General features: G+C 42.7%; 2 protein-coding genes across 5 annotated transcripts; both read right to left on the reverse strand.

Moving 5' to 3' along the window:
* Positions 1-4281: 4281 nt before the first annotated feature.
* On the reverse strand, positions 4282-122439 carry LOC311244718 (SAFB-like transcription modulator). 4 transcript variants are annotated; one of them, XM_084334386.1, is made up of 21 exons: positions 122301-122439; positions 79018-79105; positions 71542-71597; positions 57906-57933; positions 56276-56892; positions 55581-56143; positions 54846-54889; positions 50421-50533; positions 49318-49467; positions 48972-49087; positions 48725-48888; positions 48511-48623; positions 48340-48399; positions 47978-48120; positions 47680-47860; positions 39535-39659; positions 39175-39348; positions 32927-33229; positions 32446-32584; positions 32060-32214; positions 4282-4760 (listed from the first exon to the last, which is right to left on the reverse strand). In XM_084334386.1, exons 1-21 carry the CDS (start codon positions 122433-122435, stop codon positions 4649-4651), a joined length of 3579 nt encoding a protein of 1192 aa, XP_084190512.1. In that variant the 5' UTR covers positions 122436-122439; the 3' UTR covers positions 4282-4648. The 4 variants fall into 4 exon arrangements, with proteins under 4 accessions (XP_084190512.1, XP_084190511.1, XP_084190510.1 ...); XM_084334385.1 differs by having other exon boundaries at positions 56222-56892; XM_084334384.1 differs by having other exon boundaries at positions 55581-56892.
* A 55402-nt stretch (positions 122440-177841) lies between these two features.
* Positions 177842-237281, reverse strand: LOC311230948 (SAFB-like transcription modulator). Its single transcript, XM_084317401.1, has 20 exons — positions 237118-237281; positions 229511-229598; positions 224733-224782; positions 216193-216220; positions 214266-215178; positions 213632-213675; positions 209604-209716; positions 204089-204238; positions 202306-202421; positions 202059-202222; positions 201866-201957; positions 201351-201410; positions 200349-200494; positions 199128-199311; positions 187051-187175; positions 186346-186519; positions 180910-181215; positions 179985-180123; positions 179599-179753; positions 177842-178312 (listed from the first exon to the last, which is right to left on the reverse strand). The coding sequence occupies exons 1-20, from the start codon at positions 237250-237252 to the stop codon at positions 178201-178203; spliced, it is 3294 nt and encodes a 1097-aa protein (XP_084173527.1). The 5' UTR covers positions 237253-237281; the 3' UTR covers positions 177842-178200.
* Between the last annotated feature and the right edge of the window lie 2023 nt (positions 237282-239304).

Below are 239304 nucleotides of genomic sequence, written 5' to 3' on the forward strand. Positions count from 1 at the left end.
AAAGGGGGGTGCACATGTAGAAACATGTTTTGACGAGGAAGACGATGGTGTTTGTTTAACGACAAGACTCCAGGAACACCACTTGACAGGCCAAAAACATCTGACTGGTTAAGATTCAGCCCGATTTAAAAACTAACATTGGCATCGGAAACCTAACACCACCATTGCGCTGCTGGTGCCTCTGGGAGTCGCGTGTGCACAGGCTTGAAAAGTGATGCAGAGCTCCATTTCTGCTGGCCAGGTGAACGCACTCTTTGCCAATTTCTCTGAAGTTGCCTACTGCAACTTTAAACCATACCTGGAAAACCATCCTACTGTCTCACTAACTAAAATAAATTCATTATGGCCCACAAACAAAAGATAATTCAGAAAATAACACAGACTGCCTCCATAAAAACTTGGGATGTTACGGGATGATGTACACCCACCAGCTTTCAGAACGATTCCCTGCCCCTCATGAGCTGGAGGTCCGAGTGGCTGATCTGGAGCAGTACTCAAGGATGAACGATGTTTTAATCACAGGACTGGCGATCAGACCAAGGAACTACGCTCAGGCTGCGAGGGGTCACATCGGAGAACGGTGTACATGAGGAGACCACTGAGGAGCATGTAACGGCGTTCCTTCAGAGCAAAGACATTGTGATTGACAAGGAATGTATCGAAGCATGTCACACACTGCCAGCTAGGGATCCCAAGAACAAGCCTGCCATCATCATCCGTTTTGCAAATAGGAAAAATAAAGTTGATCTGCTTAGGTAGGGAAGGAAGCTGATAGGTTCTAATGTTTATATCAATGATCACCTCACCAAGAGAAATGCAGATATAGCTTGGAAGGCAAGGTTACTCAGGAAACAGGGCAAGATTCAATCAACTTGGACTGTCCGCTGCAAAGGGTGCACAGGAGAACACCAGGGGGATGTGCATCAGGAGCATAGACCAACTGGACAGGTTTGATAGTGACTAGGAGCAGGTATGTCCAGCATAGGGTAGGTCTATAGACAAGTAGGCTACTGTGCCAATCATGGATTTTGAAAATGAGATAGACCCAGATTATAATCTCCTGGACAATATCCACACAAACTGCTGCTATTACACAGAGCAACAGTTTAATTCAAGTGTTACATATGAGCATGGAATATCTATAATTCATTTCAACAGTAGAAGTTTGTATGCTAATTTTCAGAAAATAAAAGATTATTTAGGACATTTAAAAAAATCCTTTAACATCATAGCTGTGTCAGAAACATGGATTGAGGAAGACAGAGGATCCAATTTTGTTCTACAAGGATACGGTTTTCATTGCATCAGTAGAGGGAATGCAAAGGGGAAGGTGTGGCATTGTTTGTGGATGAAGGGCTCTCATGTAAGGTGGTTGATAACATGTCAATAGCAATTGATGATGTGATGGAATGTATTACAGTTGAGATAACTATGGAAAAAATGTAAAATGTAATTGTGAGCCGTGTATAGAAAACCAGGATCTAACATTGACACATTCATGGTGAATATGGAGAGGTTGTTTTCCACGTCAAAGCAAAAGGTTAAGTATGTCTGTGGGGACTTTAACATTGACCTGTTGAACCCTAACAAACATGGAAAAACGGATGAATTCATGGAAATAATGTACAGTATGAGCCTTTTTCCAACTATTACAAGACCTAGTAGAATAACATACGAGTGTGCTACCCTAATCGATAACATTTTTACAAACAATATGGAAAGTAATACGACAAGTGAATTATTAATTGAAGATATTAGCGATCACTTACCTGTTTTTACAGTTTATGAGTGTAATTATAGGAAGAGGGAGTCAAAGGAAATAAAATACAAGAGAATAAGAACTGACGAAACAATATCTGCTTTCAGAAATGAGTTATTGCAATGCAACTGGAAGAGTATATGTGATGAATCAGATGTTGACGAAGCTTATGGGTTATTTCTAGACTAATTTAAAGTCCTGTATGAAAAAAACTGCCCACTGAAACAGTGTAGCAATAAGAACAATTTGGCAGAAAATCTGTGGATGTCAAAAGGTATACAAAATGCATGCAAAAAAAAGAATACTTTATATAGGATATTTATTAAAGACAAAACAAAAGAAGCAGAGTTGAAATATAAAAAATACAAAAACAAACTAATTAGTATTATGAGGAAATGCAAGAAGGATTATTATACCAAATTATTGGATACAAATAAAAATAATGTTAAAGGAATATGGGACATATTAAATAGTATTATTAGAAATAAACCAACCAACCTAGCTTACCCTGACTATTTTACAGAAAAGGACAGAAAGATTACTCTTATAGATGAGGTAGTGGATGGGTTTAACAACTTTTTTGTTGACCAAAACTAGCCAATGAAATAGTCAACACTGGGAAGTTTTGCGGTGGAAGATTGTGGAGAAAGAAACCCTGCTTCAATATCTCTGGGATCTGTGGAGAAAGAGGACATTATTGAGATGGTAAACAAATGCATGAATAAAACCTCCACAGATGGGGATGACATTGATATGTCTCTGGTAAAAAATATTATTCAAGGAATTGTGGAGCCACTATCTCATATAATCAATTTGTCGTTCAAAATGGGAGAATTCCCTCAAAAAATGAAAATTGCAAAGGTTATACCATTATTTAAAGCTGGAGACAAGCATTTGTTTACAAATTATAGACAGATATCCCTGCTATCACAGTTCTCAAAGATACTCGAAAAACTATATGTTGCAAGATTAGACACTTTCATTGAAAAACATAATCTCCTAATGGACAGCCAGTATGGTTTTAGAACAGCTAGATCTACCTCCATGGCATTAATGGAGCTTGTAGAGGAAATAACAGACGGTATAGAGAGAAAGAAATATGTATTAGGAATATTCATTGACCTAAAAAAAAGCTTTTGATACAATAGATCATGAGATTTTACTGAAAAAGATGGACAGGTTTGGTGTCAGAGGGGTTGCTCTAGACTGGCTGAAAAGCTATATTAGTAACAGGCAGCAATTTATTCTGATGGGTCAGCACAAGTCACAATGCTTAAACATTACCTGTGGTGTTCCACAGGGGTCAGTATTGGGACCCAAATTGTTCATTTTATACATAAATGATATATGTAAAGTATCTGACATACTGAAACTTGTTGTCTTTGCGGATGACAAACATTTTATGTTCGGGGGATGACCTTCAGCAGCTTTTAGAAGTGGCAAACATAGAAATGGACAAATTAAAAGGTTGGTTCGACACAAATAAGTTATCACTCAATTTGAAAAAAAACAACGTCATGATATTTGGAAATTGTAAAATAATCACCGATCCTCAACTGAAAATGGAGAATGTAAAAATTTAGAGAGTATATACAAACAAGTTTCTAGAGGTCTTAATAGACTACAAACTCTGCTGGAAACCCCATATAAAATATCTGTGTTCAAAGTTAGCGAGAAGTATTGGTATACTGGGCAAGACTAGATATATCCTGAATCATAAAACTCTATATACATTATATTGCACACTCATTGTACCATATCTATCATATTGTGTTGAAATCTGGGGAAATACTTATAAAAGCAACTTACAAAAGATATGCACACTGCAAAAAAGAGCCATACGGATAGTACATCATGGTAGATATTTAGATCACACAAATAGTCTGTTTGTAAGGAGTCAAACATAAAAATTCATGGACTTAATCAAATTCAAATCTGCACAAATTATGTTTCTGGCAATAAAAAACAAATTACCAAGCAACATTAAAAAAATGTTCACAGCTAGAGAGAGTGTTTATCATTTTAGAGGGACATTAGCTTTAAAGCAACCTACAACTCTTAAAAGTATGTGCATTGCAGTTTGTGGGGTATCACTCTGGAATGGTCTGGATGCAAATATAAAATTAAGCAAAAATATCAATAAATGTAAAGGTAGCTATAAACAAGCACTTATGGACACATAAGAGAGAGGAGCTTGAGCAGTAATGTGACTGCCTATTATTTTTTCTCATTTGGATATATAAAAAAACTGTACTTTTATTTTATTTTTTATTATTCGTTATATCATTTTAATTTTTATTAAATTATAATGTCAAATATTGTAAGGAAGGGGCAGGGCTTGATAAGTCGTTTCCCTGTTCCTTCTCGAACACTTATGGAAATAGTCTTTGACTATTTACCTTTTTGTTTTTTAAACTCGAGACAAATCAAAATCAAATCAAAACTAACCAAAATATGTTAATCATCCCTTTCATCCTCCTGTGAGCTATACAATATACACACAAAGAGTAATGACACAGAAATGTGTAGCAAGACATTAACTTTAATTATGAAGAGCAACTGAAATAAGTTGATGTATACACTAAACTATTTTCATTTACATATACAAGACTTTCAGTTATAGGAGTCAAAAGGTAACGTGACATGAAAACGTGTTACAAAGAACTAAGGCTGTGCAGTATCCTCCTAAAGGGAAGCGAAACAATGTCACAGTAGAACTGTCAGGAAACTCTACATTGAGGTAAACACTCATCTATACAAAATAAAAACACTTTGCTTTTCAAATCAATGGCTCCAAATTAGCCATTCAAAACTGTTTAACACTCAATAAAAAAAAAGAAATTAAGGTTTTGTTTCTGTATTCAAATCCATAAGGACTGTTCGAGGCATTTAGAATCGCCGTGGTGCCCCTTTGAAAGGCTTGAATCCTCCAACGCTGCCCCCACTGGACATGGAGTTGCTGGTGATCTGTACAATTCGATTCATGCCCGATGACGAATGGCTGAAAGGGGGGGGGGGGGGGGGGGGGGGGGGGGTAGGAGGAGAAAACCAAACTTTTAGTTTATTTGCATTTCATGATGGCAATACCTTAACACATTCCTGGCCAACCACGTACATATACGTGATTGGGCGCCATCCTTTGAAGGCCAACCATGTGTATATATACGTTGTAAACTCGCTTTTGCTTTTATTCCATTTTAATATCCTACTCAATGTCACAGAGCTGTATTTTGGCTGGAAAAGGTATATTGGGACTCCGAAAGTGCAGTACCGGCCAGATCCTGGTATTGGCACTGTCTCGAGAATGCAGTTTCCCCTGTTGCAGACTGGGTGTCACTTTTTTTTCGCTCCGGGTTAGCTTTTCTGTTAGCCTAAAGCTATGGCTTCACCAGATCGCCTGGGATACTTTTTGCGACGCCAAATTCAGTGTGCAGTGAAGGAATATAGCATCAGCCAATGGACATATCGATCTACCAGATGGCGATCAAATAACTGGGAAATTCTTTTTGGAATCCAACCGGCCACAGGTAAGATTTGACGTCAATTTCAGCCTGATCGGGCCTTGTTCTCATAGCCATCCACCCGGTCAGCGTATGATGATGCAATAACGAATGCCGTTATTGGTAACCAATAATAAGAAACAACTTCCCCCGCCGCCCCTTTCATGCATTCATGGTGGAACATGATATCGATCATATGCATTTTGAGTTTTAACTAGGGATGTCCGATATTATCGGCCGACCGATATTATCGGCCGATATCGGCAGTAAAATGTGATATCGGAAAATATCGGTATCGGTAAAAAAAAAAAAAAAAACAATAACAATTTTTTTTTTTTTTTTTTTTTTAACATTTATTTAACCTTTATTTACCCAGGCAAGCAAGTAAGAACCAATTCTTATTTTATTTATTGTCAAAAGTATGCATGTTGGTTTAAAATGTTCATTTTTACTTTTTTAATTATCATATTTTGCACAGATAATGCTTACATTTAGAAAGCCTTTTGAATGCATCCAGTGAAATTATTAGTTACCTGAAATTATTCCGTTTTTTGGGGGGGAAACCCTGCATATATCGGTATCGGTTGATATCGGTATCGGTATCGGTATCGGAAATTGGAGTTGGACAATATCGGAATATCGGTATCGGTAAAAAAGCCAATATCGAGCATCCCTAGTTTTAACTCTAGCTTGTGTAGGGCCGAAACGCCAATCGATTTAACGTTATTAGCTTAGCACCCTATAACTAGCTTTTACCCCAGACCATTCCAATATAAAGTTCATATTCACAACGCTATAAAACGGGAACGTATTGATGAAACAATTTATGGCATATTGAAGGGAAGGTTTATACTGTCAATTGACAATGACAATGGACACATAGCAATAATATAAAATATAGATTTAGCTCTACAAACACCCCGTTCAGAGCCGGCTACAAGGCTGTACCGGCTCCGCCATTGGCGGGAGCTACTAGCACATCCGATCATGACGCCATTTTCCTCTACCCCGTTTACAAACAAAGATGGCGTCACGTGAGAAAAAAAAATTGACGACCAATCAGAGGCCACGCTTCAGGACGCTCTCGAGGACGTAGACTGGGGGATGTTTCAAGGAAGCGCCAGTGACGTCAGCGAGTTTGCGGACACCGTTGTGAGCTTCATTACAACACTCGCTGATAGTATTGTCCCTACTAAAAAGGTGCGGGTCTTCCCAAACCAGAAACCGTGGGTGGATAGTACTATCAGAGCAGCTCTGAAATCCCGCACCACTGCCTACAACCTGGGCAGAGAGCCAGGAAACATGGAGGATTATAAGGCTACAGTCTATACTCTGCGCAAGGCTGTAAAACTTGCAAAACGGACATATGCTGACAAATTGGAGACACAAATGGCACAAAACGACACAAGAGGCTTATGGCGGGGACTGAGGATGATAACTGACTACAAAGTCAGCACCCCCTCAATGGGGAGTGACGACGCCTCTCTCGCGGACAAACTCAACTCTTTCTACGCTCGGTTTGGTGTAGACAGTGGCGGCACTAGCTCAACTGGCGCGCCGCAGCGTTTCCGTTAGCCGGTAATTACCGGTATTTGACCGGCAAAATCTGTTGAAGTCCGACATATTTAATATCTCCGGTCTTAATGTCCGGTGAAAATAATTCCCTGAGTCTAAGCACAATTTGATTATTTGAATTGTATTAAAATAGGCTAAAATTAAATAGCCTATGCGATGAACGAAACGATCATTACATTTGTTTCCTCGTTGCTTCTAATAATGACAACGACGTCGTCAGCGAGAGCTTAGTGCTGGGTGTGCGAACTTTTGTGAAGCTGCAGAGCCAGAGAGGCAACAGCACAATGCAGTATTCCAGCAGTACTCCAATTCAGCCATTTTCAGCCAATGTTGGGTGGGGGGCGCTGCTGTGCGGTTCCCAGAAAAGAGCCAATAACAGCTAAATCAGCTTCTCTGCAGCGCCATACTCTTTGCAAATAAGTCGTTGCGAGGTGGAGAGAGTCGTCACGCAAACCACGATAATGTTGCCGTCTCTCTGCTTTCTCAGTTCTTCGCTTGATATAATTAATACAAATGTCCAATATAACGGAATTCGTTAGCTCATAAAAATGTGATTATAACAGACTGCTGTTTAGTGTCGGACCGACTGCCCACATACGCGGTCTATTTTATTTCAAGTCAGCAGCAGCACGGAGTATCGAGGGACTTATTTTATTTGGAATATATTAATTAATGACTGTATACGCAAAAGTAGCCTAGTTTTAAGTAATATTATAAATCTACATGCCTTGAGGATGACATTCTTTATATAGCCTGCCTATCAATTGTTTTAAAGCTCACTATATGAATTGAAAATGGGGGACCCTGATGGAAACAAGACAAACGTCTTTCTCAGGTCTGCATCCCCTTAACAATTGTATGTATTGAGCCGTACTGTATTGTACCCATTCTGCAATCTGTTAAATAAAGTTTTCATTCATTCATTCATTCACTCAATAAACTATGACCGGAATTAATCTCATTTGTCCGGTAGATTGAAATCTTGCAGGTCACGGAGACCGGCAACAATTTTTTCTAGCGGAAACCCTGGCGCACCGGCTGTTGTGGAGGGGGGGGGGGGCAACCGCGGGGGGGCGGGGACGCTCTCTCGTTGTCGGTACACAGTGCGAGAAGAGCATTTATGCAGGTGAACACCAGGAAAGCTGCTGGCCCAGATGGAATAACAGGACGCATACTTAAGTCCTGTGCTAACCAGCTAGCCCCTGTGTTCACCGCCATATTTAATCGATCCCTGGTGGAGTCAGTGGTCCCTGCCTGCTTCAAGATGTCTACCATCATCCCTGTACCAAAGAAACCCTCCCCAATAGGTCTCAATGACTACAGACCGGTGGCACTCACCTCTGTGGCCATGAAATGTTTCGAGAGGCTGGTCAAGGATCACATTTGTGCCTCCCTCCCCAGTGATATGGACCCTATGCAATTTGCATACAGGCCAAACAGGTCCACTGATGATGCGGTCTCCCAAGTACTGCACAGCACCCTCTCTCACCTGGACCGACAGAAGGGGGGCTATGTGAGACTGTTGTTCATTGACTACAGCTCAGCGTTCAACACCATAGTCCCCACCAGACTGGTGGACAAGCTGATCGAGCTGGGTCTGAGCTCCGCTCTGAGCGCCTGGATACTGGACTTTCTGAGCGAAAGGCCCCAGGCGGTCAGGGTGAGGGGTCAGACCTCCAACACCATCACCCTGAGCATCGGGTCCCCCCAGGGCTGTGTTCTGAGACCCCTGCTGTACTCACTATACACACACGACTGTGTGGCCAAGTTCAGCTCCAACTCCATAGTGAAGTTTGCGGACGACACAGTGGTGGTGGGGCTGATCTCGGACAACGACGAGAAGGCCTACCGGGAGGAGGTTGAGGTCAGGGTTTCCGTTAGAAAAAATTGTTGCCGGCCTCAGTGTCCGGTAGATTTAAATCTACCGGTCAAATGAGAGAAATTCCGGTCAGAGTTTATTGAGCTTAAAAACAATTGATAGGCAAAAGAATGACAACAAAACAAAAGAATGACATCATCAAGGCATGTAGATTTATAATATTTTTACTTAAAACTAGGCTACTTTTGCGTATAGTCATTATATTCCAAATAAAATAAGTCCCGAGACTCCGTGCTGCTGCCGACTTTAAATCAAATAGGTGTCTGTGGGCAGTCGCCCGACATTAATAAACAGCAGTCTGTTATAATCACATTTTTATGAGCTAACGAATTCCGTTATATTGGACATTTGTATTAATTATATCAATCGAAGAACTGAGAAATTTGGCAGAGAGAGACGGCAACATTATCGTGGGTTTGCGTGACGACTCTCTCTCTCTCCACCTCCCAATGACTTATTTGCGAGAGTATGTCGATGCAGAGCAGCAGATTCAGCTGTTTTCTGGCTCTTTTCTGGCTCTATCTGGGGACCGCTCAGCAGCGCCCCTCACCCAACAGCTGAATTGCCAATGGCTGAATTGGAGTACTGCACTGTGCCGCTGCTGCTCCGGCTCTGCAGCTGCACATGCACTCGCAGACCCAGCACTAAGCTCTCGCTGACAACGTCGTTGTCATTATTAGAAGCAACGATGAAACAAATGTAATGATTGTTTCGTTCATCGCATAGGCTATTTAATTTTAGCCTATTTTAATACAATTCAAATAATCAAATTGTGCTTAGAGGGAATTATTTTCACCGGACATTAAGACCGGAGAGATTAAATATGTCGGACTTCAACAGATTTTGCCGGTCAAATACCGGTAATTACCGGCTAACGGAAACGCTGGTTGAGGTACTGGAACGCTGGTGCCAGGACAACAGCCTGCTCCTGAACATGGCCCTACAGAGAGTGGTGCGCTCAGCCGAGCATACCACGGGTATTGCACTACCAACCCTGCAGGTCCTATACAACAAGAGGTGCAAATCCAGAGCCTGCAGGATAATGAAAGACCCTCACCACCCCAACAACAGCCTGTTCATGCCAACGCCTGCGAACACCAGTAGCGAGGACAGAGAGACTTCGGCTCAGCTTCTTCCCCCAGGCCATCAGAGCCTTGAACACTGAACTCGCCACGCACAAGCACACATGAGCACACACACAACACTAGGGGTGGGACGATACATCGATCCAGATCGATACATCGATGTAATTATCAACAATCGAATCGGATCGATGCGATGTAATAAGATCGATTCATATCGATACTCTTATTTTGAAAATCCTGTGGCGAGTCTCATATCCGCCCAAGAACAACAGCAGTAGCTCCGTGTGTGTAGACGTTACAGCATAGCATTCTCCCTTTCTGTGTGTGTGTGTGTGCGCGCGTCTTTGGAAAGACCAGATGAGGTCAGAGGAGTTTGATGTTTAAATGTTATTTAAACATAAACAATATAATACATAATAAATGTAGGCCTATACATGATCATGCAACATCAACAAATTGTTGTAGGAACGGTTTGGGAGAGGGAGGTTGTGAGTTTTGAGTTCCAAAAAATGTAGCTTAAAGTTTAAAGCTCAATATATAAAAACGTGGCACTTTACAGTGAACAGGAGGTCTATTTGTATTAAAAACAATAGATTGATTTTCCTTTAAATGTCTGGAAGAGCTCAAAAATACAAATGTCAAATGATATTTTCATTACTTTTTTTTGTTGATCTAAATGTTACTGATTGTGTTAAATGGGCATATGATATCATCTCATATCGATCGCAGGCACCTGAATCTAATCGTATCGTATTGTATCGTGAGAGTCTTTGTGATATCGGCAAATATCGTATCGTTGTCCAAAGAATCGATATTGTATCGTATCATGATGAAACTGGCGATTCCCACCCCTACACAACACACATGCTCACACACTAGCAGCTACTTTAACATGAGCACACACACACTCATGCTGCACACGCTCACACTTATGGACGCTTTACAGAAGGAAAGGTCACTTTAAGAATAGTATAGCTTGAGATTGAATAATATAGCATTGTATAGCAGTGTACATAAGGACCCAGTGCCTCATCCGTAGCTAACAGTGTACTGCACTACCACTTGTTTATTGCACTATGTCGCTCTATTGTTTGGACTCTTATTATTATTACTATTGTATTATGCACATCGTTGCGGGCGAGACCCCCCGCATTTCACTGTATACCTGTATGCCGTGACAATTAAAACTCTTGTATCTTGTATCTCACGCACAGTGAAAACGTGTAATGAAATCCCAATGGTGTTAAGCAATGTTACCCACAGGATTTAGTGAGACTGTGGTGAGTGAACCTCTAGCGGGGTCCGGGGCAGTGGCGTTGTTAGCCCTGTTTTTCTCCTAGCCCCGGAGCTTTAACACTTTGAGTGCCAGCGACGTGTATTGTTGTCTTATCATGCCCCCCGTTGAGTGCCGACGACGCGATTTGTCGTTTTAATTTTTTAATAGCGATCTGAATTCATATTTCATCAACCGAGTCTCCCGTTGGTACAGCAGACCCTCTAGGAGCTCAGATGGGAAAATACCGCCCCCTATCGTCTATTTCTGTGTAACTGCAGCCCATTCGATTATACTGCTGGATCCCTGTGGGGGGAGCCTACTGGCTCCACTGTGCTGGCGAGCCGTCTGATGATGAGGGAAGTGATCGTGAGTTGGAAAGCAGCGTGGAATATATATTTACAGCAGCCAATAATCAATAAATAATAATTCATAAATAGGCCGACAAATGACAACGTGTCTAGTGTATTCGAGAATATTCCAATAAATGCCGTTTATGGGGGAATCTTTCTATTTTCCTGAAGTTTTCGAGAGAACGATAGCTTTTCGAAATGCTACAGTATAAAAAGGATATGAACCGATTAAAAAACAATCCGTTTCGACAATGTTGACTGCAAACAAGTCATTGATAAGCAACGGGCAGATTAGACACATAGCCATAATTTAAAACATAGATTATGCGTTTTTAACGCTATCATTGAAGTGGATGCTGGCACTCAACAGGGTTTTCAATGTTAAATGGCCGGCACGGATCTAGTTAAAAAAAAAAAAAAAAATCTTTTTAAGATGGTAGCATCCCCATTGTCTGTGCTGAATGTTTGTTAGTGTTTGGTATTTTTTGTTGGTTTTTAGTACTTTTAAACATCCATTTTTAGTAAGTAGTAGTTTTCATTTGATCCTATAATTTTCTCATTCACCGATTTGTGGATTTTTTTTTAGTGTCCTGAAAGGCGCATTATAAATAAAATGCATTATTATTATTATCATCCAGGAGGGAAAAGACACTTTGGATAGTAGGGACTGCATCTCTGCCTGTCCTGTCCAGGAAACACTTTGGCAGTAGTTGGATATTGTAATGTGTGGCGAGGGGTTGCAGCAATTCCACTGAGAGAAACTGGTCTGAGGCTGGATAACATGCCTGTATGCTGCTCATAAGTTGTTCTCCAACTCATGAGAACCTGCTCTCAAGCTCTTGCAGCATTCTGTTGAGGACTGGATAGAACAGTCTCTGTCTCAGCTGATCTCCTGAGCGGAGGTCTGAGCTTGTGCCACAAGATGACTCAACTACATACTCGTCCATCCTTTTCTGTATTTAATTTTTTTATTATTTTTTAAACAAACACATAAACAAACATGACAACACACAATAAGATATACAAGCATTAATTGTCAGAGCACATCCAATGAAATCACATTTTAGTTAATTGTCTTATATAAGATATACCCCTAATACCTGTTATCTAAAAACCTACACACATATGCTCCAGCTCGAACCCCCCCCCTCCCGGACCCCACCTTGGGTAGTACCTCCATTATCCCTCGCACCTAACCAGACACTACCATTATAAGCTAGCTTTTATTCTCTCCACCACTTCTAACCACATTGACATTTTGGATTCATTGAGACCCAGAATTCTTGCTGTAGATATTTCTTGATAAATCACATCGAGATATGTAAGAAACCAAACTTTCCGGCAAATTTTTTCCGGTTGAAACCAGCGTGATGCGATCAGCTTTTTAGCTACTGTGATACCCGATAAAACCAATCTCTTTAGCTGTGGATTTACTGCAAACTCAAAAACATCATTCAATAGTAATACCGAGGGGTGTACAGGTATATTCCAAGATACGAGTTTTGATAATTGTTGGGTCACATCTTTCCAGAATGTCTTAACTGGTGGGCAGTCCCAATACATGTGCATAAATGTCCCTTCGTCCCCATTTGTACATTGGGAGCATTTGGAGTCTTGTTTAAGACCCATTCTGCACAGTCTTATAGGAGTCAAGTATGTCCTGTGAATATAGTTAAGATTGATTTGTTGATGGTCCGGGTTCCTTGATGTAAGTCGGACATTTGCCCAGGCTCCTTGCCAATCAAAGTCATTTTCCAGGTCTGGTATATCCCTCCTCCAGGCAGAGTCTAGTTGGAGGGTTTCATACGAGGACGTTAGTAATTGATGATAAAAATCTGAAACAAAACCTCTCGATGTCTCTCTTTCATAGAAGAATTTGTGGTATCTGTGGTGTTCAATTGGTATGTCTAATGGAACACTGTGAGACTTCAAACATAGCTGTAACTGTATGTAAAAAAGCCATGTGGACTTGGTGAGATTAAATTTTTTGCGTATTTCTTTATAACTACAAAAACCCTGTTTGTTAAAAACATCCCCTAATGAGTGTATGCCTTGCTCTTCCCATATAGGGAATCTTATAGGTCGTTTTTCAATTAAGAGTGCATTGTTATTGAATAAGGGAGAATGATTGTGCCAATTATGTGGGTTAGGATTTTTTTTTTGTGTTTCACGCCATATCCGGATCGCATGAGTAATTATGGGGCCAAATTTCCGTTCACAGTGCTTGATTGGTAGTTTAGTGTATGCTATGTCCTTCAGTCTATGTGGGGCTACTATGTTTTCTTCTAATTTTCTCCAGGATACTAATGCTTGGGGGTCAAACCATGTTGTCAATGGTCTTAATGTGTACGCCTTAAAATATTGGAAAAAATCTGGAAATGCCATGCCACCATCTGCTTTATTTCTCTGTGCGGTGGATCTTTTTATACGTGGTGGTTTGTTATTCCAAATAAATTTGTATGTGGAGGAGTGTAATCTTTTCCAGTAACCCTCTGGAGGGGGTAACGGTAGCATTGAACTGAAGAAGTTGATTCTAGGTAGTACATCCATCTTAACTATTGATATCCGTGCTTGTACTGTGTTTTTAAGTTTTGCCCACCTATCAAGGTCGTCTTTGATTTTGTTTTGGATTTTTGTGTAATTGTGCTTCACCGTTTGTCTTATGGTGGGGAATATTTCCACTCCCAAGCATCTAAAATGTTTTACCATTGGTATCTCTCCTGGGAGGGTTATATCTTTTTTTGCAGGGGTGTTAAGTGGAAGGAAAGCTGACTTCGGCCAATTTATCTTAAATCCCGATAAATCACCAAAGTTCTCAATCAACTTGAGCAGATGAGGCAATGTGGTGTTGGGGTTTTGCATGAACAATATTACGTCGTCCGCATATAAACTAATTTTATGTTGTGTGCCCTTGATTACGATTGGTTCTATGGATTGGGATTGTCTTATATATTGTGCTAAAGGCTCTAATGATAGATTGAATAGTCCGGGACTAAGAGGGCAACCCTGTCTGGCTGAGCGTGATACCGGAAAGATTTTGGAGATGATTGTACCTGTTGTAATCATGGCCGTCCATCCTTTTCTGCTTCCTCCTTTGGCTGGTAGTATGTTCCTCAATCCCAAGGCCATTACATATGGCCTTTGTCCTGTCATACATGTCCACTGCCATCTCTGAGGTGCGATAACATTTGAGTGTGTCCTGCACTGTGCTTTTAAATAGTACAGATAGGTATTGAAGATGTGCACTTTAACGCAGCAGCACCTGGAGCCATCCATACCCATGTCCAGTGTCCACTGACAAAGACATGCTCATGATACTGTGATAAACTATAATAAGCTTTAATCAAACCCTGGTTCATTTCCTCGGATAGTCCGGTTGGTTTGGGGTGGTGTGAAAGCTCATTCACTCTTGCAAGTGAACCCTGCTGCGGTTCATTTGAGATGTGAATGCAAAGCGGACCAATGGCAGGAAAATACCCAAAAATCAAATAATTTTCTTTTTTATGAGAAGACTGAAACATATGTATATAATGAAACACACAACAGTTTTTCCCCCGATTGCTTAACACTTTGAGTGCCGACGACGTGTATTGTCGTTTGATTTTTTTATTAGCGATCTGAATTCATATTTCATCAACCGAGTCTCCCGTTGGTACAGCAGACTCTCTAGGAGCTCAGATGGGAAAAAACCACCCCCTATCGTCTATCCCTGTGTAACTGCAGGTCAGTCGATTAGACTGGGAGATCCCTGTGGGGGTGGCCAACTGGCTCCATTATGCTGGCGAGCCGTCTGATGATGAGGGATCTGATCGCGAGATGGAAAGCAGCCTGGAATATATATTTACAGCAGCCAATAATCAATCAATAAACGTGATCGATATTTGGAATGGCGATCAGGAATTGGAATAATCTTTTTGGAGAACATCTGATCTAAGGTAAGGAGTCTATGTTACCAGTTTTAGGATAATCAGACCTGTATTCACAGATATCAGCATGTGCCGTGTGTGTATGTGTGTGTGTGTGTGTGTGATCTTGAGGAAATGGATAATAGATTTTTCAGCCCGCCTCTATAGCGCGCATAAGTACACATATACTATCGATAATCTAGCGTTTATTTGAAAACGATTCATAAATAGGCCGACAAATGACAACGTGTCTAGTGTATTCGAGAATATTCCAATAAATGCCGTTTATGGGGGAATCTTTCAATTTTCCGAAAATTTTCGAGAGAACGATAGCTTTTCGAAATGCTATAAAAAGGATATGAACAGAATAAAAAACAATCCGTTTCGACAATGTTTACTGCAAACAAGTCATTGATAAGCGACGGGCAGATTAGACACATAGCCATAATTTAAAACATAGATTATGCGTTTTTAACGCTAACATTGAAGTGTTAACACTTTCAGAGCCGGCCGTGTTTTCCTTTTTACCCCCTTGAATGTCCAGCAACCACTTCAATGTTAGCGTTAATATCGCCTAATCTATGTTTTAAATTATGGCTATGTGTCAAATCTGCCCGTCGCTTATCAATGACTCATTTTCCAGTCAACATTGTCGAAGCGGATTGTTTTTTTTATCGGTTCATTTCCGTTTTATAGCATTTTGAAAAGCCCTCGTTTTCACGGAAAATAAAAATAATCCGTGATAAACGCCCTGTACTGGAATATTCTAGAACGTTGTCATTTTTCGGCCTACTAAATATTTATTTGAAAACTATTCATAAATTGTATGAATCGTTTTCAAATAAACGCTAGATTATCGATAGTATAATGTGTACGTATGCACGCTGGTGCCGCGAGCTGAAAATTGATTCTCTTAGTTCCTGATCGCTCTTACAGTCAAACAGCCATATCACACATAGGGGAAAAGCTTATATTTCCGTGAAAACAGGTCTGATTATCCTAAGACTGGTCAAATAGATTCCTTACCCGAGATCAGATGGTATTCAAAAAGATTATTCCAATTCCTGATCGCCATTCCAAAATTCGATCCTTTTATTGATCCAATGCTACGTACTGTAAAGACATATTACACGCTGTTCTGATGGTCCACAATGACTCCGAGCGTCTCGGGGTACATGCGTGAGAAGTAAAATGTGGATTCCGAGTCCATTTTCATCGAGTCCATTCCAAAAGGGTGCATTACCATCTGGGAGACGATAGGGGGCGCTTTTTTCACATCTGAGCGCCTGGTGGGGCTGGTTTCCCAACGGTAGACTCGGTTGATGAAATATGAATTCAGATCGCTAATAAAAAAAAGATTCACGCTAATTGTCGTGGTGGGCATTCAGGGGGCGGGCTGCTAACACGTGTTATGTCATCCGTGGCATCCAAAGTGTTAAGCACGATTTTGAAAACAGGGCCTGGTGTTTCAAAACACTACACACAATTAGCACAACCACACACACAATTATCAGAACACCTCAGATCCTTTGCTAAATTAAACACAAACTATACACTAATTTATAAAAACTACATTTACCATATGAAACACGTTTAATATGACTTAATTCCGTTTGAACCAATTACACTGCTGTGCTTAACCTAAAACACATTATAGGCGAGTCAATCTATGAAAAAAAAAAAGCACTTAACCCAAAAAAAAATTATACGAAAGGTTTTTCGATGGATTCCGATAGTATTGGGCGTGCTAAATAACATACTAAAAGTCGACCAAAATCGACCCCCCCCCCGAAAGCCGCCATTTCCAAGATGGCATCCCAGATGGCGGTGGAGATATTAAAATGGCTATATCTCAAATTGAGAATATGGTGCAAAGGATTTCTCAACTGATTCTGGTACCTCTGGGCATGTTCACTAACATACTAAAAATCTAGGAAAATACACCTTCCAGAAAGGCTTAATTTTCAAGATGGCGTCCAAAATGGCGGCAGACCAAGCTTAAAATGGCTATATATCTCAATAGAAAAAAATATATAACTATGATTTTTCACTTGATTCTGGTACCTCTAGACATGCTTGTGAACATACTAAAAATCTAGGAAAATACACCTTCCGGAAAGGCATCATTTTCAAGATGGCGTCCAAACTGGTCCTGTGTTTGGGCATGTCTGGGCGTGTCTGACCTGGCAGTGTTATTTAAGCCCCAGTTTCATTCTAGTCTTTGACAGAGGTGTTTGCACTCTCAGCTCTCAAGCTAGCATAGTTGAAGCCTTCTTTTTGACCATTATAGTTGTTATAGTTAGAGGTGTTTGCACTCTCCAGCTCCCAAACTACCATAGTTAAAGCCTTCTTTTTCTGAATCAGTTTCTTTCTTTCTTTTCTGACCTAGTCCTGTGTTTGGGCATGCCTGGGTGTGTCTGGCCTGGCAGTGTTATTTAAGCCCCAGTTTCATCCTAGTCTTTGCCAGAGGTGTTTGCACTCTCCAGCTCTCAAGCTAGCATAGTTGAATCCTTCTTTTTGACCATTATCTGATTTCTAAAGTGATGAGTGAATTCAGTGCCCAGATCTGTCCCATTTGTAAATTGGAAGATGGAAGTGATTTTGTTGAGATTCGTCAGAAAGGTGCTGATGGGATCAATAAAGCTACTGTTAAAAGAGGTGACACTGTTCATGTGACTGCTGGCATGAAAGTACATTCAGAATGCCGCAAAATGTACATACATAGCCGAGATATTGATTTACATTTACAGAGGAAACAGAGCGGTGAATCAAGTACCACTAATAAAAGGACTAGTACTAGGCAATCTGAAGCTCTATTCAATAGCCAAACTGATTGCCTTTTCTGCGGCACAAATGTTCATGAAGGACGTGCCGACTACAGTTACGTGAAAACAGACAACTTTGCAAAGTCTATATTGCAAAGCTGTGATAAACAAAATGATGAGTGGTCATTCAAAGTCAAAGGTAGAATTGAATACTATAATAGTGATCTACATGCTGCAGACTGTGTGTATCATAATGCTTGTAGCACACATTTCCGGTGTGACCGTGATGTTCCCATGGAATTTCAGCCTGATTGTAATCCAAAGCGGAGAAAGTCTGGAAGGCCAAAGAATGAGGACCAAGAACAAGCCTTCTCAAAAATGTGTGCTTACTTTGAAACGAATGATGATGGACAGCTGACCGTTTCTGCACTTAGGTGTAAAATGCACCCAGATGTCTTCAGACAATTTGAAAAGGGTTTTCATGTTATCCGTCGCAGCAGCCAATCATGGGCAGGCCTCAGCTCAGATCTTGTAATCGAAACAACATTGATGAGGTCATTGAAGACTACAGGAGGGATGACACATGGAAGTGGAATGACCGACAATCAGAGATCCCTTTGGACCAGTGTTTCTCAAAAGTGGGTCGCGGGGCCATTTTGAGTGGGTCGCGGAAGTGTGTGTATATTAAAAAAAAAAAAAAAAAAAAAATAATCTTTGTGAAAGTGGCTTCTCAGCTCTGGTCCAGCTGAAGACAAAGCGGAGGAACAGATTGGACATTGAGCATGACCTCCGAGTTGCTTTGTCTACCATCACCCCAGACTTTGAGACTCTTGTCAGGAGCAAACATCATCCCCAGTTATCCCATTAGTCCCCTGCATGTTAAGCTAAGAAGTCTGCTAAGAAGGATATATTATTTATTATTATTTTATTTCATTGTGTTTTTAGCCCTTAGTTGCACTTTTGTTGCAACCCCAGTTATCTCATTAGTTCCCCCAAACGTAGGTCTGTTATGTTAAGCTAAGAAATCTGCTAAGAAGCATATTATTTATTATTATTTTATTTCATTGGGTTTTAGCCCTAGTTGCACTTTTGTTGCAACCTCAGTTATCCCATTAGTTCCCCCAAATTTAGGTCTGTTATGTTAAGCTAAGAAATCTGCTAAGAAGCATATATTATTTATTCTTTTATTTCATTGGGTTTTTAGCAATAGTTGCACTTTTGTTGCACTTTTTTGCGTTTATTTCATGTTTTGAAAGATTGCGTATTACTGCAATTCTTTTTTTTTACATAAATCATAGTGGTTCAAAATTTTGGGTCGCGACTTAATGACTAAGGAAAATGTTGGGTCCCGAGGCTAGACCAGTTGAGAACCACTGCTTTGGACAATGTCAAAGGGCATAACATCAGAGTATAACACCGCAATGCAGGAGTTCTCAAACCAGACATACACAACATCAGAACAGCACAAGGATTCAACAGAGGCAAGGATGAAAAGGGATGCTGCTGACCTGGAGAAGATCACTTCAAAACTTGCTATATGTTCACCTTTCTCTCCAGACTCTTCTTTAAGGAATGTTGTTACAGGTGTTGTTGCTGAGGATGGAGTGAACGTGCATGATTATGACTCTGTTGGACGCAACATCATGCACAAAATGATCGGACAGCCGGCATTCACATTTTCATTTAGTAGAAAGGATAAAGCCATAACCCTTGGACAAAAATCGTCTATCAAGGTTGCTCCTGATCGAATCATTGATTCTGCACTTCTTTTTCAACGTTTCCTTATTGTCTCCCAAACTGGAGAGCTGTCATTGGAGGAGGCTATGCGTTACGAACTCAGTCCTTTCCCTCCTGCCCTCTTTGAAGCCGGAAACGTCTTCCGCAAAGCTGATAAACCACAACTAGCGCACGCAATCTGTGATCATGCAAGTGATGCAATCCTAGATTCTGTACCAGAAACGGAGCATTATGTTCTTGATGGTGGTTCACTCCTTCACCGAATACAATGGAAGCACGGACAAAGCTATGGTAAAATTGCACAGTCATATGCAGACTTCACCATCCAACATTATGGCTCAGCTACAACCATTGTGTTTGATGGCTATGAGGATGGGCCATCCATTAAAGACAACACACATCAAAGAAGAGGAAACAATATTCATCCCATTGTCAACTTCACTGCTGAGACAGAGTTCTCAGGTAAGAAGGAGGAGTTCCTGTCAAGAGATCTGAATAAACAGAAACTGATCCACATGATAAGTGATGAACTGAAAGAACGGGATTGCACTGTGGTCAATTCACTTGGAGATGCTGATGTAGACATAGTAAGGGCCGCAGTGGGATCATCTCTTCTTCACACCACGACGCTGATTGGAGAAGATACTGATCTCCTCGTCTTACTTCTTTACTATGCACAGAGAGATAGCAAGGGCCTTTATTTCAGATCAGACAAGTCGAAAGCTGATGGCAGTTTTAAAGTGTACGCCATAAACCATTTGAAAGAAGTACTCGGACAGGATGTGTGTTCTCAGTTGCTGTTCATCCATGCTGTGACTGGCTGTGACACAACTTCCCGGATCTTCGGAGTTGGCAAAAAGACAGCATTCCAAAAACTTGTAAAAGGGGATCCTGTCCTTCAGGCTTGTGCCAATGCATTCACTGTACCAAACCAGACAACAGATGTGATCGATGACCTTGGGTGCCAAGCAATGGCTGTCTTTTCTGGTGGAAAGTGCACAGATTCGCTTGCAAAAATGAGATATAACATTTTCAGCAAGAAGGTTGTCTCAGCTTCATCAACGGTAACGCCTGAACGTCTACCACCAACTGAATCTGCTACCAAATTCCACTGTCGTAGAGCATACTACCAGGTCATGGTCTGGATGGGAACAGATGATGGTATAGATGCTCTAGACTGGGGCTGGAAACTGCAGGACAATAGATTTGTCCCATCATGTCAACAATGAATGCTGCTCCAGACAGTCTCTTGAAGGTCATTCATTGTAACTGTACCACTGCCTGCAAGACACTTCGCTGCTCATGCAGAAAATATGGACTACCTTGTACTACTGTCTGTGGACCATGTCAACTTCATGAATGTGACAATCCACATAACAAGTTTCTCCCAGAGGATCCTGAAGATGATGATGAGTAGGCCTAAAAACCACAATAAGTGGGTCATTTATTTTGTGTTCAACACCAAAGCCAGCTTTCTAGGTTGAATATAATAACCAATTTAAATTTTAGCCAAAATAAGCTACAGGCAGCCATTTTGATGATGCAAATGATGCATTCCTAGCAGATATATTTAGCTAGATATTTTGCTCGTTATTAATGTATAGAGGTGCCAGAATCAGTTTATAAATCCTTTAGAAATGTTTTCCCATTTGAGATACAGGCATTCTAAGCTCCCAGTCGTCATTTGACACGATTTTGAAAATTAAGCCTCTTCGGAAGGTGTATTTCCCTAAAACTTTAGTATGTTCCTAAGTATGTCTAGGGGTACTTGGGGTACCAGAATCAAATGACAAAATCATTTATATAATTTTTATATTGACATATATATAGCCATTTTAAGCTTGGCCAGCCGCAATTTTGGACGCCATCTTGAAAATGAAGCCTTTCTGGAAGGTGTATTTTCCTAGATTTTTAGTATGTTAGTGAACATGCCCAGAGGTACCAGAATCAGTTGAGAAATCCTTTGCACCATTTTCTTAATTTGAGATATAGCCATTTTAATCGCCTCGGCGCCATCTGGGACGCCATCTTGGAAATGACGGCTTTCGGAGGGGTCGATTTTGGTCGACTTTTAGTATGTTATTTAGCACACCCAATACTACCAGAATCCATTGAAAAACCCTTTGTATCAATTTTTTTGGGGTTAAACCATATATTGACTCGCCTATTAAGCAATTCTACCTCTCAGTGATTAGAGTACTGTAAGTGAAGTACACAGAGAATGTGCAAATATACAATAAATTCACCAAACACTACACAAGACCAATGCTGTAGACCAGTGTTTCCCAAACTCTGGGTTGCGACCCAAAATGGGTCGCAGACCCGTTTTTATTGGGTCGCCAATTAAAAAAAATAAAAAAAATAAGTAAAATGTTTTTTTTAAAGCTGTAGATGTGTTGATTCAGTTTGGCACCACATACTTATGTGAATCTGGGTTTTCTACTCTAGCATACCTGAAAAACATACAGAAACAGACTAAATTCTCAGCATGACCTCATAATAGCACTTTCAAAAACCAAGCCCAGAATAGATCTGCTGTTTGAAAACTTCAACCAGCCACATAACTCTCATTAGATTTCATTGTGCCATAGATTAAATATTATACCCCCTCTAGCATGTCAGGTCAGTAGAATTTTTAAATAAGTCAGTACAAATTAATCAGAATGTTGCTCAATGTTGGGGTTTAAGGTTGAGGGACGGAGGGAGGGGGTAAGAAATGGAGTTGAAAAAGGGGTGAGAAATAGAAAGGAGAGTAGAACATGTTTGTTTTTAAAAGTGTTACCAAATTGTATGTACCGGTACATACCGGTATGTTATGAGGTGGTGAGCAACTTAACATTACACTCTGATTATTGCTGTGATGTACTTTTATAATTAAATAAATACATTTCATATACATTTGAAATTCATGGTTTGTTGTGTTCTTTATCAGTAGTTTATAAATGTATGTTTTCTTTTTTTTCTCCGTTTTTTCTCCCATCTCAATTGTCGTTAGTTGTCGTGCCAATTGTACCCAGCCCACCGCTTCTTTTCACCTGGCAGCGTGGACTCACTGGGAGAGTGTAACGTGTGGAAGGTCACACTACCTCTCCTAGATGCGTGAATACTTTCCCTAAGCGGGTTGTACTTCCGCGTTCGGTTTGCGCGATCTGATTGGCCACTGACGTTTCTGGTCATGTGACATGTGCGCCAATCATGTGACGCCTAGTTCTGCGCCTATTTCCGGGTCTATCAGCCTGCAAACTACCTAACGCCTAGTTTTATCACTGGTTAAGCTTAGGCGACTCTTTCGAAGTTGGTTAAGGTTAGAGTTTGGAATCAGGGCTGGTGTTCTATCGCCCTGCTCCAAGACAAACTCTAACCTTAACCAACTTCGAAAGAGTCGCCTAAGCTTAACCGGTGGCAGAACTAGGCGTCACACGATTGGCGCACATGTCACATGACCAGAAACGTCAGTGGCCAATCAGATCACGCAAACCGAACGCGGAAGTACAACCCGCTTAGGGAAAGTATTCACGCCTCCTAGATCCTTCCCTTGCTGTGCAGGCGCCCCGACCGAACTGTAAGAGTCGCTGTTTACAACGACCAGGACCGACCCTCGCCGGGTTTCCCACCTGCTAACACTGCCAATTGTGTTAGTATGGACGGTCGGCCAACCCGGAAGCACCACAGCTGGATTCGATCCCACTGTCTCTGTGGTGGTAGACAGACGCTTAGTCCGCTGAACTACCCGGCCGCCCTATAAATGTATGTTATGGCAATTCATGATGTATTTTTGTACGTTTGGGTCCCGGGGAAACACCACATTTCTTTTTTGGGTCTCGAGCTGAAAACGTTTGGGAACGCCTGCTGTAGACTGATGAAAATATAATTTATTTATCTCCATATACCCAAATCAATGATGCAGACTGATGAAAAAAATTTATTCTCTCCATATAACCAAATCAGTCAACATTTCAACATCACAACAAAACATGTCCCAGTTTTCATGCTACTACAGTGTGCATAACACTGTAAGCTCAGCAAATATCAGACAAACATAAAATACTGTATCCAGTACAGGTTAAAATTACAGTAAAACAAAAATAGAAAAAATATAGAGTACAGAAAATACTAGACATTATCTCTTTGCCTAGCTGGATCTGGCAAGAGAATTTTTTGTTGTGATTCTCCATGTTGACTGATTTGGGTAAATGGAGAGAAAATTTATATTTTCATCAGTCTGCATCATTGATTGTCTTGTGTAGTGTTTGGTGAATGTATTGTAGTGTAGTTTTCACGTTCTCTGTGTACAGTACTTCACTCTCCTTCCATGGGATGGGTTAATCGCAGAGACGAATCGCATACATGCATCGCATGCATGCCGATTAATGACCTCTGAGCAGGTCCTAAATTATAATTATTATTATTATGGCTGTGTTTAACTAATTGGCTCATATGTGTGGTAATTTGACATTCTGTGTCTAATGTAATGCAAGTGTGTTTAGTGTTTTGCAAATCACTGTGTATTGTTTTGAAAAAAGTGTGAGGCTGACATTGTGCTTATAGGGGTGCAAATCTGGGCCTATGTTTTTCTCCTTGAGTGTAAGGTTTTGATAATTGTGTAATACTTTTGATTTGAGTGTTTATGCAATCGAAGAAAACTGTAAAGACTAGAGATTAACTGTTTATTTCTTTTGTACATAGGCTGTGCATATGTTTGTTTGTTTGTTTATTTGCTTATGTGTATGAGTATGTATATGTATCAGAGCATGTGAGCGGAGCTCTTCGCTCTAGACGTCTGGTTCCGCTCCCATCCGCTCATGTTGCCCCCCCCCCCCCCCCCCCCCCCCCCCCCAAGTCGCTCACTGCTCCGCTCACCGCTCACCTTCATTTACGAATCAAGCGCTCCCCGCTCCACATCGCTCCACAGCTCGCTCAGCAGAATTTTTTTTGGGAGCATGATGTAAATTTGCTTGATTTGACCAATCTACAACAGTCTACACCCCCTGGGCCCCTTAACAATTATTTGTATTGAGCCGTATTGTAATTGTACCCATTCTGCAATGTTAAATAACGTTTATCCATTCAACTAGCTCAGGGGTGGCCAACCAGTCAGAGACTAAGAGCCACAAAAATTACTGTGGTACCACAAAGAGCCACACCATATACCAGCGTTTCTCAACCTTTTTTTTCAGTCACGGCACCCTTCATGCGTTTATAGGTCTCACCCTCTGGCCTCTGAAGTTGCTAATGTCTTTTTTATTTGGGCCTCACAGGGTTAAAAGTACCCTGTGAGACCCACGGTTGCAAAATTACAAAATCACTTTTAGCCATTTAAAAAAACAATGTTTATTTAAAAAATGTTAAAGGGGAACTATTTTACTATTTCTTTCACTATTTGGGCACTTTTACACAATTCCTGTGAGTCTATGAAACACCTAGGTTTTTTTTTTAAAAAAATGCATTGTTTTGTATTTCTAATCAAGTACTCAAAAACCGCATTTTTCTACCTCAAGATCTTAAGCCGTTTTGAGGCTGGGCTCCAACCACTGTGTGGCCTGGTGCCAACTGACATCAACTGCCACATTATTATGCAGCTGAGAAATCTCTGACATCACAGATATGCACATTTTCAGATGACTCAGTTCAGTGAGGGTGAATATTGTGAGAGGAGAATTGGAAGAATGCACCAATATGAGAATTAGAGACATAGATCCTATTAATATAAGTCCACATAGCTAAGAAACAATGGTAAACACTGAAAAAGGCCATTTATAAGATAGTTCCCCTTTAAGCACATGTATAGTCAATTGGTCCTGTTGTTCAGCCTCACAATGCTATTTGATAGTAAATGTGTTTATATGTCCCACCCTCTGGCCTCTGAAGTTGCTAATGTCTTTTTAATTTGGGCCTCACAGGGTTAACCTCTTAAGCCCGAGATATACAGTAAAAGTGTATATTTTCAGCATTACGTTTGTTTACCAATTATTTTAACTGTTATTAGTGAAATATAAGATTATAGAAATCTCAGGGCATTGAGTCGGAAACCGGCGCATATTGACAGGAGGAAGTGGCACATCCAAAAGTGAGTGTAGTCTTTTGAAGGAAGAGACTCAGGGCTTTAAAATCTCGAAAAACTACCCTACCCAGCTCACACCAGCCCCTGTCAATCATCTGACTTCTGGATAAACTTTTTTATTTCTCTTATTTTTTGGGATTATCTCCCACAAACCTGAATGTTATTGCCATAAAACAGAACGCAGTTAGTATCTCTACCTTTATGTGAACGTCTTGCAAAAAACGGTGTTGCAATATGATGAAAAATGGTGGAGAAATTTACATTATAAAAAAGATGGCAGAATTCAGTACTGTATCTACAAAACCTTCTGTTTAATCATCTTCCCTTTATTCATTTGCTTAGATTTTTCAGGTCTGGTCAATTTTAGCATGGTATTATTCACAGTCAAAGATAATTATTTTTTTTTAAATAGAATTGATATTCTCCTTTGGTTCATTACAATTTACTCAAGCCTGGTAACAGACACACTATTTCTGACACTGATCCATATATGTCCCTAGATTCAGATACCAAGAACATGCAAATGGACCATTTAAAAAAAAAGTGTAAATGTTTATTCTACGTCCTTATGGAATGAGTGACATTTATAAAAAAAAAAAAAAAAAAAATGTAATGGATGGGAGAGCCGCACATTGACGGGCAAAGAGCCGCATGCAGCTCGCGAGCCGCGGGTTGGCCACCCCTGAACTAGCTCTACTAAGCGATGGTAGCTAGCCTAGCCACAATGCTATGGTCGCTGCCATTCACGTTAGCATGTAAGCTAACATCAACAACAATGGCGGAATATACTTTGGTCTAGCAGGATGTGAGTGACGGTTCACCCTTCTCATGAAAATGGCCTTCATGTTTGTACATCGCCACCTGTTGCTTTGGCATTGTACTACATGTATATTACATCAGTGTTAAACCACTGTGAGCGGCCCGGAGCGGATTGGAGCGGAGGAGAACTCTCGCTCCGGACGTCGCGCCAACCCATTTAAAACCCACTCCGTCGCTCACGTCAAAACCGCCCGCGCCGCTCACGCCTCGCCGCTTACATGCCCTGATATGTATATATATTATATATATATATATATGTATATATGTATGTACCGTATGTATGTATATACCGGTATGTATATTTGTACTCCTGTTGGGGCCTCTTGGACCAGATCAATGTTTTATCTGGCTAAATAAAGGGTAAATAAATAAATAAGAAACTGATGATTTGGTCCCGTTAACTTTGAATTTTCTATGGGGACTGCCCAGATCCCTCTCATGGACCTGGACCTCACTTTGAGAACCTCTAATCTAGGCGGCTGGGTGGCGTAGCGGAGATTGCGCTCGTCACCAATGCAAGAGACTCCGGTCTCGACTACCCGAGTCAGCGTTGCCTGCGGCTTGGGCCAGTCGTCATACTATCTCAATTGGCAGAGGTAGCGGGTGGAAAGTCGATGGGTGGGGATTGGACTTTGTGGACAGCGACTCCTACAGGTCGGTTGGGTGACGCCTGTACAGCAGAGACAGGAAGTATCGGGGGCAGCGTGAGCCTCCCACGCGTTACTCCTCGCCACAGAGTCCGCGCTGTCTGGTGAAAAGATGCGACAGGCTGCCTCCTCGTGTACCGGAGGGGACACGTGATGCAAGGCTTCTATCCTCACTACAGCCGACCAGTGGGAGGCATAGTCTAGCAACGTTCAAGACAGGAGAGGGGAGAATTGAAGGAGAGAATTGGCGATACGAAATTGGGATGGGAGAAAAATAGAAAAATAAGGAGAAAAAGTGGATAAAAAAAAGAGAACCTCTAATCTAGTTCTTCAGTATTCATCTCTAATTACTCTAAAATTGCGTACTTCTGTGTAAAAAATTAAAATAAAAACTGTTTTCTAACCCTAAAAACGTCCATGGTCCGGGGGCATTCTCGCCCGGAATAGTTAAAAAAAATTACATTTTAAAGTTAAATGCATCAATCTGGTGCACTTTTAGAGCAAAATAAAGAGGCCAGATCTATGATGAACTTTGTGCTCAAAACACAAAATCGACTAGTAAGGGGTGGCCAACCCGCATGCGGCTCTTTGCTCTGCAATGTGCGGCTCCTCCATCCATTAATAATACAAATAAATAAAAATTCTATTATTATTTTATGTCATTCATTCCATAAGAACGTATAATAAACATTTACAGATATATATATTTTTTTATGGTCCATTTGCATGTTCTTGGTATCTGATTCTAGGGACATCTATGGATCTCAGGGAATGTATTCCCAGTGTCAGAAATATTGTGTCTGTTACTAGGCATGAGTAAATTGTAATGAACCAAAGGAGAATATCAATTATATTTTTTTTTACTGTGAATAACACCATGCTAAAATTTACCAGACCTGAAAAATCTAAGCAAATGAATAAAGGGAAGATGATTAAACAGACGGTTTTGTAGATACAGTACTGATTTCTGCCATCCGGACACATGCAATTTGAAATATGATTATAGAATATAGAATATCAGGCCTATAAATTACCGTATTATGGCCAAGTCGCACATCTATGGATCGGGCCAAATATCCCCTTTCCAATGGCAGAGTTTAATCTGGATTTAGTATCACCAGGCGTGATTCACAAACCGTGAATGAAATCTACTGTAAGTACAGTTACTTTTTTATAATGTACATTTTTCCACCATTTTTCATCAGATTGCAATGCCGTTTTTTGCTAGACGTTCAAAAAAAAGTAAATTCAGAAGTCAGATGATTGACAGGGGCTGGCGTGAGCTGGGTAGTGTAGTTTTTCGAAATTCGAAAGCCCATCGAAAGCCCTGGGTCTCTTCCTTCAAAAGACTACACTCACTTATGGCTGCGCCACTTCCTCCCGTCAATATGTGCCGGTTTCCGACTCAATGCCCTGAGATTTCTATAATCTTATATTTCACTAATAACAATTAAAATTGGTAAACAAACGTAATGCTGAAAATATACACTCTGACTGCTGTTTTAACAGGGTTAGGGTCTTTACTCTTGGCTACAATTGAAAAGAAAATGCAACATTATTTCATACATTCTGTAGAGATGGATTTATGGCGCGATGTCATTTGACAGGCTTAAGAGGAGGCCCAAATAAAAGACATTAGCAACTTGAGAGGCCAGAGGGTGGGACCTATAAACACATTTACTATCCAATAGCATTGTGAGGCTGAACAACAGGACCCATTGACTATGTACATGTGCTTAACATTTTTAAATTAAAACATTTACAAACTTATTTTTTTTTAATGGCTAAAAGTGATTTTGTAATTTTGCAACCGTGGGTCTCACAGGATACTTTTAACCCTGTGAGGCCCAAATAAAAAAGACATTAGCAACTTCAGAGGCCAGAGGGTGGGTGGGACCTATAAACACATGAAGGGTGCCGTGACTGAAAAATGGGTTGAGAAACTATGGTATATTATATGGTGTGGCTCTTTGTAGTACCACAGTCATTTTTGTGGCTCTTAGTATCTGACTGGTTGGCCACCCCTGAGCATACATTTGAGCCATCAAAGAAATGAAGCAAAAGTGGTTACCTGTGTTGAACTGGTTTATTTTTTAGAAGAAAAAATATATATACTGGATTACTATTACGACTTCCTCAATTTATACGCATGGAAGTATTGACTACGCCGTAACAAATAATTAAAAAAAGATACCGTTAACTGGAATATGTTGTGCCTTTACACATATGTTGGATTATGTAATTGGTTTGTCATGACCAGTGATGCTACAGATTACTTGTAAAAGTAATCTGATTACTGATTACTCCTTTAAAAAGTAATCTTAGTTACTTTACTGATTACTTGATTATCAGAGTAACTTAGTTACTTTGAAAGTAACTAGGTTACGAAGTCGTCCCCCCTGCTGCCACAACATAATGACAAAAAAAATTGAGTAAAATGTACTCAGTTTGAGTAAAATGTACTAATAGGGCAGGTAGGCCTATCTATATCTATATCTAGACACTGAGGTGTCTGTATACGTATATGTGTGTGTGGATATGGATATGGTGCGTCTGTCTATGTCTGGGTCTCTTAATATGTCATGATGTGCTCTGTCCTTGTGTCCATGACTGTATTGTGACCTGTATCCCTACTATGTCTATGTGCTTTTGTTGTGTTTTTATTCTAATGTATTTATCTTGATTTTATTCTGTTTTTATTGCTAACCCTTTTTTTTTTTTACACAGGATTTTAGCCTGTACCTTCTGGCAGGGGGACTACCAATGGAAATTAGCCTTTTGGCTAAAATTGGGTGCATTTACATTTGTAAAATGTTTTATTAATGTACACTGTCCCCCTTGAACAAATAAAGTAAACCTAAACCTAACCTAAACCTATAGATCTATAGATTTCACAAAAGATAAATGGTCAATAACACCACATGTAGGCTGATATGTAGCCTACCTTTGAGGCCTGCCCTATTCAGATATGGTTCTAATGTTCCTAGTGAAACAGGGGAGAGGGGTGAGTAAACCAGTGATTATATCTCAGTAACAGAATCTTCTCAAACCTCTTGTCAGAAAGTCTGTTCCTTCTGCTACTGACAACCTACATACTGCAGTATGGTGTTCCATGTTCATGAATAGTGCAATGCAAAAGATGTTTAACTCAAAGGTGGAACATACTGTTTGGCTGGTGCAGCTCCGAGTCCTGTAGAAGTCGATGGTCGTGCTGTGCTGTATATTCCATATGCGGTAGACAGTATTTTGTTTCCTCCGCAAAGTGAATGTTTTTTTCACCCGGCTTAGCTGACACAAACGTTAAGTAGACTAGTGAACTTCCAGTGCAAGAAAGCGTTACCAGCGCGAGCGTCTCCCTGCTAGCTCGCTATGTTTTGGTCAGCCTGATAATAACAATAACAGCCGCGCCCACCAGCATGGCTCAACACGCGAGGTTGCGTGCTGTGACGTCACTCCCCAATACAAGGAAAAGCTCTCCAAAAGTATATTTGACTGTCGAAAACGAAAGAAAATACTGCATTCCGCCTGCATTATGATGAGATAGTAACGAAATAGTAACGCACAGCCACTTGGACAAGTAACTGCAATCAGATTACTGGCTTGTAAAGATTAACGCGTTAGATTACTATTTTCGGGGAAAAGTAATCAGATTACAATAACGCGTTACTTAGTAACGCGTTAGTGGCATCACTGGTCATGACAAACAAATAAAAAAATCGCGATTTACCCGCTGGCTACAACAACACACAGTGACTGCATGTAGTCACTGTGTGTTGATGTTGTAGCCACCTCCTCAGAGGCAGGAATACTAAGCTCCCCCTTAAGCTCCGCGAGAGAGGAGAGAGGCTGAAAACCCGCAGTTCTTGCCCGACTGATGGGAGCCGAATCCCCGGATCCGATTTGTCTGATGAATACCCCCAAAACATGGAGGTCCCGAATGCATGGAAGTATTGATTGCGCCGTAACGAATAATTAAAAAAAGATACCGTTAACTGGAATATGTTGTGCCTTTACACATATGTTAGATTATGTAATTGGTTTGTCATGACAAACCAATAAAATATCGCATCGCCGGCTGTCTCTGGCTTGCTCCAGTGGACACCAGAGCTCAGCCAGCGGTGAGAATATGCTCAGCGATGCCGCTCATATAGTAGTTCTATATGAATTGAAAATGGGGGACCCTGATGTAAACAAGACAAACGTCTTTCTCAGGTCTGCATCCCCTTAACAATTGTGTGTATTGAGCCGTACTGTATTGTACCCATTCTGCAATCTGTTAAATAAAGTTTTCATTCATTCATTCATTCAGTCAATACTTCCATGCGTATAAATTGAGGAAGGCAGACGCGGGACGGACCTCTGCCGCTACACACAGGCGAGCGGCAGCGCTAGCGCGGGTCACGTGGTGGTCGCGGCCAATCAGAGGAACCCGGAAACCGAAGTCCGTTGCGGAAAGGATACACGCGTGCAGGCCGCCACAGTCTAGGTAATTAACGGGAAACACTGCCTTAAGGGCTTTTAATTTATGATATTTCATGATAGTATCTTAAGGACTTTTAGTTTATCGTATTTCATGATGTAATACCTTAAGGGATTTTAGTTTATTGTATTTTATAATGGTAATACCTTAAGGGCTTTTCATTTATCATATTTCAAAATGCTAATACCTTAAGGGCTTTTAGTTTATCATAATGGCAATACCTTGAGTGTGGAGCCATCATGCTGCCCCGGCTGTCTGCCATCCTGCGGTTGTCAGGGAAACCCCCACCCTGGGAGCCTGCCCCACCGTGCCACTCCTTCCTCTGACCTTGGTCCCTACCGTTGCGCTCCACCACCACCTGACGGCCAGAGCCAAACTGTGGGACAGAGATGGGCAGAAGATCACAAACTAGAACCCCGGGAGGCTCTTTTAGAAGCAGCTGCCATGTATGAATGGGATCATGATGGATGCATAGGAACTGTGCACTCCTTCAGAGTAAGAACCATATTAAGTCCATATTTTATTTGTTTTGGACAGTCTCAAGCTCTACTGTCTTTAGCTATAAATATACACAATACTTTCAGGGTTGTAGTTGAAGTATGCTGACCTGGTTCCCCATCACCATGGGTCTGCCTCCATCTCGACCACTAAAGCTAGTCCTTCCTCGGCTGGCTGAGGAGCCTCCTCTAAGGGAAGGGCCTGGACCCTCTCTGCCGGACCGCTCTGGACGCATGCGCACAGCTCCGCTGCTCAACACAACATTACCACATGTAACACGTTACAAACAGCAAACACTTGCCGTCGCTTAGAAAAGGAAGAGACCATTTCTGGAATTTAATATTCTGGGAGGTAAATTATAACAAACAAAAAAAAAAACAGGCTGTAAACCACATAGGCTCACCAATTTATTGATAGTGATAGTGGGTTGTAACTAGAATAATTCCATTCTATATCGTTTTGATACTATTTTTGAATGAGGTTTTCATAACACAGTTCTTGAGAGCATGTCGTGGTTTTTCCACTCCAGCCTGGTTCTTGATTCAAGGTGACAGTGATGTGAGTTAAGCCAATAGCTAAAGCATTCTTACCGTATGTCCCCCTTGTTGTCATTTATGCTGCCTTTGGTCTTCCACCCTCCGTGACCAGTGTCTCCGGGAGGCATGTGCGACATGCCGGGCATGGCTGCTCTGGCTCCCACGGGCCGGTCCGACATGGGAACGGGTCTGCTCTCATCCCTGTCCCTGCGGGTGTCCGTGTCTCGGGGGGGAGACGGTGGGGAGGTTCTGCGGACTGTGTCAAAGTTTTTGGGGTAGCGATCGAACCCGGAGCTCTCTCTTTGAGGAGCGGGACGACTCTTCTTCGCTTCTGGCTCGGTGTCAAACCGGTTGCGTCTACAGATAGGATTGGGGTGGGGGGCAGCTGTTAGAAAACTAATATCCCTCAATCAACATCCCACATAAATAGCCTTCAGAGAAATAACTGTGTACTCTTTCCCTAGAAATTCACTGCTGACCAGTGCAAGCTCAGGCTGAGGTCTGGTGAGGCTCCAACTCTATGCCATTGTCACTAGGGTTGGGTACCGTTCACATTTGAACCAGTACCTGGGAATCGATACCGGTACCACCTTTTCCCGGTACTTGTTCCGTTGTAAAACTAAACTAAAAATTCTAAACATCTCAATTTAAACATTGTTATCACACCACACAAACTAAAACCCCTCCCTACCTCCCTCTCCCAAACCGTTCCTACAACAATTTTTTGTATAATGTATAATTTATTATGTATTATAATTGTTTAAGTTTAAATATCAACATTATCTGGCCATCCTCAGTAAATACTATCAAACTCCTCTGACCTCATCTGGTCTTTCCAAAGACAAGAGATGGGACGTGCGCACACTACACTACATAGCACTAGTTAGCTTAACGACTAATGTGGACATGGCAAGGAAGCAAAGCATGTTAGACACATTGGACATTGCTCATGCTGGTCTCACTCACTCACTCATGCTGCACACGCCCACACTTATGGCCACAAAGAAAGGTCACTTTAAAAATAGTATAGTAACAGTGTATTGCACTACCAAGGGACCTAGCATGTCCTTCATGCTCTGTAAATAACTATGTACAAATACCGTGATGTCCCACTATGTTACCTGTTTATTGCACAATGTTGTCTATTGGATTCTATTATATGTTGTACTACTGTATTGCACATCGTTGCGGGCAAGACCACCCGCATTTCATTGTATACTTGTATGCCTCGACAAATAAAACTCTTGACTTGACTCGACTTGATTATGAAATGACAATTGCGTGTCATTTAAGGTCCACGCAGGTCTGTGTCTACCGGTATTATGAAATGACAATTGCGTGTCATTGAAGGTCCGCGCTGGTCTGTATCTATTATGACAATTGAACGTCATTGGAATTCGGATTATTTTCTAACTGGGCGGGTCTTAGGTATCGAAATGTGGCACAGATTGATCTAACGTAAAACGATACTCTGTAGTACCGACATAATTCGGTCGATACTAGGGATGCCCCGATCACGTTTTTTGCCACCGATACCGATCACCGATCGTTGTGAGCCATATCGGCCGATATCGATCCGATACCGATCGTTTTTGATTAAAAAAAATTAAAAATTATTTTATATAAAAAAAAATTTATTTATTTTTTTATAAAATATATATATATTATATAATTAGACTTGTACTTGTATTATCTGCGAGACATCGCCACCACGCAACAAGTCAAAATGCTCGCTATCTGCAAACAGCTCCACTGTCTGTGTGTACTCTAGTAGCCTCCAGCTCCAAAAAGGGTATAACGTTACTGTGCTTTGGCCATATCACATTCAGCAAGCCCTCAGCTCGAATACGCATTGAATCAATGTTATAAGACATTGATATCAGGAGCTATCTGTAGCTACTGCTAGCCGGCTAGATGGCGTTAAGACAGAACTTTTTAGTTCAATGGGACATTTCGTTTTGAACAGTGAACTAACGTCAGCTAACGCAAGCTAACGGAGGTATCAACATGGACTACTAGACTTGCTGGAGCATTTGTTGATATCAGGAGCCATCAGTAGCTAGCCGGCTAAATACCGTTAGACAATGCCTACTAAAAGTGAATAGTTGACTGGGTAATTTTGTTTAAACAGTAACGATAGCTAGGTAGCTAACGTTAGCTCAGGTCGAATGCACTATAGACTCGAGCAGAGGAGCCGCCTCTCAGTCCTGTGTTTACAAACTGTACACGGGTGCGGGCGGGGCAAGGGAGCAGCGGCAGTTTGCAGGTCCTGTGTGTCTGAGACAGACAGCGAGTGAGATCTCCGCTTGATCGGTTTCCGCAATCGGCGAATATGACTCATTATCGGAATTCAACAATCGCATATTTATACTGATTATCGGCCGATAACGATCGGTGGCCGATCGATCGGGGCATCCCTAGTCGATACCCTTAACCTCTTAAGCCCGGAGCCCTATTTTCTGAAAATCCGCCTAAAATACATACCTAAGTAAATGGAAGATTGCTCAAATTCTACAAGGTTGCATGTTCCTCGTATCTAGGGACATCTATGGCCCTCAGTGAATGTATTCCCAGTGTCAGAAATATTGTGTCTATAACTAGGCTTGCTTAGATTGTGATGAAACAAAGGAGAATATGAATTATGATTTTTCTTTGCATCTTTGACAGTGAATAACACCATGCTAAAAATGACCAGACATAAAAAACTGCCACTGAGCTCGTTCAGTAACTTCTTGAGATCACATGTACAAAACATCTATCTAAGGAAATGAATAAAGGGAAGATGATTAGACCGAAGGTTTTGTAGATACAGTACTGAATTCTGCCATCCGGACCCATGCAACTTGAAATATTATTATAGAATATAGAATATGAGGCCTATAAATTACCTTATTATAGCCAACTTGCACAGCTATGGATACTCTTTCGAATGGCAGAGTTCAATTTGGATTTAGTATCACCAGGCGTGCATGAAGAACAGAGAATGAAATCTACTGTATGTACAGTAGTTTTTTTATTCTTGCGACAGCTCCGTCATTTTGAAACCGATTTAAAATCGGATGGTTGCTAAATGTTCACAATAGGGGAGACAAACTAACTGCACTCCAATATATGCCAATAACGTTCAGTTTTGTGGTATATAATCCTGAGTAATAAGATAAATAAAAAAGAGGCGGCTACGTGGCGTAGTGGGCAAGGCGCTCGCCACGAATGCGGAGACGCTGGGCTCGCCTGTTCGAGCCCAGCGCTCCACATTGCTTTCAGTTTAGCTGGTCGTTCATACTAATACACATTGGCCGTATTAGGGGGTGGGAAACTGATGGGTGGGGATCGGGCGTTGTGGACAGCGACTCCTACAGGTCGGTTGGTGCGCCTGCGCAGTAGAATCAGGAAGTGTCGGGGGCAGCGTGAGCCTCCCACGCGTTACTCCTCGCCACTGAGAGATCGAGCTGCGCAGGTGAAAAGATGAGACTGCTGTTACCTCAAGTACCGGAGGGGACTTGTGCTATGTATGACTTAGTCCACATTGCAGCCGGCTTGTGGGAGGCAAGAAACAGCGTTCTTGACAGGGGAGGGTTGAATTGGATGATACGAAATTGGGATGGGAGAAAATATAGAAAATGTGAGAAAAAGTGGATAAAAAAAAAAGATAAATAAAAAAGATTCATACACAAGTAATTAGCTTGAAGGCAGCTAGAATCCGTTGGGAAGTGTAGTTTTTAGAAATTCCAACGCTCATTGAGAGCTCTGGATGTCCTCTTCTCAAAATGACTACAATCGTCATCATTCAACGACGGCCGCCGCGATCAAAACACATTTCAAAAACTAAAAAACTCACTAATAACACTTTAATCTGAAAATATACACTATTTAAATTATTATTTTTTTTACCTTTATTTACCGGTAACCAGGAAGTCCCATTGAGATACAAGATCTCTTTTGCAAGGGAGACCTGGCCAAGATGACAGCATAATTTATGACGTGATGTCATTTGCGGTCCGGTACACGGGTGGAAGAGGTTAAAAGTACCGGGTTCGGTACCCATCCCTAATTGTCATGAATGTTATTAACCTCTTCCACCCGACGGGACCGGTACCGGTCCCGAAATGACATCTGGTCATAAATCAATATTTTTCAGACTGTTGTATAAAAGTAGCGATTTTTATTTCAAACGTATTCAAGTATTAACACATTGAGTGCCAGCCACGAGAAATTGCGTTATTTCATGCCATGCGTTGAGTGCCAACGACGAGAAATCTCGTTATTTAATCGCTATTTTTTTATTAGCGATTTCCATTCATTTTTCATCAATCTAGCCTCACGCTCACGTTACCATTGGGGATCTATCTGAGCACGAACAGGGAAAATACCGCCCCCTATCGTCTCTCCGGATGGTATTGCACCCATTGGATTGGACTGAATGAAATGGATGGGAAAAAAAGAGTCCGGAATCCACATTTTACTTGTCAGGCATGTAACCGGAGACGAGCCCATTCATTGCCGAGCCGCAGAACAGCGTGGAATATGTGTTTCCAGTACCCAGCGTTGAATCAATAAACGTGATCGATATTTGGAATGATGATCAGGAATTGGAATAATCTTTTTGGAGAACATCTGATCTGAGGTAAGGAATCTATTTTACCAGTCTTGGGATAATCAGAGTTTTTTTCACCTATATCTCAGCGTGTCCCATATGTGTGTGTGTGCGCGTGTGTGTGTGTTGATCAGGAAATAAGATTATCGATTTGTCAGCCCGCTTCTCTAGCGTGCATAAGTACACATATACTATCGATAATCTAGCATTTATCTGAAAACGATTCATAAATAGGCAGAAAAATTACGTGTTTTGTGTATTCCACTAACGCGTGATTCCTGCAGAATCACCTTTTTTTCTGGAAGTTTCCAAAAACGAACGTTTTTCAAAATGGTATAAAACGGAAATGTACCGATTAAAAAACAATCCGTTTCGACAATGTTGACTGCAAACAAGTCATTGATAAGCGACGGCTGTATTAGACACATAGCCATAATTTAAGATATAGTTTATGCGTTTGCTAATGTGCTCGCCATCCCATTGACTACAGTGCCGGCACTCAAGCGCTAAATCGTGCGCCCCCTGCTGGAACTCAAAGTGTTAACATCATAAACATGTCACAACAGCATGTAGAATGTATATTATCATCAATACGTTAGTTTAGCAATAGGTTAAAAGTGTCATTAGATAGATTTGACTTTTCGATTTGGTCAAGTCTATTTCGCGAGGGCGACCATTTTGGATATTTTGAACCATGGGAACTGTAGTATTTTTGCAGCCATTTTGTAGCAGACTTCCACAGGTCTGGTTATGCTTTGGAATTTTGGGAAACTACACTTCCTGTAAGGTTATATGGGGTTCAAGGTTCAGAGTTCTGTATGAATTATTTCAATAACTTATTATTCGGGATAATAAGCCACAAAAGGTAAAGTCTTTGACAAATATTGAAAGGCAGTTAGTTTCTCTTCCCTATTGTTAACATGTAGGAACAATTAGATCTGAAATTAGTTTCAAAAAGGTTGCACTGTGGGGAAAATAAAAAAGTACAGTAGATTACAGTAGATTTTATTATCCGTTATTATGCACGCCTGGTGATACTAAATCCAAATTGAACTCAGGCATTTGAAAGATAATATATATATATATATATATGCGAATTGGCTATAATAAGGTAATTTATAAGGCTCCTATTCTATAATAATATTTCAAATGGCATTGGTCCGGATGGGAGAATTCAGTACTGTATCTAGAGAACCTTCTGTTTAATCATCTTCCCTTTATTAATTTCCTTCGATTGTTTGTACACACGATCTCAAGAAGGTACTGAACGAGATCAGTGGCCGTTTTTAATGTCTGGTCATTATTAGCATGGTGTTATTCACCGTCAAAGATGCAAAGAAAAATCATAATTCATATTCTCCTTTGTTTCATCACAATTTAAGCAAGCCTAGTAATAGACAATATTTCTGACACTGTGAATACATTCCCTGAGGTCCATAGATGTCCCTAGATACCAAGAATATGCAAATGGACCTTGTAGAAGTGGAGCAATATTCCATTTACCTAGGTATATATTTTAGGCGGATTTTCAGAAAATATTCCACGGGTGGAAGAGGTTAAGCAGAGAATCATGCACATTTGCTGATGTACATTACAATGGTTTTGACTGGCAACTGCTCAAAAGTTGTTGAGGCAGGAATGTGTTTAAACCTGTTCAGTGGTGCAGCAGGTGACAACACTGTTAGGATCAAAGCAGGGGCGTGGCTACCTGTCGTAACTGTTGGGCTGCTCGGCAGCGGCGGCGGAGAAGCGGCCCCTCTCTTGCGGGCTGAAGTTTGAGAAGCGATTCTGCTGGCGACTGTAATCGGAACCCTGGTTGAGACGGACATCAGGCTCAGACTGGATCTTCTTGTTGCCGTTCCAGTAGGGATCATCCCTTCGGCTGAAACATTTGATAAAAACAAAAATCAGACAATTAATATATCTTTGGACGAACACATCAGTAGGATTACAACTGAGAACGGGTGTCCCTCCGTGTCAAGAGGGCAAACAATTTATTTCCACCACTATGATGACAGAATCCTCCAGACTGTATAAGGGCTAGCTGGCTGACAGGAGCAGTGTGTACCTGTGGTCCACATCACGGCCTCTCTTCAGGTTGTTTCTCTTCTCCTGCTCAAGACGGAGCTGCTCCTGCTGCCTCCGCAGCATGTCCCGTTCGTGGGCCAGTCGCTCTGCCTCTTTGCGCAGCTCCTTGAAATCCAAAAGGGAAAACTTAACATGAAGCTCCGACTTAAAATCAATCACAAAGTCATGCATGTCAAGAACGTTAAGTCTGTTATAGGCTTGGGCGGTATGACGGTATTCCAGGGTATTTAGAAAGTCAAAATCACAGCAGCATTTCTTTCTATTACACTGACAGAGTTTTGACAGGGACGGCATTGGTTGTAGTGCACAGCACGTGCCAACAGAGGGCAGTCCGTCTTTCCCTCTCTCAGAGCTCAGCACGCAGAGCATTTGCCGGCCCCGAACTCTGAGAACTAGTAAAAAAGAAAAATGCCTCTGCACCTGTTTGGGACTGTTTTGGGTTTACTCTCAATGAAAAAGGTGAGCCAGCCAACCCGACAAAGTTGTGTGCACTATTTGCCATAAGAAAGTTGCAGCAAAAGAGTGTAACACGTCAAACCTCCATTCACACCACAAAGTGCGTCACCCAATAACTGCTGGAAAACTGAAGCCATCGTCAAAGAGCAACGTTACCGCAGCCAAGTCCACAACGAGTCAACCAACCATATCGGGTGCTTTTGCTAAATCAACAAAGTACAAAAAAGATAGCCAAAAATGGAAAACGTGCACAGAGGCAGTAACAAGATACATAGCAAAATATATGGTATCCTTTCATACCGTAGCGAAAAGTGCTCTCCGTGATATGGTCAAATGTTGGATCCTCAATATAAGAAAATATTTCTCTCAAAAAGCCATACCCAACCTGTACAATAAAGTTTGGGAAGAAGTTAAATCGCTTGTGATGGAGGCAGGCAACTATGCAACTATGCAATATGTGGTCATCCCAAAACATGGTCCCCTACATGTCTTTGACAGTGCACTTCATCACATCTGACTGGGAACTGGGATCAAAATGCCTTCAAACCACCTATTTCCCAGAAAACCATACAGCCCTCCGCGATGCACTCACAGATTGGGGTTTAGATGACGAGTTTCAAGTTCAAGTTTCTTTAATAGTTGTCATACAGAAGTACAGAATACTTTTATACAAAATGCTTCTTACTGTTACGCTCCAGAGACTGTGCAAGACAAGATAAGTATGAAATAAAATAACATAGTATAGCATGTAAATTAGAAGTAAAAAAATTAGGTCACAGTGTTCAGTATAGACATATGTACAATGTTTGATGCAGAATAGACGTAACTGAGTTACCATATAATATACAATACTGTGCAGTGTACTAATACAATACTATATAGTGCAAGGCAGAAATGGGATGAGGTGCAATTTAGGTACAATTTACAGTGGGTGTACGACTTGTAGTGCAAATCCTTTATCAATAAATATAAAGTGTGTTTGTGTGGTTTAAGTGAGTGTGTGGGTGTGTGTGCTGTGTGCATTTGATGGTTGTTGCATAGTGTTTATTGTTCGTTTAGCAGCCTGATGGCCTGGGGATAGAAGCTTCTTCTGAGTCTTTCTGTGCTCGCCTTAAGACTCCGGTATCGCTTGCCTGACCGCAGCAGTTCAAAGAGGCAGTTGTTCGGGTGGCTCGAGTCCTTAATAATTCTCTTAGCCGGGCGGCTAGGTGGTGTAGTGGGCAAGGCACTCGCCACCAGTGTGGAGACGCTAGGATTCGCGTGTTCGAATCCAGCTCTCCATTGTTTTTCAGTTTGGCTGGTCGTCCGCAGTAATACACATTGGCCGTATTACGGGGAGGGAAAACTGAAGGGTGGGGATCGAACGTTGTGAACAAGCGACTCCTACAAGTCGGTTGGTCCGCCTGCGCAGTAGAATCAGGAAGTGTCGGGGGCAGCGTGAGCCTCCCACGCGTTACTCCTCGACACTGAGAGATCGAGCTGCGCAGGTGAAAAGATGCGACTGCTGTTACCTCAAGTACCGGAGGGGACTTGTGCTATGTATGACTTAGTCCACATTGCAGCCGGCTTGTGGGAGGCAAGAAACAGCGTTCGTGACAGGGGAGGGTTGAATTGGATGATACGAAATTGGGATGGGAGAAAATATGGAAAAATGGGAGAAAAAGTGGATCAAAAAAAAAAAAAATTCTCTTAGCCTTCCCCCTGCACCGCTTGTTGTAGATGTTCTGGAGGGTGGGAAGCCCCCCTCCAATTGTGCGTTCGGCTGAACGTGTCACTCTTTGTAGTCTGCTACGGTCTTGTGCAGTGCTATTCCCAAACCAGGAGGTGATGTTGCCAGTCAGGATGCTCTCTATTGTACATGAGTAGAAGTTCCTAAGGATCTTCTGACTGACTTGGAACTTCCTTAGGCGCCTGAGGAAGTAGAGGCGTTGTCGTGCCTTCTTCACAACACTGTCAATGTGTGTGGTCCATGTCAAGTCCTCGGATATGTGGGCTCCGAGGTACTTGAAACTGTTCACTCTCAACCGGTGCCCCGTCGATGCTGAGGGGGCTGTAGTCCTTGACCCCCGACCTCCTGAAGTCCACAATCATCTCTTGTTTTGCTGACGTTCAGGGAGAGGCAGTTCTCCTGACACCACTGACAGATTCTCTACCTCTTCCAGGTAGGCCCTCTCGTCGTTGGCAGAGATCAGGCCCACCACTACTGTGTCATCAGCAAATTTGATGATTGTGTTGTTGTTCCGCTGTGCCACGCAGTCATGTGTGTACAGGGAGTAGAGGAGGGGGCTCAGAACACAGCCCTGGGGGGCCCCTATGTTGAGCGTGATGGATGAGGAGGTGCAGTTGCCTGCTCTTACCACCTGGGGTCTGCCCGTCAGGAAGTCCAGGACCCACTGGCAGAGGTCATAGTTCAAGCCCAGGTCCCTGAGCTTGGCTATGAGTTTGGAGGGGACTATGGTATTGAATGCTGAGCTGTAGTCGATGAACAGCATTCTCACATAGTTCCCCTGCCTCTTGTCCAGGTGTGATGCTGCTGTGTGCAGCACATGGGCTATGGCGTCCTCCGTGGACCTGTTGGGGCGGTATGCAAATTGCAGGGGGTGCAGGTTGATGGGGAGGGAGGAACAGATGTAGCCCTTCACAATAAACTGTCTGCAATAACCACCAATAACGCAGCAAATATCACAGCTGCAATAACGAAAAACCTTAAGTGGCCATGGCTCAATTGTTTTGGGCACAACCTTAACCTGGCTTTAACAAATGCACTGGCAGACAAGAAGCATAAGACTGAGAAGCATTTGGAGTATGCCGAACCATCATAGCCGTCTTCTCCCACAGCTGGCCACGAAAGAGGGAACTAAAAAAAAAAGCAGCAAGAGTTGGGACTACCTGAGCATAGTCTCATAACAGTAAGCTTGGCAAATCATTATTCTATCCAAATTATAGGCTATCCTGTCCTTTGCTTAGGTTAATAAGGATACACCTCTAATTATTAATAATTATAATTTATAGTTTACATGCTTGCTTGCTGTAACTATGCATGCTTCTATTATTAGCCTATATTATTAGGCTATTATAATTATTTTAGGCCATTATTAATACTATATTTCCATGTGCAGGACTGCCCTACTCGCTGGGGTTCGAAGCAACAAATGATCAGTCGGATCATTGAGCAAGCTCGAGCCATTCGACAGGTGCTGGCAGATGACAGACGGGCATCAATCCACCTGACATGGCAAGACATTGATGTCCTTAAAGCGGCCAACGAGGGACTGGAACCAGTAAGTAAATTCACAGATGCACTGTTGGGTGATGCTTATGTGACCAGCTCATCCATCCTCCCCATTCTCCAACTCTTAAAGGAGGACATTCTGGCTCCATCGGAAAGTGATATGCAGTTAACCGCTCAGCTGAAGTCGGGGATGTTGGCAAAGCTGGATGCCAAATATGCCAATGACTGTGAAAAAACTGCTGCGAAACTGCACCTTTGTAGACTCCCGCTACCGTGAATATTACAGCAATGTGGATGAGACAAAAAGGGAGATTGAGACAGAGATGATACTGCTGGGAAGGCAGACGAGTCAAGTTCAAATCAGAGTGAAGGAAGGAGAGAACACGTGCACGCAACAAGATGATACTGCTGGGAAGGCAGACGAGTCAAGTTCAAATCAGAGTGAAGGAAGGAGAGAGCACGTGCACGCAACAAGATGATACTGTTGGGAAGGCAGACGAGTCAAGTTCAAATCAGAGTGAAGGAAGGAGAGAGCACGTGCACGCAACAAGATGATACTGTTGGGAAGGCAGACGAGTCAAGTTCAAATCAGAGTGAAGGAAGGAGAGAGCACGTGCACGCAACAAGATGTGAAGGAAGGAGAGAGCACGTGCACGCAACAAGATGAGAGAGCACGTGCACGCAACAAGATGTGAAGGAAGGAGAGCACGTGCACAGAGTGAAGGAAGGAGAGAGCACGTGCACGCAACAAGATGCGAGAGAAGAGCAGCCGGCCAAGAAGAAGAAAACAACGTTGGCCAGTCTGCTGGCAAGGAGAGCGGTTGCAGCGAGACCAGTCCTCACTGTAGTGGATCGAGCACACGCAGAGCTGGTTGTCACAGGAGGACGCAATCCATAATGGGGGAAAACCCGCTTCAGTGGTGGAAATTAAATGAGACACGCTTACCGTTGCTTTCCAAGGTGGCCGGCAAATACCTCTACATAATGTGCGTCAAGTGCAGCGTCCGAGCGTATTTTCAGCACCGCAGGGAACATGGTGACACCACAATGCGCACAAATAAAGCCAGACAAAGTAAATAGGCTTGTCTTTTTAGCAAAGAACCTAGATTGAGGTCCTCGAGATAGATGCGCCAAATGTGAAATTGATTTGCCTTTTCATATTCGGCTACAAACCATGCACCTGGTTGTAGGCTTACATTTTTTGTTGAAGTTATTCAGCCTTTTAATCAGGCGGCGGCCGACGGGCCCGCCCCAAGTTAAGCTGTCCTTATAGCCTAAATGATTTCCAGTTGTAGCCTAGTTTATTCCCCTTATTTTCATTCTCCGTTGAGAACATTTATGCCATTGATTTATTGTTTTCATATTAGGCTACAAACCGCCCTATTTATAGGCTAAGGGGATTTCATTTTTAATTAGGGCCTTTTTTATTGAAAAAAAACTGATAAACCGCCATATTCACCATATATCTATTATTTTTTTCCAATACTTTACAGCATATCAAAACGGGACAAAATACCTGTGAATAAGAATCTGCCATTATAAAAAAAGAAAGGTAGACTATTTCGGTCAGAAATAGCGGTCAGAAATAGCCGAGAGTCTAACGTTAGAGAGGACCGGTTATAACTCATATTTCTAGCGGGGGTACAGTAGACTTAGTTGCCGGTATATTTCTCAACACAGAGCCCCTCCCATGGCAGAGCGAGCCCTCTCTCGTCTCACCAGTGAGCAGCCGGGAGCAGAGGGGCGTGACCAATCACAGTGATCTAGCTGGCTGGTGATACAACTCACACAAGTGGGCTCGCTCTGTGAGCAAAGTATATTCGACCGTGGTGCATACAAATATTAATTTCTACATTTTATACATAATATCCCAGCGTTTCAACCAGCTGCACATTATACTCACATTATGTGCTCATTAGAAAAAAGAATTTACGCATATTGGTCTGGACATGGCGAAACGCACGTTTATGAACATACTGAAGAAAAAAGACATAGATTTCTTTATAATTCATTTTATTTTACATGTGTTACAAACACAATCACTGTGGTGTTTGCACACTGACTTTGTGCACATATGACATTGCCTCTCCATTCGGGTTATTTTCCCACAGCGCCCGGCGCAGCAGCAGCGATACCACCACCGGCTAAGCGCACGGCACGGTGGTGGTGGTCTCGCCGCTGCTGCTGCTGCCGGTGCCCGCGGGGCAACCTCTCTCGGATTGCCACCTGCGGCATGAGAAGCTTGGTTGCCATCTCGTCGATAAATAGCCTCCGTCTGTACTTCCTCCCGACGTTCCAGCCTGGTTATATTGCCAGCCAAGCCCACAGCACCAATGCGTTGTAGAGGGACATGTCCAGCATGTTCGAGAAGAACTTCATCGGCCAGCGACGCGTCCCCCTCCGGCAGCTGTACACAACGGGCCACCTCCCCTCCGGCAGCTGTAAACCACGGGCCACCTCCCCTCCGGCAGCTGTAAACAACGGGCCACCTCCCCTCCGGCAGCTGTAAACAACGGGCCACCTCCCCTCCGGCAGCTGTAAACAACGGGCCACCTCCCCTCCGGCAGCTGTAAACAACGGGCCACCTCCCCTCCGGCAGCTGTAAACAACGGGCCACCTCCCCTCCGGCAGCTGTAAACAACGGGCCACCTCCCCTCCGGCAGCTGTAAACAACGGGCCACCTCCCCTCCGGCAGCTGTAAACAACGGGCCACCTCACCGAACAATTGCTTTCATCAGTCGCACCTGCGTAAACAACCACTGCCTCCCGCGAATATTGTTTTGGCCCACTTTGCCATACATGATTGAAGCTTCTGTGCATGACCTGTATCTCACACACACAACCCCCCCCCCCCCCCCCCAATATTGTTTTGGCCCACTTCAGGGGAACGTGCTGCTCTTTCATCTGCACACACACACACACCCACACACCGGAGCAGTAGACTGTGGCTGCAGCAGCAGCCAGCAGCCACATTCCCCCGGCCTCTTGCATGGTTAGTAGCCAGTGGTCTGCAGTGTTATTACGCCACCTTGTGTTCGAAATCGGCATCATGGGTCTTTGATTGATGGATTGGTCGAAAGCTTGATCACTGACTGTGTTGTACAACACTGCATTTTATATTTATATCGAGAATTTAACGAATGAGAGCAGATTTAAAAATGGTTAAAAATGCCGTTTTAACATTGAAGCGGATGGGAGTAGAAAAAGGGACCAGGGGTAAAGAAGGCAGTAAATACTGTAACTATTGTTTTAGAGTGTTTCATATTATAAGCTTTTCATGAACATATATGTAAAATTAAGATATTTACCCAATTTCATGAAATAATAATAAACACAGACACCGCTGTGCTCACACACACACACTCAAAATATCTCAAAAAAGTAGAAAACATGACCAGGGGTACACAAGGGTTAAGACCTATATTATGTACACTGTGCATTAGCCTACCATATACGATATGGCATATCCAATCTTTTTTAATATTTTTTTTTTTTACTATTTACAGTACACAATAGAATGTCCATGAAACGCATTTGCCAACAATGAAGGGGAGTATGGCCATGGCCCTACCTACTTTGGTGTGTATCAAACATCAAACATTATGTAACAATTTAAATATATCAGCAAATACATTTACGTTCTTCTTAATGTATTGCACTTCTGCACGCTTCCCACGTCACAAGCGACAAATTCTGTTTCCTAATGATTGATTGGCTATTGTGTGTCATGTGAGGAGAACACAGAGGTCTTAGCGCCACACTAACGTGCATGCATTTCAATAGTACTCTAGCCTCTATCTCTAAGCAGACTGCTAAAGCTTAAGCAATAATAATAATAAGTTACCATTGAACGATGAAGCGTAGAAAAATAAGATTTCTTCTGGTCAAAGTTAACCACCGTCACTAGTGGTCGCCAAAGTGCCGGTGGGCAAATCGTCCTAAAGAGGGACCACATGTGGGCCCTTGCAAGGTAAGAGGAGCAACAATCAAAATGGCGGAGCTCTTGCAACATTAAAAAACCTACTGTACATACAGTATATTTCATTCTCTGATCCTTATGCACGCCTGGTGATACTAAATCCAAACTGAACTCGGTCATTTGAAAGATAAGATTTGGCACAATCCATAAATGTGCGAATTGGCTATAATAAGGTCATTTATAAGCCTGCTATTCTATATTCTATAATAATATTTCAAATTGCATTGGTCTGGATGGGAGAATTCAATACTGTATAATCTACAAAACCTTCTGTTTAATCATCTTCCCTTTATTAATTTCCTTAAGATTTTTTGTACGCGTGATCTCAAGAAGGTACTGAACGAGCTCGGTGGCAGTTTTTCATGTCTGGTCATTTTTAGCATGGTGTTATTCACCGTCAAAGATGCAATGAAAAATATTCAGCCTTTGGTTGCGTTGGCGCCTGGCGATAGACGTACCTGCTCGATACCGATCCTCTCTCTTTCCAGCCTTTCCCTCTGCATCCGCTCCCTTTCCAGTTTTTGTCTCTCCATCTCTAGCTTCTCGCGTACCCGGAGCAGGTTCTCCCGCTCCACGTTCTCCCGCAACTGATTGCTATGGTTCAAGTCGCGCTGGGCCATATCTGTGACCTCATGCCGCCTACAAAGAAAAGGACACAGCGGACAATGGTCATATTCACGGTCCTTAATGTGTTGTGTAATGTAATGCGGTCACCTGACGGGTTTTCACTGAGTGCGTGGACAGCGTGTCGGTTACCTACGCAGCTCCTCGGCTCTGCGGGCGCGCTCCAGGCGCTCGCGGCGCTCACGCTCACGCTCCTTCATCTTCTCGAATGGCAGGATGTCTTTGTTGCCTCCTTTGTTTGGGAGAGGTCGTCCTCTGTCCTTCATCATCTCCAACTGGTGAAAACATAAAACACTTGTTTAGATGAAATGCAATAGAAAACCTAAATATATAACCTTCTCAAACATCTCATATTTTTACTTATTTATTGCCTATATTTATGTATTTCTAGTATTACCCTCTACTATCAAAGGAATATCTTATCTTAAATTACCGTAAAACATAAAATTAAATATATCCAGTGTTACTAAAACAACAACAAAACGGTTTCAGACCTCCTGTGGCGGGATCAGACATCTGGGAGGTCGCTGCATGTTCTGGTTGCGGAAACGGGGCTGAAAAATAGCAGTAGAGAATCATGTTAACACCAGATAGGAGATTTGAATGTAAATTTTTAAATCTATACACAAAACGTATAGACATTAAATCTCCAGCTGCATTATTACTTTGTCAAAATAGTAATGATCTGGTCCCCTTTTGTAAGGTAGTCCCATTCTGTTGAAGTTGGGCTTTCTTTTGGCATGGTCTAACACCAACATCTTCCCAGGGCTCTTGGTCCCTACAGAGTGAAAGAAAAAGAAAAAGGTCATATGCTTGGCTTCTCTAAGCATTAACGCCAACAACACCAGGAACTCAAATAGAATGAGGGGCAAAACTTACGCCCATGCTTTTTGTCGTCTTTCTTGGAACAATCTTGGCCCGAGCTGGATGAGGCTGCTTCAGATTTTGCACTTTTAGACTCCAGTTTTTTAGAAGAATCTTTGTTGTCTTTCTCCAGCGGCTTCTCTGATTTCTTATCTTCTTTTTTAGAGGATGGTTGCACTCTTGAATAAAAGAAAAAACAAGTGAATACATTTCCTTTCAGTTCATCTACAACGGATACATTTTCAATTTGGTCTTCACCCACTTGCTAGGTGTCTTGGTTGCCGTGGTGCTGCGTTTATCACTCGATGACTTGCTGCTACTCGCTTTGTCTTCCACCTCCTTCTTTGGTGGTTCTTTTTTGAAAGGATCACTTTTAACCTAAAAATAAAAACATGTACACATGCACACATCATTTTGTATCACCATTTTGGAGCAATACAAGATTCAACATATACAAAACAACAAAAGCCATCCGCCTTTTCTCCCCAGATAAGATGACATGCAAACTGCAAAGCTCTAGAAAATCCCAAATCCAGTAATACTCTAACAAACCATAAATAGGAAAGGTTACAACAACCAAAACATAGCGATATGTGTTGCAAGCTCACCCTTTCGACATAGATCTGCTGACCGTGGAGTTCCGTGCGGCCGAGGTGGGAGATGCACCGCGCCACCTCTGCACTGGAAGACATCGTCACCAGGCCGTAACACTTTGCGCCAGGACTGCGAGCGTTTGTGACCACCTTGGCACTGAGGACCTGGAGGCAGGAAAGAGTTGAAAACGACCTCACCACATGTGGCCAGTGGTGGAAGAACAGTTCCTTTACTTAAGGAAAAGTAGAAATTCCCAGGTAAAAGTACTCAAAAGTCACAATCCTACTTAAGTAAAAGTAGAAAAGTATTTTGATATATAATGTACTTAAGTATTAAAAGTAAAAGTATGCGTTCTACTTGGTGTTTGTGTGTTCCAGTGCTTGAGAGCATGCAATCCTCGAACCATTGACCTCTATAGGTTAAAGTGGTATGTGGTCCAGTTGTACTGCTCTGATTAAGTTCAACAACTCTGAAGTTGGCAGGCTTCAAATGTTGAAAGTACATAATATTCATCAATTCTTCTTCATGTTTTCTATGCTAAATCTTTTTCAAGAGTCAAGAGTCACTTTAGTCCCATCAGCAGGGAAATTTGTCTTGGGCTTACACCCACAGACGCATATACATACAGACATGACGCAACTGACTCCAAACAGAGGAGATAAACAATAGATACAATAGAGTACCTGCACAGCAGGATGTCTGGCAACACCACATATAGTAATAGTACAACCAAATATCGATTATCGATAATATAATGACCAAATATCGGTTATTCGCTAATTGCCGGCCATTTATCTGGCACTATTTTCTTCAAAGTAACTAGTAGCTGATGGGTTCAGATAAATGTAGTAGAGTAAAAAATACAATATTTTCTTTGAAATGTAGTGGAGTGAAAGTACAAATCTGCCTAAACTGTAAATACTCAATATAAAGTACCTCAATATTACACTTAAGTACAGTACTTGAGTAAAACCACCACTGCACGTGGCTAGCACCATTATCTGAACCCCACTGGGAGTGGGAACAGCAGTGTTTTTAGTACCGAACATAGCTCACACCTAGAACATGAAATACAGAATTGACTCACAAAAGAGCATTGAACTGCAAATTAATTTACCTTTCCATATTTGCCAAAGAGATTCTTAAGATCAGCTGCTTTGGTGTTGGACGACAGGCCGCTCACCCATATGTTACGAGAATGGCTGGTGGTGCTGCTACTGCTGGCACCTCCTGAGAATGAGGTTTCAGGAAAGGTTAGGTTTGATTTGCAGATTTGTCAATTCGATTCTCTTTATTTAGGCAACGATTCGATGCAACATGAATCTTTACATCTTGACCATGGTTGTATTCAGTTCAATTTGCACAGCTTCAATATTTAAAACAGTGCAATATATGGACAGGAGTGACGGAAGTTGTCAGATCAGATATAATCAAATATGTGAAATTAAGGCCTTGCAGCCAGTAGTTAGTTCATAGCATTGTGTTCAAAGTAGGGGTGTAGCGGTTAGGGATGGGGACCGAATTCGGTACTTACAGAAACACGTCGATACTACAGAGTATCGATTCACTTGAGATACTGTTTAAAAAGAAAAAATTATTTTCTTTTACACTTTTTTTCTTTTCTTTTCATGTCAGCGTTCACACGCACAATATATGCTTACCTAGGATTTGACTTGATTCAACAACAAAGCAGTCGGGGCAATGGCAAGCCGAAAACGGTCTAAAATGTGAAGTTTGGATTTTTATTTTTACAACTGAGGTAGGTAGATTACATTTTTAGAGACTAAGTACCGAAAAAAGGTACTGTTGGGTACCGGTATCGATTCACAGGTACCGGTACCGTATCGGTTCAAATGTGAACGGTACCCATCCCTAGTAACGGTACGGTGTATTTGTACCGAACTGTTTCGGTATGGGACTCTGTTCAGCATGTGCTGTGTACCGAACAAATGCAATGTTACTTTAACCACTAACTTAGCGCATGTGCGGAACTTCCAAAAATATTACTTGCGCAAAGGGCCGGATGTTGTTCGTTCAGCCCATGCACACAAGAGAGATTACCTGTAATTTAGCATAGCCTCATAGTATGGCAAACGCAAACGACAAGCCAGTGCTAAGTGCTAAAAACTGAAAAGTAAGCTACATTCTTGATGCTAGAACTCCCAAAATCGCGTTAGCATAAAAAAAAAAGGTAGGCCAGCTGTATTTTACATAGCTTGCATACAACTTTGTCTCAAGGTTCCACAAGTTGATCAAAATCCGAAGTATTTCCAAACAGGGCTTTTAGATTGAGCTCAGAGTGCAAATCACTGTCTTCGCAACAGAGTTGGGTTGTTGTTACTACTGGCACGTTCTTCAGCTCAATAAAAGTGACGTCTCCTATCCGCCACGCATTCAGGTCCACGCAAGAAGTTGAGGAAGATAGCCGGGGGCTTTTTCCCCCCCACAATCTAATACTCATTTTCACAATTGAATGTATGTATATATATATTAGGGATGCACCGATATGAAAATTCTCACCCAATGCCGATTATTCAAATAACACAATCGGCCGATACCGATTTTGTTATTTGTGACCTGGCAAAAAACACGTTAAAAAAAATAAAGAAATACATTTTCTATTTTCATGATGTTCTCTCTCTTATATAGTGCTGTATGTTTGTATGTCTCAATGTTTTGATTAATTGAAAATGGAGAACCTTTATGTAAACAAGCCATCTCATTATAATTTATGACAGCTGCCAATGCCTCCTAACCATTATGCCATGTGTGTTTTATGTTATAATGCTCATGATTATTGCTGAAGTCTGAGTCATACAATACTCATTGGCATTCATATAACTAACCTAACAGACTAACTTGTCTTGCTCAAGACTTGTTTATGAGTTTGCATGTCAGGTAGACCAGAACGGAACAAATTGAACATGTGGACCAGATTGACAATACACAAATTGAGTAAATTTTGATTGACAGTTGATTCTGCCTATTACATCAGACGGCTTGCACCCACCAATCGGAATAGCTTATTTGCTTTTTCATTTCCTGAAAGTCCGCCATTGCTCTACGCGAGACTTTTTTGAGACAGTAAGTTAATTTTACTTATTCTAGTCTAATGACACCTAGATTTATCAATAGTAATATATATGTAACGTTAATGCCACAAAACAAATGCCTTTGTTAATCATAACGTTGATGCAGTAGCGCATACAGTATAGTGCATGATCGTGTATTTTGTATGTGGTTGTATTGGCTGTAAAGGATTTTGCGTGTGTGTGTGTGGGGGAGGGTGTGTGCAGTTAGTTACTGAAGGCCACTGAAAACCCATGGTACGCTACTGAAATTGACGGATAATTATCGGCCACTGCCATCTGTAAATTTTATCTTATCATATCGGCCGATACCGATATATCGGTGCACCCCTAATATATATACACACAGTAAAACATAATAAAAATTGTCTTTTTACAAGTAGATTATTAACACATTCATGGCCATTGGGGCCCGTCTAATCCCACTCTATGAGGCCAGCTTTTCATTACAAGGTGTCACTGTGCGTGAGGTTGTTTTTAGAGCTAAATCTATATTTTATATTATTGCTATGTGTCCATTGCCAATTGACAGTATAAACCTTCCCTTCAATATGCCATAAAGAAATAATTTTTTCATCAATACGTTCCCATTTTATAGCGTCGTGAATATGAACTATATACCGCAATGTTCTAGGGTAATTCCTGCAAAGCTAGTTATAGGGCGCTAAGCTAATAACGTTCAATCGATGCGTTTTGGCCCTACACAAGCTAGTTAAAAATCTAAATGCAGGCTTCCGGTTTGGCGAGGAGCGGGTGAGCAGCTGCAGAACAGAGCTCCCGGTCCAAAATTCAAGAAAGGTAATAAAAAGTTATAAAACACGATAAAACCTAACAACTCGAAGACAAAAGAAAGATGACAAGACCCAGTGCACAAAACTCGAGGAGAAGTGAGAGAAGAGTGACCCCCGACAAAGAAAATACGACGAAGGGAAAGGTACAACACGAGGAGATAACGCAGCAAGTAGCTGGAGATGGAGCTACAAGCTAACATGAAAGCTAACACGATGAACATGCAAGTTAGCATTCGGATCAGGCTAGAAGCAATACAGAATGCTAACGATGCTAACATGCAAATCAACACGCAGGCTGGACTCGATGCAATACAGAATATTCAAAGGAACATGGAGGCTAATTCAAAAGAAATAAAAACGTTGGACGGCAGCGGGGCTGGAGACGAAGCTACAAGCTAACATGGAAGCTAACACGATGAATATGCAAGCTAGCATCCGGATCAGGCTAGAAGCAATACAGAATGCTAACGATGCTAGCGTGCAAACCAACACACAGACTGGACTCGATGCAATACAGAATATTCAGAGGAGCATGGAGGCTAATTCAAAAGAAATAAAACAAACAACCCCCAAAAGAAGGACAAAGAGACTCTGGATACAACCGGACCAACCAGGACTCGGGCACCGAGGTCGGCCGGACCGTCCGGGATGCAGGCACGGAGGTCGCCCAGGCCGGCCAGGATGCGAGCATTGAGGCCACACACACCAACCGGGAGCCGAGCGCCGAGATCAACCAGACCAGCCAGGATCCAAATAATGAGATCTCACACACCAAACGGGACTCGAGCACTGAGGTCACACACACTGACCAAGATTCAGTACCACATATACATATTATGATAGTGAATGGATGTTATGATTCGAGACACTGCAGATAACACACAGACCACTGGGAATACAGACAAGGTAAACACATTAGTTGGGAAAATTGGGACTTGATTCGGGACATATAATATAAATAACACGTACTAGACTAAACTGTAGAACACACATGACGCACAACTAAGACGACGGGAAACATGGGGAAAAACATTCGGAGACCTGACCGGGAGCTCTGGAACTGTACTATCATTATGAAAGATAAAAATTCAAAGAAAATGTTGGACAATAATAGGGGCATTGGAGAATCCCCATTGGGGAATCTCCGTCGTTATAGGAGGGGCCCTCTCCAGGAGAGCCTTACCCCTCCAGCCCACCAACGGGGGTTAAAAATAATTACCTGGGAAGTGCCAATTGTCTTTTTTTTTCTTTTCTCTGGGTTATGTTAGAATAGTAGTTGCTTTGAATGTGCACATGGACAATTGTGAAGGACAAGAATTCAAAATGATGGACATGAAGAGAGGCTTGGAGAAACTCCTTTGAGGGATATCTCCGTCTCTAGGGGGGGGGGCTTCTTCAACAGGAGAGCCGATTCCCCTCCAAACCGCCAACGGGGGAAAGAGTGCTAATCATATGGCTTATTTTATCATTTCTTCTTGTGTTGTCAGTGCTATTTTTTCATAAATGTATATAGTGATATCGGTGACAATTCAATAGTCAGTGGGTGTCAAACAGCTACTGTGCAGGGGTATGCTTACCCCAGAGCTCCCAGACATAAGCAGGGCAGATGGAACAAAGAAGAGACTTGTTTGATCGCACTTGAAAGAACATGAATCTTCTTACCCTTCTCATCTTTTGCAGCCTTTCCATCCCTGTCTCTTGAGGAGCTACAAAGCAGATGTTACAACAATAAACAGAAATGAGATTAAACTAATTTGGAAACTGATAGATCTCACGTCAATACATCTCGTCAAATAAAACACCACATTGTGATTTACAGAAAAGAAATGCCCACAGGCAAAGCTTGGATTTGAACAAATCTCTCAAAGGCGTCTTTCATTGCTTTTCCACTGGTGAGATGAGTCAGGTTCTCAGCCAATTTATTCCCTGGACCAATGAACTCTTCAGAAGTGTGATCGACTTCACAGCAAATCATTTCTGACATAATCGGACATCACAGGGACTAATGCTCTTTTACAATGCCTTGCATAGGAACTGGAAAAGGCAATACAACTGCTGGAAAGGTGAAAGTAACAGCTGTGATTTTCATGTCCTGGTTTATGCCACAATTTAACCAACTTCAGAACAATTTATTAAAAGTATAACTGGCAAGATTAGGTACATCATTTACATTTACATTTAGTCATTTAGCTGACGCTTTTATCCAAAGTGACTTACAAGTTCTGTACGATAAGTCATCAGGAAGGGCACAACTCTATCAGCTGAGTAACAATGTTCATCAAAGTGAACATAAGGGAAAAAACTCAACCAAAAGATATTGAGGCTACCCACAATGCTGCGTTCTTAGTGAGCTGGGACTTGGTTGGTAGTAGTAAGAACTGACATAGAAAGACAAACCTCTTTGCTTGACCCGACGCCCCAGTAGAAGAGGGGCCTTTCTTCCCACATTCTTTGTCTCCCGTTTCAGCTTTCTTCAAGGCCTCTCTGCTCTCCTTCTTGATGGGGTCAACCTTGGGTCCATCATCTTTCTTAACATCTTTATGGCCCTCCGCCTCTTCCGCCTTCATCTCATCCTCGGGGCCCGTCTCAGCGGAGGTCTCTGGCTTGTCACAACCCTTGCGTGCGACTGGATCTGGAAGTTTCACATGTTTACCTGTTTCCAGGAGGTCATCGCCATCGACATCTATGGTGATGGCGTCTTCGTTAGGGATTGAGATGGACAGGTGGTCCTCCTCTTTAGAGGAATCTGTGGCTTCTGCATCCATCTCAGCCACTTGTTCAGCGTCAGCATCTGCCTCAGCAGAATCCATCTCGGCCTCGGGTGCAGTAGAATCCACCTCGGCCTCAGGCTCAACATCCACCTCTGCCTCAGCAGAATCCACCTCTGGCTCAGGCTCAGCAGAATCCACCTCTGCCTCAGGCTCAGCAGAATCCATCTCGGCCTCAGGCTCAGCATCCACCTCGGCCTCAGGCTCAGCATCCACCTCCGCCTCAGGCTCAGCAGAATCCACCTTGGCCTCAGGCTCAGCAGCATCCACCTCGGCCTCAGGCTCAGGAGAATCCACCTTGGCCTCAGGCTCAGCAGCATCCACCTCGGCCTCAGGCTCAGGAGAATCCACCTTGGCCTCAGGCTCAGCAGCATCCATCTCGGCCTCAGGCTCAACATCCACCTCGGCCTCAGGAGAATCCACCTTGGCTTCAGGCTGAGCAGCATCCACCTCGGCCTCAGGCTCAGCAGCATCCACCTCGGCCTCAGGCTCAGCATCCACCTCTGCCTCAGGCTCAGCAGCATCCACCTCCGCCTCAGGCTCAGCAGAATCCACCTTGGCCTCAGGCTCAGCATCCACCTCGGCCTCAGGCTCAGCAGCATCCACCTCGGCCTCAGGCTCAGCAGCATCCACCTTGGCCTCAGGCTCAGCATCCACCTCTGCCTCAGGCTCAGCATCCACCTCGGCCTCAGGCTCAGCAGCATCCACCTCTGCCTCAGGCTTGGCAGAACCCACCTCTGCCTCAGGGTCAGCAGAATCCTCCTCAGGCTCCGCATCCACCTCAGCCTCAGGCTCTGCATCTACCTCAGCCTCAGGCACAACTGGCATCACTGCTCCAGGCTCTGGCTCAGCCATGGCCTCTGTCTCAGGCTCAGCAAGGCTGTCCTCAGAGGGTGGAGGCTTAGAATTGTCACGAGTACCATCATCTGTATCAGTTACATCTGAGGGATTTAACAAGGATAAACATGGCAAAAAACACAATGTTTAACATCGACATGTTGTGCGTTACTTGACCTAGAAAGTAGAATAGAAAGCAAGTTTAATATAAGTGGTCATCGGGGTCGAAGACACCACAGGAAGACACAATATATACATTCCTCATTGAACATGGTGGACGATTCAGTATTCTTCATATCTTGTTGCCACCAATACTTCAATCACAATCCTCATTGATGAATTTACAATTCCAGTTAACTGTTCAAATGCCCTGAATTTCTTCTGTGGGTACCGGAGGGCTGAAGTCCAAATAAGGGGGAAATGGCACCAGTCCTTCCATCCGTCACATTTCCCGCAATGGAAAATACATCCGTCATAATGGTCAGTCCTAATCATATGGCAAATCATCTTAGTCTTTATGTAAATCTTCCTTTCCACTTTTCATGTCCACCTTGTCAGTAGGTTTCAGGGTTTGAGAGGAAGAAAAACAACCCATCACCACCTTCAAATCATCCAAGTCCTCACTGCAGCATCCTGCCTGCATCCAACTCAACGTGTCCTTTGGTGTCAACAGCCCATGTTCGTCTGCAAGTCTCTTGACGACACTCAGTCATGGACGAGTTCTTCCGCCTGCACATTATGCCGGTTGGGCGGTATGAGGACGATGAGCCCTTGTGGCCGTGTGCCGCCTTCTTTCGATTCATGCCTCGTCGTGAGCATGAAATCTCTTTCAAGGCCTCTGCGTCTTGAGGGAAGTGCTCCGTGGGACTGAGCAGCCTGTGAGCACCCCACATGGTAATGGTTCAAGCAGCATACAGATTACAAAAAAAGATGTGAGTCCTCCCAACATCTGTGTCCCTTGTTCTCCTTGTTGTTAGCATGTACTGTAGGTGGCCAAGTGTTAAGCCTGCAGATGCGTGAATGCACTGCACTGAGAAGGGGGAGTTTTTGTCCCTTTGCGTTAACCTGTAAAAACCTAAATTTTTTGCTATTTACATTGATGTGACTACAAACATACCTTTTTCGGATCCGTCGTCCTCCGTGTCCTGAAAAAGGGAAACACTGAGATGAAACGACCACAAGACTAAAAGACTAACTGGCAGCATGGCCACTATGGAAAGACTAACTGGCAGCATGTCCACTATGGAAAGACTAACTGGCAGCATGGCCACTATGGAAAGACTAACTGGCAGCATGGCCACTATGGAAAGACTAACTGGCAGCATGGGTGGCCACTATGGAAAGACTAACTGGCAGCATGGCCACTATGGAAAGACTAACTGGCAGCATGGCCACTTACTATGGAAAGACTAACTGGCAGCATGGCCACTGTGGAAAGCCAATCCTAACTGACATGTACACCAACAATATATATTTAGTCTATCAATAGTCATTCTTAACACTGAGTGCCACGGACGCATTGTCGTTAGTTCATGCCGACTGTTGAATGCCACCAACGCTATATAGCGTTTGTTTGTCGTATTTTTTTTTATTAGCGATTTGAATTCATATTTCATCAATCGAGCCTCACGCTAGTGCTGCAGACTCTCTTTGAGCTCCATTGGGAAAATACCGCCCCCTATTGTCTCTCCGGATGGTACTGCACCCCATTGGATTAGACTGATAGTATTGTGTCCCAATGCTAATTACATTATGGTAATTAAACATTAAAACACCTGCAGTTTATAGTCCAGTGCGGCTTATATATGTACACATCATTAAATTTTGCTGCGGCTTATATTCATGTGCGGCTTATAGTGCGAAAATTACGGTAACTAACGTTATCCGCTAACCCTGGAAACGCACACAAGGAAGTGATCCACGACACCAGTTCCATTAGTGGGGAAAGGGGGGGGGGTGGGGTTATATTGACAAAGCTTGACAACAGAGGTTTATATAATCATCATATTGGAGTGACTGTATCCATCAAAGGGTTGAATCAAGCATTTTTAAGTGCTTTAGAGGAAATGTCAAAATATCGCAATATATATCGTGTATCGTGCTAGAGCCAAAAAATATCATGATATAATTTAGAGGCCATATCGCCCAGCCCTACTAAAATGCCCTAAAAATGTTTATATATTTAAAATATATATGTATATAAAAAAGGAAAAGATTTACTTGTGAGCCGCCATCTTCTGCACACAAATTTTTATCAAGATCTCTTCATGCGCACCTACATGCACATATAAGGTCTCACTAACTACGGAGTTTGTGGCTGCAATTCGGAATAGCTTGTTTCAAAAGGGAGGGTTCTTGTCACAGCTAAACTGCGGAAAAGACACAATGCACATATTTGACATTTTCTCAGTGGACAACCTAGGGCTGGGCGATATAACGATAACGATAATTATCACGATATATTTTAATAATCTATATAAAAAAAAGATATCGAAATTTATTTATTTTTGACCTGCAACAGGGCAGTGGACAGACTTGTCTTTCTTGCCTGCAACTTAAAGTAATGGCTTTGCTTGTCCAAATGACAATACTGACCAAATTGAGATTTATTTTTCTCTTTTATTTTGTTTGCTTTCTAATTTAAAATACAGTTTGAAACCGTCTGTACACAGTGCTAGCAGAGCTAGTCTCCAGTCATGAGTCACTGTGCACATGTGCAGTGGTTTGTCCACCAAAAAAGCGCCAAAAGATAGAAAAGAAACTAGCAGAGCCAGAACTGTTCAACAGCCAGCAGAGAAGCCGGTTTACTTTCGCTTTCAAACCAGCTGCAGCCTGAGAACTGGAGTGTGAGGGGATGTAACACTAAAGATGGCGGCAACAACAAAGAATTGCTGCAAAATAAACGTACATCTGTTGTTTATATATATATATATATATATATATATATATATATATATATATATATATATATATATATATATATATATATATGTGTAAAAAATTATATATTCGATTTTTTTTAAATAGATTTCTCTTTTTTGTTATCGATATCGTTATCGCGATATCATTTTTGGCCATATCGCCCAGCCCTAGGACAACCCCTCATTCTGTAAAAACAATGCAAAACACAGGCAAATGCAATTTTCACAATAGTTCTCCTTTATTATTTGAGATATTTACACATGCAGTATAAATAATATTTGCCAGATTTTCTTTCAAACGATCTTCAAAGAACTAGTTCCCAGTGATTATGGATTTTATTTATATATTTTTTTAATGCCCATCCCTAAGCCCAATACACTTATGAAAATTAGGCCTACAGGAGCCCTTGGCAGGTGAGCCAGAAAGTTGATTTAAGACCCTGGCTGTAAGACTATTGTAGTGATTAGTATCATTAACCCCTTCCGCCCGTGTGGTCCGGTACCTGTTGGGGCGGTATGCAAATTGCAGGAGGTCCAGGTTGATGGGGAGGGAGGAGCAGATGTAGCCCTTTACTAGCTTCTCAAAGCACTTCATGGCTATGGAGGTGAGAGCTACAGGGCGGTAGTCGTTGAGGCAAGCAGGCTTGGATTTTTTTGGTACAGGGATAATAGTGGACTTCTTCAGACAGGTGGGGATGACAGCCTGTTCCAAGGACAGGTTAAATATGTCAGTGAATACCGGGGCCAGTTGATCGGCACAGACTTTTAGGACGCGGATACCGTCCGGTCCTGCTGCCTTCCTGATATTCACTTTCTTCACATCATGTTCTGTTACCCTGAACACTGAGTCTCCATCAGCAGCCCCCCCCCCCTCCATTGCAGTGGCTTGTAGGCTGGTGTTGTTATTCCCAGCCTCAAACCTTGCATAGAAGGTATTGAGATCATTTGCTAAGGAGATGTCACTGATGTCACAGCTTGAGGGAGGTGCCTTTGTAATCAGGGGAGGAAATTAGGCCACTTTACTCGCCAAATGCGAGTATTTTTTAGGTTTGGCGAGTGATTCATGAAGACCACTCGCCAGTCTGGCGACTAGTAAAAAAAGAAGGGAAAAAAAACATTCTGCAATCACGGTCACTGGCAAATGGTGCGCGTCTTCTGAGTGCTCGCTTTAGTTGACAGTGCCATGAGAGCACTGCACAAGACCCGCGGACATATAGAATGTTTAATAAAAGTTCCCGCAGTACTGGCCAACCCGCAGACATATATAATGTTTAATAAAAGTTCCTGCAGTAGTGGCCAACCCGCGGCAGACATATAGAATGTTTAATAAAAGTTCCCGCAGTACTGGCCAACCCGCGGCAGACATATATCATGTTTAATAAAAGTTCCCGCAGTACTGGCCAACCCGCGGCGGACATATATAATGTTGAATAAAAGTTCCCGCAGTACTGGCCAACCCGCAGACATATATAATGTTTAATAAAAGTTCCCGCAGTACTGGCCAACCCGCAGACATATATAATGTTTAATAAAAGTTCCCGCAGTACTGGCCAACCCGCGGCGGACATATAATAATAAAAGTCCTGCGGTACGTTAAACACAGCAGAAGATGGAAAACAGACAGACTGACCAACGGGGAACTGCATCCAACCCTAGTACAACCCTCAAGTCTAAGGCAAGGACACATTTAAATCACAGAGGTGTATGTTAGTCTATTGGAACTGTATACAGTAGTTAGCTTCTAGTTAGCGTTTTAGCTATATAGCTGCTTGCTAGCTAACATTAGCCCTGTGTGTGTGTGTGCTCAAAGCAGCCAGCCCCATGTTAGCCGTGTATCTGTTATGACTATGTTTCCAAAAACGCACCGGACTACGACGTAAGGTGATATGTTTTATGACGATACCACAACACTGAGGGTATTTCACAGCCCTGTCGTCCAGCCCGAGATGCATCCAGCTGCAGGACCGCAGAACCCATACGAGGCTCCTATTGTCCAGCCCACCGTGCCGTCTTAAAGGCACAGTGAACACCGTTGTGATCATAGATATATATAGAACACTAGATAGCTTAAGGCGGAGTCACCAGCGTCGCTGAACCGCCGCCATCTTGCCCCAGTCAGCCTTGAGTGAGGGTGAGTGATCTGCACAGACAAAAATACTCATAACTCGCTGAAATATTGACGGATTTACAAACGGTTTGGTTTATTACAAGCATTATTAACGTGGCTATGATTCAAGCGGTTTGTAAAAAAACATCTTAAAACAAAAAAGATTATAAGTATGCAGTATGATAACTACATCTTTGATGTTTATAGCAAACCAACCAGTTTGAAAATCGGTAAAGAATTGAGCAATCTATGGTTATTTAAATAGTACATGCACCATAGATATTAATGTTATCAGTAGCTGAGCTGCCTGGGGCAAGATGGCCGCCCTTCGACGACGTCGCTCTCCATTGGCCGGCAGCGCGGGTAAGCTATCTAGTGTTCTATATATATCTATGGTTGTGATGCCTACCCACCCAGATGCATACACAACATTGACGTGGCTTGACAACCGAGGTTCAAAGTTAACTTGATTGATTGATTGAAAACTTTATTAACAGATTGCAGAATGTGTACAATACAGTACGGCTCAATACACATAATTGTTAAGGGAATGCAGACCAGAGAAAGACTTTCGTCTTGTTTACATCAGGGTCCCCCATTTTCAATTCATCATAACATATGACATACATGACATACAGATAGACAGTACTGCTACATCTATACATTTCACATCTATCTATACACTTCACAACACACTTTTTTTCTTTCACTGCCCAACCCAGTCCAACCCAGCATCTTTCACTGCCCAGTTCAGCCCAACCCAGTCCAGAATAGATCGCTCTTTCATGTTAATATGTTTTATGCTAATATTGTGAAGAGTAGAGACACTGTTATTAATGTTTTATGCTAATAAATATTTTAAAGAGTAGAGACACGGTGTGATTACTACTATGATTGAAAATCTATTTAGACGAAGACATACAAAGAAGTAATTATCACAATTAGCGAAAAATCTGTTTGGCTGGTAAAAAAAAATCAGCTACTCGCCAGTTGGCTGGTAAGCCAAAAAGTTAAGTTTCCTCCCCTGTTTGTAATCTGTCATCGTTCGGAGGCCCTGCCACATAGCTCTAGAGTCAGCCTGTTCATATTGGAGTTCAATTTTATTCCTGTAGTGCCTTTTTGCTTCTATTACTACTCTCCTGACGTTGTATCTCGCCACCTTGTGGTCATTCATGTTGCCTGCCACAAGCCCAGCGTTGTATGCTGAGGTGCGCGCTTTCAGAGCCTCACGGACGGATTTGTCTACCCAGGGCTTTTGGTTTGGGTAAACTCTAATTGTGGTAGTGGGGATTGTTTCTTCCACCAAAGTACAAACAAAGTCGAGCACTGTCTCCGTGTAGACATTAATGTTATCTGTGTTATTGTGGAACACCCCCCAGTCTGTACATTCAAGTGCAGCTTGGAGTGTGCCCTCTGATTCTACAGACCATTTCTGCACCTCTCGCGAGACTACCGGCGCGCGCTTGAGACTTTGTTTATACTCCGGAGAGAGGAAGATGGCGGCATGATCAGATTTGCCAAATCCACTGGCAGAATGAGATTTGTAACCACATTTAAATTGCGAGTAACAATGGTCTAAAATATTACCGCCTCTGGTGTTACAAGTCACATGCTGGTAGAAGTCTGGCAATACTCTTCTCAGGTTGGCGCTATTGAAATCACCCACAACCACAATAGCAGCATCAACATTAGCTGCTTGGATTCTATTTACCTCGTCATGGAGTTTGGAGAGCGCGTCACCTGTGTTTGCTTGTGGTGGGATGTACACTCCGATCAGGATGATCGACGTTAACTCTCTCGGGAGAAAGAAAGGCCGGCACTTGATGGATATATACTCCAGGTTGGGGGAGCAGTGGTTCGAAAGCTCCTTCACGTTGCCTGGATCGCTCTAATTGTTGTTCAACATGAAGGCTATTCCACCTCCCTGCTGTTTTCTGGATTCTGCTGTTCGATCCTTGCGGTGGATGAAGAAGTGATTTAAGCCATTTTGAAGGGACGGTTTATAGTGTCAATTGACAATGAGAATGGACAGATAGCAATACTATAAAGTATAGATTTAGCTCTACAAACAGCCTCACGCACAATGAAACCTTATTATGATATGCTGGCCTTATAGAGTGAGATTAGACGGATCCAAATGTGTTAAAGCTCCGCCTACAGGCCTAATGAAGAACACTACAGTTTGGTTACTTGAAGGAGAGAGAGAGAGACTGAGGCCCTGTCCACACACACGCGGAGTGTTATGTAACCGAGCCTCAACACTTTTGATTGCCCAACCAGAGTTTTCTCGGGTTTACCCCCCGCGGGTTGAATGCCCATCACGAGAATATTCGTTTTTTCTCGTATTTTTTTTTTATTAGTGATCTGAATTCATATTTCATCAACCGAGTCTACCGTTGGAAAATCAGCCACCCCAGGCGCTCAGATGTGAAAAAAGCGCCCCCTGTCGTCTCCCAGATGGTAATTCACCCTTTTGGATTGGACTCAATGAAAATGAATGAGAAAAAAAAAACCCGGACTCCACATTTTACTTCTCACTCATGTAACCGGGGTCGATCAGCTTCACTCTGGAGCCTCAGAGCAGCGGGGATTATGTGTTTTTACAATATACGCGTGGGATCAATAAAAGGATCGATTTTTTCGAATGGCGATCAGGAATTGGAATAATCCATTTGGATACCATCTGATCTCAGGTAAGGCATCTATGTTACCAGTTTTAGGATAATCAGACCCGTTTTCACGGAGATATAAGCTTTTATGTGATTATGTGATATGGCTGTTTGACTCTAAGAGCGATCAGGAACTGAGAGAATCGATTTTCAGCGCGCGGAAACAGCGTGCACACGTACACATATACTATCGATAATCTAGCGTTTATTTGAAAACTATTCATAAATAGGCCGATAAATGACAACGTTCTAGAATATTACAGTACGGGGCGATTATCATGGAATCCTCTTTTTTTCCCCGTGAAAACGAGGGGTTTTCTAAATGCTATGAAACGGAAATGAACCGATAAAAAAACAATCTGCTTCGACAATGCTGACTGGAAATAGGTCATTGATAATGCGACGGGCAGATTAGACACATAGCCATAATTTAAAACATAGATTAGGCGATATTAACGTTAACATTGGAGTGGATGTGGGCATTCAAGCACTAAATGAGCGCCCCCTGCTGGGCATTCAAAGTGTTAATGTGCGTGGTTGCCCACACACAACCGGGGTTTTGCTACACTGCAACCGTGGTCTTTGAAAACAGGAGTCCAGGGTGAAGTTTTGCGCGCATCCCGGTTGCAGTGGTTGCGTGTGGCCGTGGGCATAGAAACCGAGGTTATTTCCAGTGTTTACAGCAGAGCTGTCCCAAGTAGCGTTATATGAAAATGATTGTAACAAACTTTTGTTTGAAACGTATCGTCTGTGTTGAAGAGTGTTGTGATCGAGCATTTTGAAAAGCCCTCGTTTTCTTGAAAGTTTCAGGAAAATATAACTTTTCCGTGATAAACGGCATTTACTGGAATATTCTGGAATACACAAAAAACTTTGTCATTTTTCGGCCTATTTATGAATCATTTTCAAATAAACGCTAGATTATCGTTAGTACCGTATAGGCCTGCCGCGATAAGCAATAAATCGATTAATTGCCGCGATAATTAAAATGAATGCAATGATTTTGACGGGCGCGATTAATTGCTATTTGCGCGTTTGTTTTAATGAGGCGGACCCAGTGCCCCTTGTCAGTCACTGTCCGTGTTGGGAGGCGGGCCGCTGGCTTTACTACAGAGCACAGCACAGGAGCTCCGTGGGGCTAACGTTACCCCTCATTGTGTCTATTCTACTAGCATTAACGTTACTCATACAAACAGAGTAAACAGTTTTCAATCAATCAATCAATAACAACATTAACGAGACCCTCGTTGTGTCTATTCTGCTAACGCTAACGTTACCTCTCATTGTGTCTATTCTACAAGCGTTAACGTTAGCTAGGCTGTCTATGCTAACGTTAACGAGCATTAGGCTAACAAGCTGTAACGTTACCAGTCGCGTCTATTTGCTAACGTTAGCATTAGGTAATAACCGGTTTAAAATGGATGGTGATTACCTCACGTTGTGTCTATTCTACTAGCATTAACGTTACTCATACAAACAATCAATAGCGAGTTATATTGATCACGCTATGTACGATAGCCATGGTAAAACGCTAGCACAACATTAGCACCTAACCTAACAACAAGCCTTAACAAGTCAGCGATCTTTTTGCGAGACTAAACTCTCCGCTCGGTGGCAAATTGTGTTGATGTCGGTTTTGTTTAATCAATAAATGAGGCAGAATACACAGTGACTGTATCCTTTGTTTATTGCACTTGTGCCTGCTGCAAACATAATGATTATGAAATCCTAGAGACGCGTCTCTATTCAGTGGTCTGCAGTGTTTCACGTGACTTTTCTGGTACCCAAAAAGTACCTGATAATCACAACAATACTTCCGGTCCGGTCGGTGGGCTTCAAAATAAAAGTCTTAAACACCGGAAAAGACGGAGCGGTGGGCTTCAAAATAAAAGTTTTGGGAAATAAATTTCTCCAAAAAAGAAATTCTCTAACCGGTCGCAATAATATCGCTTATCGCGATATTTTCGGGGGCAATTAATCGCCCAGCAAAATGTGTTATCGTGGCAGGCCTAGTACCGTACTTTTCGCACTATAAGCCGCACCTGAATATAAGCCGCAGCAGCTAAATTGAATGATGTGTACATATATAAGCCGCACTGGACTATAAGCTGCAGGTGTTTTAATGTTTAATTACCATATATGTAAGGGTTCGTGCACAGAGGGGATTGTCGGGAAAGAGATGGCTGTTTGAGGAAGCTCCCATTTATTAACATTTTTGTTTAAACAGGAACGATAGCCAGTTAGCAGTGCCGGGTACAGTAGGTAGCAACGTTAGCTCTCATAATGATAGCCAGTTAGCAGCGCCAGGTACATATAGGTAGCAACGTTAGCTCTCATAACGATAGCCAGTTAGCAGCGCCGGGTACATATAGGTAGCAACGTTAGCCAGTTAGCAGCGCCAGGTACATATAGGTAGCAACGTTAGCAGCGCCAGGTACATATAGGTAGCAACATTAGCAGCGCCGGGTACATATAGGTAGCAACGTTAGCTAGTTAGCAGCGCCAGGTACATATAGGTAGCAACGTTAGCTCTCATAATGATAGCCAGTTAGCAGCGCCGGGTACATATAGGTAGCAACGTTAGCTTAGATCACTTCTTCGTTCTCAGCAAGGACCGTACGGCAGAAGAGTCACAAAAGACGAAAGGAGGCGGCATTGCTTTCATGGTAAACAAGGAGTGGTGCGATATAGGCAACGCAAAGGAATTGTCTAACCACTGCTCCCCAGACCTGGAGTATATCACCATCAAATGCCGACCCTTCTTTCTCCCGAGGGAGCTAACGTCCATCATCATGATCGGAGTATATATCCCACCACAAGCGAACACTGGGGCAGCACTTTCAAAGCTACACGACGAGGTAAATAAACTAGATAGCTAATGTTGACGCTGCCATTTTGGTTCTGGGCGATTTCAACAGCGCGCGTCTTAAAAAGGTGTTGCCGAATTTCTATCAGCATGTGACCTGTCCCACCAGAGGCGAGAACATATTAGACCATGTATACTCGCAATTTAAGAATGGGTACAAGTCACAGGCTCTTAGTCCATTCGGTAAATTGGACCACGCCGCCATCTTTCTTTTGCCAAAGTATAAACAGAGTCTCAAGCGAACGCCGGTAGTATCGCGAGAGGTTAAGCGTTGAACTGTGACGTCAGAGGAGACACTCCAAGCTGCACTTGAATGCACAGACTGGAGTGTATTCCGTGATAACACAGCCAATATTAACGAATACACTGAAACGGTGCTTGACTTTGCCTGTACTCTGGTAGAAGAAACAATCCCCTCTACCACAATTAGAATCTACCCAAATCAAAAGCCCTGGGTAGATAAATCCGTCCGTGAGGCTCTGAAAGTGCGCACCTCAGCCTACAACACCGGGCTGGTGACAGGCAACATGGAAGAACACAAGATGGCAAGATACAACGTCAGGAGAGCAGTAATAGAGGCAAAACGGCGTTACAGGGATAAAGTTGAACTTCAGTTTGAACAGGCTGACTCTAGAGGTATGTGGTAGGGCCTCAGAACAATGACAGATTACAAAGGCACCTCCCTCAAACTGAACAGTGACATCTCCTTAGCAAATGATCTCAATACCTTCTATGCGAGGTTTGAGGCTGTGAATAACAACACCAGCCTACAAGCCTCGGCAATGGGGGGGGGGGGGGGGGGGGTCTGCTGATGGAGACTCAGTGTTCAGGGTAACAGAGCATGAGGTGAGGCGGACCTTTAAAAAAGTGAATATCAGGAAGGCAGCAGGACCGGACGGCATCCCCATCTGTGCCGACTAGGCCTGCCACGATAACAAATTTTGCTGGGCGATTAATTGCCCCCGAAAATATCGCGATAAGCGATATTATTGCGACCGGTTAGAGAATTTTTTTTTGAGAAATTTATTTCCCAAAACTTTTATTTTGAAGCCCACCGCTCCGTCTTTTCCGGTGTTTTAGACTTTTATTTTGAAGCCCACCGACCGGACCGGAAGTATTGTTGTTATTATCCTAGCTTGCTGATGCTGCTGGTGGACTGGGGCCAGCTAACGTTAGCTTGCTGATGCTACTACTACTTCGACATGCTGCTAATGGGCTGGGGCCAGCTAACGTTAGCTTGCTGATGCTGCTGGTAGATCGACATGCTGCTAGTGGACTGGGGCCAGCTAACGTTAGCTTGCTGATGCTGCTGGTAGATCGACATGCTGCTAGTGGACTGGGGCCAGCTAACGTTAGCTTGCTGATGCTACTAGTAGATCGACATGAGCTAATGATAAAACAAATGTTGAGATTGTTGGTGAACAACAGGGCTGTACGTTAACTTTTTTTGCACATAGCACTGGTGCTACAGAGGTTGATAGTTTTGTAGCACAGGCCAAAATCTTGTAGCACAAGTATAAAACATGTTATATTTGTAACAGTCACAAATGTGCCTATTGTATTTGTGTTATTTAGTTGCAGTGCCATGTTTGGCTGTCATTTAGTATATCGCCATGTGTTATTATTACTATAATAGTAATACTCTCATATGCTATTTTCAATTAATATCATAAACAACATAAGGAATATTAGCATAATTTTGAGTGGACTGAAGGAATGAGTCAGCGTTAATAGTTTTAAATGCAAATAATTTATTGAAACATAGAAGTGGGGTCGGTTGGGACACACACACACAATGGGGGACCCTGATGTAAACAAGACAAACGTCTTTCTCTGGTCTGCATCCCCTTAACAATTGTGTGTATTGAGCCGTACTGTACTGTACCCATTCTGCAATCTGTTAAATAAAGTTTACATTCATTCATTCACACACACTGTTTCAACTCACCACCCCTGCATCATATTGTAGTCTAGTCTGTCTTCAAACTTCCACTCCTCTCGAATTTTTTTATATTTGAATATCAACATTATCTGTCCATCCTCAGTTTACTATAATATACTCCTGTCCTGAGTCCTGACTAGTGACTTCATCGACTTTCCAAACGCACGCACGCACACACACACACACAGGGAAGGGGAGAGAGTGCCCCCCCATTTCCCTTTCCACACTGTGTCTGCTGGCTCTGCCTGTGATCAGGATTAGCTTGTTAGCTTGCTAACGTTGTAGTGATTGTAATGGTACATAAACGTTAATTTCGGGCGATGTGCGCATAAAGGAATGGCGACGGTGCAAAGCATGTAGATGCATTTGACCCGTTGCGAGAAAGAAAAAAACACCACGGACTTATTTCGGGACGTGTAGGCGCACTGCTGTGCAGCAGCAGTGCGCACCAACACGCTGCTCTGCTTGCAAGCACGGATAGGGCGGATATGACTCGTCGAGTTGTCACGGAGTTTTTTCAAAATAAGAGTATCATATGCACCTGAATGTTGCTAGCTGTCGAGCCTAGTTATTATAGCTGGAGCTGCGCGTGGGCAGAAATGAGACCCGCTACAGGATTTTCAAAATAAGAGTATCTATATGAACCGAATCCCTATCGCACCAGTGCTAGTGAAGTAAATCCATTCATCGCACAGACCGCTGTTGCTGTAGCACGTGCGAGATATATCTCGCACTGTACAGGCCTGGTGAACAACTAACTTTAAGTTAGTTTTAACGTTAGCTACTAACGTTAAAACGCTAACGTTACACTACAAATAACGCTACTTGGTTAAAAGGAGCAACACTATTGAGAAATGTAGTTAAGCTATGTGGTGTTGCCCCACGGAGCTCCTGTGCTGTGCTCTCTGCTCTGTAGTAAAGCCAGCGGCCCGCCTCCCAACACGGACAGTGACTGACAAGGGGCACTGGTTCCGCCTCATTAAAACAAACGCGCAAATAGCAATTAATCGCGCCCGTCAAAATCATTGCATTAATTTTAATTATCGCGGCAATTAATCGATTTATTGCTTATCGCGGCAGGCCTAGTGCCGACCAACTGGCCCCGGTATTCACTGACATCTTTAACCTGTCCTTAGAACAGGCTGTCATCCCCACCTGTCTGAAGAAGTCCACCATCATCCCTGTACCCAAAAAATCTACGCCCGCTTGCCTCAACGACTACCGCCCTGTAGCCCTCACCTCCATAGCCATGAAGTGCTTTGAGAAGCTAGTGAAGGGCTACATCTGTTCCTTCCTCCCCATCAACCTGGACCCCCTGCAATTTGCGATAACGATATGATGTTATAATTTTTTTCTTTTTTTTTTTCTTTTTTTAAACAACAGATGTATGTTTATTTTGCAGCAATTCTTTGTCATTGCCGCCATCTTTAGTGTTACATCCCCTCACACTCCAGTTCTCAGGCTGCAGCTGGTTTAAAAGCTAAAGTAAACCGGCTTCTCTGCTGGCTGTGGCTCCAGGGGAGTTGAACAGTTCTGGCTCTGCTAGTTTATTTTCGATCTTTTGGCGCTTTTTTGGTGGACAAACCACCGCACATCGTGACTCGTGACTGGAGTCTAGTTCTGCTAGCACACATAGCCTACTGTGTACAGACGGTTTCAAACGGATTTTTAATTAGAAAGCAAACAAAATAAATGGACAAGAGAAAAATAAATCTCAATTTGGTCAGTATTGTCATTTGGACAAGCAAAGCCATTACTTTAAGTTGCAGGCAAGAAAGACAAGTCTGTCCACTGTCTCTGGTTTTAAAACTGCCCTGTTGCAGGTCACACAAAAAAAACGATTTTTCGATTTCTTTTTAATTTCGATATTCGATATAGATTATTAAAATATATCGCAATATTTATCGTTATCGTTATATCGCCCAGCCCTAGCTGCTCATATACTAGACTCTTGCCGTAATGGTTTGTTGACGTGGTTATGTGAGGGGGAGGAGGAGGGGCAAGGCGTGCACTGCTGCAGCAGATTTAGGAGTCTGATCTGACGGTCACAGAGCAGAGGGAGTGCGCCCAGTTAGCTGTAAAAATCCATAGATTAGCCGCACCGTTATATAAGCCGCAGGGTCGAAAAATGGGGGGAAAAGCCGCGGCTTATAGTCCGAAAAGTACGGTAAGTCGTTTTTGGCACTCAAGCAGTTAAGAGGAGACAAGGACAAGAGTGTTATCATTATGAAGAAAACGCCATATTCACCTTGGAAAGTGATTCTTCTTCTGTCATGTTGTCAGCATCAGGATCAATCTTTTCCCCTGGAAAATAATTAAATAATAAGTCATAACAAAAAGACCAATAAACACGACTCATGAGTCATGACTAGGGCTAGAACGTATACGAATTAGGGGTGTAACGGTACACAGAAGCCAAAAATATTTATAAATGATTATATTTATAATTATTATTATTAAATATAATTATCTTTTGGGGGGGGGGGCGGCATCATGGAGTAGAGATGTGTACCACGATCACTCCCTAACTTTTACAACAAACACCTTTATTACCCCACTAGTCTTTTAATTGATTTACATTTTTATTAAGGAATTCGACTATTTAACCTCTTAACTCTTTCACGGCCATACCAGAGTATAGTCAGGTTATCTCGCCATGCGTTGAGCGCCAAAGTTTTGATCCTTTGATATTTTCCTTTGATCCCTGTTCTATACGGTCAGCCGGAGCCATCTAGGTGTCTATGATTTATCTACCTACGTTGGAATTGCAATGACGATAGAATCTCACCAGGTGGCAGTATCGCCTACCTTTGAACTGGAATGGCTTGGTGTGGATACACTTTTTCCTTTTTTTTGATTTGGACAGAGAGACACAGCGATCGCCTCGAGATTTTGTTGCCTGAAGCCTAGTTCCCATATAAACGAGTATAGACATATACACAGGTAATCGCAATGCGATCACTTGGAATTATTCTTTTTGGAATACCTTCTGGCTAGAAATACAGAATGCAAAGTATTCTGTATTTGACAACTAATAAAGAAGGTAAGGTATATTCTATATCTATTTTACCGAACCTGAAACATGTTTTTGTAACGATCACAGTTTTGTGTTCTACCGGACGTAAAACATGCTCGACAAACATGATCTCAGTTTCTAGTTGAAACGACCCCCCCCCCCCTTGATGATTTTGTGAAGACATATGTGCATGGTATATACCTTTGATTTGGGACTATTTGGGGCTTCAGGCGAGCAACCAGAACAATTTGGGCTTATTGCATAATGTGTCATATCTCGCGATCTATGGAAAAAGACTGGATTATTTTGGAAATGGGGCGATGTTTAGCGTGTAACAAACTACAGTGTGTAGAAATGAACTGATTAGTCAGTAATGGACTATGTAAAATGAGCCATACTATTGTTTCCATAGCTATAATACAGAACACATGATGGGTCTGCAAACATAGCTAAAATGGTCATTAACACATTGTCTGCCACGCAGTTTGCCCATCTTATACCACTCTCTGCCAGTGCTGTAACCCTATGGAGTCACTCACCTTCTTTGCAGGGCTATAACTTTTTAAATATTATAGCTATATCAACATTACTATGGCCCATTCAACATCGGGTATCTATCGTACCCGGATGTGGGAACGTTATATTTTTCCATTCATACATTGTCGTGTTAGTACCGTCGTGAATATAAGCATGTTTTTAGAGTGTAGAGCAGTAATTCCTAGAACGCAAGTTATAGGCCCTGACGCATATTATACATAATCGATTGGCGTCCATCATGCGTGAAGGAAAGGGGAGGGGGTCGTTTATGATTCCTTGATTGTCAGTAACGGCTTTCTTTAGTACAACATCATACGTTGATCGGATGGATTGCAATGAATATGCACAGTCGAGCTGGAATTAACGTTAGATTCTTCTTACCTGTGGCCGATGAGTCTGGAGGAAAAAAATTCCAATTATTTGATTTTGTTCTGCTAGATCCATTTTCCGTTTGTACGACGCAATAAACTCCGAAAGCATATTGATTCTTGCGTCTCGAAAGCGATCCAATGCACTCGAGGTGTTTGTCTGGATCCACGTAACAAGATATCTCTGCCGGAGCTTTTTCCCCGATGCAGAGCGCCACATCCGGTTTAGAGTGGAGTGCAACTCGCCCGAAATCCACCAGGCGGCGGTATTGAGGCGTTGCAATATCAGACAGGGTCCAGCTGGCTCCCAGAGCCTTCCTGGATGAATTATAAATGCCAATAGCGAATAAAGGAAATAACGATCATAAAAACGAGTAAACTCGTTGTTGGCGTTATTAGATTAGCGGGCAATAACGAGTAAACTCGTTTTTGGCGCAGGTTGTGTTAACACTGGCTCCAAACAGTGCAGATGGTGATAGCTGGTGGCCGTCAATGAGTTAATAGGTTAACAACTTTATGGCTATGGACAGGCAAACAAATGTCTGCAACAGACAAAGCACAACTGTGTTCACCATGTGCGAGCACAGGCACAGCTGGTGCTGAGCTAAGCGAAGCTAGCCTGTCAACTATTAAGCAACTTATTGCAGTACTGGAAGATCAATTCAACAAATACCTTGAGTCGTACCGACAATCGGTAACAGCTGAGATAGAGGCGGCTATTAGGCCAGTGAAGGAGAAAATGGAAATACTTCACGCAGTCATCCAGCAATTCTAGGGAGATTGTCATGCTCAAAAAGGAAGCTAGCCGACGCTTGCAGCACATGGAGAGGAACATGGGCAAAGAGCAAACGGAGCTGACCAGGATTCAAGCTAGGCTCAATGAGGTCCAGTCTCGGGAAAGACGTTTTAATATAAGAATTGTTGGCCTAGCAGATTAGAAGGGGGGAGGGTGGGTATTGGTATTAGTGATAGATTAGAAGGGGGGAGGGGGGGTATTGGTGTTGCAAGTTGTTCTTCCTCCAAACTCATAGGATTGGCTGTCCGGGCTCATCGGGATCAGCACTTCCCGACCTTAACCTCTTAACACTTTCTGCGCCAAACCAGAGAAAAGTCGGGTTTCGCCGCCATGCGTTGAGCGCCATACCCGAGATACATACCCATACTCAGGTTTTGATCCTTTGATCTTTTTCCTTTGATCCCCGTTCTATACACTCAGCCAGAGCTCCCTAGGTCTCCCTGGCTCATCTGCCTACGTTGGAATTGCAATGACGATCAAATCTCACCAGGTGGCAGTATCGCCTACCTTTTGAACTGGGAACTGGGGACATCACTTTTTTTGTGAACACATTTTTTAATAATTTTTTTGACATGACATAAAACTAGACACACAAGCATTAACAGTAAATATCCACAATAAATCACAGGATTATACATTCCAGTATTTGAATCAATATAAATGTAGTTTACGAGATATATACATAATACTTGCAATACAATACAATACATATGGTCTTGCTCGCTCTTCTTCCCCCCCCCCCCCCAGGACCCCCCTTGGATAATCCATCCATTATTTCGTTTCTAACCAAGGATTACAATTCATATGCTAACCTTTATTCTCTCCACCACTTCTAACCAGATTGCAATGCTGGCTTCATTGACACCTAAAATTCTTGCTGTAGATATCTCTAGATAAATCACATCGAGATAGGTAAGAACCCATACCTTCAGGCACATTTTATCCGGTTGAATCCAGCGTGATGCCATCAGCTTTTTAGCAGCCGTAAAACCGGACAAAATTTGTCTCTTTAGCTGTATAGAGGCTGTTGTGAAGGATCAGATTAAACCGAATATATATATTTATTTATGGATATATATTTAATAGTATTTGTATATCGTTTGATATCCCCTGTATATTCCTTGTACAATATGCACTGAATATCCCTTTAGTCTACTAACAGCCCATAATAGTTTCATTCTACCATTGGACGAGAACCTGGCGCCAGCAGCCATGCCCCTTGGTTCAAGTTCAATCGTGCCGACCAACATGTCGTGGCAAGCCCGGTTCCGCGTAGGAATACGTCTGGCGAAATACGAATGGTACTATTTGTTCACAGCGCATATATATATGGCGCAAGTAAAGTAGAACTTTCTTTTTAGTCCATTAGTTCTTTACCCTCCAACCTAGTAACAGACGCAAAGCCTCACCCACGACGCACGTGTGGTGCAGTAAGGCCTACTTGGCCTCAGAATAGGCATTGAGACATCGTGTGGATTAATAGTTGAATTGTCATAGTTTGGCACTATACCGTCGAGTTGGACGTATTTCTATTAAGCTAATAATAGTCTATTATGTATGGTGCATCGTTCTGTTAGAGTTATAAAGTGAGCAGTACCCCCATCGTTCCTGACGTTATCTGGAGTCTTAACCAGGCTGGGCAGACCACGTGTGGTGCTTGCATCCGAGGAGCTCCGGGCCAGGACGAGTGGACCTGTACATTGGATTACTTTACCCGGACGACGGCGAGCCATCCACGGCTTGGATTATCTACATGCTTTGGGTGCTTTGATTATTCCATGGATAACGGCCAACACTGCTGAGTGTTGGAACTACCCCCCGGAGAGGAGTCCAGGTGAGACGGAGCTCCTGATATCAACATCTGATATCATCATTTTGGCATTCGTTTTCTCAGTTGTTGGCTAGCGTTGGCTAACTAGCTATCATTGTTCCGTGAGCTAACGTTAGCTACCTAGCTAACTTTACTGTTTAAACAAAATGACCCAGTCAACTATTCACTTTAATTTAATACATGAGGCATTGTCTAACGTTATCTAGCTGGCTAGCAGTAGCTACAGATAGCTCCTGATATCAATGTCTTATAACATAATTCGTTTTTGCAGCTGTTGGCTAATTAGCTATCGTGCTTCATAGCTGTAACTGAACACTGAGGCCATGGTTAGACTAGTGTATTCCTGGCGTTTTTTTATACGTTTTTGACGACGTTTGATGTCCCTATTACACAGAAATGCGTTTTTTGGCTTTTTTTTGTGGATACGGCTGAAACGCAAAATTTTGTTTGCGTTTGGAGATACGCAAACAAAACAAATCGACAACAGCGTGTAGTCAGCACGCTAGCCGTTGTTGCGAAAACGCCCATGCGCAGTAGATACCATCGCGTGCCCTTCCGGTGACAACAGTGTGTGTGTTTGGGACAGGATAGCTCCGTGTCCCAAATAGCTTCAGCTACCATGTGTTGTCAAGTTATTGTTATAAGGACCCCAGTCCAAGCTACAACAGTCTGCATTCCCTTAACAATTGTTTGTATTGAGCCGTATTGTATTGTACCCATATGCAATATGTTAAATAAAGTTTACATCTATTCATTCTGCTAGCATTACCGATTGCATGAGCAGCTGGCTAACGTGAGCTATCAGGATTCAGACCCTGTTAGCTCAGAGCTCCTCTTTCAACTTAACAAACATTAAACAAAATGGCCCAGTCATCTATTCACCTTTGTTTAATACACACAGCGTTGTCTCTAATGTTATCTAACTACTGATAGCTCGCGATATCATCAGTTTTGGTGCTGGCTAAGTAGCGTGAGCTAACGTTAGCTTCTAGCCACAATGCTATATTGTTATAATGGCATACTCCATTGACGTTAGCATGCAGCTAACAATGCTACAGATCGTTTTTTAGACTAAACGATCCGCTCTTGGTGGTCACTTGTGTTGATGTTAGTTTTGTTTCATCAACAAATGACAGGCAGAACACACAGTGAATGTATCCGTTTTGTTTATTGCACTTTTATTAGGCTTTGCTGAAAAAGAATTGCTGCATTGAGTAAATAGGCAAGATGGTGGCGCGGCATAGGCACCTGCCTTATTGACATTTTCTTTGCTGGAGCTTCCAGGAAGTGTATTGGCACATTCGTTCTGATTGGTTGAAATTGCCTTCATGTTTGCCACCTACTGCCACCTACTGCTTTGGCAGTGTACTACATCAGTGTGCTCGGGTGACAAAAACAAAAAAAAAAACGAAAGTGTGACTCGAGGCGCACGACGTCGCGGCGATACGCATATGAAAACAATACGAAGATGATACGAAAGGTGTAACCGCCGCCTCAGAACATCTTATAAGTTTCAGTTCATAGGAAAATACTTTTACTATAATGGTCAGAAGTAAATTAACTTAGATACTGTTATGCTTAACACCCAGTACTATTCACTTTACTTAATTTCTAAGATTAGATTAGATCATTTAGACCAGACTTTGAGAATGTCTGTTAGACCTAGGGATGGGTACCGAATTCGGTACTTTTAAAAAGGTACTTACCGAAACACGTCGGTACTACCGAGTATCGATTCACGTGAGATACATTTTTTTTTTTTTTTTTTTTTTTTTACACTTTATTATTATTATTTTTTAACCTTTATTCTTTTCATGTCAACGTTCACACGCACAATATACGCTTACCTAGGATTTGACTTGATTCAACAACAAAGCAGTCGGGGCAATGGCAAGCCGAAAACGGTCGAAATTGTAGTTATTTGAAGTTTGGATTATTTTTTTCACGACTGAGGTAGGTAGATTACATTTTTAGAGACTAAAGTACCGAAAAAAGGTACCGTTGGGTACCGGTATCGATGTACCGGTACCGTATCGGTTCAAATGTGAAAGGTACCTATCACTAGTTAGACCTACAGTATAATACTGCCAGCTGCTATAAGAAAACCAAAACCGATCGGTATCGGCAGTGTATCGGCCGATATGACTCAGACGATTGGTGATCGGTATCTGTGGCAAAAAACGTGATCGGGGCATCCCTAGAATATTCCAATTGTCTGATGTCTGATCACGATTTCCAGTATTGATGTCCATCGGGTCCCTGACATGAAATGGTACAAAATATGCATCAAGTGTGCTGAAAGCGTTCCAAGGTGCTCGGATGAACCGTTTCACTTGCTCTGATCCAAATTATCTGCCCGGATCATATACAATGTAACACACAGTGTGAAATAAGGTTTCAAAGGGTAGGCGATACTGCCACCTAGCAGGATTCGGCCAGCATTGCACTCTCGAGGTCTCAGAATGAGTTCCAATGGTAACACTGAGTGTATAGGATATTAAAATCGAAAAAAAGAAAAAACCATCTAAAAACGTAATTACATTTTTGGCGCTCAACGGTGTTAAGTTATACTTAGTTCCACCTAGGCTTGCCACGGTAGTCAGTGATACTGGTGTCATTCTGTGTTCAGGCATCCACTGAGTAAATTAATTGCCAACCGCCCCCGCCAGTGTATGCTTTAAGTTTCAGTTTCACTTCTAGAGTGAACATGTTACACAACAATGGCAGAGGAGGACTTATCAATATTTTGGATTTAAACACTGCAGCAGCTCGACTGGAAAGGTCAGCAAAAGTATGTTGTGTGGTTTTTTTCTTCTTCGGATCAGCTTTGAGTGAAGGCCGCATGAAAGAAAGTTGGTGTGGGGGTGTGTGTGTGTTATTTGGCGAACAAGAAAAGGATGGACATTTTCAGTAATGACCCTCCGTGTGTTACAAACATATATTTTGGGAAGGGGTGAATTTGGAGTTTTGAATATAATTCTGCACACAAAACAAGTTCTGCATGTGCGTTCCGTTAGTGGTTAATGTGAAATGACATTGTAATTTGTACTGGAAAACTATACCGCCAAATACCGTTCTATCGTCAAAAGTCAGGGGAAATATTGTGATGTGATATTTTGGGAATAAGGCCCAGCCCTACTCATGACCACAGTCTTATTCTAACAGATCAGACCTACCTTTAGCCTTTGTGTTTTTCTTTGGTGGTGTGTCTGCTGAAAGGTGGATTGCAATGTTTTCTGGATCACCGCCTTCATCGCCAAGAGCCTAAAAGGAATAGAACACAGTTTGCTTATCTCAAATATTCCTTCAACTAGTAAGAGAAGATCCAATATTTACCTTGGAAAGAAAATAGCAGTAAGCTTGCCAATACCATGCCTTGCATGAGCTCACAACCTCACGTGACACATTTCAGAAACTGAGGTTAGTCTATTTGAAATGTCTGGTACAGCCATAGAGATGCATACAGCACTTTTGAAAAATCCCCCAGGTGAACTTGTTCTCAGCATTTCCCCATTAATTACCTAGACTGTAGTCACAGCCTGAAAATATGAACTGAAAATATTTGTACACGTCTCATAACACACCCCCTCATTTTTATTCAGTTACCAAGTAACGTACATCCACTAAAAGTGCTTGTTTTTGATACTGAAACAGAGATCTCGCTAAAACAGAAGTCTCGCTCTGAAATCCTGTGAGAGGTGTGCGTGTGGGAGCAGCAGCAGGAAAACTAAACAGTGGAAGGTGGAGATTAAAAAAAAAAAAAAAAAAAAAGCACAACATGGGGCACCCCGGTGGCACACCACGTTAACACATTGTGCGCCATAAACAGCGTAAGTCGTTATTGCCCGCCATGCGTTGAACGCCAACAACGGCGTAAATCGTTTTTGGGATCAATATTTAATTTTTTCGCCATGGCATTCATAATTCATCCAGCCTCCCTCCCGACTGCAGCGGCACCCTGTCTGAGATTGCAACACCTCAATACTGCCGCCTGGTGGATGGTCGGGCGAGTTACACTCACACCAAAACCGGAAGTGGCCATCGGTGCATCGAGGAAATCCCTCCGGCAGTCATATCTTTTTACGTGGATCCAGACAAACACTCACGTGCAGGGAGCGAAATTAACTTTTTGACTCACCGGCCAGTGGCGGGTAGATGGGAAGAGTCTACCCGCCAAGCATATTTCTTACCTGCCAATATATATTTTATATATACAATTTTTTTTTAAATAAAATATATATTATATAATCATACTTGTAGTTGTATTATCTGCGAGACATCGCCACCACGCAATAAGTCAAAATGCTTGCTATCTGCAAACAGCTCCACTGTCTGTTTTGGCTGTGTTGCTCTTCTAGAAAAATAATCCTTTCAGGGTTGCCTATTGAAATACTGTACACTTTCCTACTGTACACTTTCCTGATTAATTGAAATGGGGGACCCTGATGTAAACAAGACGAAAGTCTTTCTCTGGTCTGCATCCCCTTAACAATTGTGTGTATTGAGCTGTACTGTATTGTACCCATTCTGCAATCTGTTAATAAAGTTTTCAATCAATCAATCAATCACACCTCCAGTACAGAAACATTGTTTGAGTTTGCGTGTCAGGTAGACCATTGATTGACAGTCGAGTCTGCCAATTACATCACATCGCTTGCACTCCGGTGCTGCAGCTGGACCCATTGCCCACCTCTGCTGTTGATAACGCTAGCCAAGTTATTATACACACAGATACACAGTGGGCCAGTGACTTTGGTGTAGGGGTGTAACAATGCATCGATCCTAAGGGGGAAATTCAACTGCATCGATTTGAAAATGTTAGAATAGATTATCGCAATTTTAATGTGTACACGTTATGTTATTGTCATGTCCGTTACAGCCAACACACCGACATACGCTACTGCATCAACGTTATGATTAACAAAGCAAGGCATTCGTTTTGTTGCATTAACGTTATATTACTATTGCTATCGATAAATCTAGGTGTTCTAAAATCTATTGCTATTGGTAAGAGAGACTATAATAAGTTGGTGTCTCGGAAAACGAGAGCCCTGATCGCGGAGTTTCAGGAAGTAAACAAGAAAAATGAGAGCTTCCGATTGGTCATTTGCTTTATTTCCCATGAAACCAGTCACTTCACTCTACTGTGATTGGACCGTTGGCTTGAGTGCAATGTGGGACTTGTAGTTTTTTAACAATCTCGCAGTGGAGGAAAAAAAAGACGAGAGAGGCTATAATCTGTATTCGCACAGCGTGCGCGTAATTGATTTTTACCGTTCGCATACAAATATTTTTAGGGGCCTGCTTATGAACTACACGTCTACACGCCACACGGCGGGCAGCCCTCTAAGTGTCATGCGCCAAAGGTAAAAACAGACCGCCCCTGGCGGGCGGCGGGCTTTAGTTTCGGTCCCTGCTCACGTGCATTTGGATCCCTTTCGAAACGCAATAATCGATATGATTTCGGCGTTTATTGCGCCATACAAACCGGAAATGGATGTAGGAGATCGACGTCAAATAATTGGGATCTTTTTCCTCCAGTCTCATCGGCGAACGGTAAGAGGAATATAACGTTATTTTCAGTCCGATTGTTTATTTATTTCACTGCAAACCATCTGCTCAACATATCAACCCATACTAAATAAAGCTGTTACTGACAATCAAGGAGTTATAAACGACCCCCCCCCTTCCTTCACGCATGATGAAGCATAATGTATACCAATCATATACATTTGAATTTTTTTATATAGCGTGTATAGGAAAGAAACGCCAATCGATAATCTATCATATGCATCAGGGCCTATAACTAGCGTTTTTGGAATTACAGCAGAAAAGCTTAAAAACACTTATATTCTAGACCAGCGGTTCTCAACAGGGGTGCCGCAGCACCCTAGGGTGCCCCAGAGAGCTGCCAGGGGTGCCTTGAAAAAGAAATTAAAAAAATAACTTTTTTTATTGCAGAAAATTATCACTAAAGTGCTATCTGTTGCAGCTGCACTGTCTTCCATGAAAATTCCATATTTGGATAAGTTTGACCATTTCTCAAAATCTGAAAATCATTATTTAATAAAACACTGAAAAGGATCACCAAGTTACTCTGGATAAAAAAAACTTTACAGACAACATTGAGACAAAGCTTCCTGACACATCTCCATCCAAACTCTTGGAAGAACTCATTGAAATCGTATCTGATACCACCTGGAGAGCTAGTTTCAGAGTGTGGTGCTGAGTACCAAGTATCTCATGATGCAGCAGTTAACACATTCCCTGCCACGCACTTTCAGCATCTTATACCATTCTCTGCCAGTACTGTAAGTATATGGAGATGTTCACCTTCTTTGCAGGGCTATAACTTTTTAAATTGTATTGCTAAATTGTAGGGGTGGGACGATACATCGATCCAGATCGATATATCGATCTATTATCAATAATCAAATAGGATCGATGCAACGTAAAAAGATCGATTCATATTGCGATACTCTTATTTTGAAAATCCCTTGTATCCGCTCGGCTCGGCTCAACAGCACACAGCATTAGCGTCTAGAGCGTCACTAGAGCAAGGCTAGTGTGCCTATTCTGCAACCCAAAACATGTCCCTGCTGTTTTATTCCGCCACTGGTCAAATGCATCTAACCTGCTTTGCAATCCTCGCCACTCCATTATGCCCATGTCGCGTTAAAGATAGAAAATAACGTTACGTTAGCGTAAGCTAACCCAGAGCCATAGGCAGAGAGAAGTGGGGACTGGGAAGGAGGGTGCATTCTCGAAATAGCCCCACTAACAGGATCTGGCCGGTACTGCACCTTCGGACTCCCAATATGCCTTTTCCAGACAAAATACAGCTCTGTTTATGTTTATTTGGATCCCCATTAGCCACAGCAGTGCTGGGGCTATTCTTCCTGTCTTCTCTGTGACAGTGAATAGGATATTAATAAAAAAAAAAAAAAAATTAAATGTCTGGAAGAGCTCAAATTTAAATGTCAAATGATATTTCCATTGCCTTTTTTTTGTTGATTTAAATGTTACTGATTGTGTTAAATGGGCATATAATATCATCTCATATCGATCGCAGGCACCTGAATCGAATCAAATCGTATCGTGGCAGACTTTGTGATATCGGAAAATATCGTATCGTTGTCCAAAGAATCGATATTGTATCGTATCGTGATGAAACTGGTGATTCCCACCCCTACTAAATTGACATTACTGTGGCCCATTCAACATCGATTATCTATCGTTCAACGTTTAACTTTTTCATTCACACATTCATACGAAAATACCGTCTAGAATATAAATATGTTTTTATCGTTTTCTGCAGTAATTCCTAGAACGTGAGATATAGGCATAAATGCATATAGATTATCAAATGCCTTTTTGATACCGATCCACACTATATAAAAAATGTCAACTGTACATGGTCCTAAACGTTATGACTGATCATGCGCGGGTGAGCGCGCGGGGGGGGGGGGGGGGGGGGGGTCGATTATAATTCCGTGATCATCGTTAAATGCTTTATGTAGTATGGGTGATATATAGATCAAAGCAGTTTGTATGGATAATAATAAACACTCACGCTGAAAATGACGTCAGCCTCCTCTTACCGTTGGTCGATGAGACTGGAGCAAAAAGATCCCAGTTATTTGATGGGGATCAAGTAGATCCATTTCCGGTTTGTATAATACTAATACATGCCCAAATCATGTCGATTATTGAGTTATGGCAGCGATCCATATCCATGGTGTGTGGCTAGAGTCCCGCGACGATATGCGAGTGGCCGGACGGATTTAGGAGACGCACCGATATCCAACCGGCCATTTCCGGTTTGGCAACTCGCCGATCATCCACCAGGGGGCAGTATTGAAGCGTTGCAGAGTTGTGCCTGCTCACACAGCATCAGACCAGGCTGCGTGAGGGAAATATGAATACTAGGCCTGCCACGATAACACATTTTGCTGGGCGATTAATTGCCCCCGAAAATATCGCGATAAGCGATATTATTGCGACCGGTTAGAGAATCTTTTTTTTTGAGACATTTATTTCCCAAAACTTTTATTTTGAAGCCCACCGCTCCGTCTTTTCCGGTGTTTTAGACTTTTATTTTGAAGCCCACCGACCGGACCGGAAGTATTGTTGTGATTATCAGGTACTTTTTGGGTACTTTTTTAGTCCCTGCTCTGTCGTGGTTCCAAGCGAGTAGAAGTGGTACCAGAAAAGTCACGTGAAACACTGCAGACCACTGATTGGTCAGAATAGAGACGCGTCACTCGTTGGAGAGTCTGAGGGAGTCTGAACGAAAACAGAAAGCCGCCATCTTTAATGTCTCGCATAGGATTTCATAATCATTATGTTTGCAGCAGGCACAAGTGCAATAAACAAAGGATACAGTCACTGTGTATTCTGCCTCATTTATTGATTAAACAAAACCGACATCAACACAATTTGCCACCGAGCGGAGAGTTTAGTCTCGCAAAAAGATCGCTGACTTGTTAAGGCTTGTTGTTAGGTTAGGTGCTAATGTTGTGCTAGCGTTTTAGCATGGCTATCGTACATAGCGTGATCAATATAACTCGCTATTGATTGTTTGTATGAGTAACGTTAATGCTAGTAGAATAGACACAATGAGGGGTAACGTTAGCCCCACGGAGCTCCTGTGCTGTGCTCTGTAGTAAAGCCAGCGGCCCGCCTCCCAACACGGACAGTGACTGACAAGGGGCACTGGTTCCGCCTCATTAAAACAAACGCGCAAATAGCAATTAATCGCGCCCGTCAAAATCATTGCATTCATTTGAATTACCGCTGCAATTAATCGATTTATTGCTTATCGCGGCAGGCCTAATGAATACCATGGCGAAAATATGAAATATGATCTCAATAACGTTGTACGCCGTGGATTGGCAGAATTCGCATGAACTTGAAACACGCCGTACAACGTGATTGGCGGGGAAAGTGTTAAGGTGTTGATACCATTCAGCACCACATATCAGTGTGAAGCTGGCTTTTCATCCATGACAGCTCTGAAAACAAAATATAGGGCCAAGTTGAGCCTTGATGATGACATGCGTGTTGCCTTGTCAAAGATCTCCCCACGTATTGACCGTATTATTAGCCAGCGGCAGCAGACCTCGCATTGAGCTAGAAATGTCCACTGAGTGAACGAGTGCTTATTTTCTGTATTTATTTATATTTTTTGAGAAATGGTAACTTGGTGATCCTTTTCTGTGAAATGGTCACACTTATCCAAATATTCTATTTTTATGGAGAACAGTGCAGCTGCAACAGATAGCACTTTAGTGATCCTTTTCTGTATTTAAAAAAAAATACATGATTTTCAGTTTGAGAAATGGTCACACTTATCCAAATATGCTATTTTTATGGAAAAGAGTGCAGCTGGAACAGATAGCACTTTAGTGATAATTTTCTGTAATTTTATTTAAAGAAATATGCTATTTGATTACTACTACAAGCAGTGTAATGTCAACAGTACTAAGCCATTTAGACCTGAAACACCTGTTAATAATGCATTATATAGCCTGCATATACACACAAATGTGTTTCCCGGTTTCTTAAATAAACATTATTTTGCAAGCAAGCACTTTTGTCATCATTGTAGCAAAACAAGACAGGACCGGAAAAGTCTTTGGGGTGTAGGGGTGCCCTGGAATATTTTATTGAACACGTCAAATAATTTCAGCCTTGGCAGCTGAAAGGTTGAGAACCCCTGTTAAATCTAGACGGTATTAACACAACAATGTATGAATGAAAAAATATAACGTTGGCACATCCTGAACGATAATCGATGTTGAATGGGCCATAGTAATGCAGATATAGCTATAATATTTAAAAAGTTATAGCCCTGCAAAGAAGGTAAACATCTCCACAGTGCTGGCAGACTGGGTATAATGATGGGCACAATGCCCGGCGGCAGGGTTAGAAATTAACGGGGGCTTGGGGCAAAATGCCCTCGAAAATTGACCAAATGCCGTCGAAAATCAGTTAAGGGGGGCAAGAAAAGCCCCCGACAGTTTACTATATAATTATATATATGCTCTACAGTGCGAGCATTTCCCTCGTATCTGCCCCTAATAATGTGTGTGTGCGAACCGGAAATATAATTTACTCGCAGTGTGCGAGTGAAGATTACAAACGCTCCTCTGTTAATAGTTCAGAAACTACAAGTCCCACATTACACAAGGTATTTTTGTATGAATGTATGAATGAAAAAATATAACGTTCCCACATCTAGATCGATAGATAATCGATGTTTAATGGGCCATAGTAATGTCAATATAGCAATACAATTTTAAAAGTTATAGCTCTGCAAAGAAGGTGAGCCACTCCATAGACTTATAGCGCTGGCAGACTGGGTACAATGATGGGTACAATGGCTGGCAAGGAATGTGTTAACACATTAACTGCCACGCTTATATCCATCAATGTTTGATCACTGCCACCAGTCTAGTCTATGGAGATGTTTACCTTCTTTGCAGGGCTATAACTTTTTAAATTGTATTGCTAAATTGACATTACTATGGCCCATTCAACATCGATTATCTATCGTTCAGGATGTAGGAACGTTTAACTTTTTCATTCACACATTCATACAAAAATACCGTCTAGAATATAAATATGTTTTTATCGTTTTCTGCAGTAATTCCTAGAACGTGAGATATAGGCATAAATGCATTATATAGATTATCAAATGCCGTTTGATACCGATCCAAGCTATATTAAAAATGTCAACTGTACATGGTCCTAAACGTTATGACTGATCATGCGTGGGTGAACGGGGGGGGGGGTCGTTTATAATTCCGTGATCGTCGTTAAATGCGTCATGTAGTATGGGTGATATATAGATCAGATCAGTTTGCATCGATAATGATAAACAAAAACGCTGAAAGTCACGGCAGCCTCCTCTTACCGTTGGGCGATGATACTGGAGCAAACAGATCCCAGTTGTTTGATGGGGATCGAGACGATCCATTTCCGGTTTGTATAATACTAATACACGCCCAAATCATGTGGATTATTGAGTTATGGCAGCGATCCATATCCACGGTGTGTGGCTAGAGTCCTGGGATGATATGCGAGTGGCCGGACGGATTTAGGAGACGCACCGATATGCAACCGGCATATCCGGTTTGGCAACTCGCCGATCATCCACCAGGTGGCAGTGTTGAAGCGTTGCAGAGTTGTGCTGAGTCCCACAGCATCATACAAGGCTCCGTGAGTGAAATATGAATACCATGTCAGGGCTGTACGCTAAGCTTTTTCACTAGGGGCACACTTGCCCCTAAATGAGAAATTTAGGGGCACATTTTTAAATAACAATTTTACCATTATTTATATCGATTGTTTTTTATTTAAAAAAAAATTATTTTATATAAATAATTTTTTTAATAAAATATATATATTATATAATCATACTTGTAGTTGTATTATCTGCGAGACATCGCCACCACGCAACAAGTCAAAATGCTCGCTATATGCAACCAGCTCCACTGTCTGTGTCAGGGTTCGAAATTAACGGGGGCTTGGGGCAAAATGCCCTCGAAAATTGACCAAATGCCCTCGAAACTCAGTTAAGGGGGGGCAAAAAAAGCCCCAGACAGTTTACTAATTATATATATAATTATATATATGCTCTACAGTGCGAGCATTTCCCTCGTATTGCCCCTAATAATATGTGTGTGTGCAAACCGGAAAAATCATTTACTTGCAGTGTGCGAGACAGACGAGTGATTGTGAAGATTACAAAACAGCTCCGCTGTTAATAGTTCAGATTGAAACTGGACTGAAATTCAGTTTTTGGGTGGAATGTTTGTTCCAAGGAGGAGGGAGGCGGGGCCCGCTGTGTGTTACAGGCACTTGAGAGGTGCTGCGAACACAGAGAGAGCGCTCTGCTCTCATCAAGCATTACACTGCTATCTTAACGTTAGCAAGCTAAGCATCTGCATAGCGCGACCCGTGTAACGTTAAGTAACTTGTGTTCGGCGGGGAAAGACCATTCCATTTGTAACACAACTCCAAAAGAATAACATCCAAATCCGATCCCGATGCGCATTTCCTTCATTCCACAGCGCTGAGCGCGCAACGTATTTCATTGATCGATCTGGCCAGAGCCTATACTCACAAATGTTGCGTGTGTGGGGTTTTTCATCAATTTGAAACAAGCCTCTTGACTGTTGGAATTAGGGATGTTAAAAATAAAATATCTAATAATATTATTAAATATTAGACATTCATTGATCCAGAGGCAACCGGTTATTATATCAAGACAACAACACAACTTGCCCTCACTCAGGGACAATAATATTTAATCTATTTAGATAGAGCAGTGGTCACCAACCCGTCGATCTTGATCGACTGGTCGATCTTTGAGACTGTCCCTGTAGATCTTTCCATGAAAAAAAAAAATATATATTTTTTTTTTATCTTGCCCTGAGAGTCCACATTACAGTTCTACTTTTGTTTTGATGTGAAAAGTGATGCTGCACTTAGCACTGACTGAGAAAGTACACATACAGTTCTACTTTTGTTTTGATGTGAAAATGATGCTGCACTTAGCACTGACTGCACTTAGCACTGACTGAGAAAGTCCAGATTACAGTTCTACTTTTGTTTTGATGTGAAAAGTGATGCTGCACTTAGCACTGACTGAGAAAGTACACATTACAGTTCTACTTTATAAAATGCTAATTGTAAATATGTTTGTCAATGTTAATAATATGAGAAAGTCCACATTACAGTTCTACTTTTGTTCTGATGTGAAAAGTGATGCTGCACTTAGCACTGACTGCACTTAGCACTGACTGAGAAAGTACACATTACAGCTCTACTTTATAAAATGCTAATTGTAAATATGCTTGTCAATGTTAATAATATGAGAAAGTCCACATTACAGTTCTACTTTTGTTTTGGTGTGAAAAGTGATGCTGCATAAGATGACTGCACTTAGCGCTGACTGAGAAAGTACATAATAGTTCTACTTTGACGTTTTAATGTTGGACCAAAGCATTGCATGTAATTAGAATACAGGCAAATAAAAGTAATTTTGTTTAAAGTACAATCTTGGCTGTCTTTTTCTCTCAACGCTTCAATAGGTAGATCTTGCCTTCACCACAAAAAAAAAATGTGATCTTGGGCTTAAAAAGGTTGGTGACCACTGAGATAGAGTATGTATGTATTATTTACAGATAATTGAAGGTACCTCAAAACATGAAACCAAGCCATGATGTCACACATCGTGTGTGTGTGTTACTTGAACAATTGTCACTGTGCTCCTAAATTTCTGTGTGCTCCTAAATTTGTATTTAGATTTTATTTATTAACATTTTATTTAGGAGCACATGTGCTCCTTGGGAAAAAGGTTAGCGTAGAGCCCTATATATGGAGACATTAACATTACGTTATCAAACATAGGGACGAAGACTGTAAAAAAAAGTGTCAAGAATGTTTTATAATCTTTATGTTAATTTTCATTATAAAAATGTTGTGCCCCCGAAATACAAAAAAAAGCCCCCGAAAAGCAATTAAGGGGGGCAAAAAAAGCCCTTGAAAAAAAATGTTAATTTCTAACCCTGGTCTGTGTGTACTCGAGTAGCCTCCAGCTACGGCCAGGATTCTCCAGAGCTGCAGCTGGACTCTATACTGTAGCCTCCAGCTACGGCCAGGATTCTCCGGCGCTGCAGCTGGACCTATTGACTATATTCAGCGTGCCCTCAGCTCGAATACGCATCGACTCAGTGTTATAAGACATTGATATCAGGAGCTATCTGTAGCTATTTAGTTTAATGGGACGTTTCGTTTTGAACAGTGAGCTAACGCGAGCTATCATGCACTACTAGACTTGCTGGAGCATTTGTTGATATCAGTAGCTAGCCGGCTGGCAGGCTCACTGAGGTCCCAGTGTCCCACTAGAGACTAGTGTTTACAACAGCCACGGGTGCGGGAGGGAGGAGGAGCAGCAGATGCCGCAGCTCTCTCCGTGTGTCTGAGTTCAGTTCAGTTCGGCTCACTATAGGAGGTCGAACGCGTCGAAAATATGAAGCAATACTAACTTTACTTTTCTTCATAGCTAAATGAATCAGACAGTCAGCCAGTCTATCAGAGTGAGTGCTCAGTCGATTGTTCCCGCTGATCATACCTGCTGAGTGCTCACTGCTCAGCTCGCGTGAGTGACGTCATCGCGTCATCACACGCCTTGGATAATTTAGGAGTGAAATGCGAATGCAAGGCTTGAAAGCACTACTCGCAAGCCCGCCCCCAGATAATATTTACCAATCGCAACGGCCAATTAAAGGGGCAATTCGCGATCATCTCGTCGCAGTGTACAGCCCTGCATGTCGAAAATATGAAATATGATCACAATAACGTCGTACGCCGTGATCTGGCAGAATTTGCATGAACTTGAAACCCGTTGTACAACGTGAATGGCGCACAAAGTGTTAAGGGGGGCAAAAAAAGCCTTGAAATTATTATTTTTTTATTTCTAACCGTGCCCGACGCCCAATGTGTTAAAGACGCATACGATCACAACGTTCGGGGTTCGAATGCGGCCCAGGACATGTGTTCCCCCATCTCTTCACACAATGAGATCCGCAGTGAGTGGGAGTAGGGAACTGGTCCGGAAACATAGAACAGTGGATGTGGCCTGAAATGGGGTGAGTCCGATCCATCTCATAGTTCCTTGTGTCCATGTTTTTAAAGCCACTCCCAGAGATCAGGCGGATAAAAGCCCTATTGATGGACCTACTCCTAAAAATATCTCTGTTGTATGTGATGGTTTGTTGCGTGGTAGGCTAGGCTTGGGCGGTATGACGGTATTACGGTATACCAGGGTATTTCGAAATACAGACGGTATTGAAAATCAATACCGTCAAAACGGAGTTTTGTTGTAGTGCACACACGCGCCAGCAGAGGGCGAGACCAGTCCTCACTAGTGGAGCGAGCCATGCAGAGCTGGTTGTCTACACACAGGAGGAGGAGGAGGAAGAGGGGAACCCCGCTTCAGTGGGTGAAATTAAATGAGACACGCTTACCGTTGCTGGTGCTGCGGGCTAACTGGCTATTCTGAGAGCTAACTGTTGTGTATGATCACAACGGTGTTCAGGCTTTACGGTAGGGGTGGACGGTATGATCTAAAATTTATATCACTGTATAATTTGAAGCATAGACGGTAACGGTATATATCACGGTATCAGTGTTTCCGTTAGAATAATTTTTTTTGCCTGATAGGCAAGCTATATAAAGAATGACATCCTCAAGGCATGTAGATTTATAATATTTTAACTTAAAACTAGGCTACTTTTGCGTATAAAGTAATTATATTCCAAATAAAATAAGTCCCGAGTCGAGACTCCGTGCTGCTCCCATTGCAAACAGCAGGGCTGGATGCTGGATTTTGCTAGAAGCATATGTAGCTGCAGAGCCGCAGAGCCAGGGGCTCTTTCAGGTCAATTCAGGGCAATTCAGCCGTTGGGTGGGGGGGCGCTGTTGAGCGGCCTGTGACCAGACCTGAAAGAGCCCCTGGCTCTGCGGCTCTGCAGCTGCATGCTATTTCGCAAATCCACTGCTGCAGCCTTCCTCCCGCTGCAGCTGTCGTTATCATAACACTACACACATCATAATGTTTACAGCAAACTGTAGTTGATCACCAGGTATGTTTTATTAACGTAGAATAATTCATATAAGAAAAACGATAGGTAAGATCTCTTACCTTTCTCCACTGGTTAAAAATGCCAGGAACTGAAATTGAAACTTGCTGTGCGCCGCGGTGATATGTGTTTATTATGAAATGACAATTGCGTGTTGACACGCCCAAGTGCGCCCACTGCGCGAAGCCTCCTAAATAACTTTTTCCAGTTTGCACATATCTATTATCTATGACTAATTCTATCTATTTTTAGGGGCAAATGCGATTGAAATAGTCGCGCTGTGGTTACATGACGACGACGTCATTGCTATTTTAGAGCTGCTCTACCGGTTACACGGCAGGCCTGTACGCTGCGACGAGATCGTCGCAAATTGCCCCCTAATTTGGCCGGTGCGAATGAAAAATTATATCTACTCGCAAGCTTGCGAATAGTGATTTCACCCCTTCATTTCACCCCCGAGTGAAGCAGGGACGGCGGAGCTATAGGCTAACGTTAGCTGGTGGTCCCGAGTGAAGCAGGGACGGTGGAAAAGTGAGGAAAGGGGGTGGGTTATATTGACAAGTGACAACGCTTAACAGAAGTTTAAACATAACTTCATATTTATTAGTTATTCGTTTCTGTATATCATCCACTGTGACTTTCCATCTCCGTGTTAGACTCGTCCTGTTTACATTCGAGTGTGACGTCATCACCTACGGCAGCTTAGACGATGTGTGTGTGTGTGTGTGTTTGGCTAAAGTGGATAGAAAACACAGTACTGTGCAAAAAAAGGGCACCCAAGAGTTTTTATATAAATAGTCTTAGATGTAAATAATTTTTTTTATTAGTGTGTCAGTAGACTACTCTTAGTACATTTTCATTAAATAATTTTTTAAAGCATCTTCATGGTTTAATAATGCAAACATATGTTGCAGGGACTTATTATAATCATCATATTGGCGTGACTGTATGCATCAAAGGGTTAAATCAAGCATTTTTAAGTGCTTTAGGAAATGTCAAAATATTGCGATATATATTGTGTATCGTGATATGGCCAAAAAATATCGCAATATCATTTAGAGGCCATATCGCCCAGCCCTACTATAATGGTAAAATAGTTATTTAAAAATTTGCCCCTAAAAAATATTCTTTGCCCCTAAATTTCTCATTTAGGGGCAAGTGTGCCCCTAGTGAAAAAGCTTAGCGTACAGCCCTGCACGGTATAGTCAAAATCCATACCGTAGAGCAAATTCATACCGGTTATACCGTATACCGTTTATACCGTCCACCCCTACTTTACGGTAATGTTGCGACAGTGCTGTGAAAATACCGTAAAGCGTTGTGGTAACGAGAGTGTGTTGTTGTTGTGTGTAGGATGCTGCGGGAGAACTGCTACCATTCTGAGAGCTTAACGTTAGCACTAGCATGCTGCGGGAGAACTGCTACCATTCTGAGAGCTTAACGTTAGCACTAGGATGCTGCGGGAGAACTGCTACCATTCTGAGAGCTTAACGTTAGCACTAGGATGCTGCGGGAGAACTGCTACCATTCTGAGAGCTTAACGTTAGCACTAGCATGCTGCGGGAGAACTGCTACCATTCTGAGAGCTTAACGTTAGCACTAGCATGCTGCAGGCGAACTGCTACCATTCTGAGAGCTTAACGTTAGCACTAGGATGCTGCGGGAGAACTGCTACCATTCTGAGAGCTAAACGTTAGCACTAGGATGCTGCAGGCGAACTGCTACCATTCTGAGAGCTTAACGTTAGCACTAGGATGCTGCGGGAGAACTGCTACCATTCTGAGAGCTTAACGTTAGCACTAGCATGCTGCGGGAGAACTGCTACCATTCTGAGAGCTTAACGTTAGCACTAGCATGCTGCGGGAGAACTGGCCATCTCTGTGATTTGTTTACTTGGTAACACCGTTGCCCCCCCCCCCCCGATGATAATGAAAGTCATACCGTCATATACCGTATACCGGGGTATTAGATAATCAAGGTATAACGGTATGAAAAAAGTTATACCGCCCAAGCCTATGGTAGGCGCAGTTATGTAGAAGAGAGGGGTGTGGTCAGGAGTAACCTGGTGGATCTTAAAAATTTGAGATATGTACACCTTGTCTCAGGTTCCTGTTCCCATAACCTCTGTACCTAATGATAGTCTCTGCCACAGTTAGTCTGAACAGCCCATCTGCCTTCAAGGATAGGAAAGGGCTTGGCCTAATCCATTTAAACATACGAAGCCTCCTTCAACAACATAAGTTAGACCATCTGAACATTTTAGTATCTCAGGCTGATCCTGATGTTCTGGTTTTATCGGAAACCTGGTTAAAAAAATCTGACAATGACTCATCTGCAGCTTTACAGCAGTATAATTTATATAGAAGCGAGCTGGCAGAGGGGGTGGGGTTGCAATGTATGTAAAATCCTGTTTGTCTGTTTCAGTATTGAATACCATCACAGTTCCAAAGTGTTTCGAATTACTTGTGCTGAAGTTTGATTTGGGGCCTTGTAACTCTTTAGTTTTGATTGGTGTCTATAGGCCTCCCAAAGCTGAGGCTAGTGCTACTGATAAAATTATGGATATACTGTCATTGTATTCTAATTCAGAGATGCTAGTGCTGGGTGATTTTAACTTGGACTGGCGAAATGCTGCTTCTAGTTACCTGAAGCAGGTGAGTGGTAACCTCTGCCTTACTCAGTTGATTACTCAGAGCACTAGACCAAACCCTAAAGATCATGCTAAATCCACTCTCATTGACTTGATATTTTCTAACAGATGTGACAGGATCTCTGCTAGTGGTGTTTTTGATTTAGGCATTAGTGATCATTGTCCTACGGTCTGTGTTAGATCCACAAAGCTGCTGAAATCAAGACCACGTATTGTTCAAAGGAGAAATCTTTAAATCTTTAACCCCCAAACCTTTTTGGAGGACATTGCTACTAATAATAGTCTATGTTTAGCAGGGTCTGATAATGTGCAAGCTGCACTGGATTCTTTTATAAAGACATTTAATTGCTTTGTAGATAAACATGCTCCTTATAAAAGGACTAGGATTAAGGATAGGGTGGCACCGTGGTTCTCAAGTGAGCTGTCAGCATTATTTTCTGAGCGGAACTCTGCGTGGTCACGTGCTAGACGCACTGGGGATACGCAAGACTGGCTTTCCTTCAGACAACTTAGAAATAGAACTACTGCAGCTGTGAGGAAGGCTAAATCTGATTACTTTTTAGACTTAGTCTCGAATTCCTACTCTAACCCAGCTAAATTCTGGGGTGCAGTATACAAGGCCAAAAAAGAACCCTGCTACATTGCCATTGTGTATTAATGTGGCTGATTGTAAAATCTCGGATCCTCAGGAAATTTGTCTTGCTTTCAATAAACACTTCATTGAGGCTGGGTACTTTTTTGACAGGTTGTCTACTGGGCTGGCTCCACTGAATGTTGACTCTGACCCTAGCCCAATCTTCGATCATGCCTCGTGTGTACCTACATTTTCCTTCCAGCCATTTTCATCTAGTGAAACTCTCAATATCTTGCAATCCATAGACCCTAAGTGTTCTACTGGTGTGGACAATTTAGACTATTTTTAAATAAAACTGGCAGCCCCTGTCATTTGTGAGCCATTGTCACACATCTTTAACCTTTCTATTGCATCTGGCATAGTCCCGCAAGTTTGGAAATCTGCCAAGGTGCTCCCCTTGCATAAAGGGGGGGATAGGGATAAGATGGATAACTATCGTCCTATCTCCAAACTATCATGCCTAGCCAAAGCACTGGAGACCTTGGTAAACAACCAATTAAAAACCTTTTTCTCAAGTTGCTCAGTGCTAAGTACTCACCAATCAGGTTTCATGCAAATCATAGTACTATTACAGCTGTTACTTTGGTCACTAATGACATTGTTTCAGCCCTGGACAATGGGAAGCATTGTGCAGTTCTCTTTGTAGACCTCTCAAAGGCGTTTGATACAGTAGACCAGTGGTTCTCAAACTTTTTACACCAAGTACCACCTGAGAACGTAGCTGGCTCTCCAAGTACCACCATATGACCGGCGTTAAAATACAGTCTATTCAGCTATGCACAGTTCACGCAGGAGGCAAATGTATTCCTAATACCATTATTTATTGTTAACTTTTGTCAGACACAGCCACAATGTACAAAGGGATAGCACTAGAACTAGCAAACGCTTCCACACAACTCATACAATGCAAGGGGCATTGAGAACATAATAACTAACATTCTCACATAGCAAGTGGGAAAATTAAGAACTGTATTTCAGCAAATGTACTTAATTCTCTCTCTATCTATCTCTCTCTCTCTCTCACTCTCTCACTCTCTCTCTCTCTCTCTCTCACACAGCAAGCAATTGTCCGTCATTCTCTCTCACACACACACAATTATTTTGTTACAAAAACTTAATTTCCTGCATTCTGGTGCAGGATTCTTTTAATTTTTACCCTTTAAATGCCAGTGTTTGTGATGGGCATCACAAATTATTGTAAAAAAGAAAAGAAAACACATATTCAATACATTTTTAAATTTTTACCCTTTAAATGCCAGTTTGTGTGATGGCATCACAAATTATTGTTAAAAAAAACACAAAAAGTAAAATATTTACAATATATCAAATGCAAAGTAAATTTTTCTGGGGGGGATTATTACAGGCTAGGCATGTGTCAATGATTAGCAGAAACACATATTTTGATGGATTTTTTGTAATGTCAGATTTAACACCAACTCTTTTCAGAAAAGTAGGAGTATTTCATTTTTTATCTGACATTACAAGAAATCTAAAAATAAATGGTTATGATCATAGATTATAGATTATCTAACTATCGCGCTGCCGCAACCAGAAACACTGACCTGGCCTGCTTCTAAGTTCAGTGGCCTGACTGCAAAAAAAATAAAAATTTAGCTTTTTTGGAAATGTTTTCAAGTACCACCAGCAGTACCACCAAGTACCACTAGTGGTACGCGTACCACAGTTTGAGAACCACTGCAGTAGACCATCACTTGCTTTTGAATAGTCTAGCTAGCATTGGCCTGGATAAAGCCGCTTGTGCTTGGTTTCAGGACTATTTATCTTCAAGGTGTCAATCTGTGAATTCAGGTAACTTTCAATCTGATTTCCTGCCATTGTCTAAGGGTGTACCACAGGGTTCGGTATTGGGGCCGGTCCTCTTTACAATCTATATTAATGATATTGTTTCTAGTCTTTCAGCACTAGCAGGTTGTCAGGCTCATCTTTATGCGGATGATACAGTTGTCTACTGCATTGCGGATACTGTTCAGGAAGCTATTGTGAACCTGCAGCTTGCGTTTGACACTCTCCAAAATGCTCTAGCTAAGCTCAAGTTAGTGCTTAATGCTAGTAAAACCAAGTCTATGATGTTTTCTAGAGCCAGGGTTATAGATTATGACATGCTACACCTAACAACAGCAAATGGTTTGTATATTGAAAGAGTTAGTGAGTATAAATATCTTGGTATATGGCTGGATGATAAACTTTCTTTTAAATTCCATATAGATAACCTAGCTACAAAATTACGGCAAAAGATTGGTTTCTTGTACGGTAACCACGCTAGTTTTCCTATGTTCTGTAGGAAAATAATTGTACAGGCTGTTTTTTTGTCAATATTGGACTATGGTGATGTCATTTACAGGCATGCGTCTGCGTCTACATTAAGTCCTTTGGATTCTGCCTACCACTCCGCCCTAAGATTTATTACGGGTGACAAATATGATACTCACCATTGTCTTTTGTATGAGAGGGTAGGCTGGCCATCTCTCTCGTTGCGACGTAGTTATCATGGGTATCTTTTTATCTACAAAGCAATTATTGGCAAACTTTCACCTTATATTACATCTTTGTTGGTCTGGAGTGCTGTCACCTACCAAACTCGTTCGAATGATCGGCTTGTGCTCAGGGTGCCTCGAGTTCGGTCTGAGCTTGGAAAGTCTGCCTTCTCCTACAATGCTCCATACACATGGAATACCCTGCAACAGACTCCAAAGCTTGGAGCATTCCCGTCATTCATGGAGTTTAAAGGCATTGCACTTGACCTATGTACTGAATCATGTAATTGTTTTTAATCCATCATTGTAGTAATTGTAATTAATAACTGTTATGATATTTGTGTCCTTTGTTAACTCGTCATCACTGTAAATGAGGGAAACCTCAGTGCTTTCACGAGTATAAATAAAGGTTTAAAATGAAATTTCCTCTCTCTGACTGTCCTGTCCATAATAAAGCATAAATACTAGGGATGGGTACCGTTCACATTTGAACCGATACGGTACCGGTACCTGTGAATCGATACCGGTACCCAACGGTACCCTTTTTCGGTACTTTAGTCTCTAAAAATGTTATCTACAATCTACAAAAAAATCCAAACTTCAAATAACTACACTTTCGACCGTTTTCGGCTTGCCATTGCCCCGACTGCTTTGTTGTTGAATCAAGTCAAATCCTCTTGCGTATTGTAGAGGAGCCAAAGCTATATATTTAGGTTATTGTATTATATGAATGTTTATATGTTTATTTTTATAACCTTACATTGAAACGGCATTAGGAATATTGATTGGATTTAGATAAAGTCATTGAACCGTATTATTTGTCATAATAGAACCGTCTAGAACATTCGTGATGTCACAGTACGATGTCATAATGGAACATTCTAGAGCATTCGTGATGTCACAGTATGATGTCATAATCAAACATTCTAGAACATTTGTGTATCTATATATATTCAACAAGTCTCTCTGCTCTGTATTTGTGACAGAGTTGCTTGCCATTCTCTGGGCATTGTGGTGGGTGGAGGAAGTGGGACCAAGCCAGGTGATTATATGTTCTGACTCGGCTGCTGCACTGATGGCTCTGAGTGCAGGTAGGTCTAAAGCTCGCCCTGATCTCATTCAGGAAATAATGTTGGTTTTATATAGGATTGCGAAGGCAGGCTGGTCAGTGGAGTTTTGTTGGGTTCCGGGGCATGCTGGAATTGCGGGAAATGAGATGGCTGACTCCCTTGCCAAACAGAGCCTGGGAAGGGAGGAAGAGATAGGCATCTCAATGGGAAGAGTAGAACTCAGAGAGAAGATAAAGAAAGGAGTTGAGGCTGAGTGGCAGGCTGAGTGGGAAAGGGGGACCAAGGGAAGGCACTATTTCTCTCTGCAGCCTCGGGTCAAAATCAAGGTGGATGGATATGGGTCTAGGAGTGATAGGGTGAAGATGTGTAGATTGAGGCTGGGACACTGTGGGTTGAACAGTACCTTGTGCATTGTGGGAAAGCATCCAGATGGGCGGTGTGAATGTGGAGAGACTGAAACTGTCGGGCATGTTTTCCTAGAATGTGAAAGGTATAGGAAAGAGAGGGAAATCTTTTATAAAAGTCTGGTAGAGTTGGGAGTCTCTTCCTTCTCTCTTAAATCTTTCTTTGGCATGGATAATGAGAACCACCAGCTGATCACAGAGGCAGTGCTGACATTTCTGCACGTGTCAGAGTTGTACCAGAGGATATAGCGTTATTGTATTTATTAGTATTGGACAGGCAAGAGGAGCAGAGAAGAAGGAGATAGTCGATAGTAATGTGTTTTGAAGATGAGAAGAAGAAGAGGGAAAACAATCAGAGGCCTAACTATGGCACACCACTAGCGTAGTATAAGAATTGAGGAGGGCAGTAATACGCCTGCAGGAAATTCAAAAGAAGAAGAAGAAGAAGAAGAAGAAGAAGAAGAAGAAGAAGAAGAAGAAGAAGAAGAAGAAGAAGAAGAAGAAGAAGAAGAAGAAGAAGAAGAAGAAGAAGAAGAAGAAGAAGAAGAAGAAGAAGAAGAAGGAGAAGGAGAAGAAGAAGAAGAAGAAGAAGAAGAAGAAGAAGAAGAAGAAGAAGAAGAAGAAGAGCTCATCAAAAGAACTGCGGAGGGCAGTAATACGCCACGATGCGTCTACACTGCCAGAAATTCAAAATAAGAAGAAGAAGAGCTCATTGGATTCAACAATTCGACATGAGGGGGAGTGAGAAGAAGAAGAAGAAGTCTTCAGTGGAGAAAGAGTCAGAGTCAGTGAAGGGATTGATCGGCGACGGCGACATGAAGGGGAGTGACAACAAGTGGTGGGAATCGTTGAGCCTTGACGAGTATAACTTGGTCTTGGCGAGAGCTCAAAAGGAGCTGCAAGCAAGGAGAGACAGCGATAGGGGTGAGAATAGCCAGGGCAAAGGGAAGGAGTCGGGTTGTGACAGAATGGAGTATAGTGGGGAGGAGAGTGAGAAAGAAGGATGGGAAAGGGTGGGGAAGAAGAGGAGGGTAAGTGAGGGAAAGGAGAGTAAGAGGAAGAAACAGGCAGGGAGGAACGACGGCGATGGGGGCGAGAATAGCCAGGGCAAGGGTAAGGGGTCGGGTGGTGACGATATGGAGAGTAGGGGGGAGGAGAGGGGGGGAGAAGGGTGGATGAAGGAGGAGAAGAAGAGGGAGGTAAGTGAGGGGAAAGGGAGCAAGAGGAAGAAAGTGAGGGACGATAGCTCAAGTGGGTCAGAAGGCGAGGGTGGAGGAAATGATGTTGCAGAAGTGATTCATATAGTGGTTAGGCTTGAGGGGGAGAGGGGAGTGAGGAAAGTAGGTAGGCTCGAGTTGCCCAAACTCATTGTCGAGCAATTAGGTGAGGTAAAGTATGCGAGAGTTTTGTGGGATGGGAATCTGGCCGTAGGGTGTGGTAGTGAGGAGCAGGTGGAGAGGGCTAGGAAGATGAGGAGCATTGGTGGGGTGGGTATAAGTAAGGTAGCGAGAGTAGGGGAGAAGAGGGAGGGGGGATGTAAGGGGGTGATAGCTGGGGTACCGGTCGAGGATAGCGTAGAGCAGCTGGTGGAAGAGTTAAAGGGGGACGGGCATAATGGCATAGTTAAGAGTGCAGAAAGGATGAAGAGGGGAGCAGATAGGATAGTGACGGAGACCGTAGTGATTAAGTTTGAGGGTGGGGTTGTTCCTAGTGAGGTGTTTGTAGGGCGTAGGATGTTTAGGGTTAGGGAATTTGTTCAGAGTCCTCTTAGGTGTTATAGGTGCCAGGAGTTTGGCCATATAGCTATTACGTGTAGGAAGGGGCAGAGGTGTGCTAGGTGTGGCGGGGAACATGACTATGGGGAGTGTGGAGAGGGAGCAGGGAACAAACTTAACTTTTTGACTTACCAGCCATTTGGCTGGTAGATTTAAAAACTACCAGCCAGGCAGATTTTTTACCAGCCAAAAATTATAAATAGCTTTTTAGTATATCGCCATGTGTTATTATTACTATAATACTCTCATATGCTATTTTCAATTAATATCATAAACAACATAAGGAATATTAGCATAATTTTGAGTGGACTGAAGGAATGAGTCAGCGTTAATAGTTTTAAATGCAAATAATTTATTGAAACATAGAAGTGGGGTTGGTTGGGACACACACACACAATGGGGGACCCTGATGTAAACAAGACAAACATCTTTCTATGGTCTGCATCCCCTTAACAATTGTGTGTATTGAGCCGTACTGTATTGTACCCATTCTGCAATCTGTTAAATAAAGTTTTCATTCATTCACACCGTTTCAACTCACCACCCCCGCATCATATTGTAGTCTAGTCTGTCTTCAAACTTCCACTCCTCTCGAAACTTTTTTATATTTGAATATCAACATTATCTGTCCATCCTCAGTTTACTATAATATACTCCTGACTGACTTCATCGTTTTTCCAAACGCACGCACACACACCCTTTCCCCAGTCCACACTGTCTGCTGTTCTCTGGCTCTGCCTCTGATCAGGATTAGCTTGTTAGCTTACGCTAAGGTAGCGTTCATTTCGGGCGATGTGGGCATAAAGGAATGGCGACGATGCAAAGCGTGTTAGATGCATTTGACCCGTTGTGAGAAAAAAAAAAACCACAGACTTATTTCCGATCGCAAAATAGCCGCACTGCTTTGTAGCTGCTCCTCTGCTTGACCGACCTGCACCGCAGACAATAGCACGGACTGGGCGGATATGACTCGTCGAGTTGCCACGTTTTTCTTTTTCAAAATAAGAGTATCATATGCATAGATATAATAATAATAATTCATTTAATTTATATAGCGCTTCTCAATAACCCTGAAGTCGCTGACAGTAGTCGGGAGCAGGGGTACAAACAAAGAAACGAAAGCAAAGAAACAAAAACAAAAACAAAACAACAAAGAAACAAAAACAAAAGGAACATGAGACCATGGGGGGAACGGGGGAGACAGCCTGATGGCACAAAAAAAAATAAAAAGACTGGAGACATATCAATCAGGTTGGAGGGGAGGGGGGGGTTTAGGGGTGGGGGGGGTTGAAGGCAAGGGAGAACAGGTGGGTTTTGAGGCGAGCTTTGAAGGTGGAGAGTGTAGGGGAGTTTCTGATGGACTGGGGGAGGGAGTTCCAGAGTCGGGGTGCAGAACACTAGCTTAAGGCGGAGTCACTAGCGTCACTGAACCGCCGCCATCTTGCGCAGGTCAGCCTTGAGTAGGGATGGGTACCGAATTCGGTACTTTTGAGGTACCGAACCGAAACACGTCGGTACTACCGAGTATCGAATCAAGTGAGAAACCGAAAAAAAAATAAAAAAAAATAAATAAAAAAAAATATTTTAATTAATTTTTTTTTTACTTATTCACGCGCACAATATATGCTTACCTAGGATTTGACTTGATTCTACAACAAAGCAGTCGGAGCAATGACAAGCCGAAAACTGTCGAAATTGTAGTTATTTGAAGTTTGGATTTTTTTTTTATGACTGGGGTAGGTAAATTTAATTTCTTGAGACTAAAGTACCGAAAAAAGGTACCGTTGGGTCACAGGTACCGGTACCTGTGAGTACCGGTACCGGTATCGGTTCAAATGTGAAAGGTACCCATCCTTAGCCTTGAGTGAGAGTGAGTGAGCTGCACAGACAAAAATACTCCTAACTCGCTGAAATAATTGACGGATTTACAAACGGGTTGGTTTGCTATAAACATCAAAGATGTAGTTATGATTAGTGTTGTCAAAAATATCGAAGTATCGATACATATCGATACTGAATATTTAAAAAGGCTTCGATACTCATTTCCCGAAGTACCGATACTTTCTGCAGTATCGGTACCACCAGCTGGCGAGTGTTCTACCGCAAGTTGTTGACGCGCTGTTCAGAGCGCTCAGCGTGCTTGCCCCCCCGGCTCCTCCGAGTCCAGCCCTCCCCCTCACAGAGTCACAGAGAGCCGTCTTCTTCAGTTAGTAAACAAACATTTTAGCTGAAGATGGTAAATGCAGAGCCTCCGCAACTTGTGCTTGTGGATAAAGAAAGCAGCAGAAGTGCTGTTTGGAGGTACTTCGGGTTTCAAGTAAACAACGAAGGACAAGCTACAAATGCCCCAATGCTATTTGCAAGCGGTTATAGCAGTGCCAGCGCCGATCTCCATAAAGAAATGAAAGAGGTTCGTGACAGCTGCTCTTTCAACGTCACTGTGACTGAAGCATTAAACCATTAACTCTAGTTTAATACATGATACGTTGTCTACTGATGGCGCATAATATCAACAGCTGCTTCGTTGTAACGTTACAGCTACCAGCTAAAGTTAGCCCCCTTAGCTTAGCTGGCCACAGTTATAAATACTGCATGGAAACGGAGTAACGTTAACGTGTAAACGTTATGTCGAGGTCATACAATACTACAGTCGACATAAGGTTAACGTTACCCCGTTTCCACCAAGTGTTTAAATAGCAGCAATCTTGTTGAAAATGTAACATTACTAAAATGCTCCGAGCATAGCCTCTCTGTCTCTCTCTGTCTCTCTCCATCTACTGCTACCTCTCTCTCTCTCTCTCTCGCTCTCTCTCTCTCTACCGCTACCTCTCTCTCTCTCTCTCGCTCTCTCTCTCTCTCTCTCTCTACCGCTACCTCTCTCTCTCTCTCTCTCTCTCTCTCTCTATCTACCGCTACCTCTCTCTCTCTCTCTCGCTCTCTCTCTCTCTCTCTCTCTCTCTACCGCTACCTCTCTCTCTCTCTCTCTATCTACCGATACCTCTCTCTCTCTCTCGCTTGCTCTCGTTATCTTTAAATAAAAACTGTTACTAACTGTTCAGTTTGTGAGGTACATGCAACACAGATTACAGTGTTTACATCTGTCTGCTTGAGAAAATACCATGTTCTGCATTTGCAATAAAAATGATTGAAGTGAGATGAACAGTTATTTTTAAATGTGTGATCTAAAGATAAACAAAGGGTTTTAAAAGTGTTATATTTATCTTCTCTTATAGTACCAGACTCGAAGCTGAGGAGAATCAACCAGCAACAAAAGCTAAATTTGTTAAAAAAAAATATATATATATATATATATATATATATATATTTATTTATTTATTTATTTTTTGGTATCGAAATGGTATCGAAGTATCGATACTTTTCAAGGTATCGTATCGAAGTCGAAATTCCAGTATCGTGACAACACTAGTTATGATACTGCATACTTATAAAAAAGAAATTTAAAGATGTTTTTTTTTACAAACCGCTTTAATCATAGCCACGTTAATAATGCTTGTAATAAACCAAACAGTTTGTAAATCCGTCAATATTTCAGCGAGTTATGAGTATTTTTGTCTGTGCAGCTCACTCACTCTCACTCAAGGCTGACCTGCGCAAGATGGCGGTGGTTCAGTGACGTCGCTCTCCATTGGCCAGCAGCGCGGGCAAGCTATCTAGTGTTCTATATATATCTATGATCATATGAACCTAACGTTGCTAGCTGACGGAGCCATAGATATTATGACTGGAGCTGCGCTTGGGGCAGAAATGAGACCCGCACAGGATTATCAAAATAAGAGTATCGATATGAACTACACGCCAGGTGGCGGGCAGACCTCTCATTGTTAGTTGCCAAACCTTAAATCTACACGCCATTGGCGCTTGGCGGGTGCTTATTTTGTTCCCTGAGAGGGAGTGAAGCTGAAGTGTTGTAGTTGTGGTGGGGAGCATAGTGTAGCATTTAGGGGGTGTGAGGCAGGGTTCGAAATTAACGGGGGCTTGGGGCATAATGCCCTTGAAAATGGACAAAATGCCCTCGAAAATCAGTTAAGGGGGGCACAAAATGCCCCCGACAGTTTACTAATTATATATATTTATCCGGTAATGGAGCGTCTGTGTATCGTACGGTTCAGATGACGCGCAAATAAAAAAAATCATTTGGCGGAGGTGAGCACTGGCTGCTGCAGCAGCAGCACTGCAGCTGAGCCAGGTGCTAGTCAGTTTGTGTACAAATGGCAAGCACAATCTAAATCAATCTTCATTACGACTTTAAAAACATAGCCATTAACATTACATAGGCATACACACATCTTGCCATAGCGTTAGCAGTTTGTACAATACAACGCACGTTTTAACTATGGTAGCACTAGCCCCAGCTAATACAGTCAATGAAATGTTATCGTAGCTACAAGCTAGCAGAGGAGGGAATGAGAGTCTGAGAGGCGGGGTGTTTAAAGACAATGATAGGCGTTTATTCAACATCCAAGAAGGCTAACATACAACTGTGTTTTACTAACTCCAACCGGGACTATTGCCGCTTAACCCGCTTTCGTGCTGCTTGTTGATGTTTGATCTCCTCCTAAAGTTACCGGAGCTGAAGGTGCCACACGCTAAAATGTCCGTGGGGACCCGGCGCCAACCCATAGATAGTTCCAACTCAACGAATTACGTAATCCACCACAGTTGCACTCAATATTTAAATAATGTTATCTAAATAAATGTAGATGTATAATAATTTCAAGCAGAAAACGAATCTTTCCATTAAGAACTGACAATCAGGGAATTTAAACATGGTTGACATTGTTTTTTTGTGTTTATATTATAGAAAGGAAAGTCTAGTGCTGGCTGAGCATATTGTTTGTTTGCACTAAGTTAATACTTTGACAAATGTAGCCTATATTTTTCAGTCAGTTCGGTCTTTGTGTGCCAAACATTATTTAAGGCTGTAAACACTGTAACACTGTAAACCTTTTTATATATATATATATATATATATATATATATATATATATATATATATATATAAAAAGGTTATATATAGGCCTGCCACGATAACAAATTTTGCTGGGCGATTAATTGCCCCCGAAAATATCGCGATAAGCGATATTATTGCGACCGGTTAAAAAAAAAATTTGAGAAATTTATTTCCCAAAACTTTTATTTTGAAGCCCACCGCTCCGTCTTTTCCGGTTTAAGACTTTTATTTTGAAGCCCACCGACCGGACCGGAAGTATTGTTGCGATTATCCTAGCCGACAACTTGTCTCGTCTGGTTGTGTTTTTTAGTTTTAACGTTAGCTACTAACGTTAGATGCAGCTACTACAGGCAATCAACGATGAGGAGGACGCGTCAAAGCCGTATATAATAGAATAGCTGTGGTGCGTAGGCACTGCAGCACGACTCGAAAACGACCCGTTATAATAAATTAATTCATGTTTAACTTGTCCCCGTCTCCAGTGCTTTGACTAGCCCCACCCGTTCATTGTAAACAATGATGCATGTAATTGTATTAACGTTATTCTGTGTTATTCTAACGTTACACTACAAATAACGCTACTTGGTTAAAAGGAGCAACACTATTGAGAAATGTAGGTAAGCTAAATATGTGGCGTTGCTACTGCCCCACGGAGCTCCCGTGCTGTGCTCTGTAGTAACGCCAGCGGCCAACCCACACGGAGAGTGACTGACAAGGGGCACTGCGCCTCATTAAAACAAACGCGCAAATAGCAATTAATCGCGCCCGTCAAAATCATTGCATTCATTTTAATTATCGCGGCAATTAATCGATTTATTGCTTATCGCGGCAGGCCTAGTTATATATATAAATGAGAAGCATGTTTAGATTTGAGTGTTATTTTTTTTTAATAAAAATTACGTATATCGAACCGAACCGAAAACCGTGACCCCCAAAACCGTGATACGAACCGAACCGTCCATTTTGTGAACCGTCCCACACCTACCGTTTATCATAAAAATGCAGTGCCCCCGAAATACAAAAAAAAAAACCCGAAAATCAATTAAGGGGGGCAAAAAAAGCCCTTGAAAAAAAATGTTAATTTCTAACCCTGGTGTGAGGTGATGAAGAGGGAGGTCGCGGTTCAGAGAGTGAGAAGGGAGGGTAAGTTATCGTATGCTGTGGCAGCTAGCAGGGTAGGACAGGGAAGTCAAGATAGGGTGCAGGGGGTTGGAGAAGGGCACTTGGCAGAGAGGGTAGAGCAGGAGGATAGAGAGAGGGTAAGGGAGGAGAAATTTGGTATTGTGGCCTTCGTGGCTGGGGTAGTTAATGGTATGGCAGAGTAGGGCTGGGCGATATGGCCAAAAACGTTATCGCGATAAAATTATAAAATTATTTTCATATAACTCGATATCGATAATTATCGTCGATATAATGTCAAGTTTAATTAACTTATTATGCCCGGCGCCGATGGACGGGCTATTAATAGACTTGTTTTGCTGCTGTGAATGTCTCGAGAGTCGAGTTGATGTCGTCATCAGTCCGCGCACGTTAGCAGTTAGCCAAAGCAAGCGGAGTATCTCATGACAATGTACTAAAAATGACCCTAAAATACTCTGTTCCGCCCAATTCATTGCAACGACGTCCACCGTATACCCCACACTACTATAACAGTTACCCTCAGAATTCAAAACACACACCAACTCGGCAGGTAACCTGTAAAATAGTGCCGTGCAAGCTAATTAGCCCTAGCCAGCCTCGTTTCCGAACGGAGTATCTCATGACAATGTACTAAAAATGACCCTAAAATACTCTGTTCCGCCCAATTCATTGCAACGACGTCCACCGTATACCCCACACTACTATAACAGTTACCCTCAGAATTCAAAACACACACCAACTCGGCAGGTAAACTGTAAAATAGCGCCGTGCAAGCTAATTAGCCCTAGCCAGCCTTGTTTACTGAGTCCTACCTCCGTGTCTCCTTCCGCTATCGGCCATCTCCTTCACTGATTGGTTGTTAGTGCGTGTGCTCATATCCAAGCTTGGAAAATCGATATATCGAAACTTTGCGACCACGTTTCATGTTTATTTCGAGGAAATAATTTATCGCGATAGTTATCGTTATCATTTTATCGCCCAGCCCTATAGGCAGAGGCTAAGGGTAGAACAGATAGGGTAAAGATGATTGTTAGGATAGCGGTTCAACATTTGGGAATGGAAGGTCTGAATTCTGAAATAGGAGGAGGTGGTCAGGGAATTGGATGAGGGGGTTGTGAGGGACCAAGCAGTCCAGGATAAGATTGTAGGGGGCAAGGAGGGTCTCGCAGAGGGGGGCTCAGACCAGGGTTTCCGTTAGAAAAAATTGTTGCCGGTCTCCGTGACCTGCAAGATTTCAATCTACCGGACAAATGAGATTAATTCCGGTCATAGTTTATTGAGCTTTAAAACAATTGAATAAAGAATGTCATCCTCAAGGCATGTAGATTTATAATATTATTACTTAAAACTATAGGCTACTTTTGCGTATACAGTCATTAATATATTCCAAATAAAATAAGTCCCTCGATACTCCGTGCTGCTGCTGACTTGAAATAAAATAGACTGCGTATGTGGGCAGTCGGTCCGACACTAAACAGCAGTCTGTTATAATCACATTTTTATGAGCTAACGAATTCCGTTATATTGGACATTTGTATTAATTATATCAAGCGAAGAACTGAGAAATTTTGCAGAGAGAGACTGCAACATTATCGTGGGTTTGCGTGATGTATATCTCCACCTCCGAGTCCCAACGACTTGGTGCTGGTCATAATGTCCGGTGAAAACAACTCCCTCCAAGCACAACTTGACCACCCGAACCGTACCAAAACAGGCCAAAATTAAATAGCCCATGCGACGAACGATTCATTACATTCGTTTCATCGTTGCTCCACCAAGCAGCCGGTCCAACAATGAAAGCTGTTATCAGCGCGAGCCGGTCGCAGTTAGTTTGCAAGAAGCATCCAGCTGCAGACCCGCAGAGCAGCTTTCCAGGTCTGGGGACCGCACTGTGCCAGCAAAGCTGGTGGGTTCTGTGGGTCTGCAGCTGCATGCCTTCCGCAAATCCAGCAGCAAGCTCTCGCTGAGCGAAGCAACGACAACAAACGCAATGATTGTTTCGTTCATCGCATAGGCCACCCAACTCCAGCCCATCCAAATACAATTCAAATAATCAAACTGTGCCCAGAGGGAACTATTTTCACCGGACACTATGACCGGAGAGATTAAATATGTCGGACTTCAACAGATTTTGCCGGTCAAAAACCGGTAATTACCGGCTAACGGAAACGCTGGCTCAGACAGGAAGTAGCAGCATTAGCTGCACGCCAATGGACAATGTAGGAGATGACGGATTCCAGTAGACTGCGGGAAAAGAAGAAGAAGAAGAAGAGCTCATCAAAAGAACTGCGGAGGGCAGTAATACGCCACGATGCGTCTACACTGCCGGAAATTCAAAAGAAGAAGAAGAAGAGCTCATTGTGCATCTTGAAACAGTGCTGAGCAGATAGACTAAACAACATAGATTGAAGCCTGCATTTCTAGACCAGGGTGCCTTGCCTACAGGTTTGCTGTGGAAAGAGCCGGCAAGTTGATTTACGGCTTTCAGGTGAGGAGGAATTTTCATGTGTCGAGTCGGCGGTGATTTTGGAGACTGGGAAAACACAGTTTTCTTACCTTGTAGTAGTGACGTGAATATTTAGGAAAATTGCTTCGGGATCACTTCTGTAAAGAAAGACTTCGCTGTGGAAGAGAAATAAACCATTTGGATATCTTTGTTTTACACCGGAGCGGCTGTGGACCTTATTTTTCTTCATCAACGAACGTACTACTCACGAGTAGGGATGCACGATAATTATCGGGCCGATAATAGCTCCGATAATATAATATATTTTTTGGTAAAAAAATATGCGGTGTGGGTGAATTTGGATGAAGTGCGTTTGTTTTGACTGTCGGCTCCTCCCGTTTTGCCAGTACTGTGGTACGACTGATAGCGTGTGGTTTAGGAACAGGGCGTTTTACACAAACCCTTTCTTGGCTGTGACGTAGCCACGTAAGTTTCTTGAAAGCAGCGCGGATGTCAACAAAGATGGCGACACTAGTGGGGATTGTTTCAGAGGGGAAAAGTTCGCTTGCTATTTGTAATAAATGCAATGCAGAAGTTCCACGAGGAGGGAAAAGTGCAGCGGCTTGTGATACATCCAACCTAGCAGGTCACCTGCGGCATCACCACCGCTGCAATGGTGTGTTATTGTGTTAACTTAAAAGCCTGCGACGACGCAGGGAGCTAAGCAAAGCTAGCCCCTTTCATGGCTGTGATGCAACCCTTGGTTGAATATGCAGTCACTTATTGCTCCGTAGTAGCCAGGTTAATTTGCACCACCAAGGACTGCTTAAAAGCTAGCGGCGTGAGCCCTTGGGTCATTTCTGTCAAACTTCTTTAATTTAGCAAACGACTCGTCAATAGGTACAAGCGTGCTCGCGCCGTCGTCGTAGGCTTCTATCACCATCGCAGCGGTGGTGATGCCGCAGGCGACCTGCTAGGCTATGTGTCCACTCAAAGCCTTTCTTTCAAGGCGGACAGCTTTGAAGAAAGAAGAAAAAAAAGCTTTGAGCGTCTTAGGTTGGATGTATTATAAGTTGTTGACGGATTGTGAATTTTCATTTGGAAAAATAAATATGGTCACTTTATAGGGGTCCCCACACGGCGAGCGATTTTAGCCAGGCGACCGATTTTTTTAGCGAGGCGACCGACAGAATTGTATTGTCTCCATTGTTATGAATGGGAGAACCCACACGGCAGGAGATTTTGAAGCGACGGTCGCGCAGCTATTTCTGTCGCCTGGCTAAAAATCGCCTCGATCCTATTTTTTGAGGCGACACGCGACACTGAAAGGACAATGAGGAAATAACATGACTTCTACTGGTGTATCATTTGTACACCATTAATGTATCAATACATTCATTGATCAATAACCTACATATTATTACCATGCTACTTATGTTAATTATTATTAACAGGAACAATAAAAAATAAATAACGTTAGTTGGAGAACTTAAGGTTTAGTGGCCGCTTGTCATTAACTAACTGACAATGCGCCACGATGCACCTACTAGATGTTTTTGTACTCGGGTAACAAAATAAGTTGTGGATGTTGACAGAGTTTAAACCCTTAGGAGTCACGCTGGAGCTTTGAACCCGTCGGCGGACAACAAAAGAAATCCGAATCCCTATAAATGCTCAAAAAGGACATCTTTTCAGAAATCGATAAAAATAGAAAAATGGCCATTTCTAGTGCTTTAACATGTAAGGTATAGGTCCCCCAACTTGCTAAACCTAATACGACTTGTAAATACGTTTAATTCTTGCTAGATGGTATGCTTGTAATAATCTCCATTTGCGATAAAAACTACATCGCGCGTCACATCCATGGACGCGCGCACACACCAACAGCGCATAGGTGTTAATCACTGAGTGATCTAATATGCATATTCTTCAGCGCGAGAGGGGGGGGTTGTGTTTCTCACTGTCTGTCGTTGATAATATAATCTGGTCCTGCATTATTATTATCATTCTCTCTCGAGAATACACAGGACCCGACGGAACGTTAATTTATGTATTAAAAGTAGTCTTATGCTTTTCATCCTCGCCCGTGTATATACCCACGTCGCGCTAAAACAACATAAACTACTGTATGGCAGACAGAGTGCGTGTGTGTACGAGTTATGAGTTATCTCGCAGTTCATTCAAGCGCGCATCACGGTAATGACAGCTCTCTAGAGTAGAATGGTGAGCTCACAGGGGCGTAGCTGGAGATTCTGGGCCCCATGAAAGAAACAATTTGTGGGCCCCCCAATCTATTAAAAAATGTGGGGCCCCCAATCTATAAAAAAAATTGGGGCATTTGCTGGGCCCTTGGAATCATCACCCCCCCCCCCCCAGCTACTCCCCTGCACACACACACTCTCTCTCTCTCAAACAGAGAAATCAAAAGAAATCAGTACATTACAGAAGGAATTTCTTGTACAGTCTAGTACAGTGGTAGACAATATTGTCACAAGGAAAGATGAATGGATTGATGTTGTAGTCTGAAAAAATGCCAGGAAATGCTCAGAGAATTGTTGCATATATAGAACACAAATGTAGTACATTAGGCATATACTGTAGACACCATATATACTGTAGACACCACATATACTCTCTCTCTCTCTCTCTCTCTCTCTCTCTCTCTGTTGTGGGTGTGGTTTTCAATTGCAAATATAGCACTTATAGTGAAATACCAGAGCCAATGGCCCATGATTAGGTATGCAGATGGTGTTTCTTTTCTTTCTCTCTGTGAAAATGGAAATACCAGAGCCAATGGTCATTAAGAGCCAATGGCCCGAACTGAATATATAAAGCACATGTTTACAAGAATCAGTCATTCAGTCATGCCATCCAGACGTCTCACCCCAGCTGAACGAAGTGGGGCTTCAAACTTTTTGTTTTGGCTGACAGTAGCAATGGCTACACTTCGGACTTTGCTGTTTACGGCGGGAAGTCAAAGTTCAAATCAGGCATTGGACTGGCGTATGACTCTGTCATGTCCCTGATAAAGCCAGCACACCTCAAGCAAGTACCCATGGGCAAGGGATATCATTTGTATGTCGATAACTTTTATACAAGTCCAAAGCTTTTCAGGGATCTGCATAGCCTGGGTGTCGGAGCATGTGGAACGTACAGAGACAACAGAAAAGAATGCCCCCGCACAGAGGTGAATGCTCTCAAAAAGAAGGATGCTAGGGGCACCATCAGGTGGCTACGTGATGGCCCACTGGTCTTTGTGAAGTGGATGGACACACGTGAAGTCTCTGTTTGCTCCACAATCCACGAGTCATTCGCTGGAAAAACTGTGCTGAGGAGAATAAAAAACAAGCGCAGTGAGACCTGGTCCATTGAGAACATTGCATGCCCAACACCTGTCCTGGAGTACAACAAGTACATGGGAGGCGTTGATTTGTCTGACCAACTCATCCAGTACTACTCTGCACACCACAAGACCATGCGATGGTACAGGACTTTGCTCTATCATTATCTGGACATTGCCGCCACTAACTCCTACCTTCTTCACATGGAGCTCTGCAGAGAGCAGCAGGTGCAGCCGATGACCCACCTGGTCTTCCAGCAGGAGCTGGTAGCTGAGCTGTGTGGCATCACAGTTGTACAGGTGCCAGTGGACAATCTACCCACAGCACCAGTGGACCGCCTACCAAGGAACCATTCACCTGTTGCTAGGCCTGCCGCGATAAGCAATAAATCGATTAATTGCCGCGATAATTTAAATGAATGCAATGATTTTGACGGGCGCGATTAATTGCTATTTGCGCGTTTGTTTTAATGAGGCGGAACCAGTGCCCCTTGTCAGTCACTGTCCGTGTTGGGAGGCGGGCCGCTGGCTTTACTACAGAGCACAGCACAGGAGCTCCGTGGCCACATAGCTTAACTACATTTCTCAATAGTGTTGCTCCTTTTAACCAAGTAGCGTTATTTGTAGTGTAACGTTAGAATAACACAGAATAACGTTAATACAATTACATGCATCATTGTTTACAATGAACGGGTGGGGCTAGTCAAAGGACTGGAGACGGGGACAAGTTAAACATGAATTAATTTATTATAACAGGTCGTTTTCGAGTCGTGCTGCAGTGCCTACGCACCACAGCTATTCTATTATAATACTGCTTTGACGCTTCCTCCTTTGCTGCATCTAACGTTAGTAGCTAACGTTAAAACAAAAAAACACAACCGGACGAGACAAGTTGTCGGCTAGGATAATCACAACAATACTTCCGGTCCGGTCGGTGGGCTTCAAAATAAAAGTCTTAAACACCGGAAAAGACGGAGCGGTGGGCTTCAAAATAAACGTTTTGGGAAATAAATTTCTCAAAAAAATTCTCTAACCGGTCGCAATAATATCGCTTATTGCGATATTTTCGGGGGCAATTAATCGCCCAGCAAAATGTGTTATCGTGGCAGGCCTACCTGTTGCGATCACGCAACAGGCAGATAAATCCCAGAAGGCCACGGCTGGCCGCCTGTTTTGCGTACATTGTAAGATGAAGACCCCCTGGAAGTGCGGTGAATGTGGTGTGGCCCTCTGTCTCATTCCAGACAGGAACTGCTTTTTCACATATCACTTAGTGTGATACAGAACAGGCAGATACAACCATGAGGAGACACCTATTTTTTTTTATACATGTGCATAATTTTATTTTTTTGGAGATTTTGCCTAAATTCATTGTGGTCGCGCTCTCTGCCAAATATCATATGAGGCACCTTGTATTACTATTGTAATCCAAAGGTGATATATAGGGTTGTTCATTGTACAATACAATTGATACAGTTGATGTTTCTTGTTGATTATTATTCTCTATGTGTTTTTAATAAAATTGTGTGATATTCTATTCCAGTTGTCTTTGGTCTTGTTTTCTCTGGTTATGATCATGTTATTAGTGTGTGTGTAAAAAAACTAATTAATAATATAATTATTATAAATGTCGCTCTCTCTCTCTCTCTCTCTCTCTCTCTCTCTCTTGAAATCTAGTTACACATTGCTGTATTTAGTGAGGTAAATGAGTACAAGACATGTTTCACAGACACACACACACACACAGACACACACACACACACACATTTACATTTACACATTACATTTACATCTAGTCTAGTTTCAGGGAACAAACTTAACTTTTTGACTTACCAGCCATTTGGCTGGTAGATTTTAAAAACTACCAGCCATCCAGATCTTTTACAAGCCAAAAATTATAAATAGCTTTTTAGTATATCGCCATGTGTTATTATTACTATATAATACTCTCGTATGCTATTTTCAATTAATATCACAAACAACATAAGGAATATTAGCCTAATTTTGAGTGGACTGAAGGAATGAGTCGGCGTTAATAGTTTTAAATGCAAATAATTTATTGCGAATTTATTTACAATATGGAAGCAAAAGAATTAAAGAACATATTAAAACAACTTCAAACAAGATAAACAAATCCATACTTGCCACCTACAAGGCAACAAGGGATGTTAGCGGAGTCTGTAATGCATCCAGCCTTGTATGGAATAATAATATAATAATATATAATATCATGCATTGTTATGTAAACAATTCCACTGGGTAGGCTTTACAACCATAATTAGCTGAAAGTGAAAGCCGACACACCTATATGAACATGCTGGACTAACGTTATAAAAAAAACACAATAAACTTACTCGCACATCCAAGTCCCTGTATGGTCTTGATTTTTTCGCTATAGCGTGGGCGTTACGGAATAGTATCCGCATTTTAGCCAGAGTCGACTCTGACAGCTTGGTCAACAGTCGGAGCAGGATGGCTTCCAGTTTCATCACCGACGTCCCGATGACAAATGAATTTCGTTTTCTTTTATCCGTTGCTTTGGCACGACATGGTATACAAAACTTTACCCCCCCCCCCCTCAAATTTAAGCCATTCTCGCGGTTTCCCGGAATCAGATGTGTACCATTTCTGGTTAAATTTCCTAACTACACCGACGCTAGTAGCAGGTGCAGTGTTATCGGTGGTGCTGGTGGTAGCAACTGACTCGTCAACGTTAATGTTGTCGCCTGTTTTTCTTAATTTTGAGGGGGGACCCGGGGGAGCTACTCCGGTAATATGCCTCCACATATTTGGTCAAATCAAATGCAAAATTAAATATCAGAGCACAATCAAAAACGCGATTGCAGGGTTTTTTTGTAGTAGGCTAAAGAACGGATGAAGACAGATCTCATGTGCGTCTCATGTTACAAACTTGATCTCGTGAGCAGAGCGCATCTCACACACACACACAGTTTCACTTTCGTTTCAACTCACCACGCCCGCATCCAATAGGGTCCAGCTGCAGCCCCGGAGATTGTTCCAGATTGGGCAACTTCCACCCGCTCCCACGACATTTCTCTCGCTCAGCTGGAGGCTACACCCTGCATCATATTAATGCCGACTCATGCAGTGGATTTAGTTGGCCGCCAGATGGCGCCCAGGCCTTAATTTATGACGGCCAAACATTATATCTACAAGCCTGTGGCGGTGGGCGTGTGACTATTTTGTACCCTGTCTAGTTTGCTTATTTTTTTTTGATATGGTACAGTACTGTAAATACAGACACAGACACACACACACAGAAACACACACACACACAGGCTAGGCCTCCTGCTGGGTCCATTCACTGGAATAACAAAGGAATGACTGGGCCTTTGCTCCAGGTGTGAAATGGTTCTAGTGACAATGATCACATTGAATTCTGGGAGTGTAGTTCTCTCATCAGATAGCTGAATGAACTTGGATCTACTTCAAGTCCTATACTGAAAAGGTGTTAGGATTTTACCAGAATGTTTGATAGGACATTGATTGAAAACTATCGTCTCAAATTTGACAATTGATGGCTTATTTTGAAGGTATGAATCTGTAATTTTATATTATGTAACAAAAAAAAGGGGGGAAATTCTCAGGAGGAGGAGCTCTTTAGGTTAGACTCCTAAGGGTTATGTCCAGGCTGCAGCTGATGTGGTTTATACGGTTTATTGTCCAAAGAAATGATGGTTGAGAACAGAACAGCGTCTTCAGTGAAAAAAACATTCTCTCTCAGCTGCATAATAATACTTGTCCAATCGGTGCCTAGTGAACGTATTGTAGCGATCAGTCATGCAGTAATGTCAGGAAGAATGAGGAGAGGTTGTATTCGTATATGGTGGTTTAATTCCAGCTCAATATGGGTTTTACAGGTTAATATTCCCTCGTAACGCACAACACAGCTACCTGCTAGTGCTGGTGAAGAGCTGCTAATATGCTCACTTCACAACAACATGACGTCCGGTCCCCGCGGTCCGTCCTCCTATATCTCCCGGGGGGAAACAAATAACCAGACCCCCAGCTAGACAGAGCGACGGTCGCCTCTGGTGTGGGGGGACAAGCTATTGTCGTTGAGCAACAGGCGATCGCATCGCCAGGCGACGTCTGTCGCCCGCCGTGTGCAGACCACTTATCAGTCAAAACTGTTGTCTTGGCTTTTGTTTCTGTTGTCTGGTTAGGTCAAAACTACAGGAATATACATTTAAGTTGGTGTTAAGTTATTGTCCTGGGAAGTCTTTTTATGTATTATTATTATTGTATTGTGATATGTTTTGTTTCATGTTGGAAAAAAAAGTTTAAAAAAATTGATAAAAACATATATATACATTAAAATTTAATACAATAAATATCGGTTATCGATATCGGTTATCGGCTTAAGGAGCATAAAGTTATCGTATCGGTGTCAAAATCAATATCGTGCATTCCTACTCACGAGTAAGCAACTTTAACCAGTAGAGTGGAACGTCTGCCCTGATACGTATATTGTGCGTGTGAACGTCGACATGAAAAGAAAAAAAGGTAAAAAAAAAAGCACAACAAATACTTGATTGCGTGATCTGACTGGACTGTCAAAACTTCACAACCGCAAGAGACTTGGGCTGGAGGAGGTGAGAGAGTGTGTGGTAGAGACATCCACTGCAACAGCATTAGAGACCGGTGGAATTAAACTTGGTGCAGTCAAAATCCAAAACTAGGGTTGCAAATTGTAAGTACATTCCTTACTCGATCAGATAACATTAACGATCAATCAATCGATTAATTGTAACTAAAAATACCCAATTTACCAAACAATAGCAAATGTATTTGTTTCCTCAATCAAAAGGTTTATTTCCGCAGCAGCGACATATTGCATTCTCGCAACATTGCATGTAGGGCTGGGCGATATGGAAAAAAATCATATCGCGATAACGATATGATAATTTTCTTTTATTTCTCGATATCGATAATTATCGAATTGTTATAAGTATAAAAAGAATTTAAAAAAAAAAAATTATGTTTATTTTGCAGCAATTCTTTGTCATTGCCGCCATCTTTAGTGTTACATCCCCTCACACTCCAGTTCTCAGGCTGCAGCTGGTTTAAAAGCTAAAGTAAACCGGCTTCTCTGCTGGCTGTGGCTCCAGAGGAGTTGAACAGTTCTGGCTCTGCTAGTTTATTTTCGATCTTTTGGCGCTTTTTTGGTGGACAAACCACCGCACATGTGCACTGTGACTCGTGACTGGAGTCTAGTTCTGCTAGCACACATAGCCTACTGTGTACAGACGGTTTCAAAATGTATTTTAAATTAGAAAGCAAACAAAATAAATGGACAAGAGAAAAAGAAATCTGAATTTGGTCAGTATTGTCATTTGGACAAGCAAAGCCATTACTTTAAGTTGCAGGCAAGAAAGACAAGTCTGTCCACTGTCTCTGGTTTTAAAACTGCCCTGTTGCAGGTAAAAAAAAAAGAAAAAAAAAAAATCGTTTTTTTTTTTACTTTCGATATTCGATTATCGATTATTAAAATATATCGCGATATTTATCGTTAATGTTATATCGCCCAGCCCTAATTGCATGGCATATGAACAGAAATGTAGAAGCTTAAACTGTATCAGGGTTTCCGTTAGAATTTTTTTTTGCCGGCCTCAGTGTCCGGTAGATTTCAATCTACCGGTCAAATGAGAGAAATTCCGGTCAGAGTTTATTGAGCTTAAAAACAATTGATAGGCAGGCTATATAAATAATGACATCCTCAAGGCATGTAGATTTATAATATTTTAACTTAAAACTAGGCTACTTTTGCGTATAGTCATTATATTCCAAATAAAATAAGTCCCGAGACTCCGTGCTGCTGCTGACTCTAAATCAAATAGGTGTCTGTGGGCAGTCGGTCCGACATTAATAAAGAGCAATCTGTTATAGTCACATTTTTATGAGCTAACGAATTCCGTTATATTGGACATTTGTATTAATTATATCAAGTGAAGAACTGAGAAATTTGGCAGAGAGAGACGGCAACATTATCGTGGGTTTGCGTGATGAATCTCCACCTCCCAACGACTTATTTGCGAGAGCATGCAGCTGCAGAGCCGCAGAGAGCGCAGAGAGCGGTGTTTTCAGGCCCTATCTGGGGACCGCTCAGCAGCGCCCCCCACCCAACAGCTGAATTGCGAATGACTGAATTGGAGTATTGCACTGTGCCGGCACAGCTGGTGGGTTCTGTGGCTCTGCAGCTGCATGCACTCGCAAATCTAGCAGCAAGCTCCCGCTGACACATCGTTGTCATTATTAGACCTGCTTGGTGAAGCAATGATGAAACAAATGTAATGATTGTTTCGTTCATCGCATAGGCTATTTAATTTTAGCCTATTTTAATACAATTCAAATAATCAAATTGTGCTTAGAGGGAATTATTTTCACCGGACATTATGACCGGAGAGATTAAATATGTCGGACTTCAACAGATTTTGCCGGTCAAATACCGGTAATTACCGGCTAACGGAAACCCTGGACTGTATAAAACACATTTGTGTCGACGTTAACACTTTCGCGGCCACTGGGATCCGTCTAATCTCACTCTATAAAGCCAGCTTATCATAACAACCTTTCATTGTGCGTGAGGCTGTTTGTAGAGCTAAATCTATACTTTATATTATTGCTATCTGTCCATTGTCAATTGACACTATAAACCGTCCCTTCAATATGCCTTAAAGAAATATTTTTTTCATCAATACGTTCCCATTTTATAGCGTCGTGAATATGAACTATATACCGCAATGTTCTGGGGTATTTCCTGGAAGGCGAGATACAGGACGCTAAGCTAATAACGTTAAATCGAATGGCGTTTCGGCTATACACAAGCTAGAGCTAAAACTCAAAATGCATATTATCGGTATCATGGTCCACCATGAATGCATGAAAGGGGACGGACGGACGTCGTTTCTGATTATTGATTACCAATAACGGCATTAGCCTCATTAGCTGATCGGCTGGTCCGCTATCAAAGCAAGGCCCGATCGGGCTGTAATTTACGTGAAAAAGCTCTTACCGTGGGCCGGTTGGATCCCAAACAGGATTTCCCAGTTATCGATCGCTATCTGGTAGATCGCTATGTCCATTGGCTGATGCTATATTCCTTTACTGCATACTGAATTCAGCGTCCCAAAAAGTATTCCAGGCTACATGCTACAGGCATAGCTTTAGGCTAACAAAAAAGTCCACCCATGATGAAAAAAAAAAACACCGGTCTGTAATAGGGAACACTGCATTATCGAGACAGCGCCCCTACAAGGATCTGGCCGGTAATGGCCTTTTCCGAATCCCAAGAGTAGGGTAAATCTGCAGTGCCGCTCTGTGACATTAAGTAAGATATTACAATGGAATAAAAGCCTAAACAACCTTTGGCCCTCAAGCGTTGGATCCGAAACACGTATATATATACGTGGTTGGCCACGGATGTGTTAAGCAAGTGAGCTGCATATTTGGCACAAAAAAAATCACTCGCCATAAAAGAAAATATCAAAAGCCTGTATTTAACAAATTCTAATATGTTAAACACGGTTTTATATTAACTTAACCTCTTAACACTTTGAATGCCCATCACGAGATATCTTGGGTTATCAGCCCACGGGTTGAATGCCCATCACGAGAATTCTCGTTTTTTTTTTTTTTATTAGCGATCTGAAATCATATTTCATCAACCGAGTCTACCGTTGGTAAACCTGCCCCGCCAGGCGCTCAGATGTGAAAAAAGCGTCCCCTATCGTCTCCCAGATGGTAATGCACCATTTTGGATTGGACTCAATGAAAATGGATGAGAAAAAAAAACTCCGGAATCCACATTTTACTTCTCACGCATGTAACCGGAGCCGATCAGATTAATTCTGGACCCTCAGCACAGCGTGTAATATGTGTTTTACAGTATACGCGTGGGATCAATAAAAGGATTGATTTTTGGAATGGCGATCAGGAATTGGAATAATCCATTTGGATACCATCTGATCTCAGGTAAGGAATCTATTTTACCAGTCTTAGGATAATCAGACCTGTTTTCACGGAGATATAAGCTTTTCCCCTATAATGTGATATGGCTGTTTGACTGTAAGAGCGATCAGGAACTGAGAGAATCGATTTTCAGCTCGCGGCACCAGCGTGCACACGTACACAACTAGCGATAATCTAGCGTTTATTTGAAAACGATTCATAAATAGGCCGAAAAATGACAACGTTCTAGAATATTACAGTACAGGGCGATTATCATGGAATCTTTATTTTTTTCCGTGAAAACGAGGGCTTTTCAAAATGCTATAAAACGGAAATTAACCGATAAAAAAAGAATCCGCTTCGACAATGTTGACTGGAAATGAGTCGTTGATAAGCGACGGGCAGATTAGACACATAGCCATAATTTAAAACATAGATTATGCTAACATTGAAGTGGATGGTGGGCATTCAAGCACTAAATGTGCGCCCCCTGCTGGGCACTGAAAGTGTTAAGTAGAACATGACCTGTACTTGCCCGATGTGCTTTTGAGACTTTAGTGTCAACCCCTGCGACTAGGGATGCACCGATCCGATATTGGTATCGGCCGCCGATATTGGTAAAATAGCTGGATCGGGTATCGGTACATTTAGTTTCACTAAGTTAGGAAAGTAATGTTTTAAGTCAAGCCTGATGTTGCCTTGCACAAAAGAATGATCCCAGTCTCTTCCACACAGTGACAGTGAGGCATACAGTTTATTAATTGAACAAAGTTTATTTTCTGTCTTTGTTTACAACAAATCAAAAACACACTTGTGATCCTTTACAATTCTTTAAAAAATATATATATTTTAATATATATAATTTTTGAACAATGGGTATCGGATCGGTATCGGCCGATACCCAAACCCAGGTATCGGTATCGGGACTGAAAAAGACGGATCGGTGCATCCCTGGCTGCGAGTTGCAGCCCTAGTAGTCTGACCAGTTTGTTTTATGATGTTTGTAGTCTTGTTTTAGGGCCTTTGAGGTGCTTTGGTACCACGAAAGTCATGGAAAAAATAGTATAGGCCCTCCAATGTACAGTAAATGTCCTAACCCAACCCCCTCCAATGTACAGTCCCCCCCCCCCCCCACCCCCTCCATTGTACAGTTTCTTCGTCAAATGTATACTCTCTTTTTTACTCTTTTTGTATCACAAACAGTACTGTATTTGTAAATCTGGTATGTCATAAATGTATAGATGTAGGAGTACTGTCCATCTGTATGTCATGTTATGATTAATTGAAAATGGGGGACCCTGATGTAAACAAGACGAAAGTCTTTCTCTGGTCTGCATCCCCTTAACAATTGTGTGTATTGAGCTGTACTGTATTGTACCCATTCTGCAATCTGTTACAAATAATGACAAATAATGATTGAAAATTGTATTAATAAAATGTTCAATCAATCAATCATGAGGTGCAAGCATAGTCGTAGTACCCTTGAATGAGTGCTCCTGCCAGAGTCTTCAGGGTATTCTTGTTTACCAGAGAGGAGATCCGGTAAAATAATCTTGTTCGTTGGTTGACTTTTTTTTATTACATTGAATGCCATTTTGTCACAGGAAAGATTTGCCTCTAGGATGGAACCCAGGTATGTAACAATACGTTAGCTAGCGAAACAGCACTAAATTAGACGTCACGTAACTTATATATATAAAGTCACCTAACGTTAAGCAACAAAAAAAATGGAAAACTAGCTAGCCCGACTGTGAACCGAAAGCTTTCCAGGTTGTAGCTAGCGATACGGTGGTGTTACCTACCAACTAGGAAATACTCCTACCCATACAGGCTCCATTGCAATCGCGTCCCCCCCAATCCAATACTGGTTTGCACATTTAATGTTAAATGGAGCGTGGTTTATATTCACCTGTTTAAGTCTGGCGATGAGAACATTTTTAACACCAGATATATCCAAGTTTCTTCGCTTGAGCTCAGATTTAAGATCAATTACTCGTAAATCGACGATTTTCTTGGACTCCGTGGAAATGGCACCCGACGCCATTTTACCTCTCGGCTGTTTGTTGTGTGTGTGTGTGCGTGCGTGCGCAATAGGTGCGCGCGGCCGTACCTCGTTCTTCCTCTTTATGCCAGACTAAGCACGTTTGGCGCATTGCTGCCTCTCCGGATGGAATGAGCACTACTCCTAATAGCCACCCCTACCGGAGGTAGAACAAAACACAAGAATGTTTTTCCTCATCTCTAAGGTCTCCCATATGAAATGGATTCTTGTATAAAGATATTTGACTGCAAAACTTGTTAAATTGATAGATATTGTTATACACCCCCAAAGGAAAAAACAACCAAAATATAGCCTGGCCGTATGAGAGTTGAATGAATGAATGAATGAAAACTTTATTTAACAGATTGCAGAATGGGTACAATACAGTAGGCCTACGGCTCAATATACACAGACCAGAGAAAGACGTTTGTCTTGTTTACATCAGGGTCCCCCATTTTCAATTCATAGTGGCATTTATGACACACAACATACATGACATTTATGGCATAGGGACATACATGACACAGGTATTTAGTACTGTTACTAGTTGAGACATATTACTCATGTAGATTAATAATACAAGCTCCAAGAGCTTTCAAATTTGACATGCTAGCAGTCAGACAGTTGCTTAACATCATAGAAAAACCTGGATGTGAATATCTTTATGCATGTAGGAAATATATACCTGTATGTACACATACTTAAAATAAGCGGAAATGTAAAAAACGAATATCTATGCAGAATGTTATCATTTACTTTGTAGTAGTTCTGCCATGGATTCTCATAGAAACATAGATGAGGGCTTTTTCGGAAAGGTGTGGTTGTGCTGAATCCAGCAATACCACATGTGTAAATATAGCATGCATGGTCAGGGAGTTACATCAGTAAATGTATGAGGTGTCCTAAATGAAACATTGACATAATGAAGTCTTCCGTCCAAAGCCCATTATCAGTGGTGAGAAGCATGTTGACAAATTCAATGTTACTGCAAAGTAAAGTCACTTGAGGTAATGTTCTGGTCTATAATGTTAATATATTTATGATACATTAATAATTTTTTTTTTTTTTTTTTTTTTAACAAACATAAACAAACATGACAACACATGATAAGATATACAAGCATTAATTAACAGTGCATATCCAATGAAATCACCATTTAGTTAAATGTCTTATACAGGATATACCCCTAATACCTGTTATCTAGTACCCTACACACATATTATGCTCTAGCTCGTACCCCCCCTCCCGGACCCCCCATTGGATAATCCATCCATTATAACTTGTTCCTACCAGACACTACCTTTATATGCTAGCTTTTATTCTCTCCACCACTTCTAACCACATTGTCATTTTGGATTCATTGAGACCCAAAATTCTTGCTGTATGGTCTATAATGTTAATATATTTATGATACATTTAATAAATTATACATTTCATACGATACATTTTATGATATTTCATATGGAAACAAAGATCAAATTGAATCAGGTTGAAATAGAAATAGAACACCTTTATTTCAATCTACTGCGTTCTGAGCCCCCTGCTGTATTCACTGTACACACATGACTGTGTGGCCAGGTTCAGCTCCAACTCCATAGTGAAGTTTGCGGACGACACATGGTGGTGGGGCTGATCTCTAACAATGACGAGAAGGCCTATCGGGAGGAGGTTGATGAACTGGCACGCTGGTGGCGGGATAACAGCCTACTCCTGAACATTGGTAAAACCAAAGAGCTGATAGTGGATTTTAGAAGAATACAGCAGGTGACACACTGTGGATAAATAATAAATGGGGCTGTCGTGGACAGGGTGAGCAGTTTCAAGTACATGGGAGTCCACATCACAGAGGACATGACATGGTCAACACACATAGATTCTGTGGTGAAAAAGGCTAAACAGCGCCTCTATCACCTGAGACCGTTACGGAAGTTCAGGTGCAAATCCAGAGCCTGCAGAATAATGAAAGACCCCCACCACCCCAACAACAGCCTGTTCAAGCTGCTGCGGTCAGGCAAGCGCTTATGTACACACGCTACGAGCACAGAGAGACTCCGGCTCAGCTTCTTCCCCCAGGCCATCAGAACACTGGACACTGAACTCTCCACTCACAAGTACACATGAGCACACACACACATGCTGCAACCGCTTTATACAATCACTTTAAACTAAATGGAAACGTCACTTTAAAGGAATGAAGAATATAAAAGTCACTTTAAGGAAAGAACATATGTGGTTCTTGTATAGTATAGTTTAGATATAGTAAGTAAAACATAATGATGGAGTTAAAATTGTATATTGTATAGTAGTGTACATAGGAACGAGTGCCTTCTCAGGAATTTAGCATGTCTATTTTTATCATGCACATCTTATGTCAATCAATCAGATTTATTTATATAGCACATTTCACATGACGCGTGTCAACCAAAGTGCTGTACAGAGGGTAGATACACAAGATAAATATAGACAACAATCACACTCCGTTTTATGGGAGGGCACACAGGCAAACACATAGAAAAACAGGGCATGAGTCAGTGAACGGGAAAGGCTAGTAGGTAGAAGTGGGTTTTGAGCCTCGATTTGAAGGCATCTATCGAGGGGGCGAGCCTAATGGAGGTGGGGATGCTGTTCCACAGTTCAGGGGCTGCGATAGCAAAGGCACGGCCCCCCCTGAGCTTGAGGTTAGACCTCCAGACTGTCAGGAGCCTCTGATCGGCTGATCTGAGGGACCTGGTGTTGGAATAGGGGGATAGGAGGTCTGAGATGTAGGAGGGTGTGTGACCATTAAGGGCTTTAAAAACAAATAGGAGAACCTTAAAATCTATCCTGTAGCGTACTGGGAGCCAATGAAGGGAGGCAAGGACAGGGGTGATGTGGTCTCTCTTGCGGGTTCCGGTCAACAGTCTGGCAGCAGCGTTTTGTACCAGTTGTAAGCGGGACAGGGAAGACTGGTTAATGCCTATATAGAGGGAGTTGCAGTAGTCTAATCTAGATGAAATGAAGGCGTGGATGACTCTGAAGGTCTGCAGGGGAGAGAAGGGCTTTGAGTTTGGCAATGGTGCGTAGTTGGAAAAAACATGCCTTTACCACTGAGTTCACTTGTCTGTCAAATTTAAATTGTGGATCAAAAATGATACCTAGGTTCCGAAGAGAAACCGAAGAGGATTATTTCGGATTTGTTTTGATTTAGTTGTAGAGAGTTTTGTGCCATCCAACATTTAACATCATCCAGGCAGGATATGAGACTGTTAAGTAGAGACTGGTTGTTGGGTTTCAGAGAAACATAAAGCTGTCTTACCTGTTTTTTTTTCTATGTCTATTTTATTATTGTATTATTGCACAATCGATGCAGGCATGGCCACCCGCATTTCACTGTATGCCCTGGTATGTATGTGACAAATAAACCTCTTGATTCTTGATTCTAGCAACACATCACCGTCACGCATCCACATTATCATCAGTGACTAAATGGATCATATTTGGGAAGTCAGGCAAAGAGCAAGAGCCAAACGCAGTGCACGTCAAGCCCACTGAAAGACATTGGCATTTGCTGGCATCATTGCAGTTTCCATCTTTATAGTACAGCTGGGTGATGTCTCGAACTTCCTTAGGTGCCGGTGCTTTCTGGAACATCACAGGTTCAATGGTCCCATCTTCTCTGAGTCTCCACCCTCTACCAACTGGGTTCCAGAGAAGAGGCTTGGCCAGATGGCTGTGACGCCACACTGCTGTTTGGTACAAGGCTCTCAACACGTGTAGTTGGAAGGCATCTTCTGTTGGGGGTAGATTTGCAGCTGATGAATCTGTGGTAGATGCTACTGTGTATCTCAGCTCATCCAGGTTGGTACAAGGACGTCCATTCTCTATTTTCTTTTGGCCATACAGGAGGAGGGCATACTTTCTTGCCACAGGAAAAGCCTCCTCTAGGCTTTCAGACAGTCTAAAATTGGCCATTTCTTTTAACTCACTCAGATGGGTCTTCAGTCTTGTGAATGCAGTGGTCTTCCCAATTCTGTACAAGCTGCTTGTGGTATCGCAACCTGTGAGGGAGTGGCATGCAGGTAAACACTCACAAAGTGCTGCTCCAAGCTTCTGATCGATGGATCTTTCCTTTGGGCCATGTCCAGAGTGCATGAACACTGTTGAGGATCCAAACATCCCTTTGCTTGAATAGTACACAAGCAAAACCAGTACATCTGTATCATCACATTTGACAATGAGACGAGAATGTGACTGTGCAAGGTGTAAGATAAGATAAGATAAGATAGTACTTTATTAATCCCCTTGGGGAAATTCCAATGACACACACATACAGCTCAACGTCTCATTAATAATAACAACATCACAATCATTACATTTTTACAGTAACAACGGCACAGCATAAATTCAACAGACAAGTACATTTGTTGACACATGTCATCTACAGAAGGCCTGAGACGCCGTATGCGATAGTCGGCAGCAACAACACTAAGTAGTAAAACAAGGTGTCGTCGCGCCAGGAGGCAGGAGGGAGGGATGGAGGGAGGGGAGGGATGGGGGAGGCTGGGGGACAGGAATTGGGTTATGAAACAGTCTTAGGGCCCCCCCTCCAACGCGCGTAGGAGGCAGCCATCCAGATAAGGCATCAGCGCCAGGCATACTCGCAGGAGGGAGGAATGGGTAGAGAATGGGGGGTGGAGGGAGGGGGGGGGACGGGGGCCTCATCAATCTTATCACCCCCAGACAGCACAGCTCGTTCCTTCTCGACCCTGGCCTGGCCGCTTCCCTGAAATCGCTCCCCCGCACCGACCTCGACCTTGGTTGGTTTCACAGCAGAATGGGATAGGGGGGGGGGGGGGATGATACGTGCAGCTTAAGACAAATTGCTGCCATATGATCAAAATTGGGTTAATTTAGATTATTCATCATCATCATACCCCCTATTAGCACGGTATGGTGGCATCTTTATTTTCACGTCCCTAATTTCCGTCGTGATGTCCAGAATGGCCTGAGACCGCGACAGCTCCTCTGCGTGGTTAGTAACAAGTCTCAAGAATAGACCTGTCTCAAACCCTGCCCCTTTTCTTGATCCTCCAATCACAGCTGCCGCTTACCTCTGACTTCCTCGTACAAACTTTGTTTGTACGAGGAAGTCAGAGGTAAGCGACAGCTGTGATTGGAGGATCAAGAAAAGAGGGCAGGGTTTTGAGACAGGTCCATTGTCTTCAAGCACGATTGTTCATCTACATGGTAGATTTCGCACCGTTCCAACATGGTCTTAGAGCTCAATTGTTCATCACCCCGCAGGGTGTTAAGGTCAGCGATCCTTTTATACAGTTCCATTTGGTTGTCTTTGATCCCGGCCATGTCCTTGGCCATAGGAGTCAACTTCTTCCGAATTAGATTTAGGCAGTACCAGATCCAACAGCTGACGGAGCCCAAGCCGAGCAGCATGACAATTAGAAGATATACGTCTTCAACATCGTTTATCTCCAACGGGAAAAAGCATATCGCAAGCCATTGCCCGTATGAATTTATGGTGTATCCCGCTTGATAGCTCCCAAGGGGGCATAGTGGGTCATCCGCATTTTGCCTCCTCGTCGAGAATATGCGATCAATCGCTGTAAAAGCCCAGCTTATTAGATCCATATATTACGGTTTAAAGTTGAGTTGATTCTGCTGTAAAAAGAAAAAGGAAAAAAGTTCAGCACGGCCGAGCGTCTCCAGGGAGGGGCAGATCCAGGCTCCAGAGAAAGGGGCTGTAGAAGGCTGGTACGGACGTCTCGGGGTGGATAAGAGAAAGGCCTTGAGCTGTTCTTGTGGAGGGTAGGAGAGGAGTAGAAATGCGACTGCTTCTGGGAAAGGCTGGAGAGGAAGAGTGTTGCATGTAACACCAATCTTGTGTCAGCCTCCTCCTGGTCACTATAAAGTGACCTGTCAAGCAGTCAACGCCTGACTTGCTAATCGTCTTAACCTCCTCACCATTTTCAAAGCCACCTGCCAAGATGACTGTGTTCTCTGAAGATATTCTCTGTGGCCCTTTCAGACATACAATGATCTGGGTGAGTGTGTCTGGAAAAGGATAGCAACGTTAATGGGAAAGGAAGACATCAACTGCGTTTTTTATAGTGTGACAGATATGACCATCAACACTCAATCAAAGACCTTGAAAGGCAAAGAAGAGGCACCATCCAAACCAGCAGACCAACACATATTATCACAGGACAATCATGTGTTCCTAACTACAGTAAATACCTGAGGATCAGTCGGAACAAGGCTGCTCTATGTAGCTTTGTCAGCAACTACATAACCAATACAGGGCCACAGAGAATCTCTTCAGAGAACACAGTATGCCCTCCTCCTATATGGCCAAAAGAAAATGGAGAATGGACATCCTTGCACCAACGTGACGTCAGCGAGCTCGCAGACACAGTGGTGAGCTACATTACAACAATAGCCGATGGTATTGTCCCCAGAAAAACGGTGCGGATTTTCCCAAACCAGAAACCGTGGGTGGATAGCACTATTAGAGCAGCTCTGAACTCGTACCACCGCCTACAACCTGGGTAGAGAGTCAGGAAACATGGAGTATAAGGCTTCAGTCTATACTCTACGCAAGGCTGTTAAACTTGCTAAGAGGACATATGCTGACAAACTGGAGACACAAATGGCACAAAACGACACAAGAGGATTATGGCAGGGACTGAAGACAATAACTGACTATAAAGTCAGCGCCCCCTCAATGGGGAGCGACGACGCCTCCCTCGCGGACAAGCTCAACATCTTCTACGCTCGGTTTGGTGTAGACAGTGGCGCTGCTGGCTCTCCGGCTAGTGACGTCACTGGCGCGCCGGCTGTTGTGGAGGGGGGGGGGGGGGGGCAACCGCGGGGGGGCGGGGACGCTCTCGTTGTCGGAACACAGTGTGAGAAGAGCATTTATGCAGGTGAACACCAGGAAGGCTGCTGGCCCAGATGGCATAACAGGACGCATACTCAAGTCCTGTGCCAACCAGCTGGCCCCAGTGTTCACCGCCATATTTAATCAATCCCTGGCGGAGTCAGTGGTCCCTGCCTGCTTCAAGATGTCTACCATCATCCCTGTACCGAAGAAACCCTCCCCAACATGTCCAAACGACTACAGACCGGTGGCACTCACCTCTGTGGTCATGAAATGTTTCGAGAGGCTGGTCAAGGACCACATTTGTGCCTCCCTCCCCAGTGATATGGACCCTATGCAATTTGCATACAGGACAAACAGGTCCACCGATGACGCGGTCTCCCAGGTACTGCACAGCACCCTCTCGCACCTTGACCGTCAGAAGGGGGGCTATGTGAGACTGTTGTTCATTGACTACAGCTCAGCGTTCAACACCATAGTCCCCACCAGACTGGTGGACAAGCTGATCGAGCTAGGTCTGAGCTCCGCCCTGAGCGCCTGGGTACTGGACTTTCTGAGCGAAAGACCCCAGGCGGTCAGGGTGGGGGGTCAGACCTCCAACACCATCACCCTGAGCATCGGGTCCCCCCAGGGCTGTGTTCTGAGCCCCCTGCTGTACTCACTCTACACACACGATTGTGTGGCCAAGTTCAGCTCCAACTCCATAGTGAAGTTCGCAGACGACACAGTGGTGGTGGGGCTGATCTCGGACAACGACGAGAAGGCCTACCGGGAGGAGGTTGAGGTACTGGAACGCTGGTGCCAGGACAACAGCCTGCTCCTGAACATTGGTAAAACCAAGGAGCTGATCGTGGATTATAGGAGAGGACAGCAGGAGACGCACACACCACTGATGATTAACGGGGCTACCGTGGACAGGGTGAGCAGCTTTAAGTACCTGGGGGTCCACATCTCAGAGGACCTGACATGGTCAACACACATAGACACAGTAGTAAAGAAGGCGAAACAGCGCCTCTACCACCTGAGACAGTTAAGGAAGTTCAGAGTATCGGGGAAGATACTCCAGTCCTTCTACTCAGGAGCTGTAGAGAGCATTCTGACCGGAAACATCACTGCCTGGTATGGAAACAGCACGGCACAGGACAAGAAGGCCTTACAGAGAGTGGTGCGCTCAGCCGAGCGTACCACGGGTATTGCACTACCCCCCCTGCAGGTTCTATACAACAAGAGGTGCAAATCCAGAGCCTGCAGGATAATGAAAGACCCTCACCACCCCAATAACAGCCTGTTTCAGCTGCTGAGGTCAGGCAGACGCCTGCGAACCCCAGCTACTAGGACAGAGCGGCTTAGGCTCAGCTTCTTCCCCCAGGCCATCAGAGCCATGAACAATGAACATTGAGTGCTCAGAACATTGAACTATCCACACACAAGCACACATGAACACACACACGACACGCACGCTGTGCACGCTCACACACGAGCAGCCACTTAACACTTTAACATGAGCGGGCACACACTCATGTCGCACACACGCACACTTATGGCCAAAGGAAAGGACACTTTAAATTAGAATAACAGGAACAGTGTATTGCACTACCAAAGCTAACTAGCATGTCCCATATGCTCTGTAAATAACTATACAGATACCGAGATGTCACTCCATGTTACCTGTTACCTGTTTACTGCACAATGTTGTTTTTTTCATTTTTTGATTCTATTATATGTTGTACCACTGTATTGCACATCGTTGCGGGCAAGACCACCCACATTTCATTGTATACCTGTATGCCGTGACAATTAAAACTCTTGACTTGACTTGACAACCTGGATGAGCTGAGGTACACACTAGCATCTACCACAGATTCATCAGCTGCAAATCTACCCCCAACAGAAGATGCCTTCCAGCAACATGTACCAAACAGCAGTGTGGCATCACAGCCATCTGGCCAAGCCTCTTCTCTGGAACCCAGTTGGTAGAGGGTGGAGGCTCAGAGAAGATGGGACCATTGAACCTGTGATGTTCCAGAAAGCACCGGCACCTAAGTAAGTTTGAGACATCACCCACCTGTACTGTAAAGATGGAAACTGCAGTGATGTCAGCAAATGCCAATGTCTTTCAGTGGGCTTGACTTGCACTGAGTTTTGCTCTTGCTCTTTCCCTGACTGCCCAAATATGATCCATTTAGTCACTGATGATAATGTGGATGCGTGACGGTGATGTGTTGCTAGAATCAAGAAGTTTATTTGTCACATACATACCAGGGCATACAGTGAAATGTGGGTGGTCATGCCCGCATCGATTGTGCAATAATACAATAATAAAATAGACATAGAAAAAAAAACAGCTAGACATAAGATGTGCATGATAAAAATAGACATGCTAAATTCCTGAGAATGAACTGGTTCCTATGTACACTACTATACGATATACAATTTTAACTCAGTCATTATGTATTACTTACTATATCTAAACTATACTATACAAGAACCACATCTGTTCTTTCCTTTTGTGTTTGTGTGTGTGTGTGTGTGTGTGTGTGTGTGTGTGTGTTCATGTGTACTTGTGAGTGGAGAGTTCAGTGTTCAGTGTTCTGATGGCCTGGGGGAAGAAGCTGAGCCGGAGTCTCTCTGTGCTCATAGCGTGTGTACGTAGGCACTTGCCTGACCGCAGCAGCTTGAACAGGCTGTTGTTGGGGTGGTGGGGGTCTTTCATTATTCTGCAGGCTCTGGATTTGTACCTCCTGTTATATAAGTCCTGCGGCTGCAGGGGTGGTAGTGCAATACCTGTACGCTCTGCTGAGCGCACCACTCTCTGGAGGGCCTTACTGTACTGTGCCGTGCTGTTTCCAAACCAGGCAGTGATGTTTCCAGTCAGAATGCTCTCTACTAATGCTCTGGTTCGCCTTTTTCACCACAGAATCTGTGTGTTGACCATGTCAGGTCTTCTGTGATGTGGACTCCCAGGTACTTAAAACTGCTCACCCTGTCCACGATAGTGCCATTTATCCGCAGTGACGCGTGTGTCCCCTGCTGTATTCTCCTAAAATCCACGATCAGCTCTTTGGTTTTACCAATGTTCACGAGTAGGCTGTTATCCCGGCACCAGCGTGCCAGTTCATCAACCTCCTCCCGATAGGCCTTCTCGTCATTGTTAGAGATCAGCCCCACCACCACTGCAAAAACTTCACTATGGAGTTACAGCTGAACCTGGCCACACAGTCATGTGTGTACAGTAGGGGTGTAACGGTACACAGAAGCCACGGTTCGGTACGTACCTCGTATTGGGGTCACGGTTCTGTACGAGTTCGGTACAACAGAAACAAAATATTTATAATAATTATTATTAATATAATAATTTCTTTTAATTAATAAAAAAAAATATATATATATATTCTATTTATGATAATTATTATTATTAAATAGAATAATTTTCTATAGGCTTGCCGTGGTAGTCAGTGATACTGGTGTCATTCTGTGTTCAGGCATCCAGAGTAAATGAATTGCCTAGTGCCCCTTTAACAACTTATAGGCTTGGTAAGTTTCAGTTTCACTTCTAGAGAGGATTTAACTGCACGAGACAGAATACTAGAGAACAGATGACAGAATGGCAGAGGATTATTTGGATTTAAACACAATAGCAGTTCAACTGGAGAGGAGCTATGATGATCAGTCCGAAAAAGTATGTTTATTTTTTTTATTTGATCAGCGTGAGTCAGACGGGGGAGAATGTTGTTGTTGTTTGTTGGCGACGCGTGTGTGTGTGTTGGCGATGCGCGGCGTGTGTGTTGGCGATGCGCGGCGTGTGTGTGTGTTGGCGACGCACGCCGTGTGTGTGTGTGTGTTGGCGACGCGCAACGTGTGTCTTTCCATTGGTTTCATTTGGTTAACATTATTGGGCGAACAAGAAAATAAAAAAAACTGTACAATTGTAATGACCCTGCAGGCTGCAGCTGTTCTTCTAATGTAAATGTGCCTTTCTCCGTGCACTTTCGCTCGCTCTGAAGTCGGACTCGGTGTGCCCGGCCACGCGCGCTGTTCTCGCACGGACCTCGCGAGTGCCTGCATGTGCGACTGGTGTGTTTGCGCTGAGGCGTATTCTCCGCGGGACGAATACACGTACCGTTACACCCCTAGTGTACAGTGAATACAGCAGGGGGTCAGAACGCAGTAGATTGAAATAAAGGTGTTCTATTTCAATTTCAACCCGATTCAATTGGATCTTTGTTTTCATATGAAGTATCATAAAATGTATCATATGAAATGTATAATTTATTAAATGTATCATAAATACATTAACATTATAGACCAGAACATTACCTCAAGTGACTTTACTTTGCAGTAACATTGAATTTGTCAACATGCTTCTCACCACTGATAATGGGCTTTGGACTGAAGACAATCACTGTTTAATTTTCTTTCATTTAGGACACCTCATACATTTACTGATGTAACTCCCTGACCATGCATGCTATATGCATGCTGGATTCAGCACAACCACACCTTTCCGAAAAAGCCCTCATATGTGTGTCTATGACAATCCATGGCAGAGCTACTACAAAGTAAATGAGAACATTCTGCATAGATATTCATTTTTTACATTTCCGCTTATTTTAAGTATGTGTATGTAGACACCTGAATATGTCTGATAATAATTCAATGTGTCTAACGCTAATTCCTTGCATTCCCTGTGTTCGCGAGGACGTTGTGTAACCGGCTGACCGCTCTTGATCCTCCCTATCCTAACATTGACACTTACCTTGCTACCTCTCTGGAGCCTCCCTATCCTAACATTGACACTTCATAGTGGGACAGGATACAGGTGCCGCCAGGGGGAGCTGGTGACGACGTTGGGCAGGGAGATACAGGTGAAGAAGGATGGGCTCAGGGCACGGCGCCGACGGAGGCACTTCCTCTTCAGCGTTTTCCACAGAGGGGAGAGGACGCACGGAGCTGGAGCTCCGGAGATCCAGCATGCAGGATATAAACCCAGTTACAAGGCGGGTTATTTATAGAATACGCGATAGCTTAGCTTTCAGTTAATGCTAAAGAGACTGTGTGAACGAAGAAGCAGACTAGCTACTGCCGAAGAGTGCGGTAGATATTGCACACATTGCGTTTTAGCTGAAGTATAGGACGTCAGAACAGGGGGTCGCCGTAGCCCACAGCTTAGCTTCAGTTAGGCCTAGGGCACAGTTTAGTCCGCGTGTCGCTTCACCTCCAGCCGTGCAGTGGACTACTCAACGGACGTCGCGGCACGTCACGCACCTCCAGCAGTCACCTGTCCCACGTCTACCCAGCCCCGCCGCTTGCTATCACGGGACCTCTCGACAGCCATCTCACCACACGGACGGTCGGTGGTGGGAGCGGGCCAAGCTTTAGTTAAATACTCTCCAGCCTGTTACCGTGAGCGCGCAGAGCGCTGGAACTGTATCGGTAGACTTTCTCTTTGTGCGGCGTGGGCCCTCTAAGGGCGAAGAGAAGCAGTACGTTGAACTGACGCTGGTAACAGTGTTTAGGGGTGCCCCGACGTTTATTATTTTGGGGAGCCGGCTATAGATAGGACTTTTGTTTTCAACGTGGGCCCACTGTCTCTTGGTTAAATGTGTGGTGTGATAACGTGTGTTCCTTTATAAAAAAGCCCTCGCTGCTCTTTCTGAAACAAAGCTGTTTATCTGCTGTACCTTTGAGATAACGAAAAACATGTTTTGCTGTAATCCAGTGCTCCTCTGTGGGGGACAATTTACTCACTACAAAACATAGGTCAGGGCGAGTACATGTTGTCAAATAAATGAGGCTACCTACAGCTTCTCTGTACATTTTTACATCTGTCAATTTCTGAGCATCCTCTTGGTAGTCTAGCTTTTGATCACATGGTGTTTCCCTTGTTCTACATTCTTGCATGTCAAAACATTTCAGGATCTTTTCCACATATCTCTTCTGGGATATTTTTACACAACTGGCAGGCTGTTCGAAGTCCATGCCTAGAAAATGCTTTAACCTACCTAGGTCTTTCATTTTTAATCTGGTGGAGAGCATACTTTTCACCTGCTCTAGGTTTCTAGTGTTGTCCGCTGCGATGATCAAATCATCCACCCAAATGACAATTATCACTTTTCCTGACTCTTTTGACTCCCTTGAGTAAACACAGGGGTCTACTGGGTTCTGTAGGAAGTGATCTTCAATGAGACACATGTATGAAGCATCTCGTTCCAATTTCGCCCCGAGCCTGTTTCAGGCCGTAAATGGATTTCTCTAGCTTACACACTAGCTTCTCTCCTTTCTTCTCGTAATCTTCAGGTTGTTCCATATATCTCCCTATCTATGGGTGCGTGCAGTTAGGCTGTCTTCACATCCATCTGGTGTAAAATCAAACTGTCCTCAGCTGCTTTCTGCATCACACTGGTCAGATTGGCTGTGGGGGAGAATGTTTCACCGTAGTCTATCCCCTCCCTCTGACTGTAACCTTTAGCTACAAACCTGGCTTTGTACTTGTCGTGGCCTTCAATACCCTCCTTGATTGAGTACACCCATTTTCCTCCCACTGTCTGTCTGCCCTCTGGTAACTTGGTTAGAGTAAAGGTGTGGTTGTCCTCTAGGGACCTCATCTCCTCATCCATTGCTCTCTCACATTTCCTTGATTATGGGGACACCATCGCCTCTTTAAAGGTCTGAGGTACTCCACTCACTACTCTGTAGCAGTAATCAATGCTGGTAAGTGTACTGTCATCCTCGTCACTTTCTCTCCGGGCATAGTCTTTCAGATACTTTGGGGGTTTGTGTTCACGTGAGGGATACCTCCCACTGCATGAGGCACGTGACGTCACCCTTGGGTGCTCCTCGTCATCATCCTCTGGGGTTGCTGACTGTCTGTCTGCACAACTGTGCTAAGTACACTAGGCTGAGGTGTCTCTGTTTCTTCACACCTTACTCTGGAGTCCAGCTCTGGCTCCTCTGTCTGTGTCTCGTTCTCACATGTTGTCTTTGTGACAAATTTGACTAGCCTGTGTTTTTGCACTTTTCCTTTACCGGGATAATAGACTAGAAAAGCAGGGCTTCCTTTGTCGTGCCCTACAAAAAGTCCCTTTTCACATCTGGACTCAAGCTTTCCTCTGTCCTGCTGGTAAGCATAACACACTGATCCAAATTTGTGCATTCTAGCTAGATTACATATGTAGTATATTTTTACAGAATCCTACAATAATCTAAGGTTATTGTAGTACAGGACAATGGGATTGCTTATCTGGAAGGAGGAGAAAGGGATCATATATGATAGAACTGTTGGTCTCCTCATCTGACTTAAAGCAGATGAAGAATTAAACGTGTAGCCAGACAAACCAGAACTATAGTTCAACTCAACATTTATTTGAGCCAGAGGCCAAGGGTGAATAAGAAGTTGCCTTTTACATACAAAAGATTATCAGACAACATTAACATGGCTGCTGTGTACAGGAATCAACAAGGTTTTGCATCTCAAACCCCAATATGCACACAAAACAGTCACTCGTTAACATAATTTGAACATACATTGACAATACTGTAAGCCCTTTTTGTATATAAGTAAGCCTGGTTTCTAAGCTAAGTTTACATTCTATTCTAACCAAACAGGGTGGTTCCATTTCGGCTTACTTACATTAAAACAGCTCAGCAGTAGTCTCTCGTGGGGTCTGTTGGAGCACGCAGACCTGGGTGGGGTCTGGGCTCCAGAATAACACTTTGTGGGCCCTTATATCCTATCATTTCTTTTTTTTAAACTTTATTTTTTAGCGTTTATCGCTTTTCTGGTCAAGCATGACCGACAGTTGTAGGGTGAAACGGGAGAGAGAGCAGGGGGAGACATTCGGCAAATGACGGCGAGTCCGGGAATCGAACTCGGAGTCAACCAGATCCGTGACGCAGCACGGAGTCCCGCGACGCAGCGCGGTAACATGGTGTGCTACTGGAGCACCCTATCCTATCATTTCTAGCCAATATTAGCACATGGTTGATCCAATCCAGCGTCTTCTTCTGGGGGGTTGGGTCTTGTCCCACGGGTGGGGGTTGGTGTGATGTCATCATATTCCTTCTGATTCACATGATCCAAAAATGTCGAACTCGTGTGTCTAATGATCCCATACTTTGCCTACGGGCCAGAATCCCGGCTGGTGCCGTTGAGCCAGTCACCCAGCGCAGATTCTGCCCCACAAACCCAGCATAGACACGATTCCCACATTGCTTCGATATGTAAAAAAAAAAAAGCTATCTCATCTGCGCTCCACCTTCCAGGTTATAATGAAATAGGTGCTTTCACTACCCAAAATGCGCCCAGTCAAATCGCCATTATAGACCTACCGCAATCACGATTCAATGAATGTTTCAATCTACTGCAATTCAACGCTTTGATCATGCTGTTAAACAGTCGTTATGCCCCCCCTTCGTATAGTTCATATAGTATATTCTATACGAGGCTCAACCCCCGTGTTCCGTATAGGCCGGGAACGGCCTCCTGTGTCTGAACAAACACACAAACATCAAAAGCCCACGTTTGCATGTTTACTACACAACAAGCGCGATCCCTATACCTCCGGACATCCTAACCTAAACCACCGCTCCCCCATCCCTGTACGCAAAAGGCCATAACCACCGTGGGTCCCAACTAGTGGCGCACACAACCAGCCTTCATCCTGTCCTTCTGTCCTCCCTCCAGACAACAATCCCCTGCCCTGCAACTTCAAACGCAGCAACCCCCAGCTCTTTTCCCTGCACGTCCCCAACATACACGCAAGGTCCAGAGACCTCACCGCACATCTACAGGGGGGGCACAACAGGGTGGGTAAGAACGGCACCATTTCTGTAGTATATTTCTACAGAATCCTACAATAATCTAAGGTTATTGTAGTACAGGACAATGGGATTGCTTATCTGGAAGGAGGAGAAAGGGATCATATATGATAGAACTGTTGGTCTCCTCATCTGACTTAAAGCAGATGAAGAATTAAACGTGTAGCCAGACAAACCAGAACTATAGTTCAACTCAACATTTATTTGAGCCAGAGGCCAAGGGTGAATAAGAAGTTGCCTTTTACATACAAAAGATTATCAGACAACATTAACATGGCTGCTGTGTACAGGAATCAACAAGGTTTTGCATCTCAAACCCCAATATGCACACAAAACAGTCACTCGTTAACATAATTTGAACATACATTGACAATACTGTAAGCCCTTTTTGTATATAAGTAAGCCTGGTTTCTAAGCTAAGTTTACATTCTATTCTAACCAAACAGGGTGGTTCCATTTCGGCTTACTTACATTAAAACAGCTCAGCAGTAGTCTCTCGGTGGGGTCTGTTGGAGCACGCAGACCTGGGTGGGGTCTGGGCTCCAGAATAACACTTTGTGGGCCCTTATATCCTATCATTTCTAGCCAATATTAGCACATGGTTGATCCAATCCAGCGTCTTCTTCTGGGGGGTTGGGTCTTGTCCCACGGGTGGGGGTTGGTGTGATGTCATCTTCCCTCAGTGATAAGAAGGGGGGTCTTTATGGCCCCCCCTTCCTTGATGTGGTTTCTCTTCCCTCCGTGATCAGAAGGGGGGTCTTTATGGCCCCCCTCCTTGGTGTGATCTCTCAACTCAACTGATTGCCGAGTACTGTTCCAATAAACCTTTTACCAACTGTATCTCCCGTATATATGAATTTACCCATTTCTAATATTATGGTTTACTCTTTTGATACTAAACAGTTGATTAATAGATAACTTTGTTTGTGACTTAGTGTCCATGACTAATCATTTCTTCAACAAGTCTAAACTGGTCTGCCCTGTGGTCAGCCCAGCTGTCTTTGATCAGCATTTACATACAGTCAGTTCGAAAAGGTGTTTGTTCTCTAATTTAGTCATTGCTTGAGTGGGGGTTGAGAATGGCTCTCTGTTCCCCCTGTCATATTTAGCACTGAAAACCCACTCTGCTATTGAAAGTTACATCTGGCTTTTGATGTGGTCCTCTAATTTATTCACACATATTAATTATGAAATTCAACGTCAATATTTACCGCAGTTCCCCACTTTGACAATTCTCATTGTCACATACGATATATTGACTTGATTTTCTATACATACTAACCATACAATTTAATAACAAAAAACATTTTTTCAAAATTAAAAATCATTTCTTCAAATTTCTCCATTTTTTTCTTTTTCCATTTTTCTTTGGTACATATCATCAATGAGTTTTTTCCTTCTTGAGGCTCATTAGCCAAAGGCCTACTTTTTAAACAACAACTTTTGGGTTTGTTGAAAACAATAAAACAATTTAATCTAATCATTATACCTTTAAAGTATAATCAATCACAATTTTTTAAAAACCCAATTTCCTTATGTTACAGAATCCGTTTATATGATCTGGGGGAGACAAGATCCATTAGTATCACAATATTTTCATTTTACATTCATTCTCTGAAATAATCTCTTCTTTCTGCTAATTTTTTCCTTAAGATAGTACAATCACATTTGCATAATCAATCAATTGCTTCCCACCTATCCTCCCCCCTTTTATGACACATACAAGGGTCATAATCTTACCACTCTGCCCTCGGTTTTCACAGCCCAGTCCGGCAGAGGAAAGCAGATTTTCAACGAAAAATTTCCTTCACTTACTCTCTTCACTCTGGCCATAACCTCACTATGTGAATGCGTATTAACCGTCCCTGCGTTGTGTAATTTATCCGCCCTTTGTTTGCGCGTCCTACCAAATCAATGTGCACAAAACAAAGCCCATCAGTACCTATTCAGTCTTGTCCCTGTCCCCTACAGTCCAATCACAACTTCATAACTCCCCAGAGAACCTTGTTCAGCTCAGCCCTCAGACAGGCTCCGCCCCCCCAGGCCAGGTCACATGCCCCAGGTCCAGTCATCTATTATCTCATGACAACCCGTCGTCAGACGACTCCTTTAGCGTGGAAGTCCCTCCAAACTATGTCTGTTCAGTTTTTACAACCTGGCCCCACCCGCATGGGGTTCTGTAGAGACGGGGGCGAATGCATACAAGAATCCTCTCACCACCATTTGTAATTGACCACCATTGGACTGCAGAGTAACAGGGAAAACGAAACCCTACGTTACCGCTCTAATGTAATGTATTCATGTGTCTCCCACCGCTGATCTGCAATTCCCCTCCTTGACTGAGCTGTTGAAGAAACAAGCACGAAGCAAATCTTTTTACACCATATGTCAACATACTTTATAAGGGAAGCCATTAATTCCATATGCAAATCGTGGTGGCACTACTCATCTTTCATCGATCTGTTCCAATGCATCCCAGCCTCCAACAGTCCCCAAACAAACAATTAACCAAATATTTAAATATAACACATCCTTCTACCACATGACATGCAACTCCTACATGTGAAATTACCATTCATACCTAAAACAGTAAATCAATAAAACCAACAAGCTCCAAACTTAGACCACCTCAATGGTTATTAGAAAGAAAAGAAAAGAAATCTAAAAACTTACATCCAATATCTCATCACACCACTGTTCCATTCACACATGTCATTGTGACCTTGACACCTCTCAAGTCAGCACAGCCACCCTCTACAGGCTCCATTCACACCCCATTCAGGCCACACAATCAAAGATTCAAATAGACATATGTACTGAGTGACAACCCATCCTAAAAGAAACAATAAAAAATGAAAGCAATAAAACAAAACTCCTACCCTCCAATATCTCCGGACATGGTAACTTAGGTGAATAAAATCACTTTAACTCTTATCGCTCTGCAAACGACTATGTGTATCTTTAGTTCTAACCTGTCCTCCCATGTGTACCTCGCTCACACCACAGTTTCAAGCATCCACTCAAAGACAAAGCCATTCATGCACTCACACATGCATACCACCTGGCACACAATCATCCACAGTTCACACTGATCATTTGAACCACCATCCTTACTTATATCATAAACAAACACTTTCACGCTACTCCCACACTTGTTAATCACTCCACATATATACACAAACAATGGTTAGTTTCGTTTCCTGCCTTCATTCAGCTCGCCCTGCACTCAATCTCTGGCTAACACAATCTAACACTCCTCCTCTGCACTCAAAGGGTCTAGCGGAACCCCTTTTTCAACCTGAAGTCACCCCAGCCCGCTAGAACTGTGACAACTCCCGGCTATTCCATCAATCAAATAGTCCGCCCCAATCAACGTAAATAACCCCATCTGATTTGGCTCCTATTCAACCGTCTCCTACCCTCTCTTCTTAAATTAGCCGCTTCCTGTCTCAATCTCCATGTCCCCCGTTGTAAAAATAACTGTCAACTGTTATCTCACTTTACAACTGTCTTCTGCAATCCTCACCTCTGACCTCTACTTCCCCTGCATTTAACTGATTAGCTCCGCTCCGTCTTCCTGTCGTATAACCGCCCCTGTTGCATCTAATCAGCTGCCCCTTCTTGACCCCCCTTGGGCCGTTCCTAAATTGCTTTACCCCATGACCCCCCTGTAACTCAACAAGAAGTTAGTCATTACACACAAATCATTTATAATAACTGCGAAAACACAATCTTACATCAAAGCAGCATCTAAACAAATCCCCTGTCACTAAATTATCCCATTGTGACCCCAGGACTTGCAACCAATCTCAATATATTACATCAGCCTATGTAATCCAATGGCATTAAAGCTATAACAATTGACTGTATTTCAACATAACAATGCAACCAAATAACATGCCAACAAGCCTAAAAATCTGACATTTTAACATCAATGCATTCTATACAAGCATCTTAATTCAAGCTACATAATAAACTCCAGTAACACACAACATCATTATTCCAAGCTTACAATTGTACACGTTACACAGATTTAAAAAACTGGCAATGTCCATCAAATCTAATCATTATACATGTAAGCATCATTCATTTCAGAAAAACATTATAGTGGTTAGTCCTAAATACTTCCTCATACCATACACATTGTGACAAACCGATTCTACATGTATCTTACTTTTGTATGTATTTAGCTGTACTATTTTTAATCAATCAACTACTCATCCCCCCTTGGTTAAAAATATCCCTGTTTCAAATGTGCGTATGTACGTACCCATCAAAGACAATAATACAATCTACCCAGTTTAGCTGGTTTTGTGAATCCCAGTTTACAGGCAACGCATCCATCAACTACTTACTCTTTTGACCGGCACACTGCAATGTTTGCAGTCTATTCTCAACTTCCTCCCCTAAACCAACCACTAACAATGTTACATTTCTTTCCCTGTGTACACACACTTGTATTAAATCGCCATTGCATTAACAAAACTGTCTTCTAACACAGACAACAAGCCTCTATCAATAAATTATAATCTCCTACAAGTCGGAGGCTTGTGTCAACATAATAACAGTGTATTAAAGATTTCGCTTATACAAGCATCTCAAAACAATTACCATTCTATACAGACTCTTTCTATACAGATCTTAAAATCACATTTGTACATGCACAACACACACATAAGCATTTCTATCAACCACCACTCATCAGAAATTAAACATTATCATTAGTTAAGTTCCATTCACGCTAAGTCTCCAAACTGTAACCAGGATATTCTGGGAACGCTTAGCCCTGTATATAGGTGACATGTGATTATAATGTAGATGTATTAATCAAAATATGACGCAAGCGATATGTCTTTTCCAGTGTAGAGTGCTTCCCCAATTAAACCCCACTTGGTCAAGACTCCCCTTGTGTAACATATTTATTGCCCATTCATTACAAGTACAATGTGTATCTGGTTTATGAATCCCAGCTTAGTTAAGGGCATGTATATTAAATCATCTACTCCTTGTTTATCTTCCCCTGCCTCAACACATGCTGCACCTAACACACCCTATTTTGCCACACAAACTTGTAGTAGCACAACCAAAACCACTCCCAGAACACTGTTCACATCCCACAGAATGCACAATATACAAACACAACCATTTTACATAATGCAGAATATACCCTTACCCGTTATTTCTGTCCCCTGAGCGAATTACCACGAATGCATTGACCCAATCCACGTTGCACCGCGCATGCGCAGTAGCCAACGGCGCACACAGGACGATGCATCACGACAAAGCATAATTAATATCATAAACGCTTTGTTTCAACACAACACACTGCCACGACATCCACCGCGTTCTTTAACCCTTCCTAAACATCATTTTCAAAACTCGAATCGTAACACATTTCGCTCGCAAACTCCACAAAACAACCGCACGCAAGCTAACTAGCCTAGCCAGCCCCAGCGCCACCCAAGCCCTAGGTCCCACAATTATGACGTCAGAAGCGACCAACTTTTGCAAATAACTCCCAATCAACGTTATTATCACACAATCGCTTCACACATAAGCATCGCTCACTCAACGCCACCATGCCGCTTCCAAACATAAAATTGCACGAGCCCTTTTCACGGCACTATCGCCCAAACTCTCATACCAGCTAACCCGCTAGCCAACCCAATGCGACGTCCAATGCCCTCTCGGGAGCCGTGCCTTTCGAGATCCGTTCATTCATTTAATCCGCTCAGTACCAATCCAACTATAAACAACTCACACATGCTTAAAATAACAAACTACTTTAAAAGAAAATAATTTTTTAAACATTCTCACCTACCAACGCCGCATACACAGTCCAACACGAATCATAAACCAATTCTCCTACCCTTCTCTTCGTCCGGCTCCACGCACCGTGCACGTTACACACTCCCCATTCAACACCATGACGTCATCAAGCAGCGACTTCTTAATATCGTACACAATCGTTACCGCATCAATAATAACCCTCAAAACGGCCACAATCTCCCCAACTTATGCCTCGATACGCTTCTTAACAATAATTACCGCCACAGTGTTTCGTCAATTCTTCCCACATCATTGTCGTAACGTCCCTAGTTTCACCGCGGCTCTTCCACAGAGCTAAGCTAGTTAGCCCCAATCTCCAATATGACTCGCTCCCGACCCATGGTTGTCGGTAGGGATGTCCGATATTATCGGCCGACCGATATTATCGGCCGATATCGGCAGTAAAATGTGATATCGGAAAATATCGGTATCGGTAAAATTTTTTTTTTTTTTTTTTTTTTTTTTTTTTTACATTTATTTAACCTTTATTTACCCAGGCAAGCAAGTAAGAACCAATTCTTATTTTATTTATTGTCAAAAGTATGCATGTTGGTTTAATTCAACAACAAGAGATATGTAATGTTAATTTTTACTTTTTTAATTATCATATTTTGCACAGATAATGCTTACATTTAGAAAGCCTTTTGAATGCATCCAGTGAAATTATTAATTACCTGAAATTATTCAGTTTTTTTGGGGGGAAACCCTGCATATATCGGTATCGGTTGATATCGGTATCGGTATCGAAATTAAGAGTTGGACAATATCGGAATATCGGTATCGGTAAAAAAGCCAATATCGAGCATCCCTAGTTGTCGGTCATTAAAATATCATAATAATACAACAATAAGCTCTCACGTTTCCTCAATCATTCCTAACCATAGCCATTACACATACCTCGCGCTACTATTAAAAACGAGATTAAGTGCAACCATTCGTTTGAATTCTACCGAATGTTCAAGTTCACAACCAGATGTTTTGAACCGAATTGTTCTTAAGCACTAAATCAGTCTTTCAACCGAATTGTTATCAAGCACCGTTGTTCGCCCTTTATTACAGCGCACGAGTCGTTTAATATGTCTGGCGTGTACGTATTAAAATCGGACCTTCTACGGCTTTCGGGTTATTTTAATCCGCATCTCAACTTGCCGACAACCCCCTCGCCATCCTGATCCACTTGAATATGTCCTAAAGCGGGCATAATTCTTCATTTAATACGGCCCAAAGAAACACTTTACAGCCTCGTCATTACCAGCAGCCCTCGCTCATATTAATCGTGTCGTTTCCAGCCTGCAATCGCATAACAGGTCCCCCATTTATCACTGATCTATTTCGCTCATATTCCTTCTGATTCACATGATCCAAAAATGTCGAAGTCGTGTGTCTAATGATTAGAGATGTTCCGATACCATTTTTTCCTTCCCGATCCGATTCCGATACCTAAGCTTTGGGTATCGGCCGATACCGATACTGATCCGATACCAGTGCATACATTAAAAAATAAATAAATAAAAAAAATTATATAAATTATAAAACGTTTTTTTTTTTTTACAGCTACTGTTTTATATATACTGTTTTTTAGTAATAACTATGAAGTAATGGTATTTATTCAACAACAGGTGATTGTATAGATTAGTATTAGTATCAGTAATTGAAAACGATCTCAATGAGTTCACCCACGGAAAGGTTGTTGGGACATTAGTTCCACACGGACATTATTCGTTGCTGCACTTGCTTCCACAAGGCTCCGTTGAAGTAGCAGCTGTTGTGATTTTTGCACAATAAATATTCAACATTCTCTTTTGAGACTCCGCCTCAGACTCTTATCATTTGGCACTAAAAGCTAAACATTGTCACCGATATGGCTGTCCGCAACATGTCATTAATTGTGTATGCGAGGTGGTCGATCAGTGATCACGTTAACGTGAGCTAGGTTAGCTAGCATGAGCTACCGGCGGTAGATGGAAAGACTGTAACTTTACTGGTGAAAATGTGATTTACGTTGGAATACTCCTTTGCAAACTTGCTGTACTTTGCTTGCAGGTCTGCAGCCATTATTGCTGGATTATGAATAGCCCCAACTTTAGCCAAGGTAACGTTAAAGCTAAAACTAGCTTTCGGTTAGCTGTTCAGCTAATGCTAATAACACCAGCACGCGAGCCCATCAGAGCTCCCCGTCAACAGCGCTCTGTCGGGAGGATGGCATTTAAGAAAGTATCTGCTGTTAAAATGACAAACAGCATTGACACTTTAATTCACAGTCGGTTAAAAACACGTTTGTTTTATAATGCTCACTCAGCAGACCGCAGTGTTGTTGATAAATTACATCATATGGTATCGGAGCGCAGAATTAGAGGGTACTCGCCGATACCGATACCACCATTTTAGGCAGTATCGGCGGCATTTCCGATACTGGTATCGGTATCGGAACAACTCTACTAATGATCCCATACTTTGCCTACGGGCCAGAATCCCCGCTGGTGCCGTTGAGCCAGTCACCCAGCGCAGATTCTGCCCCACAAACCCAGCATAGACACGATTCCCACATTGCTTCGATATGTAAAAAAATAGCTATCTCATCTGCGCTCCACCTTCCAGGTTATAATGAAATAGGTGCTTTCACTACCCAAAATGCGCCCAGTCAAATCGCCACTATAGACCTACCGCAATCACGATTCAATGAATGTTTCAATCTACTGCAATTCAACGCTTTGATCATGCTGTTAAACAGTCGTTATGCCCCCTCTTCGTATAGTTCATATAGTATATTCTATACGAGGCTCAACCCCCGTGTTCCGTATAGGCCGGGAACGGCCTCCTGTGTCTGAACAAACACACAAACATCAAAAGCCCACGTTTGCATGTTTACTGCACAACAAGCGCAATCCCTATACCTCCGGACATCCTAACCTAAACCACCGCTCCCCCATCCCTGTACGCAAAAGGCCATATCCACCGTGGGTCCCAACTAGTGGCGCACACAACCAGCCTTCATCCTGTCCTTCTGTCCTCCCTCCAGACAACAATCCCCTGCCCTGCAACTTCAAACGCAGCAACCCCCAGCTCTTTTCCCTGCACGTCCCCAACATACACGCAAGGTCCAGAGACCTCACCGCACATCTACAGGGGGGGCACAACAGGGTGGGTAAGAACGGCACCATTTCTGTAGTATATTTCTACAGAATCCTACAATAATCTAAGGTTATTGTAGTACAGGACAATGGGATTGCTTATCTGGAAGGAGGAGAAAGGGATCATATATGATAGAACTGTTGGTCTCCTCATCTGACTTAAAGCAGATGAAGAATTAAACGTGTAGCCAGACAAACCAGAACTATAGTTCAACTCAACATTTATTTGAGCCAGAGGCCAAGGGTGAATAAGAAGTTGCCTTTTACATACAAAAGATTATCAGACAACATTAACATGGCTGCTGTGTACAGGAATCAACAAGGTTTTGCATCTCAAACCCCAATATGCACACAAAACAGTCACTCGTTTAATTTGAACATACATTGACAATACTGTAAGCCCTTTTTGTATATAAGTAAGCCTGGTTTCTAAGCTAAGTTTACATTCTATTCTAACCAAACAGGGTGGTTCCATTTCGGCTTACTTACATTAAAACAGCTCAGCAGTAGTCTCTTGGTGGGGTCTGTTGGAGCACGCAGACCTGGGTGGGGTCTGGGCTCCAGAATAACACTTTGTGGGCCCTTATATCCTATCATTTCTAGCCAATATTAGCACATGGTTGATCCAATCCAGCGTCTTCTTCTGGGGGGTTGGGTCTTGTCCCACGGGTGGGGGTTGGTGTGATGTCATCTTCCCTCAGTGATAAGAAGGGGGGTCTTTATGGCCCCCCCTTCCTTGATGTGGTTTCTCTTCCCTCCGTGATCAGAAGGGGGGTCTTTATGGCCCCCCCTCCTTGGTGTGATCTCTCAACTCAACTGATTGCCGAGTACTGTTCCAATAAACCTTTTACCAACTGTATCTCCCGTATATATGAATTTACCCATTTCTAATATTATGGTTTACTCTTTTGATACTAAACAGTTGATTAATAGATAACTTTGTTTGTGACTTAGTGTCCATGACTAATCATTTCTTCAACAAGTCTAAACTGGTCTGCCCTGTGGTCAGCCCAGCTGTCTTTGATCAGCATTTACATACAGTCAGTTCGAAAAGGTGTTTGTTCTCTAATTTAGTCATTGCTTGAGTGGGGGTTGATAATGGCTCTCTGTTCCCCCTGTCATATTTAGCACTGAAAACCCACTCTGCTATTGAAAGGTACATCTGGCTTTTGATGTGGTCCTCTAATTTATTCACAGATATTAATTATGAAATTCAACGTCAATATTTACCACACATATCTTTCCTGTCGGTGCCCATGTGCTTATTAAAACACCATCTTTCTGGTGTAAGCGGCTTCTTGTACCGCATAATGCCATAGACTCTTAGGTAAGTTACCACCTATTAGCTTACACCTAGCCATTTCGAAAAGAGTACGTCCTTCCCTCTCTGCCACCCCGTTCTGGTGCGGGGAGTACGGACATGACGTCTCATGTCTTATCTTGTTCCTTCTCAACAGTGATTGGAACTCTCTATTTGTGAACTCGGTTCCGTTGTCGGACCTCAAGCATCTGTTGCCATAAGGGGCTATGTCTGCCAGGAATTTCTTCGTGGCCTGGAGTGTGTCACTCTTTGCTTTGAGAAAGTAAACAAACACTGCCCTAAAAGACTGTACATATTTAAAGCCACCTATGGACTCGTTGCTTACTGGACCGGCTAGATCTGTGTTAACTAGCACAAGTGGTACCTTTACTTTTTCTGTGGGACTTCTGTTTCTCGATTGAGTGAACTTCCCCTTTATGCACACTTCACATTCTTTGTCAGGTCTACGCTTTTCACCTTTAATGTGCATGCCTTCTGTCACTGCTTGCAGTTTCAGTAAACCCTCGTAATTACAATGACCCATGATCTCATGCCATGTCTGAATATCGTGACTGACAGTCACAATACATATATCATTATTATTACACTTATCGTCATCATTACACTCTGTTTGTAGATAATACATTCTCTTGTACACCTCTATGTTAAATCGCGTACCGCCAGGCTCTACAAGAACATCTTTACCTTCATTGAAGAACACTTTGGCACCGTTTGCAGTAGCAGATTTTACAGAGAATAGTTCTTGTGGGAACGAGGGTATGTAGAGAGCGTTCTTTAACGTCACTGTACACCGCCGCCCCTCACTGTCTATGAGGCATACCTGTGCGTCTCCTCTCCCTTGCGCCAACCCGTAAGTGCGCTTCCCGTCTGCCAGCTCCATGCTGTGTCTCTCCGGCTCAAAGGTGTTGTCAAAGTTCTTGAATCGATTCCTGTCGTTGATGATGTGGGACGACGCACCTGTGTCCACGATCAGTCCCTTCCTTTGGGCCTGCTGCTGCTGCGTTGGCTGGGTGACGTACGCCGTCTGCGCCCCGAAGATGAAATCCTCTCGTCCCGCTACTCTCCGGGCGTCATCTCGACTCGTCTCACGTCCACCATTGTCACCATCTTGTCCACAGCCGCCATCTTGTCCATGCGCGTACCGAGCGCTCTGGTCACGTTTCTTTCTACACACTTTGTCTGTGTGCCCCGTGGATTTGTAGAAGCTACACCAAACAGTCTTTGTGCAGTTATCTTTCCGGTGCCCCTTTTCTCGGCATCGCCAACACGCCAGCTCCGTCGTAGGTCTGGTCTTCTCTCTCTGTGCCGCCCGGGCCTTCAGCACCCTCTCTCGCGCCTCCGCGGCCACTGGGTGTGTGTCTTCTGAGGCCTCAAAGTTCCGCAACTTGGCCTTGAACTCTCCCAGCGACATGTCCGCTGAACCGTGTGTCACCAGTAGTGTGAACGGTTTGTACAGCTCCGGTAGTCCTCTCATAACCATCGCCATCATTAGTCCATCGCTTGGTGCTTCTCCTGCACTCTTAAGCGCCGTAATGATCTGCTCAGCTCTGATGACGTATTCGGTCACAGTCTCTGTGTGCGCCTTCTTCAGCGCGGTTAGTGTTATGTAGAGGGATATGATTCGGGGTCTTCCCCGTCCGATATAATGTTCTCTCAACACTTTCAGGCTCTCTCTGCCTTTGTCCTTAGTGTCGCGGAATATCAGCCCCAAGCTTGTGTCATCTAGCAGTGGTGCTAACTCGCAGTATGCGTCGGCATTTTGCTTGGTGTCCAGGGCTCGCGCGGCCGCCGTTACTTCTCCCGTGGGGGCCGTCAAGATCGTTGTCTTCAGTCCCACACCATGCATGCAGCACTCATCATGACCCCGTTAGCTCCTACTGCCAGCATGGCCCCAGTCGTTAGCATAGCTACTGCTAGCACCTCAGCCCTGTCTGCTAGCTTAGCCTCTGCAGCTAACCAGGCCTCAACAGCTAGTACAGCCCCGTCTGATAGCTTAGCCTCTGCAGCTAACCAGGCCTCAACAGCTAGTACAGCCCTGTCTGATAGCTTAGCCTCTGCAGCTAACCAGGCCTCAACAGCTAGTACAGCCCCGTCTGATAGCTTAGCCCCTGCTGCTAACCAGGCCTCAACAGCTAGTACAGCCCCGTCTGATAGCTTAGCCTCTGCAGCAAACCAGGCCTCAACAGCTAGGACTGCCCCGTCAGCTAGCTCGTTCCCTATGGCCCCAGTTTCTCTGATCTCGGTTCCTTGGTCTGGCCCTCCAGCCAGCGTTAACTATCCTGCTAGAACTGCTCCTTCAGTTATCAGGATGGGTTATTTCCGTGTTACTCCGAGTAACACCTCAGTCTCGTCTGCTAGAGCCCCTGCTGCTAGCACCTCAGTCTCGTCCGCTAGAGCCCCTGCTGCTAGCCTCTAAGTCTTGTCTGCTAGAGCCCCTGCTGCTAGCCTCTTAGTCCTGTCTGCTAGAGCCCCTGCTACTAGCATCTCAGTCTCGTCTGCTAGAGCCCCTGCTGCTAGCACTAGCCAGTTAGCTAACCCAGTCTCTACTGCCAGTTTAGCCCCTGCTAGAGCGGCTCTTGCTGCCCCAGTTCCTCCTCCAGCTCCCAGGGAGGTCCTGACGTCTGGTCCCGGCTCATCTGGTCCCGGCTCCTCGTCTGGTCCCGGCTCCTCGTCTGGTCCCGGCTCGTCATCTGGTCCCGGCTCGTCATCTGGTCCCGGCTCGTCGTCTGGTCCCGGCTCGTCGTCTGGTCCCGGCTCGTCATCTGGTCCCGGCTCGTCATCTGGTCCCGGCTCGTCATCTGGTCCCGGCTCTTCGTCTGGTCCCGGCTCCTCGTCTGGTCCCGGCTCCTCGTCTGGTCCCGGCTCGTCATCTGGTCCCGGCTCGTCATCTGGTCCCGGCTCCTCGTCTGGTCCCGGCTCGTCGTCTGGTCCCGGCTCGTCGTCTGGTCCCGGCTCGTCATCTGGTCCCGGCTCGTCATCTGGTCCCGGCTCGTCATCTGGTCCCGGCTCTTCATCTGGTCCCGGCTCCTCGTCTGGTCCCGGCTCTTCGTCTGGTCCCGACTCCTCTTCTGGTCCAGTCCGACGCTGTGGTCTACGCCGTGGTATACGCCGTGTTCTACGCCGTGGTCTTCGGCTGCAGGGAACCCCGTCTGGGGTTCTGCGTCCGGCCCCAAGTCCGGCGCCTGGTGGGTCCCCCGTCCGGGGTCCTGCTCCGGGCCTGTCACCCTCGCCCCTTTGCCCTCGACCCCCTCATCAGCCCTCTGTCCCTGCTTCCAGTTCCCCTCGACCTCCTCATCGGCCCTCTGTCCCTGCTTCCAGCTCCCCTCGTCCCCCTCATCAGCCCTCTGTCCCCGTTTCGAGCCCGCCTCACCGTGTCCCTATTCCCCTCTCCAGCCCCCTCTCCGGCCCGTTCCTCTGCCCCGTTTCTCCTGTGCCCCTCCTGGGTTTCTGTCGCCGCCCCCCTGCCCCAGTGTCGCTCGTCCCGGCCTTGTCCGTCCTGACTTTTCCCCCCGGACTCTCCCTGTGTTCCCCTTCCCTGGCTCCCAGCCCCCTGTCCTGCCCGTTCCCAGACGGTTCGCCTGTCCCTGGGACATTCTCCTCTTCTCAGCAGCCCCCACCCTTGCACAGACTTTCCTCTCCTCCTCACCAGCCCCCACCTTTGGACAGACTTTCCTCTCCTCGTCACCAGCCCCCACCTTTGGACAGACTTTTACTCTTGGCTTTTTTGTTGTCTCCCATGTGTTTTAAGCTTGTGTTATCTTTAGTCTTGTTCCCTTGTTAATTGTTTTATTTGTCCCTTGTATGGTGGTTGTTTACTCTGTCTAGTGTTCAGTCTTTTCTTGTGTGGTTAGTTTTGTTTGTTTCCCTGTTTATTTCCCCAGAGTGTTTGGTCTTGTGTTTTTCCCCACGTGTGCCTCGTTGGTAATTAGCCCTCCTGTGTCCCATGTCTTAATTAGTCTGTCTATATATGCTGTGTGTTCCCTACCCTCCAGTGTCGGTTCATTATTGGAGTTCATTGTTGGAGATCCCTGTCTTAATGTTTCCTGAGTATCCTGTCCTTGCTGTTACCCTTGTCCTTGCGCTGTCATTCGTTCCTTGTCTCCCTATTTCAGTAAGTCTAGTTTTTCAGTTTGTGTTATCATCTTTGTTTTTGTTTTTACAGTCTCATTTTATTAGTGTTTGTTTTGTAGATTAGTTGTACCTTCCCCTACCAGCTCTGCTGTGGTTCCTCTGTTGTTTTTGTACCTGCTCTCGTTTATGAGATTCTTTGTTTTGGTTGCTACCCTTTTTGAAGTAAAGACAATTTTTTCGTCTGCCTGTTCTTTCCTCGTTCTGTTCTGCTATTGGGTCCTCAGACAACACTATCCATAACAACATGTGCAATATGAGGTTTCCAGGTCAAACCTTCGTCCAGCAATACTCCCAAATAAACTCCAAACTCCAAAAATAATACAATTATAACATTGTAGGCTACAGTACGAATATTATGAATGAATGAAGTTTATTTTTGACCATGTATTCTTCACATTCCTCTAAATAAATCATAATATCAAGCTTTGTCAAACAGAATAATCAGAATGCAAAATAAATTATAAACAAAAAGTCAAGAGCAATGTAGTTAGTTGACATGTTTGTTGAGATCAGAGACTCTGTATAGAATCGTTAGTAACTGTCTAACTGTACATATGACTGTTTACACTAGTAACTGTTTACCTGCGTAGACAATTGTCTTCACCAGTGATTGCCTTGTTGCATATATATCTGTGCCCACTGGAGGGCGCTCTGGGCGGAGCCACCCAGGTATTCTGCCTTAGGGCAACCCTTTCGTTCTCTCCTCCAACGTCCAACTGTACAACTGCTGCTTATATGTGAATAAAAGAAGCCACGCCAGTTCAGGCACAAGATAGAAACCATGCCTCTTGACCACATTATTGTCGCCCTAAACTGAGTTCTGTTAACGATGTTCAAAAAAGGAGTAGAGGGAAGCTAAGCTTATTGATCCACCCCCTTACATTTAAATTTTTTCCTTGCTAATCTACTTTTCAAACACCATGATAAATCTAAGTTTCATGATAAATCCACTTTTCAAACAACATGATCATTTACTTTTCAAACACCATGATCATTTACTTTTCAAACACCATGATACATCTACTTTCCAAACACCATGACAATGAGGTGAAATAAACATTTGAAAGGTGTATTGTTCCATGTGTGTTTTTATCATAGAGGTGTGGTTATTCTAATGTTAATCTTAATCAAGGATGAAGACTATTTCACCATACATGACACATCATAGCTTTTTGCTCACTGATGGGCAGGGGTGCAGTCGTAATATCATGAAGTGCTCTGTTACGCTGTTTAAATGACGCCACGTGCACGCGCACTCCCGCATGCGCATACATGTTCCCTCGCGTGCGCACTTGATTATTATGCATAACTAGTAGGAAACATGTTTGTATAGGAAATTACTAGTTTTAGTTTAGTTTTTGTAAATATTGCCTTGAAATAGACTCGATAAGCTGAAAAAGGTAGCAGGATGTAGCCTTCAATATATATAGAAATTATATTGTCAACAGATATGGTTGAAAAACAAACAATGTTTTAAATGTAATTGTAGAAACAATATTGTAGTTACAATTTGTTTAATTGAATTAACTTAAACTAGAAAAGTAAATACAAACTAAATTGTTTCCTTCTGAAGCACAACTTAAGAAATGTCTCATCCTTCCAGTCGGGACCATTTGGTTCCACAGCTCAAGCAAACCCCCACCATGCTGGCCCTACAAAAGGCCTTCGACACTGTCAATCACACCATTCTGATTGACAAGCTAAAAGCAATTGGTTGTTTTGATAGTCTATCAGTGAGCTGGATACAATCCTACCTGGAGGGGAGAGAACAGATGGTGGAGGTAAACGGTACCCTATCCCCCCCCCTCCCAGTGAGCTGTGGTGTTCCACAAGGAAGCATACTAGGACCGCTACTGTTCCTAATTTATGCAAATGACATGTCGTCAGCTTGTGACTGCAACTTGTTCCTGTTTGCGGACGACTCAGCCCTGCTGGTCTCTGACAAGAACAAGTTACAGGTTGAAAAAACCCTCAGCTCGGAACTAGGCAAAATCTGCATATGGCTCGCCGATAACAAACTATCATTACACATGGGCAAAACAGAGTCCATTCTCTTCGGTTCAAATAACAAACTCAGCAAGACCGACGGCTTCTCAGTTACAGTGGGTGACAATATTGTCACAAGGAAAGATGAAATTACCTACCTGGGTTCCATCCTAGAGGCTAATCTTTCCTGTGACAAAATGGCATCCAGTGTAATAAAAAAAGTCAACCAACGAACTCGATTCTTGTACCAGATCGCCTCTCTGGTAAACAAGAATACCAAAGCTTCTTTCTTTCACCATAGGATCGAGGCCTCTGCCAAGAATCTTCGCAAACTGCATGCTACCATGTCCTCCCTCCTCACTCCCCCCCCCACCCCCTCCTCCTTCATCTTTCTCTGCCGAAGACTTTGCGATCTTCTTTGAGGAAAAAGTGGAGAACATCTGCAGCGCCTTCTCCCAACCCCAACCCATTCCAAATACTGAATCGAGAACCTCATCCTTCACTCTGTCATCTTTCTCTCCCATTACAGAAGCAGAGACCCTGACGTCGAAACCGTCCGACTACATGCCAGCTGGACCAGCTACCCTCCCCACTCCTCCAGACCATAGCAGCGGACATCCTCCCATTTCTAACTGCAACCATCAACTCCTCACTCAACTCGGGGGTGGTCCCCACCTCCCTAAAACAAGCCAGTCACGCCCCTCATAAAAAACCCAACCCTGAACCCCACCGTCATAGGCAACTATCGTCCTGTCTCTCTTCTCTCCTTCCTTTCTAAAACACTTGAACGTGCTGTATCCAACCAACTTACTGCTTATCTCTTACAGAATTACCTCATAGACCCTAATCAGTCTGGCTTCCGGACTGGCCACTCCACAGAAACAGCCCTCATTGCGGTCACAGAGGCACTTCACTTAGCAAAAGCGAAAGGCCTCTCCTCTGTCCTGATTCTCCTAGATCTATCTGCAGCCTTCGACACAGTCAACCACCAGATCCTCCTCGCGGCTCTCGCAGGAATGGGAGTGGCTGGCTCTGCGCTGACATCATACCTCAATGACCGCTCCTACCAAGTGTCATGGAGAGGGACCCTGTCGGCCACCCGCCCCGTGCGGACGGGTGTCCCCCAGGGCTCGGTCCTAGGACCCCTTCTCTTCTCCCTCTACACTAAATCACTGGGTAACATTATCACGTCTCATAGCTTCTCGTATCATTGTTATGCCGATGATACTCAACTCTTCCTCTCCTTCCCTCCCTCAGATATCCATGTCTCTGAGCGGATCTCGACCTGTCTGTCCGACATCTCCGCCTGGATGACGACCAACCACCTCAAACTAAACCTTAGCAAAACAGAATTGCTCCACCTGCCGGCCAAATCCTCCCCCCTGACAGACCTTTCCATCACAGTCGAGAATGCAGCTGTGACCGTGTCCCCGACCGCCAAGAACCTTGGTGTTGTCCTCGACGATCAGTTGAACTTCTCTGCTCACATCGCAGCGACAACCAGAACCTGCAGATTCCTCCTTAGCAACGTCAGAAGGATCCGCCCCTTCCTGACAAAAGAAGCCACCCAACTCCTCGTCCAATCAACAGTCATCTCCCGCCTCGACTACTGCAACGCACTGCTCGCTGGCCTCCCGGCCACTGCCACCAAGCCTCTTCAACTCATTCAGAACGCAGCGGCCCGCCTGATCTCAAACCTACCGAAGTCGGCCCATGTCACCCCACTTCTTAGGGACCTGCACTGGCTCCCCATTCCTGCACCACGTATCCGCTTCAAGGCCCTTGACCTAGCATACCGTGCGGCAAAGGGAACCGCTCCCGCCTACCTCCGGTCAATGGTCTCTAACTACACACCCTCAAGACCCCTACGCTCTGCATTTTCTGGCCGCCTCAGACCTACTCCTATTCAAGCCCCGGGAGGGTCATCAAAGAGATGCCGCCTATTCTCAGTCCTTGCCCCACAATGGTGGAATGAACTACCCACCCCAGTTAGGACAGCCGAAACCCATCCAATCTTCCGCCGTCGACTTAAGATGCACTTCTTCAACCATTATCTGAAATAATATATATAAAAATAAACTGGACTTCCGGTTTGACAACAGCATGTAGCGGTCACGTCGGTCATGAGCTCCGCTCCCGTTCATGTTAATTTCGCTTCAAAATCCACTTTTTACAACACTAATGTGTTCAAACCTCGACGTATATATTAACTAAGACCTTCTACTAACTATATCAACAGAAAGAATCAAAATGACATCAAAGAAAGACCTTGTAAAGAAACGCGGAGCAGACATTCTAACGGCAGACCCTGTGGAGACGCGCTCCATGAAGGCACGGGCAGGCGAGTTCGAGAATAAAACAACCGATAATACCATCTCTTCCACCGCTCCTGCAACCTCACCCGAGACAGACATGGAGTATACATCATCCGATTTCGTGTCTCTGGCTAAACTGATAAAGAACTTAACCGACAAGGTAAAGATCTTAACCGACAAGGTTGACAAGCTTGATGACGAGGTTGACAAGCTTGATGATAAGATTGATAAGGTTGACGCCAAGGCTGATAGGGCTGACGTTAAGGCTGACGCTTTCAAGTTATCTATCGAAGCTAAATTCGAAGAATTTAGAGCAGCGGCTGCAGTACAGACCGAGCGCATTATTGCAGTTGAAAATACCATGGGCGAATATACACTGAAATTCGCTGAGGGCGACAAGGCTCTACATGACGATATCGCGGAACTAGCGGTGGAGAGGCTGACAAGAAACTTTTGCATAAGATACTTGACAACAACGAGAAAACACAGGATAGGTTGTTCGAAATCGAACGTTACCCCCGTAGATTTAATATCCGTATAGTGGGATTGGATGAATCAGTCAAATGCACAGACGACTCGTTCGCGACAGTGTTAAAGGCCAACCTCTAGGTTAAACCCTACTGCTCAATTATGGGTAGTTTACATCATTGGTATATAATTTCATTATTTATTTTTTTCCATTTGACACCGGAAATGCCACTCTGAAAGAGTTAAAAAGGTCCATGCACGAATAACATGCACGCGCGAATCAAAAAAGCTTATCAAACGCCGACGTCACAACAGGTCAACAGGTGCATATTAATGAGCCGAATCTAAAAGCTTATCAGACGCTAGCACCTAGCACGGCCGTGACGTCACTTCAGGAAACGTATGCCTTATGTCCGTCCGGGTCATAGTACTAGATCAATGGTGGCTCACTCGGTGCATCACAGTTAGCCTATATCTCCGCCGTCCCTGCTACACGCAGTCGGGACCACTACACTCACTGACGTTAGCCTATAGCCCGCCGTCCCTGCGGGTGGTTCTCTCCTCCTCGCCTAATATTCTACCTATGTGAATGCGCCTAGTACCCCTGCGTTGTGTCATAATCTATATCAGTTGCTACCGTTCAGTTACCTCCCGTCCATCATACCAATCAAGTCTCACATTCCACCGAGGCCCTCGCCCATCTATCTTGTACCGTCTCCGACCGTTTTCGCCTCCCCCTTCACCCCACTCTGGCCAGCCTCAGCTGTAGCCACTGTTTGTAGGCCTGTGATCTCGTCACATTCTGACCCATGACTGTATTTCCTTGGATCTACAGTCGACTCTCTCAGTCTGGCGGTTTTTCCCAAACCTTTGGCCGCTGCTCTCGGGGCTATGATGAAGGAGGGGCCAGCGTCCACAAGCGACCTCTTTCCACAATCCAACAATCTACCACAGGAAATAACTGAACAGGTTCACACCACTGTGTCGTAATCTAATGAAATGTATACATACTCCTCTACACGTGACGGTCCGTCTCACCCCTCGACTGAAATCTGCGAGGGAACAAACACAAAACAATTTCTTTTCACATAATATGTCAAATATTTTCAAGAGAAGCCAAATGGTAATCATATGCAAACGTGATGGGGCCACTTAGCTTTTGTTGACATTCTGTTGACGTCCTGACGCCACTTCCTTCAGCCTCCAGCTTTCTCCACTCACCCAGACCATAACAAACAGATGAGAAATAAGAAACAAAAGGCAAATAATCAAAAAAATATCCCAACAGACCCCACATTTTCTTTTAGTTTTTTTTTTTTTTTTTTTTTTTGCATCGTCCACATGTGAAATTAAATTACCATTCATACCCAAAACAGCAAATCAATAAAACAACAAGCTCCAAACTTAGACCACCTCAATGGTTATTTAGAAAGAAAAGAAAAGAAATCTAAAAATCTTCACTATATCTCATCACCCAACCGTTCCATTCACACCTGTCATTGTGATTTTGACACCTCTCAAGCCAGCACAGTCACCCCGACAGGTTCCATTCAAACACCTTTCAGTCCACACAATCAAAGATTCAAATAGACATATGTACTGAGTGACAACCCATCCTAAAAGAAACAATACCAAATGAAAGCAATAAAACAAAACTCCTACCCTCCAATATCTCTGGACATGGTAACTTAGGTGAATAAAATCACTTTAACTCTTATCGCTCTGCAAATGACTATGTGTATCTTTAATTCTAACCTGTCCTCCTATGTGTCCCTCGCTCACACCACAGTTTCAAGCATCCACTCAAAGACAAAGCCATTCATGCACTCACACGCCACTCAATTCATTCACAGATCCAAGCATCCTCACATTTATCAGGTACCCATTCAAAGACAAAGCCATCCACGCTAGCCCCACACATGCATACCACCTGGCACACAATCATCCTTACTTATATCATAAACAAACACTTTCACGCTACTCCCACACTTGTTAATCACTCCACATCTTCAACAAACCATGTTAGTTTTTCTGCTCTCAACTTTTCTGCTCTCAACTTTTCCGCTCTCAACTTTTCTGCTCTCAACTTTTCTGCTCTCAACTTTTCTGCTCTCAATCTCTGGCTAACACAATCTAACACTCAACCTCTGTACTCAAAGGGTCTAGCGGAACCCCTTTTTCAACCTGAAGTCACCCCAGCCCGCTAGAACTGTGACCACTCCCGGCTATTCCATCAATCAAATAGTCCGCCCCAATCAACGTAAATAACCTCATCTGATTTGGCTCCTATTCAACCGTCTCCTACCCTCTCTTCTTAAATTAGCCGCTTCCTGCCTCAATCTCCATGTCCCCCGTTGTAAAAATAACTGTCAACTGTTATCTCACTTTACAACTGTCTTCTGCAATCTTCACCTCTGACCTCTACTTCCCCTGCATTTAACTGATTAGCTCCGCTCCGTCTTCCTGTCGTATAACCGCCCCTGTAACAGCTGTACAACTGTTCTCTCCTATCTTCACCTCTGTGACCTCTCTCCTGTTGCGTCTAATCTTACCAGGCCTGCTTCGTCATCCTGTCATAAAAAACAACAGTCATTGTAACAGCTGTACATCTCGACCCCCCTCGGGCCTTGTGACCTGTTCTAAATGTCTTTACCACCCTTCCCTCCTGTAACTCCACAAGAGGTTTAACCATTAAACACACAAATCATTTATAATAACTGCTAAAACACAATCTTACATCAAAGCAGCATCTAAACAAATCCCCTGTCACTAAATTATCCCATTGTGACCCAAGGATTTGCAATCAATCTTAATATAAACATCAGCCTATGTAAACCAATGGCCTTAAAGATTCAACAACCTAAAACAAGCTAAACAGTATTTTAACATAGCAATGCAACCAAATACATATGCCCACAAGCCTAAAAATCTGACATTTTAACATCAATGCATTCTATACAAGCATCTTAATTCAAGCTACATAATAAACTCCAGTAACACACAACATCATTATTCCAAGCTTACAATTGTACACGTTACACAGATTTAAAGGGGAACTATCTTATAAATGGCCTTTTTGAGTGTTTAGCATTGTTTCCTAGCTATGTGAACTTATATTAATATGATCTATGTCTCAAAATTCTCATATTGGCGCATTCTTCCAATTCTCCTCTCACAATATTCACCCTCACTGAACTGAGTCGTTTGAAAATGTGCCTATATGTGATGTCATATAGTCGCTGCTGCATGTTAATGTTCAGCAGGCGGCGCAGGCCACACAGTGGTTTAGGTGGCACCTGCAGCTGCGGCTGCAAAACAGCTCGAAATCTTGAGGTAGAAAAATGCTGTTTTTGAGGACTTAATTAGAAATACAAAACAATGAATAAAAAAAATATATATATTACAGAGGTGTTCCATAGACTCACAGGAATTGTGTAAAAGTGCCCAAATAGTGAAAGAAATAGTAAAATAGTTCCCCTTTAAAAAACTGGCAATGTCCATCAAACCTAATCATTATACATGTAAGCATCATTCATTTCAGAAAAACATTATAGTGGTTAGTCCTAAATACTTCCTCATACCATACACATTGTGACAAACCGATTCCACATGTATCTTACTTTTGTATGTATTTAGCTGTACTATTTTTAATCAATCAACTACTCATCCCCCCTTGGTTAAAAATATCATCACATTTGTACACGCACAACACACACATAAGCATTCTATCAACCACCACTCATTAGAAATCAAACATCATTACCAGTTAAGTTTCAATCATGCTAAGTCTCATAACTGTAAACAGGATATTCCGGGAACGCTTAGCCCTGTATCTAGGTGACATGTGATCATAATGTAGATGTATTAATCAAAATATGACGCAAGCGATATGCCTCTCCCCACTTGGTCAAGACTCCCCCTGTGTAACATATTCATTGCCCATTTATTACAAGTACAATGTGTATCTGGTATATGAATCCCAGCGTTGTTAAGGGCATGTATATTAAATCATCTACTCCTTGTTTATCCGCCTCTGTCCCATCACATGCTACACCTAAAACACCCTATTCTGCCACAATAATTTGTAGTAATACCACCAAAACCACTCCCAGAACACTGTTCACAACCCACAGAATGCACAATATACAAACACAACCATTTTACATAATGCAGAATATTCTCTTACCCGTTATTTCTGTCCCCTGAGCGAATTACTACGAACGCATTGACCCAATCCACGTTGTACCACGCATGCGCAGTAGCCAACGGCGCACACAGGACGATGCATCACGACAAAGCACAATAAATATCATAAACGCCTTGTTTCAACACAACACACTGCCACAACATCCACCGCGTTCTTTAACCCTTCCTAAACATCATTTTCAAAACTCGAATCGTAACATATGTCGCTCGCAAACTCACAAAACAACCGCACGCAAGCTAACTAGCCTAGCCAGCCCCAATGCGAGGTTCCATGCGTCCCCGGAAGCCCCAAGTTATGCCACGTTCGAGATCCGTACATTCATCCAATCCGCTCAGTACCAATCCAACTATAAACAATTCACACATGCTTAAAATAACAAACTACTTTAAAAGAAAAGAATTTTTAAAACATTCTCACCTATCAACGCCGCACACACAGTCCAACACGAATCATCTCTCCTACCCTTCTCTCCGCCTGGCTCCGTAGTACCGTGAACGTTACACACTCTCCATTCAACACCATGACGTCATCAAGCAGCGACTTCTTAATATCGTACACAATCGTTACCGCATCAATAATAACCCTCAAAACGGCCACAATCTCCCCAACTTATGCCTCGATACGCTTCTTAACAATAATTACCGCCACAGCGTTTCGTCAATTCTTCCCACATCGTTGTCGTAACGTCCCTAGTTTCACCGCGACTCTCCCACAGAGCTAAGCTAGTTAGCCCCAATCTCCAATATGACTCGCTCCAGACCCCAGGTTGTTGGTCATTAAAATATCATAATAATACAACAATAAGCTCTTACGTTTCCTCAATCATTCCTAACCATAGCCATTGTTCACACATACCTCGCGCTACTATTAAAAACGAGATTAAGTGCAAAGGTCCGCTTTAATTCTACCGAATGTTCAAGTTCACAACCAGATGTTTTGAACCGAATTGTTATTAAGTACTAGCGTCCGCCCTTTATTACAGCGCACGAATCAATTAATATGCCGGCGTGTTAACGTATCAAACAGGATCTCCTTAGGCTTTCGGGTTTCTTTAATTCGCAAACTCACCTTGCCAACAACCCCTCGCCGTCTTGATCCAATTGAATATGTCCTAAAAACTAACATAATTCTCCATTTAATTCAGCCGATAGTAACTATGTCACAGCCTCGCAAACACTAGCCAGCCCCGCTTATATTAATCTTCCCGTGTTAGGCCTGTAATCGCACAACAAGATCCCTGACTTATACCGATCGCCCTTCGTTTCTACTATACCCGATTACATAATCCAAACAGCGTTTGAGCCACCGTATCCACGTCTCGGTGAAACATCTTGCCCGGGTGCCGATTTGAGTACGCGTTACCCCGACTAGACCCGTCCCACTTCCCCGGCGCAAACCAATAGTATGCAGCTGCAGAACGTCAGACCGCAGCGCTTACAAGCCCCGCGCTTACAAGCCCCGCACATAGCAACCCCTCGCTTCCATTGGCTGATTTTGGTCACGTGATTTGGGTCCCACCCAATGGCTGAGGTCCCCCGCGCTTAGATACCCCTCGCTTCCATTGGCTGATTTGGGTCACGTTGCACTGCGGGATTGATTGATTGATTGATTGAAAACTTTATTAACAGATTGCCGTATGATTTGGGTCACGTTGCACTGCGGGATTGATTGATTGATTGATTGATTGATTGATTGATTCATTGATTGATTGATTGATTGAAAACTTTATTAACAGATTGCCGAATGGGTACACGTGACCACCACAGGCCCTGATTGATTGATTGAAAACTTTATTAACAGATTGTAGAATGGGTACACGTGACCTGACCGATTGATTGATTGATTGATTGATTGATTGATTGAAAACTTTATTAACAGATTGCAGAATGGGTACAGTGACCGATTGATTGATTGATTGATTGATTGATTGATTGAAAACTTTATTAACAGATTGTATAATGGGTACAGTGACCGATTGATTGATTGATTTATTGATTGATTGATTGATTGATTGATTGATTGAAAACTTTATTAACAGATTGCAGAATGCAGTACAGCTCAATACACACAATTGTTAAGGGGATGCAGACCATGCAGTACTGTTACATTTGTGACATACAGTAAATATATACAAGGGGGAGGGAACTGTACATTTATGATGAATTGAAAATGGGGGACCCTGATGTAAACAAGACGGAAGTCTTTCTCTGGTCTGCATCCCCTTAACAATTGTGTGTATTGAGCTGTACTGCAGATATATTTCAATTGCCTTACTTATTTACATAAGTATTATAGGCCTACAGCAGTATTGTACAGACAGTCTGTGTGAAGTCTGTGTGGTTATCCAGCTGCACAAAGGCAGAGCAAGAGGCTCTACAGAGGGTGGTGAAGGCGGCAGGCAGGATTGTCGGGACTCCTCTATCAAACATCACCTCCGTCTTCACCTCCCGCTGCCTCCACTGCTCCAAGTGTATCATCAAGGACCAGTCTCACCCAGCACATCACCTCTTTCAGCTCCTTCCCCCAGGGAGGAGATACCGGTCCATACATGCCAAGAGTTCAAGATTTAAGAACAGCTTTTTCCCCCAAGCAGTCAGACTGTTAAACGCTCATTGACTGTCCCCTCACGTGCACCATGCACTTACCTGGACTTGATAATCACTGTTACCACTCATCATGCACTTTATTTAAAATATTCTGTTATGTACAGTGTTATATGTGTTTCATGTATGTATATATTGTACTACGCTCCCCTGAAATTTCACTCACGTCATATAAGAGTTTTAATGTAGAAGGTTTTATTAATGAAATGTTGGGTATAAACTGGGAGGAGGTATGTTGTGAGGATGACCCAGAGGTTGCACTGGACTTATTTATGTCAGAAACAAATCAGCCCCATGGATAGATAGTAGCTTTTAATGAATTTTAATGAATGAGAGAGACATACTGTAGCCAAAAAAGCATCAGTGTGTTCCAGTTCTGCAGATGACAGACAAAAGTACCGTTCCTTACGTAATCAAGTCACAAAGTTAAATAAGGTGAGAAAAAGGGAATATTTTAAACCATGGTTATATGATGTGAGAAATGATGGTAAAAATCTATGGAATGTTTTAAATCAAATTATGGGTAGAAAATCCAATGTCTGTACACCTTTTGTTGAGTCATATGGAATTGTCCTAACCAAACCATGTGATATTGCCAACCATTTTAATGATTTTTATGCAAGTAAGATATCTCAGCTCAGGCAGGGAATGCACATCTCAAACAATACAAAATCAAATGACATAATTAAGAATATCATAATGAAAGATAAAGGGTGTACATTTGATTTTCAACAGGTTGAGGTTAGTGATATTGAAAGGTTACTCCAGGCTCTACCTGACAGCAAGTTAGCTGGCACAGACAACTTGGATAGTAAATTATTGAGAATTACTGCTACGATCATAGCAAGTCCAGTGTCATATTATTAATAGATGTATACAAGTGGGACTATGTCCAAAGAGATGGAAGGAGGCTAAGGTTACTCCTTTACCCAAAGACTGTGTTGAAAGATGCGCCCATTTTGTTTATAAACTTTATATCTGTTAGTGTTCTTCTTCACTTAGTTTCACGTAATGTTTTGGTTGCACAAATCACGTGACCCAAATCAGCCAATGGAAGCGAGCGGCCGGAGGACCTCAGCCATTGGGTCCCCAAATCACGTGACCCAAATCAGCCAATGGAAGCGAGGGGTATCTAAGCGCGGGGGACCTCAGCCATTGGGTGGGACCCAAATCACGTGACCAAAATCAGCCAATGGAAGCGAGGGGTCGCTATGTGCGGGGCTTGTAAGCGCGGGGCTTGTAAGCGCTGCGGTCTGACGTGCTGCAGCTGGAAGCATCTCGCGCAAACACACGGCTCCCCTACTGTTCAGACACGCAAAAATTACCAACATTACAGCGCCCGTCTCCTGAGAAATGTATTAGGGATCCCATAACCCAGGATACGCCTCTGTCGAACGCCAAATCAGATATACCGAGCCTCATGATCAGGTAAGCATTTCATCTGCCGCAATCCGACGCCTCGACCAACCCCATAAATCAGTTAGTTGCGCTCCCCCCAACGTGTCTTCATATTACAATAATATGAGGTTCTAACTTTGCACGAGGCTGCCTCTGTTCTCACCGTGGAACCAGGATATCCTGCACTACAATCACGGTTCTCTCATTAAACACCTTACCTTACCCTATAATCTTTTGTTTAAGATCTGACTACTCCGCATTACCCATTAATGAACCATAGCCACTTCACAGTCCCTCTTCCTGCACATCTGTGACTATTCCCCGTTCTACCGCTCCACGCCTTTGCCTTCTAGTAAAATACCTATCCCTAACCTATCCCCCTAAGCTACTATAAACCTCAAACGAATAGGCTGGGAACGGCCTCCTGTGTCTGAACAAACATACAAACATCAAAAGCCCATGTTTGCATGTTTACTGCACAACAAGCGCGATCCCTATACCTTTGGATATTCTAACCTAAACCAACCTAACCACCGCTCCCCCATTCCTGTACGCAAAAGGCCATATTCACCGTGGGTCCCAACTAGTGGCGTTCACAACCAGCCTTCATCCTGTCCCTCTGTCCTCCATCCAGACAACAAGCCCCTGCCTGCAACTTCAAACGCAGCAACCCCCAGCTCTTTTCCCTGCACGTCCCCAACATACACGCAAGGTCCAGAGACCTCACCGCACATCTACAGGGGGGGCACAACAGGGTGGGTAAGAACGGCACCATTTCTGTAGTATATTCCTACAGAATCCCACAATAATCTAAGGTTATTGTAGTACAGTACAATGGGATTGCTTATCTGGAAGGAGGAGAAAGGGTTCATAGTGATAGAATTGTTGGTCTCCTCATCTGACTTAAAGCAGATGAAGAAATAAACGTGTAGCCAGACAAACCAGAACTATAGTTCAACTCAACATTTATTTGAGCCAGAGGCCAAGGGTGAATAAGAAGTTGCCTTTTACATACAAAAGATTATCAGAAAACATTAACATGGCTGCTGTGTACAGGAATCAACAAGGTTTTGCATCTCAAACCCCAATATGTACAGAAACAGTCACTCGTTAACATAATTTGAACATACATTGACAATACTGTAAGCCCTTTTTGTATGTAAGTAAGCCTGGTTTCTTTTTTTTTAAATTATCTTTTTATTGATTTTCACCATGGTCCATACAAACAATATCTTGATTTCGCCTTCTGCTGTACAAATTGCATCAATTGTTAATAATTATTACTTAACTTAAAAGTTGCAGTGCAGAAGTATCATTACGTGCGTGAGGACCCATACAGTCAATAACATCCTATACTTTTTTTTTCTAGACAAACAAAAACGATAACAAAAAATAATAAATAACAAAACGCAACAAGACAAAATTATATGTTATGGTACCTCTCCAATACATCTGAATTTACCATAAAGTAAACAAATAACCAAATAATATGTTGGGGTGCATCTTCCTGATACTCTCCTCCATTTACACAAGTTTCACTTAACAATTATCCCGAATGATCATTTCTATACACCTTAAACAAATGAAGGTCGTAACGGTGTAATGTACATTATCCATCTTTCCCATTTCTTCCTAAACTTATCCTGTTGCAACCTAAAAGAAAAAGTAATTCTTTCCATCTTAAAAATATCATAAATAATATCAATCCAATCATCCACTGTAGGAATTTCTGTTCTTAACCACTTTCTAGTGATGGCTTTCCTGCTGGCCGCACTTAATATCTGAAATATATATCCATCCCCATTTTCTAATGGCCTGGCGCCGAAGTATAGGCTTTCCAATTTAAATGGGATGTCCCCCTGGAATACTTTTTCAAAGATTGTATGGACCTCCCTCCAGAAAGGCATCAGCAAGGGACAAGACCAGAATATGTGGTAATGATTTGCCTCTGAGAGGCCACACTGTCTCCAGCAGTTGGAAGATCTGGTATGGTGGCTCCCTTGAGCTGGAGTACTAAAGAACCTAATCAGGGATTTCCAACAAAATTCTCTCCATACTGGTGAACTTGATGTTTTCCATTGTATTTCACATAAATCCTCCCATTCCTCTTCTGTTATATTTAGGTTTCCCTCCCTTTCCCACTTCTGTTTTACATATAATGAATTACCTTTCGTCTGTTGTAATCCCTTATAGAGTCTTGAGATGGTTTTTTGGTTCGAGTTCGAGACATAAGCCCCTCTGAAGACTTTTAATAAAATATTTTCAGAAAGTGTTTGTTTACTTTGCTTCAGTAGTTGCTCAATATGGTGCCGAACCTGAAGATATCTGTAAAAATCTTCATTTTTCAAACCATGCTGCAACTTCAGATCTTGAAAGCTCTTCATTGACCCCTGATGTAAAAAGGTACAATATGCTGTTAGGCCTAGAGTCTCCCACCCTTTAAACCGTACGTCCATTCTTTTGGGTACGAACTCTGGGTCATACGCACATCATCATCATCATTAGGTGGCTTCTTCGTTCCGAAGGTTGCCTATCACTCTCCAACCCATTCTGTCCCCACTTCTTCTCTCCAACTCCGTGACTCCGCCTCTCACTCCACACCAATCACAGACATCGTCTACCCAGCCTCTTCTTGGTCTTCCACTTCCTCTCTTTCCGCACACTTTTCGCACACCATCTCAAAACTTTTATGGCTTCTTTTGAATTTTTTGGGGCTGTTACCTTACTCCACAACTTAAGTGGTAAACTAATCCATGGATTTCCCATCTCCCTTAAATCATTCATCAAAGCCTTATCCCCAATTGCAGCTTGAATTGGATACTCTGCTGTTACCGCCATCTCAATCTCCTTCCACCTGGCAAAATATTCTGGACTACACCAACACGTCATTGGTCTTAATTGAGCTGCAATATAATAGTCCTTCAAACATGGAAGTGCAACCCCTCCCCTGCTCTTTGCTAGTTGTAGACTCTTGTATCTAATTCTAGGTCTCCGCCCTTGCCAGATGTACCTTGAAATAAGTTTATCCCATTCCTGAAATTTTTGGTCAGGTAGGTCTAGAGGGAGGGCCTGGAACAGATAGAGTAATCTCGGCAAAATATTCATTTTTACCGATTCAATTCGCGATCCAAAATTCAGAAGAGGTATTGCATCCCATCTCCTTATGTCTTCTTTAATCTTTTGATTCAGGGGGAGGAAGTTAATGGTGAACAAATTTGACAAATCTTTTGGTATATTTACTCCCAAATATCTCATGGATTCTGCTTCCCATTGTAATTTAAATTTCGTCTTTATATTTCTTGAAGGGCTATATTTAAAACTAAGAATTTGCGTTTTCGTTACATTCAATTTATACCCTGAGAATGACCCATATTGTTCTAAAAGCAAAAATAACTGTTTAAGTGAATGTTCTGGGCTTGATAAATACACTAATACATCGTCCGCAAATAAGGACATTTTTTGTTCTCCCCCCTTCATATCTATCCCTTTAATATTTGTATTCTGTATAATCCACTGACTCAGGGGTTCAATAAAAATTGCGAACAATAAGGGACTAATTGGACAACCCTGCCTAGTCCCGCGTTCTAGTCCGAAGGAACTAGACACTGTCCCATTTATCTTAATTCTTGCTCTTGGTTTATCATAAAGAGCCTGTATTGTTTTAATAAAACTGCTATGGAAGCCAAATGTATCCAAAACCCTGTATAAAAATGACCAATTCACACAGTCAAAGGCTTTTTCGGCGTCCAGCCCCACCAACACTGCCTCTAGATTATGCTCTTTTATATGATTAATTACATGTAAGGTCCGTCTGATGTTGTCTTGCGTTTGTCTTTCGCGGACAAAACCTGTCTGATCTAGGCTGATGATTTGTGGTAAAAGTCCCTCTATTCGCTTTGCCAGTATATGCGTAAAGAGCTTATAATCTTGGTTGAGAACACTTATCGGCCTGAATGAACCACACTCAGATGTATCCTTTCCCTCTTTTGGAATCAGTGAGATTACCGCTTCCCTCCAGGAGGGGGGTATTTTACTCTCCTGAAGGACCCAATTAAAAGGTGGATTTCAGCACCTGCATCAGCGAATCTTTCATTAATCTGTACCACTCTGAAGGAAATCCGTCAGGTCCCGGGGCTTTACCTGGTTTGAGATGGGCTATGGCCGCACTAATTTCTTCCTCCGATATTTCAATTGCGAGCCGATTACTCTGTTCACTGGTTATTTTTGGAAGATGAATTGTCTTAAAGAACTCCTCCATCTTTGTTTTGTCAAATTGGGGTTGGGAATATAAGTTTACATTCTATTCTAACCAAACATGGTGTGGTTCCATTCGGCTTACTTACATTAAAACAGCAGTAGTCTCTCGGTGGGGGGGGGGGGGGGGGGGGGGCGGTTGGAGCACGCAGACCTGGGTGGGGTCTCGGCTCCAGAATCACACTTTGTGGGCCCTTATATCCTATCATTTCTAGCCAATATTAGCACATGGTTGATCCAATCCAGCGTCTTCTTCTGGGGGGTTGGGTCTTGTCCCACGGGTGAGGGTTGGTGTGATGTCATCTTCCCTCAGTGATAAGAAGGGGGGTCTTCATGGCCCCCCCTTCCTTGATGTGGTTTCTCTTCCCTCCGTGATCAGAAGGGGGGTCTTTATGGCCCCCCTCCTTGGTGTGATCTCTCAACTCAACTGATTGCAGAGTACTGTTCCACTAAACCTTTTACCAACTGTATCTCCCGTATATATGAATTTACCCATTTCTAATATTATGGTTTACTCTTTTGATACTAAACAGTTGATTAATAGATAACTTTGTTTGTGACTTAGTGTCCATGACTAATCATTTCTTCAACAAGTCTAAACTGGTCTGCCCTGTGGTCAGCCCAGCTGTCTTTGATCAGCATTTACATACAGAATAAGAAGTCATTGCTTGAGTGGGGGTTGAGAATGGCTCTCTGTTGTTATCTGCTGCAGCTGTCTCCACTGACAGTTGAGACTGTTTTAGCCACTGAGTCTCTCTCTGCTATTGAAAGATACATCTGGCTTTACATTATGGGTCTCTAATTTATTCCCACCTATTAATTATGAAATTCAACGTCAATACTACCACACTACATCTATACATTTATGACATATCAGATTTGCAAATACAGTACTGTTTGTGATACAAAAGTGTCCAGAAAAGGAGTGTATATACATTTGGCGTAGAAACTGTACATTGGAGGAGGTTGGATGTGTGGGGTGGGGTTGGGTGGGTTGGGTGAGGGCTGTACATTGGAGGTGGGGGGGGTTGGGTAGGGGACACACACACATTTTACACTGTACATTGGAATATTGACAAAGCCTTACTTGGTCATTTACTGTACAACTAGGTTAGGACATTTGTAGGGGCCAGTTTCGAATTGCAGTCTCACGTAGGTGTTTTTTGAGAGTGTTTTTGAAAGTGGGTAGTGATTCACATTCCTTTACAGCTTTAGGTAGGGCGTTCCACATTGATGTGGCATAATTGCGAAACGTGTTTAGTCCCTTGTTTGAGCCGAATCTGGGTTTTACATGATTTGTGGAGCTCCCTCTGGTGTTGTGATCGTGGTATTCACTGACCTTTGGGAAGTATTTTGACATGTACATGGGTACCTTGGTCGCGTAGTGTATCTTGTAGACCAGGCCCATTGCAAGTTGCTGTACTCGGTTGTCTACTCTAAGCCATCCTAGGTTGTCAAAGTGGGCAGGGGTGAGGTGGGTTCTAGGAGTCAGGTCAAGTAGTAGTCTGACTAGCTTGTTTTGAGATGTTTGTAATTTGTTTTTTAGTGCCTTTGAGGTGCTTTGGTACCATGAGGTGCAAGCATAGTCGTAGTACCCTTGAATGAGTGCTCCTGCTAGAGTCTTCAGGGTATTCTTGTTTACCAGAGAGGAGATCCGGTACAAGAATCGCGTTCGTTGGTTGACTTTTTTTATTACATTGGATGCCATTTTGTCACAGGAAAGATTAGCCTCTAGGATGGAACCCAGGTAGGTAATTTCATCTTTCCTTGTGATAATATTGTCACCCACTGTAACCGAGAAGCCGTCGGTCTTGCTGAGTTTGTTATTTGAACCGAAGAGAATGGACTCTGTTTTGCCCATGTGTAATGATAGTTTTTTGTTCGCGAGCCATATGCAGATTTTGCCTAGTTCCGAGCTGAGGGCTTTTTCAACCTGTAACTTGTTCTTGTCAGAGACCAGCAGGGCTGAGTCGTCCGCAAACAGGAACAAGTTGCAGTCACAAGCTGACGACATGTCATTTGCATAAATTAGGAATAGTAGCGGTCCTAGTATGCTTCCTTGTGGAACACCACAGCTCACTGTGAGGGGGGGGGATAGGGTACCGTTTACTTCCACCATCTGTTCCCTCCCCTCCAGGTAGGATTGTATCCAGCTCACTGATAAACTATCAAAACCAATTGCTTTTAGCTTGTCAATCAGAATGGTGTGATTGACAGTGTCGAAGGCCTTTTGTAGGTCCAGCATGACCATGCCGCAGTATTTGCCCGCGTCCACCTCTTGTTTGATGTGGTCGTTCAAGTAGAGAAGGCATGTGTCAGTGGAGTGGGATGTTCTGAAGCCAGATTGGAATTCGTAGATTAGATTTTTTTCCGCGAGGTACTTTTCTATCTGTTCGTATACTATTTTTTCCATGACTTTCGAGATGGATGTAAGGATAGAAACAGGGCGGTAGTTACCCGGGTCTAATTTGCTGCCCTTTTTGTGCAGGGGTGTTACTCTCGCAATTTTGAAGTCCTTGGGGACGTGTCCCTGTTTTATGGAGAGGTTTATTATGTGTGTGATGACTGGGGTGATGGCTGCTGCTGAGTCTCTGAGGAATTTGGAGGGGATGTTGTCATGGCCAGTGGCCTTGTTTGGTTGGAGGGCGCTCAGTTTTTTGAGTACCTCATCTGTAGTTACCATTTCCAGTTTGAAGTCGTCTTTGTGGACGCCTAGGTTCTTGTAGTATGCTACTATGTGTTCTACCCCATACTGCCCTGAGTGGGAGGGTAGTTTGTTTACCAGTGTTGTGGCTATGTTTGTGAAGAAAGTGTTTAAGTAATTGGCTACATCCAGCTTGTCTGTGATGAGCGTGTTGTCCGTCTTTGTTTATGTTTGAGAACCTGGTTTTAAGTTTTTTACTGCAGCCTAGTTGATTGTTGAGTAATTTCCAAAGTTCACAGGGTTTATTTTTGTTTTCCTCGGTTTTGTCATTGATGAAATTTTTTTTAGCAGTTTTGATCATGGAGTTTACGTCATTTCTTAGTCTGTTTCTTTCTAGTTTGAGTTCAGTCACGTGGTCTTGGAGTTCACTGCTCGTGCTTTTGGTAAGCTTTGACTGGCTTTTACGAAACTCAGAGCATTTTTTGTCTCTGGCTTTCATAGCGGTCAGTATTTCAGTGTGCATCCATGGCTCAGCGCGATTTTTTACCCTGGTGGTTCTTAGGGGGGCCATGTTGTTTAGTATTGATGAAAATTTGGTTTTGAAGCCAAGCCAAGTTTCTTCAACCAGTGTACCATTGAGTTCATCTGACCAGTCCAGACTCTCCAGTTCAAGGTTAAAGGCCTCGCTAGAGTAGGTTTTGAGGTCTCTAGATGTGACTGTTTTGTGACAGCCAGCCTTTAGTTTTAGCTTCTTGCGGGTACAGAATATCATATAACTGTACTTTGTGCTCCCCTATCCGTGTGTTGTCCTACTGTCCTATTCTCTGAATGTACTGTCTTGTCCTGCTGTGCCTTTTTGTATTTTTGTATTTGTGTATTTTATATTAGGACATTGATTTTAAGCTTTGATTGTACAGCACTTTGGTTGGCTCTTGTGCTTTTAAATGTGCTATATAAATAAATTACTTGACTTGACCTCAATGCCTCATCTTCTCAAGTTGATTGATGACTTTGGCAATCTATCGGGATTTAGGATAAATTGGCCAGTCCGCCTTCCTACCACTTAATGCCCATGCAAAGAATATACTCCTTCCAGAAAGAATACCAATGGTAAAACACTTCAGATGTTTAGGAGTTGAGGTATTCCCTACTATAAGCCAAACGGTGAAGTACAATTACACAAAATTCCAAGATAAGATCAAATATGACTTTGACAGGTGGTCCAAACTTAAAAACTCAGTACAGGCCCGAGTATCAATAGTTAAGATGGATGTTTTACCTAGAATCAACTTCATTAGCTCAATGTTACCGTTACCCCCTCCTGATGGTTACTGGAAAAAATTACACTCCACCGCATATAATTTTTTTTGGAATAACAAACCTCCATGAATAAAAAGATCCACAGCACAGAGAAACAAAGCCGACGGAGGTTTAGCATTTCCAGACTTTTACCACTATTTTAAAGCGTACTCTTTAAGACCACTGACAACCTGGTTTGACTCCCAAGCATCTGTATCCTGGAGAAACTTAGAAGAAAATATAGTAGCACCACATAGACTGCAGGACATAGTATACACCATATTATCAATTAAGCAATGCAAATAGAAATTTGGCCCCCTTATTACACATGTGATTCGGATATGGCGTGAAAGACAAAAAAAAAATTCTAACCAACATAAATGGCATAGCCATACTCCCCTATTCAATAACAATGCACTCCTTATTGGAAAACGACCTATCCGATACCCCAAATGGGAAAAGCAGGGCATACATGCATTGGGAGATGTTTTCAACAAACAGGGTTTTTGTAGCTATCAAGATATACATAACAAATTTAACCTCACCAGTTCCACATATTATTTTTACGCAGTTATTGGAATGTTTGAAGGCTCATGGAGTCCCATTAAGGATACCAATTGAGCACCACAGATATCACAAATTCTTCTATGAAAGAGAGACATCGAGAGGCTTCGTATCTGATTTTTATCATCACTTACTAACGTCTTCGTATGGAATCCTTCCCCTAGACTCAGTCTGGAGGAGGGATATACCAGATTTGGAAATAGATTTTGATTGGCAAGAAGTCTGGGCAAACGTTCGAATTGCGTCACGCAACCCGGACCATCAACAAATTAATCTTAATTATATTCATAGGACATACCTGACTGGCTATAAGATTGAACAGAATGGGACTTAGACAAGATTCTCTCTGTTCCTTATGTACAAATGGGGATGAGGGTACATTTATGCACATGTATTGGGATTGCCCACCGGTTAAGATATTCTGGGAAGAAGTAACCCAGCAATTATCAGAATTCTTATTTCTGAACATACCTGTACACCCCTCTGTATTGGTGTTGAATGATGTTTTTCAGTTTGCAGCCCCTATACAGCTAAAGAGACTCGTTTTATCCGGTCTCACAGCTGCTAAAAAGCTGATAGCATCACGATGGATTCAACCGGATAAAATGTGCTGGAAGGTATGGGTTCTTACCTATCTTGATGTGATTTATCTAGAGATATCTACAGCAAGAATTTTAGGTGTCAGTGAAACCAACATTGCAATCTGGTTAGAAGTGGTGGAGAGAATAAAGGCTAGCATATGAATTGTAGTGCCTGGTTAGAAACAAATGAAAATGGATGGATTATCCAAGTCACGTGGGGGTCCGGGGGGGAGAGCGAGCAAGAGCATATGTATGTATTGTATTAGATAGCAAGTATTAGGTATATATCTCGTAAATTACATTTATATTGATTCAAATGGAATGTATAGTCCTGTGATTTACATTAGATGTTTACTGCTAGTGTGTCTAATTTTATGTTATGTTTAAAAAAAAAAAAAAAACTCTAATCCTAACTAACCTTACTGTCATGCACTTTTCCTAATAAACTAACCTACACTGTAACACGCAACACTTTGATGAACATTGTTACTCAGCTGATAGAGTTGTACCCTTCCTGATGACTTGTCGTACAGAACTTGTAAGTCGCTTTGGATAAAAGAGTCAGCTAAATGACTAAATGTAAATGTAAACCCACCAGAGACAGCAAAAACATGTGTGGCCAAATCAACTGTTTGGTACATTCTTAAAAAGAAAAAACACTGGTGAGCTCAGCAACACCAAAAGACCCGGAAGACCACATAAAACAACTATGGTGGATGACAGAATTATTTCCCTGGGGAAGAAAAACCCCTCCACAACAGTTGGCCAGACCAAGAACACTCCAGGAGGTAGGGATATCTGTCAAAGGCAACAATCAAGAGAAGACTTCACCACAAGCGATAAACTATTGGTGAGCCTCAAAAACAGGAAAACCAGATTAGTTTGCCAACATTTCTATTTTTTAAGCTATACAGTTCTGGAATATCCTATGGACAGATGAGACAAAGATCGACTTATACCAGAATTATGGGAAGAGTAGAGTATGGAGAAGTAAAGCAACAGCTCATGATCCAAAGCATACAACGTCATCAGTGAAGCATGGTGGTGGTAGTGTTATGGCGTGGGCATGTATGGCTGCCAATGGAACTGGTTCCCTTGCATTTATTGATGTGATGCGATTGCTGACAAAAGCAGCAGGATGAATTCTGAAATGTTTCTGGCAATATTATCTGCTCATAGTCAGCCAAATGCTTCAGAACGCGCTTAACAGTACAGATGGACAATGACCCGAAGAATTCCAAAGAAGTGGAATGTTATGCAATGGCCAAGTCAATCCTGCCTGTTCGTCCCTGGTGATGCTCTGCCTCTACAGGAAGTGAAAAGGGTTGCAGTAGAGGCGGAGCATCACCAGGGACGAAGCCCAGCGTCTGGTGAGGTCTATGGGTTCCAGACTTGTCATCGACTGCAAAGGACTTGCAACCAAGTATTAAAAGTGACCATTTTATCTATAGACTGTTAGGTTGTCCAATTACATTTGGTCCCTTAACACATTGGTTGCCAGCCGGATATGACGATTTATCGCTTGGATGCCAGCACGTTAATCAATGGGAGGACGAGCACATTTGCGAGCGATTAAACTATATCTTAAATGATGGCTATGTGTCTAATAGACTTGTCGCTTATCAATTACTTGCTTGCAGTCAACATGTACGAAACGGATTGTTTTTTCATCAGTACATTTCCGTTTTATACCGTTTTGAATACGAGTATAGTTTGAGAGTTCTAGTAATTCCAGAGAAATCCGCGATAGCCATTTATTGGAATACACAAAACACGTTGTAATTTTCCGGCTGATTTATGAATATTTTTCAAATAAACGCTAGATTATCGAGAGTATGTGTTCTTATGCACGATACAAAAGCGGGCTGAAAAATCATTTATTCGTGCCGCGCTCAGCGCCTAACGCCCCACACACACGTTGTGAACGCTGTGAAAAACAACTCAGATTAACACAAAACTGGTAACATAGATTCCTTACCTCAGATCAGATGTTCTGCAAAAAGATGAATCCAACACAGTAACTACATGCATCATTGTTTACAATGAACGGTGGGGCTAAATCGAAAGGACTGGACACTGACGCGTTAAACAGCAATCAATTAATTTAATATAACAGTCCGGTTCTGTGTTTGTTTGTGTCTGTAGATTGTTGGTGAACAACTAACTTTTTTTTAAAGATTTTTTTTTTGGCGTTTTATCGCTTTATTACTACTGGGCAGTCCAGTAGGGAGAGACAGAGGAGAAATGGGAGACAGAGTGGGGGGGAAGACATTCTGGAAATAACGACGGATTCGGGAATCGAACCCGGGTCGCCCGTGTCGCGGCTGAGCGCGCTATGTGGTTCGCCACTGGGGCGCCCAATGAACAACTAACTTTAGGTTAGTTTAACTTGTCCGTGTGCAGTCCTTTCGATTAGCCCCACCGTTCATTGTAAACAATGATGCATGTAGTTACTGTGTGTTGTTGTAGCCACCGGTTAATTCACAATTTCTTATTGGTTTGTCATGACAAACCAATTACATAATCCAACATATGTGTAAAGAAACAAAATATTCCAGTTAACGGTATATTTTTTTAATGATTCGTTACGGCGTAATCAATACTTCCATTTGTATAAATTGCGTTAAGCGGAGTTTAGTATTCCTGCCTGGCTGAGGAGCTTGTTGCGGCTCATGCGCATGCGCGTGCTCGGCCAATCAGAGCAACGCGGAAGGGCTTGTTGCTTGCCGAAAGTATTCACGCGACCTGCAGGGTATAAGAGGGTGTGGCACCCAGCGTGCGCTCTCTTGAGGCATGGGAATGTGTAGCAATAAGGCAATGGAACTGCAGCCTGTAACAGAGTTGGAATAAAGACCTTAACTGAGAAATACATCTGCCTCGAGTCGTGAATAACGTGGTGTATATCCAAGCAATGTTACAATGTTAATCATCACTTTCATCCTCCTGTGAGCTATACAATACACACACAAAGAGTAATGACACAGAAATGTGTAGCAAGACATTAATAACTTTAATTATGAAGAGCAACTGAAATAAGTAAGCTATTTGCATTTACACATACAAGACTTTCAGTTATAGGAGTCAAAAGGTAACGTGACATGAAAACGTGTTACAAAGAACTAAGGCTGTGCAGTATCCTCCTAAAGGGAAGCGAAACAATGTCACATTAGAACTGTCAGGAAACTCTACATTGAGGTAAACACTCATCTATACAAATAAAAACACTTTGCTTTTCAAATCAATGGCTCCAAATTAGCCATTCAAAACGGTTTAACACTCAATAAAAAAAAAAAAAAATTGAGGGTTTTGTTTCTGTATTCAAATCCATAAGGACTGTTCGAGGCAGTTAGAATCGCCGTGGTGCCCCTTTGAAAGGCTTGAATCCTCCAACGCTGCCCCCACTGGACATAGAGTTGCTGGTGATCTGTACAATTCGATTCATGCCCGATGAGGAATGGCTGAAGGGGGGGGGGGGGGGGTTGGAAGAGAAATAAAACCAAACTCTTAGTTTATTTGCATTTCATGATGGTAATACCATAACTCATTGGGCGCCAAAAACAAAATCTCATTTTTAGATGATTTGATCTTTTTCCTTTGATCCCCGTTCTAAACACTCAGCCGGAGCTCCCTAGGTCTCTCTAGCTCATCTGCCTACGTTGGAGACCTGTCTCAAACCCTGCCCCTTTTCTTGATCCTCCAATCACAGCTGTCGCTTACCTCTGACTTCCTCGTACAAACTTTGTTTGTACGAGGAAGTCAGAGGTAAGCGACAGCTGTGATTGGAGGATCAAGAAAAGGGGCAGGGTTTTGAGACAGGTCCATTGCAATGACGATCGAATCTCACCAGGTGGCAGTATCACCTACCTTTTGAACTGGGGATATCACTTGTCCCCAGTACTGAGTTTACCTCCATCTCTTTCCGCCTAGGAGTGGATCACAATATAGCAATCGGTGGAAGATTTGGTGCCTCAGAGCTATTCTTTCCCGTATGGTAGACATGTCCAATATACACAAGTAATTGCGATCGCCATGGAATCGACTGGGATTTATTCATTTTGGAGTACTTTCTGACTGAGGTAAGGTCAATCTTAGGTAGCCTGCTGGTATTTCTTTTACGTAAAACATGTTTCTGTACAGTGTCGTGTTTTACCGGACGTAAAACATGCTCGACAAACACAATCGCGGTTTCTAGTTAAGACACATATGTACATGGTATATACCTTTGATTTGGAAGTATTTGGGGTTTCAGGCGATCAACCAGAGCGATTTGGGCATAATGCATATAACACGCCATATCTCGCGATCTATGAAAAAATACTGGATTATTTTGGAAAGGGGCGATGTTTAGGGTGTAATAGCGCACAAACTACAATATGTAGAAATTAACTGATTAGTCAGTGATGGACTATGAACAATGCCTGTCAAATGAGCCATACTATTGTATCCATAGCTATAATACAGAACACATGATGGGTTTGCAAACATCGCTAAAATGGTCAATATCGCTGGCGCCATTTAGTACAGATGGGGAAAGAGGGTGGCGCCCAATGAGTTAGGGCTTTTAATTTATGATATTTCATGATAGTATCTTAAGGACTTTTAGTTTATCGTATTTCATGATGTAATACCTTAAGGGATTTTAGTTTATTGTATTTTATAATGGTAATACCTTAAGGGCTTTTCATTTATCATATTTCAAAATGCTAATACCTTAAGGGCTTTTAGTTTATCATAATGGCAATACCTTGAGTGTGGAGCCATCATGCTGCCCCGGCTGTCTGCCATCCTGCGGTTGTCAGGGAAACCCCCACCCTGGGAGCCTGCCCCACCGTGCCACTCCTTCCTCTGACCTTGGTCCCTACCGTTGCGCTCCACCACCACCTGACGGCCAGAGCCAAACTGTGGGACAGAGATGGGCAGAAGATCACAAACTAGAACCCCGGGAGGCTCTTTTAGAAGCAGCTGCCATGTATGAATGGGATCATGATGGATGCATAGGAACTGTGCACTCCTTCAGAGTAAGAACCATATTAAGTCCATATTTTATTTGTTTTGGACAATCTCAAGCTCTACTGTCTTTAGCTATAAATATACACAATACTTTCAGGGTTGTAGTTGAAGTATGCTGACCTGGTTCCCCATCACCATGGGTCTGCCTCCATCTCGACCACTAAAGCTAGTCCTTCCTCGGCTGGCTGAGGAGCCTCCTCTAAGGGAAGGGCCTGGACCCTCTCTGCCGGACCGCTCTGGACGCATGCGCACAGCTCCGCTGCTCAACACAACATTACCACATGTAACACGTTACAAACAGCAAACACTTGCCGTCGCTTAGAAAAGGAAGAGACCATTTCTGGAATTTAATATTTGGGGAGGTAAATAATAAAAAGAAAAAACAGGCTGTAAACCACATAGGCTCACCAATTTATTGATAGTGCACAAGAGGTGGCAGCGTAATTATGGTATGAAGCTAAGTAGGCCCAGAAGCATAACATAATGACTGAGATGCAGGATTATAGCTTTGGAGCATAAATAAATAGACATCCTTTATGTAATTAACATGGAAAAATGTATGATGCCAATTTGCTTTATTCAAACTCATTGACTGATGCAATGGGGTGGAAGGACATGTCCCTTCACTTCCAACATAACAACTTTGCTTTAAAAATAGTGCTTCAAGAACTGAAATACCTAATCAAAATAAGCAGATGCTATTATAATTACAAAATGATTGCTCAAATCAGATTGTTTTTACCCACCATAGTTTTTGTAATTTAAAATATTTATAAGTTAATATCTGCTCGTTGTCATGCATTGATAGCTAAGAAAATAATTGGGCAATCAAATATGCATCAATCAATTGCATGAGTGAGTCACATGGGTTGTAACTAGAATAATTCCATTCTATATCGTTTTGATACTATTTTTTAATGAGGTTTTCATAACATGTCGTCATAACACAGTTCTTGAGAGCATGTCGTGGTTTTTCCACTCCAGCCTGGTTCTTGATTCAAGGTGACAGTGATGCGAGTTAAGCCAATAGCTAAAGCATTCTTACCGTATGTCCCCCTTGTTGTCATTTATGCTGCCTTCGGTCTTCCACCCTCCGTGACTAGTGTCTCTGGGAGGGCGGTTGTGCGACATGCCGGGCATGGCTGCTCTGGCTCCCACGGGCCGGTTCGACATGGGAACGGGTCTGCTCTCATCCCTGTCCCTGCGGGTGTCCGTGTCTCGGGGGGGAGGCGGGGGGGAGGTTCCGCGGCCTGTGTAGATGGTCTTGGGGTAGCGATCGAACCCGGAGCGCTCTCTTTGAGGAGCGGGACGACTCTTCTTTGCTTCTGGCTCGGTGTCAAACCGGTTGCGTCTACAGATAGGATTGGGATGGGGGTCAGCTGTTAGAAAACTAATATCCCTCCATCAACATCCCACATAAATAGCCTTCAGAGAAATAACTGTGTACTCTTTCCCTATTATGTATTATAATTTTTTAAGTTTAAATATCAACATTATCTGGCCATCCTCAGTAAATACTATCAAACTCCTCTGACCTCATCTGGTCTTTCCAAAGACAAGAGATGGGACGTGCGCACACTACACTACATAGCACTAGTTAGCTTAGCGGTTAATGTGGACATGGCAAGGAAGCAAAGCATGTTAGACACATTGTACATTCCTCGTGCTGGTCTGTGATTATTATGAAATGACAATTGCTTGTCATTGAAGGTCCACGCTGGTTTGTGTCTATAATGAAATGACAATTGCGCGTCATTGAATTCTGATTATTTTCTAACTGGGCGGGTCTTAGGTATCGAAATGTGGCACAGATTGATCTAACGTCAGGGCTGTACGCTAAGCTTTTTCACTAGGGGCACACTTTACAAATTTAAGGGCAAAGAATATTTTTTAGGGGCACATTTTTAAATAACTATTTTACCATTATAGTAGGGCTGGGCGATATGGCCTCTAAATGATATCGCGATATTTTGACATTTCCTCTAAAGCACTTAAAAATGCTTGATTTAACCCTTTGATGCATACAGTCATGCCAATATGATGATTATAATAAGTCCCTGCAACATATGTTTGCATTATTAAACCATGAAGATGCTTTAAAAAATAATTTAATGAAAATGTACTAAGAGTAGTCCACTGACAAAAAAAATTATTTACATCTATCTAAGACAATTTATATAAAAACTCTTGGGTGCCTTAAGACTTTTACACAGTACTGTGTTTTCTATCCACTTTTGACTATACCTTGTAACCGGTAGAGCAGCTCTAAAATAGCAATGACGTCATGTAACCACAGCGCAACTATTTCACTGCATTTGCCCCTAAAAATTGATAGAATTAGTCATAGATAATAGATATGTGCAAACTGGAAAAAGTTATTTGGAGGCTTCGCGCAGTGGGCGTGTCAACACGCAATTGTCATTTCATAATAAACACATATCACTGCGGCGCACAGCAAGTTTCAATTTCAGTTCCTGGCATTTTTAACCAGTGGAGAAAGGGAAGAGATTTCCCTATCGTTTTTCTTATATGAATTATTCTACGTTAATAAAACATACCTGGTGATCAACTACAGTTTGCCGTGAACATTATGATATGTGTGTAGTGTTCTGATAACGACGGCTGGGCAGCGGGAGCTGGAAGCTGGATTTTGCGAAAAGCATGCAGCTGCAGAGCCGCAGAGCGGGGCCTCTGTGCCTGCACAGTGCAATACTCCAATTCAGCCATTGGGTGGGGGGCGCTGTTGAGCGGGCCTGTGACCGGACCGCGTGTTGCTTAATGACATGTCATGAGTGCAAGAATGTGACAATTTGACCATGTGACCGCGGCAACGCGGGAGAGCGGCAGTGCGGAAATAGGCTGTCTCTAAGACAAACTCTAACCTTAACCAGCTCCTTAACAGCGCCTAAACTTAACCGTTCTAACCTTAACCAACTCCGAAACAATGCCTAACCTTAACCTTAACCATGCCTAACCTTAACCATAGAAAGAATATTGCCATTCTCTTTGACAAACTCTAACCTTAACCAGCTCCTAACAGCGCCTAAACTTAACCGTTCTAACCTTAACCAACTCCGAAACAATGCCTAACCTTAACCTTAACCATGCCTAACCTTAACCGGCGAAAGAATACACGTAAAAAAAAAATCACGTTAAAAAAAAAAAAATCATGGGATTCGAACTCGTCAACAACGAACCGCAGGACCGCTGCTATGCCAGGTGAGCTGAAGCGGCGAATGAAAATTATGGCGGATTCCTGCGGCGGTTACCTAATTCCGCTCGCGCTCTGCCGCTCCGCTCGCTCTGCCGCTCCGCTCGCTCTGCTCTGCGGTTGCCGCGCCTGCCGCGGGGCATGGCGCAGCCAATCAGGGAAAACGCGGAAGCAAAAGCAGCACTCATGACATGTCATTAAGCAATAGGCGACCGGACCTGAAAGCGCCCCTGCTCTGCGGCTCTGCAGTTGCATACTATTGGGATTCGTTGGGAGCAGCACGGAGTCTCGACTCTGGACTTATTTTATTTGGAATATAATGACTGTATACGCAAAAGTAGCCTAGTTTTAAGTTAAAATATTATAAATCTACATGCCTTTTGTATCCAATTTGTATGGATTAATTTAGGAGTGAAATGCGAATGAAGGGTTGAAATCAGTACTCGCAAGCTTGCCCCCAGATATTATTTTAAACTTGCACGGACTAAATTAGGGCGCAATTTGCGACCATCTCGTCGCAGTGTATAGCCCTGTCTAACGTAAATCGATACTCTGTAGTACCGACGTAATTCGGTCGATAGCCTTAACACTTTCGGCGCCTGACTCGAGATATCTCGGGTTTTGGTCGTGTCCCTTCCCCCCCCGCCCGATATTTTTATTCATTATTCATCCACGGACCTCGTGTTCCCATAGGCATAGGGAATCATTCTGAGATCGCCAAAGTGCAATACCGGCCTGCTAGGTGGCGGTATCGCCCACCCTTTGTTACACTTAAACCCCTCCGGGCGCTGAATTTAGACGGAGCCAAGTAAATCGCTTCATCGGACCACTTCAAAACGCATGTAGCACACTCGATCCATAAGTTGTGCCAAATTATGTCCGGGACCAGATGGACACCAATACTGGAAATCGCGAGCAGACAATTGGAATATTCTTTTTGGAATACGCCCGATCAAAGGTAAGGACTATCTGACGTCAATTTCAGCTTGATCGTACAATGTTTTCATATCGATCCAGCTGATCAGCGTGTGTGGTGTTCAAAACGAATACAGTTACTGGCCATCAAAGCATAAAAAAACGTGATGAAACATAATACCTATTATATACATTTGATTTGGAAATAGTAGCGTGTCCAGGCAAGAAACGCCAACGCTTATAGCAGAATTCACGTAGCGCCCTATAACTCAGCTTTTCAGGAATGATCCCGGATCACTCCTAAACGATACAATTATCTAGGGGTGCACCGATATATCGGTCGATAAGTGCCTTGTTGACTGCCATCGGCCGATAAGCTCAAATGTGCCGATTGCAGTAGCCGATAAATATCCATCAATTTGTGTCGCGTCAATCTGGCCCACACGTTAAAACGTCCTGCACAATGCCGCCCCCACACACACGCTACTGCATCAAAGTTACTACTTATGATTAACAAAGGCATTTGTTTTGTGGCATTAACGTTATATACCGTACTTTTCGCACTATAAGCCGCACCTGACTATAAGCCGCAGCAGCTAAATTAAATGATGTGTACATATATAAGCCGCACTGGACTATAAGCCGCATGTGTTTTAATGTTTAATGACCATATGTAAGGAGTGGAGCCTGCGGCTTAATTTGACTCAACGCGGGAAACCTCACCCGGCCCGGACACGGAAAGGATTGACAGATTGATTGCTCTTTCTCGATTCAGTGAGTGGTGGTGCATGGCCGTTCTTATATTGAGCTTTAAGTTCCCACCTCTACAGAGAATGACTCCCATTGGGACACAATACTGTTGGACAAATAACATTAACTCATTTACAAGTTGTATTAAGTTTAGCAAATAAGGGAACAGATAAATAACATTTCAATGCAGTAAAAAAAGCAATATTTCGATTTTCGGGTTTTGTCCACATATAAGCCGCACCGTTATATAAGCCGCAGGGTCGAAAAATGTATGGAAAGGCTTTTATTATAACATTCGTTGCAGTAAAATCATTATGCCTCGTTTAGTCATCCTGCGGAGCGCTGGTAATCTACTCGTCGGCCGCAGGGAGCTAACGTTAGTAGCTTTGTTGTTAGCTCTCGTCAAAATCAATGGCGGACATAGCGGAAGTAAAAAACGAATACGCGCTTGCCGATTGGTGGTAAGAACAGCAGGAGGCGGGTGCAAGCGGTGTGACGTAATTGGCAGAATCGACTGTCAATAAAAATGGTTCCATTGCATTGCTTTGGTTGAGAGCAGAGTCATAGAGAGAGAGATAGTGCACCATGGCATGGTGGAATTAATACCATAAACATATTTCTTGATGTTTCCTTTTTTAAGTAAGTAAAGAGGCCTATGTTCATATCGGTGAGCACAATTTGTAACACAAAAAGAGAGACGTGTAGCCTATTTATTTATTTAATATTTTATTTATTAATTTTATTATTATTTTATTTGTTGCCATGGCTCAAATAATAGTCACGCATAGGGCTAAAACATTTTCATAAACAATAATATAATTTCTTGTTATATGGTTATGGTGGGAGCTTTTCTATGCATTTGTCTGATTGATTGATTGAGAACTTTATTGGCAGATTGCAGAATGGGTACAATGCAGTACAGCTCAGTGGACTGGAGGATGAAAACAGAAAAAGACTTTCAGCTTTTTTACATAAGGGTCCTCCATTTTCAATTCATCAAAACATTTAGAGACATACAAATATACAGTAGTTTCATAAAAAAAATATAAATATATATATATATACCGTATATTATAATTTTTATTTTTTTGGCACAAATATCGGTATCGGCCGATTGTGTTAGTTGAACAATCGGTATCGGTGGCACATTTTCATATCGGTGCATCCCTACAATATTCACCACGGGATAATGCGCAAACTTATACATGAAACAATTATCTATTTTTTGCATGTTCGACGGAAGAAAGTCACTGTCAAATGACCATAGTATTGTCTCTATAGCTATAATATAGAATATAGATATAGCTCTCCAAACATAGTAACGCACAGTGAAAATATGCTATGGAAACCTGGTGCGTTAGCTACAAGGATAAGGCTAATGGCTGGCGCCCAATGTGTTAAAAGTACCGGGTTCAGTACCCATCCCTAATTGTCACCTTGCATGAATGTTATTAAGCAGAGAATCATGCGCATTTGATGATGTACATTACAATGGTTGACTGGCAACTGCTCAGAAGTTGTTTAAACTGGCAGGAATGTGTTTAAACCTGTTCAGTGGTGCAGCAGGTGACAACACTGTTAGGATCAAAGCAGGGGCGTGGCTACCTGTCGTAACTGTTGGGCTGCTCGGCAGCGGCGGCGGAGAAGCGGCCCCTCTCTTGCGGGCTGAAGTTTGAGAAGCGATTCTGCTGGCGACTGTAATCGGAACCCTGGTTGAGACGGACATCAGGCTCAGACTGGATCTTCTTGTTGCCGTTCCAGTAGGGATCATCCCTTCGGCTGAAACATTTGATAAAAACAAAAATCAGACAATTAATTAGGGATGTCCGATATTATCGGACGATATTGGCATACAAATTTGATATCGGATTTTTTTTTTTTTTTTTTTACATTTATTTAATCTTTATTTACCCAGGCAAGCAAGTAAGAACAAATTATTATTTTATTTATTGTCAAAGTATGCATAATGTGTTAATTACACGACAAGAGATATGTAATGTTAATTACCTGAAATTATTCAGTTTTGGGGGGGGGGGGGGGGGGAGAAACCCTGCATATATCGGTATCGGTTGATATCGGTATCGGAAATTAAGAGTTGGACAATATCGGTATAGGTAAAAAAGCCAATATCGAGCATCCCTACAATTAATATATCTTTAGACGAACACATCAGTAGTATTACGACTGAGACCGGGTGTCCCTCCATGTCAAGAGGGCAAACATTAGGGCAAACAAATGATTTCCACCACTATGATGACAGAATCCTGCAGACTGTATAAGGGCTAGCTGGCTGACAGGAGCAGTGTGTACCTGTGGTCCACATCACGGCCTCTCTTCAGGTTGTTTCTCTTCTCCTGCTCAAGACGGAGCTGCTCCTGCTGCCTCCGCAGCATGTCCCGTTCGTGGGCCAGTCGCTCTGCCTCTTTGCGCCGCTCCTGAAATCCAGAAGGGAAAACTTAACATGAAGCTCTGACTTAAAATCAATCACAAAGTCATGCATGTCAAGAACGTTAAGTCTGTTAACCTCTTAAGCCCGAGCGGTCTGGTACGAGATTGATATCATTCCATAAATCCATCAATAAAGAACGTATTAATTAATGTTGCGTTTCTTTTTCAAATGTAGAGACCTTAACCCTGTCAAATTGTATCTTTTCTAGGGGTGTGGAAATGTCTCGATTCTAAGATGGAATTTATGGAATTACATGTCTGCAAAGTGCAAACGTGTCGTTTACAGTTTACAAGGCCATTTGCATATTCGTGGTATCTAGGGACATCTATGGACCTCAGTGAATGTATTCCCAGTGTCAGAAATATTGTGTCTATTACTAGGCTTGCTTAAATTGTGATGAAACAAAGGAGAATATGAATTATGATTTTTCTTTGCATCTTTGACAGTGAATAACACCATGCTAATAATGACCAGACATGAAAAACTGCCACTGATCTCGTTCAGTACCTTCTTGAGATCATGTGTACAAAAAATCTAAGGAAATGAATAAAGGGAAGATGGTTTTGTAGATACAGTACTGAATTCTCCCATCGGGACCAATGCAATTTGAAATATTATTATATAGAATAGCAGGCTTATAAATTACCTTATTATAGCCAATTCGCACATTTATGGATTGTGCCAAATCTTATATTTCAAATGCCAGAGTTCAATTAGGATTTAGTATCACCAGGCATGCATAAGAACAGATAATGAAATCTACTGTATGTACAGTAGCTTTTTTATTTTTATCAGGGTGCCACCATTTTGAAACTAATTTCAAATCTAATTGTTGCTACATGCTAAAAATAGGGAAGAGAGGGCGGCCGGGTAGCGCAGCGGACTAAGCGTCTGTCTACCACCGCAGAGACAGTGGGATCGAATCCAGCTGCGGTACCTCCGGCTTGGTCGGCCGTCCATACTGACACAATTGGCAGTGACAGCGGGTGGGAAAGGCGGTGGGGTGGGTCCTGGTCGTTGTAAACAGCAACTCCTACAGTTCGGTCGGGGCGCCTGCACAGCGAGGGAAGGATCTGGGGGAGGTAGTGTGACCCTTCCACACGTCACACTCCCCCAGTGAGAGTCCGCGCTGCCAGGTGAAAAGAAGCGGTGGGCTGGCTACACATGTGTCGGAGGAAGCATGTGATAGTCTCCGCCCTCCCAGACCGATGGTAGGGGGTAGAGTGCGCAACGACCAGGAAGGGGATTGGGAATTGGCATAACGACTAACATTGGGATGGGAGAAAAACGGAAAAAGGAGGGGGAAAAAGATAGTAAAAAAAATAAGAACAATAAAAAATAGGAAAGAGAAACCTGCGCTTCAATATATGTCAATAACGTTAAGTTGTGTGATTTATTATCCCGAATAATAAGAGATATAAAAAAATTCATACCGAAGTAATTTGGGAAGTGTCGTTCGGAAAAATTCCAAAGGTCCAAATAAAGACCAAGCATGGCTTTGTCAGTATTCCAATGTACAGCCCCACCCAACCCCATCCCTCCTACCCAACCTCCTCCAATGTACAGTTTCTATGTCAAATGTATGTCAGTATTCCAATGTACAGTGTGTGTCCCCCCCCTACCCAACCCCCCCCCCCCCCCCCCACCTCCAATGTACAGCCCCACCCCACCTACCCAACCTCCCCCAATGCACAGTTTCTATGTCAAATGTATATACACTCTTTTTCTGGATTTTTTTAGTATCACAAACAGTACTGTATTTGAAAATCTGGTATGTCATAAATGTATAGATGTAGCAGTACTGTCTATCTGTATGTCGTGTGTGTCATATGATGAATTGAAAATGGGGGACCCTGATGGAAACAAGACGAAAGTCTCTCAGGTCTGCATCCTCTTAACAATTGTATGTATTGAGCTGTACTGTACCCATTCTGCAATCTGTTAATAAACTTTTCAATCAATCAATCAATCATCGAAAGCTCTCGGTGTCCTCTACAAAATCGCTGCAAAAAACTACAATTCCCCATGTTAAAATTTTCCAAAATGGTCGACTTTCGCGAACTATAAAACACCAAAACGAAAATGAAAATCGATATAACAATTTAACATATTGGTAAACTAACATATTGATCATAATATACATTATAAATGCTGTTGCGACATGGTTATGATGTTTATACTTGAATACGTTTGAAAAATAAAACGATACTTTTGTCAAACAGTCTGGAGAGATTGATTTATGACGTGATGTAATTTGCGGTCCGCCGATGGACCGCACGGGTGGAAGAGGTTAAAATGCTACTCCTCCTACAGTTTTTACCCAATCTGCACGAAACGTGGTACACATAATCTGTAGACCAATGTCTACACCGGTATGATTTATGTTTTTGATTTTCCAATGCATTCGCTTTTGACAGTCAATTGAATTTGGTGACAAAGCCGCCAAACAGGAAGTTGAGTCATGTCTCAGAAATGGTTTAATGTATCAAAACCAAAAATTTGGCAGACTGTTTAGGGACCCTCACGTGATCTCTGTCACCAAGTGGCATGTTGACAACTCGTGCACTCTAGCGCCACCAACGTGTCAAAGTTGGAGTCACGTTTATGCCTGTAACTTTTGGTTTAATTATTATTATTATTTTTGGATTGCAGCATGCAAGGTACACTTTTGGTCTTCTGCACAATTTCACAGATTTTAGAGTGGGGAGAGCTGCATTTTGAAAAGATTTCACACATTTTCTAAACTACACTTCCCTACGCCAGCCCCTGTCAAACATCTGACTTCTAGCGTGAAGCTTTTTCTCTCTTTATTTACGGGGTCCAAACCTGAACGTTATTCCCCTTAACACATTCCCCGCCATAGGTTATATCCATCAATATAGCCAGCCTGCCATAGGGATGGGAATCGAAAACCGGTTCCCGTTGGGAATCGATTCCTAATGGTCCGATTCCTGGAATCGCATGCCTCTGTGACTATCGATTCCTCTTATCGATGCCAGGTTATTCCTACAGTTGCGCATTAACGTTAGCGCAGACTATTTGATTCCTTAAGGGCTCGAAATTGCCTGGGTTTTGGTCATATGCTCCCGAAATGCTCCCGCTTTTTAACGTTAGCTAATCAAGCTCACAGAGAGAGATAACAGCTGACGGCAGGTAGTACAGGTACAAATAAAATAAAAAAGGGGGTTGGGGCTGTTGTGTAAACCTTGTACTCTTTAGTTCACATATAATAAGAGACGGAGAGCGTGTGATCAGGTTGACTGTTTGTTTACTAATGTAAGTCAGGAAGTACCGTGCAACATACAAACATGTCCGTGTAGCAACACGAGCCAATACCTTACAGGACAGGGGCCCGGGGAGGGAGCTCTGTGTGTGTGTGTGTGTCTCTGAAAGACCAGAGACCGAGAAGTCAGAGGAATAACGACCTGTTGAATGCAACTACGGTTAAATAGATTAAATTAGTTTAAGATATTGAACTGTAGTTACATTCAACAGGTTGTTATTCAATAGATTAAATTAATTTAAGAATAAAAAAAAAAATATTTAAGAGAATCTCAAATACATTATTTTATTTAAGTGTAGGCTATAGTTAATGTTATATTTTTTACAGTTTTTGTATTTTTCTGACATGGGGGCTCAACAATAAATGACAATCAGAAATGTTGCATGTCGTTATTCTAACCAGCTTAGTTCTGTTGCATTTCCAATTTATTTATTTAAATTATAAATTGATCAGGAATCGATAAGCAGAATCGATAATGGAATCCTATCGATAAAATATTATCAATTCCCATCCCTAGTCTGCCAGCACTATAACCCTATGGAGATGTTTACCTTCTTTGCAGGGCTATAACTTTTTAAATTGTATTGCTATATTGACATTACTATGGCCCATTCAACATCGATTACCTATCGTTCAGGATGTGGGAACGTTATATTTTTTCATTCATACATTGTTGTGTTACTAGCGTCGAGAATATAAGTATGTTTTTAATCTTTTCTGCTGTAATTCCAAAAACAGTAGTTATAGGCCCTGAAGCATAATATAGATTATCGATTGGCGTTTCTTTCCCATACACGCTATATAAAAAAATTCAAATGTATACGATCGGTATACATTATGCTTCATCATGCGTGGAGGAAAGGGGGGGGGGGGGTCGTTTATAACTCCTTGATCGTCAGTAACGGCTTTATTTACTATGGGTTGATATGTTGAGCAGATGGTTTGCAGTGAAATGAATAAACAATCGGGTTGAAAATAACGTTAGTGACCTCTTACCGTGCGCCGATGAGACTGGATGAGAAAGATCCCAATTATTCGACGCTGATCTCCTACATCCATTTCCGGTTTGTATGGCGCAATAAACGCCGAAATCATATAGATTATTACGTTATGGCAGCGATCCATATGCACTATAGTGTTTGTCAGGAGTCCCGTAACGAGATGCGACTGCTGGAGGAATTTCCTCGACGCACCGATGACACCATCCGGTTTTGAGTGTGTAACTCGCCCGACCATCCACCAGGCGGCGGTATTGAGGCGTTGCAGTCCCATTTCGGGTCCCGCTGCAGCGGTTCGGTGGATGAATTATGAATGCCATGGCGAAAAAATGAAATATTGATCTAAAAAACACTGTACAGCGTTGTTGGCGTTCAACGCATGGCGGGCAATAACGCTGTAAAGCGATTTTGGCGACCAATGTGTTAATTGGCTGATATCAATCCCTGTCTCCTGAGCCGTTCAGCCATTGTGTAGTGTGATGTGTGCCTGGTGCAAGTGTATGGCAGCCATTGAGCCTGCGTAGCCCAAGGTTGTCTAGAGTGTCTCGAGTGTCTAGAAAAGCGCTATATAAATGTAATGAATTATTATTATAAAATAGAATGTAATTCGTTTCTTTTTTTTTAATCCACTTTTTCTATTTTTCTCCCATCCCAATTTCGCTGTGCCAATTCTCCCCTCCCCTGTCTTGAACGTTGCTCGCATATGCCCCCCACTGGCCAGTTGTAGGGAGGATAGAAGCCTTGCATCACATGTGCCCTCCGATACACGAGGAGGCAGCCTGTCACATCTTTTCACCTGCCAGCGCGGACTCTCATTGGCGAGGTGTAACGTGTGGGAGGCTCACACTACCCCCGCCATTTCCTGTCTCTGCTGTGCAGGCGTCCCCCAACCGACCTGTAGGAGTCGCTGTCCACAACGTCCAGATTACCACCCATCGACTTCCACCCACTAACTCTGCCAATTGAGTTAGTATGACGGCCGGCCCAAACCGGAGGCAACGCCGACAGCCGGATTCGAACCCGGTGTCTCTTGCGTTGGTGACGAGTGCAATGTCCGCTGCGCCACCCAGAATGTAATTACCGTAAATACTCAAATATAGGACGGGTCTTCTATTTACCTCTGTTGCAAAGAGCACCAGGCCTTTATTAGAGAGAGGCTTATATAAGAGGCAGGCCTTAATTTCTAAAAATGACACTCATGGACATAATCCCTTCATTTTCAGACTTTTATTGCATTATTATTATTATAATTTTTTTTTATGCCAACGCCATATAGATAGCGAACGTTAACGTTTGCAAACGAAGTCAACGTCATCCAGCTGACACCACAGATCTAGATATTATGACAACGTTAGCTAGCGGCTAGCGCCAACCAGAGGGAAACATTAATGTACGGTAGTTAGTGTAGCGGGAGGCAGCACTTGATTTGCATTGGCAAGAGTTTATCTCATTCTATATCACGGCACGAAAACTAAAAAAAAATCTTTTTTTTTGCGACCTTATATTGGAGACGGCCTTTATTTGTCTGCATGCATCAAACCCTCGGCCATTATAAGAGGCCCGTCCTTTATTCGAGTACCCTCCACTATTAGAGGATTTACGGTAGTTGCTCTACCTTTCTGTGAACGCCTAGAAAAAAAAAACATGTTGCAATCTGATGAAAAATGGCAGAGCAATTTACATTATAAAAAAGTAAGTAGATTTCATTCACGGTTTTTGCTGCCCTGTCAGGGGCGCCTGGTGGTACTAAATCCAGATTGAACTCTGCCATGGGAAAGGGGAGATTTGGCCCGATCCATAGATGTGTGACTTGGCCATAATGAGGTCATTTATAGGCCCGATATTCTATAATCATATTTCAAATTGCATGTGTCCGGATGGCAGAATTCAGTACTGGATCTACAAAACCTCTTGTAAATCATCTGCCCTTTATTAATTTGCTTAGATTTATTGTACACTTGATCTTGCATGGTGTTATTCACCATCAAATGAAAAATGTTTATTGATATTCTCCTTTGGTTCATTACAATTTACTCAAGCCTAGTAACAGACACAATATTTCGGACACTGGGAATACATTCCCTGAGATCTAGGCCTGCCACGATAACACATTTTGCTGGGCGATTAATTGCCCCCGAAAATATCGCGATAAGCGATATTATTGCGACCGGTTAGAGAATTTTTTTGAGAAATTTATTTCCCAAAACTTTTATTTTGAAGCCCACCGCTCCGTCTTTTCCGGTGTTTAAGACTTTTATTTTGAAGCCCACCGACCGGACCGGAAGTATTGTTGTGATTATCCTAGCCGACAACTTGTCTCGTCCGGTTGTGTTTTTTAGTTTTAACGTTAGCTACTAACGTTAGATGCAGCTACTACAGGCAATCAACGATGAGGAGGAAGCGTCAAAGCAGTATTATAATAGAATAGCTGTGGTGCGTAGGCACTGCAGCACGACTCGAAAACGACCTGTTATAATAAATTAATTCATGTTTAACTTGTCCCCGTCTCCAGTCCTTTGACTAGCCCCACCCGTTCATTGTAAACAATGATGCATGTAATTGTATTAACGTTATTCTGTGTTATTCTAACGTTACACTACAAATAACGCTACTTGGTTAAAAGGAGCAACACTATTGAGAAATGTAGTTAAGCTATGTGGTGTTGCCCCACGGAGCTCCTGTGCTGTGCTGTAGTAAAGCCAGCGGCCCGCCTCCCAACACGGACAGTGACTGACAAGGGGCACTGGTTCCGCCTCATTAAAACAAACGCGCAAATAGCAATTAATCGCGTCCGTCAAAATCATTGCATTCATTTAAATTATCGCGGCAATTAATCGATGTATTGCTTATCGCGGCAGGCCTACTGAGATCGATAGATACCAAGAACATGCAAATGGCACTCGCAGAAGTGGAGCAATCTTCCATTTAGTTAGGTATGTATTTGTAGGCGAATTTTCAGAAAATATGGCTCGGGCTTAACCGTTTAACTCCTCAATAATGAGTAAACTCGTGTTTCGCCGCCAACGCTTGAGCGCCATTAACGAGTACATTCGTTTTTGTATCCTTTGATATTTTCCCTTTGATCCCCGTTCTAAACTATCATCCGGATCACTCTAGGTGTCCCTGGCTCATTTGCAATGCCGATCGAATCTCACCAGGTGGCAGTATCGCCTACCTTTTGAACTCTGATAGAAAGGGATCAGTAGAGACAATGTCTGAACTGGACTGTCAAGACTCGCTCTGAGGGGGAGGAGCTCTTGCAGAGCAATCGCTAGTAGATCTGCTCGCCTCAAAACCTAGTTTCCCGTAAACACGTGAACATTACATATAAACGAGTAATCGCGATCGCCGATGGGATCATTGGAATTATTCTTTTTGGAGAACCTTCTGGCTTACCTTCCCAGAGAACAGTCGCATTTCTTTCCCTCTCCCTAGGTCTCTCAAGGCCGTTCCTACCGCTGCTTCAACTGCCTCCCTGAAGCCGTCTTGCTGTGTCGACTCTACTTTTTTTTCTCGGAGGAATCAACTCAACTCCCTACTCAAACCCACTCGATATGGATCTAATAAGCTGGTCATTTTCTGCTCCAAGGAAGCAGTATTCGACTTATCGGATCTGCCCGCTTGGAACATTTCAGTCTGGATTTTCTATTGACTCTTGGGGGAAATGCAACACGATTTGTCTCTTTCCTCTTGAGATTGAAGATGTGGAAGATATCCATCTCCTCACATTCATGCTGATCGGTTTGGGAGCGATCGTCATCTGGGATTGGTTTTGTTTAAAAATTATTCGGAAGGACGTAAATCCTCTGGCGATCCTCTGCCAGGATTGAAGCCTCCCACATTGAACTGATTAAGAGACTCGCGCTGCACCAGGCGGATGAACAATTGAGATCAAAGGTCATGTTGGGGACCACACAGGAGATTATGACCGTGTTAAATCGTGATTAAAGCTAAATTGGGGCATCTTTCTTGGGAAGCTTGCTGCCCTACCCCCCCCCCCCCCCCCACCCCCCCACCCACCTCGTCCCAGCCAAAACAAAATTTCCATGCTGAGGATTGTGGAGCTCCAAGGCCAGGCCTGGCTGAACGGAGATAAGGATGGCATGGGGCCCCCACCCCCCCTTCCACGCGTATGTCCAGCGCCTGTCCCACGTGTAATTAGTAGGGATGTCCCAAAGATCCGAATCGACAGCTTTTCCGAAGATCGGGATCGGCAAAAGAAAAAAGAAATCAGCAATTATTTTTTTTTATTCAACAAACATGACCATGTTCACGTCTTAAACTCATACTGAGGCCTTAATTTTGGTTTTAAATTGCATATCACCATTAATTTATTTATTGTCACACAGAGCAGAAGAATCCCAATTTCTCACATTACATTCACCCTGAATGTTGACGTTATCCAGGTGAAAAGTTAAAGTATTTGCCCTTTGAGCTCAGAGCCAGTCCCAATGATAACGTGAGGCTGGATGGATGAAAAATGAATGGATATCGCTAATAAAAGAAATAACGATTAAATAACGAGATTTCTCGTCATTGGCACTCAACGCATGGCGAGTTAACACAACTAATCTAGTCTCACGTTAGTGCTGCAAACTCTCTGAGCTCCATTGGGAAAATACCACCGCCTATCGTCTCTCCCTGTGTTACTGCACCCCTTTGGAATGGATTGAATGAAACACATGGTAAAAGAAAAATCCTGCTTCCTCATTTTACTTCTCGGGCAAGTCACCCGAGAGGATAGGATTCATTGTGGACCATCAGAACAGTGTGGAATACATATTTCCGGTAAGCGTTGGATCAATAAACGCGATCGATATTTGGAATGGCGATCAGGAATTGGAATAAGCTTTTTGGAGAACATCTGATCTGAGGTAAGGACAGGGATTAAAGCAAAAAAAAATCTCCTGACTGAACTTTTTTTCTGGCCAAGTCATATTCTTATTTTAACCTCTACTGTATTTTTTTTTAATAGCGTTAGCGTTTTAAGGGAGCCTACTTGTAGAGCGAGCCTACTGTCCTGACTGTGACTATAGAGACCCTACTGTTGTGTGCTGGAGAGCGTGAATGCAAGTCTTGTGGCTAGCTTCTGATTGATGGCGAGCTAGCACCCCTCCCCACTTTGAACCATGAACTAAATGGCTTGTTATCATACAAACAAGGGACTAAACACGTTTCGCAATTATGCCACAACAACAATGGACAGTCTCCTCCCCACCGTTTGTATATATTTATTTACCACCCACTCACTCACCCCCTCCTAATGTACAGTCTCCTCCTCATCATATGTATATATTTACTGTTAGGATCTCTGGGTAACAGTACTGTATATTTGCATATCGTATATGTGACAAATGTAACAGTACTATTACTATATACCTGTAAGGCATGTATGTCCCTATGTCATAAATGTCATGATGTCATGTGTATGTTGTGTATGTCATAAATGTCACTATGAATTGAAAATGGGGGACCCTGATGATGTAAACAAGACAAACGCCTTTCTCTGGTCTACATCCCCTTAACAATTGTGTGTATTGCTACTGGATTTACAAGATCCAGAGTGAATGAATGAATGAAAACTTTATTTAATACACGAGACCCTCTTCTTGGGACCAAGTAAGGTTTTGTCGATAATCCAATGTATAGTTACAACCCCCCCCCCATCCCACCCAACCACCTCCAATGTACAGTTTCTTCGTCAAATGTATATACTCTTTTTAGACTATTTTTGTATCACAAACAAACAATAGGCTACTGTATTTGTAAATCTGGTATGTCATAAATGTATAGATGTAGCAGTATTGTCTATCTGTATGTCATGTGTGTCATATATGTTATGATGAACTGAAAATGGGGGACCCTGATGTAAACAAGACGAAAGTCTTTCTCTGGTCTGCATCCCCTTAACAATTGTGTGTATTGAGCTGTACTGTACCCATTCTGCAATCTGTTAATAACAATCAATCAATATTTAACAGATTGCAGAATGGGTACAATACAGTACAGCTCAATACACACAATTGTTAAGGGGATGCAGACCAGAGAAAGACGTTCGTCTTGTTTACATCAGGGTCCCCCGTTTTCAATTCATAGTGACATACATGACATACAGGTATATAGTAATGTTACATTTGTGACATATATGATATGCAAATATACAGTACTGTTACCCAGAGATCTCCCGGACAAATGGGAGAAAGACGTTTATTGAGCTTAAAAACAATTGATACCGCAAATAACGTTCTGATTAACAAAGTCATTCGTTTTGTGGCATTAACGTTATCTAGATTTATCAACATTCATACATTTATCAGAAAGCGAGCGGCGCAAGCACACACACGAAACACCACCAACAACAACAACAACGACAACAACACACTGCTTGTCGCGTAAATAACGTTCTGATTAACAAAAGGCATTCGTTTTGTGGCATTCACGTTACCTAGATTTATCAATAGCAATAGTAATATATATGTTTCTTTAGACTAGAATAAGTCAAATGAACTTACGGTCTCGTAAAAAGTTGCCGCATGGTGTTGATGAGTCAAGTTTACTCGCGAGTAGAGCTAGACGCTAGAGAGTCTCAAAATGGGCGCTTCCCATTGGTGCTGAGCACAGCGGAGGCGGGTGAAAGGGCTGTAAACTCAGAACAATCTCGCCTTCTGGTTGGTTGCATTTGCCTGAGAATTTGCCGATTGCTCGCAAATGACTGTTTGGTGCGGCCGCGGTAGGGGAAAAAAGGATATTTGACGCCTCTGATTGGCTCAGGTTAAAATCCGTCACGACTCCAAATCAAATGACGGAATCTCCAAATCAAATGGACGGATATCCGTCCCAAGACGGAACGCTTTAATGCCTGGGTAAGGAATCTATTTTACCAGTCTTAGGATAATCAGACCTTTTTTCACAGAGATATCAACGTGTGCCCTATGTGTGTGTGTGTGTGTGCGTGTGTGCTGATCAGGAAATGAGAGAATCGATTTTTCAGCTTGCTTCTATAGCGTGCATACGTACACATATACCGGTACTGTCAATAATCTAGCGTTTATTTGAAAACTATTCATAAATAGGCCGAATATTCCAGAATATTCCAGTAAGGGCGATTATCACAGAATCTTTATATTTTCCTGAAACTTAAAAAAAAACAAGCATTTTTCAAAATGGTATAAAACGGAAATGAACAGATTAAAAAACAATCCGTTTCGACAATGTTGACTGCAAACAAGTCATTAATAAGCTACGGCCAGATTAGACACATAGCCATAATTTAAGACATAGTTTATGCGTTTGCAAATATGAGAGCTCTATCATTGAAGTGAGTGAAGGCATTCAAGGGGGGTAAAGCGCACCGCATGGCTGGCAATGAAAGTGTTAAAGGAACGTGCCAACATTATGGGAAATTCTCCATAGTCAAGATAAGAAGATAGTTGGCGATTCCCTATCTGCGTTCAGTAAAAGGTTATCCGGCTGCAAATAGCCTAGCTTAGCACAAATGAATAGAAGTGGATATGGACCACTAGCATAGCTTAGAACTCTAGGCCAACAGCTAGGCTAGCTGGTCCAAATCCGCTTCCATTGACTCTGCTGGCCTCATCTTTTACAGCGGAGTAATGTTCAGCCTTTGGTTGCGTTGGCACCTGCCGATAAGACGTACCTGCTCGATACCGATCCTCTCTCTTTCCAGCCTTTCCCTCTGCATCCGCTCCCTTTCCAGTTTTTGTCTCTCCATCTCTAGCTTCTCGCGTTCCCGGAGCAGGGTATTGTGCTCCTCACGATCCCGCCGGAACTGATTGATACGGTTCCGCTCCAGCCGTTCGATCTCTGCGACCTCACGCCGCCTACAAAAAAAGGACACAGCGGATGACGGTCATATTCACGGTCCTTAACACTTTCAATGCCCAAAACATGATAAGACGTTTTATCAGCCCAATGCCTGAATGCCCACGACGACAATTATCGTTAAATTTTTTTATTAGCGATCTGAATTCATATTTCATCAACAGAGTCTCCCGTTGGTATGCAGCCCCTGTAGGAGCTCAGATGTGATAAAACCGCCCCTTATCGTCTCCCAGATGGTAATGCACCCTTTTGGAATGGACTCAATGAAAATGGATGAGAAAGAAAAATCCGGAATCCACATTTTACTTCTCAGGCATGTAACCCGAGCCGATCGGATTAATTGTGGAGCCTCAGAACAGCGTGGAATACATATGTACAGTATGTAGCGTTGGATCAATAAAAGCGATCGATTTTTGGAATGGCGATCAGGAATTGGAATGATCTTTTTGGAGAACATCTTATCTGAGGTAAGGAATCTATTTTACAAGTCTTGGGATAATCAGAGTTGTATTCGCTGAGATCTAAGCGTTCGCCCTGTGTGTGTGTGTGTGTGTGTGTGTGTGGGCGATCGCTTTGAGGAAATCAGAGAATCGATTTTTCAGATCGCCTATATAGCGTGCATATGTACACATATACTATCGATAATCTAGCGTTTATTTGAAAACGATTTCATAAATAGGCCGAAAAATTACAACAATATTCCGGTAAAGGGCGATTATCATGGAATATTTATATTTTCCTTGAAAACGAGGGCTTTTCAAAATGCTATAAAACGAAAATGAACCGATAAAAAAACAATCCGCTTCGACAATGTTGACTGGAAAACGAGTCATTGATAAGCGACGGGCAGATTAGACACATAGCCATAATTTAAAACATAGATTAGGCGTTATTAACGCTAACATTGAAGTGGATGGTGGGCATTCAAGCGGTAAATCAAGATTAAGCTTGGGCTCTGAAAGTGTTAATGTGTTGTGTAATGTAATGCAGTCACCCGACGGGTTTTCATCGAGTGCGTGGACAGCGTGTCGGTTACCTGCGCAGCTCCTCGGCTCTGCGGGCGCGCTCCAGGCGCTCCCGGCGCTCACACATCCTCTGCTTCTTCATCTTCTCGAACGGCATGAAGTCTTTAACGTCTCCTTTGTTTGAGAGAGGTCGTCCTCTGTCCTTCATCATCTCCAACTGGTGAAAACATAAAACACTTCAGTGTTTCCCATTAATTACTTAAGACTGTGGCGGCCCGTCTAATTTGTCCCGCCACAGTTGTATAATGAACCGAAAATAATATTTTAATAATTCTTTTTAATAATTTTTTTTAAATATGAAGTTTGCCAATAGGGATGTATCAGTAGTATTGGCAGTGGTAGTAGTCGTAATAGTAATCCAGTATATTTTTTATTTTCTAAAAAATAAACCAGTTCAACACAGTTAACCACTTTTGCTTCATTTCTTTGATGGCTCAAATGTATGCTCTAGTCCAGTGGTTCCCAAACCTCTCCTCTCCCCAGCCGTTCCATGTATTTGTAAAATTCCACCACCAGCACACCTGATTCAACTAATAAAGGGCTTGTTAAGTTGAATCAGGTGTGCTGGTGGTGGAACTTAACAAATACATTGAACGGCTGGGGTGCTTCGAGGAGAGGATTGGGAAGCACTAGTCTAGTCGATTTTGTGTTTTGAGCACAAAGTTCATCATAGATCTAGCCTCTTTATTTTGCTTTCAAAGTGCACCAGATTGATGCATTTAACTTTAAAATGTACCAAAAGAAATGTCCAGGGGGAGCATGCCCCCTTCACCCACCACAGTCTCACAAAATCCTGTGGGAAACACTGCACTTGTTTAGATTAAATGCAATAGAAAACCTAAATATATAACCTTCTCAAACATCTCATATTTGTATACTTATTTATTGTCTATATTTATGTATTTCTACTATTATCCTCCATCTACCCTCTACTATCAAAGTAATATCTTATCTTAAAACATAAAATAAAATATATTCAGTGTTACTAAAACAACAACAAAACGGTTTCAGACCTCCTGTGGCGGGATCAGAGCTCTGGGAGGTCGCTGCATGTTCTGGTTGCGGAAACCGGGCTGAAAAAGAGCAGTAGAGAATCATGTTAACATCCGATAGGAGATTTGAATGTACATTTTTTAATATATATAGGGATGTTCGATATTAGCTCTTTTTTTTTTCCGATATTGGCCAACTCTTAATTTCCGATACTGACCGATATGTGGGGTCTCCCCCCACCCCAAAAAACGGAATAATTTCAGGTAATTAACATTACATCTCTTGTCGTGGAATTAACACAACATTATGCATACTTTTGACAATAAATAAAATAAGAATTTGTTCTTACTTGCCTGGGTAAATAAAGGTTAAATAAATGTAAAAACAATTCTAAAAGATAATTTTTCTTTTTTGAAAACAGATACCGATCATTACCGATTTTAATGCCAATATCGGACATCCCTAATATATATATATATATATATATATATACACACAAAACGTATAGACATCAAATCTCCAGCTGCATTATTACTTTGTGAAAGGTACTTCTGAAAGGTTGTCTCATTCTGTTGGGCTCTCCTTTGGCATGGTCTAACACCAACATCTTCCCAGGGCTCTTGGTCCCTACAGAGTGAAAGAAAAAGAAAAATGTCATATGCTTGGCTTCTCTAAGCATTAACGCCAACACCACCAGGAACTCAAATAGAATGAGGGGCAAAACTTACGCCCATGCTTTTTGTCGTCTTTCTTGGAAGAATCTTGGCCCGAGCTGGATGAGGCTGCTTCAGATTTTGCACTTTTAGACTCCAGTTTTTTAGAAGAATCTTTGTTGTCTTTCTCCAGCGGCTTCTCTGATTTCTTATCTTCTTTTTTAGAGGATGGTTGCACTCTTGAATAAAAGAAAAAACAAGTGAATACATTTCCTTTCAGTTCATCTACAACGGATACATTTTCAATTTGGTCTTCACCCACTTGCTAGGTGTCTTGGTTGCCGTGGTGCTGCGTTTATCACTTGATGACTTGCTGCTACTCGCTTTGTCTTCCACCTCCTTCTTTGGTGGTTCTTTTTTGAAAGGATCACTTTTAACCTAAAAATAAAAACATGTACACATGCACACACCATTTTGTATCACCATTTTGGAGCAATACAAGATTCAACATATACAAAAGCCATCTGCCTTTTCTCCCCAGATAAGATGACATGCAAAGCTCTAGAAAATCCCAAATCCAGTAATACTCTAACAAACCATAAATTAGGGCTGGGCGATATGACGATATTATATAAATATCGGGTACAGTTCATTAACTATACACTTTTTCAACGTATCATGGATATCGTGATGTTTTGCCCAAGAGGATTGTGTCGCGTCAATCTGTCCACACGTTACTCGTTCATATCTCAGCCTGTGCTGAGATATGCCCATTCCGCGGTCTGTTAATAAAGTTTTCAATCAGACAGATGTATGGAAAGGCTTTTATTATAACATTCGTTGTAGTAAAATCATTATGCCTCATTTAGTCATCCTGTGAAGCACTGGTCTCCTACTCGACGGCCGCGGGGAGCTAACGTTAGTAGCTTTGTTGATGTTCAGCACACGGGACATTCAGGAAGTCAAAAACTAATAACGCTTGCCGATTGGTGCTAAGAACAGCAGGGCGGGTGCAAGCGGTGTGACGTCATTGGCAGACTCGACTGTCAATCAAAATGATTATGTTTCCGTCAGAATGAATGAATGAAAACTGTATTAAAAGGTTGCAGAATGGGTACAATACAGTACAGGAGGATGAAGACCAGAAAAAGACTTTCGGCTTTTTTACATAAGGGTCCTCCATTTTCAATTCATCAAAACATTTAGAGACATACATATATACAGTAGTTTCATAAAAATGCTAAAATGCTATTTATTGATTGATTGATTTAAAACTTTAACATATTGCAGAATGGGTACAGTACAGCTCAATACATACAATTGTTAAGGGGATGCAGACCAGAGAAAGACTTTAGTCTTGTTTACATCAGGGTCCCCCATTTTCAATTCATCATATTTCATATCTAAATCATATAATATCTCATATGCAATATATAATCTAATAATCTAAATCTAATATAAAAATGCTAAATGCATGGGTATTTTATTTTGTCTTTAATGTTAGCTTGCAAACTCAAATACTGTCTTGGTAAGCCTCATAATGAATTGTTTGGGGTAAAAAAGAAAAACATTGTGATGTGTATCGTGTATCGCCGAAAGGTCAGAAAATATCGTGATATCATATTTAGGCCATATCGCCCAGCCCTACCATAAATAGGAAAGTACAATAACCAAAACATAGCGATATGTGTTCAGTATTTCCCACAGGATTTTGTGAGAATGTGGTGGGTGAAGGGGGCATGCTCCCCCTAGACATTTCTTTTTGTACATTTTAAAGTTAAATGCATCAATCTGGTGCACTTTGAGAGCAAAATAAAGAGGCTATATCTATGATGAACTTTGTGCTCAAAACACAAAATCGACTAGACTAGTGGTTCCCAATCCTCTCCTCGAAGCACCCCAGCCGTTCAATGTATTTGTTAAATTCCACCACCAGCACACCCGATTCAACTTAGCGGTAACTAGCCTTTATTAGTTGAATCAGGTGTGCTGGTGGTGGAATTTAACAAATACATGGAACGGCTGGGGTGTCTCGAGGAGAGGTTTGGGAACCACTGGACTAGAGCATACATAATTAATGGGGAACACTGGTGTTGCAAGCTCACCCTTTCGACATAGATCTGCTGACCGTGGAGTTCCGTGCGGTCGAGGTGGGAGATGCACCGCGCCACCTCTGCACTGGAAGACATCGTCACCAGGCCGTAACACTTGGCGCCAGGACTGCGAGCGTTTGTGACCACCTTGGCACTGAGGACCTGGAGGCAGGAAAGAGTTGAAAACGACCTCACCACACGTGGCCAGTGGTGGAAGAACAGTTCCTTTACTTAACCGCTTATCAAGCGGGCAGAAAAGTGGAAATATTTTTACTTGAACTTGAGGACTGCATACTTTTTTTGCAAACCAAAACAACATACTTTATACTTATAGCACATGCATGAGCCTGGTCTCTTTTGAAAGATGACATTCTCCCCAAGAGTCACCTCTTATTTGACAAAAAGTGATGTTTGGTGAAAGTTAGATTTGCACTTTATTAATCCCAATAGGGAAATTCATTCTTGTTTGATGATCAAGAGGCACCATTTATTTGTTTTAAGTGAAGTTTGGTGAAAAAGTAAGTTATTGCACTATTAATCCCAATAGGGACATTCATCTTTGTTTGATCAAGAGTAACCTTTTATATAACCACGGTATATATATAATAAAAAAGATTATTAAGATTGGTGAAAGTTAGGTTTGCACTTCAGTCCCAATAGGGACATTCATCTTGGTTTGATACATTTGTTGTCAAATAAAAAAAAGTTATTTGAATGATTTCCTTGGCGTTTCTAGTTTAAGAGAAAAAATCGATTAAAAATAAATAATCAGGGATTTTATTTTTAGGCCATATCGCCCAGCCCTACCGTGTACTTTGCACAAGCCTCAAATACCGGCATGCAACTCGAGAACCGCTCAATGGATTTTGTCACCTGAAAGGGCTATCCACAGGCAACAAATTGGGCTTTAATTCGATATATATATATATATTGTATTACAAAATATGCACACCGAGCCACACGGTGTGCATATTCATTGTTTTGTATTTCTAATCAAGTACTATAAAGCAGCATTTTTCCACTTCAAGATTTCAAGCTGTTTTGGGCTGGGCTCCGCCCATACTCGCAAAGCGCTTTGAGTGACAGTCACCCACAGTCTGCACTGGCAGACAGAGCGACATAGAGAGATAGAGGGGGATACTAATTAATTTCGCCGCGGGGGGCATAATCCCACGGGACAATGCATTGGTAACTTGTTTCAAATGACAATGTATACCCTTGTGAATATTATTGCACGGATCGGAATACGCGTGGGAGTGTGCGCTATGATATTTTGCAACAGGTTGATGTGCAGGGCTCTACAGTGCTCGCATATTGCTCGCATATGCCCCTAGAAATATATGTGTGCGAAACGGAAAAATCAATTACTCGCACGGTGTGCGACTCAAGATTACAGCCTCAATCGTGCTTTTTTCTCCGCTATAATCGTTCAAAAACTACAAGTCCCACATTGCACTCAAGCCAACGGTCCAATCACAGTAGAGTGACGTGACTGGTTTCAAAAAAAAAAGAAGGAAATGACCAATCGGAAGCTCTCATTTTCTCTTTTACTTCCTGAGAGTCCGCCATTGTGATATGCGAGCGTTTTCTGAGACACAACTAACATTAAGTTAATGTAATATTCTAGTCTTACCAATAGCAATAGATTTGAGAACACCTAGATGTATCGATAGCAATAGTAATATAACGTTAATGCAACAAAACGAATGCCTTGCTTTGTTAATCATAACGTTGATGCAGTAGCGTATGACGTTGTGTTGGCTGTAACGGACATGACAATAACATAACGTGTACACATTAAAATTGCGATAATCGATTCTAACATTTTCAAATCGATGCAGTTGAATTTTCCCTTTAGGATCGATGCATTGCGATGCATTGTTACACCCCTACACCAAAGTAACTGGCCCACTGTGTATGTGTGTACAGCTAACTTGGCTAGCGTTATCAACAGCTAGCCATAGGGTCCAGCTGCAGCGCCGGACGGCCATAGGGTCCAGCTGCAGCGCCGGACGGCCAGAGTGCAAGCGGTGTGACGTAATTGGCAGAATCGACTGTCAATCAATGGTCTACCTGACACGCAAACTCATAAACAATGTTTCTGTACTGGAGGTGTACAGTATTTCAATAGGCAACCCTGAAAGGATTATTTTTCTAGAAGAGCAACACTAGCTCCCCCCTCTACTGATGGCCCTGGTGGTAATGCCAGTGTCTCCTTTTTGTTCAATGTCACTGCCTTTCTTATTAGGCCTAGTTGTTGGCTACAACTTTGCCACAGTAGGCATTAATCACTTAATTAATAGTTCAAATGTCTGTGTCCCATTCCCGTTTGCACACGCAGATACACACAGTGGGCCAGTGACTTTGGTGGTATGTGCTATTGCACAGATGCGTGTCCCGTTCCCACAAAATATTTTCACTGTGCTCCTAAATGTTTTTGGGTGCTCCTAAATTTCTTTGTGTGCTCCTAAATTTTCTCATTTAGGAGCACATGTGCTCCTTGGGAAAAAGGTTAGCGTAGAGCCCTGATGTGACGCGAGTGCCAACGGGGAGAGCGAGCGGGCGGGAGAGGGATGCGGAGCGTTTTGCGCACGCTCCCGACTGCGTGTGCGTTTCCCCGTGCGCGCGGCCGGGAGTGTGTGTGGGGTGCTCCGTGTCCCCCTCTCTCTCGCTCGCTCGTCACGGTCTGTGTCCCGACTGCGCATGTGCGTTTCCCCGCATGTGTGCGGTCGGGAGTGTGTGTAAGATGCTCCGTGTCCCTCTCTCTCTCTCGTTCGCTCGTCACGGTCTGTGTCCCGACTGCGTGTATATTTTCCCTAACGCACTTTCACTTCCGCGTTCGGATTCCGCGATCAGATTGGCCATCTGATGTGTTTTTAGCTAAAGTGGATAGAAAACAGTACTATGCAAAAGTCTTCTTAGGCACCCAAGAGTTTTTATATAAATTGTCTTACAGTAGATCATTTTATTTTTAATAATAATATAAGCTGCATATAAGGAATACAACCAAATCCTCTGTCATACCATAAAATTGTATCATTATTTTGCATCGTGTTCAATCGTATCGCCCCGAATCGCATTATGTTTAATCAAATCGTATCGAATCTCAACAGGGGGTGAATCGTATCGCATCGCCCGGTGCTTCAAATGTATCGTTAATGTATCGTATCGTTGGCACCGTATCGAGATGTGCATCGCATCGGCCTCAGTGATGGAGATGCACATGTGTGTTTCCCCGCATGCGCGCGGTTGGGAGTGTGTGTGTGTAAGATGCTCCGTGTCCCTCTCTCTCCCTCCCTCTCTCGCTCGTTCTCTGCTCTCTGTCGGCACCCGCGCCACGTCAACCCGTTTGAGGAAGAGTCAGTATTTCCACTCGCTCTGTTGTTGAGCGAATTGTTGATTGTGGGCGGTGACTAGAACCAGGGGCTGAGATATGCAGATCAGTGCCTTATTCACATCAGCAAAACAGTCAAATCAAAATGGCTTAGTTCAGTGGGGGAGGATCTTGTCTCAACTGAATTGGAGCAATCCGCCAAAATGAGAATTAGAGACACAGACCCCATTGATACAAACCCCCATTGCTAGAAAACAATGCTAAACACTGGAAAAGGCCATTTATAAGATAGTGTACCTTTAAGGAAAAGTAGAAATACCCAGGTAAAAGTCCTCAAAAGTCACAATCCTACTTAAGTAAAAGTAGAAAAGTATTTGATATATAATGTACTTAAGTATTAAAAATAAAAGTATGCGTTCGACTTGGTGTTTGTGTGTTCCAGTGATTGCAATCCTTGAACCATTGACCTCTATAGGTTAAAGTGGTATGTGGTCCAGTTCAACAACTCTGAAGTTGGCAGACTTCAAATGTTGAAAGTACATAATCTTCATCAATTCTTCTTCATGTTTTCTATGCAAAATCTTTTTCAAGAGTCAAGAGTCACTTTATTGTCCCATCAGCTGGGAAATTTGTCTTGGGCTTACACCCACAGACGCATACATACAGACATGACGCAACTGACTCCAAACAGAGGAGATAAACAATAGATACAATAGAGTACCTGCACATCAGGATGTCTGGCAACACCACATATATATATAGTAATAGTTAGGGATGTCCCGTTCAAATTTTTTTGCTCCCGATCCGATCATGTGATTTTGAGTATCTACCGATACCAATCTTTCCCGATCCGATATTAAAAAAAAATATATATATATAATTTAATAATAATTAGAATTTTTTTTCATCCCAATTTCGCCTCACCAATTCTTCCTTCAATTCTCCCCTCCCCTGTCTAGAACGTTGCTAGACACTGGTCGGCTGCAGTGAGGACCAAGCCTTGCATCACGTCATTCAAGCGAGGCATTTCAACCGGAGTACCGGTAATCTAAAAACTGAATGATGATATGCAATTTAAAACAAAAACTAAGGCCTCAGTATGAGTTTAAGACGTGAACATGGTCATGTTTGTTGAATAAAAAAAAGCTTAAAAAAAAAGAAGAAAAAAAACATTTTTTTTTTTTATCCCGCTTTTCTGAAAATCACGTGATCGGCCCCGATCCTCGATCACGTGATCTGATCGGGACATCCCTAGTAATAGTATAACCAAATATCGATTATCGATAATATAACGACCAAATATCGGTTATTCGATAATTGCCGGCCATTTATCTGGCACCATTTACTTCAAAGTAACTAGTAGCTGATGGGTTCAGATAAATGTAGTAGAGTAAAAAATACAATATTTTCTTTGAAATGTAGTGGAGTGCCTAAAATGTAAATACTCAATATAAAGTACCTCAATATTACACTTAAAGGTGACATGCAAATGTCATTTTTCAGTCTCTAGCATTGTATTATAGTAATAGGAGTTAGTATCAATGTGTTTTTGTGTCTAAATACCATATTGGCGGATTGCTCTCATTCAGCTCAGACCATTTCCTGCTAGATTTAATTAGGTCATCCTGATTTGAGGCATATCGTGACGTCACCGGGGCCCTGGGTAAGCGGACAGTGATGCGATTGGCTCTGTGGTTGGAGCTAATGCCCGCCCACAATCTACCTAGACTACACAGCGAGTGGAAACCACTTCCTCATACTGCGAGGCAGAGTGAAACCCGACACCTCTGCATGCACTCTGCGAGGGAGAGAGATAGAGAGGGAGAGAGAGAGGGAGAGAGAGACCACTGTGCAAACACTCCGCTTGCAGGTCCCATCCCCCTCAAAATTATAGTTTTGAGTACTTGATTAGAAATATAAAACAATGCATTGAAAAAAAAACAGATGTACAGATGTCTTCAATAGACTCACAGGAATTGTGTAAAGTTGCCCAAATAGTGCTAGGAATAGCAATGCATGTCCCCTTTAAGTACAGTACTTGAGTAAAACCACCACTGCACGTGGCTAGCACCATTATCTGAACCCCACTGGGAGTGGGAACAGCAGTGTTTTTAGTACCGAACATAGGTCACACCTAGAACATGAAATACAGAATTGACTCACAAAAGAGCATTGAACTGAAAATTAATTTACCTTTCCATATTTGCCAAAGAGATTCTTAAGATCAGCTGCTTTGGTGTTGGACGACAGGCCGCTCACCCATATGTTACGAGAATGGCTGGTGGTGCTGCTACTGCTGGCACCTCCTGAGAATGAGGTTTCAGGAAAGGTTAGGTTTGATTTGCAGATTTGTCAATTTGATTCTCTTTATTTAGGCAACGATTCGATGCAACATGAATCTTTACATTTTGACCATGGTTGTATTCAGTTCAATTTGCACAGCTTCAATATTTAAAACAGTGCAATATATGGACAGAAGTGACGGAAGTTGTCAGGTCAGATATAATCAAATATGTGAAATTAAAGCCTTGCAGCAAGTAGTTACCGGTAGTTCATAGCATTGTTCATAGTAGGGGTGTAACGGTACGGTGTATTTGTACCGAACTGTTTCGGTATGGGACTCTGGTCAGCATGTGCTGTGTACCGAACAAATGCAATGTTACTTTAACCACTAACTTAGGGCATGTGCGGAACTTCCCAAAATATAACTTGCGCAAAGGGCCGGATGTTGTTTGTTCAGCCCATGCACACAAGAGAGATTACCTGTAATTTAGCATAGCCTCATAGTATGGCGAACGCAAACGACAAGCCAGTGCTAAGTGCTAAAAACTGAAAAGTAGGCTACTTACATTCTTGATGCTAGAACTCCCAAAATAGCATTAGCATAAAAAAAAAGAAGGTAGGACAGCTGTATTTGACAGATTGCATAAAACTTTGTCTCAAGGTTCCACAAGTTGATCAAAATCCAAAGTATTTCCAAACAGGGCTTTTAGATTGAGCTCAGAGTGCAAATCACTGTCTTCGCAACAGAGTTGGGTTGTTGTTACTACTGGCACGTTCTTCAGCTCAATAAAAGTGACGTCTCCTATCCGCCACGCATTCAGGTCCACGCAAGAAGTTGAGGAAGATAGCCGGGGGCTTTTTCCCCCCCACAATCTAATACTCATTTTCACAATTAAATGTATATACGTATATATTATATATTATATATATATATATTAGGGATGCAACGATATGAAAATTCTCGGCCAATACAGATTGTTCAAATAACACAATCAGCCGATACAGATATTTTGTTATTTGTGCCCTGGCAAAAAAAAGTTTAAAAAATATAAATAAATGTGTCTATTTTTGTGATGTTCTCTCTCTTACATAGTACTGTATATTTGTATGTCTCAATGTTTTGATTAATTGAAAATGTATGTGTGTGTTATGTTAGGGCCCGCGTCCACCTGCCTCATATTTATGACCGCAAGCGTCTTTTTTTAATGTATCCCAATTAGTGCACTGCAACCTTGCCCAGGCCCGACGGGTTCGGGCTGGGTAGGGCTTTTTTTTTAATAAATAATTCTGTGTTTTTTTTTTAATTTTTTTTCTCATAACTAGGGTTATATGATAACCTTCGTTTTAAGATTCGCTTTCTCTTTTGCGCCAGAGAAACATTTGGATGTAATTACTGCAGCGCGCAGGGAGAACTCGGGGGACAAGTTCAACTCGATTGGTTGTGTTGGAGTATAGCCAGTTGGCGAACGTTTTAATTTGTTCTTGGGATGTATGTAGCCGGTTTTGTTAACGGTGTTCAACGCGTTGCTGACGCGGTGAGTGATGTTTATTATTTGCTGGGTCTCGACTAGCTACCCGTTTTGTTGTGATTTTCATTACGTTGCTCTGCTCGAAATCTGATTTCTGTTTTCTGTTTGTTTGTTTGACTGAGTAGGCTATTGTGTGTCGTGTGTGTGTGTGTGTGTGTGTCAAAGAAGATTCTATAGCCTTCAATACGTTTTACGAGGCTGATGTGTGAGTCAGTCTATATAAGCGAGCACTGGGAGAGACGGCATTGCGAAACAGGCTATGTAAATGCTTCTTAGTTTTGTTTATTTATTACGTTCATATAAAACCGTGTTTCGAATATTTAAAACAAATACGAAAAAATTTATATTTTAATAATAATAATAATAATTTTTTTCAGGTTTTCACGCGGGCTAGGGCTTAAAATATTATTTACAGTCGGGCTTATTTTCGGGCAGGGCCTGAAGTTCACGGGCTCGGGCAGGGCTCGGGCTTTATTTCAATGCCCTTGCAGACCACTAATCCCAATGGGGAGGGAGCGTATGCGGCCGCATGCTGCCGCCTATAGGAAATGCGCTGCAGTCGGCTTCTTTTTTTCAGCGCCTTTCAGCTTTTTTCTGCGGCCGCACCCAGCGTTTAAAGTTGAAACTTTCTGAACTTTTCAGAGCGATGCGCCGAGCGCATTTGCAGACAACCAATCACAGCCAATCATATCTACCACTCCGTTTGTAACCTGACACCGGAGTTGCCTGCCTGTCTTGGCTGTCTACCCACAAGAGACGGGCCATTGAGATTTGCGACAAAGCACAAATACACTAATAACTACACGAATACACTAATAAAAGCAAATAAAAAGCAAAGGGCGAACTGTGGTGTCAGGCAATAACTATATATATAATTAATATACAATAGTGTATTAAAATATGCTATATGTGCAAAACCGCTGCAGTAAAATACGATAAAAGTTACAAGATGGCTGTCATGTAGTTGTCGCTAGAGTTCTTTCTCTCTCGTCATCAGGTAGGTTGGTGACCGACAGCTCGTTGCCATAGCTACAAAAGGCTCACGCTGCGTTTTTTTCTCACCGCAAGCGCTCCACCCCAGCACTACCGGCGCACTGCCAGCGTTTTTCAGCTGGAAATGTGAGATAGGTGGACACATGCCCTTATAATGCTCATGATTATTGCTGAAGTCTGAGTCATACAATACTCACTGGCTTTCATATAACTAACCTAACAGACTAACTTGTCTTGCTCAAGACTTGTTTATGAGTTTGCATTTCAGGTAGACGACAACGGAACAAATTGAACATGTGAACCAGATTGACAAGACACAAATTGAGTCAATTTTGATTGACAGTTGATTCTGCCTATTACGTCACACCGTTTGCACCCACCTCTGCCGTTCTTACCACCAATCGGAAGCGCTTATTTGCTTTTTTGTTTCCTGAAAGTCCGCCATTGCTCTACTCGAGACTTTTCCGAGACAGTAAGTAAATTTTACTTATTCTAGTCTAATGACACCTAGATTTATCAATAGTAATATGTAACGTTAATGCCACAAAACGAATGCCTTTGTTAATGCTAACATTGATGCAGTAGCACATACAGTATAGTGCGTGATCGTGTATTTTGTATGTGGTTGTGTTGGCTGTAACAGATTTTGTTACAGCAGGCGGAAGACGGCCGCTGCTGAAGGCGCACGGAGCCGGGGAGAAACCACCGCCTCGCCCCGCTGGTGCTTCACAGCGTGTCTCAGGCGAGAGCGTAAAGGGGGGCGTAATAGCATAGGTCAGTGGCCAATCAGAGTGCAAAACGGGAACCCGGAAACACGAACGCGTTGGTAAAAGCATACACGCGTGGGGGTGTGCAGTTCGTTACTGAAGGCCACTGAAACCCATGGTACGCTATTGAAATTGACAGATAATTATCGGCCACTGCCATCTGTAAATTTGATCTTATCGGCCGTTAAGCCGATTGCTGATTTACAAGTCGATTATTAATTTGAATATAGAACATTCGTTGACAGCCCTACTTAACAGTAACTGCACACTACATCAGCCCGAGTGGAACATGGAAAGCCACATTCTGCAAACTTTCCACCACTGTACCGAATGAATACCAAACCATGACTTCAAAACAGAGGTACATATACCGAACTGTGGTTGTGTACCGTTACACCCATAGTTCATAGATAAACTCGGAAGACATTCATTTAAAACATGAATCTAACAGACACTAGAATGTCCGTATTAATTTAGATGCAGTGGTTTTCTTTTTCACAACCCTAAGAAACAAACTAATTCAGTAGTCAGTGGGTGTCAAACAGCTACTGCGCAGGGGTATGAGTACCAGAGCTCCCAGACATAAGCAGCACAGATGGAAAAAAGTTGACTTGTTTGATCGCACTTGAAAGAACATGAATCTTCTTACCCTTTTCATCTTTTACAGCCTTTCCATCCCTGTCTCTTGAGGAGCTACAAAGCAGATGTTACAACAATAAACAGAGAGACAGAAATGAGATTAAACTCATTTGGAAACTGATAGATCTCACGTCAATACATCTCGTGAAATAAAACACCACATTGTGATTTACAGAAAAAAAATCCCCACAGGCAAAGCTTGGATTTGGACAAATCTCTCAAAGGCGTCTTTCATTGCTTCTCCACTGGTGAGATGGTCAGGTTCTCAGCCAATTTATTCCCTGGACCAATGAAATCTTCAGAAGTGTGATCGACTTCACAGCGAATCATTTCTGACCAAAAAAAAAATCATCGGACATCACAGGGACTAATGCTCTTTTACAATGCCTTGCGTAGGAACTGGAAAAGGCAATAAAACTGCTGGAAAGGTGAAAGTAACAGGCGTGATTTTCGTCTCCTGGTTTATGCCACAATTTAACCAACTTCAGAAAAATTATTTAAAAGTATAAATGGCAAGATTAGGTACATCAATGAACATAAGGAAAAAAACGAAACCAAAAGATCTTGAGGCTACCCACAATGCTGCGTTCTTAGTGAGCTGGGACTTGGTTGGTAGTAGTAAGAACTGACATAGAAAGACAAACCTCTTTGCTTGACCCGACGACCCAGTAGAAGAGGGGCCTTTCTTCCCACATTCTTTGTCTTTGTCTCCCGTTTCAGCTTTCTTCAAGGCCTCTCTGCTCTCCTTCTTGATGGGGTCAACCTTGGGTCCATCATCTTTCTTACCATCTTTATGGCCCTCAGCCTCTTCCGCCTTCATGTCATCCTCGGGGCCCGTCTCAGGGGAGGCCTCTGGCTTGTCACAACCCTTGCGTGCGACTGGATCTGGAAGTTTCACATGTTTACCTGTTTCCAGGAGGTCATCGCCATCGACATCTATGGTGATGGCGTCTTCGTTAGGGATTGAGATGGACAGGTGGTCCTCCTCTTTAGAGGAATCTGTGGTTTCTGCATCCATCTCAGCCACTTGTTCAGCGTCAGCCTCAGCAGAATCCACCTCTGCCTCAGGCTCAGCAGAATCCACCTCTGCCTCAGCAGAATCCACCTCGGCCTCAGGCTCAGCATCCACCTCGGCCTCAGGCTCAGCATCCACCTCGGCCTCAGGCTCAGCATCCACCTCGGCCTCAGGCTCAGCAGCATCCACCTCGGCCTCAGGCTCAGCATCCACCTCGGCCTCAGGCTCAGCATCCACCTCGGCCTCAGGCTCAGAATCAACCTCGGCCTCAGGCTCGGCAGAATCCACCTCTGCCTCAGCAGCATCCACCTCTGCCTCAGGCTTGGCAGAACCCACCTCTGCCTCAGGGTCAGCAGAATCCTCCTCAGGCTCCGCATCCACCTCAGCCTCAGGCTCTGCATCTACCTCAGCCTCAGGCACAACTGGCATCACTGCTCCAGGCTCTGGCTCAGCCATGGCCTCTGTCTCAGGCTCAGCGAGGCTGTCCTCAGAGGGTGGAGGCTTAGAATTGTCACGAGTACCATCATCTGTATCAGTTACATCTGAGGGATTTAACAAGGATAAACATGGCAAAAAACACAATTTTTAACATTGACATGTTGTGTGTTACTTGACCTAGAAAGTAGAATAGAAAGCAAGTTTAATATAAGTGGTCATCTGGGGCGAAGACACCACAGGAAGACACAATATATACATTCCTCATTGAACATGGACGATTCAGTATTCTTCATATCTTGTTGCCACCAATACTTCAATCACAATCCTCATTGATGAATTTACAATTCCAGTTAACTCTTCAAATGCCCTGAATTTCTTCTGTGGGTACCGGAGGGCTGAAGTCCAAATAAGGGGGAAATGGCACCAGTCCTTCCATCCGTCACATTTCCCACAATGGAAAATACATCCGTCTTAAAGGTCAGTCCTAATCATATGGCAAATCATCTTAGTCTTTATGTAAATCTTCCTTTCGACTTTTCATGTCCACCTTGTCAGTAGGTTTCAGGGTTTGAGAGGAAGAAAAACAACCCATCACCACCTTCAAATCATCCAAGTCCTCACTGCAGCATCCTGCCTGCATCCAACTCAACGTGTCCTTTGGTGTCAACAGCCCATGTTCGTCTGCAAGTCTCTTGACGACACTCAGTCATGGACGAGTTCTTCCGCCTGCACATTATGCCTGTGCTACGGCTGGGCGGTATGAGGACGATGAGCCCCGATGGGCGTGTGCCACCTTCTTTCGATTCATGCCTCGTTGTGAGCATGAAATCTTTCAAGGCCTCTGCGTCTTGAGGGAAGTGCTCCGTGGGACTGAGCAGCCTGTGAGCACCACACATGGTAATGGTTCAAGCAGATTAGAAAAAAAGATGAGTCCTCCCAACATCCAGACAGCTGTTACTGTGTCCCTTGTTCTCCATGTTGTTAGCACATAGGTGGCCAAGTGTTAAGCCTGCAGATGCGTGAATGCACTGCACTGAGAAGGGGGAGTTTTTGTCCCTTTGCGTTAACCTGTAAAAACCTACATTTTGCTATTTACATTGATGCGACTACAAACATACCTTTTTCGGATCCGTCATCCTCCGTCTCCTGAAAAAGGAAAACACTGAGATGAAAAGACAAACTGGCAGCATGGCCACTATGGAAAGACTAACTGGCAGCATGGGTGGCCACTATGGAAAGACTAACTGGCAGCATGGCCACTATGGAAAGACTAACTGGCAGCATGGGTGGCCACTATGGAAAGACTAACTGGCAGCATGGGTGGCCACTATGGAAAGACTAACTGGCAGCATGGCCACTGTGGAAAGCCAGTCCTAACTGACATGTACACCAACAATATATATTTAGTAGGGGTGGAACGGTACGCATTCTAACCGTACACCGTTCGGCACGACATCCACGGTTCGGGCGTGTGTGTATTGTTCGGTTCAGGGGATGCGCAAAAAAAAGAATCTTCATTTAGCACGGAGGCGGGAGAGGTGACTCGCCGGCTGCTGGCAGCAGCAGCAGCAGGTGCTAGTCGGTTTGTGGAAATGGCAAACGCAATATAAATCAATCTTCATTACGACTTTAAAAACATAGCCATTAACATTACATAGGCCTACACACATCTTGCCATAACGTTAGCACGGTTTGTACAACACAACACACGTTTAAATATGGTAGCCCGCCAGCTCTAATACAGCCAATGAAATGTTACCATAGCTACTAGCTAGCAGAGGAGAAATGGGAGTCTGAGAGGCGGGGTGTTGAAAGACAATGATAGGCGTTTATTCAACATCCAAGAAGGCTAACATACAACTGTGTTTACTAACTCCAACCGGGACTATTGCCGCTTTTCCATTGCATGTTATCAACTTGATTCAACTCCGGTAACGTTAAGAGTCGAGAAGGTCCGAAGGTACCAAACGCTAAATTGTCCGTGGGGACCCCGCAACCCATAGATAGTTCCTACTCACCGAATTACGTTAATCCACCAGTTGCACTCAATATTTAAATAATGTTAGTCTCTAAATAAATGTACAGACATTGACAATGTACGTATTTTAAAAATAGAATGAACATTTTATATTAATGGCCTTCTAATTTGTTGGGAATTTATTTTATTTTATTTTTTTATTTTATTCTTTCCCACGGCGACTATGGATAGGGAATTTCTTTATTTAATTAAAATGTTCACAACAACATGGATGCATGTACTCTGCCAGTATGTTTAATATCCATAATACTAAATGTTTGACTAAGATTTCTATGAAACTTATAATAATATTTTTTTTAAACTCAAAATATATTGGGTCGCACCTAAATCGGCAGGGTCGGTCGGCAACCGGAAACCAACTATTAATTTTGTTAGGCCTAACGCCTTGTGGCCGGTATTGCACATCATTGGAATCCCTCTGGCTTGGGCTGTGCATCGATCTAAGAAGTTCCTTCTCGGGCATGACTAACGTTATAACACACGGATTGGGACACTGGGAGCACCGTGGATTCATGTGTTTTGGTTGATAAGCGTTGGACAGACGACCGCGATCAATATTTGGAATGGCGATCAGGAATTGGATTATTCTTTTTGCAGTACATAAGATGTGAGGTAAGGACTCTATGTTACCAATCTTGGATTAATCCGATGTTTTTTTCGTAACGATCACAACGTGTCTGTGTGTGTGCCGCTGGCGGCGACCAAAGCACGGAGGGGCGACTATTCCTCCCCCGCTTTCGTGCGTGCATGATGAAACATAATACAGATAATCTAGCGTTTATTTCAGAATGATTCATAAATCAAGCGACAAATGGCACGATTTCTAAGGAAATGCCGTTTGCTGGAGTTTATTGGGATTCGACAGGATCACTCTAAAACTATACTCATATTCACCACGGTATAAAACGGAAATGTATGTATGAAAGAAATATCTGTTTTTTGCATGTTGACCGGAAGAAACTCACTGACAATCGACGTGTTTATTAGATCCATAGCTATAATATATATATATTTTTTGTCTACTTTTTCTCCCCCTTTTTCTGTATTTTTCCTCCCATCCCAGTTTTTAGTCGTTATGCCAATTCCCTTCCCGGTCGTTGAGCGCATTTGCCCCCCACTTGCCGGTCTAGGGAGGGTTGAAGACTATCACATGTCTCCTCCGATACATGCGGAGTCAGCCGGCGGCTTCTTTTCACCTGACAGCGAGGCCTCTCATTAGGTGAGTGTAACGCGTGGGAGGATCACACTACCTCACCCAGATCCCTTCCTCGCTGAGCAGGCGCCCCGACCGACCTGTAGGAGTCGCTGTTTACAACGACCAGGACCCACCCCACCGGCTTCCCACCCGCTGACCCTGCCAATGGTGTCAGTATGGACGACCGACCAAGCCGGAGGTATCGCGGCAGCTGGATTCGATCCCACTGTCTCTGCGGTGGTAGGCAGACACTTAGTCCGCTGCGCTACCCGGCCGCCCTCATAGCTATAATATTTAATATAGTTTTAGCACTCACAAACACCGGCATTATCCCCATTGAACAGAGTGCTGGCCTTCTTACCACACGGTAAACAGCGACCTCTAGGCGCTGAATGAGTTAAGAACTGACAATCAGGGAATTTTAACATTGTTGACATTGTTTTTTTGTGTTTATTTTAAAGAAAGGAAAGTTTCTTATGTTGATGGGCTTTGTCTATAATGTGGCCACAAAAATAGAAAGGTTTGTTTGTTTGTTTGCACTAAGTTAATACTTTGACAAATGTATTTGTATTTTTCAGTCAGTTTGGTCTTTGTGTGCCAAACATTATTAACACATTCCCTGCCACGCAATTTGAGCATCTTATACCACTCTCTGCTACCACTCTAAGGCCCCATCCACACGAGCGCTGGTTTTAATATAACCATGATTGTATGTGCGCAGTTGCACTGTTCGGCCACACACAACCGGGGATTTGCTACACTGCAACCACGGTCTTTGAAACCGGTGCCCAGGGTGAAGTTTTGCGGGTTTGCAGTTGCGTGTGGGCATAGCAACCGAGGTTATTCCCAGTGTTTACAGCAGAGCTGTCGCAATTATTTCCCATGTTCACGGCAGACCGCGGGGTAGAGAGATTAGAGCAGAGCCAGCTACACCAGTGTTTACAGCAGAGCTGTCCCAAGTAGCGTTATATGAAAATGATTGTAACAAACTTTTGTTCAAAACGTATCGTCTGTGTTGAAGTGTGTTGTGATCGACTGATGTCTGTTGACGCTCAGAGAAAACATGTAGCTGCAGCTAAACTAAACACATGTGTTGTCAAGTTATTGTTATAAGGAACCCAGTCCAGACTGCATCCCCTTAACAATTGTTTGTATTGAGCCGTATTGTATTGTACCCATTCTGCAATGTGTTAAATAACGTTTGCATCCATTTCATATCGGTAACGTTACCACATTACGTTAGCATTTAAGCTATATACTATACATGGATATAGCCATTCACATTAGCATGTAGCTAACAACACCGGCGGTCTTTTGTGAGACTAAACTATCCGCTCTTGGTGGTAAATTGTGTTGCTGATGGTTTTGTTTCATCAACAAAATGAGAGGCAGAACACACAGTGAATGTATCCGTTTGTTTATTGCAGTTTCTTTCTTTGCTGAAAATATATGTTCCGTTGGCAAAATGATCAATAGGGTCCAGCTGTGTTTCTAAACAGGAAGTTTAGTGAGCGTTCAGCCTTTTCTGATTGGTTGAAATGGCCTTCATGTCTGAACAACATCGCCGCCTACTGTTTTGGCATTGTACTACATGTAACGGTTGCTGGTGCCGTGGGTACGCAGTTATACACGGTTGTTCACCTGTGTTCACCTGTGTGGACGGAGTTTATTTTTTTCAAACTTCGGTTATATTAAATCCAAACGCTCGTGTGGACAGGGCCTAAGTCTATGGAGATGTTCACCTTCTTTGCAGGGCTATAACTTTTTAAATTGTATTGCTAAATTGACATTACTATGGCCCATTCAACATCGATTATCTATCGTTCAGCATGTGGGAACGTTATACTTTTTCATTCATACATTCATACGAAAATACAGTCTAGAATATAAATGTTATCGTTTTCTGCAGTAATTCATAGAACGCTAGTTATAGGCCTAAACGCATAATATAGATTATCGATTGCAGTTTATTCGTGATACACGCTATATTAAAAAATCCAACTGAATACGATCCAAAACGTTATGACTCATCATGCGCGGATGAACGGAGGGGAGGGGGGTCGGTTATAAGTCTGTGATCGTCAGTAAATGCTTTATGTAGTATGGGTTGATTTATTGATCAGTTGGTTTGTAAACAAAGAAATGTACAATCGCCTTGAAAATGACGTCAGCGTCCTCTTATTGTTGGCAGATGAGACTGGAGCAAAAAGATCCCACTTATTTGACGGCGATCGAGTCGATCCATTTCCGGTTTGTATAATAATAATAACAGCCCAAATCATGTCGATTATTGAGTTATGGCAGCGATCCATACACAGTGTGTGCCTTGAGTCCCGCGACACTATGCGAGTGCCGGACACATTTCCCAGACGCACCGAGATCGACTCGTCCATTTCTGGTTTGGTAACTCGCCGATCATCCACCAGGCGGCAGTATTGAAGCGTTGCAGAGTTGTGCAAGCTCCCACTGCATCAGACCAGGCTCCGTGAGGGAATTATGAACAACATGGCGAAAAAATTAAATATGATCTCAATAACGTCGTAAGCCGTGGAATGGCAGAATTAGCATGAACTTGAATCATGTCGTAAGCCGTTTCCGGCGCTGGATGTGTTAAGGTAAACTTTTTTTTTTACCAAATAAATTAGAAGCATGTTTAAATCAGCAATGCCTCCCCTCTCTCTCCTAGCTCTAACCGTCACTGTCAAAATAATGTGCCTGATGTCAAACTGCCTCATTCTGTCAGTTTTTGCATGACTACATCCTTGAGAATAACTGAAAAGTTGGATTATTTTTAGGCTATATATCTTATGCTGATGTATGGTATTTTTGAAGTGATACATTTAAAAAAATAAATAAAAAAACAGCATACCGAACCGAACAGAAAACCGTGACACCAAAACCGTGATACGAACCGAACCGTAGATTTTGTGAACCGTTCCACCCCTAGTGTAGACTACTACTTTTTGCTCTTGGTTAACCACGCCCCCACACTTAAGCCCATACGCCAATCTCTTTGAATGGGGAGTTAACCCCATAACCCCTTAAAGGATAACTCCACTTTTTTTTTTAAATTAGCTTATTTAACATCTTCCCTGGAGTTAGACAAGAAGATGCATACCTTTTTTGTCTCTGTGCGTGCATTTTAGCTTTGGGAATAGACGCTCCGTTAGCATAGCTTAGCTTAGCTTCATCACTGGAAGTGGGGGAGGACAGTAGCCTTACAGTGCCTTACAGTGTATTGCAAGGTCTGACATTGACCAAACTTGATATGCATGACCTTGGTGGGCTCTAGGTCAACTCCTGAAAAGGGGGTCAATGTCAGACCTTGCAATCAAAAGTTAGGGGCGCACTGAAATTATGGCAAGGGTTATTAGCCCCCTAACTTTTGATTGCAAAGTCTGACATTGACCCCCTTTTCAGGAGTTGACCTAGAGCCCACCAAGGTCATGCATATCAAGTTTGGTCAATGTCAGACCTTGCAATACACTGTAAGGCACTGTAAGGCTACTGTCCTCCCCCACTTCCAGTGATGAAGCTAAGCTATGCTAACGGAGCGTCTATTCCCAAAGCTAAAATGCACGCACAGAGACAAAAAAGGTATGCATCTTCTTGTCTAACTCCAGGGAAGATGTTAAATAAGCGAATTTAAAAAAAAAGTGGAGTTATCCTTTAAACCAGTGGATTCTGCTTAGAATAATAAGTGTGTCACAGCTTCAAGGTTCTCAACACTACTCCTCCTTACAATGCAATTTGTCCCCCAGTGATAACGGGGAAGCCATTTTTTTACACTGACCAATCTTCTTCTTATAATTCAAGATTTCAGCCACAGAGTCCCTAGTTATTATGGCAACCACTTGATTCCCCGCCTTTTAGAAGAGGGAAAGGGAAGAACAATCTTCACCAAATCAAATTAATTCAAAAGTTGCTAGTTGCACAGGGACATTTCCAATGCCAATTTGAGTATGCATGTTCCTCCTGGTACACCAGCATCAGTGTCACTGAAGAATAGGCTGCAGAGTGCAGACCGCACAAAATAAATGAGTTACTCATTTTACAGTTACATCCCAGGACTCACCTACAACAGTCTCATTTCGACAGCCTCAAGTGGTTCAGAGTAGATGAGTGAATAACTCAAATCAAACTCGGCATGGTCCACAGGATAGTCAATAATGTTGTTCCAAACTACCTCAGAAATTATTTCACCAAGGTCAGTGACTTACATGGTCACGGCACTAGAGGGAGCCCTACAGATCTAGTCCCAGTCAAATGTAAACGTTGCATTGGGCAAAACTCATTCCTGTACTCGGCAGCAGAGTGGAATAGGCTACCAGCAGATATTCAATTAATAAGTCCCTATTCCTCTTTTAAAGGCAAAGTGAAGAGCTGGATCAGGAGAAGCAGAACATGGGTTTAATTATATTTTGTTAATCTTAGTTGTTTTTATTTATGGATAAGGTATTTTAATAGGTTTTTAGGGGTATGTTTCTTTTTGTATTGTTTTTTATTGTATTTGATGATTTTTTACTGTATTTTATCTCCCTATGTTTTCCTCCCCCCTGCATGGTGGGCACTGGGCACACCCTCGCTTTACCCACAGGCTCTAACAAGTGCATGTTGTATCATGCACTCTCTCATACACCTAGAAGAACACATCCAGGCATACACTCACCAGCACATTTTACTCACAGAAATCTGAAGGACCGCAATGGAAATAAGCTGTAAACTTTGTGTTTTTATCCTTTTGATAATGGTGGGCCTTATATAGTTGTATATATGTTTCATTATCAATAAAGATCTCTAACTATCTATCTACTACATGCTAATAGTTATTCGATTTATGAAATCATAAACATTGTTTGCACATGGGGATTATCTCATTGGAAGGGGAGATTGCTGGATGCTGTGCAACTATATATATATTTAATTGTTTACAACTGTTAGTTAACAGGATTCATTAAGGCCTTCTTTGAAAATTTAGGAGTTACTCGATCAGGGTGTTTACAGGTATCAGCAAGTTCAATTTAAGAACAAGTTTAAGAACTTTCAATGCCAGTTTAATCAAATTGAAGGCAAATTTTGCAATAATGATAATTAGCACCAAACGTTAAAATATAGGCACTCTTCTGAGTAAATAGGCATATCATCAGTCAAATGACAATAACTGTGTCCTTAATGATACTAATCACTACAATAGTCTTACAGCCAGGGTCTGAAATCAACTTTCTGGCTCACCTGCCAAGGGCTCCTGTAGGGCTAATTTTCATAATAGCGTATTGGACTTAGGGATGGGCATTTAAAAAAAAAATACTATTCGATATTCACTGGGAACTAGTTATTTGAAGATCGTTTGAAAGAAAATCGGGCAAATATAATTTCTACCGCATGTGTAAACAATATCTCAAATAATAAAGGAGAATTATTGTGAAATTGCCATTGCCTGTGTTTTGCATTGTTTTAACAGAATGAGGGGTTGTCCACTGAGAAAATGTCAAATATGTGCATTGTGTCTTTTCCGCAGTTTAGCTGTGACAAGAACCCTCCCTTTTGAAACAAGCTATTCAGAATTGCAGTCACAAACTCTGTAGTTAGTGAGACCTTATATGGGCATGTAGGTGCGTGTGAAGAGATCTTGATAAAAATGTGTGTGTACAAGATGGCGGCTCACGAGTAAATCTTCTCTTTTCCTTTTTTTATATTTTTTATATAAATTTTTAGGGCATTTTAGTGCTTTTATTGATAGGACAGTCAGGGCGAGAAATCGGGAGAGAATGGGGGAGGACATGCAACACATGTCCTGGGCTGGATTCGAACACAGGGCGTTGCGATTACGCAGCATACGTATTAACGTGGTGCGCCCCCAAATCTTCTCTTTTCTACCTAAGATTGAACCTAGTTGGACAGTATGGGCTCCTGCACCACTGCTAGATGGTGCACAAGCGGTTCGCTCGTTACAGGCACAGAAACAGCTCATTGAGAACAGGACTGAAACAGAGGTATAGAGGCTGCTAGAATGCAGATTTTTAAGACATGTTTAGATGTTTAGGGACCTCAAAGACCTATATTAACTTGTTGAAAATTACTCAAATATGTCCCTTTAAGCTCACCTAAACATGCTATGCAGGGATATATTTATCATCGTGTTTATATGGTTGCTTTCACCAATGTTTGTTTAATTTCCAGGGACATGGGTGACTCAAAATGGGAACAGATTCATGTCAGGTGAAATGTTTTAGCCTTTTCATTTGTATCAGTTTGTATTTTTGAAGAGGACTTAGAAAATGAGAACAATTAGTGGAAGGTTTAATGGGAAAAGAGTACGGCTTGTGTCCGACAGTGAAACACTGTCCAACCCTCTGTGTAGGAGTGTGTGTTAAGAGGAGACAAGGACAAGAGTGTCATCATTATGAAGAAAATGCCATATTCACCTTGGAAAATGATTCTTCTTCCGTCATGTTGTCAGGATCAATCTTTTTCCCTGGAAAATTATTAAATAATAAGTCATAACAAAAAGACCAATAAACACTACGGTACTCATGACTAGGGCTAGAACGTATACGAATTAGGGGTGTAACGGTACACAGAAGCCACGGTTCGGTACATACGAGTTCGGTAAAACAGGAAAAAAATATTTATAAATGATTACATATAATAATTATTATTAAATATGGAGTAGAGACGTGTACCTCGATCACTCCCTAACTTTTACAACCAACACCTTTATTACCCCACTAGTCTTTTAATTGATTTACATTTTTATTAAGGAATTCGACAATTTAACCTCTTAAGAGGTTAACAACTTTTATCACGGATATGGCGAGCAAACGGACTGCTGGGCAACGTCGGCAACCGACAATGCACAACTGCATTCACCATGTGGTGCTGAGCTAAGCGAAGCTAGCCTGTCAGCTATTAAGCAACTTATTGCAGAACTACTGGAAGATCAATTCAACAAATACTTTGAGTCGTACCGACAATCGGTAACATTTAGTCATTTAGCTGACGGTTTTATCCAAAGCGACTTACAAGTTCTGTACGACAAGTCATCAGGAAGGGCACAAATCTATCAGCGGAGTAACAATGTTCATCAAAGTGTTGAGTGCTACAGTGTAGGTTAGTATATTAGGACATGTGCATGACAATAAGGTTAGTTAGGGTTAGTTTTCAGATAATGGTTGAAGAAGTGAGTCTTTAGTCGACGGTGAAAGATTGGACGGGTTTCGGCGGTCCTAACTGTGGTGGGAAGTTCGTTCCACCATTGTGGGGCAAGGACTGAGAATAGGCGGCTTCTCCTTGATGACCCTCCCGGAGCTCTGATAGGAGTGGGTCTGAGACGGCCAGAGTAGGGGTCTTGAGGGTGTGTAGTTAGAAACCATTGACCGGAGGTAGGCAGGAGTGGTTCCCTTTGCCGCACGGTATGCCAGGTCGAGGGCCATGAAGCGGATTCGTGCGGCAATGGGGAGCCAGTGCAGGTCCCTAAGAAGTGGGGTGACATGGGCTGACTTCGGTAGGTTTGAGATCAGGTGGGCCCGCTGCGTTCTGAATGAGTTGAAGAGGCTTGGTGGCAGTGGCCGGATGGCCAGCAAGCAGTGCGTTGCAGTAGTCGAGGCGGGACTGTTGATTGGACGAGGAGTTGGGTGCGAGCAGAGAAGTTCAACTGGTCGTCGAGGACAACACCAAGGTTCTTGGCGGTCGGGACGCAGTCACAGCTGCATTCTCGACTGTGATGGAAAGGTCGGTCAGGGGGGAGGATTTGGCCGGCAGGTGGAGCAATTCTGTTTTGCTTAGGTTCAGTTTGAGGTGGTTGGTCGTCTTCCAGGCGGAGATGTCGGACAGACAAGCCGAGATCCACTCAGAGACGTGGGAGAGTAGGAGAGGAAGAGTTGAGTATCATCGGCATAGCAATGATACGAGAAGGCATGAGACGTGATAATGTTACCCAGAGATTTAGTGTAGAGGGAGAAGAGAAGGGGTCCAAGGGCCGAGCCCTGGGGGACACCCGTCCGCAGGGGGCGGGTGGCAGACAGGGTCCCTCTCCATGACACTTGGTAGGCGCGGTCATTGAGGTATGATGTCAGCCATGTCAGCGCAGAGCCAGCCACTCCCATTCCTGCGAGGGACGCAAGGAGGATCTGATGGTTGACTGTGTCGAAGGCTGCAGATAGGTCTAGGAGAATCAGGACAGTGGACGGGCCTTTCGCTTTTGCTAAATGAAGTGCCTCTGTGACCGCGATGAAGGCCGTTTCTGTGGAGTGACCAGTCGTGAAGCCTGACTGATTAGGGTCTAGGAGGTAATTCAAGAGAGAATCAGTAAGTTGGTTGGATACAGCACGTTCAAGTGTTTTAGAAAGGAAGGAGAGAAGAGACAGGACATAGTTGCCTATGACGGTGGGGTTCATGGTTGAGATAGAGGCGGCTATTAGGCCAGTGAAGGAGAAAATTTAAATACTTCACGCAGAGTCATCCAGCAATTCTAGGGAGATCGTCATGCTCACAAAGGAAGCTAGCCGAAAGAGCGAACGCTTGCAGCACGTGGAGAGGAACATAGCAGACAAGCAAACAGAGCTGACCAGGATTCAAGCTAGGCTAAATGAGGTCCAGTCTCGGGAAAGACGTTTTAATATAAGAATTGTTGGCGTACCAGATTAGAAGGGAGAGGGTGGGTATTGGTGATAGATTAGAAGGGGGGAGGGGAGGTATTGGTGAACTTGAGTTGAACTTGTGTAGTCACGTTTTTCTGTAGTAGTTGCAATATCCAAAAGTATATTTCCCAAAAAAATTGTATGGCTGAAAAAACACCCTGGGTCCATAGTAGGGATGCACCGATATGAAAATTTGCCACCGATACCGATTGTTCAACTAACACAATCGGCCGATACCGATATTTGTGGCAACAATTTTTTTTTGTAATTTTTCTTTTTTTTTGTAATTTTTATATATATATATATATATATATTTTTTTATGAAACTACTGTATATTTGTGTTACAAATTGTGCTCACCGATATGAACATAGGCCTCTTTACTTACTTAAAAAAAGGAAACATCAAGAAATAGCACTATCTCTCTCCCAGTATGTTCTGCAGGGCTGCACCTAGATACTAGTTCTCCCAGCATGGTCTACCTGCTGGGATGCAGCTAGATACTATTGTCTCAACCAATGAAATTTTGATTGACAGTCGATTCTGCCAATTACGTCACACACCGCTTGCACCCGCCTCTGCTGTTACCACCAATCGGCAAGCGGTATACATGTTTTACTTCGGCTTTTGTCCGCCATTGATTTTGAGTTGAAGAGAGCTTTTCTACAACAACAACAATGGCGGCAGGGCTGACGTTTAGCTTTTAGCTCTGCAGGATGACTTAAATGAGGCATAATGATTTTACTGCAACTAATGTTATAATAAAACAAAGCCTTTCTATACATGTGTCTGATTGAAAACGTTATTAACAGATTGCAGAATGGGTAAAACTCAGGGCTCTGTGAGCAACGGAAGGAACTGAGCTAGTATGAACGCTTGCTACGTTCGGGTAAATAATATGCTGATGTTATTGAACGTGTAACACTAACTATATAACGTTAATGCCACAAAACGAATGCCTTGTTAATCATAAGTAGTAACTTTGATGCAGTAACTTGTGTGTGTGTGTGTGTGTGGGGGGGACTGGGGACGGCGTTGTGCAGGTCACGAGTGAACTCTCTTTTGTCTTGACGCTACACAAATTGATTGATATTTATCGGCTACTGCCATCGGCACATTCGCGCTTATCGGCCGATTGCAGTCAACAAGGCACTTATCGGCCGATACCGATACCCGACCGATACATCGGTGCACCCCTAGTCCATAGCCTGAAGTCTTGTAGTACATGTCTAAATTTCATAGAAATCCGTTCAGAAAGAAAAAAGGAAATAAAAGATTTGATAAAAATATATATATAATTATCTTTTATTAAGTTATACTTAGTTCCACCTAGGTTTACCACGGTAATCAGTGATACCGGTGTCATTCTGTGTTCATCCAGCGAGTTACCGTAATTAATTGCCTACCACCCCCGCCCCCACCTGTGTATGCTTTAAGTTTCAGTTTCACTTCTAGAGTAGATTTAACTTCACGTGAAGCAGAGAAAGACTCTAGAGAAGAGATGACATGTTACACAACAATGGCAGAGGCCCCTGTGCCTCAAATAGATCCGCTATCAACTCTATCTTTAATCTTTCAAAATGTTCAGTTGCTATCGCTATTAGCTCTATCTTTAATTTTTCAAAATGTACAGTTGCTATTGCATGCACTCATCTGTGTTTCACCACACACATGAGTGCATGCTTACCAACTGTCCGTCTGCAACACTACTATCACCAACATCTAAGAAGGGAGATCCCCCCTTGAACGGCCCTTCTAAGGTTTCTCTCCTCCACACTGCCTGTGGAGCTTTTTTCCCTATTGTTAGGTTTTAGTGAGTTTTTCCTTACCTTCGCGTGGGGTATGTCTGGGAGTGTTTGCATTCTTTCATTTATTTGCATTCATCTAAAAAATGTTTGGACCCTATGGTGTTCTTGTTCTGTTCTTGACTTATTGTTATGTTGTCTTCTTGACCTGTTTAAAGAAGACCTGTACGGCCCATGGGGACATTAACGTGTGTTGTCGGGCCCTATAAATAAATTTGATTTGATTTGATTTGATTTATCAATATTTCAGCTCGACTGGAGAGGTCAGCAAAAGTATGTTGTGCGGTTTTTTTCTTCTTCGGATCAGCTGAGTGAAAGTCGCGGGAAAGAAAGTTTGTGTGTGTGTTATTTGGGGAACAAGAAAAGGATGGACATTTTCTGTAATTAATGACCCTGCTGTTACAAAAATATATTTTGGGAAGGGGTGAATTTGGAGTTTTGTACGGATACATACATGTACCGTTACACCCCTAATATATATATATATTTATATACACTGTATAATTTTAAGCTAATAAAAAAAATATTCCACGCAGCAGCATTAAGAATAGAAAATAGACCACTTTGAATGAAATGGAACCATCACATTGTATTACAAGAAATATGTGATACATATGACATTGTAATTTGTACTGAAACTATACCGCCAAATACCGTTCTATCGTCAAAAGTCAGGGGAAATATTGTGATGTGATATTTGGAGAATAAGGCCCAGCCCTACTCATGACCACACAGTCTTATTCAAACAGATCAGACCTACCTTTAGCCTTTGTGTTTTTCTTTGGTGGTGTGTCTGCTGAAAGGTGGATTGCAATGTTTTCTGGATCACCACCTTCATCGTCAAGAGCCTAAAGGAAATAGAACACAGTTTGCTTATCTAAAATATTCCTTCAACTAGTAAGAGAAGATCCAATATTTACCTTGGAAATAAAATAGCAGTAAGCTTGCCAATACCATGCCTTGCATGAGCTCACGTGACACATTTCAGAAAGTGAGGTTAGTCTCTTTGGAATGTCTGGTACAGCCATAGAGATGCATACAGTGTGCACTTTTGAAAAATCCCCCAGGTGAACTTGCTCTCAACGTTTCCCACAACATAAGATAAAATTAAAAAAGAAAAAAAAAATCTCAAAGCTTCGAATTAAAATCGAAGCCCGGCCCCGAAGCTTCGATTGCCAAAAAAAGCTTTGAAGGTCAGCCCTAACTTCTCATAACAGAAACACACCCTCTCATTTTTATTCAGTTACCAAGTAACGTACGTCCACTAAAAGTGCTTGTTTTTGCTACTGAAACAGAGATCTCGCTCAAACAGAAGTCTCACTTGAAATCCTGTGAGAGGTGTGCATGTGTGAGCAGCAGGAAAACAAAACAGTGGAAGGTGGAGCAATTTTTTTTCAAAGAGCACAACATGGGGCACCCTGGTGGTACACTACGTTAACACTTTCAATGCCAGCAGGGGGCGCACGATTTAGTGCTTGAATGCCCACCATCAGGGGAGGAAACTAACTTTTTGGCTTACCAGCCAACTGGCGAGTATCTGATTTTTTTTACCAGCCAAACAGATTTTTTACCAGACAAAAAAAATCGCTAATTGTGATAATTACTTCTTTGTATGTCAAGCCGTGTCAATGTTGTGTATGCATCTGGGTAGGCACACTGTGCCTTTAAGACAGCACGGTGGTCTTACGACAGTGCTGTGAAGTACCGTCAAGTGTTGTGGTAACGTCAGTTGGGTTGGTGTGCTGTTGTGCACAGTGCACTGGTTGAGCTAGCCCCTTTCGTGACTGCGATGTGCAAGCCAGGGGCTTTTGAGCATGAAATAAAATGTCTAACCTTACGTCGTAGTCCGGTGCTTTTTTGGAAACATTATAGTCATAACAGATACACCTAGCTGGCTGCTTTGAGCACACGGGGCTAACGTTAGCTAGCAAGCAGCTATAGCTAAAACGCTAACTAGAAGCTAACCACTGTATACAGTTCCAGTAGACTAACATTACACCTCTGTGATTTAAATGTGTCCTTAGTAACTTATACTCGAGGGTTGTACTAGGGTTGGATGCAGTTCCCCGTTGGTCAGTCTGTCTGTTTTCCATATTCTGCTGTGTTTAACGTTATCTGTTTGCGAGTGCTCCTGATGGCTAGCCTAGTACCGCGGGACTTTTATTATTATATGTCCGCGGGTTGGCCAGTACTGCGCAAACGTTTATTAAACATTATATGTCCGCGGGTGGTCTTGTGCAGTGCTCTCGTGGCACTGTCAACTAAAGCGAACACTCAGAAGACGCGCACCGTTTGCCAGTGCAGTGATTGCAGAATGTTTTTGTATACTCGCCAGCAGGGGAGGAAACTAACTTTTTGGCTTACCAGCCAACTGGCGGGTATCTGATTTTTTTTACCAGCCAAACGTAAAAAATACCAGCATTTGGCCAGTAAAGTGGCCTAATTTCCTCCCCTGCCCACCATCCACTTCAATGTTAGCGTTAATAACGCCTAAACTATGTTTTAAATTATGGCTGTGTCTAATCTGCCCGTCGCTTATCAATGACTCGTTTTCCAGTCAACATTGTCGAAGCAGTTTTTTTATCGGTTCATTTCCGTTTTATAGCATTTTGAAAAGCCCTTGTTTAAGGAAAATATAAATATTCCATGATAATCACCCTTTTCTGGAATATTCTAGAATACACAAAAACGTTGTCATTTTTCGGCCTATTTATGAAACGTTTTCAAATAAACGCTAGATTATCGATAGTATATGTGTACGTATGCACGCTATATAGGCGATCTGAAAAATCGATTCTCTGATTTCCTCAAAGCGATAGCGCACACACATAGGGCAAACGCTGAGATCTCAGCGAATACAACTCTGATTATCCCAAGACTTGTAAAATAGATTCCTTACCTCAGATCAGATGTTCTCCAAAAAGAACATTCCAATTCCTGATCGCCATTCCAAAAATCTCGCTTTTATTGATCCAACGCTACATATTGTACACATGTATTCCACGCTGTTCTGAGGCTCCACAATGAATCCAATCGGCTCGGGTTACATGCCCGAGAAGTAAAATGTGGATTCCGGATTCTTCTTTTCTCATCCATTTTCATTGAGTCCATCTGGGAGACGATAGGGGCGGTTTTTTCACATCTGAGCTCCTACAGGGGCTGCATACCAAAGGGAGACTCGGTTGATGAAATATGAATTCACGCTAATTGTCGTGGTGGGCATGCAGGCATTGGGCTGATAAAACGTCTTATCACGTGGTGGGCACTGAAAGTGTTAAAGAGACATACGATCGCAACGTCCGGGGTTCGAATCCGGCCCAGGACATGTGTTCCCCCATTTCTTCACCCAATTTTCTCTCTCAGACTGCCCTGTCCATAACAAAGCAGAAATACCCAAAAACAAATATCTTGAAAAGAGCACAACATTGATTACAAGAGTCGAGTTCGAGTTGTCTTAAGCTCTCAAAGTGCACGAGATTCATCCATCGACACCAGCCTGATTGCCTGCGGCAAGTAAAATAAATATCTGGCAAAAAGGTGTTTTCCTTCTAGTTGCCAGAACAGGCAAGTGGGGTTTATCTGTACGTAAGAGTTGTTGATGAGATCATCCTATTGTCACCCCAGGGTTTCCCATTAATTACCTAGACTGTGGCGGCTATTTTTTTTAAATATAAAGTTTGCCAATAGGGATGCATCAGTGGTATTGGCAGTGGTAGTAGTCGTAATAGTAGTAGTCGTTTGGTTCCCAAACCTCTCCTCGAGACACCCCAGCCGTTCCATGCATTTGTTAAATTCCACCACCAGCACACCTGATTCAACTAATAAAAGGCTAGTTAAGTTGAATCAGGTGTGCTGGTGATGGAATTTAACAAATACATTGAACGGCTGGGGTGCTTCGAGGAGAGGATTGGAAAGCACTAGTCGACGATTTTGTGTTTTGAGCACAAAGTTCATCATAGATCTAGCCTCTTTATTTTGCTCTCAAAGTGCACCAGATTGATGCATTTAACTTTAAAATGTAGGGGGGGGTGCGGCTACGTGGTGCAGTGGGCAAGGCGCTCACCGCGAATACTGGAGACGCTGGGTTCGCCTGTTCGAACCCAGCATTCCACATTGCTTTCAGTTTAGCTGGTCGTCCGTACTAATACACATTGGCAGTATTAGGGGGTGGGAAACTGATGGGTGAGGATCGGGCGAACGGAGGGTCGGAGGTTCACCCCCCATAGTCTCTGAAAATCCTGTGGGAAACACTGCACCCTGCGAGATTGCGAATAGCCAATGCTATCGCTCATATCTCTTCTCCTCCATCACTCTTTCCCCCTCTCTCCATCTCCCATTTTCTCATGTGGACTGGGTTGACAGCGACACAAGAGTCTTAGGCTGTTGAACATGATTTCTCCTGTGGATTGTGTTGACTATTACTAATACATCAGTTGGTCAGATCATTGAATTTCTTTATTGTAGCACAACAAATACTTGATTGCGTGATGATGTGATCTGACTGGACTGTCAAAACTTCAACCGCAAGAGACTTGGGCTGGAGGAGGTGAGAGAGAGTGTGTGCCGTTGTAGAGACATCCACTGCAACAGCATTAGAGACCGGTGGAATGAAACTTGGTGCACTGCAGTCAGTCCAAAACTGTCAAAACTAGGGTTGCAAATTGTAAGCACATTCCTTACTCGATCATTGATAACATTAACGATAACGATCAATCAATTGTAACAAAATACCCAATTTACCAAACAATAGCAAATGTAGGTTTCCTCAATCAAAAGGTTTATTTCCGCAGCAGCGATATATTTCATTCTCGCAACATTGCATGGCATATGAACAGAAATGTAGAGGCCTAGACATATTAAGCAGGTGAGCTAAAAAAAAGAAGTCACTCACCATTAAAAAAAAGTCAAAAGCCTGTATTTAACAAATTCTAAAATGTTCTAAACACGGTTTTATATTAACAAACCTCTCAAGTAGAACATGACCTGTACTTGCCCAATGTGCTTTTGAGACTTTAGTGTCAACCCCTGCGACTGATGCATTTCATTTTAAAATGTCCAAGATTTTCTTCCAGTGGATGTGGAGCATTCCCCAGACCCCAGGGTCCGATGTCCACCAACCACAGTCTCACAAAATCCTGTGGGGGAAAACTGTGTTCTCTACAACATGTATACTTCGGGGCGATTGACTGTTCTTATGTGAATACCGTCCACCACCTAGTGGTTCTGATTTGTTCTGTAATAAGGTTACAGCACAGCAGTGACACTAATGGGATGACAGAGCACTCTGGGATATTTTAAATGGAGAAATACACAACACAAAAAACGGTGGCAACAACAAAACGAATTGCTACAAAACAAACATTCAGAAAAGGTTATTAAATGTGATGTTATTTTATGTCGAGTCAAATGATAAGACTGCATTTTGAGGTGAAATGTGAGTTTTAAAGATCTCTATGGTGAGTGAGTAGTTGCCATGGTAGCTAAGGACTCACTCAGAAACCACTGGATGGAGCAGTGTAGAAGATCTTGTGAGCAGACTTCTCTTGAGACTTTGGCTTTAGATTAAAGATATGTCTATATTACTATGCGATCAAAGTGTAGCACACAAGCTTGGCACAATACCACTTACCCACCAGAGGTGTACCTCTCCTGCTGACTTGTACACAATTTGCAAATCACTTTGGATAAAAGCGTCTGCTAAATGACCAAATGTAAATGCAGATCCCCTCACTAAGGCTATGGTTAGACTAGTGTATTCCTGGCGTTTTTTTATACGTTTTTGAGACGTTTGATGTCCTATCTACACAGAAATGCGTTTTTTTGTGGATACGGCTGAAACGCAAAATTGTGTTTGCGTTTGGAGATACGCAAAAAAAACGCTTCGACAACAGCGTGTAGTCAGCACGGAGCAGTTGTTGCGAAAACGCCCATGCGCAGTAGATACCATCTGCGTGCCCTTCCGGTGACAACAGTGTGTGTGTTTGGGACAGAGCTCCATGTCCCAAATAGCTTCAGCTACCATGTGTTGTCAAGTTATTGTTATAAGGACCCCAGTCCAAGCTACAACAGTCTGCATTCCCTTAACAATTGTTTGTATTGAGCCGTATTGTATTGTACCCATATGCAATATGTTAAATAAAGTTTACATCCATTCATTCTGCTAGCATTACCGATTGCATGAGCAGCTGGCTAACGTGAGCTATCAGGATGCAGACCCTGTTAGCTCAGAGTTCCTCTTTCAACTTAACAAGCATTAAACAAAATGGCCCAGTCATCTATTCACCTTTGTTTAATACACACAGCGTTGTCTCTAATGTTATCTAACTACTGATAGCTCACGATATCATCAGTTTGTGCTGGCTAAGTAGCGTGAGCTAACGTTAGCTTCTAGCCACAATGCTATATTGTTATAATGGCATACTCCATTGACGTTAGCATGCAGCTAACAGTGCTACAGATCGTTTTTTAGACTAAACTATCCGCTCTTGGTGGTCACTTGTGTTGATGTTAGTTTTGTTTCATCAACAAATGACAGGCAGAACACACAGTGAATGTATCCGTTTTGTTTATTGCACTTTTATTAGGCTTTGCTGAAAAATTATTGCTGCATTGAGTAGATAGGCAAGATGGTGGCGCGGCATAGGCGCCTGCCTTATTGAACATTTTCTTTGCTGGAGCTTCCACCAGGAAGTGTATTGGCACATTCGTTCTGATTGGTTGAAATTGCCTTCATGTTCGCCACCTACTGCCACCTACTGCTTTGGCAGTGTACTACATCAGTGTGCTCGGCTGACAAAAACGAAAAAAAAAACGAAAGTGTGACTCGAGGCGCATGACGTCGCGGCGATACGCGGCGATACGTATAAGAAAACAATACGAAATGATACGAAAGGTGTAACCGCAGCCTAAGTGGCAGTGTTGCCGAAAACGCAGTGTACTTCCAACCACCACTGAATCTCAAATGAGGAAGAAGCAGTGTTGTCTTCTGGGTAGAAAACGTAGCTTTTTCTGAACGTGCCTCTAATGGCACGGTAGCTGTGAAGCTTTGGCTGTGTTGTGTAGACAGGGTGCACACTGTAATGGTTATCTCTCTTCTTCTTCTTAGTTTGATTTATTGGCGGTTGGCATTACCGCCACCTCCTCTAGCTTGACACGATCGTAACTTTACATTACCGCCATCTTCTGGCCCCCTTTACCTCCCACACTATCCATTCTGCGTTCACCATCCTGGAGTGCAGCTAACGCTGCTTCCCCCTGACTGATTCCCCCTCCACGATACATGCTTCGCCTCCCGTGGCCTGACTCTGAACTACACGCTCACTCACACCCCCCTTCTCTAACTCTACTTGATCAGCCACCCTCTTTAACTCCCTTATAACATCCTCCACTGTCAACCCCTTCATACCCAAGTGTCCCACTGCTGCTTGAACTACCAACTTGGTCCTATCTGTCCTACCACTAACCATCGCTGTTGTAATCACTACTCCTGCCACAAAGGCCACTATATCCAACTTCTCCCCCCACACCCTCCTTTTCTCCTCCTGTACTTCCTCTACTGTCAGATGCCCTTTCCTTCCTAAAACCCTGTTCCCTATCTTGCTTTCCCTGATCCTCCTGCACTATCCTCACTGCCAATGGTTAGCTCTAATCTCTTGAGCACAGGTATCTGCCAATATGATGGTGTTTTGCGTAGCGGTGCAACCAAAGACACGATAGGTAGAAACGGCTATAGCTTGTAGAAATGAAAAGCACTGAAACGCTTGGTGAAGTTCCTGGTGGAGATATTTTGGCAGATGGCTACTGAATGTATAATGAATGATGGAGCAGAGCTGGGTAACATAAAATAACCGAAGCAGCACGTTGCGTTTTGGAGGCATGACAACCTCGACGTCGCAACGGCTTTATGAATGGCCGCCATTTCAGACCAGTCAGAGCCATTTCTTATCTTCCGGTATGACCGATAATGTTGTAGCAAATCCATTCTGAACAACTTTACCACCTAACGTCGGCTAGCATTGCTTGCCGATACATTTATGGATACACGTCGAACGTTATTCGCTTAAATAACGTCGAATTGTTGCAAGTATAGATAATGTAAGAACAAAGGCTAGCTAACGTTAGCTAGCGTTAGCTAGCGAAACAGCACTAAGTTAAATTAGACGTACTTTATATTTTCTATAAGGTAAATATAAAGTAACGTATAAGGTAACGTTAAGCAACTAAAATGGAACACTAGCTAACCCGACTGAACCAAAAGCTTTCCAGGTTGTAGCTAGCGATACATTGGTTACCAACTAGGAAATACTCTGAGCCCATCCAATACTGGTTTGCACATTTAATGTTAAATGGAGCGTGGTTTATATTCACCTGTTTAAGTCTGGCGAGGAGAACATTTTTAACACCAGATATATCCAAGTTTCTTCGCTTGAGCTCAGATTTAAGATCAATTACTCGTAAATCGACGATTTTCTTGGACTCCGTGGAAATGGCATCCGACGCCATTTTACCTCTCGAATGTTTGTTGTGTGTGTCTGCCCACTGGCACTGATGTGTGTGTGTGTGCGCGGCCGTATGCGTGTATATTTTCCGCTTTGTTCTTTTTTTCCCTATCCGCATTTCTGGCAAGACGCTCTCTGATTGGCCGATGCCTGTTTCTACTGGTTAAGCTTGGGCACTCTTTTTCGAAGTTGGTTAAGGTTAGAGTTTGTAGAGCGTGACGGCAAGTTCTTTCGACGGTTAAGCTTAGGCACTCTTTCGAAGTTGGTTAAGGTTAGAGTTTGTCTTAGAGCATGGTGATAGAACGCCAGGTAGTTTGCAGGCTTTTCGACGCGGAAATGGGCAAAGACACAGCTCGTCACGCGATTGGGTAAACATGTCAGTGGCCAATCAGAGAGCGTCTGCCAGAAATGCGGCTAGGAAAAAAAATAACGCATATTTTCCCTAACGCACTTTCACTTCCGCGTTCGGGTTCCGCGATCTGATTGGCCACTGACGTCGTTCTTCCTCTATGCCAGATTTAGCGCGTTTGGTGCATTGCTGAATCTTTTGATTGATTGATTGAAAACGTTATTAACAGATTGCAGAATGGGCACAATACAGTACAGCTAAATACACACAATTGTTAAGGGGATGCAGACCAGAGAAAGACTTTCGTCTTGTTTACATCAGGGTCCCCCATTTTCAATTCATCAGGACTGATTGAATTGATTGATTGATTGAAAAGTTTATTAACAGATTGCAGAATGGGTACAGTACAGTACAGCTCAATACATACAATTGTTAAGAGGATGCAGACCTGAGAAAGACTTTCGTCTTGTTTCCATCAGGGTCCTCCATTTTCAATTCATCATATGACACACACGACATTACTGCTACATTTATACATTTATGACATACCAGATTTCCAAATACAGTACTGTTTGTGATACTAAAAAAAATCAGAAAAAGAGTGTATATACATTTGACATAGAAACTGTGCATTGGGGGAGGTTGGGTAGGTGGGGTGGGGCTGTACATTGGAGGTGGGGGGGGGGGGGGGTTGGGTAGGGGGGGGACACACTGTACATTGGAATACTGACCTACATTTGACATAGAAACTGTACATTGGAGGAGGTTGGGTAGGTGGGGTGGGGCTGTACATTGGAGGTGGGGGGGGGGGGGGGGTTGGGTACATTGGAATACTGACAAAGCCATGCTTGGTCTTTATTGTACAACTGGGTTATGACATTTGTAGGGGCCAGTTTTGAATTGCAGTCTCCCGTAGGTGTTCTTTGAGAGTGTTTTTGAAGGTGGGTAGTGATTCACATTCCTTTACAGCTTTGGGTAGGGCGTTCCACATTGTTGTGGCATAATTGCGAAACGTGTTTAGTCCCTTGTTTGAGCCGAATCTGGGTTTTACATGATTTGTGGAGCTCCCTCTGGTGTTGTGATCGTGGTATTCACTGACCTTTGGGAAGTATTTTGACATGTACATGGGTACCTTGGTCGTGTAGTGTATCTTGTAGACCAGGCCCATTGCAAGTTGCTGTACTCTGTCGTCTACTCTAAGCCATCCTAGGTTGGCAAAGTGTGCAGGGGTGAGGTGGGTTCTAGGAGTAAGGTGAAGCAGTAGTCTGACCAGTTTGTTTTGAGATGTTTGTAATTTGGTTTTTAGTGCCTTTGAGGTGCTTTGGTACCATGAGGTCCAAGCATAGTCGTAGTACCCTTGAATGAGTGCTCCTGCCAGAGTCTTCAGGGTATTCTTGTTTACCAGGGAGGAGATCCGGTACAAGAATCGAGTTCGTTGATTGACTTTTTTTATTACATTGGATGCCATTTTGTCACAGGAAAGATTAGCCTCTAGGATGGAACCCAGGTAGGACATATATGACATACATGACATACAGATATACAGTACTGCTACACCTATACATTTATGACAAACCAGATTTGCAAATACAGTACTGTTTGTGATACAAAAAGAGTCCAGAAAAGAGTATATACATTTGATGTAAAAACTGTAGGGGAGACCGGGGCACAGTGGATCAGAAATCTTATATTTCAGCTTTTTTCCTG

The sequence above is a fragment of the Notolepis coatsorum genome (assembly GCF_963971535.1).
Source record: "Notolepis coatsorum genome assembly, chromosome: 1".
Lineage (NCBI taxonomy): Eukaryota > Metazoa > Chordata > Actinopteri > Aulopiformes > Paralepididae > Notolepis > Notolepis coatsorum.

Coding starts and splice junctions, on each gene's coding strand:
- LOC311244718 (XM_084334384.1), bottom strand. CDS start 122,435: ATGGCGTCGGGTGCCATTTCCACGGAGTCCAAGAAAATCGTCGATTTA. Junction 49,088..49,317: donor AGCAGATCTATGTCGAAAGG/GTGAGCTTGCAA, acceptor TTTTATTTTTAG/GTTAAAAGTGATCCTTTCAA. Junction 32,215..32,445: donor CCATGGTGATGGGGAACCAG/GTCAGCATACTT, acceptor TCTGTCCCACAG/TTTGGCTCTGGCCGTCAGGT.
- LOC311230948 (XM_084317401.1), bottom strand. CDS start 237,252: ATGGCGTCGGATGCCATTTCCACGGAGTCCAAGAAAATCGTCGATTTA. Junction 224,783..229,510: donor GAAAAACACAAAGGCTAAAG/GTAGGTCTGATC, acceptor ATAATTTTCCAG/GGAAAAAGATTGATCCTGAC. Junction 187,176..199,127: donor AGAGGATCGGTATCGAGCAG/GTACGTCTTATC, acceptor TCTGGATTTCAG/GAGCGGCGCAAAGAGGCAGA.